At 42.4% G+C, this 252699-nt stretch overlaps 9 protein-coding genes across 19 annotated transcripts in view; 4 read left to right on the forward strand and 5 right to left on the reverse strand.

Moving 5' to 3' along the window:
- The first annotated feature begins 10848 nt into the window (after nt 1-10848).
- Nucleotides 10849-14459, forward strand: nfkbiab (nuclear factor of kappa light polypeptide gene enhancer in B-cells inhibitor, alpha b). The gene is made up of 6 exons (XM_078407173.1): nt 10849-11293; nt 11916-12024; nt 12530-12740; nt 13001-13089; nt 13206-13454; nt 14016-14459. Exons 1-6 carry the CDS (start codon nt 11028-11030, stop codon nt 14067-14069), a joined length of 978 nt encoding a protein of 325 aa, XP_078263299.1. The 5' UTR covers nt 10849-11027; the 3' UTR covers nt 14070-14459.
- A 28897-nt stretch (nt 14460-43356) lies between these two features.
- Nucleotides 43357-53679, reverse strand: psma6a (proteasome 20S subunit alpha 6a). The gene is made up of 7 exons (XM_078406572.1): nt 53241-53679; nt 52792-52886; nt 49290-49371; nt 48560-48715; nt 46811-46989; nt 46576-46670; nt 43357-43544 (listed from the first exon to the last, which is right to left on the reverse strand). Exons 1-7 carry the CDS (start codon nt 53314-53316, stop codon nt 43487-43489), a joined length of 741 nt encoding a protein of 246 aa, XP_078262698.1. The 5' UTR covers nt 53317-53679; the 3' UTR covers nt 43357-43486.
- Nucleotides 53680-56072: 2393 nt separating this feature from the next.
- On the reverse strand, nt 56073-97023 carry prorp (protein only RNase P catalytic subunit). Its single transcript, XM_078406574.1, has 7 exons — nt 95685-97023; nt 94751-94798; nt 92851-92983; nt 84975-85082; nt 61688-61836; nt 59609-59804; nt 56073-57258 (listed from the first exon to the last, which is right to left on the reverse strand). The coding sequence occupies exons 1-7, from the start codon at nt 96653-96655 to the stop codon at nt 57127-57129; spliced, it is 1737 nt and encodes a 578-aa protein (XP_078262700.1). The 5' UTR covers nt 96656-97023; the 3' UTR covers nt 56073-57126.
- A 38-nt stretch (nt 97024-97061) lies between these two features.
- ppp2r3c (protein phosphatase 2, regulatory subunit B'', gamma) lies at nt 97062-129809 on the forward strand. 4 transcript variants are annotated; one of them, XM_078406577.1, is made up of 14 exons: nt 97062-97200; nt 102488-102615; nt 102912-103016; nt 106607-106719; nt 107181-107278; nt 107373-107443; nt 107556-107688; nt 112802-112857; nt 112964-113039; nt 113132-113268; nt 114521-114658; nt 122272-122331; nt 122870-123032; nt 129442-129809. In XM_078406577.1, exons 1-14 carry the CDS (start codon nt 97134-97136, stop codon nt 129456-129458), a joined length of 1362 nt encoding a protein of 453 aa, XP_078262703.1. In that variant the 5' UTR covers nt 97062-97133; the 3' UTR covers nt 129459-129809. The 4 variants fall into 4 exon arrangements, with proteins under 4 accessions (XP_078262703.1, XP_078262704.1, XP_078262702.1 ...); XM_078406578.1 differs by lacking the exon at nt 129442-129809 and adding an exon at nt 128850-129410; XM_078406576.1 differs by lacking the exon at nt 129442-129809 and adding an exon at nt 123895-125425.
- Nucleotides 123148-134593, reverse strand: fam177a1 (family with sequence similarity 177 member A1). Of its 2 annotated transcripts, none has more exons than XM_078406580.1 (5): nt 132303-132452; nt 126885-127058; nt 126737-126803; nt 126184-126281; nt 123148-123629 (listed from the first exon to the last, which is right to left on the reverse strand). In XM_078406580.1, exons 1-5 carry the CDS (start codon nt 132357-132359, stop codon nt 123423-123425), a joined length of 603 nt encoding a protein of 200 aa, XP_078262706.1. In that variant the 5' UTR covers nt 132360-132452; the 3' UTR covers nt 123148-123422. The 2 variants fall into 2 exon arrangements, with proteins under 2 accessions (XP_078262706.1, XP_078262705.1); XM_078406579.1 differs by lacking the exon at nt 132303-132452 and adding an exon at nt 134390-134593 and having other exon boundaries at nt 123154-123629.
- Nucleotides 134594-147168: 12575 nt separating this feature from the next.
- Nucleotides 147169-158002, forward strand: fbxo33 (F-box protein 33). The gene is made up of 3 exons (XM_078406586.1): nt 147169-148029; nt 154970-155661; nt 156533-158002. Exons 1-3 carry the CDS (start codon nt 147611-147613, stop codon nt 156802-156804), a joined length of 1383 nt encoding a protein of 460 aa, XP_078262712.1. The 5' UTR covers nt 147169-147610; the 3' UTR covers nt 156805-158002.
- A 930-nt stretch (nt 158003-158932) lies between these two features.
- On the reverse strand, nt 158933-215760 carry mia2 (MIA SH3 domain ER export factor 2). 6 transcript variants are annotated; one of them, XR_013547738.1, is made up of 30 exons: nt 215497-215755; nt 214465-214628; nt 213637-213770; nt 211326-211412; nt 207018-210456; nt 204293-204655; nt 204108-204211; nt 197395-197538; nt 196258-196279; nt 196073-196161; nt 193668-193745; nt 192990-193100; nt 192794-192865; nt 192613-192717; nt 191663-191785; nt 191518-191581; nt 188776-188831; nt 186013-186103; nt 182568-182706; nt 181842-181943; nt 180940-181000; nt 178232-178267; nt 176973-177040; nt 173634-173743; nt 173245-173376; nt 168626-168778; nt 166992-167077; nt 166568-166796; nt 164899-165107; nt 159887-160022 (listed from the first exon to the last, which is right to left on the reverse strand). XR_013547738.1 is itself a non-coding variant. In XM_078406584.1 (29 exons), exons 2-29 carry the CDS (start codon nt 214577-214579, stop codon nt 159858-159860), a joined length of 6474 nt encoding a protein of 2157 aa, XP_078262710.1. In that variant the 5' UTR covers nt 214580-214628; nt 215497-215753; the 3' UTR covers nt 158933-159857. The 6 variants fall into 6 exon arrangements, 4 of the variants coding, with proteins under 4 accessions (XP_078262710.1, XP_078262707.1, XP_078262709.1 ...); XM_078406584.1 differs by lacking the exon at nt 164899-165107 and having other exon boundaries at nt 158933-160018; nt 215497-215753; XM_078406581.1 differs by lacking the exon at nt 164899-165107 and having other exon boundaries at nt 158936-160022; nt 215497-215750.
- Nucleotides 215761-222583: 6823 nt separating this feature from the next.
- On the reverse strand, nt 222584-243546 carry pnn (pinin, desmosome associated protein). 2 transcript variants are annotated; one of them, XM_078406587.1, is made up of 10 exons: nt 243422-243546; nt 241246-241317; nt 240880-240948; nt 235287-235359; nt 233419-233513; nt 229858-229933; nt 229007-229033; nt 228330-228485; nt 228108-228246; nt 222584-224140 (listed from the first exon to the last, which is right to left on the reverse strand). In XM_078406587.1, the coding sequence occupies exons 1-10, from the start codon at nt 243532-243534 to the stop codon at nt 223020-223022; spliced, it is 1941 nt and encodes a 646-aa protein (XP_078262713.1). In that variant the 5' UTR covers nt 243535-243546; the 3' UTR covers nt 222584-223019. The 2 variants fall into 2 exon arrangements, with proteins under 2 accessions (XP_078262713.1, XP_078262714.1); XM_078406588.1 differs by lacking the exon at nt 229007-229033.
- Nucleotides 243547-248052: 4506 nt separating this feature from the next.
- The window catches only part of trappc6b (trafficking protein particle complex subunit 6B), a 21734-nt gene continuing 17087 nt past the window's right edge, over nt 248053-252699 (forward strand). Inside the window, exon 1 of the mRNA XM_078406589.1 lies at nt 248053-248387. Coding sequence (XP_078262715.1) covers nt 248292-248387 — 96 coding nt within the window. The 5' untranslated portion in view covers nt 248053-248291. The remainder of the gene's footprint in view (nt 248388-252699) is intronic.

Consider the following 252699-nt stretch of genomic DNA (forward strand, 5'->3'; position numbering starts at 1 on the left):
CTGAATTTCTCCAGCCCTTTGTATTTTTTTCAAAAAGTAAAACTATACTCTTACTCATACCTCCTTCAATATTTCTCAAAGGAATAAAAAGGTAAGTTAAACAATAATTCAAATAAATTTAAAATAAGTTATATATTTTAATTTTTTATATCAAAGAACAAAAGGAAGAAGTAATCATAGCATAGTTCAATATCTTAAAAATGGGTAAATTAATGATAAATTCTAAATAAAGATAATTGGAAGGAGCAGTGCTTGAATCACAGGTATCAAACAATGGCCAAACAAGCCCAAAAACATAATTTATCTTTACTTCATGTAAAATTATTTTCTGTCTATGTTAGTGGCTTAAGATTGTATAAAACACTGTTCTTGATAAATATCTGGATACTGTGTTACTAAAATTTACCCCAACATCATGAATGAAAGCTGGAGAAGCTGAAGGGTTAAATTCAAATGCAGTGGAGATGTTGTAAACTTTTGAATTCTGAGTGGTTTAAATGTTCACTACCATTGTATTTTTGACTCTGCTGACTCCAAACACAACTTTAAACAACAGCTTAAGTTTACATGATATTTTTGACCTTGAAAACATTCCAAAGAGATCTGGAGAAGCAATATATCACAAGGTTTGGCATGGAAATTAAGAAAACAGATTCCAAATGACCATAGAGATAAATAGGCCTTAATATTGACATGAGGGAGCGGAGATTAGTCAGGGAGGGAATTCCAGAGCTCGCAGACATTTGCAGAAGTTTGTGCATTACTGCAAGAAAAAACAAGCTTTCAAAACTCGTCTCACACCACCAACTTCCAATAATTTGAGAGAGGAACTTGCAAAAGACAGAAGTATGAGTTTTCACACACTACAAGGCCAACAGGCATTTGGCAAAACTGATTAACAACCATATTTATTCACCTCAGTAGACTCCTCACCTCTCATTGCCCGAGACAGCAACATATCCTTCCATTCCTCTCCTTTACTCTTCTAGCTCCACATGGAATATACTTCTGTTATTTTGTTAAAGTAGTCCCTGCTTTAACAAGTTCCACATTTTTACCACATTGGGTAAGGAAATTTGCTGTTGCTTTTAATTTGTCAGTGGTCATCTAATATTTATGTTCCCCTGTTTGGAATTCCCCCTCAGTGCTGAGCTATTTTTTTTTCTCCATTCTTTCCTTTTCCACTCATTTAAGAGGTTTTAAAATTGGCACATGGATATGCAGGGATATGGATTGTGTGTGTGCAGAGAAGATTAGTTTAAATTGGCATCAGGTCCGGCACATGCATTGTGGCTGAAGAGCCGAGTCATGTGCTGCACTGTTCTACATAAACCATAGCTTCATATTTATAAATAATTTCTTCAAAAACCTATTCCTAACTAATTGGTCTTAATCACACTTTTGATTAATATTGATCAATATTCATAAAGAGAGAGTAATGTGTTAAATTGGAACATTTTATGAACAATTTCTTGTTATTTTTAATCTAGGAACCACTTTTTAGTCTTATAAAAAATAAAATGGAAATTATGTAAATGTTCAAATGCTTGGCACAGACATTGTGGGCTGAAGGGCCTGGTGTTCTGCTGTACTGTTCTATGTTCCGTTTTTTAACATTCCAGACTTCTAATGGGTCACCACCTTCTGTTTTCTGTTTTCAAGAAAAAGCATGCCAATCTGACCACTGGAATCTGTTTTGGGCTATGGGTGAATTGTACAAAAGGGACGGGTTGCACCTCAACAGGTGGGGGACCAGCATTCTGGCAGGCAGGTTTGCCACTGCTACATGGGTGGTTTTAAACTAAATAGTGGAGGGGGTGTGTCAAATGGGATGGACAAGGATGGAGTTAAAGGGAAAGAGAGTATAGGAAAAGTTAAGAAAGACCCCAGAATTAACGGGACTGAAGGCTCACAAAGGGATAGGAATGGCCAAATCTAATAGGAATCTATGTGAAAGGTGAGATGAGTAATGGATTGAGATTATATATGAATGTGCATTATATAAGAAGTAAAGTGGATGAACTGGAGGCTCAGTTAGAGATTGGTAGATATGACATTGTGGGGATTACAGAGATATGGCTGCAGGAGGATCAGGACTGGGAACTGAATATTCAGGGTTATACATCCTATAGAAAGGACAGGCAGGTGGGCGGAAGAGGTGGGGTAGCTCTGTTGGTGAGGGATGAAATTCAGTCCCTTGTGAGGGGTGACATAGGGACTGACGATGTAGAGTCACTGAATAAAGTTAAGAAATTGTAAAGGTAAGAAGACACTAATGGGAGTTATCTACAGACCCCCAAACAGTAGCCCGGAAATAGGGTGTAAGTTGCAGCAGGAGTTAAAACCGGCATGTAACAAAGGTAATGCCCCTGTGCTCATGATCACAATGAATGGCGGTGCTGGCTTGAAGGGCCAAATAGCATTCCACTACACCTATTTTCTGTTTCTATGAAAGTCAAACTGGGGCAGTACCTTCACAGTGGATGGCAGGGCCCTTGGGTGTGTAATAGAGCTGAGAGATCTAGGAGTGCAGATACATAGTTCCTTGAAAGTGGCATCGTAGGTGGTCAAGAAAGCTTTTGGTATATTGACCTTCATCGGCCAAGGTATTGAGTATAGAAGTCGGGATGTTATGTTACGATTGCACTAGAAGTTGGTGAGGTTACTTTGGAGTATTGTGTTCAATTTTAGGAAAGCTATAGAAAAATTGTTGTTAAGCTAGAAAGAGTGCAGAGAAGATTTACAAGATTGCTGCCAGGACTTGAGGGCCTGAGCTATAGGAAGTTGGGCAGGCTAACACTTTATTTCTTGTAGCACAGGAGGCTGAAGATTGATCTTATAGAGGTTTATAAGATCATGAGGGGGCTAGATGAAGTGAATGCACAGTGTCTTTTACCCAGAGTAGAGGAATCAAGAAACAGATGTTAAGAGAAGCAATAAATATCATGATATTTAAATTCCACAGTGTAGGAAGTTAAAGTAAACATTGGGAGTATAAACTATGCTGAGGGCAATAAAACTGCTCAGGGAGTAGTGAACTTTATTGCACCCATTTGTTGGACAAATGAGAGAGTGGTTTCCTGAATAACAGGGAATATAAAATTAAAGATAACTCTGGGGAAAGACAAAGATGAATGGCTACAGAGACATTGATCAATGATGAATTATTATAAAAAGGAGAATCCAGATGTAACCATTGCTTTGTGAGAATATAAAAATGCAGTAAGTGCTGTCATAAGGTCATAATGAATAGTAGAATTTGGCCGTTCTGCCCAACAAGTCTACTCTGCCATTCAATCATGGCTGATCTATCTCTCCCTCCTAACCCCATTCTCCTGCCTTTTCCCCATAACCTCTGACACCTGTGAATCTTTCAAACACTGGGTTCTCTCAGAGCATACCGTTAAGACCTTGAATAAACTGACTTATTCGAGAAACTCACTGTTCTACGAGATGTTTTATTTTCTGTCTGTTCCTATCTGAGGCATCATTAAGAGAGCAATTGAGCTCCACGTGAAAGTCAGACTCGGGGTACAGGTCCAACACCAAATTCCCTCCAACAATTGGCACTCATGGGTAGGCATAACCAGAGCCCCAGGTGGTCCCAAGTGCATGGCCGATGGTAGGCCGCAACGGGAACGGGGACACGACACAGAAACAAACGTCGCGTCTCCGTTCGGGAGAGAGAATTTTACAGTTCCCGTTCCCGTTCCCTCCCACCCCCCCCCCCCCCCCCCAAACATAACATACAAACCCTACACCATATTAAAACTACAATTCAGACAAAAACAACAAAAACAACAGCGTGTTCGCCCGTCCCGAATCGCGGGGCTTGGGTCTGCCCGCCGCGGACCTTTCACCGTCCGGCACGGCCTGGAATAGGCCGCGGGATTTTCACCGCCCAGCAGGGGCTTCAATGTCGGGAGTCCCGACCGCCCCGACGTGGCAACTTCAACAGCCTGCCGCGGGTCAAGACAGCAGGGGAAGAGAAAATACATTGTGGCCTTCCATCACAGTGAGGAGGGACTGGAGGAGACTCACTGTGATGGATGTTTCTTTTTGTTTGGTGTTAGTTTGTGATTGTATGTGTTATTGCATTTTTATTGATTATTCTTATTGGTCTTATTGTTCAACTGCGGGTAATGATTCATTTCACTACACATTTATGTGTATGTGACAAATAAACGACTATTGATTATTGAGTATTGACTATTGAACTCTCTGCAAAGGTAACAAATTAACTCTGACTAATCCAGTTGCTGAGTGCTTTTAAAATGAAATAGAAATTGCAATATATGGCTCTGGATGCAGTGTATCTCTTTGTGGACTCTTCCAAAATAATTATGATTATAAACCACATCAGCATTGGAACCCTTCCTTTCTGGCACTCCTTGCATCTAAAGTGGATTGTTTTGGGATATTCCTAAAGGATGCAATAAAGTCTCAGGTAACTGCAAGTTCTTCTTGAGCTCCCCTGAAGCAACTTTACTAATTCAGTGAAATACTACAAAGAAACATTGACCACTGATGAATTATTTTAAAATGTGAAATATCCATCTGTGAGCTATGAGACAAATCTTCTTAGATTGCCTACAGGAATGGAGGATGACTGAATTAGAATGGCTAATTAACACTGATCTTTAATACCCTAGTGTGAGCAGACAATGACATTTCCTTAAATGGGCGATTAAATGTTATTTAGAGGCCAGAGAAGAGAAGTTGTTTTCTATTCTACCATCTTTCAGAATGGGGAAAGGGAACATAAAGCTCATTGTCCAAGGATGCCTTGCAGGATAATCATTCCGTCAACACCATTTGTACCTTGCAGGATAATCATTCAGTCAACAGGATGGTCGCCTAAAGCAGACATGAAGCCAGTTGCATATGGGAACTGTGTGTTTCACTTGTACTCTGAATCTAGCTTTCACATGAAGTCCAGTCACCCTCTTAAATATGGCTCAGAGGGGGACTTCACACAAAGAAAATCGTGTGGAACATTGGTGAGTTTCTCAAACAAGTTAGTTTATTCAAGACCTTAACAGTATATATTGAGAAATCTTCTGAGAGAACCCACACTGTTTGACTAATTCACAATACCGGTAACCTTTTTATATCTCACGATACAATGGCTACACGTGGATTTTACATTTTTTAAATAATTCATCAGTGGTCAACGTTTCTTTGTAATTTTTCATCCTTGTTTTATTTTTCCCAGAGTTATCTTTAAGTCCCTGTTTCCTGTTATTTCAAAAACTATTCTCCCATTAATCTGACGAATAAGTGCAATACCCTTAATTCCTCATCAGTTTTATTCCCCTCAGTCTGATTCACAATCTCCTATGTTTATCTTTACTCCAGCTAGCTGTGCTTTGCAATCTAAACACTTCCTAAATCTATTTATTGTGTCACCTAACATGATCTATAAGTTACTTTCACGATGGTGTCCTCTTATCCCATCCTGTTTCTCCAGTATGTATGCTCTGAGGATAACTATATTACTCACTTGCTCAATTTTCTTATTATATCCAGAATTTTCACTTTCAAGTGCATTAACACTGGACCTACAATGCTGAAAACTGTATTCTGCATTCTGTATCGTCCCCTGTGCTTTACTATGGTAGATAGACATAAAATGCTGGAGTAAACCCAGCAGGACAGGCAGCATCTCTGGATAGAAGGAATAGGTGACGTTTTATTTATGTATAGTATTATCTGATCAGATTGGATAGCATGCAAGTCATTGCTTTTCACTGGTTGGAGCATTGGAAGGGGGGCACAGAAATAGGAGAGGGAGAGGTCAATAAACATTAACTTTTTGCAACTTGATCTGACGTGGGTGAATTGATGAGCCATTTCAGTGTCAACCACTTTGGTGGTCACCTAAAAGCCAGATCAGGCAAGGACAGTGGAATATTGCAGGGTGTTAATGAAATCCAGTAGATTCCCTGTCATTGTTATTAATCTGAATTAATACACCACAGTTATGGTGAGCCAATCCTTGGGATTGTTCAAGTCATCACCACATCATAACATAGGAATTGCACTCCAGCAGAGACGTGCTTGGAGATTGTGAAAAGCTTAGATCATTGTCATTCATGCATAGGAATTTACAGTGATGATGAACAGAATGTAAGACTCTAATTCTATTCGGCAGAGGATAACTAGTAAACCAGAAAAAGATTACCATCTTCAACAAAAGAGTACACAAATGAACCAACACGAATCGCTGAGATTATATTTTTTAAAGGTGCTGAACCAGCAGAGGGCACTTTGGATAATCCTGAATATGGATCGTTCATGGTATGTTCACAAGGTCACTGACAGTCACTCAGCCCGATCTCATGCACAGCCTATTCAGAGACCACTATTGATGCAATCCTGCTGTTGCCAGCGCAATGTATGACAAAATACATTTAGTCAGCAATTCCAGAAAAATCGAGTTACAAATTGCTGCATTTTGTTTAAATTACTTTTTTAAGATGTGCACGAACAGCAGTGAACTTGTTTTAATTATTCAGATTCGGGTACATTTGCACTGAAAATCTATCTATTCTTGCACGTGTTCCAATTGTACGATTTAAAAAAATGCTCAAGGATTATTTTGTTCAACTAACAGCATCTGTGAAGAGATTAAAAGTTAAAGTTTGTGGAAGATAATGCTTGTCCGAACTGGAAAAGTTAGAGAGCAAGTATGTTTCAGTTTCCCTGATGCCTAGAGGTTTGAAGCACAGATGACATTCATGGGCATTGGGAGATGCGTAAGAAACACAGTTGTGGGAATGCTTTTTCAAGGGGTTAGAGCATTGGACGAGGCCACAGAAATAGGAGACTGTGAGGTCAATGGGTCAACTGAACACAAGACTAAGGATTTTATTACTGAGACTTTGGTGCACAGGAATGTCACAGCGGTGCAGCTGGCAGACCCACTACCTCACAGCACCAAAGACCCAGGTTCGGTCCTGGTCTTAGGTGCTGTCTGTGTGTGGAGTTTGTTTCTTCTCCCATGGGTTTCTCACGAGTGCTCTGGTTTCCTCTCACACCCCAAAGATGTGCAGATTGGAAGGTTGATTGGCTCTGTAAATTGTCCATAGTGTGTGGTGTATATGGTAGAATATACCGGTGAGAGGGGTGTTGTAAGAGTGTGGGGATTTTCCTTTTGAATGACATTCATGTAGGATTAGTGTAAAGGGTAGTTAATGGCCACGTGCACTCGGTGGGCCAAAGGGCCTATTTCTGTGATATATCTATATATCTAAATAAATCAATGGGATTAGTGTAGGATTAGTGTAAGTGAATGATTGATGATCCACATGGATCATCTAACCATTTTGGAAGGGGTAATATGAAAATATAACCAGGAGAGCACTTGAACATTGAATATAACGTAGGTAAACATCTTATTACAGGAATTTTTTAGAGTCATACAGCACATAAATAGGCCATTCAGCCCAACACAACCATTCAGCCCAGCCCGACCAAGAATCCCTGTCTAAGCGAATCCCTTTTGCCCATGTTTGACCCATAACCCTCTAAACATTTCTTATCCAGGTACCTGTTCAAATGTATTTTAAATGTTAGACAATAGACAATAGGTGCAGGAGTAGGCCATTCGGCCCTTCGAGCCAGCACCGCCATTCAATGTGATCATGGCTGATCATTCTCAATCAGTACCCCGTTCCTGCCTTCTCCCCATACCCCCTGACTCCGCTATCCTTAAGAGCTCTATCTAGCTCTCTCTTGAATGTATTCAGAGAATTGGCCTCCACTGCTTGATGTGCTCCTTTTGTAGTCAAAAAGGTGCCGGTATGCATATAACAGTTCACAGGACACTGTTGGCTGCTGTACAACAATTATTTTTTAACTTCTTCGAGGTGCCAGTATTCTGAACTTTTTGCCCATCTACAATAATTGCCTGCATTAGGACCATGTCCCTCTACGTCCTGGCAATTTGTCTAAATACCTCTTAAATATAGCAATTTTATCTGATCTTAGTAATTTCTCTTTCTCTAAAAAATGGAGTTGGAACTGTATCGGGTACACAGTCATGAGTATAGAGTGAGTAGAACATGGGGTTGAGCACACAGTCTTGAGGTGCCACTGTGCTGATGGTTATTGAACAGGAAACGTTGCCAATTCATACCGAATGCATTTAGTTAATGAGGGAGTTGAGGATCCAGTTGCGCAGGAAGTTGTGGGATGGGAAGAGAGTCAGTTCCCTGAGCTTGGTAACAAGTTTGGAGGAGATGGTGGTGTTGAACGCTGAGCAGTAGTCTATGAACAATGGCCTGCTGTATGTGCTTTTATTGTCCAAATGGTCTAGTGCAGGGTGGAGAGCCAGCAAGATTGCATCCTCCATTGATCTATTGTGGTAGTAGGCAAATTATTGTCTGTGTGTATCTGTGACTGTGGAAACTAATCTACCATTGCCTGTTCTAACTTCATTCAAACTTGCTTTTTATTTTGTTCCAGTGTAAACGGTTGCTGAGGCATGTAATCCTAGATTATACGTAACGTGATGTTTGACAATAGACAATAGGTGCAGGAGTAGGCTATTCGGCCCTTCAAGCCAGCACCGCCATTCAATGTGAGCATGGCTGATCATTCTCAATCAGTACCCTGTTCCTGCCTTCTCCCCATACACCCTGACTCCGCAATCCTTAAGAGCTCTATCTAGCTCTCTCTTGAATGCATTCAGAGAATTGGCCTCCACTGCCTTCTGAGGCAGAGAATTCCACAGATTCACAACTCTCTGACTGAAAAAGTTCTTCCTCATCTCCGTTCTAAATGGCCTACCCCTTATTCTTAAACTGTGGCCCGTGGTTCTGGACTCCCCCAACATTGGGAACATGTTTCCTGCCTCTAACGTGTCCAACCCCTTAATAATCTTATATGTTTCGATAAGATCCCCTCTCATCTTTCTAAATTCCAGTGTATACAAGCCTAGTCACTCCAGTCTTTCAACATATGACAGTCCCGCCATTCCGGGAATTAACCCAGTAAACCTACGCTGCACGCCCTCAATAGCAAGTATATCCTTCCTCAAATTTGGAGATCAAAACTGCACACAGTACTCCAGGTGCGGTCTCACTAGGGCCCTGTACAACTGCAAAATGACTTCTTTGCTCCTATACTCAACTCATCTTGTTATGAAGGCCAACATTCCATTGGCTTTCTTCACTGCCTGCTGTACCTGCATGCTTCCTTTCAGTGACTGTACCTGCATGCTTCCTTTCAGTGACTGTACCTGCATGCTTCCTTTCAGTGACTGTACCTGCATGTTGTCATTATGCCTGCTTCAACTACCGCCTCTGTCAGCTCGTTCTATATACCTACCAGCCACAATGAAAAAGTTGACCCTCAGGTTCCTATTGAATCTTTCCCCTCACCTTTTCTTCCCCTCAGAAGGTCTATTCAAACTATGATCTTTAACTACACCAGCAATTGTTTGTCGTGATCTGCAATCTCTATGTTACTTCATGTGTGGTGAAGGCTCTTGTTGCAACAATAGTCAAGAGTGTTTAATTGTCTATGTAAGGACAACAGAACAATGACAATCTTTCATTCAGCAGATTAACAGGCCTATAAACACAACATACACAAATAATATAAAATAAAAATTCAATTGTCTGAGAATTTGTGTAGATATTTTACAATAATCATGATATTCTTTTATTATGATATCATGATATTAAGTGAGCATCAAAAATGTAAATACAAAAAAACTAATGTTGAAATTGTGAACTATTGTAATCATTGTTTTAGTGTTGAGGCCTACTTAAGAGACATGGAAGCCTTCCTGAACAGTACAGTCAGGGTTGATGTTGTTATTAAATTGTTTTAATCCTGCAATTTTATAAGACTCTGTTTAGGATTATGCGCAGTCAAGTAAAGGTTGTTCTGCATCATGTCCAGTACAGACATTGTGGGCCGAAGGGCCTGCTCCTGTGCTGCACTTTTCTATGTGGTTCTATGTTTATCCCACGCCTGCTATGTCAGTGATTGTTTTGCACCTCGAAGCGACCTGCAGAAGGCAAGGAATTACACTGCTAACTGGTGCATTTCATTTCTAAGGCTCCCGTCTCACCCCCTCCTCTCTTGCCCTGAAAATAATTTGAAAACCAGAGTTATTTTTCTTTCAAAACCCGCCCTCGCTTAAACTCCCCCCCCCCCCCCCCCCCTCCTCCTCTGCAGACTTTCCACGGGCCCTTGATTGATGAAGAGGGTAGATGAAGAGGCTCTTTTGAATGACAAATCCCCTTTCGGGGCCGGGCAGTTCCCGTGCGCAAAGTGCGGGAACGATTGGGACTTCCCCATTTTTTTTCTACACAGCTTCCCAATTCCCAAGTCACTCCACCATCAGGGGAAATAAAGGAAGAATGTTATAAAATTATTATCCCCTAGCCCTCTTCACTCAAAAAAAAAAACCCCAGTAGATATTTGGGGTATTAATAAGTGAGCCATTAGTGTGCACCCAGAGTGGAAACTGAACTTTAATGCCTGGGTCTGAGGACCTCAAACGTCGCCTCTACAGATGCTGCCTGGCCGGCTGAGATCCTCCAGCACTTTATGTCCAACTGAAGATTCCCACTGTCTCCTGCGTTTCATCTTTAATATCTGGATGGCTCTGCACCTTTGCAAAATATTCCCGTTGATCGCTGCGCTCAAATACCCCCAGGGCTCCAGCAGTGCGGGTATTTTCCAACCTTCCCCCACTCGGTACACTTTGTCCTCTTTCTAATTGAACAGCATTTGCAGTTCTCCGGAATTTCCCAGCAAAAAGCACAGAGCTTTCGCGTGACTTGTGGACTGGAGGCGGAGACAAGGAGCTCCGCCCAGAATTTAAAAAAATCCCCGAAATGCCATGTCTTAAACCTGTTGCTTTGCAGAGCTGCGTCTCAGACGTCAGTGACGGAGGAGCTGGTTGTGCTTTTGGAGATACTCTTTGCATTTTGTTTTTTTTGGGTTTTTGTTTTCCCCCCCCTCCCCTTCAAACACAGTGAGAACTTTTCCTTCAGTGCTTTAAAGCAATGGCAGATCCCGCTCTATTTAACAATTGCACGGATGGTTTGGGTCAGCAATTCAAAGGGAAGGGAAAGCTGGAGCCTGCGTGCGGGTCGACGCAACCCGGAGGCAGCAAACTGGCCGGACTGTTGGAGGATCGCTGCGACAGCGGCATCGGCTCGATGAACGAGAGGGACGAGGAGGTGCTGCGGGAAATCAGGGAGCTCAGCCTGGCCGACAAACCCGAGCCAACCCAGTCCTGGAAAGACTTCACCTCGGAGGATGGAGACACGTAAGTCTTTTTGGAGACTATTGCTTTAAGTAGTTAGCAATTGCTGGTTTAAATAAAATAGAAATCTTAAAATGTATTTTGCACCCCCCCCCCCCCCCTCTTATAAAAAAAATTTGCACGAGTAAAAATACATCCAAAATGCTGTCTGGAAAAAGACACGTAATCCACCAGCTCAGCACTTTAGTCGGTGGTGGCTGAAAGTTTCTAAACTCCTACGAGTAAAACAAAAGACGCTTGAGTAAAACAAGTTGCAAAAAAAAAATCCTTAAATTGATGGGCAACTTTATTGCGTTTATATTAAATTGTTTGAGCAAACTTGTGTGTTTGGAGGGGGGGGAGGAGGGGGCTAAAGGGGATCTGATGCAGAAATGGTTGAGAACACCATGTTCTGTCTGTAGAGGCGCGCTGGGTGCAGTAGTTCCTGTATCAGCTTGGAAAGTCCCTGGCATGTGGCCAGCGTCTGGCTCACTGATAAATATTTAACAGCGTGGAAAGTACCCAAAAAACCGAGCTTGCGCAACCCTGGAGAGTTCCGCCTTTGTTTAGAGTTACGGCGCAACCTCTCCACCCTTCGCCGTGGCCGCCGCAGCAGGTTTTAACGTGGCATATCCCTCTCTTTCAGGTTCCTACACTTGGCCATTATCCATACGGCCAAAGACGTCGTCCTCCAAATACTTAACAACATCCAGGATGGGGATCATTATCTTCACCGTCAGAATAACCTGAAGCAGGTGAATATTTTTGCTGAGTTTTTCTTTGCACGTCCTAGTTTATGGTAGACACAAGGAGCTAAAGACAAGGTCATAAGTGATAGCAGAATTAGGCTATTCGGCTCATCAAGCATTCAATCACGGCTGAACTATCCCCTAACCGTCCTAATGTTGGAATCTGGAAAAAAATAGTGATGTGGTAACTCAGTAGGTCAGATATCGTGGATGGAGAACATGGACAGGCGATGTTTCTGATCACTTATCCATGATTCTGGTGTTTTGCAGTATTATTACCTCAAGTTTTATGCTCAACATTGTCACTATTGTTTCAAATGTAATATTTCAGAGACTAAATAATTGTAAACTGAAGAGTAGCTGAAGGGGTGGTTTCCTGAGATGGGAAAGCCCCACTTGTGTCAACAAATGACTAATGGAACTGGAATAACCCGCTTGCATTTCAATTGTGCTGTGTCCCAATGGTTTCCTTTCTGTATTCTCACGGAAATGGTTCATTTGTTCTTCCCAGAGTGCCATGCATCTGGCAGTGATCACACAACAGACTGACGTGCTGCAGGCTTTGCTTTGGGCAGGAGGAGACCTGGGATCAAGGGATGTGAATGGGAATTCGCCTCTGCACATCGCTTCCGAGATGAATCTGTTTGCGTGCATCAACATCATCAACTCGTTCTGCACAAGGCCAGACATCCGAAACCTCGTGGATAACAAAAATTATAATGGTACAGATATCTATCATTTGCACATATCCAATATAATGCTAATTTCACATTTATATATCTTTAACTTGTAAATTGACACCGAATATAATGTTAGAGATTTTTTAAATGAATCCTGTACATTTACTATTTTATAATGCTTTGGTTTTGACAATAATATGAAATTTATAATATTACTGGCTGAAAGATTACTGAGATTTAACATCCTTGATGGTGAATATTGTTTGCAACGTTTTGAGATGTTTCCATTTTTCCTATTTCAGGTCTTACATGTTTGCATTTGGCAGTGAAAAACAGGCTTCCTGATATGATGAAATGCTTAATTCAACTTGGAGCCGATATTAATGCTCAGGTAACTTTATTTTTCATTTTCCAATTGATAGTTATTAATAATTAATATATTGATTGTGTTTCCAGTTTTCACTTGCACGGCCATTATTAACCGCAAGGTGTGCTTCTTCTCCACAGGAACCATCCAGTGGTAGGACGGCACTTCATCTTGCAGTGGAGGAGCAGGATGCTGAAATGGTGTCATTGTTGGTGCGTTATGGGGCAGATCCCAATGTGCTGATGTACAATGACTGTGCACCCTATCACCTCACTCTGGGAAGGAGTAACCTGAGAATCCAGGAGGAACTTATTAACGTGACTGATCCGTCCATACACATATTGTACGAAGATAATCAGATGTGGGATGCTGAATCTTCTGACTGGGAGGTGAGTGAGCTGGAAGAAAATGATCTAACCATGAAATGTTTGAAGGCCAAGCTTTAGCATGCTTTTATGTGCACAAAATTAGAATAATGGGGACACGTGGAACTGCAGGTGCTGGAACCTTAAGCAATAGGGCGGCACAGTGGTGCAACTGGTAGAGCTGCTGTCTTGCAGCACCAGAGACCCGGGTTCAATCCTGACCGCGGGTACTGTCCATGTGGAGTTTGCTTGTTCTCCCTGCGACCACATCCTCTGAGTGCTCTGGTTTCATCCCAAATATGTAAGCGGTTTGTCAGTTAATTGGCCTCTAAAGCGCCCTTTTGTGAGTAGGTAGTAGAATAGAAAGTAGGAACAATATAGAACTACCTGAACAGGTGATCAATCAATGGTCAGTATGGGCAAGCTGGGCCAAAGGACCTGTTTCCATGCTGTATCTCTCAACTAAATTAAAATACAAAAATTCATGTTCTAAAGCCATCTCTGTAGATTTATTCGCTAATGTGAGGTAAAATATGAACATTTGCCACCAAAACTAATGCTAATGTATAATTCATTATTTTCTAGGTTCCTTTCACCTACGACGACTGTGTCATTGGGGGACAACTGCTTGGGTGTTGAAGATGATCTCTCTGCATGTTGCTAATCTGAACTTTTGTCTACTTCAATTCTGGGTTGGAGATGCGCATTGAAGCTTCGTTACCCAATCATGTAATTTGATGAGAATCATCAATGACTGACACTAATATTTCCAAGTCATGCCGCTGGGTGCCGTAAAGAATTTTTACCGTAATGAAATATCTATCACAAAGCAGAGAATGTGATGTTGTAAGTTATGGACGTAAAATGAAATTCTGCTGCTCAAAGGGATACATTGAATGCACTGTAGCAGACAGAAATACGTAGATCATTCTACACCGAGATATTGCGCATATTTGTAAAGTATAAAATCTGTAAATATGTGAATTATTGTAAATATTGGACATTTTTTACTTGTGAAAATATTTGATACAACCCTTAGTTATTTATTTTTGTCAAATAAAGAATATGAAAATTTTAAAGTTGTTCCTTGCTGTTGAGATTGTAAGTTGAGGTAACGTTTTTCTCACAAACATTAACCTTGAACTTTCACTTCCATTGTGTGTCTGGAGTATTACATCTCTTGAGATACCTCTCTGGTGTTCCTAGGACAGCAGTACAGTCACGTATTCTAGTGACAAATAGACAAAATTAATTGAACAACAATGGGTCAACATAAACCTACATGACTTGTTACAAGGATGTAGCCAGGATTCGAGGACCTGAGCTATAGGGAAAATTTTGGCAGGCGAGCACTTTATAACTTGAAGCACAGGCGGCTGATAGGTTGGTCTTATAGAGGTGTATACAATTGTGAGGGGAACAAATAGAGTGAATACAGTGCTTTTACCCAGAATAGTGGAATCAAGAACCAGAGAATGTAGCTTTAAGGTGAAGGGAACAAGATTTAATAAGAACCTGAAGGGCAACTTTTTCACTCAGAAGATTTAGTGGTGAATCTGTGGAATTCTCTGCCACAGAAGGTAGGTGAGGCCAGTCGTTGGCTATATTTAAGAGGGAGTTAGATGTGGCCCTTGTGGCTAAAGGGATCAGGGGGTATGGAAGGCAGGTACAGGATACTGAGTTGGATGATCAGCCATGATCATATTGAATGGCGGTGCAGGCTCGAAGGGCCGAATGGCCTACTCCTGCACCTACTTTCTATGTTTCTAAAAACCTGTAATTCTTGTACAAGGACACCCAGGTCCCTCTGAACACCAACACCTTTCAAACTCTCACCATTCCAAAAAAATCTCCCTGAAGCCCCTCTGCATCCTCCTCCCAGCCTGCAATACCTGTGCTATACAGCACTACAATTCCAAAATATGGTCAAATCTGTTTAATAATTTATTGCATGGTACTCTGTCAGATGCCATCTAAACAACCAAATAACCCACATCATTTATTCTGCTAGTTGCAGTCTCAAAAATCTTTTCACAGATTTTTCAAACATAATTTCCTTTTCATAAATCCATGCGGACCTGGACCAATCCTATTATTATTTTGGAGGTTCCCTACAAACTTTTTCTTATTAATAGAGTCATAGACTCATGCAGCATTGAAACAGGCCCTTCGGCCCAAGACATCTATGCTGACCAAAATGTACCTGGTTCAACTACTTCCTTTAGCAGTTTGTTCCGTATATCCACACCCTCCATGTAAAACGTTTGCCCCTAGGTTTCTATTAAATCTTTCCCCTCCCACCTTAAATCTATGTACCCTCTTTCTTAATTCCCCTATGCAAAGAAGTCACCTTATTCCTCTCATGACTTTATATACCTCATAGATTCTAACACTTTTCCTATAGTTTTTGTCAACCTAATAAGTATATAGCTTCTGTTTTCCATCTCCCATTTTAAAAAGTAGTTACAATTGCATAGATCCTTTGTCTGATTCTGCTTTTCTGCACTTCTCTAACACCCCTCTCTCCTTTCTTGATCTCTCTGTCTCCATCACAGGGGACAGAATACTGACTGAAATCTACTACAGGCCTAACGACTCCCACAGTTATCTGGACTAAACTGTCCCACCCTGCCTCTTGCAAATATACCATCACCTATCCTCAATTTCTCCACCTCTGCTGTTTCTGCTCCCAAGATGAGGTTTTCCATTCTAGGACATCTGCCATGTCCTTGTCTTTAGTCAATGTGATTTCCCCCCCAATGTCAGAGATAGACCCGTCATCCGCGTCTCCTCTGTGCCCTGTAATTCTGTTCTGGAACAAGGATACAGTTCCTCCTGGTCCTCACTTTTCACCTCGCCAGCCTCCACAACCAACACATCCTCCAACATTTCCATCACCTGCAAGGTTCACCTCCATCCAGGGTCGTCAGCAGTCCTTCCAGCTGCAACAGAGGTTCACGTGCACCTCATCTAGCCTCATCTACTGCATCTAGTGTTCCCAATATGGCCTCCCGAACATCAGGGAGACCCAGCGTTGATTCAGCGACCATTTCTCCAAACACTTGTACTCAGTCCACCAAGACCGATTGGATCTCCCAGTTGCTAATTATTTCAACTCTTCCCATTCCCATACTGATCTGTTTGGTATCAACATTGAATTCTCCAATTTTAGGTAACTACAAAACCCTCCCCTGTCTCATCATCCACCACACCCCCTCTTCTTTCCCTGTCCCCCTCTCCTATACCACAGCTGGACTCGCACCTATGTCTCCCCTCTCCCTCCCCTTCCAACTACATTCTTTCCTCCAGCTACACAATCCGTAACTGGTCAATCCTTTTGTCTCTCACTGTCCATCATTTCATCTCTGACCTTTGTCCAACCATCTGCTTATCAAACTCCCCCCCCCCCCCCTCACCTGCATCAACCTGCCAGGTTTTGTCCTGCCCTTCCCCTCTTCCTGCTTTCTCCCATCCCCACCCTCCCTGCAATCAGTTTGAAGAAGGGTCCAACCCAAAATGGCATGCATTCATGTTCGGCATCTCTCTGTCTGACCTGCTGAGTCACTCCAGCAGTTTGGCTTTTTCCATAAAACAGCTTCTGCAGTTCCTTGCTTCTACATTTCTTTTTTTTGTTGCCATCTTCTGCTCCTGATTTTAGTTTCTTAGGCTACACTTCACAGGTTACACAGGCTTAATCATCTCTACCTTTTAAAATAAAAGCTTCACTTCAAAACAATAATAGGTTTGCGTTCCATGCATAAGTGGAATATAAATGTAATTATGTGAGACAAGCCCACGGGGAAAAATGCAACCTTTGATCTGTGTTGAATCTGTTGATTTAAACAGGGAGGCAGTAGTGAGATCTAGTGGGCTCTATGTCTCAGTAGCCAGAGAGGATCATAGAGGGGAAAAAATAAAGTTTTCCACCATTGTAGACCAGTGAGCACAAAGGTCATAGGACCTGGTGCATACGGGTCAAGTTTTAGATGAGTTCCTGCCTACTGAGGGAGTCTAAGAGAGACAAGCCTGAGGGTAACAAATGCTGGACTGAGGACTTCCAGCAACAGATGAGCAGTGACATTGCAGAAGTTGAAATTAAGGATCTTAGTCTCTCCATGTGGCTGTCAAAACTTTTCTCTTGTTTCACCTTTGCTCCCTATAATATACAAAATCTCATGTCATCACACACACGTGCAGGAAGGAGAGGGCTGAAGTTAAAGGTCTGCTGGAACAATGCTGATGATAAACACCTGTCTCATTGCTCTCATATGGCACAGAACTTGGACCACCTTTGGTAAAAACTCACCACTGTTCATAGTGATGAGCCATAGTCACACAACATGGAAACAGTCCCACTGGCCTGACTGTCCATGCCGACCAAGATGCTCCACCTAGGCTAGTCCCATTTGCTTGCATTTGGCCCATGTTCCTAGAGCCAATATTACATAGGCCAATTAACCTACAGACCCGCAACAATCCCCTTATGGGATGTGGGAGGAAACCGAAGCATGGGGAGATAACCCATAGGGAGAACATACTAGTTCCAGACGTACGGCACCCGAGGTCAGGATCAAACCCAGATCTCTGGCTCTGTGAGGCAGTGACTCTACCAGCTACACCACTGTGGCACCCTATTTAAGACCATTATTTATCATTTACATCCTTAACCCAGTGCTGAAAATTGCATCTGATTCAGCAGTTACAAGAAAACAGGAAACATCATTTCAAATTTCCCCTAAGTTTTTGCATTGAAAGAACTTCCTGATTTCACTTTTGAAAGACATATGTCTAAGCGTACCAATCAGGAAATTGCACCTCCCTGACTGCTCTTACAAATGTTTTCATACTTTCAGACACCTCATTTGGATGACCATTCATACCTGAAATCTCCAGGGAATGCAAGCCAAGTTCATGCAATGCTCGTAATTTAAGCTTTGAAAAGACCATGTATTGTTCTGGTGAACCTGTTGCACTCTACCCAATGCTTATGTATTGTTTCTGAGAAGCAGTGGCAAAATTTAGTACCGTGGTTGCAGTCTGACAAGGCACGAAATAACTGAAACAGCTCTTTGATTACCAATACCCTAAAAATTAGAATAAAGGCAACGTTTACCTATTACATTTAACTTATTTTCAATGTTTCATTTGCTAATTTCTTTGCTTTTTCCATAAGTGACAGTCATTTGTTTGCAAGGGGAATAAAAAAGAGATTTTTTTCAGACTACAGTTCCCTTTAGGAAGTAACACCTTAGGTGATTTCCATTCAGAAAGAAAATTCCAAACCTCTGAAACCAAAAACGTGACAACTTTAGCGGAACAGGAAAATAAATATTGAATGGCAGCAAATATTTATTACGAGGATCTTCCATTTTCAATGTTATTAAATTTTAGAATTATTTTTCACTGACTTTGCATAATGCTTACTGGCAGTTATTTAGAGAGCACCTCTATTTTTGTTTTTATTTCCTAGTATTTACTGGCATCTGATATATTTCCTCACAGCTGGAAAGTTGTTGCTCAAGCTGTAGACTTGAATGAGCATGTCACATCAAACATGGAGCCTGCTCTATATCAGTCAGTGCTGAAACCTTGTACCGAAAACATAGAACAGCACAGGAACAGGCCCTTCGACCCATAATGTCAGTGCCGAACATGATGCCAGGCTAAACTAATCTTATCTGCCTGCATGTAATCCATATCCTTCCATTCCCTGCATATACATGTGCCAATCCAAAAGCCTTCAATATGCCATTATGTCTGCCTCACCACCATCCTGGCTGCATGTTCCAGGCATAACTTGCCCCGCAAGTCCCCTTTCAATTTTGCTTCATATTTCAATATGTGCTCTGTTACCTTCGAACTCTACTTGCACCATCATAATAACCATGAGAAAGAAATGTGCGGAATATATTTTAATGAAAACATCACATTAAATAAATCGGGACTTTTTCATTATTCAATTTAATATTTTCTTTTTCTCTCTTTCGCTCTTTCTTCTGTTAGAGTACGCAGAAAATGTACACCCCCATTTCTCATTTATGGAAATTAGATCAGAACTCAGAGCTCATAAAACCATACCGATCTACTGAAATGAATACTTTGACATTATGACGTCTCACCCATTGATTCTAGTGAAAAACTGCCGATTTCCTGTGTGGTATTAATCAGATGCAACTTAGTAGTTGGAGTGAAAATCAAGAGTAAGCACAATTATCATTCCTGGTGGTCTGCTTAACATGTGCCATTAAACTCAACTCATATGAACAACAGTCCATATAAGAATGTATAACTTTTGAATTTTAAAATTAATACGGTCATTCAGTAGAACAAGTGTAATCCATTTATAGCTGAGATATAGCAACATGGCCCCAGAGGCAGATCCAATATGATCTTATGCTACACTTTGTATTCAAAATGTCACCTAACCATGCTCTCCAGAGATGTCGCCTGACCTGCTGATTTACTCCAATTGTGCCTATTTTTACGTTTGTTGGTTTGACTTGATAGGATCCCATGGATTTGGAGGTTTGGAAAAGCGGTTTTCAATTGCATTAAGTTACTAATTGCTATATTTTACAATGGAAGATTGGTACATATCAACAACCTGATGCAGAGATGCTGCCTGTCCCAATAGATAATAGACAATAGGTGCAGGAGGAGGCCATTCGGCCCTTCGAGCCAGCACCGCCATTCAATGTACTCATGGCTGATCATTCTCAATCAGTACCCCATTCCTGCCTTCTCCCCGTACCCCCTGACTCCGCTATCCTTAAGAGCACTATCTAGAAGAGCTCTATCTAGCTGAAGTCCCGCTGAGTTACTTCAGCATTTTGTGCCCATCTTCGGTTTAAACCAGCATCTGTAATCTGAAGAAGGGTTTCGACCTGAAACATCACCCATTCCTTCTCTCCATAGATGCTGCCTGTCCCGTTGAGTTACTCCCAGCATTTTGTGTCTATCTTCGATTAAAACCAGCACCAGCAGTTCCTTCCTACACATCTGTAGTTCCTTCCTACAAATTGATCTAATAAGATTCCACAGGCACCACCTACATTGCAACAGTTCACACAAAGCGACACTGTAATCCGCCACAGAATCAACCATATATTCATCATCCTAACACAGCATTCTTGCTTCCTCTGACTGTGAATGATGATTACTCTACCGAAGGTTGTACAACTCTCCTACTTCCTAGACCTCTTCGGAGTGTCCCATGTATATTTTCCACAGAATTTATTTCATGGTTATCAATAGTTGGTTGTTAACTTTCCTAACCAACAAAATTAACCAAACACTTTGGTGGAACTGGCATTGAACCAGGAACTCTCCTGCTTTCTATCACATGTTGTACTCGTATTATCTACAGAAAAACTCCAGTCCCACTTCCACTTCAGTTGTATTCTAGTCTGAACACTATAGCACATCCATATGCCTTTGGGAGTCATGGATAGATACTATCTTGTGTACTATTTGTGGAAATTAAATGATACATTAAAAAAAACTAAAACCCAGAAATATTAATGTTATGATTAAAGGAAACCATCAAAAATGGTTATAACTAAGGTTTCATGTAAATACCTGTTTTGATATTTCTAATTCAACTCACAAGTTTACTCCATGCTATGAATATGCACATTTAGGATTTTATTGCAAAGTCTCAGGTTCAATCCGGCATATGCGATAAAAAATCTCCATTGTACAATAACTTCCATTATGTAGTAAATCTGTCCCATAGTCTCTCTGAGTTTGAGCACAAACGATGCCACATTGTTTCCAAATGCTCAGACAGAAATTAGAGTACTATTCTGAGCAAAAAACTACCACCAAAATTTCCAATCAAATAAATTTCCTCTCAGATGCATCTCTGTAAAGACCAACAGCCTTTCATGTGAACAGCCTTATACTTCCGTTGATGTTAGCTCAGAGGAAGTAACTAACTGATAAGCTCATCAAAGATATGGCTGGAGCCTCAAGTTAACAGAGACAGGCAAATTAATGCCTTTGCATTGTTCATAATGTGTTGTGCTGGTATATAGTTATTTTTGTAGGATGTTGGGTTTAAAGAAAAACGGTCGAAGAGACTTTTTTGACATGGCTCATCAAGTAAACCATATTGTATAATTAGGAATATAATATTCCTAAATAATTATAGGCTTATCCTTTGAGTAATGTTACCTAAGATTAATTTTCAGAACTATACACAGGTGTAAAGTTAAATTTGACTTCTACTAAGGATAATTTTTAATTTTTTGCATATCTTTTAGCCTTCAACCCTCAATCTCTGAAGACTATTTTCACAAAGGGAGCAGCAAATGACTTCTTCTGATGCTGTTACAGTGTGACTACACAATGATTTATTTAGGGTTAATCTTCTGATCTTTCCTACTTTCTTCACATGAGACAGTCACCTCTCTTTGAACCTGGGTGCTTGTGGATATGTCTACCGATTTATTTGAATATTGGGTACAGTTAAAGAATCCTCAATGTCCCAGCAGTGGCTCCATTGGCAGCACCTAACAAAGAAGGTTGTGAGTGCACATCCCACTCTGGAGACACAAATACAAAAATTTAGACTAATGCTTCAATGCACCGCTGAGGAAGATGTCGAGGTTGGCACAGCTGTTGGAGCTGCTGCCTCCCTGTGCCAGACTCTCTGATTCCATCCTGACCTTGGGTGCTGTCGCTGGAGTTTGCACATTTTCTCTGTGACCGTTGGTTTCCTCCAGGTGCTCCGATTTCCTCCCACATCCCAAGGACGTGTGCGAGTTTGTAGATTAATTGGCCTCTGCAAATTGCCTCTCGTGTATGTCGAATGGATGCAAAAGTGGGATAACGTAGAACTAATATGTGAATGGGAGATTGATGGTCGGTGTAGACCCGAAGGGTTTGTTTCTCTTGCTGTATCTTTCAATCAATCAGTCAATCAATAAACCAAGGTCCTATCGCTCTCTTAGGTGGATGTTGAAGACCACTCGACAACACTTTGAAGAACATTTAGCTTTGGTTGCCAGCCCAATATATATTTCACAAATTAGATCAACAAAAAAATGAGGTGGTCATTGTTTTACTATTTTCTGGACAAACTTTCAGTCATAAACTAGCTGCCATATTTTTTGCATTTAAATAGCTGAAATGTGTTTTAGGATGTTCTAAGGCCATGAATGGGGAAATTCATACTTTTGTTTTAACTGAACATTTCTAAAGTTACTGTGTCTATTATGAGAGGAGATGTAATTTAAAAAAAAAGCATGATAAAGCCCAGAGGGAAGAGCAAACTCTCTGACCAAAGTAAAATACTACAAATAGTAGAAACATGAAATAAAAAGAGGAATGGGTTTCATTGTACCTCGATGCCAATGACAATAATAATAAACCTAAACCTAAAATTCAGCATCTGCTGTCAGAGAAGCAGAATTAATGTTTCCAGTCAACGGCCTTTCAAAACATCAGCTCTACTGCTTTTTCCATTTTTGTGTGTTTCCTTTTCAAAGGGAAGGAAGCAATGCTGGATATTGTTCCAAAGTTTAAAATGCAAGTGGAATAAATAGAACTGTGATAGAGAGGGAGCGCTGCTTCCACAGCTCCAGTTTCTTCCCCACCCTGGCTATCCGCTCCAGCCAATTCTTGTCACATGCCTCAGCCCCCCCGAACCAGATCCCCAGCACCTTCAAGAAGTCAGGTTTGATGGTGAAGGGAATGGAAGATCAGTCGGGCCAGTGGCCAAAGAGCATGGCCTCGCTCTTCCTGCAGTTTACCCTGGCTCCCGTGGCCGACTCAAACTGGTCGCAGACGCTAATTAATCTGCCGACCGACCCTGGATCCGAGCAGGACGGCGACATTGTCCATGTACAGGGAGTTTTTGACCTGAGTGCCCCCACTGCCTGGCAATGTCACTCCTCTTATGCTCACGTCCTTCCTGATGGACTCGGCAAAGGGTTCAATACAACAGACGAACAAGACAGGGGAGAGAGGGCAACCCTGCCTGGCTCCAGACCTGCGGGGAAGCTGTCAGATTCCCACCCATTGATTTGGACTGCACTACAGATATCGGTGTAGAGCAGTTGGATCCAATTCCTGATTCCCTCCCCAGAGCCCATTTTGGAGAGCATGTCCCTCATGTATGTGTGTGATATCCTGTCGAAAGCCTTCTCATGGCCCAAGCTGACCAGGCAGGCATCCACCAGCAGCACCAGGCTGTCTGAGATTTTCCTGCCAGGTACAGCACAGGTTTGGTCCGGGTGGATCACCTGTCCCAGAGCAGACTTGACCCAGTTGGCGATGGCCTTTGACAGGATCTTGTAATCTACATTCAACAATGCGATGGGTCTCCAATTCCTTATATCATTTATCTCCCCCTTCTGCTTGTAGATTAGGGTGATGCTGCCCTTCCTCATAGAGTCTGACATGCTGCCGGCTAGAAGCATGTCATTGTACACTTCCAGCAGGTCCAGGCCCACCCATTCCCACAGAGCCGAATACAACTCGGCCGGTAAGCCATCGCTTCCGGGTGTTTTACTCGAATCAAAGGAACGGATGGAGCCAGTCAGCTCCTCCAGGGCCAGTGGTTGGTCCAGACTCTCCCGCTTACTGTCCTCCAAGACCTCCGTGATGGAGGACAGGAAGTTCTGGGAGGCGGCGCTGTCTGTGGCCTTTCTGTCGTACAAATCCTTATAAAAGGATCTACAGATCCTCAGCACGTCCGTCTGCAAGGATCTTACTGAGCCGTCCTCCTCCCGAAGGCTGTTGATCCCAGAGCTCCCCCTGTGAACCTTATGAAAGAAGAAGCGTGAGCACGTCTCATCCTGCTCCACGTGGCGGACCCTGGACCGGAAGATGATCTTGAAGAATTCGGAGGCAAAGAGCCGAGTTTGCCGGCCCTTCAACTCTCTGTTCCTCCCTCACATCCATCCCTCTCGACTGCAGAAGGAGCAGTTGCTGCAAATCTGTCTGGAGTTGGCACAATTCCCTCTTACTCTGTCTTGCTCTGTACCCCTTTGGAGACCTCAGGTGTTGTCTATTCTCCCTGTAGAGGCATTCAGAGGTTGCTTTGCTCTCCACCCAGAGCCCAAGGATATGCTGTTATGTTAATTGGCTGCTCTAAATTACCCTTCAGTGTATGTGGAAAGAGGTGAAAAACAACCAGATGGGAGGTGGCGGATATTTGAGAGAGAATAAGTTGCAGGAGTCTCTGATTTCTTGACATGTGAGAGAGAGCAAGTTGCAGGACTACAGAATAATGACGATGAGGGAGTGGGATTGTTCTGGTGAAAAGATATTTGCATTAGCTTCAATGCATAAAAATGGACTGTGACTAAAGTAGATTGCAATCAAAGATTGCCTAGTAAATCTTCAAATACGCTGTGGGAAAGCTTAAATATATGAATATTTTGTATTAAGTGTGATTTCCGTGTTGTAGTGATCTGCCCTCTACTCACGGTCAGGAATAACTGAAGTTTTCCATTTCTCACTCAGCCTACTGTATGCAATTGGGTCTCCATGTGAATCACTCACTTGACGTCCTCCAGCTGTGGAGATTGTCTTGCGACTTAATTTGCCGAGGAGATGTTCTGTTTACTAACTGCAGTTATCCTCTTTGGTTTGTTTTTTTAGTTTAGAGATACAGCATGGAAACAGGCCCTTCGGCCCACCGAGTCCACCCTTCTCCACTGTTATGGTCTCAGTATTCTTTTGCACTGATTCCAATGTGGGCGTTCTCTGTTACCCTGGAAAACCCTGAACAGATGTGAATCAAGAGAAAGGACCAAGCATTGAGTGGTCATGTTTAATGACTGATGGCCTGGACTGTACTGGACCCAGATTGCTTTTACAATGGCCACCTGTGGTCTGCCCTTGTCCAGTCATTTGAGCCAGGAGATAATGGTCTATCTCACTGTTCCTCCGCACCCTGGTTTCAGAGTATTGTGTGCAGTTCTGATCGCCCCATTACAGGAAGGATGTGGAAGCTTTGGAGAGGGTACAGAGGAGGTTTAGCAGAATGTTGCCTGGATTAGGGGATATTAGCTATAAGGAGAATTTGGACAGACTTGTATTGTTTTCTCTGGAATACCAAAGGTTGAAGGAAGCTTTGAATTAAATTAGAAGAGACATAGACAGAGATAACAGTCAAAACCTTTTTCCCAGAGGAGGAATGTCAATGACTAGTGGGCATAGCTTTAACATCAGAGGAACAAAGTTTAAAGGAGATGTGCAGGGCAAGATTTTTTACACAGAGGGTCGTGGGTGCCTGGAACTAACAGCCAGGGATTGGTGGTAGATGCAGAGACAATGGTAGCATTTAAGAGGCGTTTGGATAGACACATGAATTGGCAGGGATATGGATCACGTACAGGCACAGATTAGTTTAAGGCATCGTGTTCAGCACAGACATTATCGGCTGAAGGGCCTATTCTTGTGCTGTAGTCCCCTATGTTCTATGTTTGATGTGTGGATTGAAACTGGGTCTTAGGCAATAGTATAGTCCAAGCTGTAATGCCCTTAAAAGATAGGGGTGGACTTTGCCCACCGTGGAAACTTGTACATCACTTTAATAACGTTTTATAAAGGTCAGAGACGTAAAACATATTAAGGTTGAAATAAATAATTAATAACAAAGATAACTTGTGGCAACATTAATAACTTGATAACATTAACTACCACAAAGTAAAATTAAAAAGTATGCCACCCTCCCGTTTGTCTCATTCCAGTCTCACTGAAGTTAATGATGTCTTGAAGATAGACACAAAACTGGAGTAACTCAACGTGTCAGACAGCATCAGACAGACCCACTGCGTCTGACTGACCTGCTGAGTTACTCCAGCTTTTTGTATCTATCTTTGGTTTAAACCAGCATCTATAGTTCCTTCCTACACATTAATTATGTCTTGGATGCTGTACCCAATATGACTGGGCTACTCAAGAAACTGCAGATGATGGAATCTTGAGTAAAACACAGTGTTGGTGTAACTCACTGGGTGAGACAGCATCTGTGGAGGGAATGGACAGGTAATGTTTTGGGTCGGAACCCTTCTTCAGCAATAGGGCAAATCTAACACAGTAGGCTGAATTAGTCTACCTAATAATGATGACAGCTCAGGGTTCTGCTAGTTTTTCCAGGACTGGCTTGAAGGGATGAAAGATTACAATCATAGAAGAAATATCATTGGTCACCTGCATCAGACACAAGCAGAATCATCAGCCTTCATTTTACCTTCACCTCCACTCATTCAATTCTGCCAATGGGATCTGCCAGTGGTTATAGACCAGTTAGTCTGACATCAGTGGTGGGGAAGATGCTGGGGTCAATTATAAAAGACGAAATTGCTGAGCATTCGGATAGAAGTTTGGATCATTCCGAGTCAGCATGGATTTACGAAGGGGAAATCATGCTTGACAAATCTACTGGAATTTTTGAGGATGTAACTAGGAAAATTGACAGGGGAGAGTCAGTGGATGTGGTGTACCTCGACTTTCAGAAAGCCTTCGACAAGGTGCCACATAGGAGATTAGTGGGCAAAATTAGAGCACATGGTATTGGGGGTAGGGTACTGACATGGGTAGAAAATTGGTTGACAGACAGAAAGCAAAGAGTGGGGATAAATGGGTCCCTTTCGGAATGGCAGGCAGTGACCAGTGGGGTACCGCAAGGTTCGGTGCTGGGACCCCAGCTATTTACGATATACATTAATGACTTAGATGAAGGGATTAAAAGTACCATTAGCAAATCTGCAGATGATACTAAGCTGGGGGGTAGTGTGAATTGTGAGGAAGATGCAATAAGGCTGCAGGGTGACTTGGACAGGTTGTGTGAGTGGGCGGATACATGGCAGATGCAGTTTAATGTAGATAAGTGCGAGGTTATTCACTTTGGAAGTAAGAATAGAAAGGCAGATTATTATCTGAATGGTGTCAAGTTAGGAAGAGGGGATGTTCAACGAGATCTGGGTGTCCTAGTGCATCAGTCACTGAAAGGAAGCATGCAGGTACAGCAGGCAGTGAAGAAAGCAAATGGAATGTTGGCCTTCGTAACAAGAGGAGTTGAGTATAGGAGCAAAGAGGTCCTTCTACAGTTGTACCGGGCCCTGGTGAGACCGCACCTGGAGTACTGTGTGCAGTTTTGGTCTCCAAATTTGAGGAAGGATATTCTTGCTATTGAGGGCGTGCAGCGTAGGTTCACTAGGTTAATTCCCGGAATGGCGGGACTGTCGTATGTTGAAAGGCTGGAGCAATTAGGCTTGTATACACTGGAATTTAGAAGGATGAGGGGGATCTTATTGAAACATATAAGATAATTAGGGGATTGGACACATTAGAGGCAGGAAACATGTTCCCAATGTTGGGGGAGTCCAGAACAAGGGGCCACAGTTTAAGAATAAGGGGTAGGCCATTTAGAACGGAGATGAGGAAGAACTTTTTCAGTCAGAGAGTGGTGAAGGTGTGGAATTCTCTGCCTCAGAAGGCAGTGTAGGCCAGTTCGTTGGATGCTTTCAAGAGAGAGCTGGATAGAGCTCTTAAGGATAGCGGAGTGAGGGGGTATGGGGAGAAGGCAGGAACGGGGTACTGATTGAGAGTGATCAGCCATGATCGCATTGAATGGCGGTGCTGGCTCGAAGGGCTGAATGGCCTACTCCTGCACCTATTGTCTATTGTCTATTGTATCACACCTAGAACTTGCAACCAAAAATTAAATTCCTCCTTGATACATAGCAGGACCGACCATGTGGATGAGAAGTCAACATGTTTGCTAACTATTGCTGAATTAGGTTTAGCTATATTTGTACACTGTGGTTTAATATCTATTTCCAGGAGGTTTGAGGTTATGTGGCATGTTCACAGTATTGACAGTACTCATTCAGTAGTAAAGTGGGGAACAGCTATTTGGTTGGCTGTAATTATACTAGGTGACATATAATATAATGACATGCAGTGTAAAATATCTTGCATTAGCTCGTTTCCATTTATGGGTTTTGACTATTGTATGTTTAGCTGCAATCCTGGGAGGTGTACAGTAATACGAGTGGCCATGTACAACTCTTCAGAGAACCACAGGAGGAAAAGGACATATCATATATCATATCATATATATACAGCACGGAAACAGGCCTTTTCGGCCCACCAAGTCCGCGCCGCCCAGCGATCCCCGCACATTAACACTATCCTACACCCACTAGGGACAATTTTTTACATTTACCCAGTCAATTAACCTACATACCTGTACGTCTTTGGAGTGTGGGAGGAAACTGAAGATCTCGGAGAAAACCCACGCAGGTCACGGGGAGAACGTACAAACTCCTTACAGTACAGCACCCGTAGTCAGGATCGAACCTGAGTCTCCGGCGCTGCATTCGCTATAAAGCGCGGAGGCATCCGGGCTAGGCTAGCGGCTAGCCCACACAGACCGGCTATTCCGAGCATGCTAATGGTTAATGTACGCTCACTGGACAATAAAATGGACACTATAAGACTTCTCCGGTCGACCCAGCGTGAGGTGAGGGAATGCTGTGTTTACGTTTTCACGGAAACATGGCTTAATGACAACATCCCGGACTCCGCTGTTCAGCTCGACCGGCTAACATGCTACCGATCGGACAGAGCTACTGTTAGCGGGGGGAAGACTCGCGGCGGCGGTGTGATTGTTTACATCAGTGATGCTTGGTGTCGGGACGCTGTGTTGGTCTACAAACACTGTTCACCGCTGGCGGAGTTTATGTTTGTGAAGTGCTGGCCTTTCTACCTCCCGAGGGAGCTAACAGCTATCCTGTTAGTCGCTGTTTACATCCCTCCCAGTTCCAACAACAAGAACAGAGAGGAGGCACTCTGTGAACTGTACCGGGCCATCTCTGAGCAGCAGACAGCACACCCAGATGGCTTTCTCATCGTAGCTGGGGACTTCAACCATGCTAACCTAAAAACTGTCATGCCTAAAGTATACCAGCATGTTGATTTCCCAACACGAGAAAACAACACCTTGGACCTTGTTTACACGACCATCAAAGGAGCATACAAGGCTTCCCCCCTCCCCCACATCGGCCTCTCTGATCACCTCACCGTTCTGCTGAAACCGGCATACAGACCCCGTGTGAAAGTCACCAAACCAGTTTCAAAAGAGGTACGTGTGTGGTCAGAGGACAGCACAGCTGCACTCCAAAACTGCTTTGAGACTACAGACTGGGACATGTTCAAGCAGGCAGCAACATATAACAACACAACCAACATTCAGGAATACACAGAGACAGTTACAGGCTACATCACCAAATGCATTGATGATGTGACCCACACCAGAGCCATCACCATCCGGGCTAACCAGAAGCCATGGCTGACAGGGGAGGTCCATGGGCTGCTGAGGGTCCGCAACGTTGCCTTCAGAGAGGGCAATCCAGCCGGTCTCAGAGCAGCCAGGGCCAACCTTTCCAGTGGCATCAGGAAAGCCAAACAACACTACACCCGGCGCATCACAGCCCACTTCAGTGACAGCAGAGACACACGGAGCCTGTGGAAGGGTATTAGGACTATCACAGACTACAAACCCTTACCACAGACCTGTGACAGTGACACCTCTCTCCTGAACGACCTCAACGGCTTCTTCGCACGCTTTGAAGCACAGAGCAACACACCTGCGCAGAAAACAACTCCCCCCCCCAACGACCAGGCTATTTGTCTGTCTCCAGGCAGTGTGAGGAGCACATTGTTAAGGATTAACACCCGAAAAGCTTCTGGACCTGACAACATTCCTGGTCGTGTGCTAAAAGACTGCGCAGCTGAGCTCACAGATGTCCTCACAGACATCTTCAACATCTCCCTGAGCCAGGCTGTTGTTCCCTCATGCTTCAAAGAAACCACCATCATACCTGTGCCCAAGAAGTCTTCTCCATCCTGCTTCAACGACTACCGCCCTGTAGCGCTGACTTCAACCATCATGAAGTGCTTCGAGAGGCTGGTCATGAAGCAGATCAGATCCAACCTCCCCCCCTCCCTGGACCCGTTTCAGTTTGCATATCGAGCTAAGCGGTCCACTGAGGATGCCATCTCCTCTGCTCTACACCTAGCCCTCACCCACTTGGACACTAAAAACTCATATGTTAGGATGCTGTTCATAGACTTTAGCTCAGCATTCAACACCATCATCCCCCAGCAGCTGGTTTGTAAACTAACAAATCTGGGCCTCAGCCCCCTTCTCTGCAACTGGCTGCTGGACTTCCTCACTGCCAGACTCCAGTCTGTACGGGTCGGCAGCAACACATCGGACACCATCACGCTGAGTATGGGGGCCCTACAAGGATGTGTGTTAAGCCCCCTGCTCTTCACCTTGCTGACCCACGACTGCACACCCACCCACAGCTCCAACCACTTCGTCAAGTTTGCGGACAACACAACCGTGGTGGGTCTCATCAGCAACAACGACGAGACCCACTACAGGAAGGAGGTGAACCAGCTGGCCGCGTGGTGCACAGACAACAATCTCTTCCTGAATGTGGAGAAAACAAAGGAGATTGTTGTCGACTTCAGGAGAATGCACACCCAACACCCCCACCCACTGACCATCAATGGTGCTGCTGTGGGGCAGGTGAGCAGCACCAAATTCCTGGGGGTGAACATCACCGAGGATCTCTCCTGGAGCAACAACACCACGTCCATCGCCAAGAAAGCCCAGCAGCGCCTGCACTTCCTCCGCAAACTGAAGAGAGCGGGAGCCCCCACACCCATCATGTACACTTTTTACCGAGGCGCCATTGAGAGCATTCTCAGCAGCTGCATCACTGTGTGGTTCGGAAGCTGCACAGCCTCCAGCCGTAAGATCCTGCAGCGCATAGTGAACACTGCTGAGAGGATCACTGGCGCCTCACTCCCAACACTCCTGGTCCTTTACACCACCCGCCTCACCCGCAAAGCATTGAGCATTGTGGGTGACCCCTCCCACCCCTCCAACAGCCTCTTCACCCTCCTGCCTTCAGGGAGAAGGTTTCGCAGCCTGAGGTCGAGCACCACCCGACTAAAGAACAGTTTTTTCCACCAGGCTGTCAGGATGCTGAACTCTCTCCCGTCCCTCCCTCCTCTCTCCCCTGCCCCCATTGGACCTGGACTTTAACACCCCACACACACGCACATCCAGCACCAGACACTTTTTTTTAACGCTGCTATGGACAGGCTTTGCACAACTGTTCATTTAAATTTTTTTAATTGTAATATATCCATCTTCATCTTTTTTTCATTGAAGTGACTATATTTTATATTGATTGTTGTTTGCTGTGCCTTTTTAATTTTAACTTAATTTAATGCACTTTATTCCTCGGGATTGTGGGAAACGGTATTTCGATTTTCTGTCTGTGTAAACTAACTGGAAATTGATAATAAAGTTGACTTTGACTTTGACTTGACTTTGACTAAAGCAGCAACTCTACCGCTGCGCTACTGTGCATAACATGAGCCTTATCCTAAATCTGAGTCTGAAGGGTCCCAACCCGAAATGTCGTCTGTCCATTCCCTCTAAACGTGCTGTCGTCAGAGTTCCTCCAGCACTTTGTGTTGTGATACTCCAGTGTCTGCAGTTTCTTGCGTCTCCGTGATCTTTATCTTGATGTCTACCTCTGTGTGCACACAGTCCCTAGGTATTCATTTACCCGTCTATGCTGGGCTTCGAACCACCCCTAGTGTTGGCCAATTGGTGTGGAACATTTAATTCTATTGTACAAAAATTTGTGCAGAACACCTTTGTCGATTAGTCAATCAGCCAAGGCTCTACTGGAAATGTCTTCAAAGTCTGGCAGGAAAAGATTGCGTAACTAGTCATATGGCTTCCTGTACATGTGCCATCAGAGTCATGAGGCAGAACGTTCCACCACTAAAACTTGCACACAAACACCAAGATCTGGCTTTGTTGATGCAAGAAAGATGCTCTCTTTCAGAGCCTTTATGTTCAGCCAGAGTTTCCGCACCCACGGACACTATCCTGGAAACAGTTAAGGTGCGGATGAAAATGCCACTCATCTCCTTATGGAATGTACACTTGCCAAGAAAGTTTGGAAAAAGATGCAATAATCTTTGTACTGGTTCATCATGAACAACTAGGTAAGTACTTTAGTTCAACACGGACTAGTCTCAGAAATGCATACAAATATTTACATTTGTAATTTTGGGAATTAAATTTACCTTTGTAAAAACAGGGCATGTCATTATTCAAGGAACACTTGTAGTCTGAATACTTTAAGCAGTGAAGCATGAAACCACATAAAGAAAACTATACATTCAGGACAGTACTGGATTTTACACATGGGCTTTAACATGGAATTCTCTGCCTCAGAAGGCAGTGGAGGCCAATTCTCTGAATGCATTCGAGAGCTAGATAGAGCTCTTAAGGATAGCGGAGTCAGGGGTTATGGGGAGAAGGCAGGAACGGGGTACTGATTGAGAATGATCAGCCATGATCACATTGAATGGCGGTGCTGGTTCGAAGGGTCGAATGACCTACTCCTGCACTATTGTCTATTGTCTATAAAGCTGGCACACAGAAAACTTTGAACTATTTCATTCTGTTCTGAATCCAAATTAATTATGTCACCCAGTTCCCTAAGCAGTTGGTGTTATCCAGAATCTCAGGATTTTGTCTTTTTATGGTTCTGTCTCTTTAATGTCAAATGACCATGGTAGTTAGCAGATACATGATGTAGAATTGATAATTTTTCTTAATTTGCTACAAGCTGAGCATTTGTATTTATTAATCTTTTAATATCAACTATCTTTCAAAATGACTCAATGATATTGCCAAGTCTTACAGACCTCCATCACACCAATGTGCACGCAGATGTTGACCGCGACCTAGAGATGTATTTTTATGACGGAGAAATCAAACATAGACTAGTTTAGCCAAACACTTGTGTTAGGTCTGCCAAGGCCTGATGGATCTTGTGGTTGCCAACCATTTTAACTCCCCTTCCCATTCTGACCATACTGTCTTGGGTCTCCTCCATTGCCAGTAAAGCTATAATCTGGAAGAACAGCACCTCATTTTCCACTTGGATAGCTTACAACCCAATGGTATGAACATTGAATTATTTCATTATTGGTTCACACTCCTCCCCATTTCTCACATTATCCTGCCCTTTTCCCCACCCCCATCCCCTTCCACTTTATCCCTTCCTCTGGCTTGACGTTTCACTCATCTGACACACTTTTTTTTTTTTTTTTTCTCAAGCCTTTGTCACTTACTTCACCCATTTACCTATCAAGCCCCTGTCACCTATAATACCCACTGATTGCTTGCCAGGTTTTGACCTGTCCCCACTTCTCTTTTCCAGCTTTCTCCCCCCTACTGCAACCAGTCTGAAGAAAGGTCTCATCTGTCCATTCCTTCTCTAAAGGTTCATTCAAAATGTTACAGATTTACAGTAATTGTGAATAGATTACTGTTGTATATTCAGAGAAAAATGAGTGTTGCCAAGTGTTATTGTTTAACATAACACATCACAAATCAAAGCCATTCTATCTATTGTGCTTGAACTATTCAAATAGCCCACTTGGGCGCGGCAGTAGAGTTGCTGCCTTACAGTGCCAGAGACCCAGGTTCAATGCTGACTATGGGTCTGCACTGTAGCGACCATAGGGATTGGTCCTGAGAGTCGAACCCTCGGATTGGCCAGCAAGGTCAGGTGGTGGTTTTGGCGCCCAAAACCAGTCAGTGGGAAGAGAACTTCGAAGCGAACAGTTTGATTTAATGGTTGTCTGTAATGTCGTTTGTTATACTTTGTAATCGAATATTGCTGCCGCAATAAACTTCTTTAACAAAGAACAAGCCTCGAGACTCGCCATATTGGTGACCCCGACGTGATCTAGCCGATCATCTACCATGGAGGGACAAGACGCCCCTTCTTCGCTTCTAACGCCCAGCGAACCGCAGCTAAACGCGGTCAGTGTTCATCTTCCTCCGTTCTGGGCACATCAACCACACCTTTGGTTTGCCCATGCTGAAGCGCAGTTCTGCCTGAGAAACATCTCGGTGGACGAGACAAAGTATTATTACCTGGTCAGCGCCCTACCGCCGGAGACATCCGCGCGGGTGATGCAGTTCATCACTTCGCCTCCGGCAGAGGGCAAGTACGAGGCGCTGAAGGTACTCATGCTTCGAACCTTCGGATTCAGTAGGCATGATCGAGCTGAGAGGCTTATGCACCTACCGGATCTTGAGAATCGGCTGCCGTCCGCCCTCATGGCCGAAATGTTGGCGCTGGCAGGTGAGCACAAGGTTTGCCTCATGTTCGAGCAGGCATTCCGAGAGCAACTTCCAGAAGATGTTAGGCTTATGCTCACGGATTGTTCTTTTAAGGACCCCGTGGCATATGCGGAGAGAGCCGATGCGCTCATGGCGTCGAAATCGAAAAAACATAGTTCGATCAACAGGGTCTCGGCTCCATCGGGCAGCCCGCAGCGGCACCAAGATGGCGCCGCGACTCCCGCCATTTCTCCAAAACCCCGCTAAAAAGATCCGCACAAGCGCGGCTGGTGTTATTATCATCTGCGATGGGGTGGAGAAGCCCGCAACTGCCGCTCACCTTGCACCTTCTCGGGAAATGCCTCGGCCGATCGTACATAGGGGCAGTTTCGATTGGCCAGAACCGACGCCTCTACGTCACAGATCGATTCACGGACACAGAGTTCTTAGTCGACACGGGAGCCATAGTCAGCATCGTACCGCCGACCGACCTCGAAGCCCGATCGGGTAAGAGAGGATCTACCCTCATCGCGGTCAATGGTAGGCCCATCCGCATGTATGGTACACGGGCAATGTCTCTGTCTTTAGGCACCCGCACGTACGAATGGTCGTTTAACGTCGCGGAAGTCGGTCAGGCGATCCTGGGCGCAGATTTCCTCTGGGCCTTTTCGCTGGTAGCCGATGTCCGAGGTAAAGGCCTTCGACCCTCCGCTAGCAGCGATGAGCCCGCTGCTCCACCGCCGGCCACCCCGCCCAGCCCAACTGTCCAGGCCGTCGTCGCGGCCTCCGACCCGTATGCTGCGGTCCTGGCTGAGTTTCCGGAGCTGCTCGTTCAGCGTTCCGACGCCCCTTGTGCCCGGCACGGCGTTGTCCATCACATTCCCACCGAGGGGCCACCCGTTTTCGCTCAGGCCCGGAGGTTGCCGCCGGACAAGCTGATAGTAGCGCGTGAAGAATTTCAGAAGATGGGACAAATGACCATTGTCCGTCGTTCCGACAGCCCGTGGGCCTCTCCGTTGCATATGGTCTCCAAAGCATCTGGGGGGTGGAGACCATGTGGAGATTACCGGCGCCTTAACGCCGTCACCACGGCAGACCGCTACCCCATACCGCACATCCAGGACTTCTCGTCCGGGCTGGAAGGTGCCACGGTATTCTCCAAAATTGATTTGGTGCGGGGCTACCACCAGATTCCTGTGCATCCGGAAGACATACCAAAGACTGCCACGATCACTCCGTTCGGGTTGTTCGAATGGTTGCGTATGCCTTTCGGTTTGAAAAACGCGGCACAGGCTTTCCAGTGGCTTATGGACCATGTTGGTCGGGATTTGTCTTTTATTTTCATTTATTTAGACTATATCCTGGTCGCCAGTCACTCAGAGCAGGAATACCGGGTCCATTTGCGGACTGTGTTCCAGCGGCTTCAAGACCACGGGCTCATCATCCACCCCTCCAAGTGTCAGTTTGGCCTCCCCTCTGTTGATTTCATAGGACACCAGATCACCTCAGCCGGCGCCACTCCGTTGCCCGAAAAAGTGGAGACTGTTCGTGCCTTCCCGTGGCCCACCACAGTAAAGGGGTTGCAGGAGTTCGTGGGGATGGTGAATTTTTATCACAGGTTCGTGCCGGCAGCAGCACGGATCATGCGTCCGCTCTTCCAATGTCTCGCAGGCAAACCTGTCGAGTTGGAGTGGTCCGCGGTCGCCGAGACGGCCTTTGAGGCAGCTAAAGTGGCTCTGGCAGACGCCACCATGCTCGTCCACCCAAGCGCCTCTGCCCCCACGGCCCTGACGGTCGATGCGTCGGACGTGGCGGTGGGAGGGGTTTTGGAACAGCATGTAGATAGCAGTTGGCAGCCCTTGGCGTTTGGTCGGCCCGCCAGCAGCGGCACCTGACTGCCATCTCAGAGTTTACTACCGATGTCCGACATGTCGCTGGTAAGCTTAATGCCGTTGCTGATGCCCTGTCCCGGCCAGCCATTTCCCCAATTTCAGTGGTGGAATGCGAGGTAGATTTCCAGGAGCTTGCGGAGGCACAGCGCCTGGCAGACACTGCCTCAGCATACCAGTCCACCACTTCGGGGATGAAGTTGGCCCAAGTGGCTTGCGGGCCGACGGGCACAAAAGTCTGGTGTGATGTTTCCCTTCCCCACCCTAGGCCGGTGGTGCCGGCCGCCCTCCAGCGCCGGGTGTTTGAGGCCATTCATGGGCTGGCGCACCCGTCCATTCGCTCCACCTCTGCCTTAGTAGCCGCTCGGTTTGTGTGGCATGGCCTGCGGAAGCAAGTAGCCGCTTGGGCCCGATCCTGTGTTCCCTGCCAGACCGCTAAAGTTCACCGACATGTCCAACCTCCGGTGCAGGAGTTTGCGGTCCCTGCGGTCCGTTTTTTCCATATTCACGTTGATTTAGTTGGGCCTTTACCTTCCTCCAGGGGCTACACTCACCTACTCACGGTGGTTGACCGGTTTACCCGTTGTCCGACACCTCTGCCTCCTCTTGTGCCCGGGCTCTGACCCTCCATTGGGTGGCCCGTTTCGGTGTTCCGTCCGTCATTACCACCGACCGGGGGTCCCAGTTCACCTCTGCCCTTTGGGCTACGCTAGCGGAGCTGTACGGTTCCCGATTGCAGCAGACCATGGCGTACCACCCAGGCTAATGGGCTCGTGGAGCGGTTTCACAGGCAACTGAAGGCGGCCCTCAGTGCGCGGCTGGACGGCCCTAACTGGGTAGACCAGCTCCCCTGGGTCCTTTTGGGCATCCGTACTGCTCCTAAGCAGGATCTCGGAACTTCGTCCGCGGAACTGGTATATGGCTCGCCACTCAGAGTGCCCGGGGATTTCCTTCCGGAGTCCTCTGGTCAGCAGCCCTCGGTTCCGTCGGTTTTAGCATCCCTCCGGGCGCGAGTGGGTTCCCTGGCTCCAGTTCCTACTTCACGTCACGGGTGTCCCACGGTGCATGAACCGCCTGCCTTGAAAGACTGTGAATTTGTGTTTCTGCGTAGAGATGCCCATCGTTCCCCGTTGCAGAGGGTCTATGAAGGACCGTTCCGCGTGTTGTGTAAAGGGACGGTCACCTTCACCTTGGATGTTGGGGGCAGGAGTGAGCTTGTCTCTGTGTCCAGGCTCAAACCTGCCCACTTGGATCAGGACCGCCCTGTCCTGGTCGGCCAACCGCCTCGGCGGGGCCGTCCTCCTGCAATTCCACCTGATCCGGGACCCCCTGCTCTTGTGGTTCCTGCAGCCCCTCTCCTTACTCGTTCTGGTCGCGAAATCCGGCTCCCTGCTAGATTCCGTACCTCGGGTTCTGGGGGGGGGGGGGTCATGTAGCGACCATGGGGATTGGTCCTGAGAGTTGAACCCTCGGATTGGCCAGCAAGGTCAGGTGGTGGTTTTGGCGCCCAAAACCAGTCAGTGGGAAGAGAACTTCGAAGCGAACAGTTTGATTTAATGGTTGTCTGTAATTTCGTTTGTTATACTTTGTAATCGAATATTGCTGCCGCAATAAACTTCTTTAACAAAGAACACGCCTCCAGACTCGCCATAGCACGGAGTTTGCACGTTCTCCCTGTGACAGCATGGGTTTTCTCCGGGTGCTCCAGTTTCCTCCCACCTTCCAAAGAGTGCAGGTTGTAGTTTAATTGGCCTCTGTAATTTGTCTCTGGAGTGTAAGATAGAACAAAGCCCCGTTTCCTTGCTGTATCTCTAAATTAATCTTAATTTTCTCAATTTTGAACATTGTTAAATTTCTCTGAATCCTCCTTTGTACTAAAGAGTCAAGCACTCCTTATTTCGGTACCCAACAAAAATCCTTACTTATTCTACCCAAGATTGAAAGGGTTTTAAATGCTGATTTCCTTTTGCAATAACAGTTGCAGATTGTCTCACAACTATAGTAGCATTCTTGCTTTTGAGTTATAACGTTATGGGTTGAAGACTCACTCCAGAGGCTTCAACACCAATATATGGGCTGATAGTGTGGTACTGAGGGAGAATTAAGATGTCAAACTAAGGCTCCATTTAGGCATAATCGTAGTGCATCACATCAAACATGTTTGGCATTCTGATCAAAACTCATTGCTAAGTCAACTGCACTAAGAACCAATGATCTAGTATTTACAAGATCAGCAGGAGCTTGGTATGTACATAATGGCTATTGCAAGAAAATAACTGCAGATGCTGGTACAAATCGAAGGTATTTATTTCACAAAATGCTGGAGTAACTCAGCAGGTTAGGCAGCATCTCAGGAGAGAAGGAATGGGTGACGTTTCGGGTCGAGACCCTTCTTCAGTGTGAAATAATGGCTATTGCATCTCATGTAACAATGACATTTCAAATTATTACATTAATTGCAGAGTTCCCTGTGATATTCCAAAGCTGTTAAAAATATGATAAGTACATTGGAAACACAGACTGCAGATGCTGCAACCTTAAGCCAAAAAAACAAACTGCTGGAGGAATTCAGCGGGTCAGACAGCATCTGTGGAGGGAAATGGACAGACAACATTTTGGCTCAAAACCTATCTTCAACACTGAAAATTGTTGCCTGTGCATTTCCCTCCACAGATGCTGCCAAGCTGCTGAGTCCCCCAGCAGTTTGTTTTTTGCTTGTTTTTTGCTTCTTTCTATTTTTACCAGTTTTTCAAAATTGGGATAGAAAAGACTGTGGATGCTGGAATCGAGTAAAAAAAACCTGCTGGGGGTACTCAGCACCAGTGGAGGGAATGGATCGATGTTTGGGTCAGGACCCATCTTCAGATTGAGGGAAAATTCTAAATTGGCAATTGTACTTCAAATGTTGAACGTAAATTGCAGAACTGCAAGTGTAATAGGGATCGATGTGAAGGGTGAGATGAGTAAGGAATTCAAAGTACTGTATATGAATGCGTGAAGTATAACAAGTAAAGTAGATGAGCTTGAGGCTCAGTTAAAGGTTGGTAGATATGACATTAGAACTGAGATGAGGAAAAACTTTTTCATAGAACTGAGATGAGGAAAAACGTTTTCTTAGAACTGAGATGAGGAAAAACTTTTTCAGTCAGAGTTGTGAATCTGTGGAATTCTCTGCCTCAGAAGGCAGTGGAGGCCAATTCTCTGAATGCATTCAAGTGAGAGCTAGATAGAGCTCTTAAGGATAGCAGAGTCAGGGGGTATGGGGAGAAGGCAGGAACGGGGTACTGATTGAGAATGATCAGCCATGATCACATTGAATGGCGGTGCTGGCTCGAAGGGCCGAATGGCCTCCTCCTGCACCTATTGTCTATTGTGGGGATTACAGAGACGTGGCTGCAGGAGGATCGGGTCTGGGAACTTAATATTCAGGGTTATACATCCTATAGAAGGAGGTGGGCAGAGGCGGTGGGGTAGCTCTGCTGGTGAGGGATGAAATTCAGTCCCTTGCGAGGGAAGACATAGGGACTGGCGAGGTAGAGTCACTGTGGATTGAGTTGAGAAATTGTAAAGGCAAGACACTAATTGGTGTTATCTACAGACCCCCAAATAGTAGCCCGGATGTAGGGAGTAAGATGCAGCAGGAGTTAAAACTGGCATGTAAGAAAGGTAATGCCACTGTGGTGATGGGCGATTTCAATATGCAGGTAGACTGGGAAAATCAGGTTGGTTCTGGACCCCAAGAAAGAGAGTTTGTGGAGTGTTTCCGAGATGGATTCTTAGAGCAGCTTGTAATGGAGCCTACCAGAGAAAAGGCAATTCTAGATTTAGTGTTGTCCAATGATCCGGATTTGATAAGAGAACTCGAGGTAAAGGAACCACTTGGAGGTAGTGATCATAATATTAGTTTTAATCTGTCATTTGAGAAGAAGGTTAAATCGAAAGTATCAATGTTGCAGTTGAACAAAGGGGACTATGAAGGCATGAGAGAGGAGCTGGCCAAATTTGACTGGAAAGGGATCCCAGCAGGATTGACGGTGGAACAGCAATGGCAGGAATTTCCGGGCATAATCCGGAAGACGCAGGATCATTTCATTCCAATAAGGAAGAAAGATTCTAAGGGGAGTAGGAGGCAACCATGGTTGACAAGGGAAGTTAGGGATGGAATAAAACTAAAGGAAAAGATGTAGCCGAAAACCAGAGGATTGGAAAACTTTCATAGGACATCAGAAGGTAACAAACGGGCAATAAAGGCTGAAAAGATGAAGTACGAGGGTAAGCTGGCCAAGAATATAAAGAAGGATAATAAAAGCTTCTTTAGATATGTTAAGAGAAAAAGAGTAGCAAAGTCAAATGTGGGTCCCTTGAAGGCAGACATGGGTGAAATTATTATGGGTAACAAGGAAATAGCAGAAGATTTGAACAGGTACTTCGGATCTGTCTTCACTAAAGACACAAACAATCTTCCAGATGTACTGGAGGACAGAGGATCTAGGGGGCAAGAAATAGTATTGGGTAGACGAATGGGACTGAAGGATGATAAATCCCCTGGGCCTGATGGTCTGCATCCCAGGGTCCTCAGGGAGGTGGCTCTAGAAATAGTGGACGCATTGGTGATCATTTTCCAATGTTCAATAGATTCAGGATCAGTTCCTGTGGATTGGAGGATAGCTAATGTTATCCCACTTTTCAAGAAAGGAGCGAGAGAGAGAGAGAAAACAGGGAATTACAGACCAGTTAGCCTGATTTCGGTGGTGGGAAAGATGCTGGAGTCAATTATTAAAGAGGTAATAACGGTGCATTTGGATAGCAGTAAAAGGATAAGTCCAAGTCAGCATGGAGTAAACGGGTCCTTTTCAGAATGGCAGGCAGTGGCGATTGGAGTGCCGCAAGGCTCGGTGTTGGGGCCGCAACTGTTTACCATATATATTAATGATTTGGAAGAGGTAGAAGCCACACTAGCGTTTGCGGGTGACACAAAGCTGGGTGGTAGTGTAAACTGTGAAGAGGATGTTAGGAGGTTGCAGGCTGACCTGGACTGGTTGAGTGAGTGGGCAGATGAGTGGCAGATGCAGTATATCATATCATATATATACAGCGCGGAAACAGGCCTTTTCGGCCCACCAAGTCCGCGCCGCCCAGCGATCCCCGCACATTAACACTATCCTACACCCACTAGGGACAATTTTTTACATTTACCCAGTCAATTAACCTACATACCTGTACGTCTTTGGAGATAAATGTGAGGTTATCCACTTTGGCGGCAGAAACAAGGAGGCAGATTATTATCTCAATGGAGTTAGGTTAGGTAAGGGGGAGGTGCAGCGAGACCTGGGTGTCCTTGTACACCAGTCACTAAATGTTGGCGTGCAGATACAGCAGACAGTGAAGAAAGCTAATGGAATGTTGGCCTTCATAACAAGAGCCATGATCACATTGAATGGCGGTGCTGGCTCAAAGGGCCGAATGGCCTTCTCCTGCACCTATTGTCTATTGTCATAAGAGGATTTCAGTATAGGAGTAAAGAGGTTCTTCTGCAGTTGTACAGGGCCCTGGTAAGACGACATCTGGAGTATTGTGTACAGTTTTGGTCTCCTAATTTGAGGAAGGACATCCTTGTAATTGAGGCAGTGCAGCGTAGGTTCACGAGATTGATCCCTGGGATGGCGGGACTGATATATGAGGAAAGATTGAAAAGATTAGGCTTGTATTCACTGGATGAGAGGAGATCTTATAGAAACATATAAAATTATAAAAGGACTGGACAAGCTAGATGCAGGAAAAATGTTCCCAATGTTGGGCGAGTCCAGAACTAGGGACCACAGTCTTAGAATAAAGGGGAGGTCATTTAAAACTGAGATGAGAAAAAACCTTTTGACCCAGAGTTGTGAATTTGTGGAATTCTCTGCCACAGAGGGCAGTGGAAGCCAAATCACTGGATGGATTTAAGAGAGAGTTAGATAGAGCTCTAGGGGCTGGTGAAATCAAGGGATATGGGGAGAAGGCAGGCACGGGTTATTGATTGTGGACGATCAGCCATGATCACAATGAATGGCGGTGTTGGCTCGAAGGGCCGAATGGCCTCCTCCTGCACCTATTTTCTATGTTTCTATGTAACTCAAAAAGCAAACAAAGGATGTTTTAACCTAATATTTAATTACAGAATAGGCTTTTGCATAATTTTGCATAATTTTTCACCAACGGTTTCCCACATTGTAAATCAACTCCTGTAAACTGTCACAATTGGCTTAATTGGTTTCTTTCTTTAGAACACAGAAAAATTAGAACAGTACAGGAACAGGCCCTTTGGCCCACAATGATTCCAAATTAAACTTACCTCTTCTGCCTGCATTTGATCCATATCTCTCCAATCCCCGCATATTCATGATCCATTAAAAGCTTATTAAAGGCCACCTATCTATCATATGTGCTTCCACCACCAACTCAGGAATGCGTTCCAGACAACCACAAACTTGCCCCGCACATCTCCTTTAAATTTTCCCTTCTGATCTTAAAGTTATGCTGTCTATACTTTGACACTTCCACCCTGGGGAAAAAGGTTCTGACTGTCTACCCTATCTTTGGCTCTCATAATTTTATAAACTTCTATCAGATCACCCCTAAAGGTTACATTTTAATAAAGGTTTTAGGATTTCAGATTGTTCTATTTTGCCAACTTACAAATAGCAGGTCTGATCTGGAATGTGGGGACATTTGACAGTCTATGTTAAATAGAAGTAAAGCAGATAGATTGATTTCCCCACTCTTAGATATATAATCCATTACTTGGTCTGTAAAAAAGATATAACCATGTCTGTATACATTACTTTAAATAACAGTATTTTCAAAAACCTCAGTTTTATTTGAACAGAATAAAATACAGTGCGGCTGCGTATTCTGTTACAGCAACAATCAGTCTTCCATTAACAGTGTTTCTTATGTAACAAATAGAGTCTTAAACAAAATGGTTTTCAATCTCTCTCTGCTAGAGCAACCAGGTGTACATCAATATCAGCTTCTGAAAGAATTCTGAAAGATAAAATGGTCGGAATGAATGAAGACTTGCATGCTTAAGCATATTTTCACTAACAAAAATTCATAGTTGAAATGCAGATCCAAATTCAGTCTTGTAAACTTCAGAGTAAAATTAAAATGTACTTCCTGAATGAAAACTGACGAGAACTGCAGAAAAAGCTGGAAAGAGTGCAGAGATTTGAGAGGATGTTGCCAGGGCCTGAGCTATAGGGAATGGTTACTAAGCAGGCTAGACTATTCCTTGGAGCACAGGGAGGTCATAAGGAATAGGAGGAGAATTAGGCCATTCGGCCCATCAAGTCCACTCCGCCATTCAATTACGTCTGACCTATCTCTCCCTCCCAATCCCATTCTCCTGCTTTCTCCCCATAACTTCTGACACCTGTACTAATCAAGAATAAGATGATGGTTTTATGGTTGCAAGTCGATGGAGCTAAGGAATGATCTTATAGAAGTGTATAAAATCCAGGCATGTGAGTGAGGTAAAAAAAAGAGGAAAAGAGCTGAGCGCTTGCACTCATGGGTAAAAAAAACGGAACATTTTTGAAAATTTGCACACAAAATTACCAGTTTCAAGCCTCTTTTAGTGCATTTCAAAGTAAAAACGGACATTACAAAATAATGTGACGGTCACTGTAAAATAATAACATTGAAGTGAATTTGAACATTAATTGATAATCAGCCCAAAAGGTGGTAATTGGCTTTTCTGCTGTGTTTTATATTTTAACCCCGTCTTAATTAATTTAGTTATACAATCTTGCACTTAAATTTAATATTTACTCATTACAATTCCATCACTGATTTTCTGGCACTCTTGGTTCCAGAGCTTTGCTGGTTTATCCAGCTGGCCAAGGAAGTCAGCTATGGGGATAGATGTGCTGACTCCAGCTGGGCTGGAGTTCCAGACCCCCTGCCGCAGGCTGCAAATTCAACCCACCGTTCGCCCGTGGAAGTCCCGATGAGGTCGGGATTGGAACCCCTAGCTACCTCTAGCGGAAGTCTATACATCGTTTCTTTTCTTTCTTTTTCTCGATCCGATTTCTCCGTTGGTAAACGCGATTTTGGCAAAGTGAAAAACGCGGAAATCATGCAAAAAGCAAAGAAAATGGATTTTAAAAACGCGGATATACGTGGAAACTTCACGTGCCTGAAAATCATGCGGGGAATAGGGTAAAAGCACAGTCTTTAACCCAAGGTAGGGGAATCAAGAACTAGAGGGCAGAAATTTAAGGTGAGAGGGGAAAGATTTAATAGAAACCTGAGGGGAAACCTTTCCACTCTGAGGGTGGTGGGTATATGATTCAATTAAACGAAGACAGGTATATAAATGACTACTGCTATGCCAGACACCACAAATCCCCAAACTCTTAACTGATCTGTGCACGATGTGTAGGTATCTGTACCTCATTGAACGTATGCATATAATAACTTGCCTACGAGCATAATGCAGTAAAACTCCGCTAATCCGCTGTTCGACTATTTGGAAATCATAGTATTTGGCATCCGTTTGCCACACTCCCTTCCCACTCACCTCAGTTCCCCAGCTCCCTTTTAACTTCCCCGATTCCCTTTCAATTTACCTAAATCATATGATGCATTTTCCATTTTCACTGTCACATTTAAAAAGTAGTCTAAAAGAAGGTATTACTAGAAATAATATCTAACTGTCCAGAAAATCTGTCAATCTAACGATTGCTGGAGTTTAACTCCAACCCTGCCAGTTAGGCACTTAACCTCAGCAGTGAATTCCAAGTGCACCCACCTTATTAATTCAATTAGATTGGTCAAATCAACATTAAAGAGATACCAGTAAGAATTTTCACTTTTCTATGCGAGGCATTCTTTAACCTCCAAGTAGAATGACCAGATGGCACAATTTGCAAACATATTTTTTGAATGAGTGATTCTATGAGGAATTGTGCTGATTTTTGGTGGTCATTTCATGTGACAAACTAATAGCCTTGCTTTGGACAGGATTCAAACCCAGTTTCTGCATGATTAGCATTTTAACAATGTACAACTCGGTTTTTATATAGTGATCCTACAAAGATGACATATGCACGTATTTTAAACAGCAAACCTCTGTTAAAAGGTTATATAAAGTTACCTATATGAAAGACAAAAATCAATTTTAAAATGCAAAGTGCAGAATTTATATCCCCATTTTGTCAATGCAAGAATTCAAAGTGTTGAGATAGCTTATTTTCAAATATTTGTAAAACCGATAGCAGTCAGAACTCCAGAGAAGATATTTTAGATTCCAAATTTGTAAATATCAACAGGCATCGGTAGTTCTAGATAATATGTTCTAGATAATGGTAGCAGCCATGTGCAAAAATAGGAAGTTCAGATTATTCTTTGTTTACATGGCAAGGCAATGGGAAGAGCATGTGCAGAAGCAGACTGTTATCAAACATCTCCATACAACTGGGTGGAACACTGGTACAGTTGGTTGGTCACAGAAAATGGAGAGGGCAAGATCAAAGGATGAGAATTTGACCAAGACTTTGGTGAACATGGATGGCACAGTCATGTAGCCTGTAGAGCTGCTACCTCACAGTGCCAGAGACCCGGGTTTGATCTTGAACTCGGGTGCTATGTGGGTGGAAATTGCATGCTCTCCCGGTGACCGTTTGGGTTTCCTCTGGGTGCTCCGGTTTCCTCCAACATCCCAAAGACGTGCAGGTTTATAGGTTAATTGGCCTCTGTAAAATTGTAAAAGTGTATAGGGAATAGGTGAGAAAATGGGATAACAGAACTAGTGTGTGATCGATAATCAGCATGGCCGGTGGGCCAAAGGGCCTGTTTCCACGCTGTATCTTTCAATCAAACTGGCAATCCATGGCAAGGTCCTTTGTCCAACATTCATGTAAAACCTTTAACATCAAATACTAATTAAACAAATAAATGAAGGAAAACAAATCACTTAGAAACAAAAAAATTATCACCAGTTAGACAATACATTTAGCATTTTTTTAAATCCTTGAATAACACTTGCTTTATCAAGTGAAAAGGCTTCATTTACCTAAATTTCGGGTTATCCACTGTAACCACTCCTATTTCAATTTCAGAAGGTTTGAAGTCAATGGAAAGTACTGTGGACAGACAGGTTATTGCTGTCTATAAAAAAGAAAAAGGATTAACAAAATAAATGCATATTAATTTATGGTTCATTACATTTCAATGGAAACAATCTAACCTAACATTAAAATAAACACATGTTGATTAATTATTAGTGTCAAGTCTTTGCACTTTCTTACCTCGATAGTTTGGTTATAAATCCAGTCAAGTTTTTTCTTAATTTTCTTTTCCAAGAAGCTTGTGGCTTCTGTCTGTTTTACTCCTGCAGCAGTGGCCTTGAAACCACAGTAATAACCAGCAGGATCACACTTGTAAACCTGAGCACCATGCCCTTCATTCACACCGACCAGAATCATACCTATAAAAGAAAGCAGAGAACTGACAAAGTAGAAAAAGTATTTGATATAGAGAATTTCAAAGAATCGCCAAGCTTGTAGCTCTGGAGGCAGCGGTCTGATCTGTTATGTTTATGATGGGTTATTGAAAGTGTTGTTTCACTAAGTCCCAAATATTTACTTTGTCTCAGAACTTTGCAAGTTCCTCAACATTAAACCTCTGTTCAGGTCCTCTTTAATTGTATTTTAATAGTATTTTCTGGTAACAGTTTTCAATTTGTTTTAAGAAATGCAGACCTCCCAACATTTGATTTTACAAATTCATAATTTTGATGTCCAAAATTCAGAAATTTACATAAAAATTCATAATATGGCGCATAATGCAATCTTTCAGCAAAATAAAAGGTATGCACGCCAAATGCGCATACGCGTTGCGCTACAATCATGTGAAAAACGACTATTATTTACACCAGTCTGTAGTTATTGGACTACATGTACAATGTCAGACAATGTCTATTTATAGAAACGTTACAGAACAAAAATACTTTTTACAACAAAGAAAAAATTGGGTTTTTTTGTTTTTTCTATTTTGCTTTTTCCTTACGCTTCCCAATTCTCTTGGTATTGAATAAAAGAACAATGGTCATAAAATGTATGACTAAGTTATGAAGAAAGAGGTTCATTTAAAACTGCACATACCTAATTTACATACCTAGTTTCATTTAAAACTGCACATACTTGTTCCAGTGGTCTTCAACAGCAAATCACAACATTTCATGTGTCCCCCGTCCCCCCGCCATTCACCCACCCCATCCCCTCACATCAACGGGCCTCACGCTACGCAGCGAGACCAGGCCAGGCGCAGGGGGAGGCATGTGTTTTGCGGAAAAATGTGAGGCAAAATCGAATGGCGGAAATGAAGTAAGAAAGCGGAAACTTTCCGCCAAATTCGGAAGGGCTGGGAGGTCTGGAAATGGTTTCTATTCTGATTACAAGGAAAAGTGTGAACAACAAGAATCTGAGACCAAGAGTAAATATTTGAATTCCAGATGCAAGAAAGAAAACACCAATACAGTTACAAATGTGAATAGATTCTTACGCAAATTCTGCAGATATCATCCTTCCAATGCAAGAGTGTTTGAATTAATGAAAAATGCTGCATACATGAACATACATAGCTATTCGTCAACAGTGACATTATATTAAACTCCTCAACCTTGCCCTCTGCCAGAATTGAGATGTGCACAATTGTAGTATGGGCCACGAAAGCGCGATGAAAAATGGGAGTACTGACCAAATATTTGTCCTTCAACTAACATTACATCATTGCTGCGTACAAATTGGCTGGTGTATTTCCGTATGCTACAAGACTAATTAGTCTTCAAACATTATGCCATATTAATTCTTGCACAAATGGAAGATTACCAAATTTAATGATTGGTCAATTAACCCTTTTAAGTAAATAAATTGGAAAGTAACCGATACATCAAAGCATGATTACGGCTTTATAATGCACATATGCAATTTACAAAATGTGATCTGAAGCATTAGCCTAATGTTGCATAATTCTTACAACAAAAACAAGCTGCTTACAGCATCCCAGAGGTCGCATTTCAGCATTCTGCGTATATACTTGGGAAATGTCTGCGATCCGCTTGCACAGCATGTCTACTGGGATATCGTAACCATACTTGTACTTCCAATTTGCTGCTTCATAACGAGCTCGCTGAACTTGAGACCTGCCATCTGCTGTAGATGAATAAGAAAATATAGTTTTGCTTAGAGATTTTTGCTTAGAGATATAGCAGAGAAACAGGCTCTTTGCCCCCCCCCCCACAACGACTATCGATCACCCGTTCACACGGGTTCTATGTTATCCCACTTTCTCAACCACTCCTTACACACAAGGGGCAATTTACAGAGGCCATAAAGCATTAATTTATCTCAACTATTTTTAAAAATATAAAGGATAAAATTGCCAAAATTCTGAATAGCAGATCAAACAATGGAGAAACAGGAGAGGAAACAATTAAATCAAATATACATGTTTGGTGACACTAAATACACCAATGGACCAGAAAGAAATTCCATTCTGGATTTACATTAACCCAGTCTGCAATATTTGGAATCTCTTCTAATCAATGCTTATCTTATCAATTATTGATTGGAACAAATGAACTACAACAGTAACAAATGATTTAAACCAGGAATTATTCAAATTTGAGAGTTATAAAATAATTATTTTAACAGATCTGTTAATAAATCATCTGGGGGTAGATTCTCAATCGGTAAGGAGTAAAAAAAAAATCAGGAAGTTTATTACCTGTCATTCCTGTCATTACACATCCTATAGTTTCAGTTATTCTGAAAAGATGAGTGACTGTCTTGGCATCCAAAAGCTTATCCTGAAAAACAAAAAATCAAACAGTTTTAATTAATTGAAAGATACAGCTTTGGAAACAGGCTCTTCAGCCACTGGGTCCAGGAAGACCATACACTCCTTCCACACTGGTGGCAATTTTCAGACAACTTGATCTACAAATCCGCACGCCTTTGGGTTGTTGGAGGAATCCGGAGCACTGGAAGAATTCATGCGGTCATAGGGAGAACGTGCAAACCTCACAGACAGCATCAGAGGACTGGATCGAACCTCCGGCACCGCGAGACAGTAGCTCTACCAACTGTACCACTGTGCCGCAAATTAGAATATGGAGGAACACAATAAGGAATTAGAGGTTACACTTTAAATTAATCTCCATGTCTGCTCGACCAATAATCCAGATGCAGTTCAATCAGGTAAATTAGATTTATTCCATAAAGATAATGTGCTTAAGGTTTTCAAGACAATTAGGAAAACTTCCAATTGTGTAATTTCTCTGTAAAAAGGAATAATTTCAACAGTGTACACAAGATGTTGTCATACTTGACCATCCAGTTAGGGATTTCTCTCCAGTCAGAAGTTCAATGGCTGTCACTGTCCATTAAGCTCTTTACCAGAAAGAAATCCCAAGTTTGAGGAGAGCCTCACAACCAAACAGAGAGGGAGACAGCAGCTTCTATCACAACTAACGGATGGTTTGAGAGGCAGGCTGTGTCATTGGCAGACTGTGGCATGGCAGAGAGAGCAGCAAAGGTCTGCACGCACCATGCCAACCCTGAGTCTCACATCTCGGCACTATGTGACCACACTACTCACCTTGATGTGTCCTCGTAAGCAGCCTCTCCATACTGAGCTGTTTGGCATTTCCTTATTGGCATGTGTGAGATGAGGACAGAGGTTTGTACCAGATTCCTAACACAGCAGCATGCAATTCAAGTGAATGTCTTTTTTTTAATGCAGCAGGGTATAATCCCATGTGGGGAGCTGAGGGCTAAAATGTATTGATGCCATGTGGGGCAAGTTAAACAAGGTTTCAATGTCAATAAGCTTTGCTTTACCAGCTCTTCTGAATTTGTGCACTGAATGTCCACCTAGATTACATTTCAGATGGCTTGGGAATTTAACATATTTTTGCCCAGACACTGAACCCTTTAAAAACATAATATTTTTCCAGATGACTGAGTATATCGCATTTATCCCGAGATGAGCAAATATCTGGGCCATCAGTAAATATCTATTTTCACGTCCATAAGGTTACCAAACTCTTCCCCAGCTCCGTTTATCTCCTGAAATCATTTTCTAAGCCTTTGTTATCTCCAGGCTTGATTATTCTGAATTTTCTTTTGACTGACCTCCCGCATTCTCACCCTGCAAAGACCCAAGAGTACAAAATTCTGCTGCCCATGTCCTTTCTTGCACCAAGTCCCTTTCACCCATCACCCCTCTGCTTTCTGACCAGTACTGGTACCCGGTTAAATAATACCTCGATATTTAAAACTTCCAAATCACCCTCCCTGTTTTTGCTCTTCAGTTCTTTTGAGATCAAGATACTCCAATTCTGGTCTCATGGTTGTCCACAAATGTAATAGCGACACTGATATAATGGTAGAGTGGCAAAACTAATAGAGCTCACAGCTCCGGGTAAGCCGACTGAATCCTCATTTCAGATGCCATGTGGAGTTTGCATATTCTCCCTGAGGCTGCATGCTTTTCATCCCATATTCCTACGATTTGCAGGTACCTCCTGTAAATTGTTGTACTGTGTAGACAAATCCAGAAATTGTTGATGGGTATGAGTGGAGAACAAATTGGGCTTTGTGCACGATTAGTGTAAATGGGTACTTGATGGTTGGCATGGACCCAGTACGACGAAGGGCCTGTATTTGGGAATTCCTTCCAAAAACTTCTGCTTCATTTTTCTTGGTACCTAACCTTTGGGCCTGGTTTTCAGTCAGGTATCTCCTGTGGCTTGCTTCAATCTTTGTTTGATAAAATTTCTGTGAAGTACCTTGGGATGTTTTATGTTCAAGGACATACACAAATGCAAGTTCCTGTTAGCATTATGTATACATTCATACACCAACGTGATCTGTCCCATAAGCAATTTGCCATAGATTTTTCAACATAAATGTTATATGCCTTAAGATAAGACCAGATAGAACATTTCAATAGGCCATAGGTGCAGGAGTAGGCCATTCGGCCCTTCGAGCCAGCACCGGTTGAATTAGCTGGTTTCAAGTGAAACCAGCTAATTCAAAGGGGTCTAGCATCAGAGTAAAAGAAGATAACTGCAGATGCTGGTTTATTCACAAAATGCTGGAGTAACTCAGCAGGTCAGGCAGCATCTCGGGAGAGAAGGAATGGGTAAAACTGGTTGATGCATTCAGCCATAAGACCATCAAAGGAGTTTGAGTATTAGTTTACACTAACCACCAGCCACATATATCTATTCTTTTTATTCATTCTTAGGATCAACAAGACTGGCATGTTTGTGCCTATTTCTGATTGCCACTAACAGGTCAGCAAATGAGCCAAATAAAAAGCCTGTAGACTACTTTGGAATTTCCACGCCCTTGAAGTCATGAATGTTTAATTGTCATATGCACTGACAATGGAACAATGAAATTCTTTGCAGCAGCATAACTGGCTGTGAAGGAGTGAAGTCACATATAGATCAGAATTAGTAACATTTGGTTTTCTTCAAAAGTTGCATTTATGAAAAATGGCCATTTTGAGCAAAATCAGTGCTACAATGCTGAGAACTATATTCTGCACTCCGTATCTTCCCATTTGCTCTATTAAACTTGAGTTTAACTTGATTGTATTTATGGTATATCTGATGTATTGATAACATGCAAAACAAGGTTTTTCACTGTACCTTGGCACACACTGCAATAATCAACCTAAACAAATACCATCTATGTTCCACGATTTATAGCATGGAATACAAATTCTTATAGTTTTGCTGCAATTTGGATCTTGTTTTTTCATTGCACAGTTGTAACTTATTCAGATTTTTTTTATTTGTCCTGAGCCAGCCACATCACCTCAAATCCACACAAAAGTCTTTGAGTTGCAAGTTTTCACACAGAGCCTGGTGGGTATACTAAACGAGCTGTCAGGTGAGGTAGTCAAGACAGGTATAATAACAAAGACACCGACCGGTCTGAAGAAGGGTCTCGACTCAAAACATCACCCATTCCTTCTCTCCAGAGATGCTGCCTGTTCCGCTGAGTTATTCCAGCTTTTTGTGTCTACAGTTTAAACCAACATCTGCAGTTTCTCCTCACATCACATATAACAAAGGCACTTGGACAGGTGCATGGATACGTATAGAGGGATATGGGCCAAAAGGGATGAATTTAGATGGAGCATTTTGGTCGGCATGGACTAGTTGGGCCGAATGGCCTGTTTCCGTACTGTATGACGATGACTCCGCACTCACCGGTACTTTCTTTTGTGTGACTATGACAGCACAGTCCTTGCCACGGATGGCGACTGATGTGAGCCCGCCCTGGTTGATAGCTTTGAAAGCGTATTCTGCAAGACAAAAACACAGGTTACCCTGGGCACCGAGGCCATGTAAATCCGATCCCAGAGCACGGCGCCTCGCTGCTAACACAGTAAGTTGCAATGCAATCGGCCAATCCCGGGGCCTAAACTGAGACTGGGCCGAGCCGGGAGCTCCAGACCTGGGATCGGCCCTGGGTTAATGCGGGAGCCTCGGGGCCTGGGCAGAGCAGAAAGCCCTGGGTCCGGGGCCTGAGCTCAGCAGCGAGTACCCGCGTCTGGACTGAGCAGATAGGCCTGAAGCCGGGGCCTGGCATGACTGAGCACTCGGAGCTAGGCCTCGCAGACTGGGCCCAGGGCCCCGGGATCGCGTCCGTCACTCACCGACTTGGTAGAGCCTCCCCTCCGGGGAGAAGATGGTGATGTGACGGTCGAAGCCGGCGCTCGATCCCCGCGACATCTTCAGCAAGGAGCCGAGCCGAGCAACAACATGTACGGCGGCGGAACTGACCCGGCAGCGGCGGCTCGTCTGCACCGGATACACTCGCTGATTGATGGCTCGGCTCAGACCAACCTCCAGGAGGCCGGCTGGCAAGCGCCAGTGTAGGAAGGAACTCAGATGCTGGTTTACACTGAAGAGAGACACAAAGTGCTGGAGTAACGCAGCGGGTCAGGCAGCATTTCTGGAGGAAAGGAATAGGGTAACGTTTCAGGTCGAGACCCTTCAGGTCTGAGAGTCAGGGGAGAGGGAAACGAGAGACATGAAAAGGTACATAGAGCAAATGAATAGTGGTGGCCCGTCTTCGACATGCCAAAAGTATGCAAAAGGACAAATCAACGCCAGCAACGACGAACAATGAAAGGTGCAGCCCACCATAGTCCATTTTCGGCTGCGGAGAAGGTGATAACGAGTGAAACTCAGCAGGATGACAGTGAATGACTAGGGCGGGGGAGGGACGGAGAGAGAGGGGATGCAGGCGTTACTTGAAATCAAAATCATACCGCTGGGTTGTATGCTGCCCAAGCGAAATATGAGGCGCACCAGTGCCTTGCTGATGAAGTGAACTGGCTCCTTGGTGAACATTGTCATTTCATGATAATGAGAAATTGGACAGAAAGTGCTGCGTGAAGTCAAGTGCAGAGTAATGGAGAATATGCTTTCCAATTAGTGAAAGACAAAATCTGGAGCATGTCCAACTAGTTTCCAAACCCAGGTTAAGGTTTAATGTAAACATACCTTAAGGTGTTTTAAAATGAAAATTAGATCTTCAGTCTAACTTATCTCACCTGCAGTTTGGTTCTTTTTCTTTCAAACACAATAATATTCCACTTGGGTAACTTGCATCCCAACAGTATGAAGATCTCCAATTTTAGATAACCCCCTCTCCCACGTTTCTCCCCACTCTTCCCTGTGCTATCCCACTACCGACCTCACTATCTCTCCACCTACATCCCTTCCTCTGGCTTCAAATTTCACTCCTTTCTTTATCCTAAACCCTTCTGTCTCCTTTTCATCTCTTGATCGCCCATCTGACAATAAAAACCTGCCTCGCCAATATCCACTTATTACTTGCCAGATTTTTGCCCTGCCCTCACCTATTTCCCAGTGTTCTCTCCCCTACTACAATCAGTCTAAAGGGTTACAATTTGACACATCTCCTATCCATGTCTTCCAGAGATGCTGTCTGACCCGTTGAGTTATTCCAGCACTTTGTTTTTTTTGTACCTCTGCAATTCCTTGTATACCGACAAGAATGTGTATGTTCACTGATTCCAGACTGACCATGAGTCTGAAGAAGGGTCTCGACCCAAAACGTCACCCATTCCTTCTCTCCTGAGATGCTGCCTGACCCGCTGAGTTACTCCAGCATTTTGTGATACCTTCGATGATGCTTATTGACACTAATCCCATTTGCCTATATTAGGCCTGCATCCTTCTACACCTTTCCTGTCTAAGTACCTGGTCAAATGTCTTTGAAACATTATATTGGCCCCACTACCTAGTCTGGAAGCATGGTTTTAAAAAAAAGCTAGCCCTCAGATCTCCATGTTGTATCTGGAAACTAGACTTTAGTTTAGTGATACAGCATGGAAACTGGACCATCAGTCACCCAATCACATTAGTTACATGTTGTTCCATTTTTCCATCCACTATCCTACACATTTGAGGCAATTTAGCCCAGACCGATTGACCTACAAATATGCAAGTCTTTGGAATGTGGGAAGATACTGGAGCACCTAGAGAAAACTCCCAGTCACAGGAAAAATATGCAAAGTCCACACAGATCCTGAGGTAAGGATCGAACGTAGGTTTCTAGCGCTGTGAGACAGCAGCTATACCAACTGCGCCACTTTGCCGCAAACTTTTTCAAACTGCCACTAACTTTTCTGATTTTAAGCCTATGCTTGCTAGTTCTAGACTTCCCTGCTCTGGGTATTTCTTACTTTCTATCCTATCTATGCTGCTCATAATTTTTTTTACCTCTATAGGGTCACCCTCAGCCTCCTAAAATCCAGTGAGAATAAATACCCCTTGCAGAGTGGTTAAGTGGTGAAAATCTTGAACAAGCATCTGTCGAGAAAATGAACTAGTGGCAATTTGCAGTAATTCAAAATTGGTAGAGTGATTTAAAGGTGCCCACGCCATACTGGGAACCACGGACTTGTGAGGCTGGCCTCAGTGGTGGGAATGTCACTGGAAGGGATCCTGAGAGGCAGGATCAATCTGTATTTGGAAAGGCAAAGGCTGATTAGGGATAGACAACGTGGCATTGTGTAATTTTAATTGAGTTTTTTGAAAAATGACTAAAATCATTGTCGTGAGTTGGGTAGTAGACATGTTTACATTGTCTTTAGCAAGGATTTTGATAAAATCCTGCATGGAAGGCTTGGCTGGAAGTTAGATCACATGAGATCAAAGGGGAGCTGGTCAATTGGGTTGGTTTGGTGGAAGATGTCATGCTGGGATAACAGTAGCAGGGTCATGCAAGATGCTAACATTCTCTGTTTAGAAAAATAAATCAACAATGATTTATTGTGCAAAGTACAGAGATTTACCAGAAGTAGATAATAACAATAGCTAATCTAGGTAAAAATACTCCAACTAATCCATGCTTAATAAGAAAATTCTTCTATTTTTACAAAGCATTCTCTCAGTTTTGGAGTATACATTTTTCAGTATGTGCGTGCAAACTTTAAACTTAAAGGCAGGGATATCGGTTTATTTTATTTCATTAATAAATGTATACAACGGCATATTAAGAACTCATAGAATCAATTTGTTTTTTCATATTATTTATGGATCTGGGTGTTAACAAATAGCATTAAAACATCTTGCACTATATTACTTTTTCTGTATCACTACAATCCCAAAATCTGTTGATTTAAATTCAAACACAGATGTATTTGTAACATGATTTGTATTCACTCAAACGTATTTGATATTGACCAGATAATTCCAACATAACTGGAAAAAATAATAATTGGGTCAGAAGCCTATTTAAAGATTGTGAACATCTAAATTTTCCATCGTTAATGCAAGAATTAACAATATGATTTTTTACTCAAAATGAAAATATGTCTTTTTTAAAGAGTGAAACATTTTTTGTTACAAAAATCAAGTATTACTTACTCTTGAAGCACACATGAACACCAGTTTGAATGCAATTGTTCGAACAGACTGAAGTGATATAATTTATATATTTATCTACAGGATCACAGGATTATGTGGTACTCTTGGACACAATTTTATTTAATGTTTCCATTATCAAATGTCTTATTCGTGGTTCTAGGTTGCTCCAATGACTGATCAAGAAACAATACAATAAAAAGCTCAGTATCGTCAACTGTATCAACTTAACTCATTCCGAGTGATTCGGCCACTACATTACAGTGCTGCTCTCATATTCCTTGAAGAGGCAAATAAGATAAAATTAAGAAACAAAAGAGTTCAGGAAGGCTAAAGAAAAAGTTCTAAAAATAATAGTAATTATTTTAAAACAAAAACTACAATATTCATACATTTATTTTGAGTATGAAATAACAGAGAACTGCAGATGCTGGTTTATACCAAAGATAGATATAAAATACTGGAGTAACTTAGCGGGTCAGGCAGCATCTCTGGAGAACACGGATAGGTGATGTTTCAGGTTGGAACTTCTTTTGAGTCTGAATAACGGTCCCAACCTGAAACATCCATGTTCTACCCATGTTCTCCAGAGATGCTGCATTACTTGCTGAGTTATTCCAGCATTTTGCACCTCACTTCTTTTCAGTTATGTTTTTGAAGGCACAACCATCTATGTGGAACTTCATATGAGGATCTCTCCACTCCTCCCTCTTCATATGGAATGTGCCAGGTATTTTGTGTTGACTGCATGATTGTGTCATACTTTGTTATGACCTACAGAGAAAAATTGTTTAAAAAACAGTCAATGTTGAGACAAAATGAGTATTAAAAATAACAATTACATATTTTTGGTAGGAAAGCGTTTTCCAGTTTTGGTATGACCAAACTAAAATTATGTCTAAATTCTTAAGCAATCTACACTTCATAAAATATGGTCACAAGAATGTACATCATTTAGCAAACATTTGTTCATTATTATTTGGCCAAGAAGCTTCAAGGTTTTGTATTTTTCTCCTGTCAGAAGAATTCAAACACAATAGTTTTAAACATTTTGAGCAAAGAGAAACACAACGAAAAAAAAGTAAATAATTAAAATAAATAGCAATATTCAAATAAAGGAAAATAATGATTGCGTGCACTATTTCAGAAAACCTCTACACTGAAATGACAGGATTTGCAGTTCACACAAAAGGGTTAATTTGGTGTCGATTCAAAAGCAGGTTGGCTAGAATTAAGATCTTTGGAACTACAGAATTTTCATGAGGGTTCTAATGTTAAAATTCAGTTAGCAGAACTCCACTATCGTTGCCTACACATTTGGGACATAAGTGTCTGTGTGGGAAAATTCAAACGTGATGACAGTTAAGTAAAGAAATGTCAGTCAGCAAATTCCAGTTTTGTGCAACAACTTGAGGTCTATAATATTTAGAATTTAAAATTTTAAGTCACTGATCTTCCATCGAAAATGTAAATTCCTTAAAGCAGATTCAAAGATTAAATGTGAGGTTGTTATCTTTTGAAAATAAAATTCCACCTCAGGACTGGGACCCTTCCTCATTTTAATATAGATACCAACTGGAAATGGTGCGGTCAGTCTAAAGAAACGTCACCTACCCGTTCCTTCCATGGATGCTTCTTGACCTGCTGACTTACTCCAGCACTTTGTGTTTTATGCAAGTTTCCAGCAATTGCAGTTCCTTGTGTCTCCCTTGCCCTACTCCATTGCAACATTTCCTTAAAACATGCCTACATTGAAGAAGTTCTCTTCTCTTTGACAGTTCTGTGATACTTCACTCACTGCTCCCCATAATTCTTCCTGCTCTTCAACCACATTGTCTTCTTTTCATCTCCAGCCTTTGTCCACCCATCTGTCAATCAAATAACCCGAACTAACCTGTACCTATCAATTGCCATGTTTTGTCCTGCCACTATCTCTTTTCCAGATTACTCCCCTCCCCCCACACACACAACAATCAGTCTGTTTCACATGAGATATTGATGTCAGGTTTCAGATTAGCAGGAATATAACCTGTTTAATGTGCCAAAATTTAACTTTTTAACCGTTATTCTCTCCATAGATGATGCTGGACCTGTTAAATATTTTCCAGCATTTTTTTACTGTTTTGGTTTTGAACTATTTAGCAATTGAGCAGCAATGTAAAAACACAAATTTTATGAGAGAACAAACTGTACAGTCACAATGACAACTACAAATGCTAGGAATTAAAGTGTCACAAAGCTACCCCATTGATTCCATCTTCCACTTTCTTAAGTCTTTTCATGAGAAACTTGATCAACTGGTTTCTTTTGTCACTTTACAAATACTGTTTCAATATTTTCTCGCTTGGAAGAATCAGATATTACTGCTATTGTCAAAGATGTTTTGTGAATAAAATGTTTGGTAATACAATCTGACACAAAACATTCTGATTTGACAAAGACAAAATAACCCTCAAAAAAGCACAGATGTGGAGTGGAAATCTTAAAAACACCTCAAACATGCTATCTCCAATTACTTGGCAGAATGAGAGTTTTCTCAAATATGCAAGCCAACTCTTGCACTATGCATAAAAAACTCAAATCATACAACTCCGTGGTTCATATTAACTTAGGGAATGCAGAGCTGCTCTTCAGAATATATTCTGTCTCAAAGCACAAAAGCTTCCCTCCCCTGTGCCCCATCTGGACTCCCACCTATCTCTCCCCTGTCCCACCCCTCCTGCTATTTTCCTCCTTCTACTTCACAATCCAAAACTCTTCAAACCTGTCTCACAACTTCTGCTCTTATTGCCGGCCTTTGTTCCAACTATCTGCCCATCAAAACCATCCTTGCCTTTGACCACCTATTACCTGCCATGCTTTGGCATGCCTCTCAACTTTTCCTGCTTCCTTCTCCCCCACCTAAAATCGTTCTGAAAAAGGATCACAATACAAAATGTCATCTAGCCATGTTCTCCAGAAATGCTGTCTGACCTGCTGAGTTATTCGAGCTCATTGTGTCCATTATCCAGCATCTGCAGTTGTTTGTTTCTACATTTCTCAACATCTTTTTGTATGTCTTAAACCAAGTAAGGCAACATTGCATTTTTTGCACTTCTAGGTTATATCAACATATGCTTCCCACCTCAAACTTGATCTTGTGTCCTGGATTATAGTGTGATAGCACAAGCTGGTGTCCACGCTGCCACTTGAAAAACAAACGCCGTGCATTTTTGTTGATCAAACAAGCCTTATGATCCCGCATAAGGTCTCGACTAACGAATTTACAATGATTTCCTGAAAGTATTGTTGCATATAAGAGAAAGGGGTCATCTTCCGATCTGGATCAAGAGAAAACAAAACAAATACCTGTTTATATACATGCACAAATATCTTTGGAACAACATTTCTACTCTTCAAATAGGAATTAAACCAGAAATTTCACTTCTGCTCAGTAATTTGTTTGAATAGTGCTAGTGTTGTGATTTTGTGTAAATGTCCTCCCACTCCCTGCAGTTCCTTAGAGGTCATTAATCTGACCTCCCACATGCAATGTTTGCAAATGGAATTGTATTTAGAAAGGTGGCTGTAGATGAATTTGCAGCCATTTATATCCATTTGCTCAAAGCCAAATCATGTACATTTCACTTCTGGGTCACTCAACACAAGCAAATAAGAGATGATTTAGATCTGGGATGGAAAGTTATTTTGCACAGATATCACACACTGGTCTTTAACATGCAATGTCAGGTTATTTGGGAAATAACCAGCATCTTGGCATCACAATTGATTTCTGCAATTCTTTGACAGGAACCTATTTTAAGTTAAATTAAAACACTGACGATCTGCCAAACAACAGAGACATCTCAATGGGCACTGAATAGCTGCAGCGCGTGTAAACCAGCAAAAATGTTGTGAAAAAGAAATAACTTCAAGAAACCGAAGAAGAAATCAGCATATATTCACTTAAATAAGAATTCTTCAGATGGACGTGCACTCTTTATCTTTATTAATGTCTTACATAAGATATAGAGAACAGAAACAGGGCAACATTTGGCCTAGCCAGCATGCATGTCCCATTTTTCCCTCATCTGCATCCATCATCCTGGACCTCTTCTTCTTATAGATGTGTATACTATTCATTTCAACCACTCCAATGGTATTGGTTAGACACTAATTGGGTGAATAAGTTAGTTTGAATTTTTTAATTAGATTTAATGGAGACTACCTTGTATTAGTGGAATCTAGTTATGTCCTACCAAACATATTCACTCTATCAAAACTTTTTGTCAGGTTAGGTTATTGCATTGTCATATTTCCTCGAAAGATGAGACTCAAATAATGCACAAAAGTTGAATTATTTGTACCAACCAATTATTTAAAACTCAGAACTCAACACTTTCTTGTCCACAATAGAATACCGAGATTGTAGGACACTTCTAATACACTAGCTTTCTGCTATACTGAAGAAATACAAGGCAATGGGCAATAACTAAAGCAGTAAGTAACCAGTGGCAGTATTTAAAAAAATGAACAAGGGTCTGAGAGAAGGGTCCCGACCCAAAACGCTACTTGTCTATTCCCTCCACAGATTCTGCCTGATTCGCAAAGTTACTCTAGCACTTTGTATTTTGCTCAAGATTCCAGCATCTACAGTTTCTTGTGGCTCCAGGTTATTTTCTATCATAATGGAGACTACAGGCTGGAGATATGAAAATAACTTTACTTTGCATTTTCTGTTTTGCATTATATATAATCTGGATTATATATAATGGGCAAGTGACATTGCAGAGTAATGAGCTATTTTTCAATGATATTATTAGTATATATTAATGGCTTAAAGTTATTCATCATATTAACTTAAGTAAGTGAACTGTTGGTTATAAGAATTAAAGTTGGCAATTGGGAACTTAAATAGGATTTCCCCAGAAGATGACCATTAAGACATCAAGCAAAGGAAAAATCATGAATATACTATAATTATTTCATAACTATGATGATTACATTTTACAGGAACAAATCATTTGGCTCTGCCTTGTGGCATCTGTCTGAAAGTGCTGTCAACACAGTCCCACTCTATTGTGCTTTCATAATGAATCCAATAATTCTTCATGGCCCTTCTTTTTATTCTGAATCTTAGAATTATTCAATTCTTTTTCCTAAGAAGGGATGATAGTTTTTCTTGAGTTGTCCTTTATATTCATTACATTGAACTTTAACTTACATATTTGCTGTAAAGAAGCAGTCAGCATATTTCTGTATGGCAGCCATATGACTTTTGTCCCATTTACGTGTTCCATTCAGCATGTGCTTGCGGCCAAGGACAAGGAGATGCATGTTTTGTTGGGCAAGATGAGAAACTACCTCCAGAAGCTGTTTGAGAAGAAAATTGCAAATTAATGAGGTTATAGGTTTATACCAATGCAAATGTACTTATGAATCTGCAAGCGGATGTAAAATTATGTTTACTTTTGATAATGCAGTTCCCTGTGTCTCGCATAAATAGAGTTGTATACTGGATCTTAAACTAATTCAGGGAGAGGGTTTAAAGAACAGGATGTTTGATAATCAAAAGGAAATTATAGAAGGGTGTTATGAGATGGTGATGGAAAATTGACACGCAAGGTGTAATACTTACCCAGTATTTTTTAAAGAACAATGGCCAGGATGTGTGAGCTTGAGTGAGAAACACCCTACCATGATGCACCTGCTTGGTCAGTGATCATTTGGTTAACAGTCTGATAATCCCTAATTGAGTTTGGCCTTCCAAGCACAAAACTTGTGAAGAGGACCTAAAATGTGGAGGATCGTGTGGCCATAAGGAACAGCATAGTTGGGTTTCGACCAAACTGGAAAATATAAAGAAAAGTCTGCAGCACAGTTAGTAAAAACATGCATGCATGGAATCAGGGCGACCAGGGCTGGATGCTCAATATTTCACGTTATAAGATTTTCCAAAACAGCCCAAAGGGAAATGAGGCAGGGTACATTATTAAGCAAGGAAGGTATCAGAGTGGTGTTGATTCATGATATAGAGGCAGTGGATAGTAACGTGGAATCAATTTGGGTTGAAATCATAAATAGCAGGAGAAAGTATTTATGTGTGGAAGTAATCTGCAGGTCTGCAAAATGTGACCTTTTGATAGGGCTAAGCGTTAGTAGAGGAATTTCTAGCGCATGTGTGAAGGGAACTGCAATTGTCATGGGAGATTTTGATTGGACAAACCAAAATGGTAATGGTATTGTGGGAAAATAATTGATAGAATGTATCAGGGATTGCTTCAGGGATAACATTACTGTATGTTATGGAATTTACAAAGAAACAGATTATTTTAGATTTGGTCCCTGGGAAGGATTAACGAGATCTTGTCGTTAAAGATCTCCTAACGGGCGGTGATTAGAATATGAAAGAATTCCAGATGCTTTTGAGGGTGAACACCATAGGACCAAAAGGACTTGTTAGGCCAGAGGACTTAAAAGGATCTTTTAAGGACAGTTTTAAGGATCCAGTTGCAAAAGACTAAAATACTTATAAGAAAGAGAATTGATTTTGAGAAAACTTGCAGGTATTATAAAAAAACAGCAAGAGCATCCATGGATATATAAAGAGGAAGGTGGTGGTTAAGGAGGTGCAAGATCTCCAGGGAATGAGACTGGTGAATTAACAACAGAAAACAAAGAAATTACAGGAACCGCAAATCATTTATTTGCAGTCTTCACCTTGGTGGACACTGCACCGTCAATAGTCAGAGGAAATAACTAATTATTTCAGAAAGCTGAATATAATCAACCTTAGTCAATCTGATTTTAAATCATGTTTCAAAAATTTGCATAAAGTATTTGAGGATGTAGCAGGGAGAGTTGATCGAGAGGAACCTTTAGATGGAGAGCATTCAGGCTTCCAAACGGCATTTGATAAGGTTTCACATAGGAGGATAATGCATAAATTAAGATATTGAAGGAAGCTTGTTTGCATTGTTGAAAACTGTGTGAAATAAATAACATTGTTGGTCCTTTTCAGGCTGGTGGGATGTAACTAGTGGAGTATCCCAGGGAGGGGTGATAAGGCGGGTTGAGGAGGGATGGAGTGGGTGAGGGGGGAGAGGAGGAGGGGGGTTGAGGGGGGATCGAGTGCGTGTGCGGGGGGTTCAGGGGGGATTGAGTGGGGGTGAGGGGAGATAGGGGGGGTTGAGGGGGATGTAGTAGGTGAGTGGGGGGGAGGTGGAAGGGGGGATGGTGGGGGAGGGGGGGACGAGAGGGTGCGGGACCAAAAGAGCGCCAAAGGGACGCAAGCAGTCAGTCAGCAAAGGTCAGGAGAGCAGGAGCAAGGACGACCGTTGGCTGAAAGAAAGTAAGTGTTAATTGAAGGGGAAAAGTCCGTTTAAAAAGAGCGCCAAAGGGACGCTAGCAGGCAATCAGTGAAGCGCATACCTCCAAGCTCGTCAGGAAGGCAGAATAGAAGTGAGTACCTGGATTGGCTGATCAATTAAATTAGACGCTTGGTAAATTGGCCGATTAGACAATTTAGTGACTGGTATAAACAAGGCTTGCACAAGGGGTGCGGCCCTGTCGAGGGAAGTGCCCTGTGAGAAAAGTGTGAGTCTTTGGCTGCGAGTCTTCGGCGAGGTGGCTGAGGTGAGGAAGTTACACTTGTTTTTGAGCCTGATTTGTTTTTAGACAATAAAGTAATGGCCGATAAGTTGGTGCTGTGTGTTTCCTGCAGAATGTGGGAAGGTAGGGACACCGCTGGAGCTTCTGGGAGCTACACCTGCAAGAACTGTGTCCAGGTGCAGCTCCTGAATGGATGTGTGGTGGAGTTGGGAAAAGCAGCTGGATGACCTCAGGGCCATCTGGGAATGCGAGAGTTTCCTGGACTGGACCTACTGTGAGGCTGTCATGCCAAGGGTCCAGGTCGAGCGAAGGTGGGAGACCGTTTCAAGGGGGAGTGAACGTGGACTACAGGAGACCTCGGTGGCTGTGCCTATTGCAAACAGGTACACCCTCTTAGGAGCTGTGGGGGCAGAAGACAATTCCAGTCCGAGCGGCGGACAAGTTGGCAGATCTAACCCAGGCAAGGAAACTCGACCGGGGAGACCGAAGTCAGGAAGAGCCATAGTAGTGGGTGACTCCATTGTCCGAGGTACGGACAGTAGATTCTGTGGCGGCAGGCGGGACTTGAGGATGGTCTGTTGCCTCCCTGGTGCTAGGGTTCAAGACATCACGGACCGGCTTCAGAACATCCTAGCGAGGGAAGGCGATCAACCAGAAGTAGTTGTGCACGTGGGCACAAACGACGTCGGGAGGAAGAGGAAGGAGATACTGCAACATGAGTTTAGAGAGTTAGGAAGAAGACTGAGAAGTAGGACGCCGAGGGTGGTTATCTCTGGACTGCTACCTGTACCTCGTGCTGGTGAGGGCAGGAACAGAGAGATCAGGGATATGAATGTATGGATGAGGGGCTGGTGCAGGGAGCAGGGATTTAAATTTCTAGACCACTGGGATCTCTTCTGGGGTAGGGGTGACCTGTACAAAAGGGACGGGTTACACCATAACAGCAGGGGGACCAACATTCTGGCAGGCAGGTTTGCTAGTGTTACACGTGTGGCTTTAAACTAAGTAGTGGGGGGGAGGGGTTGACAAATTGGGAATATGAAGATGGAGTTAAAGGGGAAGTGAATACAGGAGAAATTGCAAAGTACTCTCGAATAAACGGGAAGGAAAATTCTAGATGGGATAAGAGAGTAAGGTCAGGGCCAATTGTGACCGGTGTGAGGGGAGGTGAATACCGAAGTTAAACTGTTGTATTTAAATGCACAAAGTATAAAAAATAAAGTGGATGAGCTTGAGGCTCAGTTAGACATTGGCAAGTATGATGCTGTGGGAATCACGGAGCCATAGCTACAAGAGGACCAGGGGTGGGAACTGAATATTCAGGGGTACACAACGTATAGAAAAGACAGACAGGTGGGCAGAGGGGGTGGGGTCGCTCTGTTGGTAAGGAATAATATTCACTCCCTTGCAAGGGGTGACATAGAATCAGGAGATGTAGAATCAGTACGGATAGAAATGAGGAATTGTAAGGGTAAAAAGACCCTCATGGGAGTTATCTACAGCCCCCCAAACAGTAGCCTCGACATAGGGTGCAAGTTGAATCAAGAACTAAAATTGGCATGTCGCAAATGTAATGCTACGGTGGTTATGGGAGATTTCAACATGCAGGTAGACTGGGAAAATCAGGTTGGTAATGGACCCCAGGAAAGAGAGTTTGTGGAGTGTCTCCAAGATGGATTCATAGAACAGCTTGTACTGGAGCCTACCAGGGAGAAGGCAATTCTGGATTTAGTGTTGTGTAATGAACCTGATCTGATAAGGGGACTCGAGGTAAAAGAGCCATTAGGAGGCAGTGATCACAATATGATAAGTTTTACTCTACAAATTGAGGGGGAGAAGGGAAAATCGGAAGTGTCAGTATTACAGTATAGCAAAGGGGATTACAGAGGCATGAGGCAGGAGCTGGCCAGATTTGACTGGAAGGAGGCCTTGGCAAGGAAGACGGCGGAACAGCAATGGCAGGTATTCCTGGGAATAATGCAGAAGTTGCAGGATCAATTTATCCCAAAGAGGAGGAAAGATTCTAAGGGGAGTAAGAGGCACCCGTGGCTGACAAGGGAAGTCAAGGGCAGCATAAAAATAAAAGAGAAGTATAACATAGCAAAGAAGAGTGGGAAGCCAGAGGATTGGGACTCTTTTAAAGAGCAACAGAAGATAACTAATAAGGCAATACGGGGAGAAAAGATGAGGTACGAGGGTAAGCTAGCCAATAATATAAAGGAGGATAGTAAACGCTTTTTTAGGTATGTGAAGAGGAAAAAAAATAGTCAAGGCAAATGTGGGTCCCTTGAAGACAGAAGCAGGGAAATTTATTATGGGGAACGAGGAAATGGCAGACGAGTTGAACCGGTACTTTGGATCTGTCTTCACTAAGGAAGATACGAACAATCTCCCAGATGTTCTAGTGGCCAGAGATCCTAGGGTGATGGAGGAACTGAAGGAAATCCACATTAGGCAGGAAATGGTGTTGGGGAGACTGATGGGACTGAAGGCTGATAAATCCCCAGGGCTTGATGGTCTGCATCCCAGGGTACTTAAGGAGGTGGCTCTAGAAATTGTGGACGCATTGGTAATCATTTTCCAATGTTCTATAGATTCAGGGTCAGTTCCTGTGAATTGAAGGGTAGCTAATGTTATCCCACTTTTTAAGAAAGGAGAGAGAAAACGGGAAATTATAGACCAGTTAGGAAAAGGGGACGTACAACGAGATCTGGGTGTCCTAGTGCATCAGTCACTGAAAGGAAGCATGCAGGTTCAGCAGGCAGTGAAGAAAGCCAATGGAATGTTGGCCTTCATAATAAGAGTATAGGAGCAAAGAGGTCCTTCTGCAGTTGTGCAGGGCCCTAGTGAGACCGCACCTGGAGTACTGTGTGCAGTTTTGGTCTCCAAATTTGAGGGGGAGGGGGCTGCAGAGCCCACAAGCTGCTGCTAACTTTTTATTAGATGCGCTTCCCCCCATCCCGGCATGCCCCGCACGTGACCTTCCTCCCGTGGTGCAACACGGTGGCAGAGGGTCCAACAAGATAGCTGTCGCCGCTGTTCGCCGACGATCGCCACAGTGCTGCAGGAGAGGCTTTGGGTCCACGGCTCGCTCTGGCTGCAGCGCTGGCGGCACGGGGCTGAGGTGAGTGGCTCCCTCTCCCCTTCCCTGTCCCCCCTCGTCCGCCCATGGCCCCGGGGGCCACTTCCCGCCCAGCAACGGGCTTCGTCAGTTGGAGAGGGTTGCCAGGCCTGCAGGTTCGTCAGTTGGGATAGAGTTGTCCCAGGAGAGGCCCGCAGGGGAGATTTGGACCCAACGGGTCCACCTCAGCCTAGTAGGACGTTAAAAGGCACGTCCAAAATGTAGTTAAGAAGGCAAACATCATGTTGACCTTTAATGTGAAGTTTGAGTTTAAGAATAGGAATGTTTTGTTGCAGTTGTATAGGATGTTTGCGAAGCCACACCTGGAATACCGTGCAGAGTTATGGGTCCTTAAATAAAAGTGGATGTAGGAGTATTGGAAGCAGTTGAAAATATATTAATCAGGTTAATTCCTGAGATGAGAGGGTTGTCTCCTCAAGCCAGGCTGGATATTTTGTGTCTCTATTGTGTTTCTGCAACGGGATACAAATTAGGTGCTTGGTTTAATATGGGAAAGTGAGAGTTTGAGGAATCAAAAGATGGATGGTGAGGTGAGAGTGGTGGAGGCTAGATCATTAGGTATATTGCAGGTGGAGAGAGATGAATATTTGAAAAATAGAGGAATTATGAGTTATGGGGAACTGGCACAGAAGAGGAGTTGATGCAACATAGTTTAATTATGTTCATATTGTTTGAAGGGGCAGGCTTGAGGAACCGAGTGGACTACTCCTGCTCCTATTTCTGTGTGGGTGTGTACGTGTGTCCTTGTGCAAATTTTCCAAAGGGCTATTTAGGGTATAATTAGAAAGTTAACAGAATGTTATTGTTATCACTACACAAATGGGGAAGTTATCCTTCAGTTCTAAAACTATATTAAGGGTAAAAGAGCCACCCAGGAGTGAATACAACTCCTTAAAGATAATGAGGATGCATGAATATGGAACTATAGAAAATGCCAAGGTGTTAAACGAATATTTCTCGTCTGCATTTACCGTGGAGAAAGACATGGATGTTAGGAAATTTGGGCATTACTAGTGACATCTTGAAGAGATCCACATTACAAAAGAGAAGTTGGTGGAGTTCTTAAAACACACAAAAGTAGATAAATCCCTAGGATCTGATCATTTGTATCCTAAGATAGTGGAACAAGTTAGGGAATAAATTGTGGTGCCCTTGGCTGAGATATTTGTATCATTGATAGCCATGTGTCAGGTTCTGTAAGACTAATATTGTACCGTGAAGAAAGATTGCAAGGAAAAGCCTGGGAACTACAGACCAGTGAGACAAGCATCAATGATGGGCAAGGTATTGGAGGGATTCTGAGAGACAAGAAAAACATGCATTTGGAAAAGCAAGGACTGATGAAGGATAGTTAACGGGGTTGTCTGTGGGAAATTGTGTCACATATGTAATTACATTTTTTGAAAAGGAGGCCAAAAAAGATTGTTGAGGATAGCGGAGTGGACATTGTCCACATGGGCTTCAGCAAAGTCTTTGAGATGGTATGGCATGGTAGGTGTTAACCCGTCCTTTACTGATCTATTCCTCAGCTACATATTATTTCCAACCAATACCAATTTTAACTCCTCTCTTATGATTTTCCCCCTCCATTTTTTTCTAACCATATCACACCATCATAGATGGCTGCATCTCAAATCACCCGATCCACTCTCAGATCTTCCTAAACTACCTTTCTTACCTGAAAAGTTATATTTTAACCAGGCTTTTGGTCACCCGCATGAACATTTTCCTCTTTGGGTCGCAAAACATTTTTGTTTCAATGTGACATTTGTGGAACATCTTGGCCCTATTCTTTCATGCCAATAGCTTTTTGTAGGTGGATTTGGTTCTTAATGTTATCTATGGAAAGTTATTTTGCACACAGCAATCAAATTAATTCACCTGATCACTTTATTGATGTTTATTGGAAAAAGCACTGCCATCCAAGAGATTCGAAAAATTCCCTGCTTATTTTGATAATATGCCATGAATTTTAATGGCTGCCGAAGCAGAAAAATCCTCCGTTTCACATTTCAATTGAAACATTGGGACAAATCATGCCACTATCTCAAATCATGTAGTCTCTGACAGCCTGCACTTATCTGAGCTGTAGTGTAGAAGGGTGAATGGAAGTTGGGTAGCAAGCCGCAGCGTTGAATAAGCCTCAGGTGTGCATAACTGCCAGGCCGGTCCTAATAGTCCATATTAGGAGGCACGCTGAGAGGTGGAGACTCATCTCCCATCCAAGTCAGCCAAGGGTTTGCAAGAGTATTGGTTTTTAAAAAATATTGATGAAAACAAGAACATTTAAATGCTGGTAAATGAAAATATTAATGTAAAAATAAATTAAAAATATATAATCTAATCTGCAGGGTAAATCAAAGCCGGTTTTGAAGAGGAGATTTGACAGCTGGATTTCATATGGAGTGGTTCAATGCCCCATAACTCCATATGAAATCCAGCGACGGAGCATAACGACAAATGTGCTGGCATTGGTCACTCAGCACATCCCAGACTTACAAAGAAATAATGAAAGTCTTGAATTTACTTGCCTGGGAATGGGTATATATCAGCTTTTCCTTTAGAAACGACTGATATCACCTAGATCGATATGACCACTGAACTCCCTAAGTACTGTGCTACAGTATCAACGCATTTAGTCAACACTGACCCGAGGGCTATTTACCAACCTAAAACAAAAGGCCCACTCGTAGTGCTCTTGAGTGTATGTATATAAATTCCAGAATACAGACACAAAATTGAAGTATGCAGGTGAAAAAGACACTTAAACAGAAAATGCTGGAAAAACCTAGTAGATCAAACAACATATGTGGAAAGAAATACAGAATTAAAATTTCAGATCAAAAACCAGCATTCTTTGTTTTAATTGCAGGTTTTCAGCAGTGGCACTAAAAAAAAAGTTCAGATGAAGGTAAAAACTATTGGGTTTTTAAATTTATATCATATCATTCAACTATAAACTAAGATGATAACTAAAAATATATTTTTTCTAACTGAACACAAAAAATGAAACAGATATTTTCATATTTTGCACTTAACACCATCCCACACATTTAAAGTTGCACCTCCTTCTCATGCACTTGGACTTTTTATTCTTTGTCATTCTAGATAGCAAAAGCCCCCGCTTAACGGAGTGGGAAGCTATCGATATTTCACTCAGCACAAGGTAACTACGAAACTGGTACAATTAAAAATGAGAAGCTAAGAAATTCATCCTAGTTCTGTACTATAAATGTTAATAGTTTGAAGACTCTAGCATTTTCTGTTTCATGGTCAGCATTATTATTGTAAAATTAAGCATTTAAAAAAAATATATATTTAAAGTTCATGGTTGAGCATTTGATATGTTGTAACCTACAAAATTATGGCACAAGCACTGGAAACTGGGATTAGGCCGGACAGCAGATTTGATGAACTGAATGGTCACATTCTGTGGAGTAAATTTCTGCAATATAGAGCATAATTCTGGTTTACTAATTCACACTAAACCTAAAAATGTTTTTTCCTAAACGCATTATATCTTTTCTCCAGAGACGTAGGTATACGTTGCACAACATCTATATCCAAGTTATTACAAATTTTACACATGGTATATCAATGAAATGGAAAAAAAGTACACTGATAAAAAAAATCCCCAAAACTTTGAAAGATTCCGTGTGGGTGATAAATAAAACCTCCTATGCTAATCTTTAGTTCCTATGTTGGACTGCAATCATTACATGTTATATTACTTGCTTTAAAGACTGGTCAAAAACAGAAAACACTGATGTTTTACATTGTGAAGGCCATAATTATCAGGTATCGAACATATAATAGTACAGCACTGAAAATGTCAAAATGGACATGTCAAAGGCTAGGGCATAGCTTTAAGGTAAGACGGGCAAAGTTTAAAGGAGATGTGCGGAGCAAGTTTTTTTAACGCAGAAAGTGATGGATGCTTGGTATGCGCTGCAGGGGTGATGTTGGAGGCAGATACGATAGTGGTGTTTAAGAGGCTTTTACATAGGCACGGTGTTTAAGAGACTTTTACATTTGCAGGAGATGGAGGAATATGGATCATGTGCAGGCAGATAAGAGAGGCTTATCTTGGCATCTTGTTCAACACATGCATTCAGCACTGAAGGGTCTGATCATATGCTGTGCTTTTCCATGTTCTATAAACAGGCCTTTTGGCTCACAAAGTCCATGTCAAACATGATGCTTAATGGCCTCTGCCTGCACTTGATCAATATCTATCCATTCCCTACCTATCCATGTGCGTATCTAAAAGTTTCTTAAATGCTACTATCGTGTCTACTTCTAACACCACGGCTGCACCAGGTTCCTAAGATTTACCACTCCGTGTAAAAAACATGCCCCATGCCCTTTAATTCAAAGGTCGACACAAAATGCTGGAGTAACTCAGCGGGTCAGGCAGCATCTCAGGAGAGAAGGAAAGGGTGACATTTTGGGTGGAGACCCTTCTTCAGACTGATGTCAGGGGAGGGGGCGGGAAAAAGATAGAATGTAGTAGGAGACAGGAAGACAGTGGGAGAACTGGGAAGGGGAGAGGAAAGAGAGGAACAGAGGAACTATTGGAAGTTAGAGAAATCAATGTTCCTACCGCTGGGGTGTAAACTGCCCAAGCGAAATATGAGATGCTGTTCCTCCAATTTGCGCTGGGCCTCACTATGACAATGGAGGAGGCCCATGACAGAAAGATCAGACTGGGAGTGGGAAGGGGAGTTGAAGTGCTGAGCCACCGGGAGATCAGGTTGGTTAAGGCAGACTGAGCAAAGGTTTTAATTCACATTACCTTTAAACTTTGTACCTCTCACCTTAAAGCTATGCCCTCTAGTCTTTGATATTTCCATGCTGGGAAAAAGGTTCTGACTGTCTACCGTATTATTTCACAATTTCCCTCTCTCCTAGATGCTGCCTGACCTGCTGAGTTACTCCAGCATTTTGTGATACCTTCGATTTGTACCAGCATCTGCAGTTATTTTCCTACATTTCATAATTTTACCTCATACGGTCTACCTCATAATTTTATATACATCTCGGATGGTGATGAATCAAATATTTTGCAAAAATTGATGTGGCTTATGTCATTAAAACATTTCAAAGAATTCCAATGAGGTGAAAGCATCATAAAATCCAGCATTTCAAATATTAATAAGTACATAAAATACAAAGAAACAAAGAAATAAAATATTTTAAAGCTTCAACTGATTAGTGCAGATTTTTTGTGGCCTCTCAAATTGAATTTCAATATTGAGGTTTAAGCCCAGGCCAAGAATTAAAACAGATCTGTGGGTTTGTGCAGGTCCTTTTAAATTAGATGGATCAAATTGAGTTCCAATTAATTCATATCGCAAAAATCTTGGAGGTTGCATCTGTACAAAGTGGCCCAATGTTTTGCCAATCTTTCAGTAATTGGAGGATGCAATGTTGAAAATAAAAGGTTAATTATCCTTCACATTCTCTTATTTTTCAGTTACAATGTTATTTTGAGTCATATTTTGCTGTTTTAGGGACGGCCAATATTTACATCATCTCCAAACTTTCCTTCCCATATTTAGATCTAAGGCAAAAATATAAAAGCAAGGGATCAGGTCCCAAGATCTGTGACACGCTACAAGGATGAGCCTTCTGGTCACAAAAACACATCATTATTATTACGCGTTGGTCCCTGCCACTGAGCATTGCAGATCCATCGTGTAATACTTCCTTGGATCCCATGTGCTGGCCCTTAATTGACTATGTTCCATGCATATTCATTTTAAAAGCCCTAAAATGCACAGTCATTGGTCCTCTTTGCCCCAATGTTACTACCTGCAGGCTTGAAACATCAGTCAGATGAAGCTTTTCTTTTTAAAAAATCAACGCTGACAATCTGTGCCTTTTTTAACTAAGTATTGATCTGTCCTTTAGAATGAATTCCAATAGACTTGTTTTTTCATATTTTTTTATATTTTCATATTTCAGATACAGCGCGGAAACAGGCCTTTTCGGCCCACCAAGTCCGCACCGCCCAGTGATCCCCGCAGCTCAACAGCTCAAGATATAGTTTCAGTGTCTTATGTACTTTAAAAGTAGCATAATTACTGACTAGTTACTCTTACCCATTAGCCAGCCACACACTAAAATAGAAGATGTTGCAAGTATTCAACTTCTTTTTAACAGTTCTTCAACAGTTTTTAATCTGATCTGCTGTTCATGGGGACTATTTAGTCAGAACTTAGGGTCTCAGAGCGAAAAAGGGTGAAAATGGCTTTTCTACCATCAGTGAAAAGGTGCTGGGGGTGTGGAGAGGCTGGCAGCTATATGTGGCATCAGTGATTGGGAAGCACATTTAGACGGCGCAATGAAACACACATGCATGTGACCTTCATGGTCCCAAAAGAGGTTAACTTTAAATTCTTCCACATTTTTGGGAGATGCACAAGAGGTCAAAGACTTGTAAAAGTGTGGAGTTCTCAGGGGGCTACAGGGGTGGAAAAGTATGATAAAAGGGTAAAGGTAAGGATCACAAAGAGATCCGAGCATAATGTACATTTTAAACTGGAGAAGTTGGGTGATTGCTAGAACAGTAATGTTATTATTGATGTGTGATCCTGACCAGGAGTACATTGGTCAGCAAAGTTTGGATGAGACTATGTTCTTGGTCTTAAGAGTGATGACATTCTTCATTGTAACAGGTGGCACTATAATACTGCTAAACAGGATTGATCCTGATCAGATAATCAACTTCAGGGGCGGAGCCTTGCAGCGACGGGGCCTCGGCGGTGGTGAGGCCTCGCGGGTCGACCAATGGTCGTTGAGAGTGTGGGGGGTCCGCCATGAGGGAGGGGAATGAACAATAGAGGACCTGGCCTGGGGGGGCCACGATGGGGGAGGGGGAAGAACAATGGACAATGGGAGGGAGGGGGGTGAGAACTATGGACAATGGAAGAACCGGCATGGAGGAATTGCTGTGATGGGGGGGGGAAGAACAAAGGAGGAGCCGGCGTACTTTGTAACTTTTTGTATGCCTTGGGTATGCAAAGAGTTTCTCTGCCTTGTCACATGTGACAATAAAGTATTCCATTCCATCCATTCCAATTTAAAATTCTCTAGAAACTGAAATCACTTTGTGATCTTGACATTCCTTTCTGCACCTTAAGGTATACAATTTGATTTACAACAGACCTGGCAGCCCAAAACTGAGAATCGTAAGGTTCTCTGGCACAGCAAAATTGTATCTCACCTTGAACTGTAAACTCTTGGCCTAACATTTCCCTCACTATCAACACAAAAAAATCAAACTTGATTCAATGTGGAGTATCAATGGGCACATCATGCAATGTACTAGGCATTTCTAAAAATCAAGTCCTAAACTGGCTGATTTCCAATCCAGGACTACATTTATTCTGAAGCAATTTGGAATAGAATTAACTGAGCATCCCCATGAACAGCAGATCGGATTAAAAACTCTTGCCTTGCAACATCCAGTCATCAATGGCAGTGGACAGTCAGAGTTCAGAGACACTTTTGACTGCATAAAGCATTTGCAGCCTTCTTCAGCCAAACGTGCTGCATGGATACTCTACCATCAAAGCATTCAATCTTTAGCCAATTCGATTTTCTCCACATGCTAATAAAATACAAATTAAATCCTTGGATACTGCAAAGAGTATGGGACCAGACAACACCATGGCTGCAGTACCAAAGAGCTATGCTTCAAAACTAGATTAGCCAAGCTATTCTATTGATTGATGTCTAGTCACAATGCAGTGAAATGCCTCGATATGTTCTGTCCATAAAAGGCAGAACAAATCCAATCTGCTTGATTACACAGCAAGTCAACAAAGTGATAAATTATTGGCAACAGTGCTATGAAATAGAATTTACCCACTATAGACCTTAAACTCTTGTTCCTCTTTTCACAGATGCTGCATGGCTTTCACAACATTTCCTGCATTTTATTTAAAAAAACATTATCCAGCAAGTTTACATACAAACTGCGAGTGGAATGCTATGTGATCATCTTAGTGAGAAAAATATTTATATTTCTGAGGAAGTTCAAAATTATGCATAAGAAAATCTCTTACAAATCTGCTGGAGAATATTAAAAAACATTTATTTTATTTAAAGAATTGCAAAAGTATAAAATAACAGACAGAAGAAAAAGGTCCATAAGCAAGGGTTAAAAAGATTATGCTGATTTGCCTGCTGAAGAATAATGGGAGGAGATTTATGTGGAGTGTAAATGCTGTCACAGATTAGTTCTGCTGTTCTGTTTTCTATGTTAGACACATTGCAAGTCTGTGCAAATGTAATCCCATTCAACTGGACAACTCAGATGTGAGAAAATGCAGAGGTCTAGAAGGACCAAAGTAGGTAACATTAAATTTAGAGTAACAGAGAATTGTTGTCAGTTTGTATCTTTGATTGATGAAATTCAATGCTATGAATGGACGGAAACCTGACTGCTAAAATCTAAACACTGAAATAAAAGCATTTGAAGATATCAATATTGTACAGAGTTCTAAATAAATCAATTCTGAAACACATGACACATTTAAATTAATTGTTCAATAGTATGTTTCAAGTGAAGTTATTTCAAGCTGTAAGTATGAATTTAGTCAGAAGAATGCAGGCAATATATTAAGTTACTACACTCCCAGTTTTCCCCTCTATCGGGATTTTCTAAATAAAGATTCCGCAACTCTGATAAACCAGTGAATCATCCTGATGCTGTCTGTTTATTACGCACTTTAACTTCAAAAGATGAGGTATTACCAGGGAAATAAAATGATGATTCATTCTAAGTGTACTCCAAAGGACAAATCCCATATAGCTCATTTGACACATAACAATAATATTGGTCAACATTGATTTGACTACCCACTATATTGAATTAATAGGAAATGAGTCATGGGTAAAACAATTGAAACATCACCTCAGCTAACTATGTACACCCAAAAGTAACGAGACTTAAATTGGAAATAGATATTATAATTGAAATACCGTAAGACCACAGGGATAAATGCAATAGGTCAGAACATATCCAAGATCTTAGAGTTTTCATGATCTGTGTCATGAATATGTTAAGAAAATTACCCTGGATCTAATTTCTGCCATATTTCCTTTGCCATATGGCAATGCCCATTACTTAAATATATTTAGAAATGCTCTTTAACAATACTTCAATTTAATGATTATTTTTTGGGACATTGAAATTACAAGCAGAGCCAACGTTTATTGCTCATAACTAACTGCCCTTGAGAAGGCGATAGTGAGCTCTCATCCTTATAATGACATAAAATGATTAAAGAATGCTGATTATGTTTTCAAGTGCGTTCAGGGGTGAGGGAATTCACTGTTCTTGTCCTTCTTGTACTAGAATGTCATGGGATTGGGGGTTAATTGTTTTCTTGATTTTAAGGGCAATCACTCTCACCTCACCTCCGAAATTCAACGTTGTTTAGTCCCTGGATTAAAATTATGTTGGACATTGAGGTACCGATTCCAGTGGGGACATCCCTCAAACAAAGGTAGGAATATCATCCCAGGGGGCCAGCTGAGTGGCAATCCTGCTATGTATAAGGGACCAGGGAGGTGCTGACACGACTGAGTAAAACACTAGCAATAATGAATGTGTAGACATGAAGAATGTATTAAGAGTCTTGCATGCTTTTTTGGTTTTGTATATTTTTATGAATAAAGTTTATTTTCATTTTTTTTTAACGTCCAAGCAAAAGCTACAGGTTGGGCTGCTTGATTGCACTAACAAATATTCCATCACTTTGCTAATTATGAATGAATTGGGCAGTAATTATAATTGGATTCAATTTGCTCTGCCTTTTTGGAAACATCACATTTTCTGTAAATGCTAGTGTGTAATAGCTGTACTTTTATATTTTTTCCTTGCAACATAGATGGAGCCATTAGTCTGCGCTGGCTCTCAAACATAATCCACCAATCCCCACCCATGTCCCTTTTTTCTCTCACTTACACATATGATGGAACGTTTGATGGCACTGGGCTTGTACTTGCTGGAATTTAGAAGGATGAGGGAAAACCTCATAGAAACTTACCGAAAAGTGAAAGGCTTGGATCGAGTGGATGGGAGATGTGAGCACGAGTGGAGAGTCTAGGACTGGAGGTCATAGCCTTAGAATTAAAGGGCATTCCTTTAAGAAGGAGATGAGGAGTAATTTCTTTAGTCAAAGGGTGGTGAATCGGTGCGGCCTCGGTGGGCCGAAGGGCCTGTTTCCGCGCTGTATCTCTGAACTAACCTAAAAGATCAGAAGAATGGGGTTAGGAGTGATAGATCAGCCATGATTGAATGGTGGACTAGACTTAATGGGCCAAATGGCCTATTTCTGCTCCTATCACTTATGATAAGGACATGCTTGCTATTGAGGGAGTGCAGCGTAGGTTCACCAGGTTAATTCCCGGGTTGGCGGGACTGACATATGATGAAAGAATCAGTCGACTCGGCTTATATTCACTGGAGTTTAGAAGGATGAGAGGGGATCTTAAGGGCCAAATGACATACTCCTACACCTATTTTCAATCTTATAGCAACATATAAAATTCTCAAGGGATTGGACAGGCTAGATGCAGGAAAAATGTTCCCGATGTTGGGGGAGTCCAGAACCTGGGTCACCATTTAAGAATAAGGGGTAGTCCATTAAGGACTGAGATGAGGAAAAACTTTTTCACCCAGAGAGTTGTAAATCTGTGGAATTCTCTGCCAAGGAAAGCAGTGGAGGCCAATTCACTGGATGTTTTCAAGAGAGAATTACACCGATGAGCCAAAACATTATGACCACTGACAGGTGAAGGGAATGACATTGATTATCTTGTTACAATGACACCTGTCAAGGGGTGGGATATAGTAGGCAGCAAGTGAACAGTCAGTTCTTGAAGTTGATGTGTTGGGCAGGTGTAAAAACCTGAGCGACTTTGACAAGGGGCAAATTGCGATGGCCAAACGACTGGGTCACAGCATCTCTGAAACGGTAAGGCTTGTGGGGTGCTCCCGGTCAGCAGTGGTGAGTACCTACCGACAGTGGTCCGAGGAGGAACAAACCACAAACTGGCAACAGGGTGTTGGGCGCCCAAGGCTCATCGATGCACGAGGGCAACGAAGGCTACCCTGTCTGGTCCGAACCGACAGAAAGTCTACTGTGGCACGTACAGAAAGTTTTAATGGTGGTCACGGGAAGAATGTGTGACAATACACAGTGCATCCACCTCCAGTTTAAATTCCATTTGGAATATTTTGGAGGACCAAGAACCAAGAATCGCACCCTGCTGCGTATGGGGCTGGTGTCCTGGCCTCCAAATTCTCCAGATCTCAATTCGATTGAGCATCTGTGGGATGTGCTGGATCGACAAGTCCGATCTACGGCGGCTCCACCTCGCAACTTATACGACTTGAAGGATCTGCTGCTAATGTTTTGGTGCCAGACACCACAGGACACCTTCAGGGGTCTTGTAGAGTCCCTCACCGGGAAACATGCAAACTCCACAGAGAAGGCATTATAGTTCAGGTTTGAGACTGGGCTGCTGGAGCAACATCATGGACTGTTGTGCTACTGCACAACACTGTAACAATTATGATTGAGGCTCTGCCAGTTCTGGAGTGAAGTCTTCAGGTCTACTGCCAGGATGTTTTCTGGTTCAACGGGTTTTACTGTATCCATTTTTCGCAGCCATTTCCTGACATTATGTGGAATGAATCAAACTGTTTGAAGACTGGCTACAGTGATGGTGGGAATTGCGAGGCAAAGCAAAAATGAACAATCCACTTGATACAACTGTTACAACCACTGAAAGCTGTAAAATTCCTGGAACCTCTTCCTTCTGTCAGTTGTTTATCTGCCCATCAGCTTTCAAAACTTTATCTGCGGCTTGACAGCAGAACTTTTTTTAGGTCAATCTATTTTATATTGTCTTTGTTGTTTAACACATCTGTAGGCCTGTAATGGAGTTTTATGTCAGCACCTCAGTTTTAAATTCCTCTGTATGTTTAGTTGGTTAGAGAAACTGCCTTCTTGCCTGATTAATAAAGGATAATGTCCAACATAAAAAAATATTCATTAGATGGAAGATGAGAAGATGACAAAAGCATATTGAAACAGATGGATCGCAAGTAATATGGATTTATTTTTTTTTGTATTATGGAAATTGTGCATGATATATTTTCCTGGCACCTAGACAGCAAATATAAGAGAGTGTTGAAGTCTATTTTCTTTGTAAATTGATTAAAGAACTGTTTTGCATTATGCTATGCTTTCCTCAACATCAGAATTGCCCAAAGCACTTTAGTGTAAAAACAATTCTACTGTGCAACTCTCAATATGATGTGTCTCATGATATTGCATGGTCAGATACACCGTAGGTATTATCATGTTTCCATGACAAAAATTAGGCATATGTTTGTTTCACGTGCAACGTGTTGTTGAAGTAGCCTCTTTGTATCTGTGCACTAAGTAACTATATTCTGAGGAGCAAACAATACTACTCTTGGGAAGTGGAAAATACAGCTTGAAATAATAACTGCAGCTAGAAATAATAAACACAACTTAAAATAATAATCCAATTAAGATTAAATAAGATTGTGTCTACGTTTTGCAGGCGGCATGCAGGAGAACACAGGTCTACTCACGTTTTGACCTTTTCAAGCTAAAATCTGCAGACAGAACTTCAGCAGTAATAAATGGGCCTTTAAGCAACATAAATGCATATGCAAGTTTGCAATTGTCTGACAGCCCAACCACCAGGAACACAGGTACAGCAACTGGAAGTGTCATGGAGGGCTCTATTGTGCTAAAAGTGGTTGCCGGGGAGGCCTTCAGATAAAACTGAAGAGTCATGCCAAATCCTTCTGGATGCACAATCACTGGAGAATGGGATTGAGGACCAAAAAGCAAGAGTGCTGTATCAGAGGGACATAGGGCACTGATGTGTACTCTGTTTCACAAAGACATGGCTAACTCCCAACTCTCCAGACACAAAGCACCAGCCTGATGATTTTTCCATCCACTCTATGGGCTAGAGACAACCGTATGGACTATAATAGCAGTGCCCAGGAAAATCATGGTAACCTGCTGCTGCCCATTAGCACTTGCATCCACCACATTGAAGTAAAGAATTGCTTTGAGAGGTGCATTATGGCATAAATCAATTCCTGTTTCAGAAATAAGCTGGATGACCCCATTCAATTTACCTATTCCCACAACAGAACAAAAGGAAATGCTGTTTCACTTGCTCTCCGCTCTGCCCTGGACCACCTAGATAACAGAAACACACATATAAGGCTGCTGTTCTTTGACTCCAGCTTGGTGTTCAACACAATCATGCTCTCCAAACTCATCATCAAGCTCTACAACTGCACTTCTGCACAACCCTAATCCTACCTCAACCACAGAATATCTCTTGCACTACCATGGACTTTCTTGCAGAATTTATGTACAATATTTGTTTTTGTGTGTTGGCTATGTGCCATTTTACCTGCACCTCAGCGAACTTGTGAATTTGACAATAAACAAGTCTGAACTTGAATAAGGCACAGAATAAAGAGTACAGTAGGTGCCAGTTCAGTTCCTATCTTTCAGTCATGCACTCATGTTTGCCCATTTATATTTCCATTATATCGTCTCTTGTTCACATGTATATATTACAGTAGATAGCAAATATATAAAGTCTATATATATTTGCTTTGTTGTAATTATACATTCCCGCTGTTGAGAAGATTATGTCTGCAGTTCCATTACAAAATATACACACTGGAACTTCTCATGGAAAATCAGGCATCTGTGCAATACAATATATTTTATATATTTCATACAGAAAAATAGTTTGTCCCATTGATAAATTCAATAAAATAGAATACAAAGTAGCACATCAAGTATGAAAAATCACTTGGAGAAATAAAAATTCAGCAATGATCAGGAGTGGTTGTGCATTCCATTATTTAAAATATTATGATTTGAGTTAGAAGCTGAAAATGAAAATCTTAACATTCATTTTGTCATTTCCAATTCTACCTGAATGAATTTGCAGATTGCACTATGAGTGCTACCTTTTGAGAGAATTTTTTTTTCTACTTTGAAAACAATGGGAGAGCAGCCATCTTGCTGAAAGACTTTAAAAACCTTTTTTTAAATAGGCGGGAAGAGGTTGAAGGATATTTTTTTGGTGTTGCTGATTGTGGAGCCGGGGTATTAGATTGAAGCAGGCGTCCAAATGGTTCAGCTAGCAGGTGAGTAGCAAATAAAAAGTTGGCAAGGCACAGTGGAGCAGCCTGTTGAGAGTGGCCATGTTGCAGTGAAATGCAACTTGAGGCTTTGTCTGATGAGTGTGGGGGTTGTAGGATGGATGAGCAACCTAACCGGGGCACCATGGTTCAGGGGGGTTATTCACGAGGGGAGAAAGAACAAAAGCATAGTTGTCATTGGGGATAGTACAGTCGGGAATAGACATTATGCTCTGTCACGTGGATTGAGAGTCCCGAAGGCTGTGTTGCCTGCCTGGTGCCTGGATTTGGGACGTATGACCTGCAGAGGAACTTGGAGTGGGTGGGCAAATATTCAGTCGTAATGGTCCATGAAGGTACCAATGGTGTAGGTAGAACAAGAAAAGAGGCTATGCTGAGGGAATTTGAGCAGTTAGGAACTAAATTGAAAAGCAGGATCAAAAAGGTAATAATCTCTGGATTGCTACCTGAGCCACGAGCAAAGTGGCAAAGGGTTGAGAAGATTAGAGTTGAATACGTGGCTCAAAGATTGGTGTGGAACAAGGGGATCTGAATTTATGGGACATTGGTATCAGTATTGGGGCAGGAGGGAGCTGGTTCGATGGGACGAACTCCACTTGAACCCGACTGGGACTAGGGTCCTGGCAAACTGCATAACCAGGGCTTTAAACTAAATAGTGGGGGGAGGGATTCACATAGATATGGCTTTAAACTAAATAGTGGGGGGAGGGATTAACACAGTGGAAGTGTATCGATGAAGCTGAATGGAGAAGTTCCCAGAAGTAATAGTTTAAGAAGGGATGGGAGACTAAGATCATGTAAAATTGCCTTTTCTGGTTGACTGCCAGTGACTAGCGGTGTCCCGCAGGGGTCGGTGCTGGGGCCGCTACTCTTCACGTTGTATATCAATGATTTGAATGAAGGAATTGTAGGCATTGTGGCCAAGTTAGTAGATGACATGAAGATAAGTGGAGGGGCACACCATCTCGAGAAAGCAGGGACTCTGCAGAAGGACTTGGAAAGATTGGGAGACTGGGCTAAGAAGTGTCACATGCAATACTGCATAGCAAAGTGTAGAGTCATGCATTTTGGTAGTAGGAATAAAGACGTAGATTATTTTCTAAATGGGGAGAGAATTCAGAAATTGGAGATGCAAGGGGACTTGGGAGTGCTGGTATAGGATTCCCAAAAAGTTAATTTGCAAGTTGAATCGTTAGTAAGGAAGGCAAATGCAATGCCAGCATTTATTTCGAGAGGACTAGAATATAAAAACAGGGATATAATGCTGAGGCTTTATAAAGCACTGGTCAGACTGCATTTGGAGTATTGTGAGCAGTTTTGGGCCCCATCTCTGAGGAAGGATGTGTTGGCATTGGAGAGGGTCCAGACGAGGTTTTACAAGAATGATTCAGAAATGATTGGGTTAACATATGATAAATGACATTGTGCCTGTACTCGCTGGAGTTTAGGCTGAGGGCGGAACCCCATTGAAGCTTACTGAATTGTGAAAGACCTGGAGAGAGTGGATGTGGAGAGGATGTTTCCATTAGCAGGAGAGTCTAAGACCAGAGGTCATAGCCTCAGAATAAAAGGACGTACCTTTAGAAAGAAGATGAGGAAGAATCTCTTTAGTCAGATGGTAGTGAATCTGTGGAAATCATTGCCACAGATGGCTGTGAAGGCCAAGTCATTGGGTATTTTTAAGGGGCAGATTGACAGATTCTTGATTAGTACGGGTGACAACAGTAATGGAGAGAAGGCAGGAGAATGCGGTTGAGAGGGAAGGATAGATCAGCCATGATTGAATGGTAGAGTAGACTTGATGGACCGAATGGCCCAATTCTGCCCCTGTAACTTATGAACATGTATTGTGCTACCTATACCAACAGAGCCGAGTGTAAGACAGTAAGCCTACAAGCATCCAACTTCCAGTTCACATCTGCATTCTGCATTTTAATGTACAACCACATAGAAACATAGAAACATAGAAAATAGGTGCAGGAGTAGGCCATTCGGCCCTTCGAGCCTGCACCGCCATTCAATATGATCATGGCTGATCATCCAGCTCAATACCCCCTGATCCCTTTAGCAAAAAGGGCCACATCTAACTCCCTCTTAAATATAGCCAATGAACTGGCCTCAACTACCTTCCGTGGCAGAGAATTCCACAGACTCTCTGTGTGAAGAAATGTTTTCTCATCTCGGTCCTAAAAGACTTCCCCTTTATCCTTAAGCTGTGACCCCTGGTTCTGGACTCCCCCAACATCGGGAACAATCTTCCCGCATCTAGCCTCTCCAACCCCTTAAGAATTTTATATGTTTCTATAAGATCCCCCCTCAGTCTTCTAAATTCCAGCGAGTACAAGCCCAGTCTATCCAGTCTTTTCTCATATGAAAGTCCCGCCATCCCAGGGATCAATCTGGTGAACCTTCTCTGTACTCCCTCTCAGGCAAGAACGACTTTCCTCAGGTTTGGAGACCAAAACTGCACACAATACTCCAGGTGCGGTCTCACCAAGGCCCTGTACAACTGCAGCAGAACCTCCCTGCTCCCAAACTCAAATCCTCTTGCTATGAATGCCAACATACCATTCGCTTTCTTCACTGCCTGCTTCACCTGCATGCTTGCTTTCAATGACTGGTGCACCATGACACCGAGGTCACGTTGCATCTCCCCTTCTCCCAATCGGTCACCATTCAGGTAATACTCTGCTTTCCTGTTCTTGCCGCCAAAGTGGATAACCTCACATTTATCCACATTATATTGCATCTGCCATGCATTTGCCCACTCGCCTAATCTATCCAAGTCACTCTGCAGCCTCCTAGCATCCTCCTCGCAGCTAACACTGCCACCCAGCTTCGTGTCATCCGCAAACTTAGAGATGTTGCATTCAATTCCCTCGTCTAAATCATTAATATACACTGTAAATAACTGGGGTCCCAGCACTGAGCCTTGCGGTACCCCACTAGTCACTGCCTGCCATTCCGAAAAGGACCCGTTTATTCCTACTCTTTGCTTCCTGTCCGCCAACCAATTTTCTATCCACCTCAACACTGAACCCTCAATACCGTGTGCTTTAAGTTTGTACACCAATCTCCTATGTGAGACCTTGTCGAAGGCCTTCTGAAAGTCCAGATATAACACATCGACTGGTTCTCCCTTATCCACTCTACTAGTTACATCCTCGAAAAATTCTATAAGATTCGTCAGACATGATTTGCCTTTGGTAAATCCATGCTGACATAATGGAGGACGCTGACGACGAGTCACTACAAATCTCCTGGCTGAAAATGCATATATTTCTGTTGATGATATTTCCTATGTGCAGTGCACTATGCCACCATTTAACCATACTAAATATACAAATTCATGTTGCTGGTCTTAATTTGAGCCAGATTGAATGTTTAAAAAAATGCCTTAGCAATATCATACAATCATTTACATTAGACTGCAGTCATGACTTGATAAACCAATGGTTTAATCAAATAAAAGATGTTGTTAAATATTCTTTATTGAATACTCACAATTTTGGACTGCGTACCCTTAGCTGAGATGTTGGCGACATTTAATCCATCAATTACAACATCAAACGGGAGACGATTCTTCACAAAGGACTGAAAATGTTGCAATTCCTAAACAAAAATCGGAAACAAACATTTTGCTAACAGATTACAAAACTGTATTATATTTAGACAACAAAAACCTGTGGAATATTCTCTGTTTGGAATAATTTATTAGCAAACGTACACATTTTTGCTGTAATCTTGAGCAAAAAACAAATGCTGCAAGACCACAGTAGGCCAGGCCACATTTGTGGGGGGAAAGGGATCCTCCTTCACACTGAATTATGTATCATAGATTAACTTTCAGACAGTAAAATGAATTTTACTGTTAATTTGTGTACAGCATGTTAAAAATTATTCTGATTAAGTGACATCCTCCACTTTACCAGCACAATTTTGAGTGTAAGAGTCATGCAACCCAACCTCATTCCCATTTACTCCATTTATACTTAACGTTACTCGGCAAGGACACCAGATTAATCAAGGTTGAGTCTCACCCTGGACACTCCCTCTTCTCCCCTCTCCCATCAGGCAAGAAGAATAGAAGTGGTAAAATACATACCTCCAGATTCAGGTATAGTTTCTTTCCAGCTGTTATCAGGCAATAGAACCATCCTATCACCAACTAGAGAGCAGTGCTGACCTACCATCAACCTCATTGGAACCCTTGGACTATCTTTGATCAGACTTTACTGGGCTTTATGTTGCACTAAACTTTATTCCCCTCATCCTGTATCTGTACACTGAATGGCTTGATTGTAATCATGTATAGTTTTTCCACTGACTGGATAGCGCACCACAAAAAAGTATTTCACTGTACTTCGATACAGGTAGCAATAAACTAAACTTAAACACCAGACACTGATCATGGTATTGCACCTCATTGAAGTTTAGCGGTATGATCTGAAATTTTAAGAATAAAATCTACTAGTCTGTTATAAAACATAGCTGTATAGTACCTCAATGTTCTTCAAAAAAGTTAATCTTTCATTCTCACCCTGAATGTAACCCAATAGCCATCACGTTGTTGACTCTAAATTGCCCTCTGAAACAGCCTAGCAATCTATTGGCAATTAAAAACAAGCAATAACTGGAGAAGCTGATGAGAGGAGCAGGACTTTTAAAAAGGCCAGACAATTAACAAAGCCCCACGGTTAATGAGGTGAGGTGAGGTGAGTTTCAACTGGAGAAGCTCAAAGCAGTCCTGGAGTGACTGCTCCTAGTGAGTGTATAAAAGAAAGGTAGATACAAGTAAAGTAGTTGTAATGGGAGCGGGCAAGTGCCGGGCTCTGGTTTGAGGGGCCGGGTTTGCAAGGGCCGGGTTCTGGCCTTGCGGCAGGCAAGTGCTGGGTTGTCGGTTGGAGAGGCTTTGATGCAGAGGGCGATGGTAGGATAAAGTGCACTTTTTTTTCCCTTTCATTTGTAAATTTCCTCTTGAAGTACAGATGGCAGTTAGGTCAGTTGTATGCACTTCCTGCAGGATATGGGAAGTCGGGGACATTTTCAATAATAGACACAAAGTGTTGGAGTAACTCAGTGGGTCAGGCAGCATCTTTGGAGGAAAAGTATAAGTGATGTTTTGGGTCGGAACCTTTCTTCAGACTGAAAGTAAAGGGGAGGGAACTAGTAGCACGACTAGGGTGGGGGGGGGGGGGGGGGGGGGAGGGGGAAGAGAGTGAATGCAGGGGTTACTTGAAATTAGAGAAATCACCGTTCATACCACTACCAAAGCAAAATATGAGGAGCTGTTCTTCCAATTTGCATATGTCCTCACTCTGACAATGGATGAGGCCCAGGACAGAAAGGTCAGCAGCAGGGGAGTTAAAGTGTTTGGCAACCAGTAGGTCGCGTAGGCCAAGGCAGACTGAGCGCAAGTGTTCAGCAAAACGATTACCCAGTCTGCACTTGGTCTTGCCGATATATAGAAGAATCGAGAACAATGGATACAGTAGATGAGGTTGGAGGAGGTACAAGTGAACATCTGCCTCGCCTGAAAGGACTGTCGGGGTCCCTGGATGGAGCCAAGGGAGGAGATATAAGGACAGGTGTTGCATCTCCTGCAGTTGCAGGGGAAAGGTTCTGATCCGAAACGTCACTCATCCTTTTTCTCCAGAGATGCTGCCTGACCCACTGAGTTGCTTCAGCACTTTGTGTCTATCTTCAGTATAAACCAGCATCTGCAGTTCCTTTCTACACATTTCCAGTGTCCCCAAGGAATATACCTGTGGGAGGTGTGTCCAGCTGCAGGTGCTTACTGACCACATTAGGGAATTGGAGCAGCAGCTACACAACCTTCAGATCATCTGGGAGACTGAAGAGGTCATAGACAGACAATAGACAATAGACAATAGGTGCAGGAGTAGGCCATTCAGCCCTTCGAGCCAGCACCGCCATTCAATGCGATCATGGCTGATCACTCTCAATCAGTACCCCGTTCCTGCCTTCTCCCCATACCCCCTCACTCTGCTATCCTTAAGAGCTCTATCCAGCTCTCTCTTGAAAGCATCCAACGAACTGGCCTCCACTGCCTTCTGAGGCAGAGAATTCCACACCTTCACCACCCTCTGACTGAAAAAGTTCTTCCTCATCTCCGTTCTAAATGGCCTACCCCGTATTCTTAAACTGTGGCCCCTTGTTCTGGACTCCCCCAACATTGGGAACATGTTATCTGCCTCTAATGTGTCCAATCCCCTAATTATCTTATATGTTTCAATAAGATCGCCCCTCATCCTTCTAAATTCCAGTGTATACAAGCCCAATCGCTCCAGCCTTTCAACATACGACAGTCCCGCCATTCCGGGAATTAACCTAGTGAACCTACGCTGCACGCCCTCCAGAGCAAGAATATCCTTCCTCAAATTTGGAGACCAAAACTGCACACAGTACTCCAGGTGCGGTCTCACCAGGGCCCGGTACAACTGTAGAAGGACCTCTTTGCTCCTATACTCAACTCCTCTTGTAACGAAAACCAACATTCCATTGGCTTTCTTCACTGCCTGCTGTACCTGCATGCTTCCTTTCATTGACTGATGCACTAGGACACCCAGATCTCGTTGAACTGCCCCTCCTCCTAACTTGACACCATTCAGATAATAATCTGCCTTTCTATTCTTACTTCCAAAGTGAATAACCTCACACTTATCTACATTAAACTGCATCTGCCATGTATCCGCCCACTCACACAACCTGTCCAAGTCACCCTGCAGCCTTATTGCATCTTCCTCACAATTCACACTACCCCCCAACTTAGTATCATCTGCAAATTTGCTAATGGTACTTTTAATCCCTTCGTCTAAGTCATTAATGTATATCGTAAATAGCTGGGGTCCCAGCACCGAACCTTGCTGTACCCCACTGGTCACTGCCTGCCATTCCGAAAGGGACCCATTTATCCCCACTCTTTGCTTTCTGTCTGTCATGTCAGTACCCTACCCCCAATACCATGTGCCCTAATTTTGCCCACTAATCTCCTATGTGGGACCTTGTCGAAGGCTTTCTGAAAGTCGAGGTACACCACATCCACTGACTCTCCCTTGTCAATTTTCCTAGTTACATCCTCAAAAAATTCCAGTAGATTTGTCAAGCATGATTTCCCCTTCGTAAATCCATGCTGACTCGGAATGATCCCGTTACTGCTATCCAAATGCTCAGCAATTTCGTCTTTTATAATTGACTCCAGCATCTTCCCCACCACTGATGTCAGACTAACTGGTCTATAATTACCCGTTTTCTCTCTCCCTCCTTTCTTAAAAAGTGGGATAACATTTGCTATCCTCCAATCCACAGGAACTGATCCTGAATCTATAGAACATTGAAAAATGATCTCCAATGCTTCCACTATTTCTAGAGCCACCTCCTTAAGTACTCTGGGATGCAGACCATCAGGCCCTGGGGATTTGTCAGCCTTAAGTCCCATCAGTCTACCCAAAACCATTTCCTGCCTAATGTGGATTTCCTTCAGTTCCTCCATCACCCTAGGTTCTCCGGCCCCTAGAACATTTGGGAGATTGTGTGTATCTTCCTCAGTGAAGACAGATCCAAAGTAACGGTTTAACTCGTCTGCCCTTTCTTTGTTCCCCATAATAAATTCTCCTGCTTCTGTCTTCAAGGGACCCACATTTGCCTTGACTATTTTTTTCCTCTTCACGTACCTAAAAAAACTTTTGCTATCCTCCTTTATATTATTGGCTAGTTTACCCTCGTACCTCATCTTTTCTCCCCGTATTGCCTTTTTAGTTAACTTTTGTTGCTCTTTAAAAGAGTCCCAATCCTCTGTCTTCCCACTCTTCTTTGCTATGTTATACTTCCTCTCCTTAATTTTTATGCTGTCCCTGACTTCCCTTGTCAGCCACAGGTGTCTCTTATTCCCCTTAGAGTCTTTCCACCTCTTTGGAATAAATTGATCCTGCAACCTCTGCATTATTCCCAGGAATACCTGCCATTGCTGTTCTACCGTCTTCCCTGCTAGGGCCTCCTTCCTATCTATTCCCTCCACAGATGCTGCCTAATTGACTCATTGAGTTATTCCAGCATGTGGTGTTTTATTTAACTTTACTTGTAAGCTCCTTTGACAAAAGCGCCACCTTCAGTCTAAAGCCAAGAAGGTAAAGGAGCTCCAAAGTTTCCAATTTAGGTAAAACACAAATATTAAAAACAAACTTGCATGTTCAAGGAAACAGTATTTTTTATATTACAATGCTATGAACATTTAATTTTTGTCTGCGGTGTCTCTTGTGACATGCAGAACCTGATACTCTGAAGTTGTTTGTCAATCCATCCAATGGTCTCTCAAACCAGAAAATGAAATGAGTGCCACAAAAGATCATAATTGCCAAGTATACAGTGCCCTCCATAATGTTTGGGACAAAGACTCATCATTTATTTATTTGCCTCTGTACTCCACAATTTGAGATTTGTAATAGAAAAAAATCACATGTGGTTAAAGTGCACATTGTTAGATTTTATTAAAGGGTATTTTTATACATTTTGGTTTCACCATTTAGAAATTACAGCTGTGTTTATCATATATCATATATATATCATATCATATATATACAGCCGGAAACAGGCCTTTTCGGCCCTCCAAGTCCGTGCCGCCCAGCGATCCCCGTACATTAACACTATCCTAGGGGCATTTTTTATTTATTTAATTTTTTACATTTTTACCCAGCCAATTAACCTACATACCTGTACGTCTTTGGAGTGTGGGAGGAAACCGAAGATCTCGGAGAAAACCCACGCAGGTCACGGGGAGAACGTACAAACTCCTTACAGTGCAGCACCCGTAGTCAGGATCGAACCTGAGTCTCCGGCGCTGCATTCGCTGTAAAGCAGCAACTCTACCGCTGCGCTACCGTGCCGCTACATAGTCCCTCCATTTCAGGGCACCATAATGTTTGGGACACATGGGTTCACAGGTTTTTGTAATTGGTCAGCTGTGTTTAATTGCCTGCTTAATGCAGGTATAAGAGACCTCTCAGCACTTAGTCTTTCCATCACCTTTGGAAACTTTTATTGCTGTTTATCAACAAGGACTAAAGTTGTGCCAATGAAAGTCAAAGAAGCCATTATGAGACTGAGAAACAAGAATAAAACTGTTAGAGACATCAACCAAACATTAGGCTTACCAAAATCAACTGTTTGGAACATCATTAAGAAGAAAGAGAGCACTGGTGAGCTTGCTAATCGCAAAGGGACTGGCAGGCCAAGGAAGTCTTCCACAGGTATCATCTGTATATTGCATTGGTGCATCCCTCAGTTCCTTCCATTACAATGTGTTTCAATTCCATTTCATCTAGGTAATAGTTTTGCACCCACAATATGAATGGCATCTGTTGTTTCACTACATGGCCAAATGATTTATAGAAGTTCTCTATAATAAAAGAAATCCACAAACACTTGTCCGACAGATCAGAAACACTCTTCAGGAGTCAGGTATGGATTTGTCAAATACCATTGTCCGCAGAAGACTTCATGAACAGAAATAAAGACGCTACACTGCAAGATGCAAACCACCAGTTAGACGCAAAAATAGGATGGCCAGGTTACAGTTTGCCAAAAAGTACTTAAAAGAGCAACCACAGTTCTGGAAAAACGTCTTGTGGACAGATGAGACGAAGATTAACTTAGATCAGAGTGATGGCGAGCAAAATATGGAGGAAAGAAGGAACTGCCCAAGATCCAAAGCATACCACCTCATCTGTGAAACACAGTGGTGGGGGTGTTATGGCCTGGGCATGTTTGGCTGCTGAAGGTACTGGCTCACTTATCTTCATTGATGATACAATTGCTGATGGTAGTAGCATAATGAATTCTGAAGTGTACAGACACATCCTATCTGCTCAAGTTCAAACAAATGCCCCAAAACTCATTGGCCGGCAGTTCATTCTACAGCAAGACAATGATCACAAACATACTGCTAAAGCAACAAAGGAGTTTTTCAAAGCTAAAAATGGTCAATTCTTGAGTGGCCAAGACAATCACCCGATCTGAACCCAATTGAGCATGCCTTTAATTGCTGACGAGAAAACTGATGGGGATTAGCCCCCAAAACATTGAATGGTGGTGCTGGCTCGAAGGGCCGAATGGCCTACTCCTTTATTGTCTATAAAACAAGCATAAGCTAAAGATGGCTGCAATACAGGCCTGGCAGAGCATCACCTGAGAAGACATCCAGCAACTGGTGATGCCATGAATCACAGACTTCAAGCAGTCAATGCATGCTAAGGATATGCAACACAATACTAAACATGACTACTTTCATTTACATGACATTGCTGTGTCCCAAACAGTATGGTGAAACCAAAATGTATGAAAATGGCCTTTATTAAAATCTGACAATGTACACGTTAACCACGTGATCTTTTCTATTACAAATCTCAAATTGTGGAGTACAGAGGCAAAAAAATAAATGATAGGTCTTTGTCCCAGACATTATGGAGGGCACTGTACATTATATTCAGTGGTTAGGTGTCTTTGACACTTAAGAGTCATTCACAATAATTAGCCTGTACAAGTCGACGGGAAGGGAGGGAATCAAAACCAGGGACCACTGGTGTGGAGTTAATGATGAAGAATCATCTGTATATTGCATTGGTGCATCCCTCAGTTCCTTCCATTACAATGTGTTTCAATTCCATTTCATCTAGGTAATGGTTTTGCACCCACAATATGAATGGCATCTGTTGTTTCACTACATGGCCAAATGATTTAACCGTTTTGTGGTGATTTTGCAGTTTAAGAATTTGGTGGTGCCTGTCACTCTCTCTAACCTGGAAAGAGCTGGAATCACAACAAAAAGCAAATGGAGGAATGTGAGCAAGCATTGGTAGCCATTCTTCAATTGATACATCAATAATCTGCAGCAGAATATCGAAACCTACAGTGCCTTTTACTATGTTCTTGCACACCATTCAATGTGGAAATCTTAGCCTTTCCCATGTGAATTAAAGGAAATTCCAAATTTCCCCACGTGCATGTATGTGTAAACTCAGAAATGCAAACATTGCTGAGAGCATTTCCTTTGGATATTCATTTACTGCACTCTAGTTCAATTCCTGATAGAGTCCCCAATGAGGGATTTCAAAGTTATGGCAATTTATCATCCTGCAATTCGCCATTTTTTCAATGGAGAGAAACAATTGCAAGGGAATTAGTCTTCACTATGTTCATTCAACATTTTTTCTATTTGTTTGAATTTCAATGTATTTAATAATAAGTTTGAACAATTTGGTTATGTTTGACTTCCAGCAACAATCGAAACAAAGTTTCTAGACAAGTGTTGGTATGCCTGGGGTAAAAGACACTGTCTTTAAATATTTTTATACAATTTGCTTACCTCAGGAGTCGTCTTCTTAAAAACATCTCTACCTTGTATAACATCATTCATCACACAATCTCTTAATATATTGTACTCTTCATCACTTAGCCGAATGGATTCAAGCAACGTGTTGCATATGTGGCATTCCCCACTGTAACAAAAAGTTTCAATTTCATTAGTTTTACTTAGGGAGAAGTGATTATAAAACCTTATTGGCAAAGTCCATCATTTACAATCATTACTCTAAACCTGTTGTTTTCACTCTATATTTTATGGGAGAATTCAGTTTTTTAATTATGCAAGATATTAATTGATACTACATAGATATTTGTAAGATATCATGCCACACCAGAACATTTGCTTAATTAATAACTGTTGGCAAAGACCGCCGAACAGAAAAAAATCCCACAAGACTATTTTATTGGTAATTTTCCATTGCATACACATTTTTAATAACCTTCAGAGATTGACCTAGAGATTAGACTACCCTTTCAACATGCACATTAATATTCTTGCATGAGCTGAAACATTTGAAGGAGGCAACAAAAAGGGATTAGAAATTTATGCCCTCTTATGTATGAACTGAAAAATGCACCCAGAACTCAGCTGATATTTTATTAGTTAACTTCTCAGTAGAATTTTTGCTACTGATAAAATTGCTCGTGTTTTTTGTTGTCAATTAATGTTGATAAATTAGCCAACTAGTAATATTATGCCCTATGAAAAATGCATTCACTGAAATAAAATTTTAAAGCCCCCCAAAAATGTTTTTAAGATGTTTCAATGATAGGCATATACATAGACTAAACATTTTATGTCCAGGGCTTATTTGATTTATGATTCCATAATCCTGATGTGCACTTGAAGCTGAATGTTTTACTGTAACAGCAGAAGGGGTATTGATGATGATGATAGAACCCCAAGAATAACTTAGTTGCATTTGTCATCTATTTAAGATCATTTTAATTTAATGAGATGTGTACAAGAATAACAAGCAAATGTTTGTGAATGAAAAAGATATGAAATAGAGACACTGCATCAGAATGCTTTATTCTATGCCAAAGATGTTAGATTTTGTTGGACTATTTTCTAAATATCCTGCAATAGGGAAATTTACTCATTTGTTGAGTCCATATTCATTCAGCATGTTGCAAAAACATCTATATACTAAAACTATAGGGGGAGGGGGAGGGAGAGGGAGGATAGGGTGCTGCACCAATGCAGGAGAGGTTTGGGCCCAACAGGTCCACTTGGTCTGGTATGAATATTAAAAGCTAGCTGGCATTGAGTATAGTCAACAAAGAGCTCAGCTCTACACAAAAGTGTGATTTTATTAAACAGACTTCAAAGTACAGTGTAGTTTAGTCAAAGCTCAACTTATATTCATTAATATCCCGTGCTTTAATTATCTTAACTAGCTTATACTTCTAAATATGTCATGAAAGCAGTATAATCAAGAAGCCAGCCAAATAAAGGCTCAAAACTACTTTACTACAGAATGTTGTATTCTAAATAATTTGGAAAATTAAGAAATATTGCCAAGATAAGAGATAAATTACCCAATTACCTTCCTTTTCCCCACCCTCTCCTTAAAGCAATAAATTCATATTGAACTGCACCTCTATGGGCAACAGTCACCCTTTGAAAAGTCACCCAACTGCTCAGTCCTCATACAAAAGCTGTTCAGGTATACCACAGTAAAGCTTATTCTTCTTTAATCTGTTATCTTCACAGTTACATTTTTCCCCAAAAAAATCGTAAATCAGCAGGCAAAAATAAGGTATTACTTTACTTTTTAATTTAATTTTAAGTCAATTTATTAAAATAAATAAATTCACAGCTTTAGAGATTGAACTAATTAAATAAAAATCATACATGCTAAGGAATTTAAATACTTTCTATCATAAAATTGTCATACCTGTGTTCAATAGTTGTTTTGTGTCCTTCCCATCCCTTACCTGGAAGGCTGAAATTAAAATATTGTAATAAATAAAATAATAATAATAAATTAAAACAAACTTTAAAACGTTTGTTAATAGAAGAATAATAATTCCAAAGTTACTTCTTCACAACATTTTACTTTACCCTCAAATTCCAGTGACTTGTACAGGCTGCATTAAGATGGCAACTAACAGTGTAGATAGCCAGAAGATACACGAGCTGTGTTATTTTGGCCCATCAAATGAAGACCATGCAAAGATTTTAATTATGGCAAGAAATTTTGTGATGATCACTATGAATGCATAAACAAATATCCATAAATTTTAAGCATGGTCAACTTCCAATTTCAACATCTTTGCAAACACGTGACATCAATTATTAAGTGAATTTATACCTCTCCACGTCTGTTGAACGGATGCACAGTAAAGTTTTATCAACATTGTTTTGAAGCTGTTATACAAAAGATTAGTGTAAATGAAGCAATTAACTTAGAAAGTTATGCGACAACTCCTCTTCGTTTTATATATTTACCAGAAAATGTGCTACATACCTGCATAACTCAAGCAACTGGTCCAATTAATAAAAGAAAAATCAACAGATGGCTTCATTACAAGAGTAATAACAAAGCTTAAATATTATTATGTGAAATGCATGTTTACAGCAAATTAAAACTCACGCAAATAACATGAAATGTTGCTAATTCATCTTAGAACGCAACCATAAAATAGTAAATATTGCATAATGGATCAATTATTTTTTTGTGCAGTAATCAAGGGCTTGCTAAATCAAAACAACATCGACAAGGGAGTTATCACCTGACCCACAACACAACACATTAATATGAATATTTGGATTTACCATTAAATCCTAACCAAGATGTCCAAAAGAACAACATAAGTAATTATTTTTACCTCTCAAACCAGAACTGGATACTGTGCAATAAACTTTCCCCAGGATATATTTGATTGTCTCTCAGGTATGAAAGGATATTCATCATCATATTTTCATACTGCTTATCACACAATAATTTACCACAATCGAAAAATGCTTGCAATGTTTCTTCATTTGGTTGTAGATTTCTGCTTTCCATCTCGTTAAGCAATCTCCAAGCAATTTCTACTTCTTTGTGCTTAAGTGCGGAAATAATAACATCACCATAATTTCTGGGTGATGGGTTCATCATCTTTTTAATTGAATCCAAAAATATCAAGGCCTCCTTCCAACGATCTGTCTTGCTAAAACCACTAATGAAGAGGCTGTTAGCTCCGATATCCATCGTTTTAAATTTTGTTTTCATAATGGCATACACATCAAGCACCTCGTTTAGATGATGCCCTTGGACACACAGTGCTAAATACTTCAAAAGGAGTTCATATCCAACAGTACCAGTTTCCATTGTCACAAAAACTAAAAGTGATTTAGCCACGTCAATATCAGCATAATTAGACAGCAGTTTTTCCATCATGCTTACTTCAAAACGAGTTTTGTTGTGTGCATCAGCTTTCAGTTTCTTCCATTCATCAATACTCAAAGGGTTTATTGGAATTTGCGTTCTTGCAATGTTTACTACCTTTGGAATATCGATCAGTTTATTACCAAGTTTGCTTTTTGCCAATTCGGCTCTTTTTCTTGCAGCCCCTGCAGTAAATAAAGCAAAAGTGCCAGTTGCACCCCTGCGAGTCACTCTTTCTTGCCGAGTACTCGGCGAATCCCTCTTTTTGTCACCGTTGTGTCTGGACGCACCTAGCATTAAAAACCTCCACGAAGTGCAGGACCACAGAGCAAGGGAGCATGGTAAAAGCTTCGATGCATCCTGGGCTTTGACCACAGGAGTGAACGCACGTTTTAAATGGAGAACAGTCATCAGGCGCCGGGGCAACATATCTGAAGGGTCTCGACCCGAAACGTCACCTATTCCTTTTCTCCAGAGATGCTGCCTGACCCGCTGAGTTACTCCAGCTTTTTGTTTCCACCTTCGGTTTAAACCAGCATCTGCAGTTCCTTCCTACATATATCCCCTTAAAACCCAAAATGTCACAAAAAAGATCGGCCCCAAACAATGCGTTTCGCGGGTGAAAGGGTGCAATTGGGCAATATCTGAGTGAAAACAAAGTGCTTGAGGAACTTGGGCAGCACAGCACGATGCTAGGCGAAAGCAGTTGTGGGCGATGGGCGCGGGCGCCGACACCGACACCGATACCGACGGCCAACCGTCACCTCCAACCGCCACCACGTGCGTCGCGACGACAACAATCCCGCCGGCAGCGCATTGGTCGGTCGGGGGGGACCTTGGGGTCAGAGGTGAGCGCGAATAAACGCTCGGCCAATGAGGTGACAGACGACCGTTCCGCGGCCACGGCATGGAGGCGGCTGCGGACTGGAGGCAGATGCTGAAGAGTCGCCTCGTCGTCGGGGTTTCTCAGAAACGTAAGTATCCATACCGAGTGAGCATAAAGATCATTCACCCTCTCCTCACTCCGATCACTGGTCCCCACCGGCGGTCACCAGAGCTAGGGAAATGTACCCATTCTACTGTGTAAATTACCAAGGTGAATTCCACCCAGGAATATTGTGCAACTGATAACATTGTCTCTTCAGAGTGTTTAATTGTCGTATGTAGCATTGTCATGTATTAAAACGCAATGCAACAAAGAAATTCTTACTTCTGTTGTCATATTACATAGGACAGTGTTACAATGAAATTCTTACTTGCAGCAACATAACAAGGCCCGTAAACATAGTACGCACAGATAATACATAATTTAAAAAAAACAATAATGTGAGAAAATGTAGAATGTAAGATAATGTAAAATGCAGAATATACATCATTGTACAATGCACAATGTAAGAAAAAAAGACGGTCCATAATATAACCAAAGACAGTCAACAGAAGTTCATAGTGTGTAGTATTCAACAGCCTGATGGTTGTTGGGAAGAAACTGTTCTTGAAACTGATAGTCACAGTTTTCTGCTCCTGCACCTTCTTCCCAATGGTAGGAATAAGATGAAAGTGTGGCCAGGGATGTCAAGAGTGTTTTATTGTCATATGTCCCAGATAGAACAATTAAATTTGTTACTTGCTGCAGCACAACAGAATATGTAAACATAGTACACTGTAAACAATATAGACGAGAGGGAAAAAAATGTTCAGTGTGTATATATACACGTACTCACAAGTACACACACACACAAGATATATATATATATATATATATACACATACATACATATACATACACATATACTCAAAAAAACAAATGATTGTAGTGCAATAATAATAATAAGAAGAGCTTATTTGAGGTTGTGGTGTTTCATAGCCTGATGATGGCTGTCGGGAAGAAGCTGTTCCTGAACCTGGACGTTACAGTTTTCAGGAACCTGTACCTTCCCGATGGCAGGGGTGAAATGATTGTCCATCATTGTTCCGGTGCCAAAGAATGCCTCTCCAGCATGTTTAAATGACTACCGACCGGTGGCCCTCACCACGGTTGTCATGAAATGCTTCGAGAGGCTAATCAAGAAGCACATCTGTGCCCTCCTTCCTCGCAACATGGACCCACTGCAGTTCGCATACCGTCCGAGCAGGTCCACGGATGATGCGGTCTCCCAGGTTCTGCACACCGCTCTCTCTCATCTGGACAGCCAGGGGGGCTATGTGAGGATGCTGTTCATTGACTTTAGTTCAGCATTCAACACAATAGTCCCCAGCAGACTGGTTGAGAAGCTGCTGGAACTGGGGCTTAGCACCCCTCTGTGTGCCTGGGTCCTGGACTTTCTCACCGCCAGGCCCCAAGTGGTCAGGATGGGGGAACACACATCTAGCTCCCTCACCCTGAACATAGGATCCCCCCAGGGTTGCGTCCTTAGCCCCCTACTGTACTCCCTGTACACACATGACTATGGGGCCAGGTTTAGCTCAAACTCCATCATCAAGTTTGCTGATGACACTGTGGTGGTGGGCCGGATCTCCGACAACGATGAGAAGGCCTACCGGGAGGAGGTGGCTGATTTGGCGTCAGGACAATAGCCTCCTCTTGAATGTCACTAAAACTAAGGAGCTGATTGTGGACTTTAGAAGGGCTAAACATCCAAGGACGTACACGCCACTGGAGATAAATGGGTCTACTGTGGATAGGGTGAGCAGTTTTAAATACTTGGGAGTCCGCATCACAGAGGATCTGACATGGGCAACGCACATTGAGGAAATTCAGAGTGTCTCTGAGGATCCTTCATTTCTTCTACTCTGGGGCTGTAGAGAGCATCCTGTCCGGCAACATTACAGTCTGGTTTGGGAACAGCTCTGCCCAGGACAGGATGGCCCAGCAGAGAGTAGTGCGTTCGGCAGAACGCACCATGGGAACTACACTCGTTCCCCCGTAGGACCTATACATCAGGAGGTGCAGATCCAGAGCAAGTAAGATTATGAGGGACCCCTGCCACCCCAGCAATGGACTGCTCCAGATGCTACGGTCAGGCAAACGCCTCCGCTGTCACGCTGTGAAAACGGAGAGGATGAGACGGAGTTTCTTCCCACAGGCCATCAGGACTGTCAAATTTTATAACTCCATAGACTAAATTTTGTCTACACTATAGTAACTTTATTAACTTTATTAACATGTAACTGTAATTCTTTTTTGTGCACAATCCGCAGGCATTGCCACTTTCATTTCACTGTACATCGTGTATGTGTCTGACAAATAAACTTTTTTAAAAAAAATTTATATTTTTATTTTTGAAAAGCATATGTACAGATATAAAAGACAAATTTGTTACAAAGTTCTTACATAGCTTCAATTTTTAAATTTTTAAAGAGAGAAAATAAAAAATAAAGAAGAAAAAAAAAAACTATAAACTATTGGGAAGAGAGAATAATTTTTTTTAAAAAAAGGTATAACTAAAAATTAAAGGGGGTAGATCCGGGAGACAATAACCACAGTTGTACATCCAACCCTAAACTCAAGTTTCAACTTTTAATTTTAAATTTTTATTTTAGTCCTGTGTCAAACCCATTTACTTTTCTAAAAATTCAATAAATGGAGACCATATTTTTAAAAATAAATCAGGTTTGTCAATTAAGGCAAATCTTATTTTTTCCAAATGCAGGGTCTCTGTCATTTCCGTAGTCCACATTTTCATTGTGGGGGTTATTGGTTTTTTCCAAAATTTAAGTATTAATTTTTTCGCAGTTATTAAACTGTAATCAAGAAAATGTACCTGACTTGTTGTAAAGTTTATAGTATGTTCTGATAATCCTAATATAATTAATTTTGGATCCATATCCAATTGCTTGTTGATAACTTTAGAAACTATTTAAAAAATATCCAACCAGAAATTTTGCATTTTTATGCAAGTTACGAAAATATGAGTTAAATTAGCTTCTTGAAATTGACATTTATCACAAATAGGAGAGATACTAGGAAAAATCCTATTTAATTTCGCCTTCGAATAATGTAATCTATGTATTATTTTAAATTGTATTAAGGAATGTCTAGTATTTAATGAACATTTGTGTATATGTTGTAAACTTTCATCCCATATATCTCGCATTATGAGTTGGTTCAATTCGTCCTCCCATGCTCGTCTATATGATTCTGATAACGGAATGTCAGTATCTAGGAGAGTATTATAAATAAAGGATATTAATTTATTTGAATTATAATGTCGATTCAGGCATACATCAAGAGTTTCTGGACCTCTAAATTTATATTCTTGCATGTGTAATTTTACATAATCTCTAAGTTGTAAATATCTAAAATAATTATTAACATGTAAACCGTACTTCTGCTGTAAATCCTGAAAAGAAAGAAAAGTTCCCTTATGATAAAGATCTCCCACCCATAAGCGGAAGTGGCGGCGCCTAACGGCTGCGGCTCGCTAGCAGTCTGTTCGTCTTTTTTCCTTTTTTTGTTGTTGAGTGTCGGTGTTGGGATGGTTTTTGTATTTTTTTGGTTGTGTATGTGGGGGGGGGGGTGGTGGTGTGGGGGTGGGGGAAACTTTTTTCTTCCTCACGGCGCGGGGTGCGGCTCGGCCGCGGGGCCTAACATAGCCCGGTGCGGCTCGGCCGCGGGACTTTACATCGCCCGGTGCAGCTCGGCCGTGGGACTTTTCATCGCTGGTGCGGCTCGGCCGCGGGACTTTTCATCGCTGGTGCGGCTCGGCCGCAGGACTTAACATCGCCCGGTGCGGCTCGGCCGCGGGGCTTTACATCGCTGGTGTGGCTCGGCCGTGGGACTTTTCATCGCTGGTGCGGCTTGGCCGCGGGACTTAACATCGTGCGGCTCGGCCACGGGACTTAGCTGCGCAAGGCTCGGTCGCGGGGCCTTCCATCGTCCGGCTCGGCCGCGAGACGTTTCAGCGCCCGGTGCGACTCGGCCGCAGGGACTTCCATCCCCTTGCGGGGACTGTGCGGGTCGGTCGGGGACGAGCTGTCTGTCCGTGGGCGTGGGGAAGAGAGTGGAAGTTTTGTTGCCTCCATCACAGTGGTGTTTGGAGTCACTGTGATGGACGTTTGTGTTGGGGTTATGTGTCTTGTGTTCTTTTTTGTATGACTGCTATGTAGTTTCGTTCGGTACCTTGGTACCGAATGACAAATAAAGCTCTGTTATACTTTTAATTCCATAACTTTTCCATTGAGCAAATCCTCTATCTAAGACAGACGGTTTAAAAGAAGGGTTATTCGCAATAGGGAGGAATGCAGATAATTTACTCAGTTTTAAAGTAAGATTTAATTGTTTCCAGGTACGGATAACACTGTGTATAATGGGATTACCTCCATATGTTTTTTTATTTAAATTTATTGGAGCTAAGAGGATCGCACCAATATCAAATGGTAAACAATCCTCTTTCTCCATCTTTAACCAATCCGGTTGTTGATCAGTGTCATCCAACCAGCAGTTGACAAATAAACTTGACTTGAGTGTGTGGCCAGGATGGAATGGGTCTCTGATGATGCTGGCTGCCTTTTTGAGGCAGCGACTCTGATAAATCCTTTCGATGGTGGATAGGTCAGAGCCGGTGATGGACTGGGCAGTGTTCACAACATTTTGCAGTCGTTCCGCTCCTGGGCGTTCAAGTTGCCAAACCAGGCCATGATGCAACCAGTCAATATGATCTCTACTGTACACCTGTAGAAGTTCAAGAGAATCCTCTCTGACATACCGAATCTCCGGAATCGTCTCAGGAAGTAGAGGCGTTTCATGTGCTTTATTTATAATTGCATCAGTGTGCCGGGTCCAGGAAAGATCTTGGGAAATATGCACACCCAGGAATTTGAAGTTTTTGACTCTCTCCACCATCGTCCCGTTCATATAAACAGGATTGTGGGTCCTCATTCTTTCTCTTCCAAAGTCCACAATCAGTTCATTGGTTTTACTGATTTTGCTCAAGATTCCATCATCTGCAATTTCTTGTGTCTCCATAAAATTGCATGTATTGTTTGATTTGTTAATCACATTTTAATACTTGCATCATGGTTATTTGGCAAAACAAGTAATCTATCTTCATTCCTCGAGGCACACATTAGGTAATAAGACTAGAATTTTGAAAAACGTTTGTATGTTGAAGAGATAATTAATGTTTCTTTCCCGATATTCTATGTCTAACTGTTGGATGCTTCTTGTGCATTATTAATAAATTAAAAGCAAAATCTGTTGCTAATGATCACAACATCCGTGCTAAAGAAGTTTTAATGGTTTTATTTGTTTCAATAAAATAGCTAAAAAGACAGACCAAGAACTAAAGGATAATGAGATGGATCTATTTACTAAATTTTATGTTGAATGGAGAGGGGACAAGAAAAACACCAATTTATCTTACAGAAGCATCCCAAGATTTTATTATAGGGTATGTACTTTCTGTTTGCAATTTGGAAATAATCACACTGTTTTCATTTTGTAAAAGTTGTAGAATTTCAATAAATATTTTAAGTATCTGATCTGTCTTGAAGAAAAGTAACATTTATTTTCTTTCACTTAAATTTAAGTTTGAATTTTTTACTGTTTTTAGAATAACTTCTATTTTATATGCTTTGAATACTTCCTTTTGCTTCAAAACTTAGTTTATTTTCTTCATTTCCTAATGGTGACTTTTTTGCTGAGGGCAAACTAACATTTCCAAACTTTCTTCCAATGCCACATAAGCTTCCAGCTGAAGATGAAGTCTTGTTGCAGAAATTAAGAGAAGAATCTAGAGCAGTATTTCTTCAAAGAAAAAGCAGAGAACTGTTAGATAATGAAGAGCTGCAGGTATGAAAACCTTTTATTTTTAAAATGATTAAAATACGATTGTATTTTAGAGTTGCATTATAATATTATTGGAGAAAGAACAATAATACATGATTAATATTTGACATTTGCTTCATTGGCATATGTAGTTATTAAATATTTCAGAAACAGGGAAGGAAGAACCTTTGAGAGTATAGTAGCTTTGTTATAAATTGGTCAAATAATGTTAACTGATAGTGTACCTTCCCAGCAAAACAAGAATGGCTAATGAATCTTAACTAACTGCATTTTAATGTTATGACAGTTGCCATAACCAGATTCAACTTGTCTTCAGTATGGGTTTATTTTTATTATTAACTAGACCAACTCCAAACCTCCCCTGCATTGATGCAGCATCCCCTTCACCCCTCCCCCTCACCCCTCCCCTTCACCCCTCCCCTTCACCCCTCCCCATCCCTTTCACCCCTCCCCCTCCCTACCCCTCACCCCCATTCCCTTCACCCCTTCCCTCCCTCCCCCCCCTCCCTCAGCCCCCTCCTCCCGCTCCGCCCCCCTTGGCCCAACCGTGGAGCCGTTGCTAGGCGGGGAGTGCCCCCATGGCCGTGTGCCAGCTTAGGTCAAGGGGGGAGAGGGGAAAAGCAGTGACGTCGGCCCCGTTTCTCCTGCGGAGCCAAAGTGTCTCCTACAGCTCGGCTGCAATCTGGCGGGGAATGGGGGGGCGGCATGGATCCGTTGCCAAGCGGGGAATGTCTCCCGCGGCCGTGGGTGGGCGTGAGTGGACAGGGAAAAGGCACTAACGGCGGCATTTCCCCTGCTGCGAGCGGCGGGCGACAGCCATCTTGTTGGACCCTCTGCCAGAGCCTCTGCGGCGCGCTGCAGTATGGGAGGAAGGTCAGGCGCAAGGGGCAGACCGGGTCGGGCGCCGGTCCTCCCGCTGGTCCTCCAGGGGGTGGGGGGGCGGATTTATTAAAGTTTATAAGGTAAATTGTTTTTAAAAAGTAACAATAGTAGATTTATTCACAGCATAGGGGAATGGTGAGTAGGGTGGGCCAAAAATGGTGGCGCTATTGTGTACCATTTTGGCTATGTAGAGGGCAAGGGCATGGTACACACATACACATAAACAAACCGAGAGTTTTAATAGATTAATGTTGTTAAACATGGGCGTCAACTGCAAGACCTATATTTATTGCCCAACTGTAAACCCCCTGAGAAGATTTTGTGGGGTGCTGTCTTGAGCTCGAGCTGCCCTTCTGGTGAACAGCAATGTTGATGGGGACAGTATTCCTGGATTTATCTCATGCCATTAAAAGGATAGCAGTGTATTTGCAACTCGGGACGGTATGTGAATTGGTCATGGTCACGCAGGTAGTGTGTTTGCTTGCATTTGCTGCCCTTGTCCTTGATTAGTGGTTTAGGTCATGGGTTTGTATGACTCTATCATAGACTAGGCATATGACTAAGATGCATTTTGTCGATGCCAAAGAAAAATTAAATTTAACGTGGTGATTTGGGGTATCAATCAAATGGGCTGCTTTGTCTTGTACAATCTAATGGTGTGAACATAGAATTCTCCAATTCGTTTAGTTTAGAGATACAGTGTGGAAACAGGCCCTTGCGGCCCACTGGGTCCGCGCCTACCAGCGATCCCCACACATTAACACTATCCAATACCGTCTAGGGACATTTTTTACATTTGCCAAGCCAATTAACCTACATATCTGGTCTTTGGAGTGTGGGAGGAAACCGAAGATCTCGGAGAAAACCCACGCAGGTCACGGGGAGAACGTACAAACTCCGTACAGACGGCACCTGTAGTCGGGATCAAACCCAGGTCTCCAGCGCTGCATTCGCTGTATCTCTGCACTGCTGCACCACCGTGTTGCTCTATCCTCGATTAGTGGTTATTAATAACCAATTCTAGGTAACTAGCCTACAAACAAACCCTCCCCCACTCTCATCTTTGTGGCCCCCCTAAATTTGCCATCCATTTTTCCTCTTCCACCTACATTTCTTTCACAATTCACACCTCTTCTTGCACCTCTATCTCGTATCTTTTGTCTTTTCATCTCAGGCTTTTGTCCAACAATCTGCCCATCAACTCTCCCTGTCATCTTTATCCACCCACCACTCGCCAGGTTTTGACCTGCCCTTTCTTTCTTCCAGTTTTCTCCCTCCCTACTATAATCAGTCTGAAAAAGGATCCTAATCTAAAACATCACCTACCCATGTCATCCAGTGATGAACCAACTGATTTACTCCTGAACTTTGTGTCTATTTTTGTCTTGGATAATGTTGAGTTGCTTGATTGTTGGAGTTGCACACATCCAGGCAAATCATATTCCTGATTTGTGTTGTGTGGGTGATGGAAAGGCTGTGGAGCAGCAGGAAGTGACCAGCTGTCCACTGGATACTCAGTCCGTAACCTTTTTAAACATGAAATTTAGTGGCTGGTTCTGGTCAAAAATATTTAATTGGCATTACCATTGCCAAGTCCCAATGACACACAATGTGGATGCATTACACCCTTTCTTGACAGACGTCTGCTAGGTTGTGATGCAAACATTGCTACTTATTATCCCGTGCCTAAATGTTGTCTGAGCCTTGTGTACAGGTATGGACTACTTCATTTTCTCAAGTGTCAATGAATGGAATTGAATATAATTAATGCTCAGCAAAAATCCCCTGGCTTTTTGATTGAGCATCTAAAAATGATTGGACCTAGGATATTGCTCTGAGGAACTCCTTTTTTTGACACCAGATAAAATACAACTTAGATATTGCAAAGATCTATGTAAAATAACATTTTGTTTACACATTGCTTACAGGAGAATGTAGAATTGCAGACTGATATGTTCAAAATGAAAATGAAGTTAATCTAATTGCAGCAGGCCAGATTACAAGTTTTGGAATAGTCATGGATGTCATCACGAGTACAGTGGTACTGGACTCAAACTTGACTCACAGTCATACTAGACTCATAGACACTAAATAGTATATGCATTTTATGTCTGTATGTCTGAGATAATTGTAGCAGCCTATCATATGGGACCTTGTCAAAAGATTTTCTAAAGTCCATGAAGTCCATGTTGACAAAGTCTACTATCCTGCCTTCGTCAATCCGCTTAGTCATCTCTTCAAAAAATTCAGTCAAATTTGTGAGACATGATTTCTGATGTACAAAGCCATGCACTGTTTCTAATCAGGCCTTATCCAAATGCAGATAGATCCTGTTTCTCAGAATCCCCTTTCCTATCACTGATGTTAGACTCACCGCTCTATAGTTCCTTGGTTTCTCCTTGCATCTCTTCTTAAATGAGGACACAACTTGCCATCCCTCAGTCTTCCAGTACCCGGCCCGTGGCTAACGATGTTGCATCTATATGTCTGCTAGGGACCCAGCACGTTTGTCCTAGGTTTCCCACAATGCCCAAGGATACACTTGTTCAGGCCCTTGGAATTTATCCACCTTTATGTGCTTTAAAACCACCAGCATCTCCTCTTTGACAACATGATCTCAACTCGCCAATACCAAACCTGTATTCCAGGTTCCTTACTTTGGGTCTCAAATAATCAAGTATAATTTTGTTTAATTTAATTTTGTTTTGTAGAATTTATGGTTCCTCCTAGACAAACATCAAACCCCTCCTTTGATAGGAGAGGAAGCAATGATTAATTATGAAAATTTTCTGGAAGTCAAAGAAAAAGCAGGGCAGAAATGCAAGTAAGTGCTTCTTGTACATATCCTTAGAGATAAAACAAACAAGAAGCCCCAGCTATTTTAATAGTACCATTTTCCTACATGCAGACTGTCCAGTGTTAGTGATAAATTGTTACGATTAAAATGACTTTTTTAGCAATATATAACTGTTTCAGTCTTGACATGGATTAAATTAAGATAATTTGCTAAATCCACACAACAGAACACCCCCCCAAAACTTGAATATAGCAAGACCATTTACCATAGTAACATGCACATGCTGAATGCAATTCCTCATGTATATCTCAAATATAGTATAAAATAAAATTAACAATCTGCAGTACATATTAGGAACAGAAGTCACACATTTCTGTAATGTGTACTTCATCAAAGCAGTTACTTCAAATGTTGATCCAATGGCACGTTTTAATTTATTAGTGTTTATAATTATCATTTTCATATTGCATTTTAATGATGTTCCACAGACAGTTCTTTGCAGCTAAGATATTTGCAAAACTCCTGCACAATGACCCATATGGAAGGATTTCCATAATGCAGTTCTTCAACTATGTCATGCGAAAAGGTAGTGGTATTGTTTTGCTAACTGTTAGATTACAATCATAATTTTTTAACTGAATATTCATTTATTTATAACATACTAAATCTTTGCATTTTAGTTTGGCTACATCAGACAAGAATAGGTCTCAGTTTGTATGATGTGGCAGGTCAAGGATATCTCCGTGAATCTGTAAGTATCCTACCCTGTGTCCAGATTTGGCCGTTAATTTAACATGATTCTCAAATAATATGATGTTTTGGATTCTATGAAATATTGACACCATTCTACACTATGCCAACAGGATCTGGAGAATTATATTTTGGAGCTGATTCCCACTTTACCGCAGCTTGATGGTTTAGAGAAGTCCTTCTATTCGTTTTATGTCTGCACGGCTGTCAGAAAATTTTTCTTCTTCCTTGACCCGCTCAGAACAGGCAAGTTAATATTTACACCACCATTGCATTGAAATATTCTGTGACTTTAAAGTATCCATTATAGATTACGCCAGCAGACACACCCATTCACAGTTGTTAGCACGTTTGCTCATTGTGGAGATGCGTGTTAAACCAGTAGACAAGCTAGTGAAACGAAAAGCCGACTTAAGAGCAAATGGATTCACAACATTCTCAGACAGGGATTCATGTATATAAGCTATAACATAAAAACTAGGAGCAGAGGTAGGCTATCTGACCCTTCAAGTCTGCTTCACCATTTATCAAGATCGAGCCTGATCTTCAACCCTGGCTCCATTTAACTGCATTGTTGAAAGATCCTTTGAGACCCTTTAATATCCAGAAATCTGTACATCTATTTTGAAAACAAAACATGATTTTTTTTTGTATTGTACAAATACAGGAAAAATATTACAAAAGCCTGTCTGCAGCCAATTAATTCACTTCAAATCCCATCAATAAATCACTGACTGCACTCGATACCGGCTCGATACTCTCCTGCTAACCCACTCGCTGTTATATTGTTAGAAAATGTGTCTACAATACAATATGTTCATTTACCCAAGTTCTTCACATAGATTATAAATAGTTGAACCTCCCTGATCCTGTGACACTCCACTGGTTACTGATTTCACAGTCAAGCCAATCAGTTAATTGGTCACTGCAGATTAAATGGTTTCTGTAAATTATCCTTTAACTCTGGTTAATCATAAAAATAAATGAAAGAGGATTTGATGGCCATTTGTATGAGAGATTGGGGTAGAGGGAAATGTGTGGAGTTGCTTTGCTGGGAACTGTTTTTCTTCTGTTCATAAAGTGTCCAATTCAGAATTTCTTCCTTTTCTCTATTAATCATTAATTCCCCACTCACTTTTGCCAAAGGACCAACAATTACCTGTGCTTTTCCTTACGTAGCTGGGTAAGCTCCTATATTTATGTTATTTGCTAGTTTACTCTCACACTCTACCTTCTCCCTCTGTTTTTATTTTTTATTCATCCTTGGTTGGCCTCTGAAATTTTTTTTTTAACCTATGCCCTGTCACCGATCTTTGTGATGCTGTGTGTCATATTTTCAATTTGCTCCCACCTGTATTTCTTTGTTTCACCACAGGTAGTGAATGCTGCTTCTTGAGTTTTTTTGTCAGGTCAAGGGCAACAGCTGCATGGTAACACTAGAGCAAAACACAAAGTGCTGGAGGAACTTAGTGTGTCAGGCAGCATCGCTGAAGGGAATGCACAGACGACTTCAGTCTGAAGAAGGGCCCTGACCTATAATGTTGCCTATCCATTCTCTCCACGGATGCTGCCTGACCTGCTGGAGGAACTCAGCAGTTTGTGTTTTGCTCAAAATTCCATCGTTTGCCATCTTGCGTCTGTATGGAGATGCTCTGCAGGTTGCAGTGTCTGACTGGCACAATCCTCCCCAAGTGCCACACCATTCTAATTTGCAAGTGTATCACCATTCCTTCATCATCACTGAGCTCAAACCCCAGATATCAATACCCCAAAGCACTGTGGGAGGACTTTTACCACAAATAATACTTCTGGCTAATTGGGCGTTGAAATAGGCAATTAATACTGGCCTTATGTAGATTCCCAATAGTAAAACATTCTTCATGCATTCACTCCAAGCCCTGTAAACATTTTATAAGTTTCTAATGTGTATACCCTTCATTCTTCCAGATTTAGGAGAATACTAGCCTAGTCTATTTAATCTTTATACTGCAAACCCATCATTTCCCATCTCTGTCAATTCCTTTGTGGCACTCCCTTCATGACAAGTCTACCCTTTGGTGAAGGAAACCAAAACTGTACATTGTACTCCTTGTATAGTTTCAATGCCCTATATTATTACAGTATAACAGCATTACTCCTGCAACCAAATCTATTCATATTGAAGGCCAACAAATCAAATACTACCTTAATTACTTGTTGCACCTACATGTTCACTTTCAGTACTTGCATACAATGATACCTTTGAATATCAATATTTCTCAATCTCGTCATTTTAAAAAGTAACAAAAACAGAAATTGCTGGTAACGCTCAAAGTCAAACATTTGATTCACTCTCCTGTCATTATTTGGTTTACCGCTGCTGTCTTTCTTGAATAAAGACCACCTTTACACTTCTCCAACCATCTGGCACTTCACCTGTAATCAGTGAAGGTTTGAAACCTCTGTCAGATCTCTAACGATCTTTTCCCTTGTCTCCTATAACTGCCTGGCATACATCTCAACAAGCCCCTACTTTGCTCTATCTTAATCTCTCTCCCCAACACTCGATGAAGGACCTCTCCGATTTTTCAGTTAGTTTAGTTTTAGAGATACATGATAGGTTAAACAGACCTCCCAACCCTTCCGAATTTGGCGGAATGTTTCCGCTTCCTTATTTCATTTCCGCCATTCCGATTGCACCTCACATTTTTTCGCAAAACAGTCGGTAATTACAATTTGTCAATTCGGTCGCTAGGGGTTCCGCGAGAAATCCCCCGCGCCCTGGAAGTCTCCCCGAAAATGTGGCACCTAGGCTGGGCAAGGCAGCCAATCTCCACCTCATTGGGACTTCCATGGCCGATCAGTGGGTTGAATTTGCAACCTGCAGCTGGGGGTCTGGAACTCCAGCCCAGCTGGAGCCAGCACATCTGTCCCATAGCCAACTTCCTTGGCCAGCTGGATAAACCACCAAAGCTCTGGAACCAAGAATGCCAGAAAATCAGTGGTGGAACTGTAATGAGTCAATATTAAATTTAAGTGCAAGATTATATAATTATATTAATTAATTAAGATGGGGTTAAAATATAAAGCACAGCAGAAAAGCCAATTACCACCTTTTTGGGCTGATTGTGCGAATTTACTTCAACAAGTACTTCCGTATGCTTAATCGAGTCGCATATATCAACTCTTTCTTCATAACTTAGGCATACATTTTATGACCATTGTTCTTTTATTCAATACCAAGAAAATTGGGATGTGTAAGGAAAAAGCAAAATAGAAAAATCAATACAAAACCATTTTTTCTTTGTGTTGCAAAAAGTTCAATAACCTTTCTATAAATAGCAGAATATACTCATGATAGGCCTGACATTGTACATGTAGTCCAAGAACTACAGACTGTTGGAAATAATAGTCGTTTTTCACACATGAATGTAGCGCAACACGTATGCGCATTTGGTGTGCATACTTCTTTTTTGCTGAAAAGTTGCATTACACGCCATATTATGACTTTTGATGTAAAATTCTGAATTTTGGGCATCAAAATTATGAATTTGTATAATGAAATGTTGGGAGGTCTGGGTTAAATGCCAACAGTAAGTTGCTTGTAATGTAGGTGGTTGATAAGGGAATTGGTGTGAATTAACGTGTAAGGTCATAAGTGATACGAACAGAAATAGCCTATTTGGCCCATCAAGTCTACTCTGCCATTCAATCATGGTTGATTTATCTCTCTCTCCTAACCCCATTATCCTGCCTTTTTTAGTTTAGTTTGGAGATACAGTGTGGAAAGAGGCTTCAGCCCACCGAGTCCTCACCGACCAGCGATCCCCACACATTAATACTATCCTATGCACACTAGGGACAATTTACACATGCATCAAGCTAATTAACCTACATACCTGTACGTCTTTGGAGTGTGGGAGAAAACCAAAGATCTCGGAGAAAACCCAAGCAGTCACGGGGAGAATGTACAAGCTCCGCACAGACAGCATCTGTAATCGGGATCAAACCCAGGACTCTGGCGCTGCAAGCGCTGTAAGGCAGCAACTGTACCGTCGCGCCACCATGGCCGCTCTTGTTCTCCATGTCTACCATATACTTCCTTTATTTAACCTTCAACAACCTTAACGTCCATATTTCCTCAGACCTGCTTCCTTTGGTTTTCACCATACAGGAACATGAACTCTCATTGCTTTACTTTAAAAAATAAGCACAACTAAGTACTGTACCTGCTCCTTGTGTCTACTTTTGTCAGTCCTGTTTAACATTGAAATATGCCTTCACCCCTCCACCCAATTTGGGATCTTAATTTCCAAACTATCCTTATCCTTTTCATAACTACCTTAAAACCGTCGGGCTGTACTTCTAAATTGCATTACCACTGACATTGTAACCTCTACATTCCTTCAAATTAGTTCCAGCACTGCCTCTTCTCGTGCAGATTACCCAAGCATTGGCTCAAATAGCTCTCATGTGCGCACTTTAAAAATCCCATCCCATCTTAGCCTTTCACACTCAGGCTATCCCAGTTAATACTGAAGGTTAAATTGCTGACCGTTATGACACTAATTTGTAGTTTGTGTATGTACCTGTTCCTTTATCTTCTGGTGACTCTTAGGAGACCTGCAGTATGCCCCAAAAATGCGATGCGCTCATTTTTTGATCCTCCACCATTATAACATCATTTGAAGAACCTTCTTAGATATTCTCCTTTATTACTGCAATAATGAACATCTTAACCAATACTACAATGCCACCTTCTCTTTTACTTGCCTCTTGTCACACTTGCAGATTCTACACCCTGAAATGTTGAATTGCCCTTCCTTCAACCGTCTTATGCGACAGCAACAAAATCGTATTTCCAAATGCTGATCAATGCACTCTGAGTCAGACCCATTGTATTGAAATTGCTCTTTGCATTATTTCTCCAATGAGCCTTATCTCGCCCATGTCAGGTTCGCCTGTTTTCACCCCCCTCCCAACTGTACGTCTGCGTTGCATGCCCTTCTGCAAAAAATAATTTAAACTTTTCCTGGTAGCACAAACTAATCTCCCCGCAAGGAAATTGGATCCATTCAAGAGTCAAATTCCACTTTCATTCAATCATGGTACTGTGATAAAATTGGATTAATCGTGGTTGTTTAAGATTGCCAATTTCTGTTGAATCATGAGAAATGGTTTTACAGCCATTATAAACTAGGTTTAGATTACCCAGATGTGTTGGAAATATGATTCATTCATCTTAATAGAACTGATCTGAATTTAAATTGCAGAGGTTAGGTGCATGTTGATTCAAAATTTTTACATTTATGTTATCTTTTTATATATGCACTGATAAAATTGCTCTATGCATTATTTTCTCATTTTAATATCCTTCCAGGCAAAATAAAGATTCAAGATATATTGGCCTGCAGCTTTTTGGATGACTTGCTAGAGGTAATTGAGGAATTGAGCATCTAAACAAAAAAATACTGAAATCTTATGCATTAATATCACTTAAAGATGTATGTAACTGCTTTTGCCTGTGACATTTTATTTGTAGCTCAGAGATGAGGAATTGTCCAAAGAAAGCCAAGAATCAAACTGGTTTTCAGCTCCTTCTGCACTGAGAGTATATGGTAGGTGTCAGATGTAGATGGAAACTTGATAGTTGGTAGTGTATTTTTGTTACGTGTGGTTTTCTAATGTGATAATTTTGTTTATTCTCTAGGACAATACTTAAATTTGGATAAAGATCACAATGGAATGCTGAGTAAAGAAGAACTTTCACGTTATGGTACTGGAACTCTTACAGGCGTGTTTTTGGACCGGGTCTTTCAGGAATGTTTAACATATGATGGAGAAATGGTAAGAGCCGACAAATTCAACCTGCTACAATTTCTTATAAATGGTTAATTTTCCCTTTCCCGTTGAAATGGAATATTCTTTTATTGTAGTGAATAGGGTACATGATTCATCACACTCGATATGGTGCCCTTGCCAGCGACACCAGATTCTGAAAGATTCATTTTTTTTTTAAAAAGCTCACCTGCTACACCAGCCTCTCAATGAATGGATAATCTATTGTATTTACCACCTTCACTTGATGTCACCATCAACCATACTTTCCTTTTCCCACTCATTTCAGCATTCAGAAGCAGTTGTTCCCACTGTAACAAAGTGGTTCACTTCTCAGTCACTTCCATTGTGTCCTTTCCACTGCAACTTCCTACACAAAAGTAGCAGAGCCACACTTGTCCTTTAACTTCCTTTCTTCCCAGTATGTATGACTCCAAACACTTTCCAGGTGAAGGAGTGGTTTGTTATAATTTCCATTGCATGGATTACAGTGTCTAAAGTCTTCTGCACACACAAATGGAAATTGGACATTTATTTTGCAGAGCTTTATTCTGTCTGCAAACTTGAATTTCCAGTTGCCTATCACTTTAAATGTTCTTTCCCACTGACATTTCTATTCTAGGGACCGTATTATTTTTTGAAAGCTCTAAGTACCTTTCAGGAACAATATTTCATCATTTGATTAAGAAGTTAAGTTTACAACCTGAAATCATAAGATTTCATAATCATGTGTTTTCCTTGTCATTCTGGATGGCAGTGTTTGGTAATGATTCTGATATTCCCATTTACATTTCCTCTAGACCCATTTTTTTTTTTCTTGTTTCACTAACACCCCTTTTATCTACCACTATCATTTATATCATCTTTTTATTCTTCCCTTCTCATCCTGCATTCCCACATTTGTATCTTAATTTAAAAAAATAGACAATTAGCTTTTTCTAAAACTGAAATGCCTGACTCCCTGAGCATTTCCAGTGTGTTAGTATTCATTTCAGATCTCCAATAAGTGTGTTCCTTTTTTTATGCTTTTGGTATATATTTATTTACAATTGTTAAAAAAAAAGATAATTCTAAACCATTAGGTTTTCTTGCTGAAAATAAGGGAAATATATCAGCTCAATAATTGAGGGTGGGGATATAAAAGTTTTTTTACGAAATTGGCTGATTTTTGTCCATCATGTCATTGCCATATTTAATATCTCTGCAAGTAAAATTGTATCTTGGATGTCAAAGGTGACAACTTTTTGCATCTTTTCTCTAGGATTACAAGACTTATCTGGACTTTGTTCTTGCATTGGAGAATCGAAAGGAACCTGCTGCTCTTCAGTATATCTTTAAATTATTGGATATGGAAAATAAAGGATATCTTAATGTCTTTTCCCTCAATTTCTTTTTCAGGGTAAGTCTTATTAGTGTATTGATGTACCTTTAACAAATGATCTAGATAATACTATGTAACATTGTAATGCATTTGCCATTACTTCAAGGTCTCTAACCATATGAGGCTTTCATTCCAGCTGCTTGGTCATACTATTTGGTGTTGAATCTAAATAGAACAGTCGGCTCCCTCATTTTTTTAATAATTAACTTGCAGTAAAACTCCAATAATCCACTCTGTGACTATTTGAAATCCCTGCAGGTTTGTTATGTGGCTCATTGGCTGATGACCTGTGCTCCCTTTAAATTTACTAGGTTTACTGGAAAAATTATGAAACTACTACATGACCTTTATATCAAAGAAAGTAAATTAAATGTGCGATATTAATAAGAATTACATCCAATTGTCCAGAGATTATGTGTCTGGCACTGCCAATGTCCTGAGCATGCCAGGTTATCTGAGTTTTATTGTATTATGATTTTTGTGGCACAATTTATCAAAATCCCCAAACTAAAATGTACTTACGGTTTTTTTCACAATATAAAGTAATACCTAATTATGATTACACATTGCACATCTGTATATTTTCACCATAAGTAATTCTGGTATTATATATCATGTCTAATTAATTAAGTAACTTGTATATGTTAAGTTCTCGAATGTTTAAAAGGTATTTATTATGGTGGTCCCAGGCCCTTTGAACACTAAGTCTGAGGCTAATGGCAAGGGGTCATTATTATTTGAAGTTGTTGGGAATACCTTTCAAGCATTAATTTGTGTTAGTTGGTTTGCTTGGAGAATCATTAGCCACCCGAGAGATGGCTGGAAATTATGCAAGCACAACTTTTTTTTCCCATTTCAATAGATTCTCTTTATACTCCTTCAAATAATTGACCAATTCATGTTAAATTATGTCATGGTTTCTGAATTAATAGCCACTTGTTCATTGCATTTTCTAAAAGTATACCCAGAATGCTCTCATATTACGTGTTCTGGGCTTTTGATTAAGCAACAGTGAGATCAACATTGTATGTTCAAGGATGACTAATTAACACTGCAGCCTTTACACTTTGGTGTGAGGTTCTGTTATTGTTGAAATTGCAGATATTTGTGAAGCTAGCAGCTTGTTATCTAAAAAGCAAGAAAAATTGCAAACGCTGAAAATAAAAATCAAAGACTAGGGTCCTGAACTTAAAGAAGGGAGACTTTGAAGGTATGAGACGGGAATTGGCTAGGATCGACTGGCAAATTATGCTTAAAGGGTTGACGGTGGAGATGCAATGGCATATATTTAAAAAACATTGATGAACTCCAAAAATTTTCATCCCTGCCTGGCGGGAAAAAAAAATGGGGAAGGAGGCTCAACCGTGGCTAACAAGGGAAATCAAGAATGGTGTTAAATCCAAGGAAAAGGCATATAAATTGACCAGAGGAAGCAGCAAACCGGAGGACTGGGGGAAATTTAGAACTCAACAGAGGAGGACAAAGGGGTTAATTAAGAGAGGGAAAAAAGAGTATTAAAGAAAGCTTGCGGGGAATATAAAAGCTGACTCTAAAAGCTTCTTTAGATATGTAAAAAGGAAAAGATTAGTGAAGACAAATGTAGGTCCCTTGCAATCAGAGACAGGTGAATTTATAATGGGAAACAAAGAAATAGCAGAACAGTTAAATAAGTACTTTGGTTCTGTCTTCACTAAGGAAGACACAAACATTCTCCAAGAAATACTAGCGGACCGAGGATGTAGTGGGAGGGAGGAACTGAAGGGAATCCACGTTAGTCAGGAAATGGTGTTAGGTAAACTGTTGGGACTGAAGGCAGATAAATCCCCAGGGCCTGATGGTCTGCATCGCGGAGAGCTCTCAAGTAGGTGGTCCTAGAAATTGTGGATGCATTGGAGATCATTTTCCAATGTTCTCTCGACTCTGGCTACCCTCCAGTCCACAGGAACTGATCCAATGTAACTCCACTTTTTAAGAAAGGAGGGAGAGAGAAAACGGGGAATTATAGACCAGTTAGCCTTATATCGGTAGTAGGGAAGATGCTTGAGTCAATTGTTAAAGATGTTATAGCAACGCATTTGGAAAGCAGTGACAGGATTTGTCAAAGTCAGCATGGATTTATGAAAGAGGAAATCATGCTTGACTAATCTTCAGGAATTTTTTGAGGATGTAACAAGTAGAATGGATAAGGGAGAGCCAGTGGATTTGGTGTATCTGGACTTTTAAAAAGCCTTTAACAAGGTCCCACACAACAGATTAGTGAGCAAAATTAGAGCACATGGTATTGGGGGTAGGGTATTGACATGGATAGAGAACTGATTGGCAGACAGGAAACAAGGAGTAGGAATTAACGGGTCTTTTTTAGAATGACAGGCAGTAACTAGTGGGGTGCCACGAGGCTCGTTGCTGGGACCCCAGTTATTTACAATATATAGTAACGATTTAGACAGTGGAATTAAATGTGACATCTACTCTGCGGATGACACATAGCTGGGTGGCAGTGTGAGCTGCGATGAGGATGCTATGAGACTGCAGGGTGACTTGGATAGGTTGGGTGAGTGGGCAGATGCATGGCAGATGCAGTATAATGTGGATAAATGTGAGGTAATCCACTTTGGTGGCAAGAACAGAAAGGCAGATTATTATCAGAATGGTGTCAGATTAGGAAAAGGGGAGGTGCAACGAGACCTGGGTGTGCTTGTACATCAGTCACTGAAAGTAAGCATGCAGGTACAGCAGGCAGTGAAGAAAGCTAATGGCATGTTGGCCATTGTGAGAGGATTTGAGTTTAGGAGCAAGGAGGTCCTACTGCAGTTGTGCAGGGCCCTGGTAAGACCGCACCTGGAGTATTGTGTGCAATTCTGGTCTCTTAATTTGAGGAAGGACATTATTGCTATTGAGGCGGTGCAGCGTAGGTTCACCGGGTTAATTCCTATGAAAGAATGGGTTGACTGTGCTTGTATTCACTGGAATTTAGGATGAGAGGGGATCTTATAGAAACATCAAATTCTTAAAGGATTGGGCAGGCTAGAAGCAGGAAAAATGTTCCCGATATTGGGGGAGTCCAGAACCAGGGGTCACAGTTTATGAATAAGGGGTAGGCCATTTAGGACTGAGATGTGGAAACTTTTTGTCACCCAGAGAGTTGTGAATCTGTGGAATTCTCTGCCACGGAAAGCAGTGGAGGCTATTTCACTGGATGTTTTCAAGAGAGAGTTAGATTTAGCTCTTGGGGCTAAAGGAATCAAGGGATATGGGGAAAAAAGCAGAAACAGGGTACTGATTTTAGATGATCAGCCATGATCATATTGAATGGCAGTGCTGGCTCGAAAAGCTGAATGGCCTACTCCTGCACCTATTTTTCTATGTTTCTATGCTAATGCTGATACTAAGCCACAGGTTTTTTTTTAGCGCACATTTAACCTGCTGGATCTGCTAATTTGTTCTACTTAGCTTGGTTGCAATGTTGCAGACCAATTTGCAAGGTGCTAACCATGTGAAAATGGGCATTGATTTATAGAAAGATTGTAATAATAGCAAACACTAATATTGTCATTGACAGAGGTGTAGTTATTAGATGGTGAGAGCTAAACCCTGCTGGAACCAGAAGATGTAGTTGAGGCAGGTACAATAACAATATCTAAAACACATGAGGGACAGGTACACGGTGGGAAAGATTTAGAGGGAAATGGGCCAAACGAGGTAAATGGGACTAGCTTTGAATAAGGCATCTTGGTCGACATGGATGAGTTTGAGACCAAGGTCCTTTTTCCATGCTGTGTGACTCTAACCCAGCTATATGTATTGGGTTCTAGTTAGGTCCAGTATATGCTTCAGTAAGTATTCCAACATGGCTCGCTTCTTCTTGCAGATTGGACTGTTTAGTATTATCAGATATGTGTCCTGTTCTTGATATTTGGGTATTTCATCCTTGAACCGATCAAGAACTTGTTTGCAGATACAGGAGGCCGCAGTTCAGTTTAGAAATTCAGTGTGAAAACAGGCTCTTCGGCCCACTAAGTCTGCGCTGACCAGAAATCATCTGTACACGAGTTCTATCCTACACACGAGAGACAACTTATAAAAAACAATTAACCTTCAAACCTGCTCGTCTGGGATGTGGGAGGAAACAGGAGCACCCGGAGGAAACCTACGCAGTCACAGGGGGAACATAGAAACTCTGTACAGACCGCATCTGTAGTCAGGATCGAACCTGGGTCTCTGGTGCTGTAAGGCAGCAACTCTACAGCTACGCCACTGTTCAGTCCTCATGATGTAATCTTGAGCAAAAAAGTAAAGTGCTTGAGGAACTCATCAGCCTCCTTGTTTCTGTCTGACAAACTTGTTTGAGATTGATATATTTAAAGTGTGGAAATAATTATAAGTAATTAGTCTGAGTTCAGATTCACTATGATCAGTTTTTTTTTCTGAGGAAACCCATAAGTATAACAGTATAACAGTATAACAAAACTTTATTGTCATTCGGCAGATTGTTCACTGAACACCATGCTGCCAGCCTTTGGATTTCATCCCTATAGGCTGTCTCATCTCCTCCTGAGATGAGTCCAACCACAGTCGTGTCATCCGCAAAGTTGATGATGGTGTTGGTGGGATGGGTGGGGGCGCAGTCGTGAGTGTAGAGGGAGTAAAGGATGGGGCTCAACACACAGCCCTGTGGTGAGCCGGTGCTCAGTGTAATGGTGGAGGAGAGGTGAGGGCCTATTTTGACGGTCTGGGGGCGGTTGGTCAGGAAGTCCTTGATCCATTGGTGGTCTGTGTGGAAAGGGTACCCGCTTTCATGTTCCTGGGTACGCACATCGCAGAGGATCTTACCTGGTCTACCAACACCATCACCACAGTAAAGAAGGCACAGCAGAGACTCCACTTCCTGAGGATCCTCAGGAAAACCAACCTGCAGGAGAAGCTCATGTTGTCCTTCTATCGCTGCTCCATCGAGAGTGTGCTGGCATACTGTATAACCACATGGTATGCCAGCTGCTCAGAAAAGGACAGGAAGGCCCTTCAGAGGGTCATCACGACGGCCCAGAAGATCATCGGCTGCTCACTGCCCTCCCTGGAGCACCTGTTCAGCCTACGCTGCCTCAGTAGAGCAGGCAAAATAATAAAAGATCCATCCCACCCCGGCCACCGTCTGTTTGTTCATCTGCCCTCTGGTCGACGTTTCAGGTCGATCAAATCCCGAACAAACAGACTTAAGAACAGTTTTTACCCCAGGGCCATACGAGAACTGAACACTACCTTTGCACTAGGCAACACCGTTAAAAAATCTTGTACTTAATATAATTGTATTTATGTATTTATTTGTTTTTGCATTTATTGCATATATGTTTGTACGCACCGTCAGGATTGGCTATTTTTTAATTTCGTTGTACTCATTGCAATGACAATAAATGAATATTATTATTATTATTATTATTATTAAATACCGAACGAAATTTCAGCAGTCACAAGACACAGCAAAAAAAGAAAAGAACACAGGACACACGACCCCAACACAAACATCCATCACAGTGACTCCAAACACCCCCTCACTGTGATGGAGGCAACAAAACTTCCCCTCTCTTCCCCCCGCACCCACGGACAGACAGCTCGACCCCTACCGAGGCAACCGACACGCACAGCCCCCGCAAGGGGATGGAAGGCCCCGCGGCCGAGCCGCCCCGGGCACTGAAACGTCCCGGGGCCGCATCGGGCGATGTTAAGTCCAGCGGCCGAGCCGCACCGGGCACCGAAACGTCCCGCGGCCGAGTCGCACCGGGCACTGAAACGTCCCGCGGCCGATAGGTTGAGTGTTATGTTTTGGTTCTTCTGCCATCTGCTGCAGCCTCGTTCTGATAGCAATGTCTTTCAGGGTTTGGCCAATTTAGCATAGTAAAAAAACATTCTCAGTAAAGGAATTTGAATTGCCCAGTCAATGTACATTATTTTAGTGTCCTCAGTGTTCCCTCCAAGTGGACGTACATAAAGTAACATTGATCTACCTTCTGAGGAAACAGATGGGAAGGTGTTAATTATCAAACAATTTCATTATCCTTGTTTGACCTGTAGACATATAACGTAATGGGGTCTTTCTAATATTGAGGACTTCCCATGTAAGGACTCCACTATGATAGTGCTGGGAAGAGCTAGGATATTGTCCAACAGACAAAATTCTGTATGACTGTAAGCTGGTGAATGTCTCACTTTGGCATCAGTTTCAATTTGTTGACAAGGGATGCTTTGCATGATAATGCTCTGACCCATTGCACAAGTCTATATGTTTTACTTTTTGATGATTTAATGGTCATACCAGGGCATGAAGTGGGTGGATGCTTGGCAGATGCAGTTTAATGTGGATAAGTGTGAGGTTATCCACTTTGGTGGTAAGAATAGGAAGGCAGATTATTATCTGAATGGTGTCAAGTTAGGAAAAGGGGACGTACAACGTGATCTGGGTGTCCTAGTGCATCAGTCACTGAAAAGAAGCATGCAGGTACAGCAGGCAGTGAAGAAAGCCAATGGAAAGTTGGCCTTCATAACAAGAGGAGTTGAGTATAGGAGCAAAGAGGTCCTTCTGCAGTTGTACAGGGCCCTAGTGAGACTGCACCTGGAGTACTGTGTAAAGTTTTGGTCTCCAAATTTGAGGAAGGATATTCTTGCTATTGAGGGCGTGCAGCATAGGTTTACTAGGTTAATTCCCGGAATGGCGGGACTATCATATGTTGAATGACTGGAGCGACTAGGCTTGTATACACTGGAATTTAGAAGGATGAGAGGGGATCTTATTGAAACGTATAAGATTATTAAGGGGTTGGACACATTAGAGGCAGGAAACATGTTCCCAATGTTGGGGGAGTCCAGAACCAGGGGCCACAGTTTAAGAATAAGGGGTAGGCCATTTAGAACAGAGATGAGGAAAAACTTTTTCAGTCAGAGAGTTTGGAATCTGTGGAATTCTCTGCCTCAGAGGGCAGTGGAGGCCAATTCTCTGAATACATTCGAGAGAGAGCTAGATAGAGCTCTTAAGGATAGCGGAGTCAGGGGGTATGGGGAGAAAGCAGGAACGGGATACTGATTGAGAATGATCAGCCATGATCACATTGAATGGCGGTGCTGGCTCGAAGGGCCGAATGGCCTACTCCTGCACCTATTGTCTATTGTCTATTGAAGCTGGAGTCACATATATGGCTGTTTCATTCCCTTAATGACATTCGTGAATCTGTTGTGTTTTTGTGCAAACCAATCAATATTCAATGTTTATTTTTCTTGGTGTTATTAGTTTATTTTCAGATTTCTTTACATTTTGAAAATCTCAGTGAAATTTGAAGTATTAGTCCAGGTCTCTAGACAGCAAGTTCTGTACAACTAACCTTTTAGCAGAATAAAGCATTTTAACACTATATTTTGTAAATACTTGACCCCCACTTATCTGTACTCTACCTTCAACCAGAATGTCTGGTGTCAACTAATATGGATGAAGTATCTTTCTTAAAATTTCTACTTGAAGTGTCCTCTAAACAAATGATCAATACATGTTTGCCAGCCTGAAGACTGGTGGTGATTTTAACAGAAATGTTTTTCTGATTTATTCGTGTATCAAGTGGTGGTTATATAATTTGTTTGTATTCATACAGGCTATCCAGGAACAAATGAAACTTCATGGGCAGGAGCCAGTTTCTTTTCAAGATGTTAAGGTATATTTGTAACTGATATTAATTATAAAGAATACAATTAAAGAACAACTACTTCTGCAATTTTTGTAAATTTGCCATTTGATCCTCATAGTAGTGAGAGATAGAAATAAATTGTTTATCACGAATGAAAAACGGTGATGGACAATACAATTTTTATCTGGCCATTTTCCTTCCAAGTGGTATTCCTATAAGACTCGTGCTGGATTCAAAACAACTTGTTAAAGTATAGCCTTACATTGTATGTCCACAATCCAATTTTGAAAAGGCACAAGCAATTATTCCTCACTGACTAGAAGTGTGACAATATAGTATTGCTGGGATTTATAGAAACTCCAGCTTAGCTGTTACATTTTGGCAGAATAATAAATATAGACAGAGCACAAAGTGCTGAAGTAACTCAGTGAGTCCGGCAGCAACTGTGGAGAGAACTGATGGACAATGTTTTGGGTCGGCACATTTCTTTAGACTGTATAGGCTTGTTTTTACTGCAATGCATGCATAACCTATGTTATACTGAAAGGTATTTTAATTTTTGCAGGATGAAATCTTTGACATGGTTAAACCTAAAGATCCATATAAAATCACACTTCAAGACTTGATAAGCAGTGGGCAAGGTGACACTGTTAGCAGTATTCTAATTGATCTAAATGGATTTTGGACTTATGAAAACCGAGAAGTTCTTGTTGCGAATGACAATGATGGTAATGCCGATCTGGATGACTCGTGATTTACTGACTCGTAATTTCTGTTTGTTTTCCCCCACGGTTTATTTGAACATTTGTATTGAATTGCTGTGAATTATACGTAATGTAAAAATAGTTTGCAGAAATTTTATTAAGGTTTTGAAGTTTACAAAAGTGAATAGACAATTTATTTATAAAGAGAAAAATAACACTACAAATAAATAATGCAATTATATAGATTAAACAAACCTGTGTAGTATTATGATAATTATAGCAGACACATGATGGAAAGCAAGAAGTGAACAACTTTACAAGGCACAACTGCATTTTGAATCAGTAAATTAAGGCTTGGTTTATTTTTTAGAGAAAAGGGCAGAACATCTTATTTATCTTCCATTTGTGGAGCTTCTAACTTGGGATAGGATCACCTCTTTGTTTGGTTTCTGATGTAGGTGTAGGATCGTTTTCCATCTCAAAACTGACATTTACAAATGATGCGTTAACTGCCGGCAAGCTATCTTGTGCACTGACCCCATCTTGCTGCTTTTCTATTTGTTCTTGGAAATTCTTTTCAGCTTCTTCTGACATTTTATTTTCTTCCTCTTCCTCCTCCTCCTGCAACATTCACAGTTTCAGATATTAGCAGTCTTGCATAAGAAAACTGGCAATTACTCTTTCTATAAAATTAATTTTCTCATTCCTTTGCGATAGTCTTCATCTAATGCTAATTTTCTGCTGTGTCCTCTGCAATAATTCATTAACTTGTAACTACATACTTAGTTGCAATGTTTACCCCTGGGTTCATTTCAAGCCATTAAAATGTATCGGTATGTGTTTTGTGAAGAACAGCTTTTAATGTTTGCTATTACGATTTATCTAGATTCACCATCAGATATCATGTAAGAATATAGTTTAGGGTGTTTGGCATGTCCCCAACAATCCTCACCAACTTCTCCAGGTGTATCGTAGAAATGATGCATCACCACCTGGTTTGGGAACAGCTCTGTTCGAGACTGAAATAAATTGCAGTGTTGTGGACGTAGCCCAGAACATCTCACAAACCAGCCTTCTTTCCATTGCCTCAGCAAGGCCACCAGCATTATCAAGGACCAGTCTCACCCTCTTCTCCCATCAGGCAAGAGGTACAGAAGTTTGAAAACTTATTCTTCCAGATTCAGGAACAGATTCTTCCAAGCTGTCATAAGGCAACTGAACAGCCCTCTCATCAGCTAGACTGCGGTCCTGACCTCCCATCTACTTCATTGGAGACCTTCGAACTATGTTTATTTGGACTTGATCAGACTTCAATGTTATATCATGCAATAAATGTTGTACCTTTATCTGTGGACGGCTTGATCATATCCATGTGGTCTTGTTTTTGACTGGATAGCACACAATAAAAGCTTTTCACTGCACATCAGTGCATGTAACAATAATGAACTAAACTAGAATCAGTATTTGCCACTATCGCTGGATCTCTGATTTGGTCTTCCTATTCACCACTGTTTCTAATTGCTCCCCATAATTAACTACCCTGCACAAGTCCATAATGATCAAGATCTACATTATTAACTGTGTCTCTGCAAAATGGACATTAGGAGTGCCAAGGTTGCAATGACATTTGTATGTCATAAGCGATAGGAGCAGAATTAGGCCATTCAGCCCATCAAGTCTACACCGACATTCAATTATGGCTGATCTATCTATCCTAGCCCCATTCTCCTGTCTTCTCCGCAGAACGCTTGACACCCGAACTAATCAAGAATCTATCTCTGCCTTAAATATATCCATTGACTTGGCTTCCACAGCCTTCTGAGGCAAATAATTCTACAGATTCACCACCCTCTGACTAAACAAATTCCTCCTCGTGGAGGAATGGAGGTCCCAAGGTTGTTAGGAATTGTTTGCAAAACTTTTCTTGACTGTCTGAAACTGTCCACATGGTGTGTAGCAAAGGAAAGTAACATTGCAACAGATCCTCGCTATTTACTTGGAGAGTCCATTCAAATAACCTCTTCCCATGAAAATGTTGCACAGATAAAGATTTCAATCAAGAGGGACTTTATTAAATATTAGTATTTTAAATGTATTAAATGTAGTTTCATACTCGTGTCCAATGCCTCGTATAGTTGATGTCTGATTAAAGATAGTTCAAAGATCTCCACGGAGGTAGATAGGATGTCAGAACCAGACTAGCTGATGTGAGGACCATTCAGTTGCCTGATTACAGCTGGGCTGAAGAACAAGGCTGAGCTGGCTCTCGGAGTACTTCTTTCCAGCTATTGTGTGTGCAAGGCTTGTTCTCTCTCTCTGTAAGGCTATTTACATCACAGACAATCTTGAATAGACATAAAGTGCTGGAGTAACTCAGCGGGTCAGGCAATAACTCTGGGGAAAAAGGATGGGTGACGTTTCGGGTTGGAACCCTTCTGCAGACCTTCCGACCCGAAATGTCACCCAGCCTTTTTCACCAGAGAAACTGCCTGAACCGCTGCGTTACTCCAGCACTTTGTGTCTATCTTCAGTATAGAAACATAGAAACTAGATGCAGGAGGAGGCCACAACTCTCTGGGTGAAAAAGTTTCTTCTCACCTCAGTTTTAATTGGCCTCCCCTTTATTCTTAGACTGTGGCCCCTGGTTCTGGACTCTCCCAACATTGGGAACATCTTTCCTGCATCTAGCTTGTCCAGTCCTTTTATAATTTTATACGTCTCTATAAGATCCCCTCTCATCCTTCTAAACTCCAATGAATACAAGCCCAATCTTTCCTCATACGACAGTCCTGCCATCCCAGGGTGAACCTATGCTGCACTGCCTCAATAGCAAGGATGTCCTTCCTCAAATTAGGAGACCAAAACTGCACACAATACTCCAGATGTGGTCTCACCTGGGCCCTATACAACTGCAGAAGGACCTCTTTACTCCTGTACTCAATATAAACCAACGTCTGCCATCTGCCCTTCCTACACAATCTTGTGGTCATGATGTGAAGCCACCTTTTCTCTGCATGAAGTGGAAACTTTTAATACAAATTCTGATGTAGCCCACTATTTCTAGTCGGGGAGTTCAATTGTATTTAGTGATTTTCTCAAACATATCCAAAACGAGGATTGAGACGCCCTCTAAATTACATGTCCTTTACTGAATAGTCACATGCAATTTGCTTACCTCCTTCTTTATCCTATAGTACTCGTCAATGGCATATTGGTACTTCGGTGCATTTATACCAAAAAGGGAAGCTAACTTTTCTCCTAAGAAGTCGCATACTAAAAAAAATTACAAGATTACAAATGAATGTTCAGTTATATCATTAATACTTGAACAAAATTATCACACTTTCATTATCCCCTGCTAAAAAACCTTTCACTGATCCCTCGGGTTCTATCTCTCCATTTTGTTTCCTTCATTTAATTTTGCTCTCTGACCACGATCAATTAATCAAGTTCCAGCATCTAATCCCAGAACCATCATCCCATTTGTTCCACTCCCACTTCTCTTCCTGCTTTCTCCCTCTACCACAATTAATCTGAAGAGTCCCAACCCGAAACGTCACTTATCCATATTTTCCAGAGATGCTGCCTGACTTACTGAGTTACTCTAGCACTTTGTATTTTTTGTGTGAATCAGCATCTGCAGTTCCTTGTGTCTACAACTATCATCAGATCCTGACAATTGCCCATTAGTCTAGTAATTAATGATACTACCTATACATTATGCTTACCTGACAGTGTTCCCGTAGCAAACCTTAGCATGTAAAACCACAGGAATGGGCCCCAATGAAGTTTGCTCTGGAAAAAAAAAGTAATACTTTATACCTAATCATTTTGCCCATGATTTACAAAAATAACTTTATAGTAGACAAATCTTACGGCATCAATTGCAGGCAACAAATCTCTTTTGTCTTCCTCCTGTTCTTCATCTGTGCTGTACTCCTCCATGGTTTCACCACTTGCAAAGTGAATGATTCTCCGAGGAACCTTTTGTTTTTTCATACCTACATCTCCAAGTTCTACATTCTCAAATGATTTCCCATTTGCCTGCAGCTTTTAAGAGAAAAAAATATATATAAAGCTATTTAGGTGAATCTTGAAAGAATATATTCAACAATCTCAATTCCTCAATGCCCAACACAAAACTACACTAACAGAAATTCAAATATTAGATGACAAAACATGTACATGCATGGTACTGCTGCATTTCTTGATGCTGTTAAGTTTGCAGCATCACTGATCAAAACACGCAGACACTTTTGTAACTGGTTTCACAATTATTAGAAAAATTGGTCTCCAGTTGCTTGTTCTTTTTGAGTGGATATTCTACATTCAGGACCCTAGTATTAGCATTATCAAAATTAGCTGTTTATATTTATTGGTCAAATATAAATTTACCTGGCTAGTGGGGTTATAAAATGTAACCCATTAAGTTACCATGCATCATCATTGGGGCGATACAGTGCTGCAGCTGATAGAGCTGCTGCCTCATAGCACCAGAGACTTGGGTTCGATCCCAACCTCGGGTGCTGTCCGTGTGGAATTTGCACATTCTCCCTGTCACTGCATGGGCTTCCTCTGGGGAGTTCAATTTTTTCCCACATCCCAAAGATGTGCGGTTTTGTAGGTTAATTGGCCTGTATATTGCCCCTAATGAGTACAATACGGATGAGAAAGTGGGATAACATAGAACTAATGTAAATGGGTGATTGATGCTCAGCGTGGACTCGGTGGGCGAAAGTGCCTGTTTCAGTACAGTATCTCTAAAAATAATTTCAAAATCTGCACTCCTGCAATGTGAAAGCTCCTGGCGTGATACCGACACCTGGATATAAAGAATCTTTTGCAGTAACTGAGCTGAGGTTTTGTTTTAAAATATTTTTTTGCCTCCTTCATTGTGAGACATGGGGTCAAGGAAAGAGCGTTCACATCGTGGGCCTGTTTCCACCAATCTTTCTACCACTACGGACAAGAAGCGCAAGACGCCATTGTATGTAGATGCTGAGAAATGTGTTCAGCTTTGGCTGAACAATTTCTAATCTTGTGATGTGGACTCGATAAGAAGATTGTGAGACATAAATGTTTCCGCTGTTATCAGTAGCACTCTCAACTCTCATGTACATAGAACAGTATAGCACAGAAACTGGCCCCTTCTGTCCATGCCAACCATGATGCGAATTTGAACTGCACATGGTCTATAACCTTGCATATGGTCCATAACCCTCAAATCCTCGCATGTTCATGTGCCTCTCAAAATGCTTCATGCTATTGTATCTGCTTCCATCACTTCCTCTGGCAGTGCGTTCCAAATTCCTACCACTATCTGTGTAAAACAAAACCTGCCAAGTAAATCTGACATTTCTCAGTCCACATTTCCATCTTGTTTATATCCTGCCAGATCTTTTGACAACCTCCTCACCATCCACAGTCCCGTCAATTTTTGTGCCATCTGCAAACTCTAACCAACCCCCCTTACATTTGGTCCACATCATTTACAAACTTCAGAGGTCCAACCACTGATCCTTGTGGAACACCACTGGTCACAGTCATCCAGTCAGAATAACACCGCTCCATTACTATCTTTTTTTTGCCTTGCATAGGCAAGACAGTTTTGAACCCAACCCAACAATCTCTCTGGATCCCACATGCCTTAATCCTCTGGATCAGTTTATCATGAGATCCTTGTCGAAAGCACATGGTGTGCTTTTAAAAGACAGCATTGTGTGCTATTTGAAATTTGGTAACTAAATGATTTTAAATACTTATTTTTAAAGTCTGAGTATACTGTTTCCATTACAACAAAATAGCAAACATTCAAATAATTTCTGATCTCTTCTACTATAGATCCTAACTATTGATGCTAAGACAGACATTTTCATTAATCCTGCCCAGATTTGTTCTTTGAGATTTCCTCCTGCCAAGAGATACTTGAAGAGCTCAAGAATTACTTGCAGCCCGTGTGGGCAAGTTGAGCCGAAGGGCCTATTTCGATCTTGTCCTAATTACTTTGTAATACAGTCACCTTCGTTCAAAACCAAAGGGAAAAAATGTTTCCCCCAAAAGTCCCACAGGCATAGGTGAACCCATCCCAGTGCAACACAGGGAAGCACAAAAAAATAGCATTTAAAATGGAATATTCAAGAATTTTAACACAACCAACTCTATTAATTTGGTACCAGTGCTTTGTATTACTCTGATGCAATAACTAGGCATATTAAGTACTACAATATGTTCTCTCATCCAGCTTCTATTGAACATTCTTTTGTGTAAAACAAAAAACACTGCATCACACAGAGCAAAAGAAACCCACGTCTTGAAGGGCATCAGGAGAATGTCCCTACTCTTTGAATGGTGTTACAGGATCTTTTATTTAAGTGGGCTTGGCAGGGTGATATTCTTTTGCATTTCTCACAATAGAATATTACTCATGTTGTAGATGCAGGTTTCTGTTAAATCATTCAAAAAAAATTCTGACTTGGAAGGAAGAGTTCTGCATGAAGATTACAACCTAATGTGCAGTTGGGCTTGGCCCGCTGCGGACCGTCCGGTGCGACCTGCAACCACAACAACCTGACCGCGGGAGAAGACAGCAGGAGAAGGGAAAGACATTGTGGCCTTCCATCACAGTGAGGAGAGGACTGGAGGGGACTCACTGATGGATGTTTCTTTGATGGATGTTTCTTTTTTTGTGTGTTTTTGGGGTTGTGTAATTTTAATGCCTATTTAATGCTTTTATTGTTGGACTGTGGGTGACTGAATTTCGTCCAATATTGGATGACAAATAAAGCTATCTTGAATCTTGAATCTCTTGAATCTTGTGTTTTTTAATGTTAATAAGGGCAAAATTGGAAACATTCAGTTCAGTGGAATATAAACAAATGACAGTTTCATGCCCGGTGCCAGAAATATTAACTGGCTTTTGTTTCCAAGGATATTATATGACCTGTTGCATCTTAGCAAAGGTAATATAAATAACTGCCAAAATATCATGGAATATTTACAAAAAAATATTTAATGGGACGCAAGGTAAATTGTGGCACATACCTTGTGATAATAATGGCAAGGTTATCACCATTAGAAAATCAGACACCTTCTAGCTTCTGAAAATAGATAATTCAGAAGTTCCAATGTGCTATCTTATGGGATATTCTGTAATTATTCTGAAAGAGTCACCACAGAAATGAATGACATTGGGGTCTTCATTAAGATTGCTAAGAAAAGTCAGGACTGACGCATTTAGGAGTAGGCAAATATCTAACCGTGTAAGTGTAATAAATGACTAGCAAACCACCTCTCTGGCCCTGAACCTTATTATATACAAATGAAGTCAATAGTGTTAAAGATAAGTTTAAAAAAATGATTTTCATATTTTCAGTTCCTCATGTCTACCTTACTAAATCCCTCGACTTTTCCTGTTTATATTTCGCTTTCTGCCCATGATTTCAGTTAAAATGTTACTTTCTTTACAATTCCTCGTTTATACAACAATCCAAACTTGGATTGTTTTCTCTGGAGCTTCGGAGGTTGAGAGGCGATCTGATAGAAATATATAAACATGAGAGGCAAAGACAGTCTTCCCATAGCTAGAGAAGACAGTCAGTACCTTTTTTCCCAGAGCGGAAACGATGAAGACCAGAGGGCATAGGTTTTAGATGAGATGGGGAAAGTTTAAAAGGGACGTGCGGGCAAGTTTTGTTTTACACGGAGATTGGTGGATGCCTAGGACAAGCTGCTAGTGGTGGTGGAGGAGGCAGATGCACGATATAATTTAAGAGGCTTTTAGATAGGCACATGGATATTCAGGGAATGGAGGGATATGGATCATGTGCAGGCAGATAAGAGATAGACTTGGCAAGATATTCGGCATAGAAATTGTGGGCCAAAGGGTTTAAGGGGGAGTGAAAATGGTTAACATCCAGGAGATCCAGTAGGCCTTGGTGGACCAAATGCAAGTTTTTAGCAAAACAGCACCAAGTCTACCTTTGGAATCGCCGATGTATAGGAGGCCACATGTGTAGGTAGGAGTAAGGAACTCTGGATGATGAAATAGCAGCTTTGATCAGAAATAGGCAGCTGGGACCCTGGAGGAGTATAGGGGATCAAGAAACTAACTTAAGAAGGTAATCAGAAGGCAAAAAGGGGGAGCATGAAATAGCTCTGGCAAATAAGATCAAGAAAAATCCAAAGAGAATTTATGTATTTTAAGAGAAAAGAGAAACTAGGGAGGTAATAGAGCTCTTCGGAAACCAAAGTGGTCATCTACGAGTATTGAGTATGAGTATTTCTCCTCTGTTTGTACCTTAGAGAAAGACATGAAGACTAGGGAATTTGGGAAGGTTAATGATGACGTCTTGAGGATAGGGTCCGTATTGCAGTTGAGAAGGTCCTGGATGTCCTTAAACACATGAAGGTAAATAAACCTCCTGGGCCTGATCAGGTTTATCCAAGGACACTGTGGGAAACTAGAGAAGAAATTGTGGTAGACCTGACTGAGATATACGAATCATTGTTAGACATGGGGAAAATGCCAGAAGATTGGAGTGGCTAATGTTGCGTCTCTATTTAAGAAGGGCTGCAAAGAAAAAATAGGAAGTGAGGGCAGTAAGCTTAACATCCATGTTAAATTACTGGAGAGTACATCATTGCATAAGATAGATACGCATTAGGAAAGTGCAGGAGTCGATTAGGGATGATCAGCCTGGTTTTGTAGATGGGAGATCATGTCTTATGAATTGAGTTTTTTTAAGAAGTTACCAAAAAGGTTGATGAGGGCAAAGCCACAGACATAGATTATATAAACCTCAACATGCTCTTTGATGGTTAGAGCATATGGGATCCAGGAAGAACCAGTTAACTGAATACAGAATTGGCTTGAGGATAGCAAACAGATGGAGTTGGTAGAAGGTTGTTCTTTTTCCCAAACTGGAAACCTGTGATTAGTGTTGTGCTTCAGGAATTGCCCCCCCCCCCCTTCCCCGTTGTTTGCAATCTAAATCAATGATTTGGATGAGAATATTTATTAAGTTTGCAGATGACACTAAAATAGGTGGTATCATAGACAGTGAAGATGGTTATCAAAAATTACCGTGGGATCTTGATCAGTTGGGCAAGTGGGCTGAGGAATGGCAAAGTAAGTTTAATTGGACTGATCCAGGATGGGGAGGATTCGGCCTACAGATGGGAAGTGACACAGCTGGCGTCCTGGTGCCATCGCAACAACCTGGAGCTCAATGCTCTCAAGACAGTGGAACTAATTGTAGACTTTCGAAGAGACCCCCCTCCCCTCCCCCCACTCACCATCAACAACACCATAGTCACATCTGTGGAGTCATTTAAGTTCCTTGGAACCGTCATCTCCAGCGACCTTAAATGGGGGGGCCACCATCGACTCCACAGTCAAAAAGGCCCAACAGAGGATGTACTTCCTGCGGCAACTGAAGAAACACAATCTGCCACAGGCAATGATGGTCCAATTCTATACTGCTATCATTGAATCCGTCCTCACCTTCTCCATCATGGTCTGGTTTGGCTCAGCCACCAAGCACGACATCCGGAGGCTGCAACGGATCGTTCGCACAGCTGAGAAAGTTGTTGGCTGCAACCTTCCCCCCATTGATGAATTGTACACTGCAAGGGCCAGGAAGCGAGCGGCCAAAATCATCTCTGACTCATCTCACCCTGACCACAAACTCTTTGAAGCACTTCCCTCTGGAAGGTGACTCCGGACTGTCAAAGCAGCCACAGCCAGACATAAAAACAGCTTTTTTCCACGAGTGATAGTTCTTCTCAATAACCAAAGTCTGGTCTCTTTTTTGCTCTGGTTTATTTTCACCCACATGTTTAGACCGTAATGGTGTATCCTTATTGTTTTGATGTATTTATGCTTTATTCTTAATTGTTAACTGTATGTTTGTGTTGTCATTTGTGAGCGGAGCACCAAGGCACATTCCTTGTATATGCATACTTGGCCAATAAACTTATTCATTCATTCATTTAGATAAGTGTGAGGTGTTGCATGTTGGAAGTCAAACCAGAGCAGGATCTTCATAGTGCATGGTAGGGAGCTGGAGAGTATTGTAGAGCAGAGGAATCGAGGAGTGCAGGTACATTGTTCCTCTGAAAGTAGTGTCACAGGTTGATAGGGTAGTGAAGAAGGTCTTTGACACATAGGCCGTTATTGGCCAGGGAATAAGTATAGAAACTGGGACATAATGTTACATTTGTACAAAATATTAGTGAAGTCATACTTGGAGTATTGTATGTAGCTTTGGTCACTATAGGAAATGTACCATTAAATTAGAAAGAGTGCAGAAAGAATTTACCATCATGTAGCCAAGATTTGAGGGTATGAATTATAGGAAGAGGTTGGGCAGGTTAGGATTATTCCTTGGAGCACAGGAAACTAAGTGGTGTTCTTGGAGATGTATAAAATCAGTTGGGATATAGATAGGGTGAATGCACAGAGTCTTTTTCACAGGGTAAGGGGAATCAAAAACTAGAGGGAACAGATTTGTTGAAAGATTTAACAGGAATCTGAAGGGCAACCTTTTCACATTGGATAGTACATATATGGAACAAGCTGTTAGGAAATTTAAAAGGCACTTGGATAGGAAAGGTTTTAGAGGGGTATGGGTAAAATGTGGCCAAATGGGGCAATCTTAGATGGGACATGTTGATCAGTGTGGATGAGATGGGCCAAAATGCCTATTTTCGTGCTTATTACAATGTGCAATCTGGAAGCACTGTTTGGATGCCTGGAAGCTGGGAAGGGGGTGAATGAAAGGGAAGGACGATCGAAGGGAAGGGTGAAATGGAAGCAAGGGGATAGAAAGGAAAGGAAGGGAATGGAGAGGAAATGAAGGGGGATGGGGTGGCAGGGGAGGAGGGAGGTGGAAGGGGGAAGTGTTCCATCGCCAGCTGTTGCATGGGAGTATTGTGGAGTGGGCACTGGTTGGTGGCGGCAGAGTAATCCTGCAAAATGCTGTAAGTGGAGGGATGGGAATTGCACAAGACTTTGTCCAGAGGGGAAGTGAATGGCCAGATGATTTGCACTGAGAATTAGATTTTCAGTTCCAACCCGACAGTTCCGGTAATATTCGTAGGCAGGGAGATATGGGGTAGAATGTTCCCCCAGCTGGGGACAGGGGGGACATCCCCAGCCGCTGGTGGTGGTGGGGGGGGGGGGGGGGGGAGCAGCACACATTGCCAGCGGCTGCAGGGATACCCAGGGCCGCTACCGACCGGGCCTCGCCGCCCCGCCGCCGCGCCGCCGCGCCCTCTTCCCCGCCTCTCGCCGGCTGTGGCTCCGCGGGGACCGGCCCGGCCCGGCCCGGCCCGGCCCGGCCCGGCGCTTGGCCTTGTCCCCCACCCTCCCCTCTCCTCACCTTCTCAGCGTCCATGCTGCCCCCGCTCAGAAGTACGTTGCCGGGGCTGAGGTAGAGGCCGAGACCGGGGAGCTTCTCCGCCATTAGCTGCTGCTGCTGCTGCTGCTGCTGCTGCTGCTGCTGCCAGGCCGGAGTTCACCGGGCGGCGGCGGCGTCGGCAGCGCTCCCCGCCCCCCGCCCCGAGCCTGCACTGGGGGTCGGGAGCTGGGCTCCTCCTCCCTCCCTCCCTCCCTGCACGGACAGGTTGCCCAGCTGCACCCTCCCGTGTCTGACTGCGCCTGTTACAGGGCAATGGGACTCAATGGTGCCGGTGGGTGGGTGGGTGGGGGCACGCTGTCTGCAGTCAGTCAATCGCTCGCTTCATCAGGGAGGGCAACCGTAATGGTACTGCAATCAATCCGTAGGTCAAGTCAAGTCAATTTTATTTGTATAGCACATTTAAAAACAACCCACGTTGACCAAAGTGCTGTACATCTGATTAGGTTCCAATGGGGGGGGAAAAAATGAAACATACAGTAAGTAGCACGCAAACAGTTCACAGCGCCTCCTCAATGAGCCTCAAACGCTAGGGAGTAGAAATAGGTTTTGAGCCTGGACTTAAAGGAGTCGATGGAGGGGACAGTTCTGATGGGGAGAGGGATGCTGTTCCACAGTCTAGGAGCTGCAACCGCAAAAGCGCGGTCACCCCTGAGCTTAAGCCTAGACCGCGGGATAGTGAGTAGCCCCAAGTCGGCCGACCTGAGGGACCTGGAGTTAGAGAGGGGGGTTAGAAGATTTTTGATGTAGGGGGGGGGAGTGTCCATTTAGGGCTTTATACGTGAATAGGAGGAGCTTGAAGTTGATTCTGTACCGTACAGGGAGCCAGTGGAGAGAGGCCAGAATCGGGGTGATGTGGTCCCTTTTACGGGTACCCGTCAGGAGTCTCGCTGCGGCGTTTTGGACCAGTTGCAGGCGGGACAGGGAAGATTGGCTGACCCCAGTGTATAGGGAGTTGCAGTAGTCTAGGCGGGAGGAAATGAAAGCGTAAATGATTTTTTCTGTGTCGTCGAATTGGAGGAAAGGTTTGATTTTAGCTATGGTTCGAAGTTGGAAGAAGCTGGCTTTTACCACAGCGTTGACTTGCTTATCAAATTTTAATGCAGAGTCAAATATCATGCTGAGGTTTTTGACATGCGGTTTGACTAGGCAGGATAGACTTCCAAGACTGCCTGTTATCGATTTGATGGGGACCATAGGCTAGGACCCTTCCTCTGCTGGACATTAAGGGGCAGAGTCAGGTGGAACAATTCCCCTTCCTTCAAACAAGGGAAGGGATGTCACTCCAGGGAACCACATGAGTGCCAGTGGTGCAATGTGTGGACAGAGAGGACCTTTTCCCCAGAGTGGAAATGTCAAAGAATAGGACACATAGCTTTAAGTTAGAGGGGTGAAGTTTAAACGAGATGTCGGGGCATGTTTTTTTTCCAGAGTGGTGTTGGGTGCCTGGAATGTGCTGTAAAGGATGGTGGTGGTGGTGGCAGATAGAATAGTTTTTTTTGGAGGCATTTAGACATGCACATCGATATGCAGGGAACAGAGGGGTATGGATGACGTGCACACAGAGATTAGTTTAACATGGCATTATGTTCAAGATCCCACACCACCACTATGCTTTCATTTTACTCCTGCCATCGGGAATAAGGTGTAGGAATGTGAATACTGTGACTTCAAGATTCAGGAACATCTTCTTCCTGACAGCCACAAGCTATTGAGCACTGTGAACTCCAACTAAACTCCAAACCACGATCTGTCTTGGTTGCAATAACGACTTTTGCCTTTGTTTTATTTTGCACTATATTGGGTGTTTTATTTAAATTTTTGTTTATTATGTTAACTATTGAGTACTGTGTTTACAAACCTGTTATGTTGCTACAAGCGAGAATTTCATTGTTCTGTTTCAGTACATATGACAATTAAACTCTTGACTCAAACAAAAGGTGTATTTTATTCATAGAACAGTACAGCACAAGAACATGTATTTCTGACCACAATGTCTTGTGCCGAACATGATAAACTAATCTCATCTGTTTGCTGGTGAGTTTAGTATCTTCATCCTTTCATAGAAAGAGCACCCTCCACGTATTACAGGCTGGTAAATCTGTAGCTGAATAAATGGATAACAATTGAGCTCAGGAGTAAACTATGAGATCTGCTTTGTCATTCATCGATCATGGATGATTTTTTACCTAAACCAAGTTTTCCTGCAATATTTCCATATCCTTTGAGACTGTTAATCTCATGAAGTTCAGCCATGTTTGTTTTGAATGAACACAGTAACTGAGATATACCACCCTGCCCAAATAAATGTTTCCTCAGCTCAGTGCACAATGACCTACCTCTATTTCTGAAAGTGTCTCCTCAGCTCGGGGAAGCGTTCTCTTTGTTTAGTATTCCAAAGATTTTATGGAATGTAGAACAGTACAACACAGGAACAGGTACTTTGGAGCACAATGTCTGTTCCAAACATGATGCCAAGTTAAACAAATCACCTCTGCTTGCACCTGAGCCATATTTCTTGGATCTCTGCATATCCACATGTATAACTGTGCCTTGGTTTAGGCTTAGGTTTGTTTTGTCAAGTGTGTTGAAGTACAGTGAGAAGCTTTGCTTTGCATGCTTTCCTACAACATAGTGACCAAAGCTAAACTCAATACTCTAAATGTGGTCTGGCACATGACCTACCAACTTCTATACTCAATACATTAAAAAAATAATGGACATCTCATTGTTGACCAAATGGCATTGTGCGTGTGTGTGTGTGTGAAACAGTCTGTAGATCAGACAATCCTCTGTCACGCAGCGGGATTAACTGTGACTAGGCACTTTGCCTTTATATCTCCAGCTGTGGCCAACTGTCTCCTCCTCATCACAGCCATCTCTTTTCACCTCCAGCTGAGTTTATTGAGTCTCTCTTTGTACTACAACCCATCGTCACAGGAAACATCCTGATGTTTTTTTGTTGTAATCTATTGAATGTATCTCCTTTCTAGGGAAGGCAACTAAAACTGCTCATAATACTCAGATGTCTCATCTCATAATAAAGATCAAAGTGTGTTCTAATTCCGCATCTGCATCTTAGTGTTCAGTGACCATGTCCCCAGGTACCAAGGTCCCTTTGATTATCATTATTTCCTAATTTCATATCATATCATATCATATATATACAGCGCGGAAACAGGCCTTTTCGGCCCACCAAGTCTGCGCCGCCCAGCGATCCCCGCACATTAACACTATCCTACACCCACTAGGGACAATTTTTTACATTTACCCAGTCAAATTAACCTACATACCTACATATTTGTCACCATTGTCTCCAAAGACGTACAGGTATGTAGGTTAATTGGCTGGGTAAATGTAAAAATTGTCCCTAGTGGGTATAGGATAGTGTTAATGTGTGGGGATCACTGGGCGGCACGGACTTGGAGGGCCGAAAAGGCCTGTTTCCGGCTGTATATATATGATGATATGATTTTAAAAACTCCACATTTCTGTTTCTCACACTGAAGTGGGTAACTCACGTTTGTTATCATTATATTCTAACTTTATGCTCTCAACCATTTACTTAACTTGTCCATACTCTTGTGCAGCCTCTCTACATTTTTAACCCTACTCACTGGCTTAATTCGTTTTTTTATTATCAACATATTTTGAAACACAACGTTTCATACCCCAGCCAAACTGTTGGCAGGGATTGTGAATCCTGGGGTTCTGGCACCAAATAATGACTGTCCCTTATCAGATCTTTTACACCCATCGTTAAAAAGAAAATCAATAACTCTGATGAAGATTAACATTCAATAACATTCTTGGCTGAAATAAAAAGTTAGCTCCACCAAATATAAGGGCTACACAAGGAATTGCAGATGCTGGAATCTTGAGTAAAAACACAAAGTGCTGGAGTAACTCAACTGGTCAGGCAGCATCTGTGGAGGGAAATTGACATAGAGCATCCCTTTGTTAAAAAAGAGAAAGCATTGTGACTTGCTTTTGTATCCTTATGTAACATGAATGTTAATAGATATGAAGTTAGAATCAGAAATCAGAAATATTCCAGTTCTATTAATGCCCAGAATCTCTTATCTTCACTAATTTTAATCACTCCACCATGAATGGTTGTGTCTTCAGCTGCACTCAGCTCTGGAAGTATCCTCTTCACCATCTCCACTCCACCTCTAAGTTTCGGGTTGGGACTCTTCGTCAGACTGATTGTAGTAGGGGGGGCAGAAAGCTGAAAAAAGTGGGGTGGGGCAAGGTCTGGCAAGTGATGGGTGGATGCAGGTAAAGGGGGTTTGGATTGATACATGGGTGGAATAAGTGACAAAGGCTAGAGATGAAAAGGAGATATAAGGGTGTCAGATTTGGAGAGAAGAGTAGTAGTGAAATGAAAAGTACCAATTTGCACCGGGCTAAGTAAAGAAGTTTCTTTACTGAGAGCGTGGTGGCGGATCATTCAAATTCTTTACACCGGAGAATAGCACCACTGTTTTTCCTTACGGAGAACATAAAACAATATAGTACAGGAACAAACCCTTCGCCCCATAATGTCTATGTGCCAACCATGATGCCAAATCAAACGAATTTCCTCTACCTGCATATGATCCATATCCTTCTATTCCTTGTATTTCAACGTGCCTATCTAAAAGCCTCTTAAGTGCCATTATCGTATCTACCTCCAACACCACCCCTAGTAGCACATTCCAGGCATTCATCAACCTTTGTGTAAAAAAACATGCCCCCACATATTTAAACTTTGCGCCTCTTAGCTTAAAGCTATGGGCTCTAATATTTGATATTTCCATCCTGAGAAAAATGGTCTGACTGTCTAACCTATCTAATGCCTCTCATACTTTTATTTACTTCTATCAGGTCTCCCCACAACCTCTGGCATTCCTGAGAAAACAATTCAAGTCTGTCCAACCTCCCTGTAGCTAATTTATATACTAAAATTCTCGTTTGTTTGTTTGTCTGTTCCTGAATTACAGCCAAAACGGTACACGATTGTGCGACAATTTTAGGCCCACCTTACTCACCGTCGTCCCTTTAGTGCTAATGGAAGAAGTTTCATTGAAATCGGTGTTATATTTTTTAAGATATTCACATTTTAATCAGAGGGAGGAGGGAGGATAAGGGGGGGTTGAAGGGGATGGAGTGGGGGGGGGGTGAAGGGGGCGGGGAAGGAGGGGGAGGGAAGTGAAGGGGGAGGGGAGGGGAGGGGGGTGAGGGGGGGAGACGGGAGGGGGGGAGGAGAGGATACTGCACCAATGCAGAACAGGTTTGGGCCCAACGGGTCCGCTTGGTCTAATACTTCTTAATTCTGACATCATCTAGATAATCTCCTCTGCACCTTCTCCAAAGTCTCCACATCCTTACTGTGTTGGGGTGACTAGAACTACATGCAATATTCCAATGCAGCCTAACCAAAGTCCTATCAAGCTGCATCATAACTTCCTGTCTCTTATATTCAATGCTCCAACCAATGAGGGCAAGCATACCATATGGTTTATTTACCATATAGCACAGAAATAAAATATTATTGTGAAACACTGGAACAATATGTCATAGAAACATAGAAAATAGGTGCAGGAGGAAGCCATTTGGCCCTTCGAGCCAGCACCGCCATTCATTGTGAAGGAATACCTCATATTTCGCTTGGGCAGCTTACAGCCCGGCAGTATGAACATTGACTTCTCCAACTTTAGATAGTTCCTCTGTCCCTCTCTTCCCCTTCCCCTTCCCAGTTCTCCCACTGTCTTCCTATCCTTTATAGGATAAAACCTATATCCTTTCTTTGTCCCGCCCCCCTGACATCAGTCTGAAGAAGGGTCTCGACCCAAAACGTCACCCATTCCCTCTCTCCTAGATGCTGCCTGACCCGCTGAGTTACTTCAGCATTTTGTGATACCGCCATTCATTGTGATCATGGCTGATAATCCACAATCAGTAACCTGTGCCCGCCTTCTCCTCATATCCTCATAGAGCTCTATCTAACTCTCTTTTAAATTCATCCAGTGAATTGGCCTCCACTGCCTTCTGTGGCAGAGAATACCACAAATTTACAACTCTCTGGGTGAAAAAGTTTCTTCTCATCTGTGTCCTATTGTATGGTGTATTAGCTAAATGATATGTTCCGTTTATAGTGCTATAAATAAGTGCACTTTTACCTGGTTTCATCCTATATTCACTGGAAGGCCCCGTGTTTGACTTCTAGTTTGTGCAGAGGTAGTTGGAGCAGTGCAATACAAATGAGTTTAGTGTTCTTAGGTTCAGACCACCAAACTAAACCTTAACCTGAACCAAAATTTCAAGTGTGTATGGGATCAAGCATGAAGCATTCTGCAGCTAAATATTAGTGCCAGTTTACTTCTGATGAAGGTTCCCACGGCACTCCAACCTCAACAGCCTTGAAAAATATAATTTTTTCCTCAGACCATAACACAATATTCATTTACTTTAGTCCTTTCAGTCGAATCAATCTATTTTTTAATTTAAAATTAAAATGATCTTAATTACAAAAATGATTTAAACTTTTCAAATATTGCTGCAGGCCAATTTGTTAGGACTTATTCATCTTTGCACATTTCAGCAATTTATAAACAGCATTTATTTATTTAACAAAGCAGTTTTAAGATCACACTGATGGCTTGAGATGGCTTGAGTGCTGGTCTGTGGTATCTAAACATTTGGCAGACAGTTATTTCTTTGTTTGTGTTGCTGAAAGGAATAGGAAAAAAATTTGCAACGCTAGTAATTTTGAGAAAGGAAACAAAATCTGCAACACCACCAGCAAACAGATTATAGAAAGTGAAAGCATGAAACAAAAAGGATACATTTACAGCTAAAAATCAACAACGTTCATTGTTTTTGAGGCTCTCACCTCGAATATAACACAGACCAAGCAGCAATACCAACTTATTTTAGATCAAATTAGAACAGTTTTCCATATTCACCAGTGTCTTGCTAACTCTTAAAGGGTTTGAAATGTAGATTGTATGTGGCTGTGTTCACTGGCCAATGAGTTTTTAACTTGAGACATAATTGTAGGATAAGAGTTTAAGATTGAGATGAAAGGAGATTTTTGCATCCAGAGGGCTGTGTGTATTTGTAATTTCCTGTGCAAAACTGAGATCTAAAGAGGGGAATTAAAGGATATAGAGTAATTGGAAGAAAATGTATGAGTTTAAACAAAATATTAAGTAGTGTAGCAAACTTGAAGAAACAGTACGGTCATAGTCATTGAGTCATACAGCCAGGAGATAGTTGAGGCATGTACAATAACAAAATAAGACATTTGAACATGTGCATGGATAGAGAAAGTTTAGAAGGATATAAGACAAATGTGACTAGCTTAGATGGGGCACCTTAGTTCATATATTTTATTTCTTACTGTACAGGAGGCTGAGGTATGATCTTATAGAGGCGAATCATGAAGGGAATGGATAAGGTGAATACGCAGAGTCTTTTTCCCAGTCAGGTCCTACTATTTCATCATGTTGGGCAGTGCTACTGACACACAGCTTCAGTGACCCTGATTCGATCCTAATCTCTGGTGCTGCCAGTGTGGGGTTTGCAATGTGCTTGCATGTGTTTTCCCTGGCTGGTTTTCCCCCACATCCCAATATAGATAGATTTAGTGACACTAAATTATCCATTAGCTTAGGTGGATGAAAGAGAATCGGATTGAAATTTGAAAGAGAATATTTTGCAGGGAGATAAGTGAGTGAACAAAAATGATACCTCCGATTTGAATAGATTGGTTGGAAAATACAGCATGGCAACAGGCCCTTTGGCCCACCGAGTCCATGCTAATCATTGATCACCCCATTCACACTAGTACTATGTTATCTCAATTTCTCATCTGCTCCCTACACACTATGGGCAATTTAGAGGGGCCAATTTGGCCTAGAAACCCACATGTCTTTGGGATGTGGGAGGAAACCCATGCAGTCATAGGGAGAATGCAAATTCCATACTCTCCTGAACACCTTTAAGACATTGCACCCGATCTAAACCTTTCACACTATGATTTACCCAGTCAATATTGGGAAAGTTAAAATCTCCAACTATAACAACCTTATTTGACTTGCAGCTGTCTGCAATCGCCTGGCATATTTGTTCTTCTAATTCCCATTAACTATTTGGGGGTCTGTAGTACACCCCCAACAAGGTGATCATCCCTTTCTTAAACACAATAAACAGGAGTAACTTAGCGGGACAGGCAGCATCTCTGGAGAGACGGAATGGGAGACATTTCAGGTCGAGACCCTTCTTCAATTCTATTGCCTGGGCAGTTGTGTTTATGAATTTTGGGGAGAAGCAGACCTCCCAACATTTGATTTTACAAATTCATAATTTTGATGTCCAAAATTCAGAATTTTACATCAAAATTCATAATATGATGCATAATGCAACTTTTCAGCAAAAAAAAAGTATGCACACCAAATGCGCATACGCGTTGCGCTATATTCATGTGTGAAAAACGACTATTCTTTCCAACAGTCTGTAGTTCTTGGACTACATGTACACTGCCAGGCGTATCATGGGTATATTCTGCTATTTATAGAAAGGTTATTGAACAGAGAAACTTTTTGCAACACAAAGAAAAAATTGTTTTGTTTTTTCTATTTTGCTTTTTCCTTACACATCCCAATTCTCTTGGTATTGAATAAAAGAACAATGGTCATAAAATGTATGACTAAGTTATGAAGAAAGAATTGATATATGTGACTCGGAAGTACTTGTTGAAGTAAATTCGCATATTAATTGATAATCAGCCCAAAAAGGTGGTAATTGGCTTATCTGTTGTGTTTTATATTTTAACCCCGTCTTAATTAATTAATATAATTATATAATCTTGCACTTAAATTCAATATTTACTCATTACAGTTCCAACACTGATTTTCTGGCACTCTTGGTTCCAGAGCTTTGCTGCTTTAGCCAAGCGGTCAAGGAAGTCGGCTATGGGGACAGATGTGCTGGCTCCAGCTGGGCTGGAGTTCCAGAGCCTCGGCCACAGGTTGCAAATTCAACCCATCGATCGGCCATGGAAGTCCCGATGAGGTCGAGATTGGCTGCCTTGCCCAGCCTGGGTGCCACATTTTCAGGGAGACTTCCAGGGTGGGGGGATTTCTCGCAGAACCCTTAGCGACCTCTAGCAGCCGAATTGGCAAATTGGCCATGGAAGTCTCAATGAGGTCGAGATTGGCTGCCTTGCCCAGCCTAGGTGCCACATTTTTGGGGGGGCATTTCTCGCGGAACACCTAGCGACCGAATTGACAAATTGCAATTACCGACTGCTTTGCGGAAAAATGTGAGGCAAAATGCGGAAATGAAATAGGGAAACGGAAACTTTCCGCCAAATTCGGAAGGGTTAGAACGGTTGGAGAAGGTAAAACCGGGATGTGTGGGGCTGGGTGGCTGTGGAAGGCAGACAGCCAGAAGTGAAAAAAATCAGAAATGGTCTGTGAGAATATGGCCTGGTGCTCATCTGTGGGATCATGGTCCAAGAATAGGGACGAGGTGTTTGAGAGCTGTCGCCTGGCCTCAGCGGTCAGCTCGCCAGACTACCACAGCACCTCCCTTGTCGGCGGGTCTGATGATAATGTCGGGGTTGCTGTCATTAGCAAATTTGCAGATGATACTAAGCTGGGGGGTATTGTGAATTGTGAGGAAGATGCAATAAGGCTGCAGGGTGACTTGGACAGGTTGTGTGAGTGGGCGGATACATGGCAGATGCAGTTTAATGTAGATAAGTGTGAGGTTATTCACTTTGGAAGTAAGAATAGAAAGGCAGATTATTATCTGAATGGTGTCAAGTTAGGAAGAGGGGATGTTCAACGAGATCTGGGTGTCCTAGTGCATCAGTCACTGAAAGGAAGCATGCAGGTACAGCAGGCAGTGAAGAAAGCCAATGGAATGTTGGCCTTCATAACAAGAGGAGTTGAGTATAGGAGCAAAGAGGTCCTTCTACAGTTGTACCGGGCCCTGGTGAGACCGCACCTGGAGTACTGTGTGCAGTTTTGGTCTCCAAATTTGAGGAAGGATATTCTTGCTATTGAGGGCGTGCAGCGTAGGTTCACTAGGTTAATTCCCGGAATGGCGGGACTGTCGTATGTTGAAAGGCTGGAGCAATTAGGCTTGTATACACTGGAATTTAGAAGGATGAGGGGGGATCTTATTGAAATATATAAGATAATTAGGGGATTGGACACATTAGAGGCAGGAAACATGTTCCCAATGTTGGGGGAGTCCAGAACAAGGGGCCACAGTTTAAGAATAAGGGGTAGGCCATTTAGAACGGAGATGAGGAAGAACTTTTTCAGTCAGAGAGTGGTGAAGGTGTGGAATTCTCTGCCTCAGAAGGTAGTGGAGGCCAGTTCGTTGGATGCTTTCAAGAGAGAGCTGGATAGAGCTCTTAAGGATAGCGGAGTGAGGGGGTATGGGGAGAAGGCAGGAACGGGGTACTGATTATAACAGTATAACAGAACTTTATTGTCATTCGGTATAAATACCGAACAAAATTTCAGCAGTCACAAGACACAGCAAAAAAGAAAAGAACACAGGACACACGACCCCAACACAAACATCCATCACAGTGACTCCAAACACCCCCTCACTGTGATGGAAGGCAACAAAACTTCCACTCTCTTGAGAGTGATCAGCCATGATCGCATTGAATGGCGGTGCTGGCTCGAAGAGCTGAATGGCCTACTCCTGCACCTATTGTCTATTGCTGCAGAGTGATATAAAGGTCTAAAGAGGGTAGAAGGCCGTTCGGGGGAGTTCAAGAGAAGGGGGACCGGTGGAGATGGGAGAAGGGGTCATCACTGGGTGTTGAGGACTCCTTCCCATAGAAAAATGCATGGAGGTGGAAGCGACGGAAGAAAAGCTGTACGTCGTGGCCAACCCGGAATTAGTTGAGGTGGGGGCGGAGGGGAACAAAGGTGAGGCCTCTGATGGGGACAGACCGTTCCGTATCAGAAAGGGGGATGTCAGGGGGGATAGTGAAGACATGACCAGGATGGGGGTTGGGGTCAGAGGAGGGCTGGGGAGTGGACAAACACCAAGGCGAGGTCTGGTGGGAAGATGGTGTGTGTTCTGAGAGGATGGGGGTGTGAGGACTATTGTATGGGTAGGTGTGGTCGGGGTAACCTGGTTAAAAGAGGGGGATGAGAAAGACCCTGAGGTTCCCTGTAGGAGTGGGGGCAGCAGTAGGACCCAGGAGAGTCAGACCACGTGGTGTTGGAGTCTGCAGCGTGGAGGCTGTGGGCCTGGTGTTGAGCCTGGAACTCAGGTGAGGCGACGGCTCCGGCCCGCAGGTGGGTGGTAGGGAGACGAGGGTCGGTGGAGTTGCTGGTGGAAGCCTGCGTGGGGCTGGAGTAAAGATACTCCAGCGGTGGCAGCAGCATCGGCGGTCCCGGGGAGACAGTGAAGGTCAGTGGCAGCGGTAGTGGCCCCGAGGATGTGGTGAGTCAGCGGCGGTGTCAGTGGTCTGGCCCTGGGATCGGCCGGGAAGGTGGTGAGGATTGGAGAGGCGTGGATGTTGGTGCTGCTCCTCAAGTGGTCGGGCAGGCAGCGCGGTCCAGCGGTGGAGCCATGGGCCTGAGGGCAGTCGAGTTGAGGAGTGACAGTGGAGGGACCAGTCTGGAGGCGGGCAAGCTTGTGATCCTTAGTAGAGTCCAGGTAGATGAGGAACCGTTGTGGAAGGCGCGGATTTGGTGTAGAATGAAGTTAAGTTAAAGAAGTAAACCATCACTTCCTTGTTCCTCAGCTCCAACCATATAACCTCACTAGATGAACCATTAGTAACGTCAACTCTCACCACTGCCGTGATGTCCTCCTTAACCAATAACGCAATCTCCTCTTTTACCCTCATCCCTGTCTCTCCTGAAGCACCTGTATCCCGGAAGATTGAGCTGCCAGTCCTGCCCCTCTCTTAACCAGGTTTCAGTAATGGTTACATCCTAGGCGCATATACCTATCCATGCCCTAAGGCTAAGCTCATCTGCCTTACCCGTCAGGCCTCTAGCATTAAAATACGTGCAGTTTAAACCAACTGTCCTTCCTCACTCTCCTCTTTTCTCCTATTCTGTCCTCTAACCTTTCTCTCACCACCCTCCATATCAAATTCTACCCTCTCACCTGCCTCTGTCCTGTGTGAGATCCCACCCCCTGCCAATCTAGTATCAACCCACCCGTGTAGCATTAGCAAACCTGCCTGCCAGGATATCTGGCATTAAATGGAAATCAAAGGAACTGCTGGTGCTGGGAATCTAAAATAAAAACAAGAAATAGACACAGAAAGCTGGAGTAACTCAGCAGGTCAGACAGCATCTCTGGTGAAAAGGAATGGAGACCCTTCTTCAGACTGAGAGTCAGGGGAAGGGGAGATGAAAGACCCCCGCCCCTGACGCGGTGTCACATGGGACAGCGGCCCGGTGACTGACGTCATTACACGTCACGTGACGCACTCGCGGAATGTTGTAAACAGGCTCAAGGCGCCGGAGTGAGCACGGCGGGGGGGAGGAGACGAGACGTGAGAATCCGGAGATCAAAACAACCCAATCTTTGCAGTTCCCAGTTAACTTTAACCTAGCGTCGGTGCAGAGCACTTTATAATAAACCCCATAATAAATAAACATGAGCGTTGTGCTGAGAGTTTGAGTGATTGAAGGGTGTATGATGTTCATGACGCCCTACCCCCCCCCCCCCCACGAGTTGCCAGGGTCCCGCCCGACTTCCGGTGCGCGGCCTGGGCTGGAAGCGACGAGGCAGCGGCGCGCAGATGGAGAGAGGGAGGCCGCTGCACAGAGCCTGAGCTGAAGGGGAGAGAGGCCGTCCCGCACAGAGCCTGAGCTGAGGGAGAGAGACCGCCCCGCACAGAGCCTGAGCTGAGGGGAGGGAGAGAGGCCGTGCCGCCGCCGCACAGAGCCTGGGCTGAAGGGGAGAGGGGCCGCGCCGCGCCGAGCATAGCCTGGGCTGAGTGGGAGAAAGAGGCCGCACGCCCCACAGAACCTGGGCTGAGGGGGAGAGGGGCTGAGCAGACGGGGTTTCGCGGCGGCGGGACTGAGTCGAGAGGCCCGAGGCCAGGAGAGAGGAGCGGGGGGGGAGACGATAGCCCGAGGCCCAGCGCTCGGGCCGGCAGGGAGAGAGGGAGTGAGGGGGAGGCGGCCGGGAGCCGCGGCCATGGCGCTGTGCGGGGCGGCGGTGGCCGCGCTGCCCTGCGAAGTCATCGTGCACATCTTCTCCTTCCTGCCCCCCTGGGACCGGCTGCGGGCCTCGTCCGTCTGCTCCCGCTGGCGCGAGTGCCTCTTCTACCCGTCTCTGTGGCCCGAGCTGAGGCTCCGCCTGCGCGGCTCGGCCGCCGAGCGCTGCCGCCTCGACTTCCTCATGAAGAAATGCGGCTCGTTCGTGCGGGAGTTGCGGGTGGAGTTCGCCGGGGGCGGCGGCAGCAGCAGCGGTAGCAGCCGGCCCGACCCGCTGCGGGGTTACATGGACGAGGTGGTGTGCGTGTTGAGGAGTGTGAGAAGCAACCGCAACCTGCAGAAGCTCAGTGTGTTCGGCGACATCTACCAGCAGGAGCCTGACGACAAGCACTCGCACGAGTAGGTATCGGAAGCCAAGTGGGAGGGGAGAGCAGGGGTGCAAGTGGGAAGGCAGAACAGGGGTGCAAATAGGAGGGGTTGGGCAGAGATGCAAGTAGAAGGTGGGCTGAGCAGAGTAGGGGTGCAAGTGGGGAGCAAAGCATGGGTGTAAGTAGAGGGGGGATGTAGGGGTGGTGAGAGGGGGTGCAACCGGACGAGGAGACTGGGAATAGGGTGCGAGCAGGGCAGGGCCATCCTGAGCTCATTTCAGGGAAGATGTGTTCCGGGGACGAGCTGTTGGATGCTGTGTCCATCCTGCAGCTCTCCTTCTCCTGGGGATTGGATGTACACTGGCACCGATCTCTGCCGTCTCAATGTATTGAATGTATGAACCTCGGAACAGAGGTGATTTTTCCTTTAGCTACCTATGTGTATATACTTCTATTTTTTTCAAGTTTCTCCAAAACCTTGATACTTTGACCCATCGTCCTTCCAAATGTAACCCGGTATGGTGCGAAGCGGATGCATTTGAGAAATAATTTTATTCATATTGACTTTGTTGGCCAAACTAATCAGACCAATACTTTCCCATAGTACGACCAGCAAACTTGCTGGATTTTATTGTAACTCTTTGCATTGGGTTTTCTGCCCCTCTATTGACAGAACATAGAATATGAAATAGACATTTTACTTAGAAAAACACCTGTTTGCTTTTTCTTTTGTCGGCTCTTTACGTGTTTACGTGACAATGCATAAAATCATAACTTTACATTCTTACTACTGGTCAGGTGCAGAGTGTATTGGTTAACAAAGGCTGTTAGTGTGCCTTTTCCAACAATCTCCAGGGTCCAACATCTTTCATAAAATCGTGGAAAAGAAGCAGATGGTCAGAGATCTTTTTATATATCAGAACTGTGAATTTAGTTGTTGTAATCAGGTCAGGCGGTAAAATAGACCCAACCAACAATGGCTGAAAATCGCATTTGCGATTTTTCTCTGGATTGGAAAAGAAATGTGCAAGTTTTATTCTTGAGGATGCTGGAATATGACTACCATTTGAAACCCATTAACCATTTTACGCCCTTGAGCTTTGGCTAAATAGTGAAGTGCTTCGAAGCTGAGTGGAATCTATTATTTTGAGACATGTTAAGGCTATGGATCTGGCATTTTGTAGTATTGTAGGGAGGAAGTAATATTATGAATCTTTAAAGTTTACATTTGCATCCCACATGACTGCCATGAGTTTTGAGATTTTTACAGCATCCCTGTCCATTACTTATCTTTAGGCAAAGTCAAAATAAACATGACGTGCAATAGTCAGCGAGATTACATGGTTTCAATTAATAGGCCTTTGTGAAAAATGCAGACATGAACTGTAATTGTTTTATGGAACCGTTCGGTGAACTATTCTGCAATTATTTTACTTTACCATTGAATTGTCTTCATTGATTTCTGGTAAAAAAATGGTTAGATTGCATAATTTTAGAAACATTTAATCTCTGGCAAGGAAGCTTCTGACAACTCTTGCATAGACTCTGTATTTGCCCTTTCTTTTTGTCTGTCTTGTTTTATACATGTTTGTATTGTTTTCTCTTCCATTTTCATTTTCCTTCTCTTTTATTTCTATTTATTTAGATTGCTACTTAAAACAAAAGTCTGGGCAGATATTTCCCACCCCAGACTGCATCCATTGATTCTTCGGTATGCTAAAGCATATTTTTTGGTGGTCCAGACAATTTGTATAAAAATGTAGGTCTTGTACGTGTGGATTTTTTCCCCCTTTTTATTAAAGGTAAGGTTTGCTAGGATATTTTATTTTAGGGGTTACTGTGCATAAGTCTGAAGAAGGGTCTCGACCCAAAATGTCACCCATTCCTTCTATCCAGAGATGCTGCCTGTCCCGCTGAGTTACTCCAGCATTTTGTGTCTATCTTCAGTGAATTTTGATAGTTAGATTTCCAATCACATTTTAATGTGCCCTCCGTGAGACTTGATACCTGGTATAAAAGAATTAAATATCAAAATGATCTAAAGTTATATTTTCACATGGTGGTGGGGAGAGTAAAACATTGTATATGATTGGAAAATGTCACCAGTAAAATTGCTTGCAATCAAAAGTACAGAATTCTCGTGTTCATTAAACGTTGACCATCAATATGTGTAAGAACTTGGACATTGCAAAACTCCATCTCTCGAGCAAAATGATAGAATTTGGAACAACAGTAGCTATGTAAATTGATTAGGCAGTTATAGAGCTAATTCAGTATTGTTGTAAAAATGGTATTTGTGTGTTTGTTGCTAAGGTAGGGAAGGGTGTGTGTGGTGTAGATTTACAGTGCCCTCCATAATGTTTGGGACAAAGACCCATCATTTATTTATTTGCCTCTGTACTCCACAATTTGGGATTTGTAATAGAAAAAAATCCCATGTGGTTAAAGTGCACATTGTCAGATTTTAATAAAGGCCATTTTTATACATTTTGGTTTCACCATGTAGAATTTACAGCAGTGTTAAATCATAGTTCCCCCATTTCAGGGCACTATAATGTTTGGGACACAGCAATGTCATGTAAATGAAAGTAGTCATGTTTAGTATTTTGTTGAATATCCTTGGCATGCAATGACTGCTTGAGGTCTGCGATTCTTCGACATCACCCGTGGCTGGGTGTCTTCTCTGGTGATGCTCTGCCAGGCCTGTATTGCAGCCATCTTTAACTTATGCTTGTTTTGGGGGCTAGTCCCCTTCAGTTTTCTCTTCAACATTTAAAGGCATGCTCAATTGGGTTCAGATTGGGTGATTGACTTGGCCACTCAAGAATTGACCATTTTTTAGCTTTGAAAAACTCCTTTGTTGCTTTATCAATATGTTTGTCTTGCTGTAGAATGAATCACCGGCCAATGAGTTTTGAGGCATTTGTTTGAACTTGAGCAGGTAGGATGTGTCTATACACTTCAGAATTCATTATGCTACTACCATCAGCAGTTCTATCATCAATGAAGATAAGTGAGCCAGTACCTTTAGCAGCCATACATGCCCAGGCCATAACACCCCCACCACTGTTTCACAGATGAGTTGGAATGCTTTAGATCTTGGGCAGTACCTTCTCTCCTCCATGCTTTGCTCTTGCCATCACTCTGACATGTTAATCTTCATCTCATCTGTCCACAAGACCTTTTTTTTTCAGAACTGTGGTTGCTCTTTTAAGTACTTCTTGGCAAACTATAACCTGGCCATCCTATTTTTGCAGCTAACGAATGGTTTACATTTTGCAGTGTAGCCTCTGTATTTCCGTTCATGAAGTCTTCTACGGACAGTGGTCTGACAAATCCACTCCTGAAGAATGTTTCTGACCTGTCGGACAGGTGTTTGGGGATTTTTCTTTATTGTAGAGAGACTTCTTCTGTCATCAGCTGTGGAGGTCTTCCTTGGCCTGCCAGTCCCTTTGCGATTAATAAGCTCACCAGTGCTCTCTTTCTTCTTAATGATATTCAAAACAGTTAATTTTGTTAAGCCAAAGGTTTGGTTGATGTCTCTAACAGTATTTTTCTTGTTTCTCAGTCTCATAATGGCTTATTTGACTTATATCTGCACAAGTTTGGTCCTCATGTTGATAAACAGCAATAAAAGTTTCCAATGGTGATGGAAAAACTAGGTGCTGAGAGCTCCCTATCTGCATTAAGGAGGCTATTAAACACACCTGAGCAATTACAAACACCTGTGAAGCCACATGTCCCAAACATTATGGTGCCCTGAAATGGGGAGATTATGTATAAACACAGCAGTAATTTCTACATGGTGAACCCAAAATGTATAAAAATACCCTTTAATAAAATCTTACAATGTGCACTTTAATCACATGTGATTTTTTTCCTATTACAAATCTCAAATTGTGGGGTACAGAGGCAAATAAACGATGGGTCTTTGTCCCAAACATTACGGAGGGCACTGTAGCTGCATATTCACCTGTCTGCAGCTTTACTGCAGTGACTGGTCATGCTGGAAGTATGAACAATAACTGTGCTGTGATACAGTCTATTGAAGCATTGTGGTAGTTTATGATTCTGTGAAGAACTTGTCTGACATAGAAAATAGGTGCAGGAGTAAGCCAATCGGACCTTCGGATCATCCAAAATCAGCACCCCGTTCCTGCTTTCTCCCCATATCCCTTGATTCCGTTAATCCTAAGAGCTATATCTAACTCTCTCTTGAATATATCCAGTGAATTGGCTTGCACTGCCTTCTGTGGCAGAGAATTCCACAGATTCACAACTCTGGGTGAAAAGGTTTTTTCTCATCTCAGTCCTACATGGCCTACCCCTTATTCTTTAAACTGTGACCCCTGGTTCTGGACTCCCCCAACATCGGCCACGTTTTGCCTGCATCTAGCCTGTCCAATCCCTTAAGAATTTTATACGTTTCTACAAGATCCCCTCGCGTCCTAAATTCCAGTGAACATAAGCCCAGTCGATCCATTCTTTCATATGGCAGTCCTGCCATCCTAGGAATTAACCCAGTGAACCTACGCTGCACTCCATCAATAGCAGGAATGTCCATCCTCAAATTAGGAGACCAAAACTACACACACATCATAGCAAACATGTCCTTGTGAGTTGTCTGATCCTACAACCTATTTGCTCACCTAGTGACTTCTGCCATCAGTTTTCTTCTGGGTTCCTGAATTTGCATGGGCTTTTCAATACTGAGCTAAGCTTAGACTTTGGTCTAGGAGTTTGAAAAAATCATTTGGGGAGCGGTATCGCCAACAATTAACTGCAGAATGGACCTCTCTTGGGTTAATTGGAGCAGTTTAGGTGAGTGTACCTAAGGAAAGAGAACAGTAATTAGAAGACATCCCATGTTTCTATCCTTTTTATACACTGATCAGCCAAAACATTATGACCACCTGCCTAATATGCTCTTGGTCCAAAGTGGTATCTGGCACCAAAACATTAGCAGCAGATCCTTCAAGTCCTGTGAGGTGGAGCCGCCATGGATCGGACTTGTCGATCCAGCACATCCCACAGATACTCAATCGGATTGAGATCTGGAGAATTGAAGGCCAGGGCAACACTGAATACATCATGTTCCTCAAACCATTCCCGAACAATGTGTGCAGTGTGGCAGGGCGCGTTATCCTGCTGAAAGAGACCACTGCCATCTAGGAATACCATTGCCATGAAGAGGTGTACCTGGTCTGCAATGATGTTTAGGTAGGTGACACATGTCAAATTGATGTCCACATGAATGGCTGGACCCAGGGTTTCCCAGCAGAACATTGCCCAGAGCATCACACTTCATCCACCGGCTTGTCTTCCCACAGTCGGTTCGGACCAGACGCATCGCATCGATGAACCTTGAGCGCCCAACACCCTGTCGCCGGTTTGTGGTTTGTCCCTCCTTGGACCACTGTCAGTAGGTACTCACCACTGCTGACCGGGAGCACCCCACAAGCCTTGCCCTTTCAGAGATGCTCTGACCCAATCGTCTGGCCATAACAATTTGGCCCTTGTCAAAGTCTCTCAGGTCTTTACTCCTGCCCATTTCTCCTGCATCCAACACATCAACTTCAAGAACTGACTGTTCACTTGCTGCCTAATATATCCCACCCCTTGACAGGTGCCATTGTAACAAGATAACCAATGTTATGCACTTCACCTGTCAGTGGTCATAATGTTTTGGCTGATCGGTGTATCACATCAGCAAATAACCATATGGTATATTAAAACTAAAATGCCTTTCACCAGTGAATTGCGGTTGTTCATGTCAATGTTTGTAAAATTATTTAACTGCCTTAACCCTGTCATTATCATCAGCACTATTGGTAAATACAATTCTGTGGATTAAATTCTATTATGAAATGTGACATTTGACATTGTCAAGATTAAATAAATGTTTTCTTAGTAAACGAGTATTTGCTTAAAAAGAATGCAATGCAAGTGTCAGAATTTGCAATTGTTGTAAAGGGCACTGTTATTTTGAATGATCATACTTTGCCACCATCTTGTGTGCAGCATTGATACTGCAATGATGATGAGCAGAGGAGAATGCAACCTGACCCAGATATTTCAATTTTGGTTTGTCGCTATGCTTTTTGTGCAGCTCTTGCTCTGTTATGTTGTGCTGAGTCATAAACATGGCCCTTTTAACGGACCAAATTTCCCGAGTGTTAATGAGCATTACAGGGAATAGAGATTAAGTAAATCATAATACAGCCTGTATTACGACAGGAGATGTTAATACAATTTGAAAAGCAAGTGCCTTGAGTTGTAATATTTTACATGGCTGTAATCCAATGACCTAATTTTTTAAAAGAAAAACAACAAGTGCTTGTTTTAGGCACTTGTATTTAATTGGTATGCTGATAAAATAGATGAATACTGTATAACTAAGACAAAGCTCAGAAATCCACAGTTTAAAGATGCAAAGAGATGATCCAATTTCCCTGCGTCGTTTTTTAAATATCAAAACCGTGCTGGAGCTACTCAGTATGTTAGGTAGCATCTGTGGAGAGAGGAACTCTTTGTTTTCAGTTGACTCTTGATTAGAACTGCCAACTGCCAGTGTTTTAATTTTAGAGAAACAAGGAGGGGCAGAGGGAATAAAGAGTGTCTGTGTTAAGTAACTGACCGAATGGAGTAACTGCATTTTAATAATTAAAACTGAGTAGTTCATTCTGAGTATAATTAAAGCTAAAATCTATAACCAATTTGGTTGCAAATTTGTGTGGTAAAGGATCTGGGAAAATACTGGTTTAATTTGACAGCATGTTTTTGCTGCATGGATGTCTTATTCTATTTTTGCAGTTTTGATTCAATATGCATTCTTGACTCAATGTGAATTCTATTCCCGACAGACAGTATCTTTGGGGACTGAGTTGAAAGATTTTTAGGGATTTGGACTTGTGAATCTGATAAACTGCTGTTTAGAAATATAGCAAATGTAATACTTTTGTTTATTACAGAATCCAGCAATTGATTGAAGAGGTATTGGGAAATTCCAAACATCTGAAATGGCTCTCTCTAGGTTTTATGTTGGAGGTAGTAACTCCCACAACACTAGCAGCCTTGCCTCAGTCCAGTGCCAACTGCATTGAACACCTGAGTCTCCTGGATACCCATTTTATTAATAAAACCCCAGTTATTGAAGCAGTTGAGTTGGAGCGCTTTCTAAACCTGCGATCACTTGCATTGGATTTCTGTGATTTTACTGCTGAAGTGACACGAGTACTCGCCAACAGCAACCACGTGCCTTTGCATAGGTTGTCTCTTGTAATACATCATCTCTCAATGTCCAACACACACGTTTTAGATAACATGCCACAGGATGCAGATTGGAAGGTGCTCACCAGGCACCGTGCAAATCTTCGTGTTTACATCATGGCCTTTAATGTCAGGAATGACATTTTGCTAAGAATTCTGAAGCCAAGCATACCTTTAGGGAGAATTCATTTTGACAGCTCCACTAATGGCATTTCAGGTGCTCTGGTAGATATCATATCGAGGCAGTATGACAAATCCCTTACCCACTTCCTCCTTATAAAGGATGTAGAGCAAAGCATTAATGGCTTCCCTGATCTCAGCGACAACCGAAATGAAGACCCTTTGGTGCTTTTGGCATGGAGATGTACAAAGCTTTCTCATCTCTCAATCCATGGTAAGTAGTAAATGTATCTGAATATTTATTTGCATTAATATTGACCTTGTATGGTTACTTTTGACTCAAATGTGTATTGCTCATCATGATTGTAGACATGTTAACTTTTGTGCATTTGTTGGATCATGAAAAGCCAAAATTATTACAGAATAACAATAACTTATTGTGAACAGATTGAAGAGCGATTGGATCTTTATGACAATTTAAATGATCAAATTTTCTAGAGAACTTATTGGTCATCAAAATGGAGAAATTAATTTTTTAGCAATTTAATTCATTTTGAAAATGTTTAATGATATTAAATTTATGACATTTCTTTATTGGGTAAAATCATCCACTCTTTAAAAACTGAACCAGTATGCAATTTTTACACACTAACATTGTGGTTATCATGATGCTGCATTGTGAATTGTTTTAGTGGCATAACTTTGTGGCCATTCATGATTCTTTGGTATTGGTCAAACTCCATTTAATAGCATTATGTTTGGATAACATAGCTTTACAATGAAGTTTTATTATTCTGAATTTTTTGGTTTCACAAATATTGGGATGCTTTATTCTTACAAAGATTTTCAATCTGAAAATGTGTCATTCTGGAGGCACAGGGAATTGCACATGCTGGAATTTTGAGCTGCAACATCTTAGCAACTCAGAAGCATTTGTGAAGGGAAAGGACAGGCAACGTTTTGGGTCTGGACCCTTCTTCAGGTCCTTGACGTGGAATGTTACACATTCATTTCCTTCCACAGATGCCGTCTGACCCGCTGAGTTCCTCCAGCATTTTGTTTTGTCATTCTGGAATAGTTTGTTAGGAATTAAAAGTTATGGTTTTATGTGTTTGATCCCATAACCTTTTGAACTTTCAATCTAGGCTATGCAGTGTGGGCCCATAATCTTATCGCTATAGCTCGGCTTCGAGGACCTGAGCTGCAAGTTCTGGAGGTCACTGAGGAGAGTATTAATTTTGATGAAGATGCAATGGCTGACCTGGTTGGAGATCCTGTGCATAATCTCATTGAAGAAGTATCCATAGGTCTGGGAAAACGGTGGCATCCCGTGATGAAAAATGAAACCCTTTATGTTTTCAGTGAGACTACTCGTTATTTTTACAAAGAGATGCAGCGTTTCAGTGAAGGCATTTAGCATTTCAAAATGTCTGCATTTCTCAGAAATAAGTTAACATTTACCTGTGCTGTTAATTAGTATTAGTTCTAAGTATATATACATTTGTTTATCCTGCTTAATCTGTAAATGTAGTTGGTATTGGTTTAGAAGTAGATGTGGCAAGAGTCACTGGATTTTCTCTGTCAGCGCCTGTGTCAACTGCCAAAGAAAACAGAATGAAGACGTGCCCACATGCTGGCAGGGGCAGGCCAATGGCTGGTCAGCCAGAACCTACGAGATTAAAAGGTCGAATTTTCGACCTGCGGTACACAGCTGTGCTGTGGCTCAGTCAACAACGTTACAGCTCTTTAATGAACGTGCACCTAGTTCACTGTGAATAGTGAATACAAAAAAATCAGTTCTAACAAAGCTAGGAGCTGCTGCTATGATTTTTGAGAACATTCCACTAGGATAACTTTTAAAATCTTGTTAAAGCAAGAGGCTTTAAAAGCCGCAATGTTCAGGGCAACCGTGGGTACAGTCGTGGTCTCTGTGAGACAGCACCTGACCCCAGTTTTAAGTGGTACGAATGTTGTGCATTTAATGTAAAGGACAGCCAGTATTACTCAGTGTGGCCATCATGCTGCCCAGCAGTGCTGTGACCTGGCTGCTTTGTATAAGCTTGTAAAACAAATTTACTGTATGCAACATATGTCAAGATTCTATTTATGAAGAAAGTGTGAGTGGTGATTGTTTCAAATGGTTTTACCATCTTGTGTCAAAGATGATGCGTTTTGACAGGTGTGCATTATGTTGCGTGTCTCCAGTAATTAATGCACTTACCATGCGGATTTTATATGTACATCTGTAGAGTGGATCCACTGGTGCAATGTATGAAAATGCCAGATGTGGTGTGGTTTTATCATTGAATGAGATCATATGAAATACTGACAGAAAATGTGAGGAAAGCAGTTGAATGTTAAATTAATGTTTAAAGTTTGTGTTGACTGCTGATTGTTTTAATCTATCAATAAAGCATTCAAATGTCTTATTTACGTAATGTTTAGTGCTAAAGTTTTGGGAATTTACAATGATGTTTTAAGCTTTATCATGTGTAGACTTTGCAAAAAATTGCATGTACTGACAGTAAACTACATTAATTGGTTTAAATGCCTAAACTATTTTACATACACTTAGAATGCTGTTAGTATTTGCAGTAAAGTGTGGTTTCAAACTATATCTGGGTTTTTTTGCTTCTACAATGCAGCATTTGAAATTGCAGTGATACTATGAAGTTTAATTACCAGGGCAATTCCACAACGCATTACAACATTTTTTTCCCAACTACCACCACAGTTTAAAAAGATTTGAACATAATTAACAGGACTGAGCCCTAGTTATTGTTTACATATTTTTTTTGTAAATTGCTTGCTCTGATTTATAGTAAAATATTCTGATTGTGCAAGAAAAGCTGTTTGATGGCAGTTATTAAATAATCTTTTATGGAGATAGCATGGTTAAGCAGTAGCTTAACATCTGTCTGTTAGATGGAAAGGATAGTAATTGAAATGAGTGATTTGTGGTGAATGAGAAATTGAGGATATTAGTTCCATTATTGTAGTCTGGTACTTGCTTGGTCTATGCCCAGCAAGTAATTATAATCACTAGTGCCAGTTAAATTGTGGCAGAATTGAAATATCTCAGCCTCAGTGGCTGAATAGAAGCAACCAACTATCTTAGTTATACTTGCAATTAACGTTTGCTAGACTAAGTTGCAAAATTAGTAATCGGATGACCAAATTTTCAAACTGATGTGGTAGGATGACATTTTTCTATTGCAGGTCAACTGAAATTGCTCTTATAGTATTTAACCAGGTGTCCTGTTCTAAAATGTTCTTCAGTGTTGATTCAACATGGTTTGCATTCCCTTGATTGATAGTGCAAGAGAATTCCCAGGCTGGCATTAGCAAGATTGGTTCAGGTGATCATGTCACTTGGGCTACTGGTGTTGGGGATTTTGAACAGTTTGTTCTGGCTGTTTCTCTTCATTGCTTCCTTCACATTGTGTTCAATGTGATTTATATGGAAGATTTTATTTAAGCTAAAGAATATGTTGAGGTTTAATATTTTAACACATCCATATTAAGATTGTGAATCCTGCATCATTGCCTCTCTACCACAAGCAAGCTCATTTAATATTAGAACCATTGGTCAATACTAACTAAATCACAAATACCATCATTAAGCATTTTAGTCAAGCAACTCAGAACTTGCATTCTTTAATCGGCTGCTTACTTTTGGTTTTTCTAGATATAAAGTGGTGGCATAACAATAAAAACATGCAATATTCCATTGTTTTCACAATCTCAGTATAGAGAAGAATATTAAATACTTTTCCTAACATAAGTGACAACCTAAAGCAGCCCCAAGTGTCTGCAACAGTTCCAAAACATGCCCAAGGGCTGATTTCACCTGAAATTTTTGTTGTATCTTTTGCTTAAGAGATGAGTTTTAGGTTAAGAAAGACATGACAAATTTGACACCTATGAACTAAGTGGATAGGGATATATTTTTAAATGGATGCGAAAAACAAGTTGTAAAATCCCATAACAGTTTATCTTCATTGCTATGTATGTAAAGTTGTATGAAGAGAATTACACATCTAAAGTTAATTTTGTTTAAATCAAACTTGTTTTCAGTATGTTACAATAAACATTTTTACATTCTAAATGTTCTTAAAACATTCCTTTTATCTTGCAACAATAAATCTGCATTTACATCAGTGGAACTAATATTAGCTCCACCTTGGACATGCATGAAATTCATACTAATTTAAATATTGCAGTTCAAATATTGTTTTGCCATTTAAAGAATTAAACATTTACATTTCATTCATAAAACGGGCAGGATAAAAACACAATGTATTTAACTAAAATAGTGCATGGCCAGAATCTGCTGTACAAACAGCACTATCGGAAAACATGTGCCTTTATTTAAAATGTACGGTTACCATCAATATTAAATGTTTTGCCAATTTTAACAAACACCAATAAAAATAATGCAATAGTGTAACCTGCACTTCAAGTGGGGAGTCATTCATTTATCTTGTGAAGATGATGGGTGTTCAGTTGATGGAAAATGGGGCAGAGGAAGTCGTGAAGGAAGGAGGCCGCCTGCAATGTTGGAAAATGGTCGATGTGGCAGAAAAATAGGACGAGGCGGTGGGAAATATAGTCCTGGTCGTAGAGGATCTCTTGCTGAAATAAACAAAAGTTTTTGGAATTCATAGCTATAACAGAGTGATAGCAACACCTACATAGACAATAGGTCATCTTACTGACCCAGTGCCTCTAACCCCACTTAGCAGGCCGATCTTGCTAGTTTGTTGTGATCAGAGTCCAGCAATTAGGAACAAACAGTAGCAGGACCTCCTATATTGAAAAGATGGTGTCCAGAACCAGGGGACAGTCTAAGAATAATGCGGAGGCCATTTAAAATTCAGGTGAGAAATTTTCTATGGTTCATCTCCTGCAATATCCATGAAAGCTTTGACAATTGGTAAAACACTACCTCTATAAAAGCTTAAATGTTTTTATGCTCAGATACTTGAAAGCTTTTTTAATGTTTGAAGTTATAAAAAAAATCCTAAAATAATTGTTTAGTTATAATATTTAAATTAACACAAAGGTGCCTGCCTACTTTCCCATTAATGTTGGTGAAATTCAGAAAGCATCAACCCATTTGGATTATAATGCTGCTTACAGTTTGCAAACACTAGAAAATAGTAATAATGCCCCAGACTTTGAAAGTTAAACTCCATTTTGTAACCTTGGGTTTAGTACTTTCCAAAAAAGGACAAGGGCCTCAGGTGCATATGAACAGCAAGTACTCCCAAGTCACACACTATTTTGCCATGAAAATAGATTGTGTCATCACTGGGTATAAATTCCAGGTCCTCCTTTCCCAACATCACAGTGGGAATAGCTTCAGAAAAGTTGCAGTGTTATGGCAGGAATTCACCATCCCTTTTCAAGGCCAGTTAGAGATGGATGATAATTGCCTTGCTTGCAATGCCCAGATTGCAACAAAAAAAAAAGATATGTATATATATCTCAACTATCTCACTTGAGAGGTGTTCTTTCCAAGTTTACCACCTCAAACTATTAAACAGGATGTTCAAGTACTAAATAAATGGGGATCGTGGACACAGATGCAACAATAGCATTCACAAGGGAGCCGGAGAAGTACCTAGGGTAAAAAAACAACTATAGGATGGGCTGTAAATATTTTACCTAAATGGCCTCTTGTGGTTAAACTGGCATCTCTGGGATTGAGTGTTTTGAACCAGCACTCATCTGGGCAGTGGGGAATGTCTTGTAGATAGATTTGGTTATCAAAAGAAAGTTTGAGAAAGTCAAAGGACGGGTCAATCAATGCCAAATAACCAATGGTCTCTGGCAAAATATGGTATGTTTGTGCTGGCCCTGTTAGTGGTCAATAGTAACTCCCCACCTAAAATATTGATGGAGTGACAATCAGTGATGAAAATGGACAAAGTGTTGGGAGGAGGTGGCAGGTTCTCTTGACAATACCTAGCACCAATGTGACAGAAATGTTCCTTTCTACTTACCAGTTAACAAATAACAATGGGTTGGTTATGGAACAGGCAGGCATAGATTATCACCATTGTGAATAGAATTGAAAATCTACAATCAATAATTGTACCATTTGAATGGAACAAAGGTCATTTACAGAGCAATGGATTATTGGCCAAAAGTCCTATATCCAAATCAAGCTGACATAATCACAATTATCTTTCCTCTGTGTAAGGTACAACTCTAATCGTTGACAATTTTTCCCATGACTTGTATTGATTGCTTGCTAACAATGTCATCTCTAGAATTGAGCTCTTTTGTCTACATTGAAACCAATGCCTAACTCCTGTAGAACCCAGCTGACAGTGGCACAGCTGGTAGAGCTACTGGCTTAGTGTCAAAAACCCAGGTTCGATACTGTCCTTGGGTGCTGTCTCTGTCGAGTTTGCACATTCTCCCTGTGAATGCATGGGTTCCCACATCACAAAGGTGTACGGTTTTGTAGGTTAATTAGTCACTTTCAACTGCCCCGAATGTGTAGGGATGAGAAAGTGGAGTAACATAAAACTAGTGTGAATGGTGATCAATGGTCGGCATGGTCTCAGCAGTATTAAAAAAAATACAAGACCATAATATCTGCAGCCAAATGGCCTTAGAAGAACATAAATCGAGCATCTGTGTGCAAGCCAAAGATGAGCAAGTGTTGCCCATCAGTACTGTTGACTTCATCCTCTGTAGATTTACTGTTGCCTGAGAGTAAACTAGCATGATTGGATTGGTGGGAGGGATTTCTACTTTTGGTAGACAGCATGCTGGAGCAATTTTCCACATTCTCAGGTGGATACAGGCACTGTAGCTGTCCTGAAGCAGCTTTTAAATTGCCCACCATCTTTCACAATTGGATGTGCAAAACAGCAATTGCTTTAATCTGATTCATGATCATATCATGGTTATAGAATGTTTTTTTCAATAGAAATGATCAGATTGATTGATTGAAAGATACAGCATAGAATCATGCCCTTCGGCCCACCTACGCTGACCATCGATCACTCTTTCCCAAAAGTCCTATGTTATTCCACTTCTGCATCTACTCCTTACACATTAGGGACAATTTACAGAGGCCAAATAACCTACAAACCCACTTGTGTTTGGGATATAGGAGGAAACCAGAGCACTTGGAGGAAACCTATGCGCTCACAGGGAGAACGTAGACTCCACACTAGCCGCACCCGAGGTCAAGATCAAACCTGGGTCTCTGGCACTGGAGGTGCGCAGCTCTACCAGCTGTGCCACCCGTTACAGCTCTATTGCTGCAGAATGCTATAGATATGCCCATTTTTGAGCTGCTAGATCCATTCTGAAACTATTCCATTATCCAATGGAAGTCTAACAAAAACACCTCAACGTATCTTCAGTGTGACCACCTGTCATACACATACACATGACAGTTACAACTGTCATACACAGATGCAGCTGATGGGTAAGAGGTGAAGCAGGTTTTTGTTTAACCTCGTATTAGTTCTCCCACTATTTACTGAAGACCTGGCTTGGCTGTAAAGTTCTACAGGAGTTGGGCCAGTTTGATCCTTAATCATGCTACTGAACCACCTTTCGCACCAAGCATTGGTTCCTCAGCCAAAGCTGACCTCTCATAACACTGAGTGCTTCTAAGTGGTCCTCAATCATATCATCATATCATATCATATCATATATATACAGCCGGAAACAGGCCTTTTCGGCCCTCCAAGTCCGTGCCGCCCAGTGATCCCCGTACATTAACACTATCCTACACCCACTAGGGACAATTTTTTTAAATTTTTTTTTACATTTACCCAGCCAATTAACCTACATACCTGTACGTCTTTGGAGTGTGGGAGGAAACCGAAGATCTCGGAGTAAACCCACGCAGGTCACGGGGAGAACGTACAAACTCCTTACAGTGCAGCATATGGAGAAAAAAATGATTCCTCAGCTGAGAGGGGCCAGAAGGTAGTGACCAACAAGAAAGTCAAAACCCATCTTTGACTTAATGCCACAAGGCATTTGGGGGTCCAGTGTTAATATTGGGAACTTGATAGAGTGGAAATAGGCCCTTTGGTCCACCACGTCCACACCGACCAGTGACCACCCCTTACACGAACACTATCCTGCACACTGGTGACAACTTTCACAACATACCGAAGCCCATTAACCTACAAACCTGTATGTTTTTAGGCTGTGGGAAGAAAACGAAGGACCTGGAGAAAATCCACGCAGTCACATGGGGAACTCCGTAAAGACAGCACGTGCAGCCAGGATGGAACCTGGGTCTCTGGCGCTGTAAGGCAGCAACTCTATTGCTGAGCCACAGTGTTGCCCATTGACGTCCTATCATCCGTGTTTACCATCCGTGGCCTCTTTTGGGAGATCCGTCATATAGGTGGGGTAGAGCAAACCCATGAATGTGGAATATTAACTGACCCACATTTATAATATTTAGCATCAGATCTGACCACAAGAAATTTGATCCAAGGATATTACCAGTAATATCTTCTCTTTCTGCTGGAAATAGTTAAAAATATTCCAGCAAGGTACAAGTTGGCCAATTTTCCTGGATTCCTGTAACAGATTAACTTGATTCAACCTGAAACATTAACTCTTTCCCGATACTTCTGCATTTTTCCAGAATGTTCTTATATTTTTATGCCAGATTTCCAGCATCTGTAGTATTTTTCTTTTTCACTATTGATATGCACATCAGATTAACTTAAAATCTTTATTGGATACCTCTTGACAACTCGCATCGGAAAGATGCCCCAAGATCCTTGGTAACACATGCAAGTTTTAAAGGAAGATCCTGAAGGAGGAGAGGTGGGCAAAACTGGGGAGAGAATTTGGGGGTTTTAAGGCAAGTTAGCAATGAAAGAGCTGCCAAGAGTATGGAAAAGAAAAGGCTGACAACAAACTCAAACTGGCAAAGCGGAGACACAAGGAACTGTAGATGTGGGTTTACAAAAAAACAAACATTTTAATTAGGTAATAAATGCCTTTCAATGTAAAAGCCAAGTTATGCTGAAGTAATACAAGACAGTGTAGGCCCTCCGAATTGATTTCATTTCTGGACACCCCATTGGAAGAAATGTACACCAGAAACCGGCAAGGATTCATAGAGTTTGCTGGAGTAACCCCGCTTCCCATTCTGATCTTTCTGTCCTGTACCTCCTCCAATGCCAGAGTGAGACCGCACAGAAACTGGAGGAACAATACCTCTTTTCCATTGGGTAGGTTACAAACCAACGGTCTGTACATTAAATTCTCCGATTTTAGTACCACCCCCCCACCTTCTTTCCCCCTTCTTCCCTGCGTCCCACCCAGGTGTGCATCCATTTCTCCCAGAACCTTGCCCCTCCCTCCCCTTCCCCCAAATTGCATTCCACCCATATCTCTTCCTCTGGCTTCATATTTCTTTCTACTTATCTGACACCCCTTTGTCCCCTTTTCATTTATAGCCTTTTTCGACCCATCTGCAATCAAACCTCCCCTCACTGGAACCACTTACCAGGCTTTGACCCTTTTCCAACTTTCTCCCCAGACAACAATCAGTCTGAAGAAGGGTCCCGGCCCAAAATGTCGCATATCCATGTTCTCCAGAAACGCTGCCTGACCCATTGAGTCATTCCAGCACTTTGTGGCTTTTTGTCAAACGTGCAAAAGAGTTTGGGGAGATTATTGTATGGAAGGCGACGATAAAAGACTAAAACAAAAGGACTTGGAAACAAAAATTAGAATTATACAGGTCTCAATATGATGCAGTGAGTAGATATGGTTTAGTGGGAGAAAAGGTTTAAGCATTTTCATGAAACGGAAGGTATTTATTTCACAAAATGCTGGAGTAACTCAGGTCAGGCAGCATCTCAGGAGAGAAGAAATGGGTGAGGTTTCAGATCGAGACCCTTCTTCAGACTGAAGAAGGGTCTCGACCCGAAACGTCACCCATTCCTTCTCTCCTGAGATGCTGCTTGACCTGCTGAGTTATTCCAGCATTTTGTGAAATAAATACCTTCGATTTGTACCAGCATCTGCAGTTATTTTCTTACACTTCATGAAACTGAAACTTCCTGTTATACTTCGGTCATTATGGTTATGACTTCGGTCATTATATTAAATCTTTGACGTAAAAAACATTTGAACAGATATATGGCTAGGAGAGGTTTCAAGGGCCATGGACAAAATGCAGGCAAGTGGGACTCAACCTGAATGCTAACTTGGTTGGCATGCACAAGATGGGCCAAAGAACCAGTTTCCATGTTGTGCAACTCTATGACTCTATGGATCCTTTGCCGGTTTCTGGTGTACATTTCTTCCAATGGGGTGTCCAGAACTGAAATCAATTTAGTAGCCTACACTGTCTTGTATTACATCAGCGTAACTTGACTTTTATATTGAAAGGCATTAGTCACCTAATTAAAATGTAATTTATTTAAACATTTTGTCACATTTTAGGGTATGGGTATCACTGGCAATGCCAGCCTTTATTACCCATGAACAGATGGTGCACTTACCTCCTGAAACTATGAAGTTCCATGACAAGTAACACATTTCATTTAATTTCTCAGGTGAAATTACGATTAGCACATCATAAAACACGGCACAACACAAGAACAGGCATTTGCAGCCACCAATGAAATCTCATGTACATATGCTGGTTGCTTACATCCGAGGATTAACTCAATTTATTTTGCTTTTCTACACTACTTTTCACATCTTGTGCAAGTAAACACTTTCATTATGCATTGCCATAAGACATAGGAGCAGAATTAGACCATTAAGCCCATTGAATCAGGTCTGCCATTCAATAATGGCTGATCTATCTTTCCCTCTCAACCCCATTCTCCTGCCTACTCACAGTAGCCTTTGACACCCTTACTAATCAATAATCTATCAATCTCTGCTTTAAAAATACCTAATGACTTGGCCTCCACAGCAGTCTATGACAATGGTTTCCACCGTCTGGCCAAATAAATTCCTCCTCATCTCCATTCTGAAGGTACATCCTTTTATTCTAAGGCTGTGCTCTCTGGTTCTGGACCCTCCATTACTGGAAACATCCTTTCCACGTCCACTCTATCTCGGCCTTACATTATCCAGTAGGTTTCAATGAGATCCCCCTCATCCTTCTAAACTCTAGCGAGTTTCAGTCAATTGGACAAATCGATGCACATACTTACTTTCCAGGGACGGATGAGGTGGCAAACCAAATGCTCGTAATGGGAAACGTTCTAGAGGACCATAGATTCCACCACGTGGAGGTAGTGGAAGTCCCCTTAATGGAACATGACCTCTTAGATCAACATGTAAAGAGGGAACTTGGTTCAGATAGGCAGGTCCAAAACCAGGTCTAATTCCAAGTTCAGCTTCCATCGGAAGAGATGGGTTTAGCAATGCATTTATTGCGTCCTGCAGGAAAGACGGTACATTTGTTTATGCTCCAATAATAAATCATGCAATCAAATCAAAACATTCCAGTGACCCAGAAGCTCATTGGGATCCTGTATTTTTGCAAATGAAATTATTGCTTTCACAGTATTTTAAGGCAAGAAGTTACGTGGAAGCAAGGCAAGAGATTAGTTATGACATACCGAATACACTTACTTGGTCTTGGGCTTGACTTTCTGAAGCAGAATTTGAAGATTGCATGCTGTTTTCCTGTTTGGGGCGTCCATCTGCACAAATCAAAGCTGGGGAGAGGTGAAAATTAATTATAAATCTGTCATAGATAATTTAAAATGAAGTTATAGCTTTGTTAATACTCTATATATTTTGTATTTCTCCTCTGCAATGTTTGAGGTTATAAACACCACATATTTTTAATATAATTGAAGAGTTAAGCAGAATACAGTACTACAGTATTATCAATTTATAAACAATCATTGGTGCGAAAATAAACATTTAAGCTCTGAATAGACAATAGGTGCAGGAGTAGGCCATTCGGCCCTTCGAGCCAGCACCACCTTCAATGTGATCATGGCTGATCATTCTCAATCAGTACCCCATTCCTGCCTTCTCCCCATACCCCCTGACTCCGCTATTCTTAAGACCTCTATCTAGCTCTCTCTTGAATGCATTCAGAGAATTGGCCTCCACTGCCTTTGGCCTCCACTGAGGCAGAGAATTCCACAGATTTACAACTCTCTGACTGAAAAGGTTTTTCCTCATCTCCGTTCTAAATGGCCTACCCCTTATTCTTAAACTGTGGCCCCTGGTTCTGGACTCCCCCAACATTGGGAACATGTTTCCTGCCTCTAACGTGTCCAACCCCTTAATAATCTTATATGTTTATAAGATATAAACAAGAAGCCAAGTTATAAACAGTGATTGAAATCAATGTTTTAACATTGAATAGTAGATAGCTGGTTAGATAATAATTATCATCTCAGGAGACAGGTACATGAACAAGAAAGTTTGACTACAATTTGATACAGCCTTGATGAGTGCACATCTGGAGTATTATCTCCCAACTGGGTCTCATTACACGAGAAAGGTAGGTACTTGTTATAGTCTGAGATGTGGAGACTGTAGTACGAGGAATGATTGCAATGATAAAGACCATATTCACTGATGTTTAGAAAAATGAGAGAACTAATTTTTGCTCAAAATACTGATAGGGTCTGATAGCTTGGATGCAAAAAGGATGGGAATGTGGGGTGGGGTAACTTGTGAGAAGCAGGGATCAGGAGTCTCAGTATATGTGGCATGGCACTAGGATTGAGATGAGAAATTTCTTCATTCAGTGGAAACCTCTAGCACAAAATGTTATGGAGGCCATGTTGCTGCAAAAATTTAAAAGATGGGCTGGTTTTAGACACAAAGGGAAGAATACGAAGCTCACACAGTAACGGCCATGATCATACTGAATGATTCTAAGAATCAAATGGTCTATCCTGTTTTCTCTGCACATTTTGAAAATGTGAGAATCTTGTTAGTTTTCCCCATATTTTTTTTGCTAAAATGATTGTGGACATGGAGTTAGTTATAGGCTATTCTATTGTATATTTAGAGCAGGTAACAGCATTGTGAAAAGCATACAAAGTACATCATCAAATGTTTCCTTAAAATCTTAATTTACTTAAAGTATTTGCAAGATTATCAGTATTTAATATTTAAAATTATGTTTACAATTGTACAAGTTTACAATTATTTATTCAAGTAAACTCATTCACATAACCTAAACACCCACTCAATCGGTAAGTTGTACGGTGGAATATTTCATAGGGTTTCTTTCATACCTGGCGGCGTTCTGAACAGCTTCCGATCTCTTTCCCATACAGGAGACAGTGAACCACTATCTGACCGTGGGCCGTGCTGATCAGACAATCGGTCGGATACTGAATCTGTAGATTCATTCGCAGTGTGATCCAGCTGAACTGATGGGCCTCTCACTATGGACACATGATGCACCAAGGTTTAGATTTATTATTGTCACGTGCACTGAAAAGCTTTGTTGTGCATGCTATCCAATCACATCAGCTAATACTGTACATAAAAACAATCAACTCAAACTCAAGTAGAATAGGTAGAGCAAAGAGGAAGAAATATGCAGAATATAGTTCTCAGTATTGTAGCATAACAGTTCCAGAGATAAAGTTTAATGTCTGTAATGGGGTAGAGCTAGACAGTACCCGAGCTCATGGAAGGTCCGTTCAGAAAACTGTTAATGAAGGGGAAGAAGCTGTTCCTGGGTCTGGTGGTGCACACTTTCAAGCTTATACCATTTCAAGATATACACACTTTCAAGATATACCATTTTGGATACTGTTGGGGGAGATGGCTCATCAGGGGAAGGCAGCAGCAGCCAAGTTCATGGCACCGTGGGTGGCTCTGCGGCAAAGGAGGGGAGGAAAAAGAGTGGAAGGGCTATAGTGATAGGGGATTCGATTGTAAGGGGAATAGATAGGCGTTTCTGCGGTCGCAAACGAGACTCCAGGATGGTATGTTGCCTCCCTGGTGCAAGGGTCAGGGATGTCTCAGAGCGGCTGCAGAACATTCTGAAGGGGGAGGGTGAACAGCCAGTTGTCGTGGTGCACATTGGCACCAATGATATAGGTACAAAACGGGATGAGGTCCTACAAGGTGAATTTAGGGAGCTAGGAGATAAACTTAAAAGTAGGACCTCAAAGGTAATAATCTCTGGATTACTACCAGTACCACGTGCTAGTCAGAGTAGAAATAGGAGGATATTACAGATGAATACGTGGCTTGAAAAATGGTGCAAGGGGGAGGGATTCAAATTTCTAGGACATTGGAACCAGTTCTGGGGGAGGTGGGACCAGTACAAACAGGACGGTCTGCACCTGGGCTGGAATGGAACCAATGTCCTTGGGGGAGTGTTTGCTAGTGCTGTCGGGGAGGATTTAAACTAATATGGCAGCGGGATGGGAACAAGAGCAGAGAGACAGAGGGGTATAAAGTGAGGGTAGAAACAATAGGTAGCAAGGTGAAAAGTAAAAGTGGCAGGCAGACAAATCCAGGGCAAAAATCAAAAAGGACCACTTTGCAACATAATTATATAAGGGGCAAGAGTGTTATAAAAACAAGCCTGAAGGCTTTGTGTCTCAATGCAAGGAGTATTCGGAATAAGGTGGATTAATTAAATGTGGAGATTGTTGTTAATGATTATGATGTAGTTGGGATTACGGAGACGTGGCTCCAGGGTGACCAGGGCTGGGAGCTCAACATCCAGGGATATTCTATATTCAGGCGGGATAGACAGAAAGGAAAAGGAGGTGGGGTAGCGTTGCTGGTTAGACAGGAGATTAACGCAATGGAAAGGAAGGACATTAGCTCGGAGGATGTGGAATCGATATGGGTAGAGCTGCGAAACACTAAGGGGCAGAAAACGCTAGTGGGAGTTGTGTACAGGCCACCTAACAGCAGTAGTGAGGTTAGGGATGGCATCAAGCAGGAAATTAGAAATGCATGCACCAAAGGTGCAGCAGTTATAATGGGTGACTTCAATCTACATATAGATTGGGTGAACCAAATTGGCAGGGGTGCTGAGGAAGAGGATTTCTTGGAATGTTTGCGAGATGGTTTTCTAAACCAACATGTCGAGGAACCAACGAGAGAGCAGGCCATTCTAGACTGGGTATTGAGTAATGAGGAAGGGTTAGTTAGCAGTCTTGTTGTGCGAGGCCCCTTGGGCAAGAGTGATCATAATATGGTGGAGTTCTTCATTAGGATGGAGAGTGACAAAGTCAATACAGAAACAAGTGTTCTGAACTTAAAGAAAGGTAACTTTGAGGGTATGAGGCGTGAATTGTCCAAGATAGACTGGCAATAGATGCTGAAAGGGTTGACGGTGGACATGCAATGGAAGGCATTTAAAGGTCGCATGGATGAACTACAACAAGTGTTCATCCCAGTTTGGCAAAAGAACAAACCAGGAAAGGTAGCGCATCCGTGGCTAACAAGGGAAATCAAGGATAGTATTAAAACAAAAGATGAAGCATACAGATTAGCCAGAAAAAGTAGCATACCAGAGGACTGGGAGAAATTCAGAGTCCAGCAGAGGAGGACAAAGGGCTTAATTAGGAAAGGGAAAATAGATTATGAGGGAAAACTGGCAAGGAACATAAAAACTGACTGCAAAAGCTTTTATAGATATGTGAAGAGAAAAAGATTAGTTAAGACAAATGTAGGTCCCTTGCAGTCGGAAACAGGTGAATTGATCATAGGGAACAAGGAGATGGCAGACCAATTGAACAAATACTTTGGTTCTGTCTTCACTAAGGAAGACATAAACCGTCTGCCGGAAATAGCGGGGGACCGGGGGTCTAATGAGATGGAGGAACTGAGGGAAATCCAGGTTAGTCGGGAAGTGGTGTTAGGTAAATTAAATGGATTAAAGGCAGATAAATCCCCAGGGCCAGATAGGCTGCATCCCAGAGTGCTTAAGGAAGTAGCCTCAGAAATAATGGATGGATTAATGATAATTTTTCAAAACTCCTTAGATTCTGGAGTAGTTCCTGAGGACTGGAGGGTAGCTAATGTAACCCCACTTTATAAAAAGGGAGGGAGAGAGAAAATGGGGAATTATAGACCAGTTAGCCTAACATCGGTAGTGGGGAAAATGCTAGTCAGTTATTAAAGATGTGATAGCATCACATTTGGAAAGTGGTGAAATCATCGGACAAAGTCAGCATGGATTTACAAAAGGCAAATCATGTCTGACGAATCATATAGAATTTTTCGAGGATGTTACTAGTAGAGTGGATAAGGGAGAACCAGTCGATGTGTTATATCTGGACTTTCAGAAGGCCTTCGACAAGGTCCCACATAGGAGATTGGTGTACAAATTTAAAGCACACGGTATTAAGGGTTCAGTGTTGAGGTGGATAGAAAATTGGTTGGCGGACAGGAAGCAAAGAGTAGGAATAAACGGGTCCTTTTCGGAATGGCAGGCAGTGACTAGTGGGGTACCACAAGGCTCAGTGCTGGGACCCCAGTTATTTACAGTGTATATTAATGATTTGGACGAGGGAATTGAATGCAACATCTCTAAGTTTGCGGATGACACGAAGCTGGGTGGCGGTGTTAGATGCGAGGAGGATGCTAGGAGGCTGCAGAGTGACTTGGATAGATTAGGCAAGTGGCAGATGCAATATAATGTGGATAAATGTGAGGTTATCCACTTTGGCGGCAAGAACAGGAAAGCAGAGTATTACCTGAATGGTGAACGATTAGGAGAAGGGGAGATGCAACGTGACCTGAGTGTCATGGTGCACCAGTCATTGAAAGCAAGCGTGCAGGTGCAGCAGGCAGTGAAGAAAGCGAATGGTATGTTGGCATTCATAGCAAGAGGATTTGAGTTTAGGAGCAGGGAGGTTCTACTGCAGTTATACAGGGCCTTGGTGAGACCGCACCTGGAGTATTGTGTGCAGTTTTGGGCTCCTAATCTGAGGAAAGACGTTCTTGCCTTAGAGGGAGTACAGAGAAGGTTCACTAGATTGATCCCTGGGATGGCGGGACTTTCATATGAAGAAAGACTGGATAGACTAGGCTTGTACTCGCTGGAATTTAGAAGACTGAGGGGGGATCTTATAGAAACATATAAAATTCTTAAGGGGTTGGAGAGGCTAGATGCGGGAAGATTGTTCCCGATGTTGGGGGAGTCCAGAACCAGGGGTCACAGCTTAAGGATAAGGGGGAAGTCTTTTAGGACCGAGATGAGAAAACATTTCTTCACACAGAGAGTGGTGAGTCTGTGGAATTCTCTGCCACAGAAGGTAGTTGAGGCCAGTTCATTGGCTATATTTAAGAGGGTGTTAGATGTGGCCCTTTTTGCTAAAGGGATCAGGGGGTATAGAGAGAAGGCAGGTACAGGTTACTGAGCTGGATGATCAGCCATGATCATATTGAATGGCGGTGCAGGCTCGCAGGGCCGAATGGCCTACTCCTGCACCTATTTTCTATGTTTCTCTATTTTCTGCCCAATGGGAGCAAGGAGGATGAATGACTGGGTTGCAAATGGCTTGAGAGACCAGCCTAGCCAATCTTTTCTCCTAACTAAAAATCCACACCTGGCAAGAGTTTTTCTTGTGATTTAAATGATGCATTTCACATATAGGGTGATGGGTATATGGAACAAACACCCCTGGCAGTTGAGGCAAGTACTATAACAACATTTAAAATATATTTAGATAGGTACATAGACAGGAAAAGGTTAGATGGATATGGGTCAAACATGGGCAAATAGGACTAGTGTAGACGAGGCACCTTCGTTAGCATGGGGAAGTTAGGCTGAAGAGTCTGTATCCTTGGTATATGACTCTATAACTGTTACTCTGACTGTGGCTTAGCTAGACTGTAATACATTTCCCACAGACTGTGATGCTAAATACTTTACTTTTAGAGTCTGGTTTCCCAGGAAACAAAGGCGAAAACCTTAATGGTCCATCTAGTAATGGAGGTGACAGAAAACCCATGGGATCAGCGCCAGGTCGACCCACTGGAGAAGGGCCATGTGGAGAACTTCCTCCTGCAATTATGAAGCAAAAATAAATAAATCACAAAACAGTTCTGATTTTTGAAAATCAAAAAAATCAAAACAACCTTGTAAATCTGGTAATAATCAATGCAAAGAACTGCTCGGGTCATTCTTAAATAATTGAAGTTTCAATAATACACAACTAAGGGAACTGTACCAACCAAACCCCATGCTAATGCTCTTAGATGCGTGGACATTTATTGTGTTACACTTGCAAGGCCAGAAAGGGCCAAAAAGGACTGGAGTACCTCTGTATGGTGGGACAAATGTTGAAGCACTTAACCCAGGCCTTCCAGATACGTCAATTACAAGGGGATCCTTCAAAACAATATCCATCTTGAATTCAGCTTCAGTTATCCTGTAACGGTAATACATGCTCTGTTACCCAAAATGATCCTATTCTGCTGGAAAGCTAATTCCTCCCTGATTTACAAGGGGGGATGGGGGGGGGAAGGTGAATTCAAATGTATTCTCATGATTTTGCATACATTAAAGGAGGCGATCGATCACCAGTTGCTGGAAAATCGGTGGTGGACCTGTACCTTGTTTTATACTCTAGAATTGTCAGGTGGGTAAGTAGTAAAAACTATTTACAAGTGTCAGTAGTATGCGGTTATAATGATCAGAAAAGACAGGGCACAGTTCTTTTCCCTAATACATGAATAGAGGTTTTTAAGATGGCAAAGCTTGATGGTGTAGAGAAGATTTTAAAAAAACTTTTGGAAGAGTCCATAACTATTAACATTTATTAACTAGAAATTCTTTTATTTATGTTACTAATAAATTCAATAAAGAAATAAAAACATTTTTCTCAAGGAATGATTACAAAGTGGAATTTGTAATGGAAGCGAACAATGTAAATGTATTTGAAAGAAAACTGAGTACATGGAAAAGAGGGGAATGCGTCTGCTGGAGAAAGAGAAAACATTGTGTGAAGCACTGACTAACTGGGTCTAATGGCATGTGTCTGTGTATAAATATAAATTTTGGAGTGCTCCCTACCAAGCTTTTCTCTTGTACTTTTCGCAATTGTTACTTGAAAGGAACTTCAAATCATGAAGTTCCCTTTAAACAGAATCTACCTTGCAAGCCTATTCCAACAATTTGGCAGACATATTTTGTGCAGCAAAAGTTTATTTGGCAGCATCGTATTTAAAGATTTCCATCAGCTGCCGATTAGCAATAAAAAATACAATGTTACCACAGGCAGGAAAAATATCAAGAATGCACCAAGTCTGCAACAAAACTGAAAAGGATTAGAAAACAAGCACGATCCTTCAATATTTAGTGTATTAAGAAGATTTTTTGACCAAATGCAGGCTGCAAACAAGAGTGATGCTTTTTCCTTCAAAAGTTTAACTTTCATGTACTTTACAAAGTATTAACATATTTACAGGTTAGTAATATGACTGGTGGAATTGATTCTATGGAAAAAAATTAATACACTTTCCTTCATCCTACCAAATATCTGGAAGATATTTGTACGTGGATGTGCACTTGAAGAGCTATAATCTACAGGGCTACCATGGGAAGAGACAATTAGTTTAGGGTAGCATTTTGGAACTACATACATACCCTCCCCACCTCCTCTCCCCCCCCCTCCCTCCTCCCACCTCCTCCCCATCTTAAATGTTCTATAACAGGTATAACAGGTATAACAGAGCTTTATTTGTCGTTCGGTACCGAAGTACCGAACGAAACTACATAGCAGTCATAGAAAAAAAAAAGAACACAAGACACATAACCCCAACACAAACGTCCATCACAGTGACTCCAAACACCCCCTCACTGTGATGGAGGCAACAAAACTTCCCCTCTCTTCCCCACGCCCACGGACAGACAGCTCGTCCCCGACCGACCCGCACAGTCCCCGCACCGGGCGCTGAAACGTCTCGCGGCCGAACCGGGCGATGAAAGGCCCGCGACCAAGCCTTGCGCAGCTAAGTCCCGCAGCCGAGCCGCACCAGCGGTGAAAAGTCCCGCAGCCGAGCCGCACCGGGCGGTGTTAAGTCCCGCAGCCGAGCCGCATCAGCGGTGAAAAGTCCCGCAGCCGAGCCGCGCCGGGCGGTGTTAAGTCCCGCAGCCGAGTTGCACCGGGCGGTGTTAAGCCCCGCAGCCGAGCTGCACCGGGCGATGTAAAGTCCCGCAGCCGAGTTGCACCGGGCGGTGTTAAGCCCCGCAGCCGAGCTGCACCGGGCGATGTAAGTCCAGCGGCCAAGCCGCACCGGGATGTAAAGTCCAGCGGCCGAGCCGCACCGGGGGATGTTAGGCCCCGCAGCCGAGCCGCACCCCGCGCCGTGAGGAAGAGAAAAGTTCCCCACACCCACCCACCCACACCCACCCCCCACACACCACCACCCCCTCCCACACATACACAACCAAAAAAATATATATAAAAATCATCCCAACACCGACACTCAACAAAAAAAAGACGGACAGACTGCTAGTCAGCCGCTGCCGTTAGGCGCCGCCATAGATTCTATAGATGCATTGTCTCTTGTTAGATTCACAGTCTCTTGTCCAGAGGACATAGATTTAAGGTGAAGGAGAACTGATTTAATAGGAATCTGAGGGGTAACTTTTTTTGCACAAAGATTGGTGGATGTTTGGAACAAGCTGCCAGAGGAGGTAGTTCAGGCTGGGACTATCCCAACATTTAAGAAGCAGTTAGATAGGTACATGGATAGGAGAGGTTTGGAGGAATTTGGACCAATGCTGGCAGGTGGGAGTAGTGTAGCTGGGATATGTTGGCCATTATGGGCAAGTTGGGCCAAAGGACCTCTTTCCACACCGAATCACTCTATACTTAATTAATTATCGTTGATTTAAATATAGCTATTAAATTACTGAAAATTCCCCTCATAAATATGTATAGTGTTATCGAGCCATACAGCAAGGAAACTGGCCCTGGTATAAATTATCCATGCCAACTAACATGCCCCAAGCTAGTCCTATTTTCCCATACTTGACCAACATTGGTGAGAAGGCTTTTGGCGTGCTGGCCATTATCGGTCCCGCACCCTCCCCTGTGCTCCACCCATTTGCACCCATTTGTCCCCTCCTCTCACATTTCTTCCTCTGGCTTCGAATTTGCAACTCTTCAAGCAGTCTTTCTCAGACCTTCTGTTTAGTTTAGTTCTGCTTTAATCTCTGGCTTTTGTTCCAGAGGTTAAAATTCAAAAAAATATTGATATGCATTTTGTTTACAAACAAAACCACTAAGTACTTATCAACCCTTCCATCAACTTTTGTAAAACAGCATATCTGAACATATTGTAGAACCAAGGAACTGCAAATCCTGGTTTACAAAAAAAAGACAGTGTTGAGTAACTCAGTGTTTCTGTAGAAGGGTCCTAATGCAAAATGTCACCCATCCATGTTCTCCAGAGTTGCTACCTGACCTGCTGATTACGCCAGCACTTTGTGTCTTTTTTTAAACCTTAACATATTTATTGATTAAAAAAACTTTTCATATTGCTGGAATGTCAAAACACTTAGGGATTTTCTTTTATACTTTAATATTCAAAAAAGTTGTTACTGAATTCAAAAGCAATAAGGAGATCATTTGGAAATAGCTGGAAACTTACTTTTGTCGAAAGTGAATATTCTCTCTTTTAATATTGCCAATTTCCCGTTCAGCTTCACGAGCCGAGAGCTGCAATTGGAAATATTTAGCACATAAGTTGCAATGATAAACCTCTGATGATTGATGCTGCAATTCATTGATGGTACATTCCCAGAATTAGTTTAGCAGCATGTACAGTGGTTGTTTTGTTTTGGCTGATTCTGTTTTCACAGTGAGCAATGACTTCCTATTTTCATTAAGTAATGCCAGGTTTTTTTCAGTGTTGAAGACACCGAGTGACAATAGACAATAGATGCAGGAGTAGGCCATTCGGCCCTTCGAGCCAGCACCACCATTCAATGTGATCATGGCTGATCATTCTCAATCAGTAGCCAGTTCCTGCCTTCTCCCCATACCCCCTGACTCCGCTATCTTTAAGAGCTCTATCTAGCTCTCTCTTGAAAGCATCCAGAGAATTGGCCTCCACTGCCTTCTGAGGCAGAGAATTCCACAGATTTACAACTCTCGGACTGAAAATGTTTTTCCTCATCTCCGTTCTCAATGGTGTACCCCTTACTCTTAAACTGTGGCCCCTGGTTCTGGACTCCCCCAACATTGGGAACATGTTTCCTGCCTCTAACGTGTCCAATCCCTTAATAATCTTATATGTTTCAATAAGATCCCCTCTCATCCTTCTAAATTCCATTGTATACAAGCCTAGTCGCTCCAGTCTTTCAACATACGACAGTCCCGCCATTCTGGGAATTAACCTAATGAATCTACGCTGCATGCCCTCAATAGCAAGAATATCCTTCCTCAAATTTGGAGACCAAAACTACACACAGTTCTCTAGGTGCGGTCTCACTAGGGCCCTGCACAAATGCAGAAGGACCTCTTTGCTCCTATACTCAACTCCTCTTGTTATGAAGGCCTTCACTCCATTGGCTTTCTTCACTGCCTGCTGTACCTGCATGCTTCCATTCAGTGACTGATACTCTGCACTTGCACCAGGGGTTGACCATTTTCTTAATACGAATACATTGACTTAATGAACAGTTTGATAAACTTAAGCTTTTGTATGCGTAATCACACACTTGCACAGATTCATGCCTTCTGAAACATTCCTGGTAAGCCACTGACTAAGCTGCGGTAGGATTTCAATTAAAAATTGAATATGAAATCGTGACTAAGCCGTTTACAACAGTCATGCATGGCATAAAGTTCTTTAAATGGATATAGAAATTTAAACGATCAACAATGCATTTCATGTCTGAAACTCACCCAATTATCATGTGCTTTTTTCTCATGGGATACAATCTATAAATGCAAATACAAAAAAAAAAAAATCGATTTAATTAAAATGTGTGCATATTTTCACGTAACAATGTAACTGTGGATATCACCTTACCCTCCTCCTAATCTTTAATTTAACCATTCTCATTTTGATTTGGGTAGAATGATGGGACTGAAGGCTGATAAATCCCCAGGGCCTGATGGTCTGCATCCCAGGGCACTTAAGGAGGTGGCGCTAGAAATTGTGGACGCATTGGTGATAATTTACATCAGTGGTGGGGAAGATGTTGGAGTCAATTATAAAAGACGAAATTGCGGAGCATTTGGATAGTAGCAACAGGATTGTTCCGAGTCAGCATGGATTTACGAAGGGGAAACCATGCTTGACTAATCTTCTGGAATTCTTTGAGGATGTAACTAGGAAAATTGACTGGGGAGAGCCGGTGGATGTGGTGTACCTCGACTTTCAGAAAGCCTTCGACAAGGTTCCAACTAGAAGATTAGTGGGCAAAATTAGAGCACATGGTATTGGTGGTAGGGTATTGACATGGATAGAAAATTGGTTGACAGACAGAAAGCAAAGAGTGGGGATAAATGGGTCCCTTTCAGAATGGCAGGCAGTAACTAGTGGGGTACCGCAAGGCTCAGTGCTGGGACCGCAGCTATTTACAATATACATTAATGACTTGGATGAAGGGATTAAAAGTACCATTAGCAAATTTGCAGATAATACAAAGCTGGGTGGTAGTGTGAACTGTGAGGAAGATGCTATGGGGTTGCAGGGTGACTTGGACAGGTTGTGTGAGTGGGCGGATGCATGGCACATGCAGTTTAATGTGGATAAGTGTGAGGTTATCCACTTTGGTGGTAAGAATAGGAAGGCAGAGTATTATCTGAATGGTGTCAAGTTAGGAAAAGGGGACGTACAACGAGATCTGGGTGTCCTAGTGCATCAGTCACTGAAAGGAAGCATGCAGGTACAGCAGGCAGTGAAAAAAATCAATGGAATGTTGGCCTTCATAACAAAAGGAGTTGAATATAGGAGCAAAGAGGTCCTTCTGCAGTTGTACAGGGCCCTAGTGAGACCGCACCTGGAGTACTATGTGCAGTTTTGGTCTCCAAATTTAAGGAAGGATATTCTTGCTATTGAGGGCGTGCAGTGTAGGTTTACTAGGTTAATTCCCGGAATGGCGGGACTGTCATATGTTGAAAGACTGGAGCGACTAGGCTTGTATACACTGGAATTTAGAAGGATGAGAGAGGATCTTATCGAAATGTATAAGATTATTAAGGGGTTTGACACGTTAGAGGCAGGAAACATGTTCCCAATGTTGGGGGAGTCCTGAACAAGGGGCCACAGTTTAAGAATAAGAGGTAGGCTATTTAGAACGGAGATGAGGAAAAACTTTTTCAGTCAGAGTTGTGAATCTGTGGAATTCTCTGCCTCAGAAGGCAGTGGAGGCCAATTCTCTGAATGCATTCAAGCGAGAGCTAGATAGAGCTCTCAAGGATAGCGGAGTCAGGGGGTATGGGGAGAAGGCAGGAACAGGGTACTGATTGAGAATGATCAGCCATGATCACATTGAATGGTGGTGCTGGCTCAAAGGGCCGAATGGCCTACTCCTGCACCTATTGTCTATTGATTTAAATTTCCTCCTTCACACAATCTGGGCATCGTAGGCAATGTTTATTGTTCTATCTTTTTATTGGGTGGCAATAAGTTCATCACATTTTGCTGGGTGTATAGTTACCAATAATGGATTAGTTCAGGAGGTCAATGTTTTTTCTTGAGTGCAAGACTTGAGTATATCAACTTCTTATTCCAACTGTATTGAATTATTTAACTGAATCAACTAATCTCCCCAGTTTATATTCTGTTTTTTAAAGTAATATCTTCCAATCATTAGCCTGGACTTAATCTGGTAACATAAGCATTTTGGAAAAAGGGAAAAAGAATGGAGCAATCTTTCAACGAATGGTGAACCACCCAAACTCACTGAGTGCCTGCTCTTGGGTTATGCTGTTTCCTCCAGCATGGTCCTGGCATGGCTTTCCACTGTGGGGGCCAGCTGATTTCCAGGATAGTTCAGGGTCTCTGAGTGCAAGTGGCCATCTCTGCCTCCACAATGGCTCTCACCTGCAACAGGGCCACTGACATTCACAAAATTCAAACCTCATTATAAATGGTTTATTTTTAAATGGTGGTGGCACAATGGCATAGCTGGTTGAGCTGCTGCCTCACTGCCAGGGACCCAGGTTCAATCCTGACCTCAGGTGCTGCCTGTGTGGAGTTTCCACGTTCTCTGTGACCGCGTGGGTTTCCTCCGGGTGTTCCGGTTTCCTCCCATATCCCAAATACAAGTGGGTTTATAGGCGAGTTGGCCTCTGTAAATTGATCCTATTGTTAAATCGCTATTGTTATATCACTAAATTGTGTAGCGAGTGGATGTAAAAGTGGGATAACATAGAACTTGGGTGAACAGGCAATCGGTGGTTGGCATAAACTCAGTGGGCTGAAGGGCCTGTTTCCATGATATTTTTCAGTCAATGAAAAATTATAAATGATGGGATAATTGCATAAAACAACTTTGGGATGGTTAATTGGTTTTATTTTAGTTTAGTTTAGATTTAGAGGTACAGTAAGGAAACAGGTCCTTCAGACCACCAAATCGAAGGAACAATTTTGATTTACGTACTTGATTTTTATATGACTGCATAGTTTTCATTAATTCCTCTTCAAGATCTTTAGCACGTTGCCTGCAAAGAAAACAAAAAACTAAATCTCAATTCAAAATGTACACAGTAAACCCTTGTTTTAAAGGACAGCTTTGTAACGGACTTTGGGTATAGCAGACGGATCCCTGACATGCACTACCTCCCCGATGGCTTAGCGCGCAGGCTTCTGAGGGCCCCCACCAGACTTGCAAGGTGCACCAGCAACCCTTCTTCACTCACCGCACAGTCCAGTTGACATGGCTGTTGTAGCAGTTCACGTTGTAGCCCCTGGGGACATCGCATTCTTCAGGCCGCTGCCACTGACAGGGCGTGCTCGGCCACCCTGGGGTTCCCTCCCCTCTCCCTCCCCTCTCACTCCCCTCCACTGCCACCTCCTCCTCCCCGAAGACATCAACATACTCCACCTTGGAAGTGGCAGCAGGTGAGAGGGAAGGGAGCCCCACGGTGACCGAGCGAGTCTGTCTTTGGCAGCGGCCTGTAGATAGACCTGACGGTAAGGATCTACAGCGTGAGCCACAATAGCCGTGTCAACTGGTGAAAAAAGGGCTCGGTGGTGCAGACCAACGCCATCGGCGCCTAGTTTTAAGGTGAAGCGACACAAAGTGCTGGAGTAACTCAGCAGAATGAATCAGTCTGAAGAAGGGTTCTGACATCACCTATCCATGTTCTCCAGGTGTGGAGCCTGACCTACTCTAGCACTTTGTGTGCTTTTGTGTATTAACCATCATCTAGTTCTTTGTTTCAACTACATACAATGATAATACCTTACTCGGCAATAACGGACAAGATCTCCCCCTCTGTATGGTCCATTATAATGAGGGTTCACTGTATTTTAATTATGAAATTGGCATCCAAAAGTTACCTATAAATAGTGAGTTCTTCAGTTGCTTGATTAATTCTTCCATCAACTTCAGACAGTTTCTCTTCTTTCTGCAAACGCTGATGCTCTTCCAGAGTTAGGTTTCTGCAGGCACCACATTCAGATTACAAAATAATTCCTCAACTAATTGGCATATCTTGTTAATAGAATTAGTCATACAGCGTGGAAACAGGGGGTTGAGGGGGAGCTTCGAATGTTTAACATATATAAAATTTATGTTCAACAATACTTAATCCCTCCTCAGTATTTTCTGCTGCAGCAGTTGTAATTAGTTGATGATTACAGGTTAAAAATGGACTCTAATTTTGTAAAATGAGTAACAAATCAATGATCACAACTGGATATTTGTGCTCTTTTCAAAACATGATTAATGTAAATAGTTGAGGAACAAACTGATTATTCTTATTTCCAATATTTTCCGTGGATGTTACATTATCACATCAACAGGAAACTGTTGAAGATAAGGCAATTCTAAAGACAATGCTTCCCTTATATTCTCCCGACTCACAGCCCCTCTGAGCTGATGATATGGAAAGCACTGGCTTTCAACTAACCCTGGCTCTGGCAGTGAAGCCGAGCTCTGAACTACCTCGTGCACTGTGTGGCTTAACAACCCAAAAACTGACTCAACCTCATTTTCAATGATTTTCATTTATTTCCTGCAGGATTTATTTTCATTCAAATTCTGCCTCAGTCCAAGCTGGTTACCTTTGAAGCTCCATTTCCTTCTCATGATACAATTCTGTCATGATTTTCAACTTCTGCTGAATGGTTTTGTATTCAGTCTTAAACTGAGATTTCACAGATTGCACTGAGGTATGTTCCAACTGAAGTTTTTCAATGCGCTCTGCCACATGAAAAGAAAACAAAATGCATTCATGAATTCATTGCAAAGAACAAAGTATTTGTCTTGAGAACATAGGAAAAAGAGCCATCAATTTGGCCCACTTCATTCAATGTCATGACTCTTTCAATCATGCCCTCAGCACCACTTCCCAATCTTCTCCTCGCATCCTGTGTGTCTGTTGTAGTTTAAAATGATTGCTGGCCTTGACCTAGAAGACATTTAAAGGCAGCTCCACATTTACCTCCACAGCCCTCTATGTTAACCAAGCTCAAAGATTTAAGATCTCCCGAGAAAAGAAATATCTCCTTATTTCTATCTTAAATAGACAATCCCTTATACATAGACAATAGGTACAGGAGTAGGCCATTCGGCCCTTCGAGCCAGCCCACCGAGCATGGCTGATCTTATGATACCATACACCTTCGTTCAGGGCATCTGGCCATGGGGGAACACCCCTTTAGTATCCACCCTACATAGTTTAATTAAGATTATTCTTCTAAACTCAACTGCTCAGCTTCTATTCATGTGTCGATATCTTCATCCTTGGAGTCAACCAAGTATGTTTTTTTCTGCACCGTCTCCAATGCAAATATTTCTTTCCTTGAACACAGAGTTCAAAACTGTTTGCCGCACACCAGGTGCAGCCTGTAAAGTTGCATCAAAACTTACTACTTTTATTCTACACGTCCATCTCAATAATTACTTGCTACATCTCCAGGCTAACTGTCAAATTACTGTTCCTGAAAGTCCCCCTCATAATATAGTTATAGAGTCATACTATATATAGTATAGTTATAGTTATACAGCGTGTAAACAGGCCCTTGGGCCTAATTCATTCATGCTTACTAAAATGCCTAGTTGCCCACAATTGACCCATATTTGTGAAGGTGTTTGGCATGCTGCCTATATCGCCCCTTCCTCCTTCCCACCCCCCCCCCCTCCCCTGTGCCCCACCAGGACTCGCACCTATTTCTCCCCTCCCCCTCTTTCTACATTCCTTCCTTCACAATTTACAACTCTTCACTCAGTCTGTCTCACACCTTCTGCTTTAATCTCTGGCTTTTGCTCCAACCATCTGCCGATCGATCCTCCACCCCCTCGCCCGTGTCCACCAGCCGCATTTTGTGCTGCCTCGCCTCTCTCCCAGCTTTCTTTCTCTCTCCTTACAACCCCCAACCCCCTCTTCCCCACCCACCCACAATCAGTGTGAAGACAGGTCCGACCCGAAATATCACCTATCCATGTTCTCCAGAGATGCTGCCTGACCTGCTGCATTACTCCAGAAGTTTTCTCTGGGCTAGTCCCATTTTGTGTAAACTAGCTTCTGCTGTTCCTTGTTTCTACTGAGTACAGGAGTTGGTGCATCATGTCACAGTTGTACCAGATATCGGTGCAACTACATTTAGTACTGTGCACAGTTCTGGTTGCCCTGCCATAAGAAGGATGTTATTACTTTGGAGAGGGTCCAACAAAGATCTACAAGGATGTTACTGGAACCAGAAGATTTTAGTTATAAGGCTGGATTTCTCCCTTGATTCCCCCCTCCCCTCCCCCTCCAGAGCATAGGAGGAAGAGGGATAGTCATAGAGCACAGAAACAGCCCCTACAGACCAACCTGTCCATGCTGACCAAGTTGGAACTCTGGGCTAGTCCCATTTTGCCCATAGCCATCCAAACCCTTCCTATCGATATATCCGCGCAAATGTCATTTAAAACTTGTAAATGTAGCCTTATTGATGACCTTGTAGCTTTTGATGACTTTATTGAGATTTATAATATCACGAGGGGCATAGAGATGGTGAATAGGCGTAGTTTTTTTTTTACTAGGGTAGGGGAGTCTAAAACAAAATGACATTGGTTTAAGATGAGAGGAAGATTTAAAAGTGTCCTTTTGTCACACATAGGGTGGTGCAAATATGAAACCATTTGCCAGAGGAAGTGGTAGACATGGGTACAATTATGATATTTATCAGACACTTGGACAGGTATGTGGATAGTAAATGTTTGGAAGGATAAGGACCAGGCAAGTGGGACGAGGTTGTTTAGGCAACTTGGTTGCCATAGAGAGTTGGACCGAAGGGCCCGTTTCTCTGCTGTTTGGCTCAATGACCCAATCATGAGCCAAAATACGTATTGTCTGTGCCGCAAATTTATTTGGCTCTAAAATTCTTGTTGAATGCCAAATACACTACATCTTCCTTTATCTAGACAAATCAACCGCTTCTTCCCTTTAGCAAAAGATAAAATGATCAAAAATACTTAGCAGATGAACAGATAAAACTGCAGCGTTATCGCATCTGCGGCACGGTGGCGCAGCGGTAGAGTTGCTGCCTTACAGCGAATGCTGAGACTTGGGTTCGATCCCGACTACGGGTGCCGTCTGTACGGAGTTTGTACGTTCTCCCCGTGACCTGCGTGGGTTTTCTCCGAGATCTTCGGTTTCCTCCCACACTCCAAAGACGTACAAGTATGTAGGTTAATTGACTGGGTAAAATGTAAAAATTGTCCCTAGTGTGTGTAGGATAGTGTTAATGTGCGGGGATTGCTGGGCGGCGCGGACTCGGTGGGCCGAAGGGCCTGTTTCCGCGCTGTATCTCTAAATCTAAATCTTTCTGTATTGTGGTAACCAGAACTGTGCAGGATACTCCAGACGTGGCTAATTAGTAGCAGAATTAAGATGCAACAGAAGGCACATAGTCTGTTTTCATTTCTGATTTCCAGCATCAATGCAATTTTACTTTTGAAAAACAGTTTGAAACTGGATTTCAAACTGCAAATCAACACTTAAAAAGCACACAGGGCTATAGCGAAGAAAAGTAGTTGTTTCAGAGCGTTTGATTTTCTGATCCAGAAAGCAAGACCTTTATCATTCATGTTAATTCACCCTGTGACCTTGTAGATCATTCGGAACTTGTAAAATTTACTCTGACCACACAGCGCAGAAACAGTTCAGTCAGAGCATGCAAGAAAGATGAATTATTCTAAGTCAAGAATCTATTATACAGCACCATAATCATCAAAAATGCCTGCCAGAAGGACAGGAAAGGTTTTAAGAGGAATCTGGGCCAAACGCAGGTAAATGCGACTAGCTTAGATGGGCTATCTTATCAGCATGAACGAATTGGGCTAAAGGGCCTGGGCCTGTGAATAACAAGCTGTAACAATAATCAAGCTGTATGATTTTATGTGTGAATAACTACAATGCATCAGATCCAAGCGGATGAAAGGTTGGAAAAAAACCATGGGCATGTAGCACAATGTTAGGTTCCACAAAATATATGAGAACTGAAGTCTCCTTATAATTACCCATCAGTTCTTGCTTTGCATTGATTTCATCCGACAACTTGCCATGAATCTGATTTCTTTCTTCCTCCACAGATTTCAAACTGGCATTTAGCTTTAAAAAAAATTAAAGATATTAAATCAAGATAGCATTGAATTTTTATATGAGTGAAGTTTCAGTTTTAAAGTTACATATTTCTGGTTATTATTTATTATTACTCAAATTACATGGATTTAATTATCCTGGAGAGTTACAGCTCCATCAAAAAGCCAGCATCAGCACAATGGGGTAAATGTGCCTTTCATTTGTGCTGTATCACTAATAATAACATAAGTGGCAGTCCTGCAAGCAAAATGATCAAAAATATTGATTAAGAAACAAGAATTAAAACAATATTAATCATTCATTCAGCTCATGACTGATGTGTACTTTCAATTCCAAAAGTTTAAATAGGCAAAGTTTAAAGATGTGCGGGGCAAGTTTTTAAAAAAATCCACAGAGAGTAGCGAGTGCCTGGAACGTACTGCCGGGCATGGTGGTGAAGGCAGATACGATGGCAACATTTAACCTGGTGACTTTTGGATAAGCACATGGATATGCAGTGGATGGATATGGATTATGTGCAGGCAGATAAGAGTTGGTCTTGGCATCATGTTCGGCACAGACATTGTGGGTCGAAAAGCCTATTCCTGATCTACACTTGTATTTGCCAACCTTCGTTGCATATTCTGTGATATTTTCACCATACAAAAAACTATCAATACTGGTTTGAGAATATAAAAAAGATCTAGTCTGAACAGCCTTTTTGAGACCAGGTTGCTGGTTTTCATTACAGGGTTTGTGAAGCAGTGCTTTCAAATATCATCAATGAACGTTCTAACTTTAATTTGCAGATTTTCCTCTTGCTCTGGACTTACCCAACTGAGGAAAGTTTCCCTCTATTGATCTGGTCAATCATCTTAAACACCCCACCTAAATCAACCCCCTACTACACTCTACAAATACAAGTTTCATCTAGGCAGCTTTCCCTTAAAAGAGAAAAATAGGAGAGAATCAGACCAGACTTTGCAACTCAAAGCTGAACACAATTCTCCAAATGCAGCATCACCAACGTCTTGTACAACTGTAATACAACCTCTCAACTTCTATACTCAATACCCTGGCTGATGTAGACTAATGTACCGAAAGCCCTTTTGACCACTCCATCTATCCGAGACACCACTTTCAAGGAACTATGTAGAGTCATAATGTGGAAACAGGCCCTTCGGCCCATTTTGCCCACACCGGCCAACATGTCCCAGCAACACTAGTCCTACCTGCCTGCGCTTGATCCATATCCCTCCAAACTTGTCCTATCCATGTACCTGTCTAACTGTTTCTTAAACGTTGGGATAGTCCCAGCCTCAACTACCTCCTCTGGCAGCTTGTTTCATACACCCACCCTTTGAGTGAAAAGGTTACCTCTCAGATTCCTATTAAATCATTTCCCCTTCACCTTGAACCTTGTCCACTGGTCCTCAATTCCCCTACTCTGGGCAAGAGATTCTGTGCATCTACCCGATCTATTCCTCTCATGCTTTCATACACCTCTACAAGATCACTTCTCATCCTCCTGCGCTCCAAGAAATAGAGACCCAGCCTACTCAACCTCTCCCTATAGCTAAGACCCTCTAGTCCTGGCAACATCCTCGTAAATCTTATCTGAACCTTTTCAAGCTTGACAATATTTTTCCTATAACATGGTGGCCAGAACTGAACACAATACTCTAAATGCAGTCTCACCAACGTCTTATACAACTGCAACATGACCTTCCAACTTCTATACTCATGTACTTGGACTCCTAAATCCCTCTGCTCTACAACACTCCCCAGGGCACTGCAATTCACTGTGAATGTCATACCCTAGTTTGACTTTCTAAAAAAAGCAACACTTCGCATTTAAATTAAATTAAATTACATTAAACTCTATTAACAATTCCTTAGACACACAGACCTAACTGAATAAGATCCTGCTGTAATATTTTATACATTATCGCTATCTGATCTTTGCTCTTCTAATGTTAGCTGATATTTGCTCATCTGATTCCTGTTGACTATTTTGGGGCCTATAGTACACCACGAACAAGATGGTACACCACGAACAAGATCCCCTTTTCCGCCCATATAACCTTACAGGATGAACTATCAGTAATGTCATCTTAGACTACTACCATGACATGCTCCTTAATCATAAAGCGACACTCCCTCTTGCCAAGTTATGACCCGTCCCCACCTCTCTTCCAGCTTTCTTTTCCATACTACAATCAGTCTGATGAAAAGTCCTGATCTGAAATGTCGCTGAAACAGAGAATGAGGTGATATGGATCACATACAGGCAGATTAGAGTTTGACTTGGCATCATGGTCGACATAGACATTGTAGGCAGAAGGACCTGTTCTTGTACTGTTTTATGTTCTAAATAGTGTTAACATTTATTGGCCAAATAATGTGATTTTAAATAGCATTAACTATGTTGAAGGTGTACTTCAGAACTGGCTGCACCTTTTGTCAACCAATTCCAGTGTAGCAGAGCTCCATAAATGTGCATAGTTGGCAGCAGTGAGGAACAAAATAATTGGAATAATCTTTCAAGTACTGCCAATCATACCAGGAGGGTTACTTCATGCAATACAAGTGCCATTAAGTGGAGCTTCAAACAAAAATGGCCAGGATATTCTTGTTAGAAACTAAGTAATCAATTGCTATAGCAAGGACATAATGCAAGTACGCTGTGCCACGTAACGTACCTTAGCAACATAAATCAAATTTTCAATCTTTTGCTTCTGTTGTTCTTCTGGAATTCCTAATAGATATTAAAGAACTTTAGAAAAAATGAAAGGTTTCCTCAGACTCTAAAAAATAGATCAACACCAACCTTCTTGAAAACAACGAGAAATCACAATATACAAAGCATGTGGTAGAAAAACATTTAAAAACTATGAAAATCACTCATTTACCAATTTGCCACTTATCAGCTTGCTGTCTTGTCTGACTAAGTAGAAGATAGGTAAAGTAGTTAAGATGGCTAATAATTCATTAGTAACCATAGCTGTAAAACACTGTGCGATGCATGACAATTCAGTTGTTTAGCTTTATTATTGTCACATGTACCAAGGCACAGTGAAAAGCTTTGCATGAGATAGCGTTGCATGCTATCCAATCAGATCAGATATACCAAACACAAATACATTAAATATAAGAAAATAACTGCAGATGCTGGTACAAATCGATTTATTCACAAAATGCTGGAGTAACTCAGCAGGTCAGGCAGCATCTCGGGAGAGAAGGAATGGGTGACGTTTCGGGTCGAGACCCTTCTTCAGACTGATGTCAGGGGGGCGGGACAAAGGAAGGATATAGGTGGAGACAGGAAGATAGAGGGAGATCTGGGAAGGAGGAGGGGAAGGGAGAGACAGAGGAGCTATCTAAAGTTGGAGAAGTCGACGTTCATACCACCGGGCTGCAAACTGCCCAGGCGAAATATGAGGTGCTGTTCCTCCAATTTCCGGTGGGCCTCACTATGGCACTGGAGGAGGCCCACGACAGAAAGGTCAGACTGGGAATGGGAGGGGGAGTTAAAGTGCTCGGCCACTGGGAGATCAGTTTTGTTAATGCGGACCGAGCGCAGGTGTCAGCGAAGCGATCGCCGAGCCTGCGCTTGGTTTCGCCGATGTAAATAAGTTGACATCTAGAGCAGCGGATGCAATAGATGAGGTTGGAGGAGGTGCAGGTGAACCTTTGTCTCACCTGGAAAGACTGATTGGGTCCTTGGATGGAGTTGAGGGGGGAGGTAAAGGGACAGGTGTTGCACCTCGTGCGGTTGCAGGGGAAAGTGCCAGGGGTTGGAGTGGTTTGGGTAGGAAGGGACGAGTGGACCAGGGAGTTACGGAGGGAACGGTCTCTGCGGAACGCAGAGAGGGGAGGGGATGGGAAGATATGGCCAGTGGTGGGGTCCCGTTGTAGGTGACGGAAATGTTGGTGGATGATATGTTGGATCCGCTGGCTGGTGGGGTGGAAGGTGAGAACGAGGGGGATTCTGTCCTTGTTGCGAGTGGGGGGAGAGGGAGCAAGAGCGGAGCTGTGGGATGTAGAAGAGACCCTAGTGAGAGCCTCATCTATAATGGAGGAGGGGAAGCCCCGTTTTCTGAAGAACGAGGACATCTCGGAAGCCCTAGTGTGAAACACCTCATCCCGGGCGCAGATGCGGCGTAGACGGAGGAATTGGGAGTAGGGGATAGACTTTTTGCAGGGGACCGGGTGGGAAGAAGTGTAGTCCAGATAGCTGTGCGAGTCAGTGGGTTTATAGTAAATGTCCGTCACTAGTCTGTCACCTGTGATGGAGATGGTGAGGTCCAGAAACGGGAGGGAGATGTCAGAGATAGTCCAGGTATATTTAAGGGCAGGATGGAAATTGGAGGTGAAGTGTATGAAGTCAGTAAGTTCTGCATGGGTGCAAGAGGTAGCGCCAATGCAGTCGTCGATGTAGCGGAGGTAGAGTTCGGGGATGGGGCCAGTGTACGTCTGGAACAGGGATTGTTCGACGTACCGGACAAAGAGGCAGGCGTAGCTAGGGCCCATGCGAGTGCCCATAGCTACGCCTCTGGTTTGGAGGAAGTGGGAGGAGTCAAAGGAGAAGTTGTTGAGGGTAAGAACCAGCTCTGCTAGGCGGAGGAGAGTGTTGGTCGATACAAATACATTAAAGTCAAATTCAAGTACAATAAATAGAGCAAAGGGGAAGAAGATACAGACTGCAGAATATAGTTCTCAGCATTGTAGCTCACCAGTTCCATGGACAGTCCAATGTCCACAATGGGGTAGAGGTGAATCAGACAGTCCCCTAACTGATAGAAGGACCAGTCAGAAGCTTGATAACAAAAAGGAAGAGCTGTTCCCGAGTTCCCAGTAAATGGATTTATTTTTCCTGCCTAACTGGGTTGTTGGACATACTCTACTAACAAAATTCTATCTGATCACAAAAGAGCAAAACACAAGGTGCCGGAGGGAATGGACAGGTGATGTTTCAGGTCGACCCCCTTGTTCAGACTGATTGTAGTGGGGGGAGTGGGTTGGCAGATGCGTCAAATGTATCAAAGGCTATATGTGAAAAGGAGATAAGAGTATCAGAAAAGGAGAGAAGATGATTGAAATGTACAGCCAAAGAGAGGAATATAGGCAGAAGGGGACAGGGGGAGTGAGGGAAAGTAGGATGGTGGGAGACATGGGTGCGCATCAGGGTGCGGGGGTAGGACAAGAGTTTTGAGGTCTCACAACTATTTACAATGCTGCCAATGATTTGATGCTCCTGCCGGACATTATTCACATAACATCCTCTTCCAAAGCGTTCACCAAATCTAACAACTATTGGCAACCTGATTTAGTTATTCAGGCAAGGTCTGAGTAAAGAGGTAAAGTTCAAAAGCAAATGGGGTTTTTTTTAAGAGCAAGGCTGAGATTCACTGTGATAATGTATCATTTGTCCGAGTTATTACCTTCTGCAGGATTATCTTCAGTTACACTCCACAATTTCATTTTCAGAAGGCAATCTGTTAGAGACTAAGAGAAAGAAGTTTTAAAATGGACATTTCGAATAACTGAAACATTTGCATTATTTGATTTCACAAGAACAAATCTTACCTTTACTTCATTATCTTTACATGCAAGAACTTCCCTTATATCCTTCTGCGATTTTACACCCAAGTTAATATGTTCAGTCAGCTCACTGTAACGTTCGTTCCATCCTTCTGATTCTTGCAACAACTACAGACAGAAATGACACAATTAGGCTAAAGGATTGAACAAGTATTATTATTCTTTTAAAGAAAACATACTGGAACACTATCATTACCTTCAAAGTATTTTTTCGCATGGAGGACCATTTGTCATTCAAAACTTTCTCTGATAGCTGAAGTACAGGGCAAGACAGAGTGGATAGAACCTTTTATCTCAGTGCTGGTGTGGCACTAAACCTGTTTAATGGAGGAGGAAAATTCTGAGGTCTGAGGATTTGGGTATTTCAGGTCCTGAGAAATGCCCAGCAAGAAATTGTACAGTGGATCTGGATTCTAACACTCAGCATGTTTAGGACAGTAAAACTGCAGGTCACGTTGCAACTTTATAGAACTTTGGCTCAGCTACATTTGGGGTAATGTGTGCTGTTCTGGTTTCCCTATTACAGGAAGGATGAGAAAGCTTTGTAGAGTTAACAGAAGAGGTTTGCCAGGATACTGCCCAGAATAGAGGATATTAACTATAAGAAGTAGTTAAATTCCCAAGGAGGGATTATTTTAATTGGAGACAACGTGTTCACACAGACATTGCAAGCTGAACAGCCTGTTCCTGTTCTATGCTCTAAGATGGTCCAGAAAATGATGGACAATACTGCACAATGAACAAAACATTTCAATCAGGTCAAAATAAAATAATTTGTAATCATCTAAAACTCATCTTCGTATCATTGTCATTACACTTGCCATTGTTGTACATACATCAGTAAACATAATTCAGAGGAAAATAGTTCAAAAACAAAGTAGCTTTTAATCAATATAGTTGATATAAAAGGTTTGGTAAAAATATATCAATCCCACCTGTTCTTTGCTTTCTTTGAGATGATAATTCTCTTCTTTTGCAGCTTGAAAAGATTCCTGGTGTCTTGCATCATTAACCTGAATTTCTTTTAATTCCTTTTTAGCCTTAAAATACAAAGAAGAATATAAGTGTTCCTTCTGCCACACCACAGCAGTGTTTTACAATTTCTTATATCCTCACCTCTTCTACTTGGGTCTTGAGGTTTTGAGCTTCATTTTCCAGCACAATTAAATTTGCTCGAATTTCTGTAATCTGGATGAAGAAAGTGCAACTAAGTCTGCAGAGAATCTATATTATAATTTATATAGTTGATCATTTTAGATATCTATACGATTAGTTAACAGTGGGTTAAAACAACAGTTGAATTATTACATACCAGATTATTTTGTTGAGACCTTGTTTGTTTTTCTCCCTCTAAATCCTGTGTGAACTGATCAATCGCTTGTCTAAGTGTGTCATTGGACTGATCCAATTTGGCATATGTATCCTAAAAAAAAGTTTTATTATTAAACTGCTCACAAATATAATTGCCAATAAATACAAATAGATCGAGAAGTACTTAATCCTAAAACTTGATTTGACTGTCTTTTGTCATGATATGGAAACAAAGATAACTTCTTTCTGCTGAAACTTGATCAAAAAGGTCCTCAATCAATATTGAACAATCTTAATTCAAGCGTGAGATTGACTTGCACAAAACACAGATGGTGGAGGAACTCAGCAGGTAAGAGCAGCATCTGTGGAGGTAATGGGCAGGTACTGTTTGGTTTAGGATCCTTTTTCAGACTCTGAAGGGCCCCAACCTGAAACACTGTGTTTTGCTCAACATTCCAGCATCTGCAGTTTCTTGTAACTCCATAAGATTTACTTCATCATTCTTTAATATAAACAATTATAAACTTTAATAACAATCTTCAAATATAAACAATCATAACAACAATCCCTATAATACACTCCCTTCCATAAAGATTTGTATTAATTTGTATTCCTTCAAGCACATATTTCTGGGCATTTAACAATATTTTTCCAGAAGCTTATTTAACAGTTTTCTTACCTGAAGATGCAACGTCTTTGTTTCTGTTGATTGTTTTAAACCAGCTGCTTCTTGAGCAGATGCTTCAAATTCACCGTACTAAAGACAAGAGGCCAACAGCGTTAATTAGGGGCAAATTAATAAATGAGATTGATCTGAATTTATTTTCATAAGGATGGAAACATTTGGAAACTATATTCGGGTGGCGTGGTGGCATTGTGGTAGAGTTGCTGGCTTACAGCAGCAGACACCCGGGTTCGATCCTGACTCCGAGCGGTGTCTGTACGGAGTTTGTACATTCTCCCTATGACTGTGTGGGTTTTCCCTGGGTGCTCCAGTTTCCACCCACATGCTAAAGGCCTACAGGTTTGTCGGTTAAATGGCTTTGGTAAAAAAAAATTGTAAATTGTCCCTTGTGTGTAGTATGTGCTAGTGTAACGGGAATCGCTGGTTGGTGCGGACTTGGTGGGCTGAAGGACTTGTTGCTGTGCTGCAACTCTAAACTAAACCAAAAAAGTAAACCAAACTGTGATTATCTACTCAAGTTAAAGATGCAGCAGCACATCAGTTACATAAATCTTAAAAAGGGTATGTTATTTCTTTCTTTAGTACTGTTGTGTAATGCTGTGTATAAATAAATACTGCATTTGTAATAACATTTAAAAGTCTGATCGGATCACAACGGGACTTAACCTGCATTTTCAGAGTTGATTCAATTCTGCCTTTGCTCCGAAGCACATTCAGTGAAGCACTATGAATCTTCTTGTATTGTGAATGTGGATAGCCATAAAAAGTAACGAATCAACCAATTTGACGACATTGAAAATATCATCCACGCATTCATTTCCTCCCGCCTAGACTACTGCAACTCCCTATACATTGGGATCAGCCAATCATCCCTGTCCCGCCTGCAATTGGTCCAAAACGCCGCAGTGAGACTCCTGACGGGTACCCGTAAAAAGGACCACATCACCCCGATTCTGGCCACTCTCCACTAGCTCCCAGTACAGTACAGAATCAACTTCAAGCTCCTCCTATTCACATACAAAGCCCTAAAAGGGCTTGCCCCCCCCCCCCCCCCACTATATCAAAAATCTTCTAACCCACTACTCCAGGTCCCTCAGGTCGGCCGACTTGGGGCTACTCACTATCCCGCGGTCTAGGCTTAAGCTCAGGGGTGACCGCGCTTTTGCGGTTGCAGCTCCTAGACTGTGGAACAGCATCCCTCTCCCCATCAGAACTGCCCCCTCCATCGACTCCTTTAAGTTCAGGCTCAAAACCTATTTCTACTCCCTAGCGTTTGAGGCCCTCTGAGGGGGCGCTGTGAACTGTTTATGTATGTGCTGTTATGTTTGTGTGCCATTGTATGTTCGTTCTTAGTACCTGAACTGATGTACAGCACTTTGGTCAACGTGGGTTGTTTTTAAATGTGCTATACAAATAAAATTGACTTGACTTGAACCATACTAAGATAATCCATTCTCACACCATTGCAGAACCAACCAACCATAGGACATGTTTGCTTGGATAGTTAAAATGTCAACAGAACAGATGGACAGGTTGTGCTTTAGCTCACAGGTCTCCAATGTTACGAAGTTGTTACTGATAACATCTATTTGCAGCACCGCTCACAGGCACTGCGCAGGATTCTGTGGCCCACATAAATTCAATTTTAATATATTCCTAGCAGAGTTACGGAGAGAATTTGCATAGGCTGGACTTGCTTTCCCGGTAGCAAAAGAAACAGAGAAGTGAGCCAACAAAAGTATGCAAGATTGAATGACATAGATAGGGGAGACAGTCAAACAGGGGAGACAGTCAAACAGGGGAGACAGTCAAACGGGGAGACAGTCAAACAGGGGAGACAATCAAACTTTTTTTCCCATGGTGGGGTATCAAATGCAAGATGACTATTTTATGGTGAGAGGTAAGAGATTTAAAGGAAATCTGAGGTGTAATGTTGTCGGGGAAAGTGGTGGAATCAAATACAATCATTACATTTAAGGGCCATTTTGACAGACACTTAAACAGGCAAGGCGCAAAAGGATATAGTCCCAATGCGGACAAAGGGATGAGATACAATGGCAAAAAAGCCATTGTGGACTTTAATTTGGTCATATATAAAGACCGTTTAGAGTAGCTGATGCCATTCAATTTCTGAAGTGAAATGAAGCAGAGTAAAAAAGTAATTTCATTATTTCAGAATTTCCCAATTTTAATTTCAATTTCAATTAGGCATGGAATGTGCACTTTGCACTGACAATAACTATAAGAAGCAAACTCAAATAAAATATGGTACCTAGGTTAATGCAGTTTATAATAGCATCATCAAAACTACGCTGACATTGTATCATTCAATACGAGTGACAATTCAAATTGTTGCAAATAACAAAAAAACACAAAACTGGAGTAAAAGTTGCACAAACCTTTTGCTTACAATTACTCAGTGTTTCAAGAACTTTGCATTTCTCCTCAAACAGTTGAGAAACTGTTTCTGCAAGTTGTTTCTCTCTCCCTAAATAAAATATAAAAATATAGCAAATTTAAAATATCAGATTGCAGGGTAAATTATCTGAATAAGAATATTACTTTTAAACCAATAGTGACTTACCCGTGTACCTTCTGCTTTTCACCTAAAAAAAAAGCAAGCAAGACAGTAACAGTTGTTCGTAGAAACAAGGAACTGTAGATACTGGTTTACAACAAAAGACAAAAGTGCTGGAAAACATGCATAGGTGACGTTTTGGGTTGGGACCCTTCTTCAGAACTATCATGGTGTGGAGGTGGGGGTGGGCAGAAAGCTGGAGGAGAGGAGGGGCAGGACAAAGCCTGCCAAATGATAGTACAAGTGAGGGGGAGTGTAGGGGGGTTGATGGGTAGGCAAAGGGCAGAGATGGAAAAAAAGGTGAGAGACAAAACGATTAAAGAGTGACAAATTGTGAAGCTGGAGGAAGGGGTGTAGGTGGGGTTAGGGGGGGGGGAAATAGGTGTAAGTCCAAGGGAGAGAGGGGGAGAAAAAAATAAAGTGGGGGTGGGGGGTAGTTTTGATAGTTACCTACAATTGGAGAATTCAATGTTCATACTCTTGGGTTAGAAACATAGAAAATAGGTGCAAGAGGCCATTTGGCCCTTTGATCCAGCACCGCCAGTCATTGTGATCATGGCTGATCATCCACAATCGTTCTAAGCTACCCAAGTCGAATACGAGGTGCTGTTCCTCCAGTTTGCGTGTGGCCTCATTCTAGTAATGGAGGAGGCCCAGGACAGAAAGTTCAGCATGAGAACAGAAATGGTTAGCAACTGGGAGATCCAGTAGGCCTTGACGGACTGAGCACGTGTTTGGTGAAACTGTCGCCGAGTCTACGCTTGTTCTCCCCGATGTTGCATCTTTTGCAGCAGCAGGGGAAAGTCCTTAGGGAAGGGGTGGTTTGGGTGAGAAGGGATGAGTGAACGAGGGAGTTTTGGAGTGTAGTCTCTGTGGAAGGCGGAAAGGGGCGAGGTTGGGGAGATAGGAACGGTGGGTTGGATTATGTTGGAGGTGACGGAAATGTCGGAGAATGATGTGCTGGATATGGAGGCGTATACTAAAGAAAGAGGACACCTCGGATATCCTAGAATTGAAAGCCTCATCTTGGGAGCAGATGTGGTGGAGACAGAGAAATTGCGATGCGGCGGAGGAAGTGGTTCACGAGCACTTAGTTGTCCAACTACTGTGAAATAAGTAATTATCACATGTAATTAAACTTACTGCTTGGCATGTCCTGTAGATGAACAGCAATGCAGTGATAATCCCCAACAGAAATGAAATCAGAAACAGCTCAGTGCGAGGACCACGTAGGTTTGTAGAAGCTCCTAGGCCTTCAGACACAGTATCCATCACTGTCTGATAGGACTGCAAGTAAAATATTGACATCAAGGTCAAGTCAATACCATATAGACTCGCGGATCTAACAATATTGAGGCTACGGGGAAGAGTAGCAGAAAAGATATTGCTAGCAACAGTAGGGGCCAAACTAAGTACATTATGAAACAGGGTTAAGGCCAATATTATCAACTAGACAATTCTTACATGCACAGGTTGTTGTAGGCATGGCAATTCTACTACAAACATTTATATCTGAAAAATATATTCAACAGGGCCAGTGGGCATGATATTCCAAGAGCATTAAAAATAGGAAGATGATTAATGGACGCGTTAATGTATCCCGACAAGCCGAGTGGCGGAAGTATCCCAGCAAGTCATGGCCATGCCCACCAGCAGAACCAGCCCTCCCGTCACAGACCAGGGACTCGCACACCGCAGACAGAGGACCCACCCAGAAGGTCCGGCTCGCCCGCAGTGGACCAGGGACTCGCTCACCGCACAGCGAGGATGAAGGACCCACTTGGTCGGCCCGGCTCGCCCTCCCAGAGTGGAAGGAGTCGGATCGAGGGCTGGTAAGCAGACTGTATGCTGCTTATAGCAGTGGAGCAATGGCGGAGGACACCAATGGCTATGCTTGGCCAGGCCGACCCCGCCTGGACAATGGGCCTTCATGGTCAGGTCAAGAACTCTGCATTTACAAACTGGGACTTGAAAATGTCACTGAATCTGGTGACTCTATACTACTGCTATACACTACTACTGCTGTACACTTGTACCGTGTCTGAGATGTATCCAAGTGCTTATGTATAGTGAAATGTACTGAATTGTATAGAAAAAATAAATTTCACTATACCTTGGTCCATTTGACAAATAAAGTAGCATTAGAAAGATAATTAAACAATAAACAATAGGTGCAGGAGGAGGCCATTCGGCCCTCCGAGCCAGCACCGCCATTCAATGTGATCATGGCTGATCATTCTCAATCAGTAACCCGTTCCTGCCTTCTCCCCATACCCCCTGACTCCGCTATGCTTAAGAGCTCTATCTAGCTCTCTCTTGAATGCATTCAGAGAATTGGCCTCCACTGCCTTCTGAGGCAGAGAATTCCACAGATTCACAACTCTCTGACCTCATCTCAGTTCTAAATGGCCTACCCCTAAATGGCTCCTTGTTCTGGTCTCCCCCAACATTGGGAACATGTTTCCTGCCTCTAACGTGTCCAACCCCTTAATAATCTTATACGTTTCGATAAGATCTCCTCTCATCCTTATAAAGTTAGAAAGATAAAAATTAGAAAGATAATTAAACAAGTGGACCTATCACATTCACAATACACTGGTGGCACAGAAGAGCACTGTGATGAAAATGTATCAAAATGTCTATGTAACTGGCAAATTAATTTAAGACATATATACAAAGTGATATGTTTCAGTCGGGAAAAATAAGAAAGTCATATACATAACAGAAAATAGATTTTCTCGATGGGGTGCATTGGCACTTGGTACTACAGATAAACAACGCAGGTAAAGAGCCATAAAAATGTAGAAAAACACATTGCCCCATTTTCAGAGGCAAAGAATTAAAAAGCACAAGAAAAAATACACCTGCAGAACTATGATTAGAGCACAGAGAATTATGAACACTGCTCTGAACAATAAACACTTTGGACAAGTTTGAGGAAGACTTATGATAACTGAAAAAAGTTCTAGTAAGTTAATCTACAACTGAGGTTAGATTAAATGGTGTGGTGATCACAAAGTGCTGGAGTAACTCAGCGGGTCAGGCAGCATCTCGGAAGGACCTGGATAGACGATGTTTTGGGTTGAGACCCCTTTGCAGTCTGAAGAACGATCCCGACCAGAAACCTCGCCTTTCTATGTCCTCCACGGATGCCGCCTGGCCTGCTGTGTTACTCCTGCACTTTGTGTTCTGCGCAAGACTCCAGCATCTGCATTTCTTTGTGTCTACAAATAAATGGTGTGGAATATTTTTTGTCCTGAAATAAATTCTCAGGGAGATGTTTATAAATGTCCCCTTGGAATGCAGCCCAAAACTGAATGAAATTTGTTATAAAACCCCTCCATAAATACAATTTGGATCATCTACGTTTGCTATATTGGTGGAAATTCCCACCACATGACGGAGTCCTGCTGGCACGCACGCACGCATGTACTTAAGGGGAAACATGATGAAGGAGAAAAGTATGTTGTCAATCTGGTGTCGTGTTGCTGATCCTTGGAACACATAGTAGTGGCGTATGATTACCTATTTCCACCTTACTCAGCACCTATTCTATTTCCTCTGCTGCTGCCCCTTAAGCATGTCTTTGTTACTTCTAAACGTTTAAGTACTTTTTGTCTGTGTTCCCAAATGACTCTGAACTGCCGTGATTGCACTAGGGACTTGGGGGCATTGTTTTTTTGTTTGCACTATAGTGTTTGTTTGTTTTTATCTTGTCAACTTTTTGTTGTTTATTATGGTGTCTACTGAGTACCATGTTTACATATCTGTTGCCCTGCTACAAACAAGAATTTAATTGTTCCGTTGCAGGGCATATGACAATAATGGTTAACTGGTCTCTGTAAATTCCCCCCCAGTGTGTAGGGAATGGATGCTGAAGTGAGAGGTGTCAAGTGTTATGTACTAACACTTCACTGAAGCAGCTTCGGGTGACTTTCACTGCTAATACTGCAATATTGTTGAATAGATGCATATGTTGAAGGGGTTAGATAAGGAAAGGACACTCCAAATAAAGATGTCATGCCAGAAGCTGGTAGAGCAGCTGCCTCACAGCGCCAGAGGCCCAGATTTGTTCCTGACCCGGGGTGCTGTCTATGTGGAGTTTGTACGTTCTCTGTGTGATTGTGTGGGGTTCCTCTGGGTGCTCTGGTTTCCTCCCACATCCCAAAGATGTGCCGTTTGTAAGTTAATTGACCGCTGTAAATTGCACCTCATGTGTAGGCGGGAGTAGACGTGAAGGTGGGATAACATGGAACTTGTGTGAACAGGTGACTGGTGTGGACAGTGGGCCAAAAGACCCGTTTCCATGCTGTGCCTTTCAATCAAAACCTCGTATCCTTTGTAATTTGACAACCAGGTAATAGAGCATCTCGTTAGCAACAGCCTGGCCATATTCGACCAGATCTCCCTGCTGCCGACACCTTTGGGCAGGGGGTGGGGTGGAAGGAGAGTGGAGGGGGGTCGGCGGAGGATGGCGTTGGAGGGGGGGAAGAGTGGGAAAGGGGGGGGAAGAGTGGGAAAGGGGGGGGAAGAGTGGGAAAGGGGGGGGCAGGGAGTGGGGAAAGGGGGGGCAGGGAGGGGGGGCAGGGAGTGGGAAAGGGGGGGCGGGGGAAGAGGAAAGAGGGGGGGGGAAGAGGGGGGGGGGGAAGAGGGGGGGGGGGAAGAGGGGGGGGAAAGAGAGGGGGGGAAGAGAGGGGGGGAAGGGGGGGGGGAAAGAGGGGGGGGGAGAGGGGGGGGGGAAGAAGAGGGGGGGGAAGAAGAGGGGGGGGGAAGAAGAGGGGGGGGGAAGAAGAGGGGGGGGGAAGAAGAGGGGGGGGGGGAGTGGGAAAGGCAGGGAGGGAGTGGGGAAAGGGGGCAGTGCCCAGTGCCCAACCCCTGGGACCGGCGCCACCAACTACTTGCCGGCCGGGAGAGCGACGTGGTCACAAAACCGTGGGCCATCGCCTCGCCAGCAGCTGGTCCGTGAGAGGCCGCGGGAAGTGCACTCGCCTGCCCGCTCGCCCGCTCCGTCAGTCGGGACGTGGGGCCGCCGGGCGCCCCGGGTCCGCTGCCATCTTCAAAGCGCAGCCTCCGCTTCCGAGGCAAAGGGCACCGTCCGCGGCCGCGCCTTCCGGCCCGACGGCAACAGCGGTGAGGTAAACAAGATGGGGGGCCAATGTGAAGGGCAGTGCGGGGGAGGTCATTTGGGTGAGCAGGTGGGTATAACGGGGAAGGGGGGTCAAGCATGGGACGGGGGGTGTAATGTGGGAGTGACTGGGGGGCTCAGCCTCAGCATAGAGGGGGGGGGGGGGGGGGGGGGGTTGCAATGGACCTGTAATGGGCCTGTAATGGGAGGGGGTGTAATGTGGGAGTGACTGGGGGGCTCAGCCTCAGCATAGAGGGGGGGGGGGGGGGGGTTGCAATGGACCTGTAATGGGCCTGTAATGGGAGGGGGTGTAATGTGGGAGTGACTGGGGGGCTCAGCCTCAGCATAGAGGGGGGGGGGGGGGGTTGCAATGGACCTGTAATGGGCCTGTAATGGGAGGGGGTGTAATGTGGGAGTGACTAGGGGGCTCAGCCTCAGCATAGAGGGGGGGTTGCAATGGACCTGTAATGGGGGGCAATGCAATGGGGGTGGGGGGGCCGTAATGGGTATAATGCGAGGTGGGTAAATGGGAGTGAGGTAATGTGGGCATTGGGTGTGCATTGGTTTATTGAGGCGTGTTGGGACTACTGGAAGGAATAAGGGGGGTAAGGGGATGACCTAGGCCCTCCATCATTCTTCCGCTCGGGGCTGCCTTTCCTGGATTAATTGATTGGAAGATACAGCATGGAAACAGGTCCTTTGGCACACCAGGTGCACGTCAATCACCATTCTCACAAGTTCTCAATCATTTCACTTACACATCCACTCCCTACACCTAGGGGCTATTTGCAGAGGACAATTAACCTACAAACTTTCACATCTTTGAGATGTGGGAGGAAAACGGAGCACCTGGAGGAAACTCAAGTGGTCACAGGTAGAACATGCAAACTCTACTCAGACAGCACCTGAGGTCAAGATGAACCAGGGTCTCTGGTGCTGAGGCAGTAGTTCTACCAGCTTCGCTGCTATGCCACCTTCTTCGAGTTACTTACGGTAATAATTATCCACACACTCAGTAAATCACCTACAATGGCTTCCTTCCAGCAACTTGTGCCCAATTTGAAGACACAGGTGTGCAGTTGCTGGAATCTGGAGCAAAACACAAAGTGCTGGAGGAACTCAGCAGGTCAGCCAGCATCTGTGGAGGAAATGGACAAACGACAGTTCGGGTTTGGACCCTTCTGCACATTACGTCTAAAATTGGAGCATGAATGCAAAGCTGAGGACCTCGCAGAGAACAATGATATTGCTAAGAGTTGTGTTCAGTTTTGGCTGAAACACGATATCTAACATGTGTGGACACGATAAGAAGAATCTAAAAAGGATTCAGTTAGGGAATGGAGGTATATAGATCTTGTGTCAGCAGATGCTAGTTTAGTTTAAAATCGTGATTGGTGGCTGAAGGGCCTGTTCCCACGCTGTTTCTCATTTTAATGGACTCTTGCTTCCCTAACATTTCTGGGGAGTTATTGGTATCTTTTTCATTTGGTTAATTACTCTGCCATTTTATATGTCTCTCATATATTCTCCCATTTCTGACCATGAGGTGCCTCTATTTGTTTTTACTATTTTTTTTTACATACTTTTAAAAGCTTTTACAGCCTTAATGCTCCTCCCAAATCTACTTGTAATACTCTAGGTTGAGGTTTATTATTGTCACGTACAAAGGTACAGTGAAAAGTTTTGTTTTGCATGCTATCCAATCAGATCAGATATACAATACATACATAAAATCAAGCCAACTCACGTACTATAGATAAAGTAAAGGGGAAAATACAGTATGCAGAATATATTTATCGGATGTTTCTACTATCAATCAATTTAGTTTAGAGGTAGGGCGCAGAAACAGGTCCTTAGGTCCACCAAGTCCATGCCATCCAACGATCATCCCCGCACATTAACACTATCCTGCACACACTAGGGCCAATTTACACATTCGCCAAGCCAATTAACCTACATACCTGTCCGTCTTTGGAGTGTGGGAGGAAACCAAGATCTTGGAGAAAACCCACGTGGTCACAGGGAGAACGTACAAACTCTGTACAGACAGCACCATAGTCGCATTGTAAGGCAGCAACTCTACTGCTGCACCACTGTGTCGCCATGGCCCATTTTCACTAAGTTCTAAACTGCTACTTTTTTGGCATCTGTATGCAACCTCTGTTTAAATCTTAACTTATTTTGTTAGCTCAACAGATTGCTGCAGTTTCTTAGGTGGATTGAAGTTTATGAATGAATGGATGGGCAGAAGAGTGCTGACTTAGACAAAATATATTGTATATATATGAATGTGTTAGCAACATTCATGGGCAACGATCCAGGAGCAAAGTAGGCTATATAGTGAACTAGATGGTCTTACGATACAGTGGATATGGGTTTAGAAATATATTTTCTTGTTAAATAATAATACTTCACCAGGAGCATAAGGGTTAATGAATAGTCTGAATAATCTGCTGACAGTGTCCCCCTTCAAATGGGCTCTTGAATGGAAGCATTGTTGTCCAGGGACCTACACTCAAGAATGAATCACGTGGGAAAAGGAAGTGAACAGATTAAAAATTGTCACATGGAAAATGGGAAGGAAAAGGGATATCACATGTGTTATAAAGTAACATTTGGATAATTGAAACATATTTATGTAACTAGAACAGGCAACGGTGATATTGTAAAAATTATTGGTCTTTTTCCAGTTTACGGTGTAAACAATATGTACAATTAAATAAATACTTACATTTTGGATGAAATTATCAACTATTATAATGAAGTTCTGTAAATTGACATCAACGATGCTGCCTAAAGTATGGCCAGCTGCTTCCTGAACACTTGTTTCATATTCTATTCAGAAAATGATAAATGTAAAAAACATTATCTTTAGACACCACTGTGCACACGAACAGTTTTGTTATTTACACTCACCAATGTCATTGTCAGTCGACGTTTCAGCTTTTGGGTCATCAGTTGCCGATGGTTTTTTAATATCATTTGAGGACAATGAGGACATTGTTTTCTCTTCAGTCTGGTGGTGACCAGGTTCCTCATTTCTGAGATCCCATGATTCCTTCTGTAATTGATTTCCTAATTTATGTTCCACCACAGTCTCGGCAGCCATATTATCTGAACCAGTTATTTTGACCGCCAAGTCCAGCTCACCCTTCTCCGTTACCACCGAGTCTTTGGTCTCCATCTGCTCATGTCCATGCTTGCTCATTTGAATAGTTTTTTCAAGAATTTCTTTGCTTGCAACTCCCATGTCTAAATTGTCATCTGTACTGAAAGCATCTGCAAAATTTAAAAAATAATTGTTTTTCGTCTCCAGTTATTTATAGATATATTAGATGGTTTCAGATGCTTTCCCTGAGGTGAACTATCTAAAGTTAACAGCAAACATTCAGCAAAGTACTGTGCATGACACATTATGATAGGACACAATGAATTGAACAAAAATACTGCCACTCTGGGAAAAATACTATTTTATTCATACCCCTCATGATCTTGCATACCTCTCTAAGGTCATGCCTCAGCCTTTAACACTCCAAAGAACAAAGGCCCAGCCTATCCAAACTCTCCCTGTAACTCAACCCCGCAAGCCTGGGTAACTTCCGGTGAATCCCTTCTGCACTCTTTCCAAGTTAAAGACATCCTTCCTGTAAAGTACCAAATAATTTTTTACTTTAAGATCATGCTAAGTCATCTCCTTCCCTATCTTTAGCTGCAAGATGAAAATTTCTGTTTCAACTGCTGGGATACTGGATCTTTTCTCCTTTCAAGCCTCTACAGTAGACTGGGGAAACTTTCCAGGCCTTTTCATTCAACACTAAGATTATAAGTGGTACTATAAGTGGTCAATAGGCAAGAAAAGGATTATATTCAGCTGTGATTACCCCATGTTTGACCATTTTCTTTCAAAGTTTGAGTTCTTACATGAAGGATGGTTGGTGGTAACAGCCAGCAGGAGTTATATTAAATTCAACAATGGTATTTTGTATAATGATTCATGAATAAATGATAGCTGAGTTGCACACTTGTCATGCAACTTGTTGCTCTATATCAATGAATTGGCAAGTAAATTCAAGAATACCCCATGTAAAAGATTGGAAAATAATAACTGCTATCATGGCAGACAGAGAGAGAGAAATACAGTATGGAAATAGGCCCTTTGGCCCACCGTCCACACCAACTATCAACCACCCATTTACACTAATCTATTTTCAACTTTATTCATGCCATTAGTTATAATTTCTCCCCAGATTCTATCACTCACTTACACTGAGGACAATTTGCAGCTGCCAATTAACCTAAAAACCCACATGTCTTTGGGATGAGAGGTAAACTGGAGCAGCCGGAGGGGGAAACCCACGCAGTCAAAGGGAGAATGTGCAAAATGGGTAGCACCACGAGATCAGGTTCACACCTGGGTCTCTGGCACTGGGACTTGCATCACTGTGCTGGTAGGAGGGGTTTTCTGATACTGGGATCATAGAGTTAAGACACATTCAAATGCTGTAAGTAACTGTCATGTATGATCTGGAACTGATGCTGCACTTGTGTACAAATTTTCCTTTTCAAATCATTAAACCCTCACAAATGGGGATTAAAAATACAAATCAAAAACAAATTTTAATAAGTGGTTGTTCTTGTCTTTTAAAAAACACAATATGTCCTAATCCCATGGTCAATTCCCAATGCTTTAGATCAAATGCCTGAGTTGGATACATTCGAGATGCATTTTCACTTTAGTGGCAGTTAGAATATCATAGCTTTTATTACATTTGAGGTCTTTCTTTTGTTAGACACCTCTTAAAAAGTGGTTACTTTTGGAAAATATCATTGAAATCTTTAGAATAAAACTCCAACTCAGAAGTCTTGAGCTAAATACAAAGAACTGAAGGAACTCAACGGGTCAGGCGGCATCTGGAGGGATTGGACGGTTGACATTTCGGGTCAGGTCTATCCTTCAGACCCTTGTTCAGAATTCCTGATGGTTTGGAATCTGACTCACCCAATTTTGTTTCCCAAATCACCAGAGTCATGTGTCCTCTACTTCCCTCAAGCACATCAGGGTCCCTGTTCCCATGCGCGCTTTGAAATCACTTCAGACCCATTTCCCACTCTCCCTTTAAACTCACAGGGACCCTTATTCCACACCCACTTTAAACTCAAGTCCCCATTCCCTGCACTTCCTTAAAACTTCCTGGGACTCTGTTTCCTATACGCCCTCTCAAATTCACTAGGGTCCTGTTTTTTTGTGCTCCCTTTAAACTTACTGAATTCACTGGAAAAATTAAATAACATCTTAATTTTTAAAAGTAAGTTAAAAATGTGGGGGTATTAACAGGAGCAATATCTAATTGTCCAGAAAATCTGGTAGTTGGGCTCCAGCAAAGTCCCAAAGTTGGCAGATTATCAGAGTTTTATTGTGATTTTTTTTCCTCATTCTCTTAGAAGCGCAATTGTGTCAACTCAACTTTTTGAAAGCACCTTTCCAGAGATTGTAGCTGCAAAAATCTTGTGTTTTTGGAAATAAATTAAAATCATTATCAAGATATATACTGTCAACGGTACTCTGAACTTCTCAAGGTGGACTTTTAACCTATTCCCTGGAATGAGGAAACACTAGCTTGATAGTCACTGGATTCTATACCTTTTGATATTAGTGATTCGTCTTCAGCACCAGTTTCCAGTTTACTTGTTGAAATAATTCCATTTATATTTTCAGCAGTGGCTTCTGGACTGGCATTAATTTGTACATTTAGCTTGCTTGGCTCTTTAGTTTTATAATCATAGATCATTATCAGCTTTTCAGAATTACTTAGTGTTTCATCTTTCTGCAAGTTTGCAGAAGTGGATTCAGTGGACAACACTCTTGATCCTTCTTTACTCGCGTAGTCAGTTTCTGCAATACTATCACTTATTTTATATTTTGAGTCCTGGACAGCATGCTGCGGTTTAATTTTAGTGTCCATGTCTTGATATTTACCAGAATGCACTACCAGTGGATTTGCATCCTCAGGTGACAATGAATTCACAAGTACAATCGTCGATTCAAGTTCCAGAGAAATATGCACCTGGTTACTTTTTGCAGTGGTTTTACTGATGACAGGTGCAGTTATTACTTCCTCTGATGAATCTACGGTAGATTCTAAATCAACAGATTGATTTTCTGGTTCTTGAGGTTCTGAATTAGAAGATGCTTGTTTTACTTCCAAGTTTTGTTCATTGTGCGTTTTTGATGACAAGGAGTAGTCAGCATCTGAAGCAAGCTCATAAGATGCTGAGTTTGAGAGATGACATTCTTTCCTGATCGGTTTTTCTTCATGTAAGCTCTCCCTATGAACCGATGTATGCTGATTGGATTCGGAATCTAATGTCAAGGTTTGACGCTCCAAGGATTTTTTATCTTTGTATCGTTTTTCCTGTGTCACATCCCCAGTCCGATAGTAAACCTGCTGCAGAGATTGTACTTGCCATCTTTCATCAAAAAGTTCTCTCTCTAATGAAGGAGCACTTATATCGTTAGCTGTGACCTCTTTATTATCCCCACTTAATTGAGACATTTCCTCTTGTTTTTCATCTTTCTCAGATAACAAACTGTAATGATCTGAAGTTTGTTCTTTGGCAGAGGTTAAATATGTAACTGGTGTAAAGGCTTCTTTGTCATACAATTCATTCTGCGAAGATGAAATAATTTGACTAGAGGGAGGAATTTCATTAAATTCAAAATTGACATTTTGCTGTTCATTGCAAGATTGTATCTGGAATAAAAGCTTATTGTTACCTGAAACATCGAACTGCTCAGATTCCAAAGCTGGTATAACATCTTCTTGCTGTGAGATATGTTGCTTATGATGTAATTTTTCCTCTAGCAGATACTGATTATTATCTTGTAAAATTTCACCTTCAACTTGCAATCTGTCCCATGCTGAATGGTCTGCATCATCTGCCGCAGTAATAATTACAGTTTCTGAACCTGGATCTCTATTCAGTGCCCATTCAGAATGGATCGTCAAATATTTATCTTCTTCAGACAAACTTTCTGATGCTGAATGATCATGTTCACTTTTGATAGTAATCTGTTCCACTTCTGAGGCGAGATCCTGGTTTTGCAAATCCCCCTGTTTGCCAAGTGCTTTTTCTCCAGAATGTAGATTTTTAGTCTTGGTATAATCTGAAATATGTTGATCATTTTCTGAAATATATATTAAGTGTTCTTGCAAACTTTGATCCTTGTGGAGATGTTCCTGTGTCAATAACTTATTATGACTGATGAAATCTGAATCTTGTATTACATTTTGTACTAGTAGTTCTTCTAACTTTGACAATTTGCTTTCCAGATTGTTTTTTAACCCATTTATAGATTGTGTGTTTTCATTCTTTGTTTCCCTGTATTCTTTCTCAGATTGCTGCAAGTATTCAGTGTGACAGGTAACATCATTCTCCATCGCATTGAGACATTGTTTTGGTGACTGAATTGCGTCTTCATTTATTATTGAATCAACTATTGATTCAACTCTACTTGTGACTAACGTCAACATGGAAGAACCCTCTTCAGACTCAGAATTCATGGTATTTTCTTTCTCATCCCTAAAGGTGCTTTTCTTTAATTCTTCTGGTGGACTGGAAACAAAAGGATCTTCATCGGTTTGACCAAACATTAATATATCTTTCAAACCAAAGGTAACCCTTCCTGATACTGACCCATCAACATCCAATGTAATTTCCTTGCTATTTTCATTAATAGCTTCTTCATTTTCATCTGGTAAGGAAGGAACCTGATTTTCATTCCCTTGGCTAAATTCTAGCGCCTTATTTAAACTGAGGAGAGACCATTGTGAATTTGATTCACCCGCCTCTCCTGGATTCTTTTCATTTCCACCTGCATTTTGTGTCTCCTCCAAGATTCTAACAGCATGATCTCCATTGTCACCACCCAATCTGAAGATATCATTAACTACATTCAAATTAGGCCACCAGGATTCTGACTTGTCATCATCATTACTATTTTCTTCCCTGGTGCTTTCTGTCATATCTGAATTCTTGGCTTTATTGGTTTGCCCAAACCATAATTTGTCACTTAAACCAAACAACGATTCAACATGACCCATTACATTTTTTTCATCTGTGTCAATATTTTCTGATTTACTATATTTTAGCCTGGAATCATCTGCTACTGAATGTTCAGATATTTTGTTTCCTGACTCAGCTACGAATGTGTTGCTTGGATCTGTTGAGTCATCCAGATACAATTTTGCATTTTGATGCTTTTTTTCACCTTCATTGGTAGATAAAATATCTTTTGGTAAATCACTGTTGAAGTTTAATAATTTTGACAAACTCTCGCTCCAGCTTGACATTCCAAAGCCAAGGACTCCTCTATCCTCAGAATACATGTTATTATTCCCCTCTTCTGACAATACAGTCTTCTCGTCATAGTCTAATGGAATTTTTCGACTTATAAAAGAGTTTAGCTGCATCGACTCGTCAGTGGGTTCCACAACCTTTTCATCCTTATTACTTCCCAAACCAAACCACCCACTGATTCTAGATCCAATCCAGTTGGATTCCTCAGGTACTGCTTTAGGTATATCGCTACGTTCCATTGTAAGAGGATTATCCTCACTGATTTCCTGCCCTGGATGTTCATCTTTTTCAAAACCAATATATTTACTCTGCACAGCATCAGGAAGATTGACTAGGTCAAATTCATTATCTGTCTGTCTGGAGACACTTTCATCACTTAATTCGTTCTGATGTTCAGCTGGCAAAAGAAATTCATTTACTTGCACATTCTCATCATGTGCTAGACTCTTTGCAAGTTGGTCTTTATCAGAGTTCTTTTCTAGCTTTGCAGCATGTGTTCTTTGAACCAGCTTTTTATTAAGATCGATTAAATTGTCCGCAGGTCCTGTTTTTGCAGAATTACCTTCGTAAACCTGGTTGTATTTATTAGGCTTGAGTTCATGCTCCAATTTTCTTTCTTCTGGCATTGAAAATGAGTTCTCTCCATATTCATTAATAACTGAATTGATTTCTTCATTATCAATGTGATTATTTTTTTCATCAAGGCAAAGGAAATCACTCTCCTAAAATAAAACAAAAGTTAAATGTTTAGTATGGAATTCCTATTTCGGATGGTTCAATAATTTTCTGTTATTCAATAATTTTGTGTCAGATTTTTCTAAAATCAGAAACCGTTTTTGTGTGGTATTATTTTAATTAGGAACACAGACTCACTATGGAATGACTGCATACAAATAAAAAGATATGAACATCAGAGATTGAGGGGAGACCTGATCATAGTAAAAAAAATATGAGAGGCATAGATAGGGTAGATTGTCAGGACCTTTTTCTTAGGGGGTACATGTCAAAGACTAAAGGGCGTATCTTTAAGGTGAGGGGCAAAGTTTCAAAAGAGATATGTGGGGAAAGTTTTTGTTTGACACAGAGGGTGGTCAGTGCCTGGAATGCTCTTCCAGGGGTGGTAGTGGAGGCAGATATAATGGCATTTAGATAGGCATATTGAAATGCAGGGAATGGAGGGATACAATTCATATGCAGGTTAATTTAACTTGGTATCTTGTTCAGCACAGGCAATGTGGAGCAAAGAGCCTGTTCCTGGGCCGGTACTGTTTTACATATTCTCAAGCATTTGCTTAAAATTTTCCATTTAAAATATTCCAACAGGAGATGTACAAGGAACATTCTGAATAAAACTATTCAGTTTCAGAATTGCATGCACAGAAGTTGCAAATTATTTTAGGTTAATATATCAAAATAATCAATCAGGGTCACTTTATCACAAGTAATAAATCACAAGTAGTCTGCTGTACTCCAGCCATCTTAACTGGTAATGGTTTGAGTGGATCCACAATTTCCTATTTTTCAGACCTTTGTAACATAGTAATGGATACATTAACTATACAATGCACTGCTACATCAATTGAAGGATTACCTGGGTTGGTAGTTCAACTTCAGTGCATGTCATGACATCTTCAACTTTAACTGCATCTTTTGGAAAATACCCAAATTGCTTCCCTATCTGAAATAGAATTAAATAGTACAAGTAATACAATTAGAAACCATTGAAAAAAGATCATATAAAGGTATGTGTGTTATTTGATTGCATTCTTAGTGACCACAAAATAGTTATATTGAAATCTGAGGTGTTTATTCCATCATGAGATGCACAGTATAGAGTCTTACTCTCACGTGCTCAATTAATAAGCAGTGATTAATTTCAAATATTAAAAACATTGTTGTGATGTTTTACCTTAGGTTCAGATTTGTTATCATCATGAATACTGAGGTATAGAGAAAAGCTTTGTTTTGCATGCTATCCAATGAGATAAACTGTACATAAACACAAATGAGTCAAACTCAAGTACAATAGATAGAATAAAGGGGAAGATATAGTGCAGAATATAGCTCTCAACCTTGCAGCACATCAGTTCCATGGACAATTAATGTAAAAATGAAAATTCACTGAAGTTATCAAGTAGACCTACTTAATAGATAATTAATAGCAAAAATAAATTCTGGGATTTATTTTCTTCACTATAGACAGCTTTCTCATTACACCTTTAAACACAGTAAATCTCAGATAATCTAGTTGCTTGGAAATCCTGACAGATTGGCATCCGGTTCATTCATTAATCAAGAATGAGGGCCTGGTTCCAATGTGCTAGTGGGGTGTGAGACCAGAGGCATAGTTGCGACTGTGGGCTACATCTCTGATCGGAGCTCTGACGGTGGTCTACAAACTAAAGGTAATGAAGATGGGTGGGTTTGCAACCAGAGCCAAGGTCCAGGGTGCTTGAATAATTCCATCTCCCTTTATGAATGGGTGATTGATGATTGGCATGGACTCGGTAGACCGAAGATTGTTTCCATGCCGTGCCTATAAACTCAATGTTAAGCTACTGGAAGAGTTATACCATTGTGTTACATGTTTAAAAAGAAAAAGGTCAAATAAAAGTATATTTGGGGTTTAACAGGAGTAACCTCCAATAATCTGGAAAATGTGCAGACTCACGAATCCCTTTGGGGGAGTCCAGAACCAGGGTCACAGTTTAAGAATAACGGGTAGGCCATTTAGGACTGAGATGAGGAAAAATGTTTTCACCCATACAGTTGTGAATCTGTGGAATTCTCTGCCACAAAGGCAGTGGAGGCCAATTCACTGGATTTTTCAAGAGGGAGTTCAATATAGCTCTCAGGGTTAATGGAATCAAGGGATATGGGGAGGAAGCAGGAACAGGGTTCTGATTTTTGATGATCAGCGATGATCATATTGAATGGCGGTGCTGGCTCGAAGGGCCGAATGGCCTACTGCACCCATTTTCTATGTTTCAAATTCTGACCATGTGTATCCCTGCTCTCCCTCCCCCACCTTGGGCAGCTGTGCTTTCATCCATGGAATTTCTGTACAAACCCCTCCGCACCTACATTTCTCACTAGCACTTTTACAATAATTTTAGACATCCATACTAATATATTCTTCTGCACGATAACCATTTTCACCCATTTATGCTCCTGCGAGATGTATCAGGAGATTTTTGATAATGTTAACCAAACGTTTCTATTACAATGCAGAATGTTGTTGTACAGTAGATCTGGAGAATGTTACAGAGAAAGGCATGTGGAGTACATGATATATTTCCTACGTCAATCAACAGGACAATCAAGCGGTCCACAGCTGGTAGAGCTGCTGTCTCACAGCACCAGAGACCCAGGTTTGATCCTGACCTCAAGTGCTGCCTGTGTGGAGTTTGCGCATTCGCTCAATGACCGCATGGGATTCGTCTGGATGCTCTGGTTTCCTCCCACATTCCCAAAGACTGTGGTTTTGGAGGTTAATTGACCTCTGTAAAGTTGTCCATGGCGTGTAGGGAGTGGATGAGAAAGTGTGTACATGTGATGAATGGTCAGCATGGACTCAGTGGGCTGAAGGGCCTGTTTCCATGCTGTATCTCTATACTAAGACTAATCTGAAGAATATTACAGAGATAAATGTGTTGAGTAGATGATATATTTCCGATGTCAATTAATTAGACAATCAAGAAGGAACGTTGAATAGACTGTTCTAGTTTAGTTTATTGTCACGTGTACAGTGAAAAGTTTTTGTTGCGTGCTAACCAGTCAGCAGAAAGACGAAACATGATTACAATCGAGCCATTTACAATTCCTACACGGATCAAATATACGTGGTTATGAATTGACAAAAAATGGATGCAAAATAACACATTGCAAAACGCAATACTTACACTTCCAGCCCATAAATCATCTCTTTTCCCAGTCAGTTTAAAGTAAACAAATATGGAGTCTCCATGCCTAAAAGTAAGGAATCTACAGTCACGTCCTGTGTAGTCCAACGTAGCTGTAACTCTGCTCAGATACCCTGCATACATATCAAGGGTAGTTTAGTCAAAAGGAAAATAAACTTTAATTCAAATAATACTAAAATTATATTATCTATTCAAACAAATATGACTGGTTGATTATTAGATATGATAATTTGCTTTGACACAATACAAAGAACCAATTTGTTTTGCTGGTATATACACTAGATTAGAAAGGAGAGCTGAATGTGCGAAGGAAGCCAAAAAAACATGAAGTGATTCATTATAAAATATTACAGGGCAGTGCAGCTGGTAGAGCTGCTGCCTCAAAGCACTCGTGAACCAAAATTCAATCCCGACCTACAGGTGCTGTCACTGTGCAGTTTGCAAGTTCACCCTGTGACTAACTGGGTTTCCTTCTACATCCCAAAGACGTGTGGGTTGCAGGTTAATCCGCGTCTGTAAATTGCCCCTAGTGTGCAGGGAGTGAATGAGACAGAGAGAAAGCGTAAAACTAGTGTAAACGGGTGATCAATGTGGACTCAGTGGGTCAAGGGTCTGTTTCCATGCTCTAAACTAAATATATGTGGGTGGATCAGTTCAATTGCATTTATTTCAACAATCTGAATGAATCTTTTAACAATTACTGCAGATACTGCAATTAAAATATCTTTCAATCAATTAATCACAATCAATCTTGAAAAAAAAGATGCTTTCCTTAATCGCCAGTTAACTTTGCAGAATGTCACTTACTTGCACATTCAGGGTCCCCACAAACTTTAAAATCAGACAGTCTAGAAATCATTTGGCTTGGTTTCAATCGTAGAAGGAGCAAGAGTAAAGTGCTGAGGACTGCAGCAGACGCCATGTTGAACTACTCTTCCAATTTAATATTTTCCAGTTTGGGCAGCCAGATGCTGAATTGGGAATAAGAAATAAACTATAGCCAGTTAATTCCCCTTACCTCTCCTCGCACAAAAAATACAAATGTAATTCCAGTCACTATTGTCATTCGAAAAGCTACAATTATTTAAAAAATGTATAAAGCTATGACGTGTCCTTGTATCGTGGGGCATAGTTGAAGTTTAATGATTAACTGTACAAAAAGGCGATTTGTCCGGGTAAATCATCAAACTCGCAACGTTTGGCAGGTATTTGACGAGAAACAGTGTTCGCGAATAGTTCAGCAACATGAAGAGACTTAGGTCAGTGACAACAATTGAAAAATAATGGTCAGAATTATTGATTTATCATTGAAGCACACCCTAATTCACGTGATTAAACTGTTGGATCATTTCCCCTGTTGGTTAAAAACTGACCATTGTTGTGAGAATAATTTCAGGTTTATAGTTTTTTTGTGATATCTGTAGGTCGAGCAGGAATTTAGCAAAAATAATTGAAAGGACACGACATTAATCTGCAAACGCCCAAATGGTAGCGTATAACACGACCTGACTTGGTACATGTGCATGGAAGAATAAAACGCGACCCGACTTGGTCCGACCAGTCAACGGAGATGACATGAGTTGGTGAGTTGATATCCATGGCTTACGTTGGTGGGTTTCCCTGGACAATCCGTCCGAACAATTCCCCCAGCACACTCAAAAGTTGACAACATCAAAAGCAGACCTTTTTAGCGGCCGTTCACTGCCTTCATTTACCATCCAACCCGATACCCTTATGAACATTATCGGGAGTTCTTACTTCGTGTTCTTAGCAAATCCGGTGCTGTCGTCAACACTGCGGAGTTGACGTACCTTGGAGCCCAACCAAACGTTGACATACCTTGGAGCCCCACCTTTACTCTTCCACCAGACCAAGAAGAGACCCGCTGCTTGACTTGACTTCTGGTTTAATCGTTGAATATGAATCTCAAGTAATTGCCGCAGAAAACGAGGATGAAGTTGTTTTCACTCACTTACACTTTGTACCCATTTTAACAGTTGATTAACAGGGCTCCTTCAAAACTTGAAACCCCCCCCCCATTCAGAATACAATATCCAAATGAAGGTGATGTATCAGTAAGCACACGGGGATGTTGCAACATTGACCCCCAGCTTCCAGTCTTCACAGTTGAGAATGCTATTTTTCAACTGGACTTTCACCCTTTGTCGGGCTGAGCCAATCACGGGGAGCTGGTGGAACCTCCGCGCTTGCTGCTCGTTATCAATGGGCAGCCCATCTTGTATCATCGCCTGAGAGGTCAGCGTCTTCAGATGCTGGCCGTCTATCCTAGCCGACCCTTGAGAAAAAGCACAGCGCCGGAGCAACTCAGCAGCTCAGGGAGCACCTACGGAGGGAAATGGACAGACTGCCTTTCAGGTCCAAACCCTTCTTCATGTCTGATTGTAGTATGGGGGAGAAGGCTGGAAAAGAGGTAGAGGCGGGACAAATCTGACATCCGCCCATCGACCTCTCGTCTCACCTGAATCCACCCGTCTCTTGCCAGGCACTGTTGCGCCCCATCTCTTTTCCAGCTTTCGCTCCCCTACTACAATCAGTTCGAAGAAGAGTCCCGACTAGAAACGTAACCTGTCCATTACTCCACAGATGCTGTGTGCAGAAAGGGACTGCAGATGCTGGTTTAAACCGAAGATAGACACAAAATATTGGAGTAACTCAGTGGGACAGACAGCATCTCTGGAGAAAAGGAATAGTTGACGTTTCGCGTCGAGACCTTTCTTCAGACTGATCTATCCCTCACAGATGCTGCCCGACCCGCTCAGTTCCTCCAGCATTTGTGTTTTACTTTAGATTCCAGCATCTGCAGGTTTGTTGTGTCTGCACCTTTCACCCCTTGTCCATTTTGCTGGAGAGAAAACTACCATCATGAAAGATAATTAAAATTCCACTTTATATTCGACTTTTTAAATTAGTGTTTAAACATTAAATACACGGATAATTTGCCGCCCCTGTCAATCTATTCGGCATGGATACTGTAATAGAGATGCAGGGAACTGCAAATGCTGGAATCTTGAGTGAAACACAATGTGCTGGAGGAACTCAGCGGGTCAGGCAGTATCAGTGGAGAGGATGGGCAGACGACAATTAGGGTCAGGGCCCTTCTTCAGTCTGACTATAGTAGCGGGGAGAAAGCTGGAGAGGTGCAACAAGGCCTGTCGAGTGATGTGTAGGAAGGAACTGCAGGTGTTGGTTTAAACCGAAGATAGACACAAAATTGATCTAGATAAGGGGATTGAAGGCTTTGTGGCCAAGTTTGCAGATGATGCTGATAGGTGGAAGGCAGGCAGTGTAGAGGAGTCAAGGACTCTGCAGAAGGATTTGGACAGGTTAGGAGAGTGGGCAGAGAAGTTCAGTATAGCAAAGTGCGGAGTCATGCATTTTGGGAATAAGAATAAAGGATAGATTATTTTCTAAATGTAGAGAGAATCCTGAAATCGGAGGTGCAAAGGGACTTGGGAGTCCTGCACCAGAACTCCCAAGTCCCTTTAATTTGCAAAGTTAATTGGGCCTCTACTCGCTGGAGTTCAGAAAGTTTACAAGGAATTCTCCGCCACAGGCAGTGAGGGCCAAATCATTGGATATTTTCAAGAGAGAGCTAGATATAGCTCTCAGGGATAACAGAATCAAGGGATATGGGGAAAAAGCAGGACCAGGGTGCTGATTTTGGATGATCAGCCATGATCATATTGAATGGCAGTGCTGGCTCCACCTATTTTCTATTTTTCTATGTTGATGGAGACCTCATTGAAACGTACAGAATAATAAAAGACAGTGTGAAAGGATGTTTCTACTGGTGGGAGAGTCTCGGACCAGGAATGAAAGGGCGCTTTTTTAGAAAGGATGTGATAAGGAACTTCTTTAGTTTATAGGGTTGACGTGGAGGTCCCACGTCAGTTGATATTTTTAAGGCAGAGATAGACAAATTCTTGATTGGAACAGGTGTCAAAGGTTATGGGGAGAAGGCAGGAAAATGGGATAAGGAGGCAGAGTGATATGTGGATGTAGGAGCTTTGATTGGACACTGTGAGGTCTGTCCCACCCCCACTTCTCATTTCCAGCTTTCTTCCCCTTGTTAATTCCAGTTTTGAGTCTTTAAGCATAACGCTGATTTCAAAAGATGGATGTAATGTGGCATTAAGTTAATCATAAGTCAGCAAAATGAAAGGATGGCGACGCAAACACTGGAAGATGCAGGAAGATAAAGGGTCTCGACCCGAAACATTACCTAATCCCTTTCTCCAGAGATGCTGCCTGACCGCTGAGTTACCTTCAGGATAAATTAGATGTCACGTAATTGCAATGCTGGCTTGCTCCAAAGAGACCGACAGGGGCAGCGACAGCTGAAACTCTCAACACACCAGAACTGCTAACTTCCAAGGTAATGGGCCGAAAGCCTAGAAGGGGGATCGACCAAAATAATATTGGGTTGGAATGGAGGCCTTCCATGCGAATATTTTGGTTGCTTCTTTGAGATCAAAATGCAGAGATTTTAATTAATTTTCTTTTGTGCTAAATGAAGACATAAACATAATCCATTTTATAATCTGTTTTAAAATGCATCTATCTATCTATATACTAAAACTCTTGTTTGTTTGTTCCTGAAATACAGCCAAAATGGTACACGGTAGCATGACAATTTTAGGCCCACCTTACTCACCGTCATCCCTTTGGTGCTAATGGAAGAAGTTTCATTGAAATTGGTGTTATATTTTTAGTTATTCACATTTTAACGTTTAAATCTATCTCCTAGGGAGGGAGGGGGGAGGAGGAGGATAAGGGGGATGGAGTGGGGGAGGGGGGGGGGGGGAAGGGGAGGGAGGGGGAGGAGAGGGTACTGCTCCAATGCAGGAGAGGTTTGGGCCCTACAGGTCCTCTTGGTCTAGTATATTACTAAAACTTTCATCTTATATATTTGTGGGTTTGTGGATATATTTGTTCCCGAAATACACCCAAAACGGTACACGATAGCGCAACAATTTTAGGCCCACCTTACCCACCATTGGCCTGCAGTTCAAACGGTTGGTATATTTTTAAAGTTATTCACTTTTTAAACTATAAAAATCACTTTATAAACTTTAATAAATCCCTTTTCCACGCCCTGCCGTCAGCCGCGCCTGCGCAGTAATATCTCCGTGTTCGGCGTCACAATGGGAACCCAACAGGTCCGTGCCTGCGCAGTTGGGGCCCGTTGATCTAATAAGTAAGATGGCCACAGGATCCACGCGTGCGCAGAACCCAACGGATCCGCACCTGTGCAGTTACTCGTTGATATTGAGGAGGGATGGAGTGGGTGGGGGAGGGGAGGGTGCTATACCAGTGCAGAAGAGGTTTGGACCCAACGGGTCTACAGCAGCTAGTGAGGCAATAAAATTGGTGTTTCGGCCTAGTTTGCTGCATGAATAATTATGCTAATTCAAGATCAGGACATTGGACCATAATTGCACCTACTCATTTACAAAGCAGAACAGAAGACTAGTTCGTAACCATTTTGTTGCTACTATTTCAACTGATTTTCCTTTGTTCTAGCAGAGAATACTTTAGTCGAAATAATGGAAAAGACTGGAGCATTGACTGTACATTTGGATTTATGTGTGTAACAGAATAAAGAAACATTAATGTTACTGTTAGTTTCATGGCAAAAAAAACCAGGTAATTTTGCAGTCACTGCCTCTGCAATATCTGGGTTTGGAATTCTGAGTGATTACGAAACTATCCTGAATGCTGCAAGACCACTTTGATTTCACATGGACCAGAATAGTCCAGTTTAAAACCTGGTTGATTAGATGCATATTGAGGAAGTGGCTGCCTTGTTGGGGACTTTATCTTCCAGATAACACATAATGCAAATCTAATAACCTGTTTAAGTGGTGCAAAGGTCGTAAGCATTTCCCTTTTGGGGGGAGGGGTGTGGGGGTTATGGTATGGAGATCCCTGGGAAACCTGATCAACAATGATTGTGCAAGGATCAGAATCAACCATACTTGTCATTCATCTAATCTATCATTGAATTTTCCTATCTTTTGGAATGTCATACATTCATAACTGATACAACGCTATGAAGTGACTGATGTTTAATATTTTTTAAATCAGTTTTAGAGAAGCTGGACGTTTTGGATTTTACTCATTTTGTTTGCTTTGGTCAATCCATTAACAGACAATAATCAGCATGTATAAAAGTGTTGTTAAAATTGGCAAGTGAGTTTTAAAAAAGCATTTTTATCAGCGTCAAAAATATTAATTTAATTGCTGTTAACTTTTTTTCTTTTGTGTAATCCTTAATAGTATAACACACTGATAATTTTCTTATACACTTAAGAGCTCTTCTAGAGACACACTCGCAGGCACACACACATTTCTTCCTGCATCTACTGATTGATGTCAGTTCCACTTCACTCATTTTTTAACTATGGAAATGAAAGGAGGATTAGGCATATATTCTAAGGTCACCATCTAATTTTTAATTTAGAGCTTTGTACCTGGATGCTGCCCTATGTGTATATTAAACCATCCTTGAGCAAATTAATTGAATCACACTCATTTTACTATTTTTTCATGTGATGACTTTCTAACTCCACCCGTTGTTCTTAGATTTTTCTGCAACCATATCAATCTCTCTGAATAAGTTCTGGTCATTTTTCATTCTCTGGATATTAATTTTCAGTGATTTCTGTGAAACTGCCTCCAGTGTAGGGTAGAAAAATATAATAAGTTGTTCAGCAACATTTCAGAACACAGGGAATAGAGACCTAATTCATGAAAATAATCAATAAGATTTTGCAGCGCCGGAGACTCAGGTTCGATCCTGACTACGGGTGCTGTACTGTAAGGAGTTTGTACGTTCTCCCCGTGACCTGCGTGGGTTTTCTCCGAGATCTTCGGTTTCCTCCCACACTCCAAAGACGTACAGGTATGTAGGTTAATTGACTGGGTAAATGTAAACATTGTCCCTAGTGTGTGTAGGATAGTGTTAATAGTGTTAGTGTGCGGGGATCGCTGGGCGGCGCGGACTTGGTGGGCCGAAAAGGCCTGTTTCCGCGCTGTATATATGAAATGAAAAAAATGAAATGAAATAATGAGCAAGAACAAAAGAATCAGGTGTAAAGATGGAATACAGGAACACACCTGGATGAGGATGGTCTGGAAATGAAGGTGTGAGGAATGTAGTAGATTAATTGGTAAATAAAGATTGCTGCAACTTAACATGTGACTGGAAATACAACAAAGCAAGAATTATCGAAGTTGGTTGTATAGCCAGAAGACCATGGAATAAAAACAACTTTTAACGGTTACATTGAAGAAACGAGACCAGTGGTCCTTAAAATATGAAAATTGGACCAAAAAAAAGGGCATTCGTTAGATTTCAAAAGGCAGCAGGTGGATTGGACGTGTGATCAAAATTAGCTCATTGAGCAGCCATGTTGATGGGGAGGCTATGTTGTGGGGAAGTGCTGTGGGAGTGTGCGAGATATACAACTCACCACGAGAAGGGCTAAGATGTATATGCTCTTGGATAGGCATAGTTTTGTACATGGGAGATAGTGTCTTATAAATCTGACCAAGTAACTAACCAAGAAGGTTGAGAATCGCAAAGCTGTAGACCTTGTCTCTACGCACTTCAAAGCATTTGATAAGGTTCCGCTAGATCAAGCCGTAGTCGGGCCGAGGCGGCAGTTCCTTGAGGTTGGGTCGGAATCGAGCCTTGAAGTAGGAGTCCCAGAGTTTGGAGCACAAAGTCAGAACCAAAGAGAATAGGGCAGAGCAAGATAGACCACTCGACCCTAAAAAATGTAGTATGTCATGGCGCCATTTTAGTATGCAGAAACATTTTAAAAGAAAAATAACAACAATCTGTGAATTGATAGATGCGATATATTCTGCATTTTTATGGTATCATCACACATACTGTTCCCCCAAAACACTTACACTGCGAGTGCCTTAGCGAACGGCGGGTTTTGCTTACTAAGATGGCGGATGTTACACTCCTTTGCGTACTACACTTCAATATAGGTGATTTTGACGGCGTGGTTCATCTTGCTCCTCCAGTATCTTTGGTCAGAACCAGGCATAAGTGCACGGGTCTAGCTTAGATGGCAGCTAGGTGAGCATGGACAAGTTGGACTGATGGGTATTTCTGTGCGGTATGACTCTAATTCAAATTCTTTCCTTCGCTGGAAAGGCCGCATTTGGAATATTGTGAGTAACGTTGGGCACCATATCTGAGGACGTGCTGGCTCTGGAGAGGGGCTGAGAAGTTTTACAAGAATGATCCCAGTAATGTGTAGGTTAACCTAAGATGAGCATTTGTTTGCACTGGGCATGTACTCGCTGGAGTTTAGAATAATGAGGAAGGACCTCATTGAAACATACAGAATAGTGAAAGGCTTGAATAAAGTGCCTGTGGAGAGGGTGTTTCCACAAGTGGGAGAGTCTAAGACTCTTGGTCATAGCCTCAGAAATAAAGGACATTCTTTTCAGAAAGAGATGAAGAAAAATTTCATTAGTCAGAGGATGTTGAATCTGTGGAATTCTTTGCCACAGAAGGCTGTGGAGGCCGTCAATGGATATTTTCAAGGCAGAGATGGATAGATTCTTGATTAGTACAGGTATCAGAGGTTATGGGGAGAAGGAAGGAGCATGGGGTTAGGAGGGAGAGATAGATCAGCCATGATTGAATGGCAGAGTAGACTTGATGGGCTGAATTACCTAATTCTGCTCTTATTCCTTATGACATTATAACCTTCCTTGACCGTTTTAATTCAAGGGACGTTAGCAACCAGCATCTGTTAAAACCCACAAGCATTTAAAGTGCAAGCTTTTGGGAATCAATTTGACATTTTTGCAGCAAACTTTAAAATAAAGACAAACAGTTCAACAACTTTAAAATTTACATTTATTTCTGCATAAAGAAACTGTATAGTACATATTCAATGACAACCATCTTTACGCTAAGAACAATACTGGGAGGATATTTTACCCCCCGGAACTTCAACTGTACAGTGGGAGCATCAGTGGTTGAATACAACAAATTTAAAAAAAAAACACTGAAAAGGGGAGGAAAGGCTAATCCTTCTAGTAAGATTGGTACAATATTTTCCATACAACGCCGTCTTCGGAAATACACTTTAATTGTAATTGGAGAAACATGTGCATACAAAACATTGTAAAAGTTACAGGGACTAATGGTAATTTTGTCGCATGGTTTTCAAATAAAAGTACTATACAGCAAGCAAAACTTAAGGCGGCTTCATCTCCAGCTGAAAGAAAACATCCCACCTATCAGGTACATTGTACACATAAAGCAGTATGCTGCCTTCCTAAAGTCATCTCATTCCCAGTCTGGTGAATTAGTGCTTTTTGTCTTTCCTGTCCAATTTGTGATCTCTGTCAGTCCGTGACGACCTTTTGCCTGAACGACTTTCTGATATATCAGACCTCTTTCTATCTAACCTTGATCCCTTTTCCCTTGAGCCTTTTAGATCTTTGCTACTAGTCTTTGATGACTTACGGTCCTTGTCTGCACTGGAAATACCTCTACGCTTTTGATCCGAGCTCCTCCTGCGCTTCCTGTCTCTGCTGTGACCCCGACTTCGGCTCGGACTCCTGCTCTCGCTACTGCTGCTGCTGCTGCTGCTGCTGTCTCTGCTACTGCTGCCACTGCTGCTGCTGCTGCTGGAGCTGCTCCTACTGCTGCTACTGCTTGAGCTGCTGCCACTGCTGGTGCTGCTGGAACTACTGCCCGAGCTGGAACTGCTGCTGCTCCGACTCTTACTTTTACTCTTGGTCTTCTCACGACCTCTGCTTTTGCTCCTGCTGCTACTTTTACTCCTGCTCCTCTTCGGCGATACCCTGACTGGTTCTACTTGCGACTCCACCGGGTGATCAGTGGCAAGACTTTCTTGTTCCGGCTCATGCCCAGCCGAACTTTCAAGTTCGGATTTAGGCCCTGGCTCATATACTGGTTTGGGCTCAAGTTCAGGTAACAGCTCAGGCTCTGGCTCTGGTTTAGGCTCAGGTTCTGGCTCTGGTTCCGGCTCCCTACAAACCTCTTCTACTCGCTCCTCCCTGCACTCTTCTACTTCGTCCACCATATCCTGATCATTCTCCATGCTCTGGCTAGCTTCCTTACCTTCAACTGGCACACTCTCTGGCTGACTCTTGCTTTCTCCTTCCACTACCTCCTCCTCAGCTTCCTCGTCCTGTTGCTTCTCTTGCTGCTGCCCTGCATCACTCTTATCCGTAACTACTTCCACTTTCTCTTCTGCTGCCTCCATTTCTACATCATTGTTCAGGTTACCTAATTCCTCCATCTCCTCACGGTGAGCCACCTTACCCTCCTGTTCCTCGATTGGTTGTTCTTCCTTCTGCATTTTTCGCTGTTCTTTTTCCTTCAATGACTGACGTCTAGGTCTAACCTCCATTCTGTTAATCTGATCTGCAAACTCCAGGCGTCTGTGCTCGAAAATGCCTGCAGAATTTTAAAACAAATGAAGTTGCATGCAAAAAAAAAACCCAAACTAAAATACTGGCTTAATAAAAGCAATAAAACTGCAACATAGCAAGGAGGCATAAAAGAATGAGTTCACTTGATGGAAAAACAATAGTTGTAAATTTTTAAAACCCACATTGAAAATATTTAGTTTTATATCGCAATATCTGCTCTCTATATAAACAAACCACCAACTTTTCTACCACCATTGTAATCCTTCAGCATTGGGATCTTCTTGAGTTACTCATTAGCCTGAAAATGCAAACACTCTCAGGGACAAATTCGAAATATCACACAAGATACACCAGGAGCCAGAGCAACATTTCAAAAGAAAACGCCCAATCGTTCACTGTGCAATTGACTAACAAATGATACTAAATCTAAGGCAAATTAGTTATAGTGGTTTCTTAGGTGGGTGAAGATTATCTCGACTCCAACCTGTTGTCACTATTCATGCAAGATGTTTGAATGAATACTTTTGTCGTTTTAAGTTAATACACAATTTGGAAGTAATTTTGAACCAAGACCGTCAGATCACTTCAGGTGGATGTTCTCATTCAAATAGCCAAAGCTTCTCAGGACCATAATGGAGTATCAGGCCACCCCAAGTTAAATTCACATTACAATTGTTGCATGTTATGTACATAAATTGCTCAGAGTAATGCAAATTAACAAGGCCACACATAGGACAAAGGAAGCATTTACCCGAACATGGAATTTTCACATTTTTAGGTAACATCCTACCGAATTATTTTTCTTCTCCCCCCACAGCCCACGTCTTTCCTGACCCAGTTTGCACCCATTCTCCCACTACCGCACCCCTCCCTCTACCCCCAATTGTAATTGTAATTAATTTATTAGCCAAGTATGTCAAAACATACAAGGATATCCATCCCCTTCCACCCAAATATCTCCCCCTGGCTTTGTTTCACTGCTTTTTCAACCTCTTCACTCCTTATCAACACTATATCTGCTTGTGCCCTTTAGTCTCCTCTTTATCTCTTGGGTTTGTCCATCCATTTGCCAATCAACCATCCCCCCCACCGCATCTGTACGTAATCAGCACTTGCCAGGCTTTGTCCTGCTCGCACCTCTTTTCCAGATTTCTCTCCCCCAGTACAATGCCTGAAGCATCATGACCCAAAACATTGTTTATCCATGTCCTCCAGAGATGCTATCTGACCTACTGAGTTACTCAAGCACTGTTCAAAGTTCAAAGACACGTTATTTGTCCCCGTGGGGCAATGTTCCAGCCTCTGCACTTCTTTGTGTCTCTGAACCAAGCATTTGTGTCCAGATGACCAGATTAAAGGTGTTGCACAAAAGAAAGTAGAAGATCCAGACTTTAAAGAAATTAACCATGTTAATTAGAAAGGTGAGCAGATTAGGCGGGATCTGGATCTTGCTTTCAGAAAGATGCAGGCACTTTGGTGGTACCATCGAAACATAGAAAATAGGTGCAGGAGGAGGTCATTCGGCCCTTCGAGCCAGCACCACCATTCATTGTGATCATGGCTGATCGTCCCCAATCAATAACCTGTGCCTGCATTCTCCCCATATCCCTCGATTCCACCAGCCCCTAGAGCTCTATCTAACTCTCTCTTAAATCCATCAAGTGATTTGGCTTCCACTGCCCTCTGTGAGAATTCCACAAATTCACAACTCTCTGGGTGAAAAAGTTTTTTCTCACCTCAGTTTTAAATGGCCTCCCCTTTATTCTAAGACAGTGTCCCCTGGTTCTGGACTCGCCCAATATTGGGAACATTTTTCCTGCATCTAGCTTGTCCAGTCCTTTTATAATTTTATATGCTTCTATAAGATTCAATCTCATCCTTCTAAACTCCAGTGAATACAAGCCTAGTCTTTTCAATCTTTCCTCATGACAGTCCCACCATCCTAAGGATCAATCTCATGAACCTACGCTGCACTGCCTCAATTACAAGGGTGTCCTTCCTCAACTTAGGAGACCAAAACTGTACACAATACTCCAGATGTGGTACCACACACAAGATTTTTTTTTTAAATACACAAATGGCCTTTTAATTCTGTCCCAATTAGTAAGATTGTGGTCTATCCTTAACTTCATCCATTTTTCCACTCAAATATTGAATCTCTTGACCCCTTTAGTGCCCACAAATTTAGCAATCTTATTTTGCAAATATACTCAACTGAAGAACCAACACTCCAACAAAGAATTCTAATTTATAATATACAGAATTTTCTCCCTTAAATAACCGTGTTCATTCTGCAATTTTAACTCCACAGTTGTAGATTTTTCAGTTCATGGAAGCTGCCTCCAGTGACGGCATTGCTCATTCTTCTGAACACAATGAGAAACTCTCAGCACATCATTCTAGGCAACAATCTAGTGAATCAATGCTGCTTTTGGGTATGGAGAGCTAAAGTTCAAAGGTTGCCTTTCTGCAGCACTGCACAATTGCTTTTGGACTTGCATGTTATTGGACTCTAATTTCCTCAAGAGCAACTTGTGAAGTTCAAAAATGTAGGTGCTTTCATGTGCCCTTCTTGATCAAGTCACATAAGATGATTCGATTATTCATTGCAGTTTACTTTCAGTTTCATCACAAAAATGTTACCGCCTATTCACTCAAGCTGTTAAGGTAAATTATAAATGGCTGAGGGTTTCCTACAGATTCCAATAGCACTTTACTAATTATCAATATTGAATGCAGATTTATTCCTATAATTGTTTCTTATCATTAGCCAAACATACACCCACTTATAAATTTATTGCACTAACCTGTAGAGATCTTATTTTATGCAACAGATTTTAAAGCAACTTTTCATAAGTGATAGGAATAGGATTCGGCCCATCAAGTCTACTCCCCCATTCAATCATGGCGGATCTAAGGTTCATGGCGGATCATGACAGGCCAGGGGCCACAGTCTTAGAATAAAGGGAAGGACATTTAAAACTGGGGTGAGAAGGAACCTTTCACCCAGAGTTGTGAATTTGTGGAATTCTCTGCCACAGAGGGCAGTAGAGGCCAAATCACTGGATGGACAAGAGAGTTAGATAGAGCTCCAGGGGCTAGTGGAATCAAGGGAAGGCAGGCAAGGAATATTGATTGTGGATGATCAGCCATGATCAATGAATGGCGGTGCTGGCTTGAAGGGCCGAATGGCCTCCTCCTGCACCTATTTTCTATGTTTCTATCTATCTCTTCCTCCTAACCCCATTCTCCTGCCTTCTCCCCATAACCTGACACCTGTACTATCCATCTCTGCCTTAAAAATATCCACTGACTTGACCTCCTCAGCCTTCTGTGGCAAATTGTTTAAGAAAAATTAATATCCTTCCTTACTTAATTTTGATTGGAATTGAACAAGGTAATGAAAGGATGTATGGATGTGACATTTGGCATCTCTCGTTGACCAGGTGCAGAAGAGGTTCATGGGAATTGGCAAAGTACGATTACACGTATTACCTCTTGCCAGTTACTCCAAGCAGAATTGTCAAACATTAAAGGTTATGTTGACTGCAACAGGATGCTCATAAAATAAGCTAATTCCATGAATATGGATTCTAACAGGCTTTTGCTGCTTTTTATTTACTTAGCAATGCAAGTTCAGACAAACGTTATTTTCTTTGCTAATTCATCTACATTCTATCATGTCTCCCCATTTTTTCTTGGTCACCATTGCAGGCTCATAACCATGCCTATTGCTTGAAGCCTCAATTAAATCTTCACCTCCTTGGTTAGCCACAGATGAACTTCTTCTCCCAAAGGAATTTACATTCACCGATGATACACTGGAGAACTTGGCGGATAGAACTCTTACAGATCATCATCCAGAAACCCAATAGAAAACATGAATGCTATTGCCAAAATAAATTTTCAATCCAACAAGCTACATTATGAAACAGAACATCGTGCACATGGTATGTGACATTGACCCTCTTTAATACTATGAAAATACATACCATTCATCTTCCTCTGGGAATCATCCAAAAGCTTTTGAGTAGCCGGGCAATGTTTGCCAGGAATATAGAACAGATGCGGCTTTGTCTTGGTTCTTATGTATTTGATTATTTTTAAATTATGTTCATTCCAAACATCTTGCTGTTTGAAAAAAGTAAGACATGTTAAAGTTCAAGGTACCATAAAATGTATTAACTACTGATTCAGACAAAATATATTCTTACCAACTGGGCTAGTTCCACTTTTTGTTCTAGAAGTCTTAGTTCAGTTTGCTTAGCACGACGTTCCTCGAATAATTCTCTCCTTTCATTTTCTACCTGTTTACGTTCTTCTTCAGCTTGCACTTCAAGCTTCTGTTCTATTTCCTGGCGTCTTTTTTGCTGTAGATTGGAGAAAAATTGTATCAAATCAAAAAGAAAATCCCTCACTTTCAGTCTCACCACGAAGGGATAAAAAAACTCTTATGCCACCTGCACTTTGCCATCCACGTTAATACTGAAAATTCATTATTTTCTCAATTCCTACTGATGCAAAAAGTGGACTAAACATTGCAGTACACAACAGGTCTTAAAGTAGAAATTATTATGATAGCTACTGAACTTAACTGAACACGATCTGTTGTCATTGCTAAAATCTCAGCAATGTGTGGGGAGTTGGCAGATCTGACACATTGTTGAAATAACAGCTGCTTATCAATATTAGCATAATGATAAATTTTTTCAACCTTGTAATGGAGACCAGCTCAAACAGAATTTAAAATACAGAATTTCTTTACTGCAGAACAATACAAAAGCTATGCATCAATACAACTTCAGGGGAATAATGCAAAACCTGTGACGATAACCAGTGGAATGAAGTTCTGAATTACATAGTTGTACAGAATAATTTTAAGTGAACTTACATGTCGTCTTGGATAACGAGCTGAAAACTAAGAAACAATACACTAATTGAGGTGCTTAAAGTGAACTACTATACACCGTAGGGTTACCAGTGGCTAAAGGAACAATTTAGTATGACATTTCGTACAGTTTTAAATATCTCGTTTAATTGAATGGATGAAAATACTTAAAAGTATCCACATATTTCTTGCATGTTGAAGATATTCTGCATTAATGCATTTATCAGCATGGATAACATGTTGTCTTTTCTTCTGTAATCTGGAAGTCATAACCCATTGTTTGTTAGGTGTGGCAATTAAACTTTTGGTTGCAGACTTGCTGTTATAGATCATAAAAGTTGTTAACGGATCTCTACTTGCAGGAGATGACCTGGGAAAAACCAGGTTATTGCTCATGTGAAATCATTTTAAAGTCGGTCTGATGGGACAGCTTAAAACTCCCATCATCTGCACTACTTTGCATTGTTTTTTTTAAGCAAGTGCTAAACAACCAATTTGACTATGTGACTTAGCCATTTAAACTAATACACAATGGCATAACAAACCGGTCAGATGTCTGGGTCAGGGTAAAAAAAAGATGCTGTAGTCCTCAACCAGCCACAGCAAACAAAACATTTCTGAGAGCTGAAAAGCTTTTTTTCCAGTTTCCCCAAGAAGGAGATAAATGTTGGGAATGGGAAGCAGGAGATACTTTCTGATGTCAGTGTTTTAAAGTTGGATAGAGAACGAGTATGCATGCAATGGAAAGAACAATGTAGAAAATGACACACAACACAAAAGTTGAAAACTTCAAAAACACAGTGCAATAATCAGGCCTCTTATCAAAAGACATCAGATAATAAAGAAAAAAATACCCTCTCAGTTGCAACATTAGATTCCTGCTTGAACTTTTGTAGAGTACCCATCAGCAGGCCAAACATCCGCCGATTCCTATTTAAGGAACAAATGGAACAATCAAATACTTTGTAATCAGTTGTCTTGGCAATGAACTATCAAAAAACTTAAGCACTATCAGAAGGGTTACAGCATATACTGATAAATGTCCTTTCAGCAACAACATTATTATTTATAACTCAGGCATTGTTACATAACTTTTCAAAATATGTTGGCAAATTGATTTTTAAACATGATTCACAAGTCAGAAGGACATGATCCAGCCTCATCTGCTCCTTCCAACATGAAATTTAAAAAAAGTTCAATAAATAAAAACCCCAATATGGTACAAAAGCAAAACAAAGCCCAAAGTCTCCAGTGCAACCCAGGCTGTTTGTAGTTTAGTTGGAGTTTATAGTATTCAATAGCCTAATAATGGTCGTTGGGAACAGGCTGTTCCAGAATCTGGACATTAGTGTTCAAACGCCTATACCTTTTCCCGATAGTATGTGTAAAATGAGAGTGTGGCCAGGGTAGTGTGGGTCCTCAATGATGCCAGCTATCTTTTTGAGACAGCTCTTCCTGTAGATCTCTTTGATAGCTTGGAGGTCACCACTATTTGCAATCCCCTTTGTTCCTGGGCATTCGAGTTGCTGAAGCAGGTCTAGGAACAATTAGTCAAAATGCTCTCTTCCATACACCTGTAGAAGTTCAAGAGAGTATTTGTCGACATAACAAATCTCCTCAATCTTCTAAGGAAGCAAAGGAAATTATGGGCTTTGTTTATCATTTCAAAGTGCTGGGTCCAGGACAGACCTTCAGTTATGCTTGCCTAGGAATATGAAGTTCTTGACTCCACCACCGACCTGTCGACAAAGATAGGAACGTGGATCCTTGACATTCTAGAGTCAATAATCAGTTCCTTGGTTTTACTGAGGTTGAGAGTAAGGTTGTTGTCCGGCACAATTCAATCAGATAATCGATCTCACTCCTATATTCTGACTCATTACCCATATTTTGTCCAACAAGGGTGGTGTCTTCGCCGAATTTGAATCGAGAATAATATATCAGTATACACTTGACCTATGCTATTGAACCAGAAATAACTGAATCACCATTTTCTGGTTGGCAAGTTACTTTGTGGTGACCTGGTCTTCTTGGACCGCAGTTATTTATGCCTTGACATGGATCAGCACATCATGATTGCCTATTAAATAAAGCCAAATGAAGTAATATAGAAACATAGAAAATAGGTGCAGGAGGCCATTCGGCTCTCTGAGCCAGCACCGCCATTCATTGTGATCATGGCTGATCGTCCCCAATCAATAACCCGTGCCTGCCTTCTCCCCATATCCCTTGATTCCACTAGCCCCTAGAGCTCTATCTAAATCTCTCTTAAATCCATCCAGTGATTTGGCTTCCACTGCCCTCTGTAGCAGAGAATTCCACAAATTCACACCTCTCTGGGTGAAAAAGTTTTTTCTCACCTCAGTTTTAAATGGCCTCCCCTTTATTCTAAGACTGTGGCCCATGGTTCTGGACACGCCCAACATTGGGAACATTTTTCTTGCATCTAGCTTGTCCAGTCCTTTTATAATTTTATGTTTCTATAAGATCCCCTCTCATCCTTCTAAACTCCAGTGAATATGCATGACATTAGATGGTAAAGAGACAGGCTATGTGAGGTAGGAAGAATGTGGTTGATGAATATGTGGTGAAATGTGCAATTACTTGGCAGAAATGTGGAAAAGTAATTTATTGTTTTGAAAGGAGCAAATGGGGACACTGGTGAAGTAAACTAAAGTTAATCTGAAATGCTTGGGACATGCAGATTGTCTAGAATATTTATTGTTATTGTGATTAGCACTGCAACTATTCACTTTTGAGATTATGGGATAATATGTTAGTCCCAGTGTGCTAAAGAGAGAACAGAAATGGGGGCTCGATCGAGCCAGAGATCAAACCAATTTGGATTTTCAAATACAATAAAACCGTGTCATAATGGACCATGGTTGGTGGGGGGGGCGGGCGGGTGGTGTCCATTATTGCCGATTGTCTGCTATAACTGAGTAAGGTATTGTCATGATATAAGCAGTACGAGTTGGGTTGAAGGGATCCAACTCGGAATCCATCCATGTGAGTTGATGGCCCTGGCTGGTTGGTGACTGGGGAGAGGCGAGGATTGGTGGAACCATTGGTTGTAGCCCTCGGGGAGCCGGAGTGTAGGTAAGGGTTGGTGGTGGCATGGGAACGTCTGGCATGGTGACTGTGGCTGGCATGGCCAGGCTGACAGCGCAGTGGGCAACATTTGATCGGTCAGTCCGCTATAACAAAAATCATTTATAAAGAGGTCGGTAAAAATGATTTGTTGTAAGTTGATCGGAATTTTACTGTATCCTAAAGTATCTGGGTGTCTATGTACACAAACTGAGTTAATAAGCAGGTAGCAAATAGTAAATCAGCCTCCGCCTTTATTACAAATGGACTGGAATTCAAGAGCAAGTTGCAATTGACTGATATTACACTGGGCTTTGATAATAAACCAGGAATACAGTGTGCAGGTTTAGAATTTTTGCCAAGAAAAAAAAACTTACTTAAGAGCGCAATGCATTTTCATTAGATGGATCCACATGGTGGAATTTCTTAAACTGTATTTAGTGTGGTCATCTCAATAAAATAATACTCTAAAGAGTCTTGGTAGGATAAAAGCTGGAGGTTTCTCCGCACCGGTACCCCACAACTAGGCTGTAGACTGAGAATGAGTCAGATTTTTCAAAGCAAGGCAAGGAGGAATTTCTTCACTGAATTGTGAATTATTAGAAATTCTCTAACAATGTCTTGCTTTATAGTATCTTGATATTAATAGAATTGGTTATTTTGGACCCCACGGGGAGGAGTGGATTGCCAATCCTCAGTGACAGTGTCAGCTCAAAGGGTGAAATTAATTCCTCCTATCGTTATTGCTTATAGAGTTGATCAACACTACAAAACAGAAGCCTTAAAAAACATGCATGCACAAAGAGAACAGAATTGTAAACCAGTATTTCACAGGCAAAAGAACTGGAAAGGAACCAAAAAATCCTGAAGTCATCAGCGATTACCATTGTGTGCTCTTGGAACAGTACAGTATCATGCAATATACTTACAAAAACTAAGTTTAGTTACAAGTTCTTGTGCTAAAACCAAAGTAGTATTGGTTCCTTAAACAGAATTGACACAAATTAAGGAAAAAAACCTCAACCAACCAAAAATCAATAAACCCATAAAGACACGCCACATGGAATTCACAAATTGAGAACGCCATTTTTCACAAAACACCTTTAGCTTAAAAAAGCTGAGGTGTTAATTCAACTTCTCAGACCACATCTTTTATTACATGTCAACCCTGAGCAATAAACAAAATACAAAGTTACTTCAGCCGACACTTGTGTGCAATGAGTTTTTTCCCTCAACAGCTGCAAATGCTACTAAGCTTTCAAAAATCAAAACGGATGCTGTATTAACACGTTCAAAATTGTTTAATTTTAAATAGCAAAATGTACCTTTCTTTGCCCTTCTCGTCCATTGTTTGATCCTGAATAAGGTCTCGGCGTGTCCTTTCTTTGGAGGTAGCAACAACTGAAGACTGCAACGCTGGCTGCAAAGAATATAGCAGGAACCTTACTTTCATTTCACTGTCAACCTATTCCCACCTTTTAATAAGATGACGACAACGCACAAAATCTCAAAGTGCTGGAATCTAGTCAGTATCTTATCCAAACACGAAACAAAGTCTGCCATCAGGCTAATTAGAGGCATTCAAAAGGACTTTCATCTATTTCTCAATGGATATCCACGATGCTTAGTCTAAGGGTGTTCGCTAGCCCATGACATCGAGTTCATGTGCCATCCTAATTCCTACCTTTCAGCAGGAAAGTAAATTTAAAGCAGACTCCTGGATCATCATAGACATGGGTTCAATTATCAATCTCGCATTGTAATTAACAATGAACCGGAAATGATTATGTTTGTTATGGTCATGTGTGCAGAGGCATAGTGGAAAGCTTTGTTTTGCACACTTCCAATCAAATAACATAATACTATGCACAAATACAATCAAACCAAACTCAAGTCCAATAGGTAGGGTATGAAAGATACAAAGTGCAGAATATGGTTCAGGTACAGAACTGACAGCAGGCTGTTCAACCTCAGGCGCCTGCAAGCTGTTACAAAGGTGAAGGAGACCATCATCAGAGATTTTTTGTTTGCTGATGACTGCGCCCTCAACGCCAGCACAGAGCAGAAGATGCAGCATGAAATGGACTGCTTCTCACAGGCCTGTGACAACTTTGGTTTCTCCTTTAGCACCAAAATGTCTGAAGTTATGTACCAGCCCGCGCCTTGAAAGCCTTACCAGGAACCAAACATCATGGTGAAGGGGCAGAATCTACAGGCAGTCGACAGCTTTACCTATCTGGGTAGTACCACCTCCTCGAGTGGTGAACATTGACGTTGAGGTCAACAACAGGATTGCCAAGGCCAGCGCTGCCTTTGGGCGACTCCGTGAGAATGTTTGGGAGCGGAGAGGACTCAGCCTTACCACCAAGCTGAAGGTCTACCGTGCAGTGGTACTCACCACTCTTCTCTATGCAAGTGAGACCTGGACTGTCTACAGCAGACGTGCCAAACAGCTCAACCACTTTCACTTGAGCTGCCTACGCAGACTCCTTCACATCAAGTGGCAGGACAAAATTCCCGACAAAGAGGTCTTGGAACGGGCCGGAATCCCCAGCATCCATACCCTCCTACGGAAAGCCCAAAACAGATGGGCAGGCCATGTCGCCAGAATGCCCGAGAGTCGACTGCCAAAACAGCTTCTGTATGGAGAACTGTGTCAGGGCAAGCGTTCAGTAGGAGGACAGAAAAAACGGTTTAAGGACTGCCTCAAAGTGTCCCACAAAGACTTGGACATCAACCTCAGCACTTGGGAGTCTCTTGCTCTGGACCGTCTAACCTGGCGTAACAAGCTCACCACAGGAACCACCGTGCAGCAGAGAACAGACGCACTGCAGAGGCCCAGAGGAAACGCACCGTGCGCAAGGCCCGGGCTACCTCCACGTCAGCAGCCATCCACTTGTGTCCTACGTGTGGGCGTGCCTTCCGGGCCCGGATTGGCCTCACCAGTCACTTCCGGACCCACAGTCACCAATCCTCCAACTGAAAGTGAAGTCATGGTCATCTTCGAACCCGAAGGACGAACAACAACAACGACATGGTTCTCAGCAGTGATGCTGGATTCACAGGTAGATTTTTTTTAATAAATAAAGAGTAGACAGATTGTATTGGATGATAGTATAACTTCCTCTGGGACGAGCATGCTCCTGCACCACTTTTGTTCAGTTTATACTGTTTAATTCTACATTTACAATACCTTTTTTGTATCGTCATCGTCCTCTGCGTCACTGTCTTGACGTGACTCTCTTCTTGAACGACGATCTCCCAGCCTAATTACAAATTAAATCAGTGCATTGGGTCAATTCCAAGTAGAGTTTAACAAAGCATTTAACTATTGTTCTTGCACAGATAAATATTTAATTCCTCGTAAACAAATGTTTTAAATTGCATGAATTTAACAGATTCTCTTTCAACTCAATCATTTTTTGCTGGTTTCTCTATACACTTCAATTATGGTCAGATTCTTATATAAAGAACAGCCCAATGTTCCCCGATATCAAGAGAGTTGTGAATCTGTGGAATTCTCTGCCTCAGAAGGCAGTGGAGGCCAATTCTCTGAATACATTCAAGAGAGAGCTAGATAGAGCTCTTAAGGACAGCGGAGTCAGGGGGTATGGGGAGAAGGCAGGAACGAGGTACTGATTGAGAATGATCGGCCATGATCACATTGAATGGCGGTGCTGGCTCGAAGGGCCGAATGGCCTACTCCTGCACCTATTGTCTATCTCACTTGGCAATGGGGAGCAATTTTTGGTTTGCATATTCCCAACTGAGAGGAATGAACCTGCCTCCTTTTCACTTATTTTTTTTAAAGTTTAGAGATACAGCTTGGAAACAGGCTCTTTGGCCCACCGAGTCCATGCTGACCATCAATCACTCGTACACTAGTTCTGTTATTCAACTTTCACATCCTACACAGGGGTAATTTGTAGAAGCTAATTAACCTACAAACCTGCACGTCTTTGGAATGTAGGAGAAAACTGGAGCACCCAGAAAAACCCCATGCTATCATAGGGAGAATGTACAAACTGTAAATGACTCGATTGTAATCATGTATTGTCTTTCCATTGACTTGTTAGCACGCAACAAAAGTTTCTCACTGTACCTCGGTACACGTGACAATAAACTAAACTGAACTCCGCATAGACTGTACCCGTAGTCACGATTAAACCTGGGGATCTGGCGCTGTGAGACAGCAGCTTTACCACAGTGCCACCCATGGTTATGGACAGATCCAAATACAATCTAACAACTCTGCTTTAAGGAGTAGGTTTGCCCTGATCAGATGTTTGACGTTGGCTTGGTCATGCGTCACACAGCATGGAAATAGGCCCTTCGGCCAAACTTGTCCATGCCAACAGATGCCCCATTTATCCGCATTTGCCCCGTATCCCTGTAAATGTTTCTTATCCATGTATTTGTGCAAGTATCTTTTAAATGCTGTTATAGTATCTGTCACAATTACCCCCTCTTGCAGCTCGTTTCACATAACCATCACCCCTTCAGTGAAAATGTTGCCTCAGGTTCATATGGAAACTTGTCCCTCTCCCTTAAACAGATGTCCTCTTATTTTGATTCCCCTAACTTTGGGTAAAAGACTGCATTCACCCTAACGACCTCTCTCATGATTTGATATGTCTATGAGATCATCCTACAGCCTCCTGCACTCCAAAGAATAAAGTCCTAAGCTGCCCAACCTCTCCCTATATCTCAGGCCCTCAAGGCCTGGCAACATCCTCATAAATGTTCCCTGCATTATTTCTAGCTTAATGACATCTTTCTTGTAGCAGGGTGACCAAAACTGAACACAATACTCCAAAGATAGACACAGAATGCTGCAGTAACTCAGCGGGCCAGGCAGCAACTCTGGAGAGAAGGAATGGGTGACTTTTTGGGTTGAGTCCCTTTCTTCAGACTGATGTCAGGGGAGTGGGAGATACATAGACAAGGAAGTGTAAGGTGTGAAATCAGGACAAAGGGGATGAAGGACAATGAAGATCAAAGATCAAAGCGAATGGTATGTTGGCATTCATAGCAAGAGGATTTGAGTTTAGGAGCAGGGAGGTTCTACTGCAGTTGTACAGGGCGTTGGTGAGACCGCACCTGGAGTATTGTGTGCAGTTTTGGTCTCCTAATCTGAGGAAAGACGTTCTTGCCTTAGAGGGAGTACAGAGAAGGTTCACCAGATTGATCCCTGGGATGGCGGGACTTTCATATGAAGAAAGACTGGATAGACTAGGCTTGTACTCGCTGGAATTTAGAAGACTGAGGGGGAATCTTATAGAAACATATAAAATTCTTAAGGGGTTGGAGAGGTTAGATGCGCGAAGATTGTTCCCGATGTTGGGGGAGTCCAGAACCAGGGGTCACAGCTTAAGGATAAGGGGGAAGTCTTTTAGAACCGAGATGAGAAAACATTTCTTCACACAGAGAGTGGTGAGTCTGTGGAATTCTCTGCCACAGAAGGTAGTTGAGGCCAGTTCATTGGCTATATTTAAGAGGGAGTTAGATGTGGCCCTTGTGGCTAAAGGAATCAGGGGGTATGGAGAGAAGGCAGGTACAGGTTACTGAGCTGGATGATCAGCCATGATCATATTGAATGGCGGTGCAGGCTCGAAGGGCCAAATGGCCTACTCCTGCACCTATTTTCTATGTTTCTAAAATGTAGAATAGATCATTGTTAGCTGGGAGAAGGTAACAACAAAGCAGAGATAAAATGTAGTCGGAGACAGTCAGACTGGTCCGAGAACTGGGAAGGGGAGGGATGGAGAGAGGGAAAGCAAGGGTTATTTGAACTCAATGTTCATACCGCTGGGGTGCAAGCTGCCCAAGCGAAATGAGGTGCCGTTCCTCCAATTTTCTTTTGTTAACCACTTCGGCAGGTTCCTTCTTTCTACATTCTCATCCAAATTGTTGACATAACCATGAACAACAATGGGCCCAGCACCGATTCCCAAGACACATCACTCATCATTAGCCTCCAGCCTGAAAAGCACCCTTCCACCTTCATCCTCTACTTCCTTCTATGAAGCCAATTCTGTATCCAATGTGCTAACATTCCTTAGACTCCATGCGATCTAACTTTCCAGAGCAGTCAACCATGTGGAACCTTATCAAAAGCCTTGGTTAAGTCCATATGCACAACACCTACGGCCTTGCCCCTGTCAACCTTATTGGTCACCTCTTCAAAAAAGCTTGATATCGTAAGACACGAACTCTCTTGTACAAAAGCATGCGAACTATCCCTAATCAGCCGAACTATCCAAAAGCACATATATCTTATCCCTCAGAATCTTCTCCAGTAACTTGCTCACCACAGATATTACGCACACTGGTCTATTGTTCGCAGGTTTTTCCTTGCAGCCCTTCTTAAAAAGAGGTACAAAATTAGCCACCCTCCAGTCACCTGCCACCTCACCCAAGTTTAACGATGGTTCATAAATCTCAGTCAAAAAGGCTCCTGCAATTTCTTCTCCAGTTCCCACAGCATCCTCAGATATATCTGATCAGACTTGGGGGATTTATCTACTATCTGTCCCAGGATGTCTAGTACCTCCTTAACCATAATACGGACTGTCCTCGACAGACTTCCATTAACTGTCACGTTCCCAAGTCTTCATGATTTTCTCCATGACTCAGAGTACCTTGCTCATGTCTTGCAGCTCCATACATCGATTTGGTTTGTATGGGGCCCCACCTCTCTATACTGACCCTCTTTCTTTTAATGTACTTATAAAATCTCCTTGGATTCTCCTTAATATTATCTACCTAAGCTATCTCCTGCTCTCTTTTTGCCCACGTGATTTCCTTTAAGTATGCTCCTCAGTCGCCTGAACTACCCGATATGAACTTGGTCCCAGCTGCTTATATCAGTACAATGCCTCCTTTTACCTGACCAGAGCCCTAATTTCTCTTGTCATCCAAGGTTCCTTACTCCCAGCTGCCTTGCCCTTCACTTCAACAGGAACATGCGTGCCTTGAACTCTTACACTCATTTAAAAGCATCCAACTTTCCAATCGTCCCTTTGCCCGCAAACATCCAATTTTAAAGTTCTGTCTAATACCATTGAAGTTGACTTGCCCCAATTCAGAACATTAATTTGTGGGCTCACCCTGTTCTTATCCATAACTATTATAATTTATCAATAACTATTATAAATCTAATAGAACTGTGGTCGCTGTCCCAAAAGGCTGGCCCACCGATACCTGCATCATTTGCCCTCTCCCTTGTAGGGGGTTCCACATATTGCCTAAGGAAACTTTCGTGAACACATTTGACATGTTCCATCCCATCTAAGCCCATGGCACTATGGCAGTCCCATCTATATTGGGGAAGATAAAATCCCCTATTATGACAACTCTATTAATCTCTCAGCTGCATGCAATCTCCCGGCATATTTATTCTGCTAATTCTCGTTGTCTATTTGGGGGCCTATGATACACTGCCAACAGAGTGATCATCCACTTTTTATTTCTCAGTTCCACCCATAACTTCACTGGTCAAACTATCAGTAATGTCATCTCGGATTATTGCCGTAACAGTGTCCTTAATCAATAAAGCATCTCCCCCTTCTTTTTTACCACCCACCTCTGTCTCGTCTGCGTATGTTAGAATATTAAGCTGCCAGTCCTGTCCCTCCCTTACAGGTTTCAGTAACAGTTATGACACCAGTTGTACGTATTTGGTGGTATAAATTTCAACAATCTAATAAATAAGGGAGTAATTGCAAGTTCACTGCTGGCAATGTTTGTAGATTGTTCATGGATAACCAAATAAAATGTTTGACCTGAAACTAATTTTCATTTTTATACATTTCAGCTTACTTATTGCGGTTGTGTTAAAAGTCATGAGTCTCTACAAATTGGAATTCTGTCTCGAGAGTCTTGTGTAGCAGGCTACAGATGGTCTGAAAGTTACTGGATTAATAATAATACTTTGTATATATTCCTCAAAGAGACAAAAAGCTCACATGGTGGAAGGTGTATTAAATGCATTTCGACTTACAATATTTTCGGTTTGAGAAGGGTTTCTTGGAACAGAACTTTATCGTAAGCTGAGGAGCACCTGTATAAGGATGCACCCTAATAGGTTCAACCAGAGTTCTGCCATACAAGAAAATGTCTAATGGTTAACAATCTCACAGCTGCAACTGAATTAGGAATGTCAAGTCAAGATTTTGACAACTGAAGATACAGAATGTCAATCAAGATCAAGACACCAAAAAACACTTTCCAATGGTCTCATGTAACGGACATGAGACGTTGTATCAGACATCTGCCTTTGGCATGGTCAAAGGATTTGAACAAGATTAAGATACACAACCACAAATGAAGAAACAGACATATCTAATTTTTGCATATCTAATTTCCTTGCTCCGGGCACCTAAATATTCCTCCCAACTGCAATTTTTATTTTCAAAACTGATTTCATTGGATTATTTTCTTCAAGTAAGACTTGCTACAGTTTGTAAATTTATAAATGGCACAAGGATTGTTGTGGGAAATAGAAAATTTGAACCCAAGACTCAGAATATTTGGTTTAACTAGGACAAAGAGGATTACGTACATTATTGCCAATTTGGTGGGGCTGACTAGCTGAATAAAAACAATTCCACTCTCAGTGCTGCATCTTAATCTCAGTGAGGAACAAGACTTGCTCAAATCAGAACCAGGTGTCACCTCATCACTGAACCAAAATCGTTATTTTAAACTCCTTCATATATCCATCTGCAGACAGGAGAAAAACTTCCAACATTAAGCTAAAGAAACAGTTTTGCAGATGTTCTTACCTGTTCATTGCCCCATCCAAATCCCTCTGTTTAGCTGGGGGTCCTATTCCGCTATCCAAGAGTCCACGTCTAAACAAATAAAAGTCAAGTCAGACAAAGGGACTGATATTTTCCATTTTACTTCTTTAAAATAAACTTTTTATTTCTGCTTCACTTTAAATGTATTAAATGACAGCCCAAATGCAATAACATATATAGCCAGAGAATATATAAAAAATAAAATTTAAATTTAAAATTCTCTCCACGATCTGCTTTTATAACATTTTCGCATTTTATTTTATATACCAACTAAATATACAAATTCCAATGAATGCTGAAAGTAGCACATCACTCGGGACATGAAGTAATAAAGAATTTCAATCTTACCTAAGCAATCCAATCCCACGCCCCCTACCTCCACCGGGTCCTGTGATGGATAAACGTCTAGCTTGGCCAGGCCTAAAGTTAAGAATAAATTTCTATTAACTGATGAATAAATATCAACATCAAGTAGAGTGCTCTATCAATATCACAGATGGTATTGCTGCTGCCGCACATCGCCAAAGACCCGGGTTCTATCCCGACCTCGGGTGCGGTCTGTGTGGAATTTGCACGTTCTCGTTGTGACTTCATGGGTTTCCTCCGGGTGTTTCATCCCACATCCCAAAGATGAGTGGATTTGTAGGTTAATTGACCTCTGTAAAATTGCCCACGTGTAGGGAGTGGATTATAAAGTGGAATAACATAGAACTAGTATGAACGGGTCAGCGTGAACCTGGTGAGCCAAAGGACCGTTTCCAAGTTGTATCTCTAACTAAATAGGTTTATAAGTATATTCTCCAAAGTTTCTTGCTTGTATTTGATTCCTGATCTGAGAAATTGTATCACTATTCTTTCCATTAAGAAAAAGTTATTAAAACCAATGTACTCATACGTTCATTGGCTTATACAGAACGGAAACAGGCCCTTCAGCTCAACTCATCCATGCCAAACAATATGTCTTTTTGCTCTAATTTAATTTGCTCAATTTTTATATCCGATAATCACAATCTTCACATTGTTATTTAGGGCATAAACAATTAATGATTGTAATTTCAGCAGTGTACATACAAAGCAAATTTCTGTGATGCCTTTTCCCTCTTGACCTATCTTTTGCATTTACTGCGTATCATCTATTTTCAAATCCATTCACTGCAGAACTATGTCAAAAATCTGCAATGAAATAACGATTGCAGTACATTAACTTTATTTTACATTTGAGGCCTGCATTGCAATAGAAACCATTTTGCCATTTCCTACTTATTCACATTTCACCTCTATCCCTACCTTTACTAGAGATAAAAATGTACATGACTTCTACCACCATTGCTATTGTGCACCCTCCTCCTACATGCAATTCTCATTTCTGCCATTATACAAAATAAAACATTTAGATCAGTTTTCACATTAATATGATGCATTGATCTTGCCAATAGACTGTGATCACTACTGCACAATGTGACTATCTTGCAATCAATATACTACCCAGTTAGCTTTTGATAGGTGCTGTCAGTATGTTCTCCCTGTGACCGCGTGGGTTTTCTCCTGTTTCCTCCCAAATTTCACATGTTTGTGGGTTAATTAGCTGCTGTAAAATTGTTCTACGTATGTGGGATAGAACTGGTGTACAGGTGATTGCTGGCTGGTGCACTCATTGGGCCGAAGGGCCTGTTTCCATGCTGTATCTCTAAACAAAACTAATCCATATTCTGCACGCAAATGGAAGTTAAAATGTTGAAGTCTGTCAGCGTGGACCAGAATATCAAATCGGGAAACAGGGTTGGAGAAAAAAAGAGAAAGATCATTTCCAGATATGCGAGAATGAAAACACAGGATGTTGAAATCTTGAGCAAACACAAATTGCTGGTGGATACCAGCGGGTCAGGCAGCACCTGGACAGACTACGATTCTGGTCGGGACCGTTCTTCACTCAGAATGGAAGCAGCTTTAGAACGCAAAGTAGTACTATGCGGATCAGGCCATTCAGCCCACAATGTTTGTGCAACATGACCAACTCTTGTTTGTCAACATATGATCCATATCCCTCCATTCCCTGTATATCCAATGATCTCTTACAATCATTAGACCGTTGTAAAGGGAAAGAATAACAAATACTTGCTTTATTCCTCTCCAAATAAAGGAATGCACGAACTGAGTCGACAGTGTTAATAGTTCCCAGGGTGGGATGATCAGGTACTATATATATTATTTGGGGAGGAGGTCGGGATTGATGAGGGTTGCGGTGTCAGTGTGCTGGAGCTCCAACGTCAAGGCCGAGCTCACACGTGAGGCGCTGCGTGCCGCCCATGGCATGCAGCCGCATGGGGTATCGCCTGCTTCCCCTCATGTTGCGATCTCTGCGCCTCCCCCTCCTCCCGCAGCCCCATGAGCAGCGAGGAGCAGCGGCGGCGGCCTCTCACCAGGCCGCGGGATGTGTGTGGGGCGGTGGGCGCGAGCAAGCGGCGTGAGCGTGGTTCCAGCTCGCACTCTTCCCCTTGCGCCGGAGAGGCCACAACGCCGTTACCTGAGGTCATTCGGGTCCCTGCCCGTCAGCTTGCGGATGTTTTCATCCACGTTCTTCAAACTTTCCTTGGCTTTCTCTAGCTGATCCTGCAAACTTCTCACCGCCACCGCCATCTTGCCCGTCGCTGCTGAGCAGTCTGGGAGCTGAAGGAGCCGCGCCCCCACGGCGGCACCTGGCCCCGCCCACTCCGGCGGAGACAGCCAATCATAGGCGGATACCCATGTGGTCGACGGTGGAGAGAGCCAATCACAGATGGATAACAGCGTGGTCGACGGCGGACAGAGCCAACCATATGCAGATACTAACGTGGTCGGCGGCAGAGCGGACCAATCAGAGGCAGAGCTCGGAGAAGCCAGCCGCAGGGCAGAGCAATCCCGGCTCAGGCAGAGACAAAGATAGTAGAGGAGCAAGATAGACCACTCGACTCAAAAAACCGTAGTAGGGCATGGGTAAATTTCAGCGCCATTTTAGTAGGCAGATTCTGTGTGCTGGACTGGGCAGTGTTCATAACTCTCTGAGATTTCTTCGTATATAAAATGGTTACAAACAATTATTTTTGTTCAACTTCTTGGAAACGTTATGGTTGACATTTATAACTATTTCTTGAAGAGTTGCTGCTTCGTGATCTTTAAATTTTGGATGTTACTGATTGAATATTTGCACTAAAGATCCATTCTCTGTATCTGGCCAATTGATCATATTTAATGAACTGTTCTTTTTTGCTTTTTCTGTTCATTTTAATTTCACCTCCACGAGCTGTATCTCTTTTTGTTTTATTTTAAAAAGTCATGGAAGCAGAGATTAGGCATTTGCAAACAATAGAACTCTACTGTATCCACAATATAATTGAAAATACATTTAACTTAATACTTAGAGCCAAGAAAATTTCAATTGGTGAATTGATCAGCTAAAAACCCTTGACAACCACTAAAATGACCAATGCTGCCTGACGTGGTAGTGAAGCATGAATCCAATTCAAATAGTCACAGTGTTGGAGTAAAGGCAGAAAAGGATGGATGATGTTTCAGGTTGGGACCCTTCTTCAGACAAGGGGGGGAAGGTGAAGAGCAGGTATAAATCGGGACCTGATCTTTTCATTGGTTAGCTGATGTGCGAAACAGTGCAACCCTGTATATCTCGCAGACAAAATGATGTAAATCTTACCATGAATGACAGAAATAAAAAATGTTATCCTTGTTTATGAAGTTCATTTTTGAATGATGTAAAATTGAAAGCGGTTGGTGCAATATACTGCTAACCCACAAATGTGTCATTATGAGATATTCACATTTGAAAAATCCATAAATCACAAAAAAAAACAAGAAGCCTATGTTATTTGACCAACTTATCGGTTGAATTTAAATATGAAAGTTTTACGGGTTGTATGGTAGTGGGTAAGAATCGTGTTGATGCATTTAACTCATTTTTCACAAAAGTGAGGCTTAGCACTATATTGCACCGACCTCCTCAATTATATGTTAAATTCAAAACTAAACCATGGTAGCAATGAACATTATTCATGTCTAAAGCTAACACTTCTGCACCAGTGTAGGTATGTATGCATTACATTTTATTACACTAATATAGAATGAAAAGAATGAAACAATATCTTGACATGTGTTCATGATTATTTTATTCACAATAGTAGGATTTCTGGAAATAAGTTTGATGTCACTAATTGCGAATGTGTATGGGTAGGCCCTAATGAAATGTATGTGATAGAACAGTGATCATGAAAGGGAGAACCATGTGCTGAGAAGTGTTTGCATGACTGATATATATATATATATATATATATATGTCATGCACACACTTCTCAGCTCATGGTTCTCAGCACATGGTATATATAAAGATAGATAGCCCGATAGATATAGAGAGATTGAAAGAAAAACATTGCTAAACAAATAATTAGAGGAAATCACAAGAAACTATATATATATATATATATATATATATATATATGTGTGTGTGTGTGTGTGTGTATATATTTATGGTTTATGTATATATATGGTTTATGTGTATATATATATATATGTACTTCTGACACCATGTAACGTCTGGGTTTGGCTCCATTGTGACTTGCACAATAAAGAGGAATCCAGCACCCATGAGTTCTGCAAGTCATCTCTCTTTATTTTAATGAAAAGCCTGCCCTCTGGAGGGCACTAGTATTTACATCTTGATGCTGAATTATTTAAACATTGCTTACATTACACTGACATTTATCCCAGACACGAGCTTGAAGATTCAAGTCAATTTTATTTGTATAGCACATTTAAACACAACCCACGTTGACCAAAGTGCTGTACATCAGTGCACGTACTAAAAAAAAACATACAATAGCACACAAACCTAACAACACATACATAAACAGTTTACAGCGCCCCCTCAGAGGGCCTCAAACGCTAGGGAATAGAAATAGGTTTTGAGCCTGGACTTAAAGGAGTCGATGGAGGGGGCAGTTCTGATGGGGAGAGGGATGCTGTTCCACAGTCTAGGTGCTGCAACCGCAAAAGCGCGGTCACCCCTGAGCTTAAGCCTAGACCATGGGATAGTCAGTAGCCCCAAGTTGGCCGACCTGAGGGACCTGGAGATTGAGTGGTGGGTTAGATTTTTGATATGGGGGGGGGGGGGGGCAAGCCCGTTTAGGGCTTTGTATGCGAATAGGAGGTGCTTGAAATCGATTCTGTACCGTACTGGGAGCCAGTAGAGGCCAGAATCGGGGTGACGTGGTCCCTTTTATGGCTACCCGTCAGGAGTCTCGCTGCGGCGTTTTGGACCAATTGCAGGCGGGACAGGGATGATTGGCTGATCCCAGTGTATAGGGAGTTGCAGTAGTCTAGGCGGGAGGAAATGAATGCGTGGATGATTTTTTCTGGGTCGTCAAATTGGAGGAATGGTTTGATTTTAGCTATGGTACGAAGCTGGAACAAACTGGCTTTTACCACAGAGTTGACTTGCTTGTCAAACTTAAAAGCAGAGTCAAATATCACGCCAAGGTTTTTGACATGCGGTTTGACTAGGGAGGATAGGCTTCCAAGGCTGCCTGTTATCGTTTTGTTGGAGTCAGGGGGGCGAATATGATGACCTCGCACTTGCTCTCGTTTAACTGAAGGAAGTTCTGTGCCATCCAGCATTTTATGTCCTCAAGGCAGTGCATGAGGCTGATTAAATTTGACCGGTTGTTGGGTTTCAGGGGGAGATAAAGCTGTGTGTCATACGCATAGCAGTGGAAAGAAATGCCCTGCCTTTGAATGAATTGGCCGAGGGGGAGCATGTACAGAGAGAAGAGAACGGGGCCTGGGATGGAACCCCGAAGGAGAGGCTAGCTGGGGAAGAGGAAAAATTGCCTTTATTGATGGAGAAACTCCTATTTTTGAGGTAGGAAACAAACCAGCTCAGGGCAGTGCCATCAACGCCAACCCCGTACCGGAGACGGTCACTAAGGATGGTGTGGTCCACTGTATCGAATGCTGCGCTGAGGTCGAGAAGGAGCAAGATTGCACAGTCGCCGGTGTCGATGGCGAGAAGCAGGTCGTTGTGTACCTTCAACAAGTGCTGTGGTGGGCTCTGAAACCTGACTGGAAACTTTCCAGGATGGTATTTTGGTGTAGGTAAGGCAGTAGTTGATTTAGAATTACCTTTTCAAGGACTTTTGACAGGAAGACTTGAAGCCTTGAACTGCAACATGAGTAGCAATTGGTGCTTTCTTTAAAGCTAGGTACGAACCCTACCAAGTAGAAAAAACGATTATATAGACATTTTGAATGAATGAAGTGCGCAGGAAGGAAGTGCAGATGCTGGTTTACACCGAAGATAGACACAAAATGCTGGAGTAACTCAGCGGGACAGGCAGCATCTCTGGAGAGGAATGGGTGACGTTTCGAGTCAAGACCCGAGTCTGAAGAAGCGTCTCGACCCGAAAAGTGACCTATTCCTTCTATCCAGAAATACTGCCTGCCCCACTCCAGCATTTTGTGTCTATCCTGAATGTATGAAGGTTTTGTGCCACAGTTTTTTGCTTTGTAGATAGAAACATAGAAAAATACATGCAGGTGTAGGCCATTCGGCCCTTTGAGCCATTCAATATGATCATGGCTGATCATCTAAAATCAGTACCCCGTGGTGCGATTTGGGTGGGGGAGGGACAGAGGGAGAGGAATGCTAGGGTTATTTGAAGTTAGGGAAATCAATACCCATACCATTAGGCTGTAAGCTGACCAAGTGAAATATCTCTAACTTCAAGTAACCCCGGCATTCCCGTCTTTATCTATATCCCTCCCCCACCCAAGTCACACCAGCTTCTCGTTTTCACCCAACAAACAGCTAACAATGGCCTGTTTTCTTTATCGTCGTTACTTTTGTTGCATATCTTTCATTCGTTGTCCCTTGTCTCTCTGCATCATCGTCTATATCTCCGTTTCCCTTATCCCTAAGTCTAGTCTGAAAAAGGGTCTCGACCCGAATCGTCACCCGTTCCTTCTCTCCAGAGAGGCTGCCTGTCCCGCTGAGTTACTCCAGTTTTTTGTGTGTCTATGTTCGGTTTAAGCCAGCGTCTGCCGTCCCTTCCTACGCTGCCGTCCCTTCCTACGCTGCCGTCCCTTCCCCATCTCACTGAGCTCCTTTGCATCTCCTCCACTGTGGTCCAGCTCGACCGGCGGATGTGACGGCGGGCGGTGGGCCGGGCGTTGTGATGGTAACCGGCCAGGCGGGGCCTGCCAGGGCTGTCAGTTACTGCCGGCGGATCGCCGTGTGGGCTCGGGGGGCCTAACTCCCTGCTGCTGCTGCTGCTGCTGCTGCTGTTACTGCTCCGGCCTGGCAACACCAACACCCTCTTGGTGAGGTCCGACTTCACCCACCGCTCGGTAGGATGAACAAGCAAGAGATGGCGGACGAGGCTCTCTTCCAGCTGTTGCACACCGAGATGGTTTCCTACGTGTACAAGTGGGCGGAACAGGGAGAGATGGTGAGGAATGGGTGGGGAGTAGTGTGGGGTATGGGGAGAGGGGTGGGGAGGGGAGAGGGGTGGGGAGGGGAGGGGAGAGTGGTGGGGAGGGGAGAGGGGTGGGGAGGGGAGAGGGGTGGGGAGGGGAGAGTGGTGGGGAGGGGAGAGGAGAGTGGTGGGGAGGGGAGAGGGGTGGGGTGGGGAGAGTGGTGGGGTGGGGAGGGGAGAGTGGTGGGAGGGGAGAGTGGTGGGGTGGGGAGAGTGGTGGGGAGGGGAGAGTGGTGGGGAGGGGAGAGGAGAGTGGTGGGGAGGGGAGAGTGGTGGGGAGGGGAGAGGAGAGTGGTGGGGAGGGGAGAGTGGTGGGGAGGGGAGAGTGTGGGGAGGGGAGAGGGTGGGGTGGGGAGGGGAGAGTGGTGGGGAGGGGAGAGTGGTGGGGAGGGGAGAGGGGTGGGGTGGGAGGGGAGAGTGGTGGGGAGGGGAGAGGGGTGGGGTGGGGAGGGGAGAGTGGTGGGGAGGGGAGAGGAGAGTGGTGGGGAGGGGAGAGTGGTGGGGAGGGGAGAGTGGTGGGAGGGGAGAGGGGTGGGGAGGGGAGGGAGAGTGGTGGGTGGGGAGAGTGGTGGGGAGGGGAGAGGGTGGGGTGGGGAGGGGAGAGTGGTGGGGAGGGGAGAGTGGTGGGAGGGGAGAGTGGTGGGGAGGGGAGAGTGGTGGGGAGGGGAGAGGGGTGGGGAGGGAGAGGGGTGGGGAGGGGAGAGGGGTGGGGAGGGGAGAGTGGTGGGGTGGGGAGGGGAGAGTGGTGGGGAGAGTGGTGGGGTGGGGAGGGGAGAGTGGTGGGGAGGGGAGAGGGGTGGGGAGGGGAGAGTGGTGGGGTGGGGAGGGGAGAGTGGTGGGGTGGGGAGGGGAGAGTGGTGGGGAGGGGAGAGTGGTGGGGAGGGGAGAGTGGTGGGGAGGGGAGAGGGGTGGGGAGGGGAGGGGAGAGTGGTGGGGTGGGAGGGAGAGTGGTGGGGAGAGTGGTGGGGAGAGTGGTGGGGTGGGGAGGGGAGAGTGGTGGGGTGGGGAGGGGAGAGGGGTGGGGAGGGGAGAGTGGTGGGGTGGGGAGGGGAGAGTGGTGGGGTGGGGAGGGGAGAGTGGTGGGGAGGGGAGGGGAGAGTGGTGGGGAGGGAGGGGAGAGTGGTGGGTGGGGAGGGGAGAGTGGTGGGGAGGGGAGAGTGGTGGGGAGGGGAGGGGAGAGTGGTGGGGAGAGTGGTGGGGTGGGGAGGGGAGAGTGGTGGGGAGGGGAGAGTGGTGGGGAGGGGAGAGTGGTGGGGTGGGGAGGGGAGAGTGGTGGGGTGGGGAGGGGAGAGTGGTGGGGAGGGGAGAGTGGTGGGGAGGGGAGGGGAGAGTGGTGGGGTGGGGAGGGGAGAGTGGTGGGGAGAGTGGTGGGGTGGGGAGGGGAGAGTGGTGGGGAGGGGAGAGTGGTGGGGAGGGGAGAGTGGTGGGGAGGGGAGGGGAGAGTGGTGGGTGGGGAGGGGAGAGTGGTGGGGAGGGGAGAGTGGTGGGGAGGGGAGGGGAGAGTGGTGGGGTGGGGAGGGGAGAGTGGTGGGGAGGGGAGGGAGAGTGGTGGGGTGGGGAGGGGAGAGTGGTGGGGAGAGTGGTGGGGAGGGGAGGGGAGAGTGGTGGGGTGGGGAGGGGAGAGTGGTGGGGAGGGGAGAGTGGTGGGGAGGGGAGGGGAGAGTGGTGGGGTGGGGAGGGGAGAGTGGTGGGGAGGGGAGAGTGGTGGGGAGAGTGGTGGGGAGGGGAGGGAGAGTGGTGGGGTGGGGAGGGGAGTGGTGGGGAGAGTGGTGGGGAGGGGAGGGGAGAGTGGTGGGGTGGGGGAGGGAGAGTGGTGGGGAGGGGAGAGTGGTGGGAGGGGAGGGGAGAGTGGTGGGTGGGGAGGGGAGAGTGGTGGGGAGGGGAGAGTGGTGGGGAGAGTGGTGGGGTGGGGAGGGGGCTGGGTATATTGGGAGGGTTAGGAGAGGGTTTGGGGGAAGTGGGATGGCGCACACGTTATATGGGTGGGTGGGGGATGGTGTGGGGTATGGGGGGAGGGGATGGGGAAGATGGGGAGAGGTGTAGATTGGGAGAGGTGTAGATTGGGAGGTTTGGGGAAGTGGGGAGGCGGGGATGGTGTCGACATTGTGGTGGGTGTTGGTGTGGGGTATGGGGAAGGGGTTTGGAGGGGAAGGGGTGAGATGGGAGAGGCTAGGTAGATTGGGAGGGTTTGGGGTGGCGGGGATGGAGTAAACATAGTGATGGGTGGGTGTGGGGTATGGGGAGGGAGGTTGGGAGAGGCGGGAGAGAGATGTGAGAGGCTGGATGCATTGTGAGGTTTGGGGGGCAGTGGGGATGGTGTGAGTGTTCTGATGGGGTTAGGGGAGGGGGGTGTGGAGTGGTGGTGTGGTGTGTGGGTGGGGTGCAGCAGCAGCAACAAAGCTCTGCCCTCACATGAGGAGTCTTAGTATTAGGCATCAAACAAATTCCAAAGCTGTCCTCCTTTGCTATGATCCAGATTGCTTTGCAGAGTCTAGCCACAGCCAGGTTTAAAACATAGTGTTAGAGGAACTCAGCGTTCAGGGGAGGGAAGGGACAGACGTTCCAGTTCAGACTGAAGTCAAGATTCCTGGCTTGAAGTGCCTTTTGTCTATTCCCTCCTCAGATGCTGCCTGACCCATTGAATTCCTCCAGCACTTTGTGTCTTGCTCAAGATTCCAACATACACAGTTCCTTGTTTTTCCATGTCGGTTTACGTTCTCTTCTAGCATCCAGGATTGACAACTTGCTATTTGATAACCAAATGGTAAATAAGTGCTGGACAGTGTTGGGCAAGTGTAGGCACCTCCTACCAAATTGCAGAGACTTTAAAAAATGCAGCGAAGCGAAAGAGGGAAAACTATAGACTAACAGACCTGTTAGCCTGACTTCAGTGATTGGTAAAATTTTAGAGTCGGTTTTAAAGGATGAGGTTTCCGAGCACTTGGAAACATGATGAAATAGGCCGAAGTCAGCATGGTTTTGTGAAGGGGAGATCTTGCCAACAAATCTGTTGGAACTGTTTGAGGAAGTAAATAGCAGAACAGATAAAGGGAAGTCATTGGATGACATTTACCTGGATTTTTAGTAGGCCTTTGAATAGGTGCCACACGAGGCTGCTAAAGAAGATGAGAGCCCAAGGTATTAGAGGGAAGATACTAGCATGGGTAGAAGGTTGGCTGAATGGCAGAAGGCAAAGAGTGGGACTAAAGGGGGCTTTTTTTGGATGGCTGCTGGTGACTAGCGGTGCTGTGGTCACTATTCACATTGTAGATTGATGATTTGGATGAGAGAATTGAGGGATTGTGGCCACGTTTGCGGATGATATGAAGATAGATGGAAGGGCAGGTAGTGTGGTGGAAGCAGGGACTCTGCAAAAGGACTTGTTCAAGTTGGGAGAGTGGGCAAAGAAGTGGCAGATGGAATACAGTGTAGGAAAGTGTGCATTCATGCACTTTGGTAGTAGGAATAAAGGTGTAGACTTTTCTAAATGGTAAGAGGTTTCAGAAATCAGAGGTGCAAAGGGACTTGGGAGTGCTGGTACAGGATTCCCAAAAGGATAATTTGCAAGTTGAATCAGTAGTAAGGAAGGCAAATGCAGTGCGAGCATTATTTCAAGAGGACTTGGATATAGAAACAGAGATGTAATGCTGAAGCTTTATAAAGCACTGGTCAGACTGCATTTGGAGTATTGTGAGCAGTTTTGGGCTCCATATCTAAGGAAGGATGTGCTGGCTTGGAGAGGGTCCGGAGGAGGTTTACGAGAATGATCCCGGGGATGATTAGGTTAACATATGGTGACAGCATTGGGCCTGCACTCGCTGGAGTTGAAAAGGAAACTTGCCATTTAATGAAAGGCCTGGATGGAGTGGATGTGGAGAGGATGTTTCAACTAGTGGGAGAGTCTAGGACCAGAGGGCTTAGCCTCAAAATGAAAGGATGTACCTTTAGAAAGATGATGATGAGGAAGATCTTAAGTCACAGGGTAGTGAATCTGCAATTCATTGCCATAGATGACTGTGGAGGCCAAATCATTGGATATTTCTAAGACAGTGATTGACAAATCCTTGATTAGGAAGTGTGTGAAAGTTTATGGGGAGAAAATAGGAGAATGGGATTCAGAGGGAAAGACAGATCAGCCATGATTGAATGGCGGAGTAGACGATGGCCTGAATGGCCTAATTTTGCTCCTATGAAATGGGAAAAAAAGTGACGCATTCTTAGCTTGTGATTGTGGTTTACTAATTGAACTATATGCCATTAAACATGGAGCTAAATTAAAGCAATT

This window comes from Rhinoraja longicauda, chromosome 10 (genome assembly GCF_053455715.1).
Source record: "Rhinoraja longicauda isolate Sanriku21f chromosome 10, sRhiLon1.1, whole genome shotgun sequence".
In the NCBI taxonomy this organism is placed as follows: domain Eukaryota; kingdom Metazoa; phylum Chordata; class Chondrichthyes; order Rajiformes; family Arhynchobatidae; genus Rhinoraja; species Rhinoraja longicauda.

Coding starts and splice junctions, on each gene's coding strand:
- nfkbiab (XM_078407173.1), top strand. CDS start 11,028: ATGGCAGATCCCGCTCTATTTAACAATTGCACGGATGGTTTGGGTCAG. Junction 12,741..13,000: donor GGATAACAAAAATTATAATG/GTACAGATATCT, acceptor TTCCTATTTCAG/GTCTTACATGTTTGCATTTG. Junction 13,090..13,205: donor GAGCCGATATTAATGCTCAG/GTAACTTTATTT, acceptor TCTTCTCCACAG/GAACCATCCAGTGGTAGGAC.
- fbxo33 (XM_078406586.1), top strand. CDS start 147,611: ATGGCGCTGTGCGGGGCGGCGGTGGCCGCGCTGCCCTGCGAAGTCATC. Junction 148,030..154,969: donor GACGACAAGCACTCGCACGA/GTAGGTATCGGA, acceptor TGTTTATTACAG/AATCCAGCAATTGATTGAAG. Junction 155,662..156,532: donor TTCTCATCTCTCAATCCATG/GTAAGTAGTAAA, acceptor CTTTCAATCTAG/GCTATGCAGTGTGGGCCCAT.
- fam177a1 (XM_078406579.1), bottom strand. CDS start 134,473: ATGGCGGAGAAGCTCCCCGGTCTCGGCCTCTACCTCAGCCCCGGCAAC. Junction 127,059..134,389: donor GCAGCATGGACGCTGAGAAG/GTGAGGAGAGGG, acceptor TTCTCTTAAAAG/CTGCAGGCAAATGGGAAATC. Junction 126,804..126,884: donor TGTTGCCTGCAATTGATGCC/GTAAGATTTGTC, acceptor TTTTTTTTCCAG/AGCAAACTTCATTGGGGCCC.
- prorp (XM_078406574.1), bottom strand. CDS start 96,655: ATGTTGCCCCGGCGCCTGATGACTGTTCTCCATTTAAAACGTGCGTTC. Junction 59,805..61,687: donor TGCTTCTTTACAGCAAATAT/GTAAGTTAAAGT, acceptor CTCTTGATCCAG/ATCGGAAGATGACCCCTTTC. Junction 57,259..59,608: donor GACACAAGATCAAGTTTGAG/GTGGGAAGCATA, acceptor TTTTCTCTGTAG/GTCATAACAAAGTATGACAC.
- psma6a (XM_078406572.1), bottom strand. CDS start 53,316: ATGTCGCGGGGATCGAGCGCCGGCTTCGACCGTCACATCACCATCTTC. Junction 48,716..49,289: donor TGTAATGACAGGAATGACAG/GTAATAAACTTC, acceptor ATTCATCTACAG/CAGATGGCAGGTCTCAAGTT. Junction 46,990..48,559: donor AATGCGACCTCTGGGATGCT/GTAAGCAGCTTG, acceptor TTTCTTTTATAG/GTATGATTCTGGTCGGTGTG.
- pnn (XM_078406587.1), bottom strand. CDS start 243,534: ATGGCGGTGGCGGTGAGAAGTTTGCAGGATCAGCTAGAGAAAGCCAAG. Junction 240,949..241,245: donor CGTGGGATTGGATTGCTTAG/GTAAGATTGAAA, acceptor TTATTTGTTTAG/ACGTGGACTCTTGGATAGCG. Junction 228,486..229,006: donor CTCGTTATCCAAGACGACAT/GTAAGTTCACTT, acceptor TCCAATCTACAG/CAAAAAAGACGCCAGGAAAT.
- ppp2r3c (XM_078406575.1), top strand. CDS start 97,134: ATGGAGGCGGCTGCGGACTGGAGGCAGATGCTGAAGAGTCGCCTCGTC. Junction 103,017..106,606: donor TAGATAATGAAGAGCTGCAG/GTATGAAAACCT, acceptor TTTGTTTTGTAG/AATTTATGGTTCCTCCTAGA. Junction 113,040..113,131: donor TTCTGCACTGAGAGTATATG/GTAGGTGTCAGA, acceptor TTTATTCTCTAG/GACAATACTTAAATTTGGAT.
- mia2 (XM_078406584.1), bottom strand. CDS start 214,579: ATGGCGTCTGCTGCAGTCCTCAGCACTTTACTCTTGCTCCTTCTACGA. Junction 191,786..192,612: donor TCAAAGAAAGCAAAGAACAG/GTGGGATTGATA, acceptor TTCTGTCTGTAG/TTGTTGCAAGAATCAGAAGG. Junction 181,944..182,567: donor AAGGAAATGGAGCTTCAAAG/GTAACCAGCTTG, acceptor TGGTGCCTGCAG/AAACCTAACTCTGGAAGAGC.